Source organism: Mus caroli, unplaced genomic scaffold (genome assembly GCF_978045245.1).
Source record: "Mus caroli unplaced genomic scaffold, Mus_caroli_1 scaffold_11, whole genome shotgun sequence".
In the NCBI taxonomy this organism is placed as follows: domain Eukaryota; kingdom Metazoa; phylum Chordata; class Mammalia; order Rodentia; family Muridae; genus Mus; species Mus caroli.
The window spans coordinates 109740415-109990263 of NW_028227266.1; the positions used below are offsets into that span (position 1 = coordinate 109740415).

At 43.7% G+C, this 249849-nt stretch overlaps 4 protein-coding genes and 2 pseudogenes across 26 annotated transcripts in view; 3 read left to right on the top strand and 3 right to left on the bottom strand.

Moving 5' to 3' along the window:
- Window positions 1–615, bottom strand: part of Ccrl2 (C-C motif chemokine receptor like 2) — a 3580-nt gene extending 2965 nt beyond the window's left edge. The window contains exon 1 of the mRNA XM_021172949.2: window positions 1–615. This exon is cut by the window's left edge and continues 415 nt beyond it. The gene's annotated coding sequence lies outside the window, so the exon portion shown is untranslated.
- Window positions 616–12976: 12361 nt separating this feature from the next.
- Window positions 12977–53302, bottom strand: LOC110302447 (large ribosomal subunit protein eL31 pseudogene; annotated as a pseudogene).
- A 3185-nt stretch (window positions 53303–56487) lies between these two features.
- Lrrfip2 (LRR binding FLII interacting protein 2) lies at window positions 56488–162767 on the top strand. 16 transcript variants are annotated; one of them, XM_029481647.2, is made up of 30 exons: window positions 56488–56768; window positions 58034–58107; window positions 77138–77285; window positions 97514–97600; window positions 99038–99091; window positions 104094–104150; window positions 104245–104289; window positions 107394–107462; window positions 110245–110286; window positions 113196–113261; window positions 114234–114308; window positions 116008–116058; window positions 116138–116182; window positions 116820–116867; window positions 117188–117244; window positions 119957–120025; window positions 122150–122239; window positions 127896–127940; window positions 129260–129376; window positions 132233–132304; window positions 138466–138636; window positions 144802–144894; window positions 146845–146937; window positions 152287–152388; window positions 152614–152746; window positions 154197–154246; window positions 157830–157950; window positions 160690–160769; window positions 161809–161913; window positions 162496–162767. In XM_029481647.2, the coding sequence occupies exons 3-30, from the start codon at window positions 77196–77198 to the stop codon at window positions 162604–162606; spliced, it is 2238 nt and encodes a 745-aa protein (XP_029337507.1). In that variant the 5' UTR covers window positions 56488–56768; window positions 58034–58107; window positions 77138–77195; the 3' UTR covers window positions 162607–162767. The 16 variants fall into 16 exon arrangements, with proteins under 16 accessions (XP_029337507.1, XP_085684211.1, XP_029337508.1 ...); XM_085828085.1 differs by lacking the exon at window positions 132233–132304; XM_029481648.2 differs by lacking the exon at window positions 122150–122239.
- A 4040-nt stretch (window positions 162768–166807) lies between these two features.
- Mlh1 (mutL homolog 1) lies at window positions 166808–212757 on the bottom strand. 8 transcript variants are annotated; one of them, XM_021172571.2, is made up of 19 exons: window positions 212559–212757; window positions 209628–209718; window positions 205458–205556; window positions 200842–200915; window positions 198229–198301; window positions 197139–197230; window positions 195811–195853; window positions 195353–195441; window positions 193278–193390; window positions 189201–189294; window positions 187227–187380; window positions 180252–180634; window positions 178753–178901; window positions 174725–174833; window positions 172199–172262; window positions 169515–169679; window positions 168841–168933; window positions 168431–168544; window positions 166808–167201 (listed from the first exon to the last, which is right to left on the bottom strand). In XM_021172571.2, the coding sequence occupies exons 1-19, from the start codon at window positions 212672–212674 to the stop codon at window positions 167034–167036; spliced, it is 2283 nt and encodes a 760-aa protein (XP_021028230.1). In that variant the 5' UTR covers window positions 212675–212757; the 3' UTR covers window positions 166808–167033. The 8 variants fall into 8 exon arrangements, 7 of the variants coding, with proteins under 7 accessions (XP_021028230.1, XP_021028232.1, XP_029337513.1 ...); XM_021172573.3 differs by having other exon boundaries at window positions 212633–212702; XM_029481653.2 differs by lacking the exon at window positions 212559–212757 and adding an exon at window positions 212232–212548.
- On the top strand, window positions 202144–202716 carry LOC110301879 (rho-related GTP-binding protein RhoG-like; annotated as a pseudogene).
- A 221-nt stretch (window positions 212758–212978) lies between the features above and the next one.
- Window positions 212979–220278, top strand: Epm2aip1 (EPM2A interacting protein 1). Its single transcript, XM_021172859.3, has one exon. The coding sequence runs from the start codon at window positions 213111–213113 to the stop codon at window positions 214929–214931; it is 1821 nt and encodes a 606-aa protein (XP_021028518.1). The 5' UTR covers window positions 212979–213110; the 3' UTR covers window positions 214932–220278.
- Window positions 220279–249849: the final 29571 nt, after the last annotated feature.

Here is a 249849-nt window from a genome sequence, read left to right on the forward strand (position 1 = left end):
AAGTGTGAACTGCCCTCAGGCCCACGACTCTGTGTAGCTACGGCTGACCTAATCTGGGGACTAGGTGATGTCTGTAATTTAGGCACATCCTTTGCATTATCAGCATGTGAAACGGAAAGTGTTACTATAAAAACAGAAATAGATAACGAAGAGACCAATAAGAAAACAGAAAGAAAAGAGCCCAGATAAACATGAGTGAACATTAAGCCCCGAGCATCCTGGAAGCTAGGACAGAAAATGAAACTCACGCTGGAGCAGGGAGAACCCAGAATGGAAGAACTTCCTAATAAAGTCTCTCCTCCCCCAGTAGGGGGCATCTATGAATGAGTGGGAATCTCCAGGTCCCAGGATGCCCTGTCTACCCGTGGACATGGCTACAGTCCAGGGTCCCCTGAGCTGTCAGCTTCCTGAGATCTCTCCCTTCTGCAACTAGATGTCCCGGAGCCACACCATGACACCTGGCCTGTGAGTAAGTGAAGTGGTTCATAGTTCAGTCCTAGACAGGAGGCAGATTCACAAGCATTCACAGTGCTCATTAGATGCGTAAGGGGTGGAGGTGGTAGTCGGTACCCTATATGCTTTCTGTGCTTTGTGTTACACCATGATGGTAAACTAAAATCTCTCAAGGAAAAGGACAGGTCTGTAAATTCAAGATCACTCTGACTTCTCTCGTAGTGTGGCCCTAACTTCCAGTATTGCTTGATTTTGGTCTGATTCCCAGCATTTGCCTGTCCACATTCAGGCCATAGGATTTTTTCCAAATTAGCATACAAAAGAAAGTGTTTCATTATGGAATATTCATGCATATGTTCTTATTATATTATATTCTTTGTTCTTATCCATCCCCAACCCTTTCCCTGTCCCTTCTTGTTGGTCATCTTTCTACCCCATGACTGTTTCTCCTTCTGCTTTCATGTCACATGTATTCCATCATAACTTCTTTCTCTTGTTCTTTGCCTAAGATCCCCATCATGGCCTCCTTTTTCATCTTATCAGTCTCTCTCTCTCTCTCTGAGACACACACATATACACTCACACACATGCACACACATATATACATGTGCACACATATGCATGCACACACATGTGCACATACATATGCATTCACATGTACATACACACGTGTGCATACACACGCACAGATACACATTTAGTTCTAGATTCCACCTAAAAGAGAAAATAGGCAATATGTGTCCTTCTGGGTTTGGCTTATTTCACCTTACATCATGATTTTCAGTTTCAGTTTCCTGCACATGTAATAGTTTTGATTTTCCCTTACTGCTGAAAGTACCTCTGAGGTCTGACATCATAGAGTTACTTGAGCATTTATGCAGGAGTGGTGCAACTGGGTTTCATGGGAGTTCTGTTTTTAGTTTTGTTGTTGTTGTTTGTCCATTTTTTGAGGAACTTCCACTCTGATGTTCATTTCTATTTTTTAACTTTTTGCCACTATTGGGGATTGAGCCTAGAACCACATGCGCACTGGTCAAGTGATCTGTCCCTGAGTGGCTGTTGTCACACTGATTTCCGTCATGGCTAGACCAGCGTACATTACCACTAGGAGTAAAAGGTTCCTCTTTCCTCACATCCTCACCCGTCTTCGTTGTTTTCTTTAAGGCTATGGGAAAGAAGAAAGTACACCTCTGACCCAGAGGTCTGCTGGAAGCTTTGTCATCTGTCAGCACATGGAGCACTGTCTTATCAGCTTTCCATCAGAGTGACTCGGTGTTTGAGGCAGTTAACTTTTAAAAGGAGAACAAGCTTCTCCCGAAAGCTTCAGTCCGTGCTCACTCAGCCCTTTGCCTCTGGGATTGTGATGAGGCAGTGCACTTGTGCTGGGAGCTCATGGCTCAGAAAGCTATTCCCTTAATGTTAGCTGTGAAGTGAAGGGGGAGGGCTGGGATCCTAATATTCCCTTCAAGTACAATCTCCAGTCACCCCAATTCCTTCTGCCACCCCACTTCTACCTTTTAACGGTCCTACTACCTCTCAAAGTACCCAGACTGAGGACTTTTTTGCACACGAGTCTTGAGGTGGCCTCTACTGAAACCACAGCATTTATCCTTGTAAAAGCAAAGTGCCTTCTATAGCTGGTTTGAGGCTCACAAGCCTTAGCGTTGAAGGTCTGGGTTTCTCCTAATCATTGTAACTCAACCTGCCATTGGTCTGAGATGCTATCCCATGTACTTTCCTACATGTGATCACCCATTCACTTAACAAACATTTCTATGGTACCTAGCATGTGCCCATCCCTGCACTAGATGCAGGACAGAAAACCAGTGAGTGAAAGAGGCAAAAATCCTGACCTTCGGAGAGCTCCTAGTCAACAGATTAAAAACAAAATAGATAGTAGTGGCTATTCCTGGTTGTCAACTTGAGTATATCTGGAGTGAAATACAGTCCAGAATTAAAAGGCTCCTAATCTGGAGGCTGGGAGATACAAGTGTCTAACCATGGAGATCTTGAAGCATAGTGGTTATGAATCCCAGATTAAGACAGGGAACTCTCCGAGTTCAAGGTCATCTGGGACAAAGCAAGTCCCAGATCCAGGCATGGTGGCACACACCTGTAATCTGAGCCACACCTTCTGCTGGAGAACTACATAAGGACATTGGAAGAAAGAAGATTTGCTCTCTTTTCTTAGCCTGCTTGCCTCGTGGGGCTGAGCAATTACTAGATCCTTGGACTTCCATCCACAGCTGCTGCTGTCCATTGTTGGGGAGTTGGACATCAACAAGTTCCCTTACTATATAGAGACTACCCATAAGTTCTCTGACTCTAGAGAGCCCTGACTAATACATAGATCAAGTGTATTGATAGTTGGTAGTCAAGGGGTCTTCAGGGCAAAGTAAACGGAGGAAGACTAGAATGGTTAGGAGATTCATAGTGAGAGACAGCCTAGGTGAGGATGAGCAGGGAAGCTGCAAAGGACTCATAAACAACACTCATTGTGTTATGTTTCCTGTTACAATGTTCTTACTGCAGAGGAAGCAATGTTTTCACCAAAGATGCAGAGATGCTCCTCCCAGTCTATTGACTCTCTCTTCAAATATGTATTATATGTTTATATACATTACATATTTATATATAGCATATATTATATATTTATATGTTCATATATATTTATGTTATTATCAATGTATTATATTTATTAAGCATCAATCATTTATTTTCTTTTATTAATTATTTAACTAATTATTAATTGCTATGAGATTTATGTATCAATACTTTAATTATATGTTATTAATAATATAAACTATAATTAATTACATAAATCTATAATTAATAACTAACCACTAAAGTTAACTATTTAATTGATTTAATTAATAAAGTATGGATTGCTTTATTAATAATTATTATTAATTATTAATACAACTGACAATATAATATTAATTATATGTATATGATTACATACTATATTAATTTTAGATATAGTTACATGTAATTAATATAATAATATATGTTATACTTATTTTAAAATATATTTATATACATAAAGGTCTCCCACTGTGAAACCCTGTCTGACCTGGAACTTGCTTGCTAGATGAACCAGGCTGGCCCTGAATTCACAGAGACTGCCTGCCTCTGCTGCTGATGGGATTGAAGATATGTGCCACCATTCCTGGCTTAACTCAGTTTAAAAAGCAAAGGATACAGTGTGACAGCCACCTTCGGAGAAGGACCCTGGACATCTTCCAAGTCTCCTTTTTTGGATGTTCCATGTCAGCCTGGAGGCGATGGCTGCTTCCTGCACTGCCTTTCCTGTGTTCTGTATCACTCTCCTTACTCTAGTCATAGCCCATCCCCTGGGATGGTAATCTTTTATATACAATGTCTCTTGCTCCAGTTGCTGCTGTGGTTTCTGACTGACACTTTGTATTCAGTTTGATGACAGGATGGAGGATACTAGGGAGATGATGCCAGAGGGTCTCAGTTTTCAGGGACTTTTTTATTTTAGATTTATTTATTATTATTCATTAGTACACTGTAGCTGTCTTCAGATGCACCAGAAGAGGGTGTCAGATCTCATTATGGGTGGTTGTGAGCCACCATGTGGTTGCTGGGATTTGAACTCAGGACCTTCAGAAGAGCAGTCGGTGCTTTTAACCGCTGAACCATCTCGCCAGCCCGGGACTTATCTTGAAATTGAGAAATAGGCATTAGTTTCTTAAGAATACTGTAATTTGCTGGGCATGGTGGCACACGCCTTTGATCCCAGCACTCAGGAGGCAGAGGCAGGCAGATTTCTGAGTTTGAGGCCAGCCTGGTCTACAGAGTGAGTTCCAGGACAGCCAGGGCTATACAGAGAAACCCTGTCTCAAAAAACAAAACAAAACAAAAAAGAATACTGTAATTTAATATATTCCTTTCAAATATCTATTTTCTCATATTTATCAATCTATCATCTATATTATCTTATCTATATTATCTATTACCTATGCATCTTTTAGATATTAATCATTCATCTCTCTATCTATCACCTATCTATGTAACTATATTTATCTTTCTACTTAGCTATTCATTACTATGCAGCAGACTGGAAGAGCAAACAGTCATGATTTGTCATTTTCAGGGTCATTTCTTTGTGCCCCAGAGATGGGACAAGATAAGGGAAGGTATTGAAAGTCGAGGTGGGTCGTGGCATTTTCTTGTCTATTACCACATGTGACTGACTTTCTGTGAAAAAGAACACTGAAATCAAGAGTCAGTCTCTGGATCGGATTCCTAGGAACCAGAGCTTTGAGAGGCAGAAGTGTGCACAGAAAACTTGCTGTGCAAGGCCTCCCAGCAGACCTCTATGTAAGGGATAGAATTAGGCAGCACCGGGAAGAAGCAACGGCTGCAACACGGTGACCCTCAGCTGATCCTACATCAGGTGTGGAGCTGGGATGGCTCTTAAGAGCTACCCTGGACCTTGGTGGCCAGACCAGGTTCCTGAAATTCCACATTGTCCTCAGTTGTCCCCTGGGAGATGGCACTGTCCGGAGGACAGACTGAGGGAACCAGGCACAATGATCCTGTAGAAGGGCATCTGGGAAGACACCACAGCATCCTCTGTGACCTTGAGGGTCTCCAGGCTTTCTAAAAATTGTGTTTACCCAAGATGACAAGAAATGGAAATGAAGATTTCCAAACCCAGAATGTCGTAAGTCCAGGGAACCCACGCTGGGGCACAAGCACATTAAAAGAGGAAGTCATGTGTCTTGTGAGGCCCCACTGCTCATGTTGCCCCTGATCATTGGGTTCGCTGCTGTCATCATGTGCAAAGAAAGGTCAGAGAGAAACTGAGAACCCCTCTCCTCCATCTCCCCCTTCTTAGTCCCTAGGAATTTAGTCACTCTCCAGTTTTCACAGGGTTGGGCTGGGTGGGTCAGACACAGGCCCAATATTAACCATATCTCACATGAATAAGAAGTTATCAAAAGCAATATAGGGATCAGGGGAGATGGCTTAGTCATTTCCCAGATCTCATGTCAAAAAGATAAAGGCATCGTAGCCCAAACAGATAGATCCCTGGTTCTCCCTGCCCAGCCAACCAGGCTGAAACAAGAAATTCTGTGTCAGTGAAGGGATCCTGTCTCAAAAAGTGAGGAAAGTGTCTTGAGGAACTACACACAGGATTGACCTCTGACTTCCACTTATACTGACAAACCTGTAAAAATGCATACAGGGACATGGACAGGCACGCACAAAAGCATTTGCAGTTAAAATATTTCTTTAGGAGCTGGGACTATAGTTTAGTGACAAAGTACTTGCCTAGAATGCATGAGGGTAAAGATTCTATTCCCAGCAACACACACACACACACACACACACACACAGAGAGAGAGAGAGAGAGAGAGAGAGAGAGAGAGAGAGAGAGAGAGAGAATTCGTTTACTAGAATGTGACCCATTTAGTTATGTAGGGCAAGGGTTCAGTGGAGCCTTCTCTGCAGCTTGAGTGGCTGTCTTGGGTCCTGCCCAGGCCCCTGTGAGCCAAGCTGGGCACTGTGAAGATCTTGCTTTCTTCTTGTCAGCCTCTTCCAGGGTCAGGCCCAGAAGCTCCCCAGAGGCTATACTGCCTCTCTGGTCCCAGGACCAACAGCCTCAAAGGACTCGATTTGAGCCAGCTCCAAACTGCCCAGAATTCACAACCTGTGTTCTCCATCTTGTCTCAAATGACTCAGGCACAGCCTCTAGAAAGAATGTTGGGAAAGGACTCTTATCCCAGGGAGCCAAGACCTCCAAGCCACAAGGCTGGTCCCGGGCCTTCCCCAGAGCGCTGGACTTGGGGACTAAAGTGGTGCTTTAGGGGAGGAAGGAAAATCTTCAGGCCATGATCAAGCAAGGACAAACCAGGCAGGGGCCGAGAGGTCAGCCTTTCTGACTGCATCCTGTTTTGTCTACTTTTATCTTATTTCACATCTCAGCAGCACTTGACACTGCTGGTGCTTCTGACTCCTCCTGGAATCTCTCCTCTATGGTGTGTGTGTGTGTGTGTGTGTGTGTGTGTGTGTGTGTGTGTGTGTGTGTGGTTGAGTATTCATATGGAGGCCAGAGGACAACCTTAGGTGACGATCTTTACAAGCCGTCACCTTTTTCTTTTTGAGACACGGTTTCTCATTGGCCTAGAGCTTGCCACGTGGGCTAGGCTGGCTGACCATTAAGCCCCAGGGGTCTGCCTATCTCTCCCAGTACTGAGATTTTAAGTGCCAAAAACACAATTGGGTTCTACTCAGGTCCTCGTGTGTGCAAGACGAACGCTTTAACCACTGGGCTCCATCTTCAGCCTCTTTCCTTGTTCTTTTGCTAACTTCCTGCATGGCCCCGGGTTCTGTCTGCGTCATTTTTTCTACTGCTATTGGTGCCTACTGCCAGGTGTAGACCAATATTCTGACGAACTGATTACCAGCTTCCCCTGGTATTGCCTGCATGTCTCTCAGGACTCCTAACTCAGTCAGTGTTGAAAGTTGAAGCCCTTGTCCTGTACCTTAAAATCAGTGTTCATTTCATGAGGTTGGGAGCCCAGCCTTGGCCTTCCACCTTTCCTTAAGTCCACACCCTGGTAGTTATTTGTGCTCTGGAAGCAGCACTGCCCACACCTCCATCTCGACCTCTGTCTCCAACTTGCCTATGCCAACACAGACTTCAGACACAGTGCCAAACTGTGTTAGGACCTCTTCCTACCCTACAGGTGTCCAAGGCCCTGTCACCTGTCCTCTGCATCCCAGCCTCCAGTCCCAGCTTCTACTTTCTTTCCACGCAAGAAGCCACTAGGGGCCAGCGACAAGACCCAGTGGGTAAGGTATCTGCCATTAAGGCTGATGGCTGGAGTTTGACCTCAGGATTCAGTGAGTGGGAAGAAAGAACTGACTCATGAAGGTTGTCCTCTGACCCCACACGTGAGCCATGGCAAGGTCCCAAACACCCCCAAATCAGTACTTTAAAGTGCAACAAACAAAAAGAGGCCACTCGCCGTTCCCTGAAGTTGCCATCTCTACACACTGCTGTTTTCCTGTGGGAATGGAAGTTTCTAGAAAGATGCTATGCCTTCAAAGAAACATTCTGTAAGACCTACTTAACTGGTTGGAACTTCAATAATTATGGAGAGTTTAGAGTGTTGCAGGCCCAGAGCCTCATGAAAATTTACCTTGGACTAACTAGCTCCCTAAATAGACATTCCTTGTCGACTTCAGGGAAGATCCTGACATTCTGTGAGTAACAGAACAAAAAGCCTTTGGAATGTATCAATTTAACGAAACCACTACTTCCACCAACCACAAGGCTAAGGATCGTCACATAGTACCTGAGGCCTATAGCTGAGTTTTCATGGCTTTTCTTGTAATCCACCAATGTGCTTAAAGGTGCTTGATCTATAATTTTCTTTGTTCTGTTACTATAAAAACTTCATGAGGACTGGAGAGATGGCTCAGTGGTTAAGAGCACTGGCTGCTCTTCCAGAGGACCCAGGTTCAAAGTCTCAGCTTCCACATGGTAGCTCACAACTAAATGTAACTCCGGTTCCAGAGGATCTAACATTCTCACACAGACATATATGATGCACTTAATGTACACTAGTGTACACTTTAAAAAGCCAAAAACTGAACCAAAACAACAACAAAACCCAAAACCATCATAAAACACTCTCACGTTGGAATGTGGAATGTGGGATGTATTTGTTACTGTTCTGCTACTGTGATAAAACATCATGTCCAAGGCAACTTAGAGAAGGGTTTCTCTTGGCTCCTGGTTCCAGGCAGATGCGTCTGTTACTGGCAGGGAGCCATAGCAGGTGTGGCATCAGGAGCAGGAAGGTAGAGATCACGTCTTCAACCACAAACATGAAAAAGAAGGAGCGAGTGGAAGTGAATCAAGGCTGTCTTCTCTCAAAGCCAGCTCCCAGTGGCTTTCTCTCAGCATGGCTGCATCTCCCAATCTCCTTGAACAGCATCACTACTGGGACCAAGTGTTCAGGTGCCTGGACCTAGGGGACATTACCACTAGATGGGGTAACCTGTGCTAACCTGGCTTGCTTCTCCCCTCAGGGTGCCTAAGCCCATTGCACAGCAGGCTGGACTGGAGGGAGAGAAACTTAGCCCGTCTGGGTGGATTAGTCAGGGTCTCGGTCTTCATGAATACAGGAGAAATAGCCTCCCCCAGGGACAGTTTTCAGTGAAACAGTTCTCTTTATTGGGGGTGGGGGGGGAGGATGACAAGGGCTGTATCAACCTTGGGGAATGGGTAAGGGTTTTCGGGGTGAATGTACATCATTGGCTGGTGCCGGGGTGCTGGGGATGCTTCGTTTGTAAGAAGAGTTATTCCAGGTGCTTGCTGGGCATGTCCTTATAAGGAGAGAGGATGTTTAACCTGTTATCTGGCCACCAGGCTATGTGACTACGTCAAGGGGGCCAGAGGTGGGCGTCATAAGGCTACGTATACGCTGAGACATACAGGTCCAGAGCAGGGAGGAAGCAGTCGCAGGATGAGGTTTCAGAGGTTGAGACATGTCTCAACCTCCTCACTCTTTCTCTGGACTGGCTCCTCCCAGTCACATGACCTTCTGGCCCCACAAACCTGAGCCTGTGTTCCCAGGCCATGGTCACTCATATTTGACACTAGAATAAACTACCTTTTATCCACGTTGAGCTGAGAGTTGAGTTTTTACGTCAACACTCCGTACCATTCCCAATGAAACTCCCTGTAATTTCTGTAGTGAGAGAGGCCACACCCCTCAGCCAATAATCTGAAATAGACTAATACTAAGGTGATCTAAGGACACGTCGGCTCTTAGAGGACAGATAACGCTTGGCTTCCAGGTCCACTCGTGTCACTGACGAGGGCTGAGAGAGGCATTCTGACCCCCCTGGTGGGGCTCATGGTGGCATGAAGGAGGCAGTAGACACACATTGCTGGGGTGACACACATGTATAGTTGAGAACAGTGTCTGGAGAGTTCAAGTACCCTGGGACCATACAAAGAACCTGAAATATCCCTCGAGTCTGGAGTCAGCTGCAAAAACTGGACCCAGTTCACCTTCATGAAACTAAGGAGTTGAAGCCACTATAGTAAGGTTCCCCATCATGGCCATGTAGACATCCTGTGTTGAATAAATTCTTACTATAAAATGTGATAGTTAGCTGGGCAGTGGTGGTGCACGCCTTTAATCCCAGCACTTGGGAGGCAGAGGCAGGCGGATTTCTGAGTTCGGGGCCAGCCTGGTCTACACAGAGAAAAATCCAAAAAAAAAAAAAAAAATCCTCTCTCAAAAAATCCAAAAAAAAAAAAAAAGTGATAGTTAATTTTAATCTTCGACTTGTTGATTAGATTAAGAGAGAGAGAGGCACCTGGTAGCTTAATCAATCACACACTGGAAAGCATTTCAGGAGGGTTAACAAAAAGGGGGGCACCCTGGCTGTGGGCAGTACCATCCCCTGGCTACTGTCCTTGATAGAATAAAAGGGTAAAAAGCAGAAAAGCAACCAAGTCAGGGATGCTTTCTCTCTCTGCTCTCTGGCTGTAACCGTGGTATAAGCCACCCTGATTGACATCCTCATCCTGGCTTCTGAAACCAAAAACTGAGATGTTTCCTCCTGTAACTTGTTTTGCTGAGGTATTTTGTTAGAGTGACTGGACGTTCTAGAGATTTCTGTGTACACTACAGAGTGTTGAATTGTATCCCTGGCCTTCACCTACAAGTTGCCACCACCCCCTTCCGCTGTGACAACCAAAATATCCCCAGATAAGACTGGATGTCCCACTGGGCCATTATCATCTCCTCATGGAGACCTGCTATGTTGAAAACTGTGGGTTCAGTTGAGCACGCTTGTGAGGATAAAGAGGGTCCTCTGTTTCTGAAGCAAAGAACAAGGAGTGGGTAGTATGAGTCAGAGTTTTGTTGTTTGTGTTGAGAATACCGTGAGATTTCAGAAGAGTCATCCTTGGGTTCAAGTTCTCTGTGAGACAGATCTGTTCCGTAAAGGCTGAAGTGTCGTTATGTTTTGGCAGAGCTAGTCTGAGCTATTAAAAAAAAAAAAAGCTGATTTGGTAAGCTCAGCACTGTGTGTGTGTGTGTGTGTGTGTGTGTGTGTGCTTGCATAACACACAGGAACTTGTGACTTGTTACTGTCAAACACAGACATAGTCGCTTTTCAATAAGTCTTTCCTGAATGGATCATTTTGAAAGCAAATCCCTAACAATACTGCATAGAAGAAAGGCTAAGCCTAGATGTCATTGGCACAAGAGTGAGCTTGATTTATTTAAAAGAACTTTAGTTTCTGCTAAACTGTGGGGGTGGCCGCCTCTGCATAAATGGGGAGAGGGGGAGCTGCGAAGCTCCAAAAGCAACTCTTGCAGGACTTAGTTGAAGATGGCCTGAGAGACCAAAGATTGCTGATGCAGACAATGCCAACCAATTGGGAACTGCTGCTTGGAAGAGATGAGACCAATAGGATGTGGGTGGAGGGTATGAAGGGCTAACCCCCACCCCCATGAATTATTAAACAAGCTTCCCACAGCATTCATATGAGCTTGCTGCAGCGTTCTCACCTGCTCCCGGAGTCTGTGCCATTGATTCCCTGCCACCTCATCTCCAACCCCCAAGGACAAGTAGGGTCTGGCATCGGCCTGTCCAGGGCACAGGCATCATCTGGAGCCCAGCATAGGACTTGAACCCTGAGCCAAAATCTAAGAGTCTAATCTAAGACATAGAAGAAATTGCTGAACAAAGGCCATCACCCCCTCTCTCCTTTGGGCAACACAGCAAATACATTAACGAAAAGGAGTAAGGAACTTTTGCGTTAATCTTTGTCAGGAGTCTCAGGGAGAAATTGCTTTTCTGCTCCCACTGACTCAGAACAGCACACAAAGCACAAATCGTGTATCATTCTGTATCCACGTGCTGTTCCCAACACACTGGGGCCTGCGTTTCTTTAACACCTTCCTGGTTTTAGTGCATGTTCTTAGACCTGGTACAGAGATGAGAGGGGGGAGAGGAAGGAGGAGGAGGAGGAGGGGGAGGAGGAGGAGGAGGAGGAGGAGGAGGAGGAGGAGGAGAAGGAGAAGGAGAAGGAGAAGAAGAAGAAGAAGAAGAAGAAGAGAGAGAGAGAGAGAGAGAGAAAGAAAGAAAGAAAGAAAGAAAGAAAGAAAGAAAGAAAGAAAGAGAGAGAGAGAGAGAGAGAGAGAGAGAAAGGCCAAAAGGAAGCCAGGGAGAACATCTTCGACATTGATTCAATTCCACAGTAGCTGTCTCACAGCTCAGCCATCAAATGGTCACAAGGCCAGATGTCCTGAATTTGCAACCTAAGGTCTGAGAGGCTTATTGTTCTTAGATTCTGTTGTTCATTTAGCTTAATTGGGTAACCAGCCCAGAGCCTCCAGTTCTCAATGTCCCTTGTAAAGGGTCATTTAAGAAAAAGGATCAATATCCCCAGCACGCTTGCCTGGACTGTTTAAACCAGTGTGGACCATAGCTTCGTGATGTCTTACCTTCCAGCGTTTCCCCTTGTGCAATGCTCCTACACAGATGAAGGATGGTCATGTCTGAAAAGGATGCCATTAGGATCTCTGAATGTGAAAGTCCAGGTCTACTCTGCAAAGCCATGATGCAGTAATAAGCTTTCCATTCCAAGCTAAAAAGATAAATAAAATACAGCAATTTAAAAAGTGTAGCTTCTGAATACACTGAGGAGGGGACCCCCGATGAAGGAATCACGTGGCCGGAAGAGGGGTACCACACAAGGCTGTGCTTCAGAACACTACAAGAGGGCATACTCTTCAAAGACACACAGACAGAGACTGAGGCTGGTGAAAGCAAAGAAATCCATCTGATACGAGCCAGAGCTGGTTCATAAAACCGATTGGCTCTAAGAAAACATCTGTTTACCTTTATTTTTATGTGTACAGATGTTTTTTGCCTGCCTGTACATAGTGTACCAGATGCACGCAGTACCCGTGGAGGCCAGAAGAGGGCATCTTGCCCCTGGAATTGGAGTCACAGAGTTGTGAGCCTCTGTGTGCATGCTAGGAACAGAAGAACCCCACCCGGATTCTCTGAAGGGTCACGAGTGCTCTTAATCAACGCTCCATCTCTCCAGCCCTAGGGTTCATTCTCCCCCCCCCCCACGCCCACAACTCTAGCCCTCCCGCACATGGTATTGGGTTTGCTCAGCTCAGCCAGCAGGTTACACTTGTCAGAAACACAGGAAGTCCTCCACTTCCCTCCAGACTGGGGAACGAGGAACAGGCTGGCTGTGGAGGCCTCAGTAATGCACCAGCTTCTGCAAAGAGATGACAAGAGACATCTTTTCTAACTTCAGTGATCAGGGAGTTCCTGGGTAGCCTGAAATCAGCCATCGTGGGAATATTTATACATCAGAGACTGAAAACTGTGACGAGCTGGGATTCTTCATCCTCCGCACAAACTGATGTGACTGTGTTTTAATTTTTTTTAATTTTTAATTTTTTGCAGTTCTGCAACTTTATTTGACATGAGCAGGTTAGTTCTCATCCACATTGACTGTCTGTAGACTTTTGAACGCGGTAACAGGCACATAAGTTACCAATGTGCAGAGCTTGTTTGGTGAATCTTAATCCTCATTACGTTTTCTGGACAAACGTACTCGGATGTGATATGGAACATTCCTATTTCCTTGGCCCAGACGGCTTTATTGAGCCTGGTGTCAATGCGCACATCTGGAGTCCCCATTTCCTTCATGGCAAACTTCCGAATTTCTTCGAGTGCCGGAGGAGCATGCTTCCTGAAGCCCACTCCATGGATGCGCTTGTGAATGTTGATGGTGTATTCTCGGGTCACTGCCTCGTTGATGGCAGAACGGCCCTTCTTCGTCTCGCCACCCTTCTCTTTGGGAGCCAATCTGCGGGGCCCACGTTGGAAAGGAAGGGCGTGAGGGATTGTCCTGACGTGGCTGTGAAACCACAACCAGCACACCGCTGGGCATCGTAACCATTTAGTAGCACCAACTGGGAAACTGAGGTCTGGGTTTCCCTACGGTGGGGATTATCATTTATCGTCTCCAAGCCTCCTGCTGAACTGTGAGGCTCCTTATGAGCTACAAAGAGGTAGGGTAAGGAGGCTCCTTTAAGAGCTGACTAGGTCTTCACTCTCCAGAACGGATTCACTGAAGCCAGGCACCATGGCATGCATCTGTAACACTAGCACTTGTGAGTCTGCGGGTGAAATTTTTGGAGTTTGAGGCCAGCCCGGGCTACACAGCAAATTCAAGGCTGTCCTAGGCTTAAAAAAATAAGTTATTCTGCCATTAGTGGATTTGTGAGCTAATGAATTATGTCAAGAGGGTGTGTGCACCTTAGAAAGCACTTGAGCTTGGTCACCTGCATGCTCTGCATTATTTTTTTTTTCAAGCACGTCCCCACACCATTTCATTTCCATTTTTTTTTTTGTTGTTCCGCTCTTCATCTCAAATCTGACTCCGATAAGCCACATAAAACGTATTGCCCTCAACTTCTTGCCAACTACACTTCCTTTGCAATGAGTAATAAACTCACTCAACAGACACACACTCGGGGCATTCCACCAGGGTGATTATGTTGTCCCAAGAGCCTAGGAACAGGAAAAGCAGAGGTGGAGAAAATAAATCCACATTTATGGTAGAAGGCAGACAGTGGAATCAACCTGCCACCTGGTGGCTGACTGGTCTCTCAGAGAACTGTTCTCAGAGGAATGGACACATTACCCACTTGGCATTGGGCGCTCCTGACTTCCTGCGTTGGTCTTGGGGAGTCCGAGTTGGTAAGCTTCTACACAGCTGGTAAGCTTCTACACAGCCTCTGTGATGCAGCCATTATGGGCCTCTCTGCTCACAAGTCCATCAGGCAGACGCTGGGCGGCTGGGAAATGAGGCTGACTGGTAGCTGTGAGTGACATTTTGTACACTGAGTGTTGAGACCACCTCTGCAGGAGGTGCTCTTTGCCTGCATAAGTGAGCATTCACAGGGAGACAATAGTCTTCTCTTCCTGCTCCTTGAGGTCCAGCCCCGCTGCTGTCATGAAACCCTGCTGCTAAGGTCGAAGTCTGACCTTACTGGAAAGCCTTGAGCTTGATGCACAATGGCAGACTCCCCCGTGTCACTGGGGCTTCCTCTTCGTTACCTGAGGAACATCTCAGCCTGAGATTCCTGGAGCGCCTCCCTGTGCTGATTGATGAGGCATCTCAATACCTTATGATCTTTGACCACCCTGGTTATTCTCACCCCCTTCCCCCAAACTACATAACCTTTGGTTTCATCCTGAATAAAGTATATACAAGCCCTCGCCGGATGGAGGTGCGTATACAAGCTAAGATTGTCTCAGAGAGCTATTTCATTGAGGATCGTTGGAGAAGGCCTTCACCTAAAAGAACTGTGACACTAAGATCCTAGGAGAAGTAGCCCCCTCCACCCCACTCCCAGCTGGACTGGATTCCTACAGACCTGTTCCCAACTCTGCTTCATCCTTCCAGCCTGATGGGCAGCCATGTCTAGACGCTCTGAGAGGGAAGAAGCAGAGGCTGTAGAACCACACCCTGCCCCCCTTCATTGTTATTCATTTTCAGATCCTGATCCCTGATCATCCAGAAAAACGAGTCTCCGGAGATCTAAGTTTCCTGCCAGCTCTTGATGTAGATCAACCTGCAGTGAAATCCACTCACCCGGTTTCTGCCCCAGGACAAGCTGGCTTTCATCGCTGTCCCACAGAGTCACCCTGAGTGGAACTGGCTGTGGTAGTAGAGATGGTCACTTCCATTGTGTGGAGCAGACTCACCAGTTAAGCCATATCAAGTGTTTTCTTCCTCAACCAACTGGCCCAGGGGGATTTGGAGATGGATAGGACAAAATACATTGTAAACATGTATAAAATTCACAAAGCGTAGATTTTAAATAATTTTTATTTTTATTTTATTTTATTTTATTTTAATTTATTTTATTTTATTTTATTTTATTTTTTGAGACAGGGTTTCTCTGTATAGCTCTGGCTGTCCTGGAACTCACTCTGTAGACCAGGCTGGCCTTGAACTCAGAAATCCGCCTGCCTCTGCCTCCCAAGTGCTGGGATTAAAGGCGTGTGCCACCACACCCAGCTTAAATAATTTTTAATATCACATATTGAAATCTAATCTTAACGTGATGGTGTAGGAAATTGGAGCCTTTGGAGGCAATCATGGTGCCTTGGAAATGGTATTAGCGCCCTCACAAAAGCTGCTGTGTGCCTTTCATCATACAAGGCCGAGCCAGGAAAAAACTGTCTATGAACTAAGAAGAGGACCCTCGTCACAGAGACATTCTGCTGGGACTTTGGTCTTGGACTTTAATCTTCAGAACTGTGAGAAATAAGCTTATGTTTCCCACAGGCCGCTGAATTTATGGGGTCTTGTTGTAGAAGACCAGGAGCCTAAGATGTGGACTCTGTGGCAAGCCATACCTAAGTTCTAAATGAACAGAATCACTTAGTATATGTCTCATAGGAAGAATACAAAGAATCAATAGGAAAAGACCTAATATATCATCCCTGGAAATATATATATATATATATATATATATATGTATATATATATGTCACTGATAAAATGCCACTACTGAAAGGAATTTAAGAAAAGCTTCCATTTAGTTTGTGTCTACAGAGGGAGAGAGTCCTCTTGTTGGCATAGCAGCAACAGGAACAGGAAGCTAGATGATCACATTTTCAACCTCACACAGGATACAAAGAGAGCAAGAATAGGAAGTAGGACAGAGCTATAAAATCTCAAGGCTTTTCCCAGCAAGGCAGCATCTCCTGAAGTTTCCATAACCTCGCCCAAACAGTGTTCAAATAATATATTGATGTAATTATATAACTATGTGATATATATTTATATTAGAATGTAATAACATAAGTATATAATATATTTATTATAAATTGCCAGGTTTGGCATAGCCATGGAAGGGACAGTGTGACACAGTTTCCACCCCTGAGCAGAGTCAGTAGGACATGGGTCTCCACAAGTGCGGACAGTTGCTGTAGGCATAAGGCTTCTTTGCATAATAATGTACATATTTTCCATGTTCCTGGGAACATTCTCCCTGCCAGGGCTAATGACTCCAGGATAATTAGAAACAGTACAAGTCCTGAAAGCAAGGATGTGTCTAATGTTCCTCAGCAAAATGGTAATGTTGTGACCTTCAGGACAGTCCTTAAGGCTGTGGGAAAGCACTCTGAAAACATGAGTTCAAGAATACATAAGTAGGGTTTCTCAACTATGCAAAACATATGCAACTTATGCAAAACATAAGGATGCAATATGAATTATATGAGGAGCTTCATGGACCTGCAAGAACCGAGGTAGCTGCACTAATGAGTCAGTAAAGGGAAAGGAAAAGGGAAAGAACAAGGCTCATGGTGCAAGTAATACAGGAGCACCAGGCAGTGAGGGAGTGGTGAGCTCAGGGTAGGATCCCACCCAGAGAAGTTTATTGTTTGTGTTTACAAAGGCAGGCCAACTTCTGAGTTCAAGTCACCCTGGCACAGGGCAAATGTAGGTCCAGGCATGGTGGGAACTACATCTTAGAATTAGTTCCACCCAGATATGCTTATTACTTGTATTTACAAAGGCAGTCAGACTTCTGCAATCAAGGTCTGTCTACAGAACAAGTTCCAGGATAGCCAAGCTTAGGCAGTGAAAGAGTTGGAAAGCAGAAAGCTAACTTTCTCACCTATAAATAGTCTCTAGGTCTAGATTTGACAACCAAGAGTGCTGTGTCCAGCAAACAAACCACCTAGGACTTGCTATGTTACAAATGTACTTGCTGTCTTTTTCTAAGAATCAAGGGGCTAAGATCATAAAATGCTGATTCGTGTGATAATAAGAAGAGAATGGGAGTAAATAGTTGAATTGATATGCAAATAAAAGACTGGGCTTTGGTCTGCAAGAGGTGAGCTATCTAGAGAGCTAACACAGAACTTTTAGAATCTTGTCTCTCTGAATTTGGTCAGAAAACCCATGAGCTGCCAAGAGATCTTGCACCCCATCACTGACATTGACATTATATATATATATACACACACACATATATATTCACATATTTACATATATAATATTATATACAAATATATTTATATAGAACATGATGAATAATAATATATTCTTATACATAAGGAAACTATTGCATGGAAACCTGTTGAGAAGACAGGAGGGGTGGCTCAGCAGTTCAGAGGAGGAGCTCTTTTTGCTGAGGATTTAAGTTTGTTTCCCAACACCTATACACATGTCAGGCAGCTAGCTCTCTGCTGCCTGTAACTTCAGCTCCAGGGAGACCTGAATTCTCTGGTCTACAGGGACACCTGCACTCTGTAACACACACACACACACACACACACACACACACACACACACACGCACGTGAGCAAGTAAATAAAAATAAATCTTTAAAATTTATTATGGGAACAACTTTTGTAATTCATAGAGAGAGTTCAGAAAATTTCTATAAACGATAAACAGGCTGGGAATTAATGAACTAAGTACACCTCTCACAAGCTGGACAACAGCAGTCAAGTGATTGCAAAGAGATTTGGAAAGCAGAGGGTCAGAGAAGTGTGATGGTTAAAGGAATAGATATCAAATATTTTCAAATACAAGTAGATGATAATACAAACAGAAGGGAGTCTTTTCTTCTATGACAGATTAAAGTTGAAAACGATTTGGTGAACCTGTGAAGAATTCAATCAAAGAAGAAGACACAAATCACTCATGTCATGAATCAAAATGTTTCTGACATTTTTGCAGACAGAATATCTAAAAATGGATCGTGAGTCTGTTTCAAGAGTTGTGCAAATAATTTGATAGGAAATGAGAAAGGTCTTAGAAAAGTCTAATGAAACGTTAGATTTGAGAGGAAACAGAGGTTCTGGGGCCTTAAGGGGTCTTCCATAGACGAGGACCTGGGTTTCATCCCTGGAGTAGCATGAGAAAGAAGTGGGGGGAGGGGAAGGAAGGGGAGAGGAGGGGGTGAGGAAAATTATTGATTTATCAAAAGACATAAACTTGGTAGGAAAAAAAAATCTTCTCACAGAGATAATTGGTTCCTGGAGGTTTGCTGGTGAGAAATCCCAGGCCTGCACAGATTCTCCAGAGAACACATGACACTTCAGTGTATGGACTCTCACACAATGACCTTTATGAAACTCAACAAGGGAATCATGAAAGAAAAAATGATTACAGTTCCAGTTCACTCAGAACCACAGAAGCAAGCAGTCTGGATGTTAACACAGTAGAGTCAGCTCTCATGCTGCATCATGGATAACGGATAGGGATAGTTTGTACACTCCTAGAACTGAAGACTGGCTTTTATCACCACCCTGATTCCTAGTCTTTTCCTTCATGGTGAGAACAATTAAGATGTGTCCTATAAGCTGAGCGTAGTGGGCACACCTTTAATCACAGTACTCAGGAGGCAGAGGCAGGTGGGTCTCTGTGAGTTTGAGGCCATCTGGTCTACAGAGCAAGTTCCAAGACAGTCAGAGCTACATAATGAGACCCTCTCTAGAAAAGAGAAGAGAAGAGAAGAGAAGAGAAGAGAAGAGAAGAGAAGAGAAGAGAAGAGAAGAGAAGAGAAGAGAAGAGAAGAAGGGGCCTGGAGAAACGGCTCAGTGGTTAAGAGCTCCGACTACTCTTCCAGAGGTCCTGATTTCAATTCCCAGTAACCACATGGCAGCTTACAGCCATCTGTGATGGGATCTGATGCCTTCTTCTGGGGTGTCTGAAGACAGGTACAATGTACTCATATGAATAAAATAACTAAATCTTGAGAGAGAGAGAATAAAAGGGAAAAACAAATATCTCTTCTCTTAGCAAATTTCAAGTACATGATATAGTGTGATCAGCTTTAGTTAACAAGATCCAGGTGAGTTCACACCATCTTGGTGAAGTGGTTAGGATCCTGTGGCAGTTTGGATGGGAACGCCCCCATAGGCTAGGGCATTTTGACATTGGTTCCCTGTTGGTGGCTGTTTGGGGAAGGTTATTGGGAGGTATGGCCTTGCTAGAGTAAGTACTGGGGTGAGAATCGGAGAGCTCATAGACCAGCCCCACTTTTAGTTTGCCTTGTGTTTGTTTTTGAAGATGCGATCCAGTGATCCATCAGCTTCCTACTCCTACTCATGGGAACACTGAAGTTGTGTTTTAAGTTTAAATTACTATGCTTAGGAGATCTATAAACAAAGATGCCTCTAACCTGTAAGCCCCACTTACTGAAGGACAGATAACTTCCTGGAAGACTGGGGGCTGTTGATCATGTTAGACAACAAGCCATGTGTTTTCACTTCTGAAACAAAGGTTGGCTGCTGAAGCTGCAGAGGATGTGCTTGATCACGCTCGCCCCTACTGGATGAAGATGGGAAGTACATGACCTTATGGATTTTTGTCTTTATAAGCACCAGACTAACATAATATGTGGCCACTCTCTGGAAATTTGCCAGTGTCCATTGTCCTGTCCAGTATTTAATAAAACTTGCTTCAAATTTGCCTCAAAAATTGTGGTAGTGGTCTTATTCTTGCCTGGTGGGATTAACACTACAGTATCTGCTGGTTGCTGCCATACTTCTCTGCCATGATGATAGACTCTTGTCCTTCTGGGACTGTAAGCTAAAATAAACTCTTTCTTCTATTAGTTTCTATGGGTCATGGTCTTTACTGCAGCAATGGAAAAGTAGGAGATTTAGTTCATCTAGCTAGTTCTTGTAAACAGAGAGTAACAGTGTGTGCCTCTGTGATTCCATTTTTGAAATAAATCATACAATTGTAAACTATGCATTTTAATCCTAAAACATTTCCTATCAGTCTTGCTGCCCCCATAGTGTAGGTGTATTCTGAATGTCATAGGATAACCAGTTGATAGGGCATCTTAAGTCCTGCCTCCCGTCTCAAAACTCACTCTGTGAGCTGAGACGTTCACATCTGAGAGCCACTGAGATGTTGTCAGGTTGATATCTAGGGTCCTACAAGACAGGACAGCTTAAGTGCTGTTGCATAGGCATTTTCAGATTGAACTTCTGAGCATCGTTCCAAACTTCAAGTAGACTCATTCAATTTTGCTCAACCCACTCTCTCGTGTTTTATTCATTCCCCTATAATACAGTTTCTTTACTCATCTTTCTGTGACTCAAGATGGCCACAGTCATGAAGCTCAGGCTGTCAGGGTTGGGAGCAAATGCCCTTACACTGGTACTCGTGTGTGTGTGTGTGTGTGTGTGTGTGTGTGTGTGTGTGTGTATGTGTACACGAGAGGGGAGTGGGCACAAGTATTCCAGCTGGCATTGAACTCACTATGTAGCCAAGAATGACCTGGAACTTTGACTCTCCTACCTCTACCTCCCAGGTGCTAGAAACACAGGTGTGTACCCATCATGGCTGCTTGTGGTGCTGAGGGTAGGCCCCAAGGCTTTCTGCCTGCTAGGTAACCATTCTATCAAGTGAGCTGCATCCCATCTTGCTTTCTTCACATTCCCAGCATCTGGCTCCTGAGTCTTCATTGGTAAAATCAAATGGTTGGGATTTTTTTTTTAAAAAAAACAACAGTTCCTCAATGCCCTGGAATTCTGAGACTTGGTGCATCTGGGGTCCTTGAGGGAGACTTTTCTGATTCATAACGGCTCATGGAGGCTCTCCATATTGTGTTCCTCTCACATATTTTAGGTCATTATTGACTTTAGGGTTAGTTAGAATTTGAAATATGAAATATTTTCATTTCTACCCTCGATGATTAGTGATCAGGTTTAAAACTATGTTCAAATTTCAAGAAGCTCCTGTTAAAAATTCTAAGGGATTCCTCTGTAAGGTCTTTTGCCTTGAAGTTGTAGGAGAAGGGCCTTTTCCTTCTGGGATGTTGGTGGAGTAGGAAGGTCAGCTGGGTGCCTTCTCTGCCTCTCTGAGCTAGCAGGCTTTCACCACTGCATCTGGCTCCGGAGTCTTCATTGGTAAAATCAAATGATTGTAATTTAAAAAAAAAAAAACAAAAAAAAACAGTTTCACATGGTGCCAAGAGCAGAAGTACAAGATATCTTCAAAGCAGGGTCCTCTCCTCTTCTGGAACCTCAGCTTATGTCGCTGTGAGGGAAGAGAGCTGAATCAGGAGCAGAGAGGAGCTGTGGGCATCTAGTCTGCTGGGATGAGGAGTATGAAGTTGTGTGGGACAGAGAAAGAGGCATCTTCACGCCTGGTGTGCAGGGCTGTCGGTGCAGACGATGCCCTGGAATTCTGAGACTTGGTGCATCTGGGGTCAGCTCGTTCCTGGGGTGTAGCCCTCATTTGGATTAGGTGTGATTCTGTATGAAGTTTTGTGTGAGAAAACTCTGATAATTAAGGTCGAAGACCACCGTGCCTGGATAGCCTTTGGGCTGGGCACAACATGGAGGATTCCCTTCAATAGCTGGGCTTTTCCTTCTCCGACTAGAGAATTCCAAGCCCTCACACACGCCTCTACTTGATTACAAGATCAATTTCCTTTCTCCTGATAAAACCTGTTCGGCTAGCTCCTGAGATTCCTGAAAAGCATCCCCGTGCTAATGAGGCATTTTGATGCCCTAAGCCCTCAGCCCATCCTGGACATTCCTACCCTCCGTCCTCCAGAACGTTATAAGCCTTGAATCACCCCAAGTAAAGTTGATCTGCCTCCTGATGCTAAGCTGGTCCCCATGAGGTCATTCACCGTATGCACTCACGGGGCTTCCTAACCCCTGCTTGTCATCTCTGCTCCCACGGTCCATTGTCTGTTTCGGCCAACAATCCATGAGAGGGGGAGACATACACAGATGTTGAATCATCAGCCTGGAAACAGTTGACCCATATTTGTCCTCCCCATCCAAGAAACACCGGGATGGAGGAACAATACCAGGAGAAGACAAAACACCTCCCTAAAGTGTTGCGTATGTGAGTGTACAGCACAATATGGGAGGAACTTTCTAGATTCTGAAGACCAATGTCAAGCTCTGACCCTCCCTGCCCTCTGGGGTCATCGGCTGATATTGTTCCATGAGGGCAAAAGGATCGGGGGTGACAGCCATGGAGTTCAGAAGCCCCGTGAGTATGAACGAAAATGATGACTCTCCAGGATCAGCTTGGGGGAGACAGATCAACTTTACTTGGGATGAATCAGGGATTTTATGTAGTTTGGGGGAAGGAGGTAAGAATATCCAGGGTGGGAAAAGGTCATTGGCTGAAAGCCAAGACACTGAGATGCCTCATTAGCATGGGAGATACGCTCTATGGAGGTGTGGTAAGGTTAGGGGAAGGGGGTGTCTCAGTGGGCCCGTGCCAAGGCATCCCTTCCCTCCAAGGGATCAGCCACACAGTGGTATAGTATAAAATAGAATTTATTCAGGGCATGGAGAGGGGAGTTAAGAGGGTAGTAGAGGTAGAAAGAGGCAGAGAGAGAAAGTAGAGAAGTAGAGGAGTAGAGGCCAGCCATGAGCACGTGGAGAGAGAGGAGGAAGGGAAGAGGGAGCAAGAGACAGCAAGAGGGCAAGAGCAAGAGAGGGAGGAGGGGGCAAGCAGCCCCTTTTAATAGTGGGTCAGGCCTTCCTGACAGTTGCCAGGTAACTGTGGGGTGGAGTTTAGACCGAATGCTAACAGGCATGATTCCCTTCCTCTTTTTATGAAGGGAAGAAAGGAGCTGAGGGGGCTGAATGTTTAAACCCACACCAGAGGAAACCCCCCCCCCCCAAGCAGGGTTGAGGGAACATCTCCGGAGCTGAGGGAACTCAGAGCTTAGAGTAGGCCTTGTTCTCACTTCCTCGTGTACTTGAGCCATGATGCAAAGTGGCTCTACTTCTACGTGAGCATCCACAGAAACCAGCCTTGACCTCAGGGTGGAGCACTGAGAACTGCTATGTGCTGGGTTTATGGCAGCTTGACACAAGCTAGGGCCATCAGGGAGGAAGGGAGCCTCCGTTGAGGAAATGCCTCCATAAGATTCAGCTGTAAGGCATCTTCTCAATTAGTGATCAATAGGAGAGGGCCCAGCTCATGGTGGGTGGGACTATCCCTGGGCTTGAGTTCTATAAGAAAGCAGGCTGAGCAAGCCATGGGAAGTGTCTTATTCAGGGTTTCTATTCCTGCACAAAATATTATGACCAAAAAGCAAGTTGGAGAAGAAAGGGTTTATTTAGCTTACACTTCCACATTGCTGTTCATCACCAAATGAGGTCAGAACTGGATCTCAAACAGGTCAGGAAGCAGGAGCTGATGCAGAGGCCATGGACGGATGTTACTTACTGGCTTGCTTCCCTTGACTTTCTCAGCTTGCTTTCCTATAGAACCCAGGACTACCAGCCCAGGGATGGCACCACTCACAAGGGGCCCTCCTCCCTTGATCACTAATTGAGAAAATGCCTTACGGCTGGATCTCGTGGAGGCAATTCCTGAAGGGGAACTCCTTCCTCTGTGATAACTCCAGCTTGTGTCAAGTTGACACAGAACCAGCCAGTACAGGAAGCAAGCCAGCAAACAGCACCCTTCCACAGTCTCTTTATCAGTTCTTGCCTCTGGGTTCCTGCCCTGTTTGAGTTCCTGTCCTGACTTCTTCCAATGATGGACTATGATCTGGAAGTGTAAGCCAAATAAATATTCTCCTCCCCAAGTGGCTTTTTGGTCCTGGTGTTTTGCTTCAACAATAGAAACCCTAACTAAGTCACCCAAGGAGGTCATGTGGCTAGACTTGGAGAAGCACATAATTACGGACTTCTGAGGGCTGGCTACTGACATCATAGGCCAAGAGCACTGGGGATATGTCTGTGAACTGTGGGTACCAGGAGATAGTCAGTATTGCTGCTGGCTGCAGCACAGGACAGTGATTGTCTGTCTGCAAGACAGAAAGACTAAGCAGGGTGACATCGAGGCAGCCCTAGCGCGTGACTGTGGAAAGATGGGAAAAGCAAGCTCTAAGAATCCGATGGGCCCAGGTGAACCTGAGCACCAGGCAACAAAGCATCAGCCAGCTGTCCTCATTCCCTCCCTGGGGCTAAGGCAGTAAAGGGAAGAATGAGGCCAGGATGTGGCCATGATGCTTCTACGAACCCTAGGCCTGGTTTCCCAAGACCTCTCTTATCTCCTGCCCTGCCGCAGAGAAGGAATGGAACCTCTCTGCAAAATTGCTTAATGTGCCTGCCTCTCCTCAGCCCTTACTGCCTTGCCTGGACTCTAGACACTTTTGCGTGTCTGGACAGCGAGCCTCAGCTGAGAGGTGGAAATTATTTTATTTTTAGAGTCAGATTACACAGAATCATTGACAGAGGTCAGGAAGTGGTGCCAGCTCAGAAATGCCCCCATTTTCCCTTTATCTCCCATGCCTCATTAGCTCCCAGTGGTTCACACTGATATCTCAGGACTTCCCCTGCCCTTGTTAGGGGATGATGAAGTTAGGTCCTTTCCTCAAGCCCCCCTAAGTCCCTCAGTGAGGATGGGCTTGTGTTTTGTCACCAAGTGTTCACAAAAGAATGGAAATAAACACCAAGATCATTTGCTGACATTTCTTCAGAAGGAGGTTGTTGGAGTCCCTGTTCTGCTGCTGTGAAGACCCAAGACCCACTGCCATGACTCAGGCAGAAGCATTTAATTGGAGGTTTGCTTATAGCTTCTGAGGGTGAGTCTGACCATCATGACACACCTGTCAGCACACAGGCATGCATGGCAATGGAGCAGCAGAGCTTATATAGCTTGTTAGCAAGATGGAGGCAGAGAGAGAGAGAGCGAGCGAGCGAGAGAGAGAGAGAGAGAGAGAGAGAGAGAGCATGAGGCTGGACCTGGTGTGGCTTTTGAAACCTCAAAGTCTACCCCAGTGACATACCTCTTCCAAGAAGGCCACACCTCCTAGTCCCTCTTTTCATACTGAGAGACAGTTGAAGGGAGCTAGCAAACAGCCATAGTGCATGGCAGAGTAACCAAAAAGAAGAGTGGACCTTAGTCTAAAGATGGCAGTTTTGTTCTTAGATTTCTTTCTTTCTTTCTTTCTTTCTTTCTTTCTTTCTTTCTTTCTTTCTTTCTTTCTTCCTTCCTTCCTTCCTTCCTTCCTTCCTTCTTCCTTTCTTCCTTCTTTCTTCCTTCTTTCTTCTTCTTCTTCTTTCTCCTCCTCCTCCTTGCCCTCCTCTTTCCCCGCCTTTATCCTCCTCCCCCTCTCCTCCTCCTCTCCTTCTTCTTCCTCCTCCTCCTCTCCTCTTCCTCCTTCTCCTTCTCTCCTCTTCCTCCTCCATCTTTTCCCTTCTTCTTCTCCTCCTCCCCCTCCCCTTCTTCCTCCTCTTCCCCCTTCCCCTCCTTCTCCTTCCTTCTTCCTCTTCCCCCCTTCCCCTTCTTTTCCCTCCTCCACATCCTCCTCCTTCAAAATTCAAGTGAAGTCTTACGTGTGTGACATATACACATTTTCATCTTGTCAACAGAGTCTCTGTTGACCGATCATCATTTTTACTGGAAATACTTCACTTCCCTTGTTTTATTTTTCCATGTCCTTGGTAGCAAAAGTTAAATCTGGTTGCACCACTTGACTTGTGTTTGAGTCTAAGCTTATGACACGGTAATAACAGCATGAACTCTTCAGATGCTCGGCTTTAAAACAGCAGCCCATGGGTCCAGGAAGATGGATCAGACAGGAAAGTGTTCACTGTTCAACCATGAGGACCTGAGTTTGGGGTCCCAGAATCCATGTGAGAAGCTGGGCATAGCAGTAGTTCCAGCACTGGGGGGCCTGCTAGCTGGCTCTGTCTAACCAAATAAGTAAGATCCAGGTTCAGGGAAAGGCACTTTCTCAAAAACTAAAGTTGGAGGGGCAGGGGCTGGAGAGATGGCTCCGTTGTTAACAGGGCCTGCTGCTCTTCCTAAGGACCAGAGTTCAGCTCACAGCACTCACATCCAATGAAGTGGCAGTTGCCTGTATCTCCAGCTCCAGGGGACTTAGTGCTGTTTTCTGGCTTCCATGGGTTACACACACACACACACACACACACACACACGCACACACATGCACACACACACACACGCACACACACACTTAAAGTAAAATGAACCTTGTAAAAGAATGAAATTGAGGCCAGCCAGATGGTTCAGCAGGTAAGGCTGCACACTGCCCAGCCTGATGACCTAAGTTTGATGCCTGGTACCCACACAATAAATGGAGAGAACAAATTCCCAGATGTTGTCTTCTGACCTCTGCATGTTCACCTATACAAATAGTTAAATATTAAAAAAAAAAAAAAAAAAAAAAAAAGAGAGAGAGAGGTAAAAGAGGAAGATAGTGCATGCATATATACAAATACATATATACCAGCTCACACACTAGTATATAATAAGAGAGACGGGGGGGGGGGGGGCGCGGGCGGTAAGACAAACACTATCCCACCAAACTCAGACATTGCATTGAGTCTGGGCAACTTGAATCGAGAAATGGAAACTATTTTAATCCATATATCTGAAGAGTTCAGGACATAACAAAAGCTTTTCCAGAAGTGTGTGTTTATATGTTTTATTATCAGAAACAAAATGAGAGATTTTATAAAATTTGCAACAAAATTATTACAAGGTACAATAAAACACAAATAAAACTGTAAAGTCTATTACTGAGGGAGGTTGGTACCCATGGAGGGGGAAGCTCTTTTCTGAGGAGAGGAGAGGAGAGGAGAGGAGAGGAGAGGAGAGGAGAGGAGAGGAGAGGAGAGGAGAGGAGAGGAGAGGAGAGGAGAGGAGAGGAGAGGAGAGGGAGAGTGGGGGAGGGGTAGGAGCGTGGGACTGGGAGGATGGGGGGCTTCAATCAGGATGTAAAGTGAATTTAAAAAAATTTTGGGAGCTGGAGAGATGGCTCAGCAGCTAAGAGGACTGACTGATCTTCCAGAGGTCCTGAGTTCAATTCCCACCATCTGATGGTAATGGGATCAGATGTCCTTTTCTGCTGTGTCTGAAGATAATGACAGTGTACTCACATACCATAAATAAATCTTTAAAAATTTTTTCTTTAAAATGAAACGTGTATTGCTTTAGGACTGCGGGGTGGCTAAGCAGGTAAGGGTTCAGCTGACTTTGCAATCCTGAAAACCTGAGTTCTAAGGCAGAGATCAGCCCAGCTTCCTGGAAGAGGCTCACATCACCTGAGCTACTGGGAGAAGACATTCTCCAACCTGCTGAGCTGCCTGCAGGCTGTGCAGTGAGCTGCAGGTTCCCCGCTTCTGTGAGCTGACACCCATGCTGGGTGGACTTTGGTGATGCAGCTGACTTTCAGTCAGTTTTGCTCCTGTGAGTGACCCTTCACCCACATTCCTTTCCTGTAAGTGATCTCAAGAAAGCTCACTCACCAGGTTAGACTTCAATGATGCCCGTAACTGTTCTTCAGTTCCCTATCTGGGGTGAGTAGACACTTGTTCATGCCTCCGAAGGAATAGTGTCACAACAGGTAAATTCTCAGGAAATCACTTAGAGGAACTTATTAGCATGCAGATTTCAGAACGGCTGATTCAAAGCTGGGCCCCTAAGAGATAGCGGTTGGAAGAGGGGGGCGGTCTTTAAAATTATAATCATTCCTCGTTTACTTTGCCTGAGAATGCTCGAGAAATGCTGAGCAGCTGCAAACTTGATTTGCCTCCAGTCCTTTCATCCCCAGCAGAAGGTGTGCAGTGGCCATGTCTCTTTGCACCAACAAACTCAGAGAAGTTACCGAGAGTGCCCATCAGTTGTACTTCACGAATGTTATAAAAATGGTTTTCAGCTCCATTTGCTGAACCCACAGTTGTTAGATCCTGTTCATAAAAAAGAAATGAGCATGATAAGGGCTTGCTTCCTGCTGAGTAAGGCACGGAAAAAGAATCTGTGACGATGTGAATTCAAACTTTATAGAAAATTGCAACTCACCATTTTTTTTAATGCAGCAAAAGACCGCAGGTAAGATTCTGGCATCTGGAAAGGAGCCTTCTGGACTTGAAGTAGAGTCGATATACTCACTCTTCCCATCAATTCACATCAGCCACGAGGACTAGAAAGGCAGGCGCAGGCAGGCGCAGACATTACATCATCAGCTTGTTGCTGGAGAAACCAAACATCGATGGGTTGTTTTTTTTTTTTTTATTGACCTGACTCATCTGATTCCACATGACAGCTGCCAGCTTAACTTCTTCAATGAGCTTGAAAAACATCTCAAGTCAGTAAATAAGCAAATTATAGTTCAATCTTAGTGGGTCCAGAATTAACTATTTTGTGTATGTACCCATATGTTTGTGGGGGTACCCATCTGGGGGCACATGTATGCAAATGTGTATGAACACTTCAGGCGTTGTTCCTCAGGAAGCTGTACCGTCCTCATTGAAATGGGGTTTCTTGTTAACTTGGAGCTCAACAAGTAGGCTAGTAGCTGTCCACCTAGTCCTAGGAATCATCCTATCTCTACTCAGGTTCTGGGCATATAAAAATACACCATCACTCCTATCTATATCTATATCTATATCTATATCTATATCTATATCTATATCTGTCTGTATGTATGTATTCGTTTTCCTTGCTTGTATGTGTATGGCCTACATTCCTGCAGTGCCTGAGAAGGCATTGGATCCCCTGGAACTGGAGTTACATGTGATTACAAGCTGCTGTGTGGGTACGGAGAAGTGTACCCAGGTCCACTGCAAGAGCATCGAGTGCTAGCTGTCTTCTCAACCTCACTTCTGGCTTTTTTATGTGGGTGTGGGGGAATCAAATTCAAGTTTATATGGCAAGCACTGTACTGACTGAGCTATCTCCCCAGACCCCCAAATACATGTTTCTGTTTTAATCTTCATTCTGATGTTTCTGTTTCAGTTTTCTCTTTTGTTAAGGGAAACCAAGGCAGGAACAAATAAATTACCTCACAGGTTGGAAGAAGACCAACACAGAAACTACCTTGCAGGATGAGAGTTCTGTTTATAATTGAAACAGTTTGCTTGGTGCTAAAATCTAGCTAAGAGATAAGTCCGAGTGTCCTGTGTGAAGTCCCTGATAATTAAGGTCTCTATTTGCAATCAAGAGTAAGTTCCTGGTCAGATGCAGCCTGCTTGTCACCCCCACTCACTGATGTGTATCTATGCCTTTGTAACTGCTTGTAACCCCATTCACTTGATACATATCCTTGCCTTTGTTCCTCCCTTTTTCATTGTATCCATTTAACAATGAATAATTGGCAACCCTCTCACCCCCTGTGAACACCTTCTCTCCCCTATAAAAAGAACTTCAAGAAGCTAGGGGCGGCTGCTTCCCCCCCCCCCCCCATTTAGGGAGACAGCCAGCTGGCCAGCCTAGAATGCACTCAAATACAGCTTGCTTTAATTTCGACAATTGTGAAGTTGAGAATCCCAGGATTAACACTTATTCTTATTCTGCACTCTGGGTCACCTCTTTAATATGTTGCTGGAGTCTAAGTCCTTGCTTCAGAAGCTGTATTTGAAGAAAACAGTTGAGATGAAAAGAAAGGTCTTTCCTCCTCCTTCTCCTCCTCCTCCTCCTCCTCCTCCTTTTCTTAGTTTTATTCTGAGACAGATCAGGTAGCTCAGGTTGGCCTCAAACTTATGAAATAGCCAAGGATAACCTTGAATTTCTGGTCCTCATGCCTTGACTTTGAAAGTGCTAGGATTACAAGTGTGCTCTACTTTGCTGTGAGGTCTCAAGAAAAAGCTGAAATGGTCGTGCCACGACCTGGGGAGATGGTTTTCATTGTAGATAAGAGAGAACAGATATCTGAAAGAGTCCAGATAAAAGAGAGAAAGAAAAACACTGGACACGGCCAGTGTTGAGATTCAGACCTAGGACAAATAGCTGAGGTCATATTTAACATACCAAAGCAGACCTGGCTTCCAAGTTCTCCCAGCATGCCTCAGTCCCTACCTGTTGCAGGGTATAGCTGGTATACTCTCCAGCTGAGCTTCCCCTCCCCCAGAATCTCTTTCCTATATAATTCAGACATTTTGTTCTCTCTCTGACATCTCTCTCTCTCTCTCTCTCTCTCTCTCTCTCTCTCTCTCTCTCTCTCTCTCTCTCCCCACCTTGGCGACTTCCCTGGCTTCGTTCCTTGGAACCAGTGAACTTACCCAAGAGTATTTTCCAAAAAAAAAAAAACCCTTGCCTTTATATCCTGAAATCTGGCTTAAACTGAATTAGCTCAGGACGGAGAATAAGTTAATCTTCTGGTGCTGTAACTCCCGGGGGGGGGGAGTGAGTTAAGTTCAAAGACATTTGACCTGAGGCTTCCCCACCCCCCACTCCCCACTGTGTGGCCCCAGGCTATAGGCAGGATGCTGCACGGTTGAGCCTTCTGGTTCTGGCAAAGCCTGGGAGAGTGGGTGCCACCAGATCTAAAACCAAAAACTTTATCCAAATTGGTGTGAATCCCAACATCCAGGGCTGGAGAAGTGGGAATGGCAGAGAACAGCAAGAAAGAAAGAGATGAGAGAGCAGGGTGGAGAGGTGGGGGAGGGGTTGCAGGGGGAGGGGGAGAATGGAGAACAAATGGGTGTGTGTGTGTGGGGGGGGGGGGAGCCTGTGAACTGCATGGGCCTGAGAGCGATTGTAGTGAAGGAGGAGATGAGAAGGCCCGGATGTTAGCCTGCGCTTTGAGGTGTATATCTAGCACGTATGAAGAGGAGTTGAAGGAGCCTGGAGGCCAGGATGGGCTTTGACATGCAATAACAGGTATATGACAACGGAGAGCCATCTGTCCCTTCTGCCAGAGGCAAGGGAAATGACTCTTTTGAGAGACAGGAACTGGCTCACAAGTTCCTGGAGAAATGCTGGCTTTTATCCAATTGCTCAAAATCCTATAGTCCTGCTTGAGCTGAGCCACGACTGTCATTTCTGGACATATGCTCATCCTGAGTGTTGTGTTTTATAGAAAAAGAAAAAGAAGCCAGGGATTTGTTTGGTAGAGGTGTGGTATGGTAGAGGCCTCGGTGGGGGGCCCATGCTGACAGCCACACAATGAGTATAGTAGAGAATAGAGTTTATTTAGGGCATGGGAGGGGGCAGTAGGAACAGAGAAAGGCAGAGAGAGAGAGAGAGAGAGAGAGAGAGAGAGAGAGAGAGAGAATAGAGTAGAGGTCAGCCATGAACACATGGAGAGAGAGAGGGGAATGGGGAGAGAAAGGACAGAGGGGGAAGAGGGGAAGAGAGCAAGAAAAGAGTGAGCCCCCCCCCCCTGCTGCCAGGTAACTGTGAGGCGGAGCCTGGAAGAAATGCTAACACTGAGATGTAACAGAACCCAGCACTTTGTGTGAGCTTGAGAAGCAGACAACCATCTTAGCTGCATCCCAGCGTGCTGCGTTAACAATTCCAAGGAGACTGTGTGCAGAGTACACACAGCACAACCAACGTCACCAACGTCGTTGGAAAGTGACTTGAGGTCAAGCACCCAGTTTGAGGTCAGGAATGGATCAGAAATGTTCCCTGTGTATCAGAGGAAGCGAATTCCATATCCACTGCTCTTCAGCTCTGGGTCCTCCGCTTGGTTTCTTACTGCCTTAGTTACTCTGTGAGAGGATGCCATGCAGGTGGTCCCCACCTACTGAGTCTGGCAGGTAAGAGAAGACTGTCATTCTTTTTTTTTTTTTTTTTAAAGATTTATTTATTTATTTATTTATTATATGTAAGTACACTGTAGCTGTCTTCAGATACACCAGAAGAGGGCGCCAGATCTCATTTCGGGTGGTTGTGAGCTGCCATGTGGTTGCTGGGATTTGAACTCTGGACCTTCGGAAGAGCAGTTGGGTGCTCTTACCCACTGAGCCATCTCACCAGCCCCAAGACTGTCATTCTTAAAGCTCTATGGTTCTTACTAGGGACAGAAGAAAAAAAAAGTCTCCTTCAAGGTCTAGAGTTGATGCATGCAATTGGTTTCTACAGTTCTCGAGTCTGTGGGTCTTCCAAGAGGCTGAGGGTGTTAGCTGTGGAATGGCTAGGTGATCCCACGTGTGCTGAAAATTGCTGCTTACCAAAGAGTTGGTGTCAGGTTCAATGGAAACTCCAGTTTCCCAAACTTTAAAAGGCAATCAAGATAATCAGAAATTAGCTCAACCTGGACTAGGATGATTTCAGGTGGTCAGATAAAAGCCAGCATTCCTCCGGAACTTATGAAACTCATTCCCATCTCTTAAAGGAATACTTTTACTTAGCTCTTGGCCAAAGGGACCTCTGGCTATCCGTGGTATCTATTAACATATCAAAGCCCATGTGCCCTCTGGGCTCCCTCAATATCACAAGCACCTGTTAGACATTTCAAAACCAATGCTAGCATCCTAGCCCTTCTCTCCTCCCCTAACTCCCTCCAGCTCATGGACTGCCCCCTCCTTCTCTTTATAAATCTGTTACCTGTTATTGATTGATTGATTGATTGATAACATTGGTGTTTTGCCAGCATGTAGGAGGGAGTCAGATCCCCTGGAATAGGAGTTGCAGACACTTGTGAGCTGCTATGTGGGTGCTGGGAATTGAACCCTGGTCCTCTGAAGGAGCAGTCAGTGCTATTCTTGATAGAGTCTCTCTGTTGTTTTTTTGTTTGTTTGTTTGTTTTGTTTTTCGAGACAGGGTTTCTCTGTGTAGCCCTGGCTGTCCTGGAACTCACTTTGTAGACCAGGCTGGCCTCAAACTCAGAAATCCGCCTGCCTCTGCCTCCCAAGTGCTGGGATTAAAGGCGTGCGCCACCACTGCCCTGCTCTCCGCTCTTTTCCTGCATCTCTCATGATGTTTTTTCTATTGTCTCTCCCTTGCTATTCTTCTTGCAGATGGTCCTGGTGATAACCAGTCTGCTGGCGATGTTCAGACTACTTCTTTCTCTCTCTGCTCTGGGCTCTTCCAGACGCCCTGGTTGTTCTCCTCTCGTATCTACAACAAACTCCTTCCCCTTAATCCTACTATGGAGTGGTCATTGTCACTTTACACAGTCGGTGGATCACACAACTCTCTGTGGACACATGAAGTGATTTTTAGATTGCTCTCTGTATTTCTGTTGGAAATAGGTAACAGAATCAAGAGACTAGTCAGCATAAAGTGTTTTTTAATATGCGATTCTGCAGAAATGGCTGCCAGCTTAGAGAAACACTGAAAATGGCCCAAGACAGTGGTTTTAAAGTATCCACTCCAACTCCACTGTGAGAAATGTTTGTCCTCCTCCCCCCCCCCCTTAGTCTGGGACTTATCTCCTTCTCAAATTCCCCATCCTATTGATTTAGGACAAAGCCTTATCTAATAAATCATTTAGTATTTGAGACCGTATCATTCTCTGATCATGGGCTTAGTCCTATAATAGCAGACTCCTTTAACTTTCCAATTCTCATACTTCTGAGACTAGCAGGGACAGCCACCAGCCTGGGGGGAGGGTACCTAGTCACAAGCCTCCTCCTTGTTTGTGACTCTTATTAATGCCCCATCCAGAAAATGTACTGTAGCAATTCATTCCTTACACTTTCTAATTATGACCTGGCTTTCATTGTTACCCTTTGGGGAAGAATTCGCCAATCCTGGACAAGGCCAGGGGGAGAAGCAGGAGGAAAAGCAGTGTTTGGTTTTTCTGGTGATGGAGGCTGGGGTAGAGAAGGCTTTGCTGGAACACCTCAGTCAGGGTTGGGGAGTATGATGTCACCCACCCACGCCTTTGAGCACAGCAGCTAACTGAAAGAAAGGAAAAGCACCCTGCTGCCTGCCTCCCTGAGGTATGACTGGAAATGATGCTGTAGCCAAGTCCCTGGGAGCATCTGGGAGCCTGCCTGAGGACAATATCAGATAGCCCCTGCTTCCTGGCTGGCCAATGCCATCTCAGGGCTATGGTGCTCCCATCCCTGAGGTTTTGTATCAGGGTTTCTGCATCACGGTTCTAAGCTTTCTATTCACCTCAGACTATTTCTTTGGAACTGTGGCTGACCTTAGGCCTGCTCCTGACCACTTCTGTCCCTCTGTTCTGAAGGGACAAGAGCAGAGCTCCTTGCTGTGTAATAAGAGATGGAAGTCAAATGAACTACACAACAAACCATCCCGTGACTACAGACAGGAACACTGAAAGTCACCACAGAGAGACTGTCGTTCAGTCCCCAGAGGACAGTGCAAGCAGGGGTGAGCCCCAATCAGCAGTACGAGAATGGAAGCCATCTTTCTCCTCTTGGTGCCGCTGATGAAACACTTGTCTTGGGAGCAGTTGTCTATTACATTTATTTATCCTCGTAGGGAGGGCCTGTCACGTGTGTCTCAGTTTGCTTGTGGAGCTTAGAGGACAACCCTCAGATGTCAATTCTCTCCTTCCATCCTATGGGGCCTGGACTTGAACCCTCATCGTCATGTCTGGCAGTAAGTCAGAGCCATCTTGCCCGCCCCCTGGGAGCAATTTTTATGAGGGAAACATCTTGAGATTTAGATTAGCCTAAATCGAGTCTGAAGTTAGGCTCTTACTCCTAAGAAGGGTGGGTGGGATTAAATGGCCCCATCGGAATTCAGGTCCGGGCTGTTTGTGTTCGGGGCTGATACTGCGATGGGATACAAACCCTTTCTGGGCACCCATCCTGACATGCTGTGGGTGTTGACATAACATTCTTGAGATGGGCTGTATCTTCTTACTTAGCAAGGCGACCCGACCCCTTCCTCTCACCAAAGACTGGCTCACTAGAAAACAAAAGACAGAAGCCTTACATCCAAATGGGCCAACGCAGTGGTGCCATTCATGCCCGGAGGAATCTGCCTGTGGCTGGGCTCTGTCCCAGACAACCTCCTCAATTAGTTCTGCGCCTGCGCTGTCCTGCTCGCTTGAAGCCCTGTCTCAGCCGCTGGATGCTGGAATCAGAGCATTAAAAGAAAGATCAGGAGCTTCGTTATTTAGGGAAGAAAAGGGATTTGAACAAAGCACAAGAAGCGATTGCCTTGAAACAATGTTTTAAACAGAATTTAAAAGCCAGGAAAAAAGGAGGCTAAACTAAGCAGAACTTGGATTAGTATCAGAAGGAAGTTTTTAATAATCGGAGTTTTACACCATAGATAATATGATCTTACAAGTAACTGGTTACTTGGTGCCACGCCTAATTCTTGCAGTAAGGATGCAAGCCTATACTGTCTAGTTATTCACTTAACCAAAGGCAACACCGTACTTGTTGTTTCTCTAGCTGGCCACAAGGTGGCGACAGCACAGAAGTCCCAGGCAGGTAACCAATGAGAAACCTGGTTCCAAAGCTTACTCCGATCTTTAATTGTCATAATAGGTGCTGTGTTTACTAACACAAATCTTTATAGGTTTACAATCACCAAACCTACTGAAAAGTAAAAATAAATAAATAGATAAATAAATCACCAAAAAGCATATTTTTTTCTAGTAAAAAGGGAGGGATCGGAGGAGGAGTTTCAGTTGGTAAAGCTCTTTCAAGGTAAGCATAGGATGTGTTTGGAAGCCCAGAGTCCGTCCACACGCAGCTCAGCTGAGTGCAGAGGTGTGTGCCTGTGATTCCAGCCCTGGAGATGTGGAGACAGAAGGGACTGTGACATCTGAGAAACAAATGTCATGGCTGTCAGCTCTGCCGCATTCCTGACCACAGAAGCTGAGAGGTTACACTTTTTGTTTTGAGCTATTAAGATTTGGGGTACTTTGTTACACAGCGACAGTCCATGAAGCGCCCCAAATTACCAGCCTCCCTGGTCATATTTACACTCCATTTACTACACTCATCTCAAAGCCGCTTGCCCTGGCCCTTTCTACACAGAATCTTCTGCCCAGATAGCCCGTGCTTGAATATCTCCTCTTCAAGTTGTTTCTTTTCTTCCACCATATGGTCCCGGGGATGGGACTCAGGTTTTCAGCTTGGTGACAAACACCTCTCCCCTCTGAGCCTTCTCACCAACCCTGACACTTCTGAATCTCATTTCCCATTCCCTGGTAACTTTCTTATAACTTAATTACATTACTAATTACGTTACTGGCAAGATGCCTGTACTCCTAGCACTTAGGAGGCTGAGCTAGGAAGACCATGGTTTCAAGGTCAGCCTTAGCTTCTTAAGAGCCTGTCTTTAAAAACGTTTATCATCACACAGAATCGATTCATTTATGGACATTATCTCTCCTTATTTAACCAGAATGTCATTTCTGTGCAGATAAGGATCTTTATGTTTCTTTTTTTTTTTTTTTTTTTTTTAAAGATTTATTTATTTATTATATGTAAGTACACTGTAGCTGTCTTCAGACACTCCAGAAGAGGGCGCCAGATCTCATTACGGATGGTTGTGAGCCACCATGTGGTTGCTGGGATTTGAACTCTGGACCTTCGGAAGAGCAGTCGGGTGCTCTTACCCACTGAGCCATCTCACCAGCCCCTTTATGTTTCTTTTACTCAAGAAGGCAAACATCTCTGTGTTGGTTAGGGTTTTTTTTGTTTTTGTTTTTGTTTTTTGTCTACTTGACATAAACTAGAGTTATCTTAAGAATCCTCAGTGGAGGGCTGGCGAGATGGCTTAGCAGGTAAGAGCACAGACTGCTCATCCAAACGTCCTGCGTTCAAATCCCAGCAACCACACGGTGGCTCACAACCACCTATAATGAGATCTGGCTCCCTCTTCTGGTCTGAAGTCAGCTACAGTGTACTTATGTATAATAATACATGAATCTTTGGGTCGGAGCAGTCAGGGACTGAGCCAGAGCAAACAGAGGTCCTAAAAATATTCAACTCCCAACAACCACATGAAGGCTCTCAACCGTCTGTACAGCTACAGTGTACTCATATACATAAAATAAATAATAAATAAATAAATAAATCTTTTTTAAAAAAATAATCCTCAGTTGAGAAAATCCATCCATCTCACTGGTCTGTAGGCAAGCGTATGAGGCAATTTCTTGATTCATGATTGATTTTGGGAGGAACCAGCCCACTCTAGGTGGTGGCATCCCTGGGAAGGTGGCCCTAAATTGTATTTAAAAAGCAAGATAAGGCAGCCAGGAGGAGCAAGCCAGCCGGAGAGCATTTCTCCGTGGTTTCTGCTTCAATATCTGTCTTGAATTCCTGCCTTGATTTCCCTCAGTGAGGGACTGTGTGACCTCAGATATGTCAGCCAAATAAACCCTCTCTTCTCCCAGTTGCTTTTGGTCATGGTGTTTATGTCAGCAATAGAAAGGAAGCTAAGACTATCTCTTAGGCTGATTCTACATACATTCTAAGATTTTCCCCTCAAATTCTCCTGTGCCTGGAGCGAGCGTTTCCCTAGTCCCTGAACACCGAAGTTTCCTTCAGATGCCACACGGCCTGGAGGTGACCAGGTAGCCAGGGTACTGCTGAACATGAAGGAAAACACCCCGGATTTGAGACAGGGGAAGTAAAAGCGGGGTGACTGGCCACTCCCTGGTTCTGTAATCCTGGGCAAGTCACCCCTCCTTATTGTGGTTCCATTTCCTGTAGTGAAATTAATGTTTACCTCGCCTACCCTGCAGGAATGCGGTGGAAAGCAAGACCTTCCTTAAAACCTCATACCTCAGTGTCCTAGGACAAGACTGAGTTGCTGTGTGGTGACACCCCAAGTCTGTGTCTACATTTATCAACTGGGAGTGAAATATCTGCCACAGGGATGATATGTTCTAGAGACCATAAGAGCTCCTAGAAGAAGGAAAAAAAATATGTGAGAATGTTCCAGAAGGGTGAACTGTATCCACAGAGGTGAAGGAGTGGGGCATGAAGGCTAAAGGCTGGGGAACCCAGACTTTGAGAGACTCAGTCACTTCCGGAAGCCCTAGCAGACCCTCTGTAGCCTGGGATTTTTAACTCCTGGACCAGCAGGTTTTCATCACCCTGACATCTTCTCTGTACTTCTTTTTTAACTGACTCCTTCTCCACACTCCCCATCCTCCGTCCCCTCTCCCCGCCCCTGCCAGAAGCAATTAGGCATGAAGAGCTACACTTCAGTGTCCCAATCATAATTTTTAAGGACTCTCTTCAATAGCTTCTGGTCTTGACTGTTTGTTTTGGGAAGAGGGGGAGGTTGTTATAGAAACCTTCTATGCCTCTCAACTGTGAATCTGCAGTCATCTATACCTCTACAAAAAAAGTTTCGCTGCCCATAACAGCTAGCCAGCAGCAGCATGGACCTCAGTATGGTTGCCAGTGGCAGCATGGACCATACTTACCTCTTTTTTTAGATGTGTGCCTGTGTGTGTGTGCATGTGTGCCTGTGTGTGTGCGCCTGTGTTTGTGTGTGCTTGTATGTGTGCTTGGGTGTGTGTGTGTGTTCATGTGTGTGCATGTGAATACAGAGGCCAGAGACAACTTTGGGCATGGTTCATCAGGTGCCACTCCCTGTCCCTCTTTTTTTGAGACAAGGTCTCTCAATGGCTTGGAATTCACCAAGTAAGCTAGGCTGGCAGGCTGGCCGGCAAGTCCTGTCTCTGACTGCCCAGCGCTGAGATTACAAGGGCACACTGTCATGCCTGGCTTTTTAGAAATGTGGGTTTGGGGGATGTAAGTCAGTCCCACAAGCTTGTGTGTCGAGCACTTTATTACACAAGCCTGTCATCAGTCACACGCTGACTTCCTCAGAGTGATGAGTGGAGTCACATGATCAGCTCCAGTTCCTCAGCTCCTTGGGAAGCTCATGGGCTACCCCAAGCATGGCACCTGCCTCCAGTTCCCAAGGATCCCATTGGGACCGGAGGCCACCTCAGGTTCCTGTGCCAGCTCTGCCACTCCCGGAGTGCCCTGCCTCTTCCTAGCTCTTCGATTCAGACCACCATCTCCCTCTTAACAATGGCAGGAGTTTAGGCCTCTAATCTTCACTTGTAGAGTTTACTGGCTTTGTTTGAGCTTTATTAGAGTGTAATTGTAGGCTAGGCCCTGCGGGCACTTCTGAACCTTAGTGTCTTGGTTGTGCCCGCATGTGCATACAGGGCTGGTCTGTGGCTTTGAATCTGCAGTTTAGTGGGTAAAAGCCCTAACCCTAACCTAATAATTGGTAAATAATTGTTTGGGCTGAAATGCTACAGTCTTATTGATGGAAATAACAACGGTAACTATCCTTCATTGTTTGTTGGGTGCCGCTCACTATGTTAAGTGGAGCCAGGGACAACTACATAAGGGCAAGGAAGTTGATCACATTCAGGTGGTGATGTAGCCAAGTTAAACATAAGAGAACTAACCTCTATCCTCTCTATCCTCTGAAATCACTGCGTTCTCAAATCCTCCTCCGCCTCGGCTCTTTCCGGTTCTCAGTTCCTCACTGTAGGCGCATCCTGCCCCCCAACATGGGCGGTGGTAGAACTTCCCTTGGGCGAAACAACAAGAAGACGGTGGTAGAATCACCACTGGGAGCAAGAGTTCATCCGGCTTGAACGATGTCACCCTTCCTCTAAGATCCACTATCCAGTGATTTGACTTTTTTATTTTTTAACTTCCAAAATAGGGTTTCTCTGTGTAGCCTTGGCTATTCTGTTCTGATAACCAGACTGGCCTCGAACCACCTGCCTCTGCCTCTGCCTCCTGAGTGCTGAGCTTAAAGGTGTGCGCCACCACCACCTGGCCTGTGATCTGACTTTTGAACACAACCTGCCCTTCTGCTCCTTTTTGACTTGCCCACAACCTGCCCTTCTGCTCTCCTGACATGTATGCAAATGGATCGCACACGTGCACGTGTGCGTGCACACAGATACAGCCAAATGGTGAAGAAAAACACATTCTAGGGAGAGGAGAGCACACAGAGATGCTACAGGCTTGGAAGCAGAAAGATTGAAGAGGATGACATCCAGAAGAAGGAATGTTGCTCTCCCAGCCTCCAAGGTGGGGCGTGAGGGTGGGGTGTGGGGGTGTCGAGCTTGGGGGTGGGGGTTGGGAATCAGGAAGGCTGAAGGGAAATATGGCCTTGGGTATCAAATTAACAACCCAGCTCTGCAAGGATTAGAAGCTGGGATGTTCCCAGCAACACTTGCAGGGATGGAGGCCAACCATGTGAGGATTCAACTGATGCTAGCCCAGTACAGCAGTGAATCTCATTTCCAAAGTCTTGGTAGGTCAGGCCTATATTACACATCACATTAGTTAAGGTTACATGGCTTTCAGGCACAATATACAGACTTGGGCCAACTCAAATAAAAGGAAAGAGGAAAAAAGAAAGGACGATTACTAGAAAGCTCCCAGGGTCTTTTATAAAACCAGTGGGATAGGTGAACAACCACAGGTCAGGAAGGAAACCACGAGTTGTTGGTCACATTGTCATCAGTGTGATGCTGCTTTCCACGTGCCGGGGCTCTTTGGCTCTGCGACAGGGCGTTCTTAAGGAGCCTATGACTTAGCTCAGCTTCCCAGAAGCAGAGAGAGTCTGGTGCAGGTGATTAAGAGTGTTCTCAAGGGCAAGTCGAGAGGGAGCAAGGGAAATGGACTAGAGCAGGAGACAGCCAAGCAAGCCTAGCCCCATCATGTTCATCTGTGAGATCTGCAGGGAGTGGCTGGACAAGAGTTACTGCCCAGCACAGAGGAACAAAACAGAGAAAGCTGTACCTCACATCCACCTCACAGCCACTGGCTGGGGGCTGCCGCAGTCGGGAGGCATTTTTTCAAGCATTTGGAGACATGGTAATTTGGTAGAAGGGGCAGTCATGGCTTTTATCAGCCACTATTCACAGTAGCAGCTGAAATCCTGGGCTCCATCCCTAAGCCTACCCCTTCTGGGGTTTCATTCGGAGTTCACCAATGTGTAGGTAATTTGGAGAAACTGAAAAAATTTTATTTTATTTATCCCTCCAGATCTAATGTTTATTGATGCTTTTTTTTTTTTTAATGCTACCAGTAAGCTGGGGAGATAGTTCAGTCAGTAACATGCTTGTCATGTAAGAATGAAGACCTAAGAGTGATTCCCCAGATCCCATGTTGAAGAAAAAGAAAAGGAAGAGGAGGAAGAGGAGAAAGAGGAGGGGGAGGAAGAGAAGGGGGAGGAGGAGGAGGAGGAGGAGGAGAAGAAGACCAGTATGGTGTCATGAGATCCAGTGCTGGCTCAGGGGACACAGGTGGATGCCCGAGGCTCGCTGGCCAGCCAACTTATACTACCTGGTGAGTTCTGGGCCAGAAAGAGAAGTTACCGTACAAAAACTGGATGAAACCTGAGGAACAGCACCAAAGGTTGTCCTCGGGCTTTTCACATGCACGCATACATGTGCATATGTACCTATAGACACCTATACACAAATATCTACAATACTGCATGCTGTCCTATTATTCAGGAAGTTGAGGCAGGAGGAGCATGAATTCAAGGCCAGCCTGGAATACATAATGAAGCCATGTCTCAACAAAACCAACCCCAGGGTGCTGGAGAGATGGCTCAGCAGTTAACACCACTTACTGCTTTTGCAGGACCCAGGTTCTGCTCCACAGCAATAGCAGGGTGGCTCACAATCACCTGCCACTCCAGTCCTAGGGGGTCTGACAGCCTCTTCTGGTCTCCAGGATCATGGTGTCTTTTGCTCCTGTATCCATGTGATGCACACAAGTGCACATTGATACAAATAGATAAACACACAGCTTTTACTTAAAAATCCCTCAATAAATAAGTTAATTAAAAAGTTACCATTTGGGCTGGTGAGATGGCTCAGTGGGTAAGAGCACCCGACTGCTCTTCCGAAGGTCCAGAGTTCAAATCCCAGCAACCACATGGTGGCTCACAACCATCCGTAACGAGATCTGGCACCCTCTTCTGGAGTGTCTGAAGACAGCTACAGTGTACTTACATATAATAAATAAAATCTTAAAAAAAAAAAAGTTACCATTTTAGGCATTCCATTTTCCTTTTGTTACACTGCCGGGATGAAAAATGGAGACTGACATTTGCATTACTATTTATCACGTGTTATGGAACATCTTTTCCTTTATTCTATTCTTTGTAGTGCTTGGAACCAAACCCAGGGTCTTCATGAATGCCAGGCAAGGCCTTTACCGCTGAGCCACACTCCCACTCCTTTTCTTTTGATTAAAAAGTTAAAACGTCAAAAGGATTCTTAACGTTACAGGCCATACAAAATAGACAGTGGCCGATTGCCCCGTGGGCCAAGTGTGCTGACTCCTGACTCCTGCTCTCATCTACTGTTGTACTCTCCTGAACAGAAGAAACACTGGCTTTTAATTTTGAGCTAAGACAATGGGGAATGCTTACGGAGAATATATGAACACTATCTCCTAGACTGATGAGCTGGCATTCAAAGATATGACCACAAAACATTGACCTAACAAACGTTTCTTGCTTTTCTGTTTCTAAAGATGTGTTGGTCTTTTATGTGTGTGCCTTTGAGGGTTTTATGTGCACTGCTTGCCTGCAGATGCTGGTGAAGGTCAGGAGGGGTCAGATCCCTTGGAACTGGAGTTCTAAGAGGCTGTTGGCTGCCTGATGTGGGTGCTAGAAACACTGGTCCTCCTGGAGAACAGTAATCACTTTTAACAGCTGAGCTAGCTCTTTAGCTGCATGGACACGATCATCTCCTCCTCCTCCTCCTCCCCCTCCTCCTCCTCCTCCTCTTCTTTCCTGGAATTCACTTTGTACACCTGGCTGGCCTCAGACTCAGAGATTCACCTGCTGCTGCCTCCTAAGTGTTGAGATTAAAAGTGTGGAACACACTGCCTGGCTGTTTTTTTGTTTTTGTTTTTTGTTTTTCTGGACATGGTTTTCTTACTCCTTAGATTCCTATGTCACATAGGAGAATGCAGAATGACCTTATATTCTAAAGTTCTCGGTAGTTGTGTCTTGGCTATCTAAATTTATAATATGCTAATTGAACATTTATTGTTAACGAGCAATTAAAAGAAGGGGCTTTTCAATGTTACTTAGCCACAGTAATGAGGATCTCTTGCATTTGTATAGCATTTGATAGTTCACAAAATTATAGTTCCACGCATCATCTCTTAGGATCCTCACACAAGGCCTGGAGATAGGCACACAAGGCCTTACTATTCTAATTGAAAGAAGAGAACCTCCCAAGATTACACAAGGGACAAGGGAGCAGTGTGAGGAGTAGCCAGGCCACACCTGTCAATCACAGAGTTAGGAGCAGTGGGAGGAGTGCTCAGGTCACACCTGTCAATCACAGAGTTAGGAGCAGTGTGAGGAGTAGTCAGGCCACACCTGTCAATCACAGAGTTAAGTTCATTGGATACAGTCAAGCAATTCAAGTACTGGGCAGTGAGTGAATCCAATCCTCCAAAGTAGATTGCACCGTCTCTCACAGGATGTCTCTGATTGCCACCTCAAGCTCTATGGGCCCAGCTCTGGGAACCCAGACTTTCCTCTTCCCTCCCCTTTCCTCCATATCTATGGAATCAGAGTGATCTCAACCATAGCTGAGTGCCTTGTGTGACAATAGCTGCTGTAGGAGCTGGGGACCTGCCACTGCTGAGTTCAGAATGTTTCAGCGCTATGCCCTTGAGAAGCAACGCCCTTATCAACGTTCGTTGCTGCCCACGGGCTTTGTACATGGTGTCCTCCTATCTAGTAAAGCATGATCTAATAACTGTGGCCTGGCTCAGCCCAGGCTCCAGCCACCATTGCTTCGATGGCTTTCTTAGTGACATGCAGGCCATGACTTGGATTAAACTCGGTGGCAGACACTGTGCATCTCTCTTCTCCGCGGTTCTGCAGAAAAAAAGGGAGGTACCCTTCCTTAGTATTGGGCACTTAGACACATGAGCCCAATATCACTAAGCTCGGGGACTTGGTGAGTCCAAGTTGCTGAAATAAAATACGAAAGACTGGGTGGTTTTTCAACAAAAGAAGTTTATTTCTCACATTCTGGAGGCAGTTGACAGTGATGCACTAGCAGATGTAGGGTCGGGATTGGGCCCACGTCTCACTTGGATTTCACAGAGTAGAAGGCTGACAGCTCTCTCTTAGGTCTTTGCCACCCGCCATGACCTAGTCACATCTCAAAGTCTCCATGACTAAATGCTACCTCTTTGGCGACAGGATTTCAAATTCTGAGTTTTAAGCAGACACAGATAATCAGACCACAACATAATTAGGATTATTTTTCTTTAAAAATGAATTCACCTCTGCAACTGCAGGAGGCAGGGGGAGAGGGAGGCAGGGGGAGGGGGAGAATCTGTGGGAAGTTCCAGAGGCCAGAGATAGGGGAGGCTCCCAGGAGTCAGTGCGGTGACCTTAGCTGAGATGCCTAAGAGTGGGGACATGGAACCTGAAGAAGCCACCTCCTATATAGTCAGGCAGGACCCTAGGTGGAGGGATAAGGACACTAACCCACCCACAAAACAAACTTTCAACTCAAAATTTGTCCCATCTAAAAGAAATGGAGGGATGGAGAAGAGACTGAAAGACAGGTCTACCAGCAACCGACCCAATTCCAAACCCATTTCATGGGTAAACACTGATCCCTGACACTACTGCTGATACCCTGCTGTGCTTCCAGACAGGAGCCTAGCATAATTGTCCTCTGGGAGGCTCTATCCAACAGCTGACTGAAACAGATGCAGATACCCACAGTCAAACATTAGACAGACGTTAGGGACTCTTACAGAAGAGCTATGGGAAGGATCGAAGGCCCTGAAAGGGATGGGAACCCCACAGGAAGACCAACAGGGTCAACTAACCTGGACTCCTGGGAGCTCTCAGAGTCTGAGCCACCAACCAAAGGGCATACAGGAGCTGGAGAGAGGCCCCAGGCACATATGTAACAGACAGGCAGCTCAGTCTTCATGGGTGCTGTGTCTGGCCTCAGTAGGAGAAGATGCACTGAACCTGGCAGAGACTTGATGTGCCAGGGGTGGGGGAAGGGAGAGCGGGGGGGTGGGGCAACCTCTCAGAGGATAAGGGGAGGGGGTGAGGGTAAGGAGGTTGGGGGAAGGAAGTGGGGAGAGAGGAATTCTGTGAGGGAGGGAACAGGGGGGGGAGTAGTGTTTGGGATGTAAAGAAACAAACAAATCCACCTGACTACAGATAGAGTACAGGAATACTTAGAAAAAGCAAAAATTAAGATAATTGGTAGCCTCACTTCTTAAAGATTTTATTTTTAATTATGTATATGAGTGTATGCACATCTTTGTGCATATGAGCACAGCACCGGTGGGGACCAAGGAGGGCGTTGGATCCCCTGGAGCTGGAGTTACAGGGTAGTTGTGAGCCCCTCCCCCCACAGGTGTTAGAGGCCAAACTGGAGTCCTCTCCTAGAGCAGTTCATGGTCTTAATTAACAGCTGATGGCCCAGGCTCCAGAAACTCCGTTGATTGTTGATTAAGATTAGCATTCAAGTGTCTTTTACTCGGCGACGATCTCTGTGTGTTACAGTAAACAGGACTGAGATATGGAGAGCACACTGTTCAGTAGACATTCAAACACATAGTGAGATATCCCGTCATCCCTCCTGTAACTGAAAACGGAATAGCCACACCCCATGGGTTTCATTATTAAGTGCCCAAACCCAGTTTCTACAATTCTGAATGAGACCACAGAGTGGAGGCTCACTTCAGCATGCTTGCTAACAAACCCCACAGCGGGCCCAGCACCACATGACATGACTCTAGAAACCGTTCGTTTGCTTCGGCCTGACAACATGCTCATCTTTCTCATGGATGGCAAGCGCTTCTTGGAAGGCAGGAGCAGATGGGGAAGCCATCTTCATCTCTCTTCACACCAAGTGGTGCATGCTCCACGGCAAATTCGTTGATTTTGAACTTTTCTCTAGTTTGAACACTTCTCACACAGGTATCTATTGGCCACTGAGCAGGTCTCCTGACTCTTTTCTCTCCCCTTTCCATGCCCCTTCCCTCCCATTTGTGTGCCCTTTGCTCCCTAGATAACTGCACTTCTGTCTTCATTTTATATATGCATGATTTCATAGAACTACATAAAGCCCAGGAACCACAAATAAGAGAAAAGATAAGATACCTGTTGTTCTGGGGCTGGCTTAACTGCGTAACTACAACCTCCATCCACCTGCAACTATTTCCCTTCAAGCAACTTTGCTCTTCTTTATGGCCACAAAGAATCCCACTATGGATATGAACCCCATTTTCTGCATCCATTCCTCTGTTGCTGGGCATACTGGTTAGTGGTGTCTGCAGAAGATTTTAAATGAAATGTTACCCGTGTTATACGAAGCGGGCCACACACCGCACGGAGGAAATGACTTCTTAGAATAGAGAGGAGACAGTGAAGCTAGAGAGGAAGGCTATCCCATAAATGCATTTCCAGGACTCCGCACAGGGTAAAGGTCCTTCCAGCTGATTCACTTTCTGCTTCGGTGGTGGTTTCCCAGGCCTCTCAGTCAGCAGCCACCCTGTCCCCAGGGCACCGAAGGAAGGCAAATGAATACTTTCCTGCAAACTGACAATAGGGCAGAGTCAGAAAGACAAGAAGCAACCTGCAAGGCCAGGTGGGAGGGTTTTGGAAAGTGAAGTGCTGAAATACTGACCCTTCCAGATAGGTAACTTTTATAGTCATGCCTTAATATTTACTTTTTTGTGTGATTCAAAGTAGTGACAACTGATTCTGTAACGGCCTGATGATTAAGTGTGGGACACGAAACTGGGACACATTCAAGTGCCTATTCAAACCACAATATTCTTCTTGAAGACTGACTAGCTTTGAGTTTAACTTCATCTTCCTCAGCCTCTCTGGGGTTGATTATAAATGTGCCACCACACCCCAGGCTTAAAGAAGCCCAGGTTTTGGAGTAACTGGTATAGCAGACATTGTTTCTAACCATTCATAACCATTTTCTGTTTCCTTTTTTGACTTTTCCAGACAGGGTTTCTTTGTGTCTCCTCAAACTAACTTTGTATACCAGGCTGGTCTCAAACTCACAGTGATTCTGCCTGCCTCAGCCTCCCTGAGATTAAAGGCATGCACTACCATTTTCTTACCTGGGAGGCAGCGCCTCACCTTTTTCTTACTTGGTGACAGTCCCTTGTCTTGCCTTCCGTGAAACCATGTCTAGCTTGTATTCCATGCACTTTTGGGTGAGCCAGAGGTGAAACATACGGCCCAGATTTGTCTACTCACAGACAGAACTTTCCCAGCTATAGTAAGTCCCTAAAGAGTGGTTCTCGACCAGTGGGGTGGGGTGGCCTACCAGACATTTACACTATGTTTCATATCAGTAGCAAACGTTGTGAAGTAACAGTGAGGTGATTTTATTGTTGGGGGTCACCACAACATGAGGAACCATTAAGGGGTCACAGCATTCGGGAGGTTGAGAACCACTGTCCTGAGGAACAGGAAAGCAATACACACCAGTTTGGTGACTCTAGGGCTCTTGGGAAAACCTTCCTCTTGTTGGTTGGTCCCAGAGTGAAGTTATTGAGAGCGTTCTCGGTGCCTCCGGATGTCTGAGCATAAAGCAAATGTGATGAAGCATCGGCATTTTTTTCTTGTTCTCGCAGACAGCTCTTTTACCTGACCTGAAATGACCACAAGTTGCAATAGATTGAAAGTTTTCTCTCTGCCCTTTTTTTGCCGGGGCACTTCGATGTGTCTAAGTTAAATATTAAGTGATCATCATAGACTCAAGGCCACACTGGGCTACACGGTGAGACCAGGCTAGACAGCAATAGTTGACTCTCTCTCTCTCTCTCTCTCTCTCTCTATATATATATATATATATATATATACATATATATATATACATATATATATGTATATATATATATATATATATGAAGAAGAAGAAGAAGAAGAAACAAAAAGCCTGTTACATATTTTACTTTATGAACATTGTAAGTGTATCATAGGGATATAGAGTTATGGTGTGTAGAAAATAGACCTTTTCTCAAAAAAACATATAATGTTGGGAAGACAAAACCAGTATTTAAAAGGGGCAGGAGTTGGGGGCTGGAGCGATGGCTCAGCAGTTAGGAGCACTGGCTATATATATATATATATATATATATATATATATATATACATACACACACATAAAAGAATAGTTGAGTATAGTCTTGTATCCCTTTAGTTCCAGCATTCAAGAGGCAGAAGTAGGTGGATCTCTGTGAGTTTGAAGCCACTTTGGTTTACATAGAAAATTCCAAGCTAACCAGGGATACATAGTGAGACCTGTCTCAAACAAAACAAAACAAAACAACAAAATTAAAATATAAACCCTTTCGAAAACGAGTGAACTGGAGATAGTAATTATATTAACGTATATAAAAGATATGAATGAATATAAAGTAATTCATACTATCTACAAACACAACCACCCTACACCAAAGGATAAGAGGCCTTAACCATGAATATTTCCACTTAGTCCTCATGGTACTGCCTGTAGTCCTAATATGTAGGTAGATGCATAAATTTGTATTTCCTACCTAGGGATTTCATGACTTAATGACTTGCATTTGTAGACTTGACATTTCTGCTCAAATGTCTGCCAGGTAACTGGAGTGCATAAAATCTGAGAAGATTGATTCTCTATATCTTTCAGATCTTCTCTGACTTCCAAACTTCCGGTTGATAGCAACTGCCATCCTTTCAGTTGTTCAAGGTCAAGCCCTAAGTGTTCTCTATTGCCCTCTGTCTCACACTGGGAATCAATGTTCCAAGCAAATCTTGCTGTCTCTCTATTTAAAATCTCTTTACAGTGAAACTACCTCTTCCGAACTCTGCTGAGATCTGAATTACTGGGATAGCCTAACTGGTCTTCCTACTCTTGTTCTTGCTGCCCAAAGACTATTTATAGCATATCAGCTAAAACAGTCCTCCGGGTGGATGTGACCAGAGACAAGACTCTTCAACAGTAGCGTTTGTATGAGAAAAAGTCACACGGTCCAGACTTAGGGGACGAGCAGAATAACTCAGGGCCCATTTCCATGATGGGCTGTTATGGTTCATTAAACGCTTTAGAGACTATTTACTGGCATGGGGAAAACAGCATCTTAAGTGAACCCTACACATTAAGCCAGTAAGCACCGGATCCTCCTCCAGGGACATCACCTGTAAGTGAGATGATGTAATTCAAATTGATGTATTCCTCCCTCTCTCCAGAATGTTCTCTGCTCCAAGTCACCCTTCCATGTTTCCCGACTGAGTTCCTTCTCAGCTGCTCTTATCAATTCTTGCTACCCTACCTCTCTTTTGTGGCCAGGTTTTCCTGAAGGCAGACACTACTCTGCCTGTTGGAGCTTGGGGTGTGTAGAATCACACTTATACTGACTTACTGACTTGGAGAAGAATTCTTCCACCCTAACTACTTTCTTCTTTGCTTCTCCAGCCAACTCTCTCAGGACATCCAGTTGCCTGTCTCCCAAAGCCTCCCTTCTGCTTTGTACAAGATGAACACAGTCACTTGGAAAAAAAAAGTCCGTTCATTATTGTGTGTGTATATGATGTGCGTGTGGGCGTCAGCATGCCGAACATGAGAGCAGAGGTCAGAGCATGTGGGTTCTAGGCAACAAACTCAGGTGATGAGGCGTGTAAGGTGCCCTCTGAGCCATCTTGCAAACTCCTGATCCCTTCCCACTTTTTTTGAAACAGGATCTTGAGGCTGGCCTCATGCTCATAACCCTCTTTCCTTAGTCTCCTAAGTTAAAGTGCTGCAATTATAAGTGTGTACTTTACACCTGGCCTCTTAGGTACTGTTAAGCCCTGACACTCTGTATTAGGTAAGGAACCACATATTTTTTTGCCATAGTGACGGCGCCACACCTATTAATACCTGCTGGGCTGTAAAGTTGCTTTGTAAGGTTGATTATAGGACAGCAAGTCTCACTGAAAACGCACCCGCCTCCCTTCCCCAAACTCCCCATCTTTCCTCCTTCCCAGAATAGCCACTTCCTATTCAGGAACATAGTAAGAACATCACAGTCACTTTGAAGTGTATTTAGGGGCTGGAACCAGGGTCAGTTTTCTGCCACCCACAGGGTAGTTAGCTCACAACCATCTGTAACTCCAGTTTCAAGAAATCTGACCTCTGAGGGTACCAAGAATACCTGAGGTGTACATACATACAGGTAGGTAAAAGATGCAAAAAAAAAATAACATCTAAATGTGTATTAAACAGAAATGGTGGTATTTTAGCCTCTTTAGGGCAGAGATCCTATTTTATGGCCATGTTTCTATTGCCTCTGTGCTTGGTATATGATGGGTTACAGTGTGATAGATAAGTCATGACATGAAGTTTTATTGCTTATTTATAAGTAGACGTGCAGAAAGGGCCATTTCTTTTGCAGTTAGGCACCCACATGAAATTGATAACGAAACGGCTCCTTATCAGCCTTTCCTCACTTTTGAGACTAAGGAAAGTACTTTACACTTCCTCGTTTATTCTTAGGACTGACAGTGAGCTGCCCCTTCTGGAAGAATCTGTACAGAGCCAGAATTACTCAAGAGTGAGATTCTTCATCAAAAGGTGATGGCATTTTCATTTTGATAGTTAGGGCTTGTCCTAGTTTTGTGTTTATTGTTGTAATAAATTGCTGTAATAAAGACTACAACACAAAGCATCTTGGGGAGGAAGAAGTTTATTTCATCTTACACTTCTAGGAAACAGTCCATCACTGAGTTATGTCCAGGCAGGCTCTCAAGGCAGGAACCTGGAGGCAGGACCTGAAGCAGAAGCCATGAGGGTGTTGCTTGTTTCTTATGACTTGCTCAGCCTGCTTTCTTATACAGCCCGAGACCACCTGCCCAGGAGTGGCCATCCACAGTGAGCCGACTCTCCTATCCAAATCATTCACCAAGAAAACGTTCCACAGATTTGCCTATTGAAATTCTGATGGAGGCATTTTCTTAATATTCCCAATTCTCAGATGTGTCTGAATTTATGTGGTGATTTGAATAAGAATGGCCCCCAAGTTTACATATATTTGAATGATTGGACTGCTGCTGCTGGTAGAAGTGTTTGGGAAGAATCAGGAGATGTGGGCCTGTTGGGGCAGATGTGTTAACTGTGGGTTGGCTTTGAGATTTCCAAAGCCCATGTTATTTCCAGCTAGCTATCTGCCTCCTGCTTATGGATCTGATGTGAGTTCTCAGCTGTTTCAGGTCATGGACTCACCCTCAGAAACTGTAATCCCATTAGATGCTTTCTTCTAGAAGTTGATTTGGTCCTGGGCGTTTGTCACAGCAGTGGGAAAGTAAGTAAGGCAGCTTGCACCAAGTTGACAAAAACTAACCAAGCAGAGTTTAATTTTAACTTCAGCTAAATGAAGCCTCTCTGTTTAATTCAACACTAACCTCTAAAAATATTTGTAGTCAGATGTATTAAAATACACACACAGGCTTCTAGACGAGTTTACTGGGGAGAAGGACTTGAAACAGTATAAGCAGAAGTAAAAAATTATCTCACAAATGAATAATTTCCAACTTTGTTGTCTGGCAAAATTGATTTATTTTCAGACTCACTCCTTTTTAGTCCAGGCTGGCCTAACTTTCAGCAATCTTGCCTCAGCTCTTCAAGTGATAGACTCCGGAGTAAGTTGGTGTGGTGGTCTGAAGGGGAATGCGACATGTAGACTTATGTATTTGAGTATATGGTCGCCGTTTGGTGGTGATGTTTAGGTATGCTTAGAAGGTATGGTCTGGTGAGGCTATGCCAGTGCCTGGCAAACACAGGAGTAGATGCTCACAGTCATCTATTGGATGGAACATGGGGTCCCCAATGAAGGAGCTAGAGAAAGTACCCAAGGAGCTGAAGGGGTCTGCAGCCCTATAGGATGAACAACATTATGAACTAACCAGTACCCCCAGAGCTCATGTCTCTAGCTGCATATGTAGCAGAGGATGGCCTAGTCGGCCATCAATGGGAGGAGAGGCCCTTGGTCTTGTGAAGATTCTATGGCCCAGTATGGGGGAATGCCAGGGCCAGGAAGCGGGAGTGGGTGGGTTGGGGAGCAGGGGGGGAAGGGTATAGGGGATTTTCGGAGAGGAAACTAGGAAAGGGGATAACATTTGAAATGTAAATAAACATCTAATAAAAGAAATGGGAGCAGAGAAGGTGTTGCGAGTCCGTGAAACCCTCCATTGATTATAAATTCCGTTGTAATCAGCACTGCAGATTAAAGAGCAAGTATGGTCTTAAAAAAAAAAAAGGAGGTATGGTCTGGCTAGAGGAAGAATGCCTCTGGGCTGGGCTTTCAAAGTTTAAAGACTAATGCCATTTGTAGGTTGTTCTCTCTGCTTCATGCCTGTGGTTCAAGATGTGAGCTTGCTGCTCCAGCTGCTCTGCCTGACACTTCCCTGGGATGATGATGGGATCTTGTGGCTCCAGAACCATACGGCCAAACAAAACCTTCCTTTCCTCTGCAGCCTTGGTCGTGGTGTTTATCACAGTTATTGATAAGTAACTAATACAGCCACAACTGGCGCTGGCGGAATCCTGAAGAAAGAAATGTTGACATTAGCACCATGGCAAACTTCTTACTGACATCTGCTTATTTAAGAAAGGAAAAGAGCCAAGTCAAATGTAGCAGAAATTAATTACTGTGAAGTGGTACCTTTTTGATAGAAAACAAAAACCCCAAATATCTAGATTTAAAGATGCACTATGGGTAGGTAAGATGATACCAGTGAGGAACATTGGGCAAGTCACTCAGCCCCGCACTCCCTCACAAAAACCCCCAAAACAAGAATTAGACTTACAATGTGGCAGCCCATGTTTTTTCTTGTGTATGTTGAGTAATGTCTATTGTATTCATGTATGTGTGGGTGCTCACCACTGTACTCGCTGAGAGGGTCTTTCAGTTGCACTCGAAGTTCGTGGACAGGACTTGGCTGGTTGGCCGGCTCGCTCCAGAGATCCTGCCTCTGCTTTCTAACACTAGGATTACAAATGAACGCCGCACTTGCCTGCCACTTATGTGGATCCTGGGCACACAAATTCCGGTCTTCATGCCACAGCAAGTGCTTTAGTTTTTGAACCATCTCCCTAGTCCAAACAGCTCATTAAAAAAAATCTTTTTGTTTTTTAATATTTTTTATTACGTATTTTCCTCAATTACATTTCCAATGCTATCCCAAAAGTCCCCCATACCCTCCCCCCCCCATTCCCATTTTTTTGGCCCTGGTTTTCCCCTGTACTGGGGCATATAAAGTTTGTGTGTCCAATGGGCCTCTCTTTCCAGTGATGGCCGACTAGGCCATCTTTTGATACCTATGCAGCTAGAGTCAAGAGCTACTGGTTAGTTCATATTGTTGTTCCACCTATAGGGTTGCAGATCCCTTTAGCTCTTTGGATACTTTCTCTAGCTCCTCCATTGGGAGCCCTGTGATCCATCCAATAGCTGACTGTGAGCATCCACTTCTGTGTTTGCTAGGCCCCGGCATACTCTCACAAGAGACAGCTATATCTGGGACCTAAAAAAAAAAATCTTTTCATTATTTGAAAATTTCATACATGTATATAATGTATTGTGATCTTACCAACCCCCACCCACTACCTCCCTCTACCTTCCCCTGGAGACCTTAAAATCCATTTTTCTCTCAACTTCATGTCCTCTTTTAAAATTATTGATAGTCTTGACCAATTATTATTTTTAAGATTTTTTTATTTTTTTTTTTTGTGTTTTTTGTTTTTCAAGACAGGGTTTCTCTGTGTAGCCCTGGCTGTCCTGAAACTCACTCTGTAGACCAGCCTGGCCTCGAACTCAGAAATCCACCTGCCTCTGCCGTCTAAGTGCTGGAATTAAAGGTGTGCACCATCACACTTGGTTTTTTTTTTTTTATTATTTTTAGTTATGTATATATGTGTATATGTCCGTGTGAATTGTATACATGTGACACAGGTACCCACGAGGACAGAAGTGGAAGATTTCCCTGGAGCTGGAGTTACAGGGTTGTGAGGCACTCAACGTGGGTGGGTGCTGGGAGTCAAACTTGGGTCCTTGGAAAGAGCAGTGTGTCCCTAACCACTGACCCATCTGTCCAGCCCCTGAGTCTAGTTGTTGTTGGCCCCCATGTACATGGGTGTGAGGCCACCCACTGGGGTTCCACCACATCCACAAAGAAAGTGACTTTCATTTCTTCAGCAGCTCTCAACTGTCCATAGCTCCCGAACTATGGCTGGTGCCTCAGGAGCCCCTTTGCCAGCCATGCTGAAATTTTGACTGGCTTGCTCACACAACTCCTAGTAGTTTATTTTTAATGTCTGAACTAATGATGTTTCCAGATATGTGTTTCAAATAAAGGAACATTGTCCAGCTTTTGCCAAGATAGTTCCATCTAAAAATATGAAAAGCAAGAGAAACATGAAAAACACATTATTGTCATTAATATCAGAGACATTCATGTTAAAAATATATCCACTTTCACAGATTCTGGTAGTTGAAATAAAAAATACAATATCTGATGCAGGCAAGTAAAAACAGCAATGAATATTTGTTATTAAAAAAGGAAACATTTTATTTCTTGGCATTATCTAAGAAAACTATGAAAGATTTGCTGTGGAAAGAATAAATATGTATGGATCCAGCCATCACACTTTCCAAAAAGTATAAACATTTGCAAAATTTTCCTTCATCTATTAATATATCTGCGGAGCAGCCAGCCCACACAGACCTGGGGCATTCACATGTCAGAATATTCCATAAAGATCTGGGAACAGATATTTTTGGCAGAAAGAGAGACTTAATGTGCCGAGAATGACTGCCTACCACGTAATTCAGGGTTATAGCCTGAGTCAGGGACTCCTCGCTGTGACAAAGAGTGTCAGTCTACAACATTCTTTCGAATCGTTTATTACAGACTCTTTCAACAAGAGGAGTCATTTTTGTTTTCTGTTGCCAAGTAGGCAAAATATGAAGGAGAAGTAACAGCGAACTTCTAAAGCTGCTTCACAACACCAGCGTTAACGCCTATTTTTACAGTGAAAGAGAGCTAGGTGTGGTGGCACTTGCCTATGACCCCACCATTGGAGTGGCTGCTAGCTTTGCCCACCTGGTAAATTCCAGGTCTGCTTGAGAGTTAATAATGTCTTTAAAAAACCAAGGAGCATGGCTCCAGGGAAATACCACCCAAAGTTGCTGTCTGCGAGCCAATTGTAGACAGACAGACAGACACACACAGTTTCTCTCAGCACACTTTTCCCTGTGTGCTGAACCTCCAGGATTGATCCCACAGTGGCAGCCCCGTGAACATGAAAAGTTAATCAAACCTTTGATATCTCAGTGGGTACGGGCAGCTCCGAAAGTCCTTTTAGAAGCCATCAGACAAAATCCAAACATGTCATCCGTGGGCTTATTCGTGGGCTTCTGAAATCTGCAGTTTTTGCAGATGGGAGGTCGTGCCTAAGACCATTTTGTGCCCTTTCCCCCAGATACCTGCTCGGCTATCACTTCCTGCCAGAGGTCTTCTCTCACCATCTTCTCCAGCCAGAGGCCTCACCCTCAAAATGTTCTCATCATTGCTTGCCGCTGAGTTCACGACAATCTGTCATTACCTTGTTTATCTGATCAAGTTCATCTACTCAATTAGAAGGCAAGTTTCCCCGAGAGAGCATGATCGGTGCTTCCGGTGCCTGGAACTTTGAACGTGAGGGGCTTCCCCAGATACTTTGGGATTGAAGAACATGCCTACGATTTGGGTCTGTGTGTTTGTGTGTGTGTGTACAGGTCTCACTGTGATAATTCAAACTCCTTCGCCCTGCCACAGGTTCCAGGGTACCTGGGACAACAGGTGTACAGCATCATACCTGATTTTATGCTGGGAATGGCACCCAAGGTTACAGATATGCTAAGTAAGCACCCTATTTATTACCTGCGCTACAGCCTCAGCTGGAAATCTCTTTAAAAACAGGTATTTTCATTTCGTTCAGCCACACCCACCCTCCCCTCCACATCCTTTCCCACAGACTGCGCGCCAGGTGCCTCACTCACCCAAAACCTCCCACCAGACCGCTTTGAGGCCACCTGGCTAAGTACGGTTACGAAACGCTCGGATACCAACGCTCGGGACCAGGCCCGGCTTGAGCCAGTGCGTGTCGAGCGTATCTCCCTTCCCGTCACCCGCGAGCCCCGCGCTCCGCGGTCCAGCCAGTAGCCTCGGAGCCGCGCGCGTCCGCTACCCCGCCGCCTGCCACAAGTACTTCCGGGTGAGCGGGTCGCCGGCCGGTGGCCCCGCCCCTCTGCCCCGCCACCGCCGCAGCTGCAGCCGCCGCTCGGGCTGCGGCTCATCCCGGGTCTCGTTCGCTGTGTCGGCCGCGGGGCGAAGGGCGCGCTCAGTGTGACTACACGACCGGCCGCGGCGCGAGGAGCCCTTCTTTTTGCCTCCCTGCGGCCCGCGGGGTGGACCGTGCGGGGGGCAGAGTGTGGCCGGCGCTCTCCTCTCCCGGCTCCCGGGCGGCCGCTCCGGCCCTTCCGGGCGGCGCCGCAGCCTCATCCCGCGCCACACGCAGGTAAGGGCAGGCGGCGGGCCCGGCTGTCTCCAGGCGCTGCCCTGAGGCGGCTCCGGGCTGGGGTCGCCTGGCGGGTCCCCTGCTCCCGCTTCGCCCGCCCCCCGCTGGGGAAGAAGGGGTTACGCCCCTTGGACCGGGCATCACTTGGGACAGCTGGGTGCTCCAGCTCCCGTTGCTCCCGGCGCCACACTCCCGCAGACTCTGTCCTCAAGTCTGTCCCGGGAGGGGCCGCCCCGGGAACGGTGTCAGACTGGTGGAGGGCGTAGCTTTTTGAGTGAGATTACCCCCTCTCCTGCTTCCTTCTTGATCTGAACGAACTGGAGCGCGCGGGCTTACCAGGCTCAGGGTAGGACGGTCAGGGTTAATGCTTGACTAACAGCGGGCGTTATTTACACCCACATTGTGGAGTTTCATAGCTCCAGTCAGGCCTGGTTTCCCTTTGCTGTGGATATCCAGCAGGAAGCAGGGGACATAAGAGAACCCAGAGGAGAAAAGTTCAAGCGTTTGCTTTGTGTATTATGTTCCCCACCTCGAGACATACAAATATAACGTAGAAACGTGGCTACAGGGTATCCCAAACTTTCAGTATTTGTGGCCCCTTTTGCTTTTCCCATTTAGTGACTCAGCATTTTTGCCACAGTTTTTCTACAGTAGCTTGATTGACTGAAAACTCTGTAAGGATAACAGTGACTGCTATTCGTGTTGTGTTATCGCAGCGAGAAGAGGTGCAGTCAGGGTCTCGGACAGATACATTCTTAATCAGTGTTGGACTTTTTCTCCCCAGTAGGTGTGAAAAGCTGCAATTGCTGAAGAATGTGTGTTGCAGGAAGAGTTAGTTGGCCAAGTTTACCGTAGCTTCAATGTCTTGCAGAGTTAGCCCCGATTAACCAACATCATGCTCTGCTTAACAACTACAGAGAGCCGATGACCTCGTATTTAATACACTCATGCCGAGTAAGAACTTCGGAAAGTGTGATTCACGTCGGAAGTGAGGTCACACTCTGACTTGTAGATCGGGATCTTCCCATTGAAATAGAGGAAAGCCAGATCCTTTCTGCCCGTTTAATTAGATAATTGTACTTTTTTTTTTTTTTTTATAGCAAGTGATGTATAATGTTTGGTTCTGTTTGTTGCTGGGTGGTGATTGTCATGCACTATGGCGTGGAAATCAAACGTTAAAATTTGTACAATGTTTTGTTTTGTCATCCTTTGTTGGACTGCTGTGATTTTTAAGTCCCCCCCCCCCCTTTTTTTTTTTTTACCAGATGTGGGAAGACAAATGAAGGGATTTAGAAGCCAAATAAATGTCATTGGGAAGGACATTCCTACCGCCACTGAGGTAGGAAATAGTACTGTGTACTATATAAAATAGCTTTTTGAGTGGGAAGCTGCAGCACTTTGCCATCCTATCCTTAAAGATGCTGAATGAGACGATACTAACTTCTGTTCTGGAAGGAATTGTGTTGAAGTTTTGGTGTATTTTTAGAACTGACTAATTTCAAACTTGAAGTAACTTTTTAGTGCTGCAATGTCATTTGATCATTTTAGTCTTTCAAAATGAGATGCCAAAAAACTTTGGATCCCACAGTTCTTTATAGGGACAACCTTGCTTTCCAGTTTTGTTTTGTTTTTTTCTTTGTAGAGTCCTGATTATTTTACCTTGATTGACAGTTAGAAGTCCTATTGACTAATTGGAAGGCAATACCAAATGTATTGGTGTTAACTTAAGACAGACATCCCTTTGATTCTTTGACTAAATTTTTGGCATCTTTCTCCCTTTGGATATCGATACTTAAATTCAGAGTGTTCTCTAATGTTGCTTTTTATTTCTGTCCAGCTGATAGGATGATGATTCTGTTCCTTGTTAACAGAGATTCCCTTTTGGAAAATCCCCTGTGAAAACCTTCATTGGAGATAGTCTTGACGCATAAATACGTAAGGGAAATCTTCTTAGGTTAGGATTTAAACGTCTTCAGAATGAAGGGAAAAGAGATAGAAAGCATATTTGGCAACACAAAACCAATTTTGTTGTTGTTGTTGTTGTTGTTAACTTAGGCCAGAAAGTGATTTCTTGCAAAGATCTTTGTGAATCTTACCCTGCTCCTTGTATGAAAAGGGACAGGTTTGGTGACACGATGGTGGGTGGGATGGTTGTCCTTATGGTGTGGTGGGAGCTCTGTTGCAGATCAGCTAAAAGGCAGGAAGATTCTTCTGTCCTTACCCAAGGGGTGCTGTCTGTTGTACCGACTAAACAATTCTCTTGGCAGCTTTTCCTCTTAGGTAGTTGCTTTCCGTCTGGAGAGTCTGAGCGGTGGAAGTGATCCTTACCTGGGAAGCCATACTTCCTTAGCCCTTATGTTTGCCAATTCAGACTAGACTCTGACCCCTATTCAAAGCCCAGCTTTTAAAACTTCAGCAGCAAAGGAACTGAGCAGCGTTTACCTTATGAGTAAAATATCTTTGTCCCTTTCCCCATTCTTTCCCTTTAAAGCTAATAGAAGACAAGACTCTCCTGGGAAATGAGTGCTTGGCATTGCACTTTAACCTTTCACACTTTCTGGTCAGCGGTACGTTAGTCTAGACTTACAGCAGTTACACACTAGGCTAAACTTATACATTGTAAAGCTGGGCTTATCCTGTGAGAGTGCTAGTTCTTGGGCAGTCACTGAGGCTCAATATCTGGGTATGGTGTTCTTTTAGTCTAGGGGTTGGAAAAGAAATAGGTAAATAGACACTTGGGACACTTGGGAAGAAATGACATCTATAGACAGAGAGCTGATGCTGTGGGCTCAGTGGTGTTTGTGCCACTTTCAAAGATTGGTAAAACACGTAAAAGCAACGGTCATACGAGGAAAAGCCCTTTCCTTTCTGCACAAGCTTCTTACTTTCCCATAACCCTACTCCCCGGGCCAGGCCACCATAGTTAATGGTTTTCATGTATTTCCCTCCTCCTGCTCTCAGCTGCATGTGCAGTTGCATGTGTTTACAGGTGTCTTTTACCCGCGATGCATCTGAGATATGTTTCTGTATTATCATCCACTCCAGTCTCATTTAAAAAAGACCGGATTTATTCATTTTCCAAAGTTTTACTAGTTCCATGTTAGTAAACATTAGGTCATTACTCGTCTTTTGTATACAGTGCTATGAGAAAGACTTTTAAGCAAGTGCTTGAGCATTTATAGTGTACTCCATCTGTGGAGCACAGTTTTGGATGTATGACTGTGAAGTTGGCACTTAGGTTATGAACATGAAAAATTTGTTTTATATTAGACTTTATTTTATAGTAGAAGATAATGTTTTCTCAGGCACAGGAGGAGGAAGAATTAAAAAACTTTATGTTCTTTACCCATCACTTCCTTTTAAAAAGTATTGTTAACTAGGTGACTCCATGTCACTGCCTGTTGTCAACACCTGGGGGGGTTAAGCCAGGGGACAGAGTGTGAGGCTACTGTGGTCTATACAGCATGTGGTGAGGCCGTGTCTCAAGTCAAATTGCAAATGTGTTTTATAAGTTAATTTAAGACATTTTGCAGTGTTAGATTGTTACATTGGTAAATGTCAGAATACTGTAGCTGAAGACTGGGGCTGACAAACGTAAACCACTGACATTTGGTAAAATGGCCGTAGCTTGTAGGTTTGTTTCAGAGTTTAAATTTTCTGTTAATTAAAAACTTATATAGCTGGGTGTGGTGGCACACACCTTTAATTCAGCACTTGGGAGGCAAAGGCAGATCTCGGTGAATTCAGGGCCAGCCTAGTCCATATAGCCACTTCTAGGCCTATTACGGTTACATACAAAAACAAACAAACAAAAAACAAACAAAAACAAACGAAACCACCACCATCAACAAAAATAATAAGAAACAACTTGTATCTAGCTTTCATTTTTGCCCTGCTAAAGTTAACTGACATCAGTCAGAAGAGAACGAAGTGACCTGGAGTTTCTTCTTTACCATCCATATCCTACTTTAAGGAGAGTGAATGATAGAACCTGAGAGCCAGAAACCCTTTTGCAATCCAGAGCACTGGTGGTGGAGTCCTTTGTCAAAGCAGGAAGTAGGTATATAGATTTAGACTTTATTCTGCAAAGAGTTAGTAAGCAGAATAAGGGAGGTTTAGAATTTAATGTGAAGTTTTCTGTAGGTGACTCATGGCCAGGGGGACGTTCAGGAGCCTTTGTCCTTTTGAAATGAGACAGAGAGGCTCAAGTGTGGTGAAGCTGGAGCTCATGAGTGGCAGTTTCCCTGGATGCTGTCCAGGGTCTATTTTGAGGCCCTGTCAAAACTTGCCTGACAGATCTACCGCATAACCGTAATCTGGCCTGGCCCTGCTGCAAGTCAGGAAGGCCTGTGGTTTAGGGAAAGTGGCAACTGCAGAAGAGGGAGTTCTGAGGGAGGGAAGCCTTCAGACGACTGACGCTGAGGTGGGCTGAGAATCTGCTGAGCATTCGTGTCACGTATCCTAGCACCCAGGTGTTCTCTGCTTTAGCATCCAGGCTTTTGTTTTCTGTTTATTTATTTATTTTTGGAAAGAGTTTGATTGCAGAGAACTAAAGAGGAATTTTTTAGGATAATGTGTATGAGGAGGAACATAGGATTGTCCCAGCTTAATGTGTCATAGTCTGATTCTGGGAGCTTTTGACAAGAATCAGTTACAATGATTGTCTTACACACACACACACACACACACACTGCTATGGATTCAGGGAGGACACATCCCAAGTTGAAATTGTCTAACTCAGAGTCTTTCACACTTTCCACTGCGATCTTGGAGTAACGACTGTTTTACAGGAGAGTTTGGAATTCACACAGCTAGATTATCTTCTTTCTCTGTTTCTCCCATGAAAGAGTTGTGGAATCATATAGCTTATTTAATTTTCTTCATTTTATTTTGTATGCATGTGGGTGTGGGTATGTAAGTTAGAGAACAAGTTGAAAGACTTGGGTCTCCTACTATCTGGCTCCAGGGGATCAAATTCTGGTTGTGAAACTTAGGGCAAGCAAGTGAGCCTTCTGGCCCTGAAGTTGTACCTTTAAACTCTTGCTTTTTAGCAGACTACATAGCTGTCTCTTTGTGCTGTGTAGTGAATGGAAGCGTTGGTGTTCTCTATGTTTAGTGAGCACTTAGGCTTAAAGTTCTCTCGGTGATCTCACTTCTTTGACTAGAAAGCTGTTGGACAACTTACTGTTACACCCTCCGACCAAGGTTCATGTCCTGGCTCACTGCAGAGCTGTTCCACAGTCGAGGGTTTCTGAAGGATTCACCTTGTAGCTGTACTTTATAGGTGTGAACCTATAGATGATTGCTGGTCTTTTGTGTTACATGAGGTTGTCACTCCAGGCTGTTCACTTCTGGGGTCATTAACATTTCATGGTGATGTCTTTAGGATTCAGTGTAAGAAGTGAGCAATGGTTTCTTTCTCTTCTGTTATTTGGTTTATTCCTATTACTTCTTCCTGTTCTCGGGTTTTCCTCCCTAGAACAATAAAACAAAACAAAGACGAGAACTTTGGGTGGACTGAGTGGTCCAGAATTGGGAGAGACCTTTTAGTGCCTATCAGTGTGTTTTATTTCCTGACAAGTGAGCTGCTTCATGCCCCTGCAACACTGTGCCAGGACCACAAACTCATGTTTCCATTGTTCTTATTGGGGACCTTGTATATGTCTTAAGGCTTCTTCATATGAGCATCACATTTTAAGCTAGTTGTGATATAGTGGATGTATTTATTGCCTTTGAAAACACTGGGATTTTAGGCTGTTTTCTTTAGGCAGTTAGTTATTCTTTCTGTAGTCCCCACATTCCCACAGAAACATTTTAGCTAGGAATTAAAGTATACTCTCTACAAACAGTAAGATGTTAAGATACTTATTTTCCTGTTAAACCATGTTTAATAAAAATTGAATAAATTTAGCAAACACATGTTTTTACTTAAAAAAAAAATTAAGTAATCCAGCTAAGTGATTCAGTAGTTGTAGGATTAAAGATAAATATTTCAGTTTCAAATAAACCCCTCCTCCCCCCCAACTCCGTGTTATGGATAATGCTTTATTCCTGTGTCTTGCCAAATGCACCTAGTTTTATTTTTTTGATTATGGTAAAACTTAAATAGCATTGCCATATTGGCATTTTCCATTCTTTTCATTGTGGAAGATATATGCAATGTAAGTCTCCTCTACCCCTTTTTTTGAGTGCTGGGGACTGGGTCCAGGGACTCGCACATATTACATAAACCCTCTGCCTCTGATGTCCACCCTAACCCCTTAAACCGTGTGTAATTGTGCAATTCTGTGCCATTACAGTGCATTGAGAGTGTGGTGCAGCTGCCCAAGCATCCGTCTCCAGGAGGTTTTCATCAGCCTAACCTGAAAGCCCCCCATCAGATTGTAATGCTTGCTTCCTTTAGCCCTTGAAAGCCACTTGGCTACTTTGTCTCCATGATTTAAGTACTCTACTCTAGGTACAGCACATATTTGTGGGATTATCTGCCCTCTGTGTTTGGCTTATTTTATGTAGCTTAAAGCCATCAAAGACACTCCTGTTGTAGCATGTATGTTTGACTTCTGTTGAAGGTGTCCTACCTTTTGGTTATTGTGAATAATGCTGCCAGGGACATGGGTATATGCCTATGCGTTCAAATCCCAGTTGGTTATTTTGTGTACGTAACCAGGAAGGGAAGTGCTGGACCCTGCTGATTTCATGTCTGAATCTTTGAGACTCGCCATGCTGTTCTCCATGGTGGCTGCACTCAAGCGTTCATGCGCATGCTGCCTACCAACCCTTGGTATTTTCTCTGTTCTTTATTTTTTATTATTTATTTATTTATTTTTTTGCTCACGAAAGCCATCTTAATGAGTTTGTGAAGAATATCTCCTCGTGATTTTGATTTGTATTTTCTTAATTACTAATAATGTTGAGTACCTTTTTATGCGTTTATTAGCCACTTCTGTCTTTGTAGAACACACTAGCCTTATCTTTGCCTCTCTAGCACTGAGATTAAAGATGTGTGCCACCTACCTGACCCATTTCTTAATTTAAAATTATTTTATTTTATGTGTATGGGTGTTTTGCCTCATGAATGTCTGTGCGCCATGTCCATGCAGTACTCTTGGAGGGAGGCCACATGACATCAGATCCCCTTGCAGCTGAGTTAAAGATGATTGTTGTTAGCTTCCTGTGGGTGCTGACAGTCAAACTTAGTTCTCTGGAAGAGCAGCCCGTATTCTTCACTGCTAATTGTATCTCTAGCTTCATGTCTTTTAAATCATTGGTTATATTACTACATGTACACACACACACACACACACACGCACAGTGTGAGGTTCTGTATCTAGGTGTGTGTACATATGCCCACAGCATTCATATGGAGGTTAGAGACAGCTTTACGGAGATTCTTTCCTCCTGTGTTTACATGGGTTTGAGGGATCGAACTCAGGCCATCATCAGGCTTGGTGGCAGATACTTTCTCATCTGCTGAGCCATCTTATTGGTCCTAATTTGTTTTTGTTACTGAGTTTTAATTTTTTATATATCATAGATAGCAACCCTATTTACAAGTGTTTTTCTTCGTTAGATTGTCTTTTTTTTACTATTTATAGTGGGCTTTGATGCACAAAATTTAAATTTGGTAAAATCTAGTTTGCCTATTATTATCTTTAATTTTGTCAAATTTGACAAGACCTGGTTGTCAAATCCTGTCATGAAGATTTTCCCGTATGTTTTCTTTGAAAAGACTTATAGATCATATACTTATATATACTTACAGATCATATACTGATATATATTTATAGATCTTATACTTATATATACTTAAGATCATATACTTAGGTTTTGATGCACCATGTGTTAACTTTTGATGTTTTGTGATGAGCTTAGCCTTTCACACCTAAGCCATCTCAAACCCATGAGTTAACTTTTATATATTGTGTAATCAAAGGGTCTAACTTTATTCAGTTATGAATTTGTCAGTACCACTATTTATTGGAAAAATGATCCATTCTCTTTTGGATGGTTTTGGTACCTCTGTTGACAATCATTTGACCATACCTGTGGGAATTTATATATGGGCCATTTAACTGATCTATGGGTCTGCTTTATGCTTGTAACATACCATTTTAATTACTATAGTTTTCTAGTAAAATTTTAGATCAAGAAGGATTGAGGGGAAAGGGTTTATTTGGCCTAAAATTCGAGATCACAGTTCATTATTGTGGGGAAGTCAAGGCAGAAACTTAGAGCCCACATTCTACCTGTGGTAGAGTAAGGAAATGAATGTGTCTGTGCTGCTGAGCTGCTGGTTGATAGCTTGCTTCCCACTAGTGGAGTTCAGAGCCCACCCAGGCAGTGAACTGGGTCAGATAATCTTCTCGCAGACACCACAGGCTCCTGAGCTAGGCAGTTCTTAGTTAAGACTGTTTCCCTGGTGTGCCAGGTCGTCAGTTAAGATGAACAGCACACTGGGCTTTTGTTAGAATTATACTGAATTTGTGCATTGTTTAGACCACTTTTACAGTTTTAATAGTGCTGTCTTTCGATTTCTGGACATGGATGGTGTCTTTTGATTAACTTATGTTTTCCCTAATTTCTTTCACAGTATTTGCAATGTATATCTTTTGCTTCCTTGGTTAAGTTTATTCCTAAGTATTTTATTCTTTTTAATGCTATCATCAATGAAATTGCTTTTTGAGTTTTCCTTTTGGATTGTTGGTATATAGAAGCAAATTCTCTCTCTCCCCCCTCTCTCTCCCTCTCTCTTTCCTTCCCTCCTTCCTTCCCTCTCCCTCCCTTTCTCTCCCTCTCTCCCTCTCTCTTCCCCCTTCTCTCTCCCTCCCTCTCCCTTTCTCTCCCTCTCACCTTCTTTCCCTCTCTCTCTCTTCCTCTCTCTCTCTCTCTCTCTCCTCTTCCTTTCCCCTTCCTCCCCTCCCTTCCATCTCCAAGGTATGTCCCTACCATGTGTCTGCATTAGTTTTTATATTTTCTAACTCTGCATAGGTTTTGTTGTTGTTGAGAGATTTAGAGGTTGGAACGACTGTGTGTAATTATACAAATTTAGGAGCTTAAGACAGCATGTCTGTTATTGCCCTTGTTTCTGTGTGACAGGAGTCTGAGACTGGTTGAGCTGAGTCCTCTGTGGTGTGTTGAGTGAGGCCGAACTGAAGGTGTTGACCCAGCTGAGTCTCACCTGGAGACTTAACTGGGGGAAAAATCCACTTCCAAATCATGTAGGTTGCCACAAGAATTGGTTTTCTTGTGATTTAGCACCGAGGCTTCTTTAACTGGAGATCACTTTACTCCTGAAGACTGCTGTCCCCTAGCTCCTGGGGCAGCCTGCAGTTGTTTGTAGTTCTTGTATTTCATCAAGCCACCACAGGAATCTGTGCAGCAGTCACCTAGCACCACAGTCTTACATAATGTAACACAGTCACAGGAGTGCCATCCTATGTCCTCTGCCGTTCTCTGTAGGTCAGAAGTAAATCTCAGGTCCCACCCATAGGCTTCCTGTGCCAGGGATAGTTACACAATGGTGTGAATACTAGAAAAGAGATTCAGGGCAGGGGGCCATCTAAGAATTTGTTATAGCTGGTTACAAAATGACACATTGTATATACCTTCTTTGTTTAAAGAAATGTATGTTTTTAAATGTTACTGCCTTCAGAAGTACAGATGGTTTAATTGTTATTTTGTAATATGCTTTTAAATGTTACTGTCTTCAGAATTATGGTTGGTTTAATTGTTATTTTGTTATTGTTCCTCCCCACCCCCAACCCCTGTCTGGATCTGACTATAATTCATGCTGTCCTAAATTTACTATATAGCTCATGCTGGCCTCTAACCAATGGCGAGCCTCTTCAGCCTCCCATGTGCTGGGAATGTGGTATGAATTATCCCTAGCTTTCATTTCTTGTTTACCTCCTAGTTCACCTCCTTGTAGCATTCCAATTTTGAACTCAACAATTGATGATTTCATTATAATAAAATATTGTTTATTACTAAGCTGCATATTATATTTTTATTAAAAATTGCATAATTTTCTGTTTATATATTGCTTCCACCCATATGTTTCAGCAGTTTTTCATTTTTTCCAGATTTTTTTGTATTTATCAGCATGTAACATAAGTAGTAGCTAGTTTAAGGAATATGGAAAAATATAAAACAAAATGGTTAAAGAATAACATAAGCATCAGTATTCTCATTTCTAAGCTAAGAAATTATTTATGACAGATATCTGGGATGGTCCCTCAGGACTACTTTTCCTGGCACCTACTGTCCTCCACCTGGTCACAGTCACATTTGACACATCAGTGGTGCCCCAACTCCTGAAGTTTCCTTCACTCTTGTATGTATTCATTCCTGCCCAATGTGCTGTTTAGTTTTGAAAACCTGGAAACCTGTTTGAGTTTTAGAGCAGTTTAATTGCTTTTGTGGTGCTGGAGACTGAACACAGGGCTTTTTGCATGTCTGGCCCTACCACTGTGTAATACCCATGACTCGGGTTGACCACTTTAACAGTCTCTAAATCTTAACACAGCCAACCCTTTTTCCTCTTCTCACATTTACATCCTTGTCTACTGTAAGCTGGGAACCCGTCAGACGTGTAACCTGTTCCATAAGCACCCAGAGTTTAGCTCTAGGACTCTTATCCCTTAGGGCCGCGGAGGGCTGCGCTGGTGCTTTGCATCTGGCTGACACATGCCAGGATAAAGAGAGGGGGTGTGGTAGATTTCAGAACATTTGATAGCAGGCCTGGACCATGTTTGCTCTTGCCCACATCACATTGTCAAGAATGCAATGAAATGACCGTGCTTATCCAAGGGTGAGAACATAACATAACTCTGGGTCCAGGCAGAAAAGGGAAACAGCTTGGTGAATGGTAACCGGTCTTGGCCATGGTGTGTCTTTTTGAGCGGCATATTGTTTGGTGTTGGAAAACCGAGTGGCAGTGGAAGGAAAGTCAGGCTCTGGATAGGAAAATCACAAGTCTTCCTTGAGCCCTTGGTGGGTATGTTTTGGGGAAAACTTGCTAATGAGTTCTGAGAAACACATAGCTCATCATAATCAAGTCATTTATTGTAGCTGAACTGTTTACAAGGGATTGGTGAGTATCTGGAAGAAACGTGGTTAGGGAAGCCGACTACTTGGTATGTTTTTGCCTTTGAGCGCATCATGGTCTAGTTCTCAGAGAGAGAAGTTAAACACCCTGTTGGGAAGCAGATCAGCTCTTCCAGGCATCAGAGAAGGGGACCACAGGAAAACTCAAGGTGGGCTCAAGGTGGACTAAACAACTTAGGAAAACCTGGACTGAATTTAGGTCAAAGGGACATCCCAAAGACTGTAGTAACCACAGTGATCCTCTGTTAGGTTTTTTGCATTATATGGCTTCAGTTTTTTTCCTGGAATATCAGTCTCCCACTGAGGACCCCTAATGCTCCTCATTTGTGTTAGGTTGATTTCTTTCTTTCTTTCTTTTTTTTCTTTCTTTCTTTCTTTCTTTCTTTCTTTCTTTCTTTCTTTCTTTCTTTCTTTCTTTCTTTAGATTTATTTATTTATTTATTTATTTATTTATTTATTATATGTAAGTACACTGTAGCTGTCTTCAGATACACCAGAGGGCATCCGGGCATCTGATCTCATTACAGATGGTTGTAAGCCACCATGTGGTTGCTGGGATTTGAACTCAGGACCTCTGGAAGAGCAGTCAGTGCTCTTAACCACTAAGCCATCTCACCAGCCCTAGATTTATTTCTTATATGCTCAGGTCTTTTGTCCTTTTTGATTAGATAAACATTTTAATAGCTTACTGAAAAAAGGGGTAAAATAGGTGAGTGCAGTTTTGAGCCCTTATATATCTGGAATGTCTTTCATAGTCAAGGTTGAGAAGAGTGTGGCTTGATTGGGCTACAGGTCACTTGTAGGTTATCTGTGATTTTGCTTCAAGAATTTATCTTGCTTCCATAACTCCTTCTAGAAGTCTGAAGGTGTTCTGTTAGCTTTTATATAACAGCCTTTCCTAGTCTCAGAGGCCTGCTGCTGTCTCATTTCCCGTGTTTAAATTTACCGTGATAGCTTGCTGTGGTACTCCTGATGTGAGTCAGCACTGGTGTTGAGCTGGCCTTTCAGTCTGGAAGCTGTCCTCAGCCTCCGCATGGCCTCTCTCATCCTGTCAGAACTCTCCTCAGTTTCTCCAGTGTTAGCATTTCAGACCCTACTCCCTGTGCTTATTTAAATTTTGACTCTTTATTTTCTGTCTTTTTTTTTTCTTCTGTGAGATTCCTGAACTTCATTTGCCAATTTGTCTAAGAAATTGTTATTATTAATTAATTAATTTGGGACTGGGTTTCTCTGTAGTCCTGACTGTCCCCAAACTCATTTTGTAGACCATACTGGCCTTGAACTCACCGAGATCTACCTGCCTCTGCATCCTGAGTGGTGGGACAAAAGGCATGCACTACCACCATCTGTCCATCCATCCATCCATCCATCCATCCATTCTTCCTTCCTTCCTTCCTTCCTTCCTTCCTTCCTTCCTTCCTTCCTTCCTTCCTTTCTTTTGGGGGGGGAGGTTTCGAGACAGGGTTTCTCTGTATAGCCCTGGCTGTCCTGGAACTCACTTTGTAGACCAGGCTGGCCTTGAACTCAGAAATCCACCTGCTTCTGCCTCCTGAGTGCTGGGATTAAAGGTGTGCGCCACCACGCCTGGCTTCTTTATTTCTTTATTGAGGTAAAATATACATATCACAGCACTTACCCACTTAAAGCAATAGTCTTCGCAATGGTTCTTAATGCATTTACAGAGCTGTCTAGCCACCACCACCACTGTCTGAGCCCAGAGCCTTTCATTACCCCCAGAAGAAGCACTGCCTTCACTTCCCTCCCTCTAGGCTTGGGAAGCAGGGTCTGCTTTCTGTCTTTGTGTGTCACCTCTAATGGACATGTTACAGAAATATCTGCAATATGTAATCTTTGTTTCTGGCTTGGCTGTGGATAGAGTCTTGGAGGTCTAACTGCATATTATATAGAGACTTTAAAAGTAATGTTGATGGGGGGGCGTGGCCCTTATGCGTGCCACTTAGAGATGCTGCACAGCTCTGTAGAAGACACTGCTTATTTCTTTTTGGAGTCAATTTTACAGGTCCTTATGCTGAAACAGTCACTGCTGGCTCTCCTCAGTTAACCTTTCTCCACGTAGCTTTATGCATCTTCGCTATTTAAATTATGGCTTCCAACTGGCCACCCGTGCCGCAAAACTTAGGATTTATTGGAGTTTAAGGAAGTAAATGAGTAATTGTGGTTACTCTTTATGTCTAACTGGAACTAACTGAAGTCTTCCATTTTTTTCTTCCATTTATTTGTGTGCTTGCTTGTTGTACTCTTGTGTCTGATGTAGGTATGTAGAGGAGTTGCTTCTCTCCATCGTGTGGGCCTTGGGGTTGACCTCAGGTCATCATGTTTGGTAGCAAGTTCCTACCCACTGAGCCATCACTCTGCTCCATAGCGTTTTATTTTGAAGGCATTGACATCAGCAATTCATGTTTGAAATTATGATCATATGTGTATATATTAAACTTTGAATATGGAGTTGAAAAAAATCAAACTAATTGAAGTGAGGATCTCCACAGCCCCTCTTGTGCTCTAGGTCAAGACTCAAGGTCTCCAGCCCTGTGCCACACCGCCCTCCAGCTGTCCTTCTACCCAGCTACTCTAGTCCATTGTGGGAAGTAGACCTTTAGGCCCTAAGTTTCCTATGATAACTGGCACACAGAGCCAGTTTTTGTGAGGTTATAGTTCTCATTCATTCATTTCACATTTACTGTGCCTCCTGCAGTGCCTAGGCTGTGTGATGACACAGAAGCGTGGAGGAGGGGCCTGGGTAGGTAGCTTGGCCAAAGTGTGTTTACCTAGATATGCAAGGCACCACAACCAGTCACAACTGTGAACAAGGTACAGAATTTCCAGCCAGCAATTCTTAGAGACCAGATGCCCCTGTATTCAGTTTATTGTTATAGTTTCAAAGTTGGTTATTATAAGTTTATTGTTGCTTTTTGTATGTGTATTACATGTGTGGTGTTTGTGTGTACATGTATGTGGAGGTTAGAGAGTGAAACAGTCAGGTGTCCCCAGTTGTTCTCTATGTATCAAGTCACTGTCTGTCTGGGCGTCTGGGGCCTGCTGCTGACTTGTCTAGCTAGCCAGCTTGCCCCAGCTTGCCTTTTACATGGCTGCTGGCAGTGCAGACTCCTGTCCTCACACTTCTACAGCAAGGACTTGTTTCTGAGCTGTCTCCCAGCTCAGGTTCATGCTCTTCAGCTAGGAAGTAGTGCGGTTACGTTTTAAGGTGATGCTTTAGTCAGAAGAATTTAAAACTTAAAGCTGGAAGTATGAATGTTTTGTCTTGTGCATAGTTTTGTATGTGCATAGTTTGACACATTTGCTGGCTTGGTTTATATGCTATTTTTCATCTTTTTTACCGAATAGGCATATTACATTTGCCTTTTCTTGTTTCCCTTGAGTTTTTCGAAACTGCCGTTTATTACATGGTGTTGATCAGTGTGACATTAAGCTATTAGCCTCAGCTTGCGCCATTTTCTGTTTTGTTTTATTATAGATTAAAAAGAAATTGGGGCAATCATGTTTATTCATGTAATTTTGTTTTTTTAAATTTATTTATGTGTTTTGTTTTATGTATGAGTGCTCTGTCTGGATACACACCTACATGCTCGAAGAGGACACCAGGTCATGAACCACCATGTGGTTTCTGGGAATTGAACTCAGGACCTCTGGAAGAAAGCTGGTGTTCTTAATTGTGGGGCCATCTTACCAGCCCCTATTTTTGTTTTCTTTATTATTAATCTTTTAAATTTAGTTTATAACTATTAATTATATGTATGTGTCTGTGTGGAACGTACACGTGTGTGCCACTGTGCTTGGAGGCCATAGGTGTCAGAGCAAAAGTGCACCTCGCTCCCTTATGTGAGACGTAAAATGGTGTCATTCTTGTTGCCACAGCCCTGCCTCAGCCTCCCGAGTGTTGGGAGTATAGCTATGTGCCAGCACACCACGCTTATGCTGTGTTTGAAAATGTACAGCTTCTCACCTAGTCACCCTCAGCTCTACTACAGATGGACTTCAGAGCGTTTCCTTGGCACCTTCTCCTGGATTCTGACTTCACAACTTTTTTTTTTTGTTATTGGTGATAACATAATTTTCTGTCACATGTAACAATTTATAGAAATGTTCTTATCTTTTTGAGCTTCTAAATGCTACTTGTGACATAGGAATGCATTTGTTAAAGAAATGCAAGACCTGCACACTGAAAACACGATGTCTCATGGCAAAATAAGGAGGACAAAATAACTGCAAGAATCCTACGACTTTGGGACTGGGGCTTAATATTGCTAAGGCAGTCCCCAAACTGAGTCATAGGGTCCTTGTAATTGCCATTTTAATTCAGGGTGTATTTTTCTTTGTCATTTATTTATTCCAAAAAAATGACAAACTTCCTAAAATTTACATGGAAGTGCACAGGATTCTCTTAAAGGAACAAGATAAAAGTTGGATGACTCACTTTTCCAAATGTAACAATTATACAAAGCCATGTATGGCTTCAAAGTAATGAAGATGCTGTACAATATAAAGAAAAGTATATAGATTGATGGAATAGAACCAAGTTAACCCTCGTCTCACCATCTGCCTGTACTTTGATAGCCAGGAGATTAGAAATTCTGTTTACTTCTATAATTAGTGTGGATGGGCAGAGTGTGTGGGCATGCTAGGGGAAGGTGTGCTGGTAAGAGAGCAATGCTTGGGACTGGGCTTTTCCCCTTGCACCTTTACATGAGTTGGGAATTGAACACGTGTTGTTCAACTTGCTTGGCAAGCACTTAAACCCATGAACTCATCCTGGTTTACCACCTGATGTCTCATAAGGGCGGCATGATAAGTTCCTAGAGAAAGAGTAGTATTTTCAGCACATAGTGCCAGGACAAGTAGATGTTCACATGTAAAAGAATAAAATTGGATCCCTGCCTCATCCATATTCAAAGTTAACTTCATGAATCATAGAAGCAGGAGTTAATATTCTGGCCTTGGGATAGGCAATAGTTTCTTATGTACAAAATTAAAAGAAGTGACAAAAGAAAAATAAATAGTGCTTCCTTAAAGTAACTTTTTTCTTTTTATGTGTATGAGTGTGTTGCCTGCATGTACATCTGGGTATCACGTGTAAACAGTGTGCCCAAAGGCCAGAAGAGGCCATCTGATCTTCTGAGACTGGAGTTACAGAACTTTATGAGCCATCATGTGAGTCCTGGGTATTGAACCTGGGTCCTCTAGCAGAGTAGACAGTACTGTTGCTTGCTGAGCCATCTTTCCAGCCCATACTTCTTCCCTCCTTAGTAGAACAGCATTTAAGGTGGGTGGATGGAGGCACTGAAGAGATGGCTCATCAGTTAAGAGTGTGTGCTGCTGCTGCTGTTGCAGAGGACCTAGGTTTGGCTCAATGCTCTCACATCAGGAGGTTCCCTACCTCTTGTAAGTCCAGTTATGGAGATCAGAGAGTCTCTGGCCTCCACAGGCATGTGTACTCATGCGTATGGAGCACATGCACTTATGTATGCATACAGACATACTTATGTATACATACACAGAGATAAAAATAATCTTGAGAAAGGTGGATGGACAGATAGTAGGAAAAAATGCCTTGCAAATTCTTGGTAGGTTTTTCTTTTTTGTTTTGAGTTGGGGGTCTCACTATGTAGTTCTGGCTGGTTTGGAACTTGCAATGTAGACCAGGCTGTCCTCAAACGCACAGTTTGCCTGCTTCTGCTTCCCGAGTGCTGGGATTAAAGGCATGCCTTAAAAATAGCAGGTGTTTCTAAACTATAGAACAAGTAAAGCTATGTGACATTTTGTAAAAAGCCTTTAATTTCAAATCTCCATATTAATTGTATAAAAATAAATGATATTATGTATTTCTCTCTTGTTTTTGCTTTCAGTGATGTTCTTTGTTACCCGGTTATATGGGTCACTTTCACTTACTTGTAACTTATTATTGTTGTTGTTGATGTGTGTGTGGTAATGCACACGTGTGTGTGGTGCCAGGGGAGGATGCCTGGTGCCCTGCTCTCACTCTCCACCTTCTTCCTCTGAAGCACTATCTCTTGTTGAGCCTGCTAGGGCGCCAGCCAGCAAACCCCAGGCATCTTTCTATTGTCACCTCCCTGTAGTGCTGAAGTTACAGGCACAAAGCCATGCCCAGTTATTTTTAACAGGGGTGCTAGGGATTTGAACTCAGGTCTTCATGCTTGCACACTAAACACTCTGACCCCATGAGTTGTCTTCCCAGACCTTTTCTTGTTTTCATTTATTTCAATGTTAAGTCTCTGTCTTTAACACTATAATTTCCCCATCGTTTCATCCTCAGCAGGCATAGAGAAAGAAGGTCATGTGATCGACACTAGAAAGTAGTTTTCTATCAGGTTGCAGAGAATGCATTTCTTGGTAAAAGTACATCAGGTTTGGGTTTTCTGCAGTTGATAACCAATTATTATAAGAACTGCCATTACTGTTCATTTGTAGAACAGCATGTTAACAGGCAAGGAAGGAAATGCGACCATTGGCATGCCATCTTGTGAGGAGAGGAAGTGGACAGATTATCTGTGTGTTGGTATGGAGAGAAGTGTCTGTTCAGACCACAAGACTGTAAAAGGCATTTTTAGAGCTCTTAGGCTAACCCTGTGGCGTATTAGCATATGCTTCATACAGTACGAGCCTAGCGAAACCATTTGGTGCCCACTCTCTTTAGAGAGTGAGGTTCTGTTTGGTTTCCTCTTGGTCTTATTCTGGCTCGTATACTTTCTTTATTCTTCGGACACAGACTCACTCTGTACCCAGAGCACCTGAACTTGAAGTCTTGCATGCTAGCAGGCCCAGCTACATTTTAAAATGTTTTGTACCTTTTTTCAGTTTCTTGATGTACTTTTTATTTCTATGTGTTTTGCATATGACTTACTCATTTTATGTATTAATCTCATTTTGGTATTGGTAGGATTGATGTCTTGAACCAGTTCCTTTTACTCCCCTGTCTCCCCTGACCTCTCTTCTAATTCAGGGAATTGATCGTTCTTTCCTTTGCCAATGGTTTGTTTTTTTTTTTCCTTTAAAGTTAACATGTAACTATTTGTTTGAGAGTACCTTTACTTTTTTCCTTTTCAAGTCAAATGTTTAAAAAAGTATAATTCCTAATTCCCATGCCTTTTGTTGACTTAGTTGTTCATGTTTCTCAACCACTATTTTCCCCAAATATACTATGAAAAAGTTTTAAACTATACAGAAAAGTTGCAATAGTTGATAGCTGTAACTGAGTGCAGTGAACCCTGTGTCTGAATCCCTCGCTCAGTCTTTGTGGTTGCATACATTAGTAGCAGATGCTGTTGCATGCATTCGTAGCAAATGCTTGTACATTCAAACACTACCATTTTAGCTTGCACATCATTAACTGAGTTTCAAATTTGTATAGTGATCTTTTTTTTTTCTTTTGAGGCAAAATTTACTTAGAAAAAAAATGCAGAGATTTTAAGTGTGCTGTTGAATGATTTCTTTAGTTCTATTTTTGTGTAGACTGGCTGCCTTCTCTAAGGACACTGAAAACTGTAAAGCCCCAAACCATCCCCACACTCATGTATTCCTCTACATCCTCAGGAGGCTTCAAATATCATAAAGTGCTCTACAGATTCCATTCCCTTTTTCATTGTACAAATGCTTTTCACACAAAAAAATGATAATAGTCAAAAGTATTTTAATTTTTTACAGCTCATTACTTGAGTCTTAACTTTAACTTGACTACTGCTCTTACCTGCACGTACTGTGTGCTCTTAACCTAAGACTGTCTTTGTTTGGCTAGAGCCTAAAACTGTGGCCAACACAGCAACCATATTCTCATAGCCTCAGGTGCTCAAGAGGAAGGGCAGCCTGGTGAGGACCCATCTGCAGAGGCAGAAAGAGAAGGGGCCTGGACACGCTGCTCATTCAGCTCATCCTTGCCTTATCTAGCATGCAGCCCCGGGCTCAGCCTTAGGACCATAAAACAGCACAGTCTAAGTTGTAAATAAAGATGAGCAATGGCCTTTGTCAGTTTTATAAGTCACACAAGTAAAAGAGGTAATCAAAGATATTTAAAGATTCTGGAATGTTTAATAGTTTATTAATTGCCTGTGTTAATTGTGACTCATTTGAGCCTTAATGGAGAAAGACTGGAGACCTCTAGGACAACTACTCTGTACTTAGAAATCATTTGTCAGCTGTTTCTTTCAGACCAGAGAATGTGTTTGCTTATATTCAGATGTGATAGATAAATTTGCTATTGTGAAGAGATAGGTCATCCTCAGTCCTAAGTTTTTGGTTTTATTTTCTGAGAAAGGGTCTCACTGTGTGGCTCTGAGTGGCCTGGAGCTCATAGAGGATTCATGAGAGATGTCTCAGCAGTTAAGAACTCTTTCTGCTCTTTGAAGACCCAGGGTTCGGTTCCCACACCTACATGGCGGTTCACAACAGTCTGTAACTAGTTCTGGGAAATCAATGTCCTCTTCTGTCCTCCTTGATACTAGGCATACATGTGGTGGTTCACGGAATACATTTAGGCAATTATTCAAATGTTCTAAAAAGAAAAGAAAAGAAAAGTAAGCCAGCTCAAGGTAATAAGAAGTCATGTCAGAAAAGACAGGACTGGCATGGACTGTTGTTGGGAAAACACTTGTGATGGTTTTGCTTAATTGTCCTGAATCAAGTGAATTGAAGTCCATGAAAGTCACTTGTATTTTTAACATACTCTGTTCTAAGGGAAAAGCTAATTTGGAAGATCTTGGTGTGTCATATTGTAATGAAATGTCTCAAGTTTCTTTTGTTAAAATTAGAAGAAATATGCAGACTTACTGGGTGTTGGGTTAAATGCGCTGTTTCTCAGCAGAGCATCCAGAAGAAGGGGCTGTATGTAGCGTGGCATGCGTTCTGCATGAAGTAATGAATGCATTCACACAGTCCGAAACTTATGACACATCTTTCTTGACTGGAAATAGATTTTAGAAGAAGCCATATTAATTTATACTCTTAGGTATAATTACATTTTGATTGAAGTTTTCTGAGCTAAGATAACATTCTCATAGGTTGTTGTGAATAGTTTAGTGGTGTTAGTAAGTTGGTAATTGATTTAAATTTAAATATTCTAAAATGCACTGAAATAATTTGGTAGTGTGAAAAGGAATCCATTCACTGATTTCTTGGAGAAGAAATAGAATTGCAGTGTTAAAGTTGAATGTTTAAATAAGCCTTATGATTCCACAATGAAAACATCCTAACTTACTGTTTTTTGTTTATTTCAGTGCTGAACACGAGTAAACTCATTTTTCAGAGTTAAAAAATTATTTAAAAAAAACCAAGATGGGGACTCCTGGTTCTGGAAGGAAAAGAACGCCGGTAAAAGATCGATTTTCTGCAGAAGATGAAGCTCTGAGTAACATCGCCAGAGAGGTGTGTGCTGAGGTGTACAGATGATGCTCATAGGTGCTGGGAGGCAGATGTTGGCTTGTCAGCTAGCTGTGGGGCGTTTGCTAGGAACATGCCTGCTGTTCACATCACACATCTGTCCTAGTAAAATGTACTTAGACTTGTATCCCTTCTGATTTGATTTTCTGAGAATTCATCTGAAATTCATTTTCACTAGTTATGTGCTTTGTGTATGCTTAGAATTTTGGAGGTCTGAGAACTGCACTATAGCTCACTAAGCCTTGTAGCTCTCAGAACTGCTGGGTAAATGTTGACAGAAATTGCCCTTAAGGGATTTACAATCCTAGATTGCTTTTTTGAAACACTGTAGTAGATATTTGTCAGTCTGTCTATCATTCACCTGTCTGTCCATCCATCTATCCATCCATTGTTGTTTTTGAGAGAGGGTCTCAGGAAGCCCAGGCTGGCCTTGAGCTCCCTATATAGCCAAGGATGCCTTCTGATCCTCCTATCTCCACCTCCCATCGGTGGGATTACAAGTGTGTGTCACCCATATGTGGCTTATGCGATGCTGGAGCTGAATTCCAGGGCTTGGTGCATCAACTATGAAGCTAGATCCTGGGCAAGCTCAGCAGCAACTACTTGGGATCCTGGGCAGGGCTGGGACTTTCATATGGAATCCTTCAGATACTAACAGCTTCTAGGGAGTTTTTGTTTCAGTTTGTTGATAACTTAGGGGAAAGGAGGGGCAATAGGAGGGAAGATTCGATGCTTTTCAAATCTCAATTGAATCTCTGCAGCATCTCCTGTGTATGGATGTTTAGGAGAGCTCTCAGCTGGGATGCCTTTCTGAGGCTCTACCTGTGTTTCAGATTCTGAGTGTAGCTGCAGATTTGCACTTAGCTTTTGAGTGATAAATAATAACATTTTAATTGTGATTTTATCTATAGGAATTATCAGCATAGGCAAATCCATAGAAGCTGATGGAGTGCGACACCAGAGCTAGGAGCATTGGGGAGGGCTGCTCAGGTTACCTGGGTTTCTTCCTTGGGGTGATAATGGATTGTACTAAAACCACTGCATTATATACTCGACAAGGGTGAACTTTTAGCATATCTATCTGTCTGTCTGTCTATCGAGAGAACTTTTTCTGTCAGGAAAGACGGCAGTGATAGATAGCCCTTTGCAATTTTAATGTAAACTTTTTTGTTGTTGGTATTTAAAAGCTTCTTCCTCATGTGGCCTGGCCTGGCCTCAGAATCCCTATGTAGACTTTGAACTTCTGATTCTCCCGACTTTATACTGTCCCCACTCTCTTCGTAAACAGAGTTGTATCACCACACCCTTTTAAGAATTATTTTTTATCGTGTGTCTATGTGTACAGACATGGAGGCCAGGGGTCGATACGGAGTGTCTTCTTTAATTGCTTTTTGTCCCTTTTTATATTTGAATATATGTGTGTGTGTGTGTGTGTGTGTATACTCCTGCCACACCGTGCTGGTGGAGGTCAGGTGACAGCTTTCAGAAGTCATTTCTTTCCTTCTCCAATGGGGTTCGGGCTCACACTGCCATCACCAGGCTTGCCCATCAGAGCTTTTGCCCTCTGCACCCCATCGCTCTTGTACCATATGTTCTTGAGGCAGGCTCTCTCTGGAGCTGGAGCTGGAGCTGGAGCTGGAGCTGGCAGGTTAGCTGGACAGACGGCTGGCAAGCCCAAGCTCCTCATGTCTCTCCACTTACTCAGTGCTGGGATTATAGGCATGCACAGCTTTTTAACATGAATTCTGGGTGATTGAACTCCGGTCTTCATGCTTGCTTTGCAAGCATTTTAGTGTAGAAGTCAAATTTTGTAGAATAGTATTTGAAGCAACATTAACTAAAAACTGAGTAGGACAGTGTTGAAATAAAGAAAAGTTATCTAAAAACTTTATACAATTACTTTATAGTAGAAACCAGATATTTTTAGCTAAAAAAGATATTTTAAAAAATGAAAAAACAGTCCTTTATAGTGACCTTAAGTATTTATACAAGACACATACTTTTAGATAAAAACTAAAATCACCAGAGTGTTTGTTTCATAGTGGGAGGTGGACGTGGGGAGGGTTCAGTGGTCAATGCCCTTGTCTCACAAGCCTGACAGGTGCAGGTCCTTGAGAGTATAGAGCCAACTGTGGTAGCACACATCTGTAATCCTCTCTTTCTTGCTGTGAGATGGAAGGAGGAGGTAGGAGAATTGCCTGGGAGCTTGAGGGCCACCTAGCCTGAAGTACATAATAGGGCAGAATGAGAGACCCTGCTTCAACAAGGCTAAAAGCAGAACCTCTCTTGTGGTTTGAATATGCTTAGCCTAGGGAGTGGCACTACTAGGAGGTGTGACCTTGTTGGAGGAAGTGTGTCACTGTAGGGGTAGGCTTTGAGACCCTTCTCTTAACCACATGGGAGCCAGTATTCTGCTAGCAGCTTTCAGATGAAGATGTAGAACTCTCAGCTCATCCCTGTACCATGACTGCCTGGATACTGCCATGCTCCCTCTTTGATGATAATGGACTGAACCTCTGAACCTGTAAGCCAGCCCCAATTAAATGTTGTCCTTATAAGAGTTGCCTTGGTCATGGTGTCTGTTCACAGCAGTAAAACCCTAACTAAGACAACTTTCAAAATTGTCCACTGAACCATACACATGTGCCTTAGAAAACACACACACACACACACACACACACACACACACACACACTTTAAAAAAAATTTTGGAGCATTTACTTTTTTTAAAAAAAAAAAAAAACAAGGAGTAGTCTGAGAAGTTGAAACCTTTAGAAAGGATTGCAGATAGCCTTTTTTTCTATAGATATGTTTATTATTATTTTTTGAGGATCTCAGATATGCATTTAATATATTTTGCTCATCTCTATCCCGTTATACCCAACTACCCCCACCCAATCTCCCTCCCAACTTCATGTCATTTTTCTTTTTCTTTTCTTTTCTTCTTAAATACTCCACTAAGTCCAGTTAGGGCTGCCTGTGTGTACATGGGTGTGGGTGCATCTGCTGGAACATGGGCAGTCTACAGGGGTCACACCCTTGGATAAACTGATTCTCTCTTTCCCAGGAGCTGTCAGTTGCCAGTAGCTCTTTAGGTAGGGGTGGGGCCTTATGAGAGCCTCCCCTGTCCATGCTGAAATGTTGACTGGCTTGATCTTGTGTAAGTCTTGCGTAGGCAGCCACAGCTGCTGTGAGTTCCTGAGTGGCAAGGACCCTATCATGTCTAGAAGACGCGGTTTTAGAGCAGTCTTCCTGATCTCTGGCTCTTAACAGTCTTATTTTCTTTTAGGCAATCTAAATTCTTTTTAGTGGCTAAGTAATAGTCCATTGTGTGTATATTCTTTTTGTTCCTAAGCTCATCTGTAGACTAGACTTTATTGGCTTGCCATTTATGGTCTAAGGAGGTAACAGCCATTTAGGCATCTAGGAGAACCAGAAGTTTGTGGCTCTTGATTATAGATTAACAGCCTGAGGAAAAGGTATGGAGATGCGGATTGGGCTTAGGTAAAAAGACACATTCTAGCAGTGCTTTTTGGAGTGGATCCTTATGAGCTGAGCAGAGCTGATGGGAATACTGCTGCTCTGAGTAATTGATTTATTTTTAGTTCACAGTAAATAGAAGATTAGAAAAACTTTTGGCAAGTACAAAAGCTTTCTTAAAATGTGGATTACCAGAGCTGGAAGCAGAGAGCAGCTCAGTGGCTAGGAACACTGGCTGCTCTTCCAGAGGTCCTGAGTTCAATTCCTAGCAACCACATGGTGGCTCACAAACCATCTGTAATGGGATCAATGTCCTCTTTTGCTGTGTCTGAAGGCAGTTACAGTGTACTCATGTATATAAATTAATCTTTTAAAAAATGTGGATTATCATAGTCTGCAAGAATTATGAGTACTAACTCCAGCTTTCACCTAAGGGTATAGTTACTTTTTAAAACAAATATGAACTTCGTTTTTTTTGTTTTTATTTGCTTTTTGATACAGGGTCTCTCTATATAACCCTGGCTGTTCTGGAACTTACTCTGTAGACCAGGCTGGCCTCAAACTAACAGATCCACCTGCCTCTACCTCTGCCTCCCTACTGCTGCGATTAAAGGCATCTGGTACCACCTAGCTTGTGTTTTATTTAATTTTTTTGAAGTATAATTTTCTCTCTCTCTCTACCTTCCTTCCTTCCTTTTTAATCTATTTTTGAGACACGATCTCCTTTTGTGTTGTGCTGACTGGCTGGGAGCTCACTGTGTAGACATGGTTAACCACACCCGGTAAAGTGAACTTTTAATATTCATTCAGCACACATTAATTAAAGATCTATTATGTATGGACACTGCTACATTTAGAGGGTATAGAGTATATAGTTCTACCATAGAGCTTAGATTCAAAAGGGGAAATAGGCACTGAAGGCCACATAATGGATTCTTCCTCAGAGTTCAGATACTTAGCAATTCCTTTTTGTCTTGAAAACTGGTTATCTGTGTCTGCTATAGTCACTGGGATTCTTAGAATCAAGGAAATATGTAATGTGTGTATTTATAACTGTTAAGTGCTTTGAGAGAACAGTAAACAGTTTCATTAAAGAGTGTGCCACAAGGGACATGTTTGAGGGCCTTGGGAAGGCTTCCTTGGAGGAAGTGGCCTTTCACCTGAGGTTTGTAGGATGAGGGCTATTCCTCAAGGGAGAGGGAGTTGTCAGAGAACTTTTTGTAAGCTTGTGAATTTGAAGGGGTGTATAGAACCCAAGGACTAACAGCGGCAGCTAAGGTTTGTTCAGCTTTTACTGTTACACGCTGTCTCAGTGCTTTAAGGAACAGCCCTGGGCCCTTTAATGCATTACCACTTCATCAGTTCTGAGTCTAAGCAGCAGGTAACCTTGCCAAGTCCATAATGCTTGGGAGGGTGAGGTGAGAGCTGGAATCCCCATAGTTCCTGACCTCTTAGAGGTGTGGATGCCATCATCGAGGGCCTCTAGTTACTTCAGGTGACAGCTGAGACAGGACAAGAAAGAGGAATTAACTAACTCAAGCTAGTAGTTTGCAGCTAGGGGCTAGTTTTGTTCCCTGGGATGTTTGGCAATGTCTGTGGACATGTGTGCCTGCCACAGTGAAGGGCGGCACGGGGAAGGTGCCCGGGCAATGTGGGCAGAGGCTGAGGATGTTGCTAAACTTGCAGTGCACAGCACAAGCATGCTTAGCAGGGATGCGGCCGAGAGCCCTGATGATAGACTCTCATGTGTTATGTTTAGGAGCATTAGTCTGTACTAAGAACAGTGGGGAAATAGTGAAGGTTTTGTGTAGGAGTGGAATGATCAGAAGGATGGCTTATTATGGGCTGGAGATGGTATCAGAGAAGAGGCATCAGTGGTTTCACGGAGGTGAGTCAGGAGCCACAGGGGTGGGGTGGGTGGAATGGGGAGGGAAGTAGTTGGTGCTTTGAGTGGCTATGGATAGGTGGCGGAGACAGGACCCGGGCGAATACATCTGGATAGATGGTAAGGAGAGTCAGAATTGGGGAGGGGGAAGGCATGGTTTCGTGTTGGCATGTGCTGTGTTTCAGGTGGCTGGAAACTTCACAGGGAGGCTTGAGAACACAGACTGCGAGCTCATAGGTGAGAGGTGGCCTTAGCAGATTCTCAGTCCTTGTATCTAGTTGGCACATTGGGGTAATTGAACTCACAGTGTGATCGCCATCATCTAGGGCGAGGGGAAGGTGACTTCTCTTTGACTGAGTTGTAAGGAGTTCCAGGTCAAGTTAGAGTTTTATCTTTGACACCTTTTTTTTCTTTATGTATTTGATTTAGATTATTCTGTACAAATTGGGTTTGTCAGAGAAAATAATTCCATGAGTTAGGGTTCTTCCTCTGTAATTTAAGTGTTCTCAGTGTTGATTTACAAAATTCATAAATTATTGTGAAATAGCAGTTCCTTATTTTACTTAGGAGAAGTCAATGTTTTTCCATTTCTACACAGTTAAAAACAATCGAATGTCCTCCTTTCTGAGTACTGACTTTACTAGCACATCGTCTGAAGGAGCTGGTCTAAGTTGTACCTTTACCCAGAATTCTTTCAGGTGTCTTACAGTATGCATTGAGCCAGTCTGTTTCTCCCTTATCCTCAGCAGAGGAGAAAAGGGAGAGAGAGATGGAGCTGAAGCACTCTTTGTGGCCAGGCTACCCACTGCTGCCTGCTTGTCACTTCCTGCCTGCTTGTTTCTCCCCTCTGGAAGACCAGTGTTGCTCTCAGAACTTCTCTGTCCCTTGATTTGTTGCTGTCTGGAATCAAAGGAGCATGATTATGCTAAAGGGTTCATTTTGTCTAGGTGTGACACATCCTTCAAGCCCAGCCCCTAGCACGTCTACAGTACTCAGAGCCTCCTTTGGGTAGATTGCGTCATTGCAGACCCTACGTTTTGCTTTTCTTGGGCTATTTATTAGTTTGTAATCAGATCTCAGTAATTAATCTTCTTAACCTTTGATTTCCTTTTTTAATTGGTAAGATTGTTTTTGCTGTCAAAAGGTCTCTGCGTAAAAAAGAAGATACAGTTTTTGACAATTATGAAAAGAAGAGTTATATTTTCTAGATTTTATTGTTTCAGTTTTATCTAATACATATTAATGCCTATGTTCAGAAAAATTTAAATATTTGTTCCTAAGTACCAAAGCTTTTTTTTTTTTTTTTTTAAATTGTTAAACACAATACATTTCAAGGTCTAATTAAGAAAAAGGATACCTCACATTTTGGATTGAAGGGAAGTTGCTAGGAACATGGAGTAATAACTCTTATTTGTTAATTTGGAAACCATGGCAACACAATAAATATTATGCCTCTTAATTTGTTCTTCAGTGTTCTTTTGGCCTGAGTGCCATGGAAGAATAAACAAAATTAACAGTAAATGCTGAGCACGCGCTACCTGAGTTAGTCATTTTTCTTGATGGTTTCACTCTTTTTTTTTTTTTTTTTTTTTTAGACACAATATGACTATAGAGCCCTGTCTGACCTCAAATTTATGATCCTCCTAACTCAAGCTCCCAAGTGCTGGTATTATAGGTTCCTGCCTTCACACACCTAGTGAGTGAGTAAAGATTTACTGCAGCTCTGTAGCCCCAAACTTGTAGTGCCTTGTGCCTCAGTTCCCAGATTTTGTATTTTGAATCCCAAGTGTCTGCAGGTACAAGAGTGTGAAACAGGTAGTGGGATGTGGAGAAATGAACTGCCGGGCTAGTAGCTCATGGCCTATTACATGAATATATCACACTGTGTACATTGGGGGAGTTGGAATTGACTTTGAACTCTTTGGGGCCACAATTAGATTAGGCCTCCAGGGCAGTTTCCCTAGTCACCATGGGAAGTGTCTGGGGTCTGGAGGAGGGGAGAGCCGGGGAGAAAGTTGCTGTTTGCATCTCTGGAGATGATGAGAGCCTGGAGCAAGCTGTGGCTGAGGGAAGGGGGCGGTTCAGGGAGAATGGCAAAGTGTGGAGACTTGTGAGAGCTGAGGAGGTGGGCTCAGGGACTGTGCTGTGGAGGGAGGCTAGGAAAAGGGAAAGAGCCTTATTGGCCTTCACCACTTCATCTTCTGAGTCGAGGGACAGTGATAGAAGCTAAAAACAAGAAGAGAGACCTTAAAGTAAAGATTCTATGTTTAATTAGGGATTTATTGAGTCTGAAGTTCTTGTGGGACAGGACCCATTTCTAATAGCCCATTAGATCAGCTGGGTGGGAGAGGAGCCTGTCATGGACATAAATATTTGCTGACTTATCAACTGAAGGTAGTATCACCCAGGAGAGAAGATAGAATGCAGAGACAGAAGATTAAGCCTGGAAACTCCAGTTCTGTTAAAGCTTTAAGGATCTACAAAAGAAATGTGTGTCCACACAGGATTCAGAAGAGGGATATTAGAAAGCACAGAGAAGACCAGAAGGTGCTAGTGCTACAGGACACCAGCAGTTTTCAGGAGGAATGAGGGGTTAGTGATTTCAGCTGCCGAGAGAAGTGAGATAAGAACTTAGGAATTCCACTGGGTTTGGTAGTTAGAGGTCATTAGTGACCTCTGACTGAGTAGTTTCAGTTCAGTGATTTGGCCAGAAGCCAGACTGTAGTCATTTGAACCAAGTGTGAAGTGAGGAGGGAGCTATGTGAGAACTGGGCTGCCAAGAGAGACTGTAGATCTGTGCTGGGTACGGATTCCTTACTCAATTTTTAAAGATGGGACAGAACTTGTTCCCAATTTTGATGAGCCAATAGAAGAAGAAGCTAAGATAGGAAAGAAAGACAGGATAGCTGGGACAGGGTCCCGGCTGGTGAGTCTTAATGGCAGTTTGGAGGGATGTGTTTGAGGGTGATGGGCTTGAGGCAGCTCTGACCTCAAACAGGAAGGACGGCTCTTCAGTGGGACTTGAGATGAAGGAAAAAGGACAGCATAGAGTCTGGGAGGTCTGACTTGGGCAGGAAGATGCGAAGGGAATGCCTCCTTCAGGCCACAAGCTGTATTTTCTACTTCAAGCTCATCTTTAGACACATTTGAAAGATTCCTTCTGTGGTGGGAAAGGCATTGGAGCAAGTGGAGAAACATCTCATGTAGGAAGGAGGCGAAATGCGATATTTAGAACTTTCGCCACTGACAGCGGACACCATTCCCATTGTATCTCTTAGAAATGCTCTCTTCCTGCTTATTTCAAACAGTCTGTATTAGTATGACAGTTTTCAGTGGTACCTACTTTGTTTCTGAAGGCCTCTGTGGTTCATAGAGTATATATGTCCTAAAAACAAAACAAAAGCACCTATTTGTGGTTCAGTAGGTAGTCTTCATAACTTGATGGACCTACCCCAATTTATAGAATGTATTTATGTCTTGGTTAACTCTATTGCCTCTGAAGTGTTAGGTACTAGATTCAGACTATTGTGAAGTAAGCGTACCTTTGTTTCATACCAGAAAAGTAGTCTCAAGTGAGACGTGATATTGGGATTTTATCAAAGTAAACAGTGAACACTGCCCAGCTGATGAAGCAGCCCCTCCTTCCTTGTCTATCCAGTGAGCAGAGTTCTAAGAGGATTGAAGGCCTCAGGTGGGCCTCTGATTGGAGTGCTGCAGGAACCTACAGCAAATTTAACCTGGTCATTGTGCCTGCTAAACTGAAGCAGTTACAGAATCTGAATTTAAAATGCAGAAAGCTTGTGGATGCTTTGGGGTATTGGACACCACAAGGTCTATCAAGACTGTCTATGTTTTAAGTTTGAGAAGTTTTACTGTGCTTGTTCTTGGGGGCTTCTGTAGGGTGACCTAATAGCATATAGCGGGAAGTCTCAAAGAAGGGAGAAAGTGAAGTTAGAATTAGGAAGCTTTGTAGTGCTCTAGGTGAAAGTGGTAAGAGCTGTTGGGAAGAGGAGGGATCTGTTGGAAGGAATCGAGGATGGATTTAGGGGGTCGGGAGGTCCTGAGGCTTGAGTGGGATGGTGTGGGCTCCCTTGTGGGAGACTAGTGAGGCCAGGCTGCCCACTAGACAAGGGTAGAGTTGTTTTCACTTGCTCTGCTCTGCTGCTAGCTCATCCATTAGGTGTTAAGAGATGGAGGCTTTGATTATAGCTGAGCAGTCAGTGTGTGTGGTACTGGATCTGAATCCTCATTGGTTGAGAGCTGAACTATGATCAAAGATGAGCAGAAAGGCAGGGCAGAGTAAAAGGAGGTTATCTGCATCTGGTGTGCAGGAGTGAGTGGTCAAAGAACCAATAGAACAGCCAGGGCAGCTCCACAGAAAAGAGAATTGGAGCTCACTTGAAAACCATCCAAAGCAAAGCTCTGTGGTTTGTCTGAGGAGATTGGCTCAGACTGCATGTATAGACAGGTTGTAGTAGAGTGGGTGAGAGTATGGACTACCAGTGTGAGTCTTAGGATGTGGTCTTGGCTCCAGTGTTTGCAGGTGAGGTGGTGTTCTTGACAAGGCATTTGTCCTCTGTACCCAGAGATTGATGTTGTGGATTAGAAGCCAGCAGGCATCCAGTCTTGCCGGTAAGTCAGTGTACAATGGCACCAGGCAGAGCAGTGAGATCTCCATTTGCCCACTATCTGCAAAGTGTGGCTTTTTTTTTTTTAATTTTTTATTTTATTTTATTTTTTTGAGGTGGGCTCTTGCTATATTGTCTTTGCTAGATTCATATTCCCGGGCTCAAGATTCTCTGGCCTCAGCCTCCAGATCAGCTGGGACTATAGTTATAACCGACTGTGCCAGGTGAAAGTTTGGGTTTTGATTATGAGGAAGTTATTCTGATAATATTGTTTAATTTTAGGTAAGGTTATCCGTTAGCAGACTTACTCCAGTTTGAGTTGGATTCTGGTGTATTTTCATAAGCTGATTCCTCAGGCTGTATCCCTGGATCATCATGTTTCAAGGATTACTTAGGGTTTACTTAGTAAACTCAAGTAATTGGTCCAAGAAATGCTATATATTCTGTGCCCCAATTTGAGATTCCTGATGCTCGTTGTTACTAATATTCTGACTTAAAAAGAAGTTCAACCCAATATTTCCTAAACCTTATAGGTCATAAAATTTCTGTTCTTCTGTTTATACATTAAACTTTGTGAATTGGAATTTTGCATATTTTTATTATCTCTCTCTCTCTCTCTCTCTCTCTTGCTCGCTCGCTCTCTCGCTCTCTCTCTCTCACTGTTTGTCTCTCTCTGTTTGTATGTGTGTTTGTGTGTGGCTGGCCTCAGACTCCCTATGTAGATAAGGATGGCACATTCCTGCCGTAGCCTCCTAGGTACCAGGATTGCAGATGTTGCCTCCACACCTTGTAACTTGGGCTTTTTTTTTTTTAATGCACTTTTATTTATTAAGAAAGCTTACCTTATGATATAATTCAGTAGGCTGGCGAGCCTTCTCAGTGGCTAAGAGCATTGAGTACTCTTGCAGAGGATCTGGGTTTGATTCCCAGAACCCACGTGCGGACATACAACTGTCTGCAACTCCAGGCCCAGGCAATCTCACACCTTCTTCTGCTCCTGGTCACTGCATGTGCACGGTGCACAGGCATACATACAGGCAAAGCACCCATGCACATAAAATAAAGATAAAGATTAAAAAAAGAATATAACTCAGTGACCAACACATGTACCATTTTAGGATATTGCATTCTTTTAAAATCTGCTTACTGTGATGTACAGTTATCATCTTTTATCAAATTGCAAAGCATTTCATCAGCCCCTGGAGAACTCCCTTCTTAATTAGCAGTCACTCCCTATCTTATCCTTCCCTGGCAACCAGTAGTCTAGTTTCTGTCTGTATAGATTTGCTTATTCTTGGTATTTTATAGACATAGAATCACGTGTCACTTTTCCTTTCTGTCTTTTCTCACTCAGCAAAATGTTTTCAAGGCTTATCTATGTTGCAGCCTTTTCTAGTCCATGTTTGTTTTAATGGCTGAGTAGTATTCCAGTAGTGGATCCCCCGCATTTGTTTATCTACTCACCAGCAGCTGGAATGTTGGTTATCTCTGCATTTTGACTGTTCTGAGCAGAACTGTTGTGAATATTTGTGGGTTCACATCTGTTGGTAACTGCTGGGCTTTATGGCAACTCTGTGTTTAACTTCTGCAGAAACGGCTACACTTTCCCAAAGCAGCTGTGTACCGTTTTACACTGCCGGCAGTGGTGTGGGGTTTGATCTTGCCACATTCTTGCCAGCTCTAATTACTTTCCTTAAAATATAATTTGTTTTGTTAAAACCATTCTAGTAGCTGTGACTGTGGCTCGGTGGATGTGAGGTCTTTTCCCCTCTGCTTTCTCATTAACCTTTTTTTTTTTTTTTTTTTTTTCCTTGAGTCTTAAAATATGTGACACAGTTTTGGTCAGGTTCTTTCCATTAACAAGCACTGAGTAAAAGCAAACAACAATAACGACTCCAGGCTTCCATATACGTAGAAATGTGTATCCTCCTGAAGGTTTTTCCATACTCATCTTTTATGAGATATTCTCTTTTCGCTGACTAGGTTACCAAGTGTTAGGGATGGTACTTAGCCTGTCCCTGAGCTCCCTGGGCACAGTTGATGGCCTTCCCAGCTCTTGTGCCTTCTTGGTCTCTCTCTACTTTCTTTCTGGAGGCACTCAGGGCTATGAGTTTTCCTCTTAGGACTGCCTTCATTGTGTCCCATAAGTTTGGGTATGTTGTGGCCTCATTTTCATTAAACTCTAAAAGTCTTTAATTTCTTTCTTTATTTCATCCTTGACCAAGGAATCATTAAGTAAAGTGTTGTTCAGTTTCCATGTGAATGTTGGCTTTCTATTATTTATGTTGTTATTGAAGATCAGCCTTAGTCTGTGGTGATCAGATAGGATGCATGGGATAATTTCAATATTTTTGTATCTGTTGAGGCCTGTTTTGTGACCAATTATATGGTCAATTTTGGAGGAGGTACCATGTGATGCTGAGAAGAAGGTATATATCCTTTTGTTTTAGGATGAAATGTTCTGTAGATATCAATTAAATCCACTTGTTTCATAACTTCTGTTAGTGTCCATATGTCTCTGTTTAGTTTCTGTTTCCAGGATCTGTCCATTGGTGAGAGTGGGGTGTTGAAGTCTCCCACTATTATTGTGTGAGGTTCAATGTGTGCTTTGAGCTTTACTAAAGTTTCTTTAATGAATGTGGCTGCCCTTGTATTTGGAGCATAGATATTCAGAATTGAGAGTTCCTCTTGGTAGATTTTACCTTTGATGAGTATGAAGTGCCCCTCCTTGTCTTTTTTGATAACTTTGGGTTGGAAGTCAATTTTATGCGATATTAGAATGGCTACTCCAGCTTGTTCCTTCGGACCATTTGCTTGGAAAATTGTTTTCCAGCCTTTCACTCTGAGGTAGTGTCTGTCCTTTTCCCTGAGGTGGGTTTCCTGTAAGCAGCAAAATGTTGGGTCCTGTTTGTGTAGCCAGTCTATTAGTCTATATCTTTTTATTGGGGAATTGAGTCCATTGATGTTAAGAGAAATTAAAAGTAATTGTTGGGGGCTGGTGAGATGGCTCAGTGGGTAAGAGCACCCGACTGCTCTTCTGAAGGTCCAAAGTTCAAATCCCAGCAACCACATGGTGGCTCACAACCATCCGTAACGAGATCTGGCGCCCTCTTCTGGAGTGTCTAAAGACAGCTACAGTGTACTTAATAAAAAAAAAAAAAAAAAAGTAATTGTTGCTTCCTGTTATTTTTGTTGTTAGAGTTGACATTCTGTTCTTGCGGTTGTCTTATTTTAGGTTTGTTGAAGAATTACTTTCTTGCTTTTTCTAGGGTGTAGTTCTGTCCTTGTGTTGGTGTTTTCCCTTTATTATCCTTTGAAGGGCTGGATTCGTGGAAAGATATTGTGTGAATTTGGTTTTATATGGAATACTTTGGTTTCTCCATCTATAGTAATTGAGAGTTTTGCTGGGTATAGTAGCCTGGGCTGGCATTTGTGTTATGTTAGGGTCTGTATAAATCTGTCCAGGATCTTCTCGCTTTCATAGTCTCTGGAGAGAAGTCTGGTGTAATTCTAATAGGCCTGCCTTTATATGTTACTTGACCTTTTTCCCTTACTGCTTTTAATATTCTATCTTTATTTAGTGCATTTGTTGTTCTGATTATTGTGTCGGGAGGAATTTCTTTTCTGGTCCAGTCTATTTGGAGTTCTGTAGGCTTCTTGTATGTTCATGGGCATCTCTTTCTTTAGGTTTGGGAAGTTTTCTTCTATAATTTTATTGAAGATATTTGCTAGTCCTTTAAGTTGAAAATCTTCATCCTCATCTACTCCTATTATCCATAGGTTTGGTCTTCTCATTGTGTCCTGGATTTCCTGGATGTTTTGAGTTAGGATCTTTTTGCATTTTCTTTGATTGTTGTGCCCATGTTCTCTATGGAATCTTCTATACCTGAGATTCTCTCTTCCATCTCTTGTATTCTGTTGCTGATGCTCGCATCTATGGTTCCAGATTTCTTTCCTAGGGTTTCTATCTCCAGTGTTGTCTCACTTTGGGTTTTCTACACTTCCCTTTTTAGGTCTTGGATGGTTTTGTTCAATTCCATCACCTGTTTGGTTGTGTTTTCCTGTATTTCTTTAAGGACTTCTACCTCTTTAGCAGTGTTCTCCTGTATTTCTTTAAGTGAGTTATTAAAGTCCTTCTTGATGTCCTCTACCAGCATCATGCGATATGATTTTAAATCTGAGTCTTGCTTTTCCAGTGTGTTGGGGTATCCAGGACTGGCTGAGGTGGGAGTACTGGGTTCTGATGATGGTGAGTGGTCTTGGTTTCTGTTAGTAAGATTCTTATGTTTGCCTTTCGCCATCTGGTAATCTCTGGAGTTAGTTGTTATAGTTGTCTCTGGTTGGAGCTTTTTCCTCCCGTGATTCTGTTAGCGTCTGTCAGCAGACCTGGGAGACCAGCTCTCTCCTGAGTCTCAGTGGTCAGAGTACTCTCTGCAGGCAAGCTCTCCTCTTACAGGGAAGGTGCACAGATATCTGGCGTTCGGATCTGCCTCCTGGCTGAAGATGAAGGCCTGAAACAGGGCCTGTCCCAGAAGCTGTGTAGCTTCTGTAGTCCGCACTCTCACCTGCGCAGACTAGTCTCTCAGGGATCTGGGACCCAAAACCCAAGATGGCTCCCCACCTGCCGCCTTCTTGGAATGTCACTCACAAGGTGGTACATAGTCAGAGAAGCAGCTGCTGCTGCTGCTTCCCCTTCCCCTCCCCTCCCCTCCCCCTTTTCCCTCCTCTCCCCCTCCCCACTGCTGGGCCAGAGAAGCTTCTTAACAGGCAGTCTTGCTGGGGACCTCACCAGTGATGAGAGCTGCACCGTTTTCAGCTTCCTAGAAGAACAGCAGCGAGTCCTGTCTTCAGCACACGCTCAAGCAGTGAGCTCTGTGAGGCTGGTAGATGGCGAAGCTGCACGGATGTAGCCTGGATGGCTCAGGATAGCTGCATTCAGTGACAGATCTGGGCTCTCTTCTTCTTTTTTGCTGTTATTTGCAGCATTGCCTGGACAAACATGTTTAATGAACACCTCCCTCAAGAGGAGCTTCACTCAGAGATTCATGGTGTATTTCAACACACTTCAACTGTGACACCGGCTGGAGAAAGTCAGCTGCTACACTGCATCTGAGAACTGTAGTTCCCCTCAGTTCACAGGAATCATATCAATACCCTAGTATTGTAAACATTCTGGAAGGGCAGGCACAAAGGCTTATAGTTCTACAAGCTGGTGGCAGGATTCAGTCTGTGCTTCAAGTGTGTGGTTCTACTGGCATTGCCACCTTGTGAGTGACATTCCATCCTGTGAACAAAGGCATGTTAACACTTGACTTAGACCAGGAATTTGGCACAAATGCTCAATATGAAGGTTGTAGCTCATTTTCTTAGTGTGAATGCTGCCTTACTAAGCAAGAACTTTGTCCCTCTTCTGGCTGCAGGGACTAACAATTAGTTGTTTGATACAAGGTGTCTAAGTTAGAAGGTATGCCAGCTTTAAAAAAAAAAAAAAAAGACAGGTTTCTCTGTGTAGCCCTGGCTGCCCTGGAACTCCTTTTGTAGAACAGATTGACCTCAAACTCAGAAATCCGCCTGTCTCTGCTTTCTTTTGCTGGGAGCTTTTTTGAGGGACCACCTTTAAATTTAACAGAATTAGCAGCAACAATTAAGGCAGCAAACATAGTCCATGCCGATGCACTTGTCATTACATTTTATATAAAAGTCTAGGACATTGATGCTAGTCACTTAATCCTTGCCAGTCTCAGATGTCCACTGGAGATGTTGATGGTGATAGCTGCGCATGCTCATCCTCACTCTATCTTAAGTCCCAGACATATTCAAAGGATCCCCTTGCCCAGCTCAGCTGCCTACTTCATACGCTTAAACATTTGTTTTCTACATTTTATTTTATGTGTCTGAGTGCTTTGTTTGCATATGTCTGATACACCACGTGTGTGTCTGGTGCCCACGGAAGTCAGAAGAGGGCATTAGATGACCTGGAACTAGAGTTACAGATGGTTGTTAGCTGCCGTGTGGATGCTAGGAGCTGAATCCCAGGTCCTCTGCAAGAACAGCAAAGTGCTCCTAATCACTGAGCTCTCTCTAGGGCCACACTTCACAGAATTCTAAGTGTTTTCTTTTTTTCCTATTACATTTGCAGACCAACTGGCAGTAGGGCTGGACTAGCCTGCATCTACATGGCCATTAATACTGATACTGGTTGGATCTCCTTGTTTTCGTTTAGGAAACTTTCATGATGTCTGTTTTCTGGTACCAAATCCACTGCAAAAGTCTTTGAGTTGTGTATGCATGAATGTATGTATGTATGTATGTATGTATGTATGTATGTAATGAGATCTCTCTATGTTGCCTATTATGCTGTAGGACCTGAACTGCTGTGGTCCTCCTCCCTCAGCCTGCTAAGTAACTGAGATTACAAGTTCATGCTACAACACTTCGTGTCGGTTGTTATTGTTTGAGACAGTCTCTACTTAGGCTAAGCTAGCTTGAAACTGGATGTGTAGCCCAGACTGGCTTCAAGTTTTACAGCTCTTCTGCCTCAGCCTCCTTAGTGCTGGGATTCCAGGCGCACACTATAGTTTTAGTTTGTTACATCCTTCATCAGCCTTCATGTGCCTCATATTTCAAAGCGCAGCCACCAGCATCTCCTGAGTGCACAGGAGACTTCTCACCTGAATTCCAGGTCCACAATTGTACATGTTAATGTTAGGAATTGGAGTCATTTTAGACTAAAATCATAAATGATTTAGGCTTCCAAATATTATTATTTCATGTGTGATCATAGTCTATATGATCACTTTTCAACAGCTAAATCTTTTTTGGTGAAATATGCATGACGTTGGGTTTACCATGGTAACCATTTTGAGTGTGCATTTCTGCACACATTATGTGCATTTTTTTTTTTAAAAGATTTTCTTATTTATTATATGTAAGTACACTGTAGCTGTCTTCAGACACCCCAGAAGAGGGCGCCAGATCTCGTTATGGATGGTTGTTAGCCACCATGTGGTTGCTGGGATTTGAACTCTGGACCTTTGGAAGAGCAGTCGGGTGCTCTTACCCACTGAGCCATCTCACCAGCCCCCATTATGTGCATTTTGTACATTTATATTTTGTACCTGTCACCTCGATCTTTCTGCAGAACCTCACTATCGTTTAGCCCTGAAACTGTCCCTGTTAAACACTGGAGTCTCACGCCCCTTCCTTCTAGCACTTAGCAACCACCCTTCATTCTGTCTCTATGAATCCCATCTTAGGTACTTTACGTAAGTACAGCGAGAGAATGGTCATCCATCTGGATCTACCTTGCTTCATTTAGAGTCTTTATAAGATTCATCTGTGTGGTCATATCAAGATGTCCTTCCCTCCTAAAGACGGAGCAATATCCAGTCATAGGACTTAATGTAATTTGCTTATCCATCCATTTGGGTTGTTGTCACCTTGTGGTTTTTGGGACTATGACACTGTAAACATTGGTGTATAAATGTCTGTTTGGGTCTCTGCTGTTAAGTGTTTTGTATTTTATCTTTCAGTGGAGTTATTTGTATCAAATGGTCTTTCTGCATTTAGCTTTAATTTAGTTTGAATTCAGTTGTGTTCCATTTACTTTGTGTGTGTGAGAGATGATTGGTAAAGTAAATCTGCATGTGCTTCCCCATGGGTTGTACTCTGGGTGAACCCCTGCTGTACTTGCTGCGCTCCTGAGTGCTCACTTTAGTGTGGCAATTGCAGAGCACAGGCTTTGTCTCCTGCTTTGGACTCGGCCTTGGCTTCTCAGTCTTATAGCAGTGTATAGGAAGAAAATCAAATCAGGTAGTTTTAAATCCTGTTTCTCTGTGTTAAGTGTGGCTTAAACACTGTCCCCACAGAGCTAGATGAAGTAACAAAAGGATGACCGTGTGAGTCTCTCTGAGTGCATGGTTTTTCCTTTGGTCGTTTATCTATAATTTAGGATGGTAAGTCTCATTTTGGTGTGGATGGTACAGAATTGGCAACAGATCCTGGAGGGAAAGAATTGGTTTTCTAACAGAGACTACAAGTCGAAAGCTAAAGTATATAGAATGAAAATTCTTACTCATTGCCATGGCTATAATATAAAAAGTATTTGAAAAGTTTATTACTTTGTAGATTTAAATGCATTTGCTATTTACTAAGATGTAACTAAGCCTCGAAGTCTTTTTCTGTGACGTAAAACTCTTGTGAGAAACAATGGCCAGAATGGGGGTAAATAGGAGTTAGTTGTTAGCTGTGCCCTGCTCGCCCAAACTAACAGGGCAGAGGTTGGTCATCTCACACTGTGCATTCTTAGCACTTACTCTAATTGCTTATGGGATGGACTTTTTAGGCTCTGGCTGAGTCTGTTCTTATGGATGGGCATAAATACAACAACACAGAGGGAAGCATCTCCTGTAGCTCAGATTAGACTAAGGATGTGGCCAAGGACGGGAGGATCACCATAAAGCAGAGACCAGAGAGATCTGAATGATCTGTGTAGCACGTCAAACTGTTTATGAACTTCCTTGATATTCTGGCTTTAGCCTGAAATATACATTTTTTAAAGCAAATGTTGAGGCATTAAAGTTGTGGGGTGCCAAGAAGCATGCGATTCTAAAAGGTTTTATGTGTGTGGGTGTTTTGCCAGCATGTATCTCTTGTCTTCTACTTGTATGCCTAGTACTCAGATGCCAGAAGAGGGCATTGTGTTTCCTGGAACTGCAGGTACAGAGTCGTGAGCCGCCATGTGGGTGTTAAGAACTGAACTCAGATCCCTGGCAGCCCTGGGACTCATGCTGTAGGCCAGGCTGGCTCCAACCACAGAGACCTGCCTGCTTCTAGCTTAGGTTTCAATTCTTAAAGATTGCTTTGAACACAGTGTGTGTGTGTGTGTGATGGTAACTTGCATGGTTAATTTTCTCCTTCTGCCATGTATGTCCCAGGACCTTTACCTGCTCGGTCATATTCCCATACCTCCTCACCCCCAAAAGACAAGGTCTCTTTTCACAGCCCTGGCTGGCCTGGAACTCACTCTCTATTATAGGGGCTCCCACAGCAGAGCGAAGTATGACTCTCCTAATGTTAATTAGGCCTATGTGCAGAGCATGGTCAGGGAATCAGTTGCAAGAGCAGAGTCGCTGCCACCCACAGCCTCACTCTATGGAGAAGGATGAGTTCTGTGGAGGTGCTTAGATGCAGTCTCTGTCAGGTAACCTTCCACAGTGTGGAAGTGCCTCCTGAGGCTACACAGCCATGTGCAGTTGGGGCGGAGTCTCAGCAGAAAGAGGGAGGGGTTAAGATGTGAGAAGCCTTGTTTCTGCTTTCACCTCTTCCCTCCTGTCCTTGGTGTCCCTCCACTTCTTACTTTCACTATAGGCAACGGGAACCAGTAGAGGGTTTTAAACACCTGAGTGGTGTCAGAGACATTGTTGTCAATTTTATGGTCTTGTAGAGGATGGATTATAGGGCAGATTCTAGAGAGATGATTTGAAGATGATTGTAGTCCAAGCAGGAGACAGAGCTGGGTTTTCCTGTTGTGACTCCATTTACATTAAGTATGAGGACAGCAGATTATTAGAGATTAGCAGTTGCTTGGAGCTAGTAGGGTACAGCAGGGAGTAATTATTCATGCGTGTGGGCTTTCTCTCTGAGGTTCTTGAGTTAATAGTACTAAAACCCACCAAATTATATCTTCTTCAAAATGTTGACTTAGTCTGCATCCATGCTGCCCTGAACACACCTGGTCCACTTTAAAGATGGTGCATTACCTTTGATGCTTAAATTATAGCTTAGTTTAAGAGGGACGGGGACGGATGGTGGCAACAGGGAGGTGGAGACCCTGGAACGAGCAGAATTCGAGACTTCAGTGGTAACGAGTTTAAATATTGGCAATATTGAAAATCAAATAACAGCGGTTTCTCAAGTTCTTTGTATGATTGAGTTGCTAAGAAAGAAAGGAACAGAGCGAGCTTTGGGGAAGTAAGTGGTGAGCTGTATATCAAGCATGTAGTCAAGGCGAGCAGCTGAAGACAATGGTCCTGACACCAAGACTTGAGACCAGAGAGAGGGGAATGGATGGAAGTTGACTGAGGTCAGGCAAGCTTGTTAAAATGATATTTTCTTTTTCCAACCTCCTTGGAAGACATGCCCATTGTTGGTGTCCTCATGTCTAGTCTGTAAGTACTTTTCCTTCTTTCCGTAAAGCTGAGATTTTTGTTACTTTTCAGGCAGAAGCAAGGCTAGCAGCAAAGCGGGCCGCCAGGGCAGAAGCAAGAGACATCCGCATGCGGGAACTGGAACGACAGCAGAGAGAGGTAATGGAAGCCGCCTTAGCGGGCGCATATGTGCTACCTGTGTGCAGTGTATTGGGGCGAGGGAAGGGAATGATGAAGGCGAGATCTCACAGTCTCAGATCTCCATTTCCAGGGCAGGAGCACAGAGAGCTTTTGTGAGACACAAGGCATTACAGTGAGATAGTGACAGGGAAATCCCCATTTGGACAGACTTTTCCTCAAGGTGCAGTCTCCTCCCCCGAACTCAGCTCTGAGTCTTGCCCTCCTAGGTGAGGAACTGCTTTTTCTTTTTGGATAAAGCAGTTCAGAATGAACACAAAGAGAGGTGGAGGCATTGCAGAGCACATATGAAAAGGATGGGTTGTTGAAAGCACAGGGGCCCAGGGTGGCAAAAGTAAGGTCCCTTTATTCTTCACTCCATAATTCCAATTCTCTGCCTTCACAATAATCAACTTAGTAAGTCTGCTCTGGACATTTTCCTGGGTTTTCTTACTTATAATATAAACACAGGTCTGCCTGCATTGTTACTATGCTCACCGTCAATTCTATTTCCACAGAATGGGGGGAGACACCCCCATAATGAATCTTTGTGCTAAATGGGGAAGTTTTGGAATAGAAGATTTTACATGAGATGTGTGCAGGTCCAAGCATAAACATTGCAGTGAACCCCGATCTCCCCAGCTAGCTAGCTGAATCCTCATGCTTACCATTTTGAAGCATGTTTGATAAGGTAGGGAAATGGTCCCCAAACTATAAAATCCCACCTCAAAAGAATAAAGCAACCAATGCCTCTATCTGGAGTCGGAAAGGACTGGTTTATCAGTGCCTTGGCTTGATGTGTGGAATTATAATGGGTTTCATTATGTTCTGTAGTTTACAGATTTATATTATGCTTTTGTCTTCAAACAATTGGAAGAAAGTAAAATGGGTAAATGTCAGTTGATTAACATAGCATACTTGTTAACCTTTCTCTCTGATGTTGACTTGAGTGTGAAAACACTCACAAATGGTTCACTATTGTACCTTCACAGGGAGAAGCACCAGCGGAGTAGTAGAAAGCAATTTATTTTGATGTTATTGGTAGATTTTCTATTGATAAGTTAAAAAAGAAATTTATATATTTGTGTTCTATGTTGATGTAATTTTTTTCCTTTAGATAACAGCTTCAAATACTGGATGCAGTTGTTGGTTTGGAATGCAATGTTCCAATATATTGTTTTTATGCTCTTAAGATTACATGAAGTTATAAATAGAAGAGACAGTTATTAATAGAAATTCTATCTATGCAGAGAACCACGTGTCTTTTTTTTAACTGAACATACTAGCTTATTTTTTGTATTTTCAAACTATAGCTTTGAGTCACCTACTATTGTTGTCTAGGGCAAATGTGTGTAAGACTTTTTTGGAGAATGCAGCGAATTGAAAACCACTCAGCTCATAAAACTTTTGTGTTTATAGCCTTCTCATCATCATTCCTTTGACCGGAAATGGGGAGAGATTCATAAGTGGCTGGTAGGCCAGGATTGCCTGCCCTGCATGCTGTGATAACTGCTGAACTAATCTAACATGGAAGCAAAACATTGACTAATGGTTTGAGAAGTAGGCGGTGTGTTCTTTCTATGTGGCCTAACGGTCGCAGAGTAGCTGTTCTGTCTGTAGGGATCAGATGGGTGCTGGAGCCCAGCATTTTCATTGTGGTCAGTAGCCACACTTTGACCTCATGAAAGCCCCATATGGAGAAAGGTTGGGTCAATGAATGCATGCTTTCTTTGAATGGGTTTGCTTTTCCTCCCTCAATGCCTGCTTCCTCCTTTCATTCTCCATCTTTAAAAATTAACTCCACAGGCTCTCCATGGGAGATGACCCTCGGTTTTAGCCCGTGTCTTCTGAATTGTGTTCTTATTTCATCTCTTAGCTCTTTGCCAAGCCCTCTACTCCCATCGCAGACTTTTAGCTACACCAGCAAATACCATGAACCAGTAGGATGCTAGTTGGCAACCATGAACTTTTTTCAAGTTCAGATTTCAATGCAGGATTATTAATTTGCTATGTGACTAGGCTTGGGGGGTGTGGTATATGAAGCCCAATAATATTATGCAAATACTTGAAAGAGTACTTTTTTGTTTGTTTGTTTTTCGAGACAGGGTTTCTCTGTGTAGCCCTGGCTGTCCTTAGAACTCACTTTGTAGACCAGGCTGGCCTCGAACTCAGAAATCCGCCTGCCTCTGTCTCCCAAGTGCTGGGATTAAAGGCGAGTGCCACTATGCCTGGCTGAAAGAGTACTTTTATGGGAACTGTTGATAGGCATATTAGTCACCAGAGAAGTTTCCCAGAGAGTCTGAGACCATTGTCTCAGCTGGTGCTCACACCTCACCTTCCCATACAAGTGGCTCGTAGTGTGGTGAGGAGTCTCCAGGCCTGCAGGGGCCGTAACTGGGGGATCTTTGTGTTTAACACTTCATCAGCCATTGTGATAATCAACTTAGACAACTGAAAAGGATGCTTGGTAATTTAAAGTGAATCCTCGTGAATGTGGTTGCTATTTTGGAGTGTGATCTGGTCTTTGTAACTGAAAGTGATGTAATTAATTTTGTCTACTACATTTCTGCATGGGTCATATCAATGCATGAAGAAGAGTATTTGTTTGAATAAACAAAATCACTTAATTTTACAGATAAATACTTTAACTTGTTTTAATTAAGCATTTTAATTCTAAAATAGTATTATAGTTGCTTAGGTCAAACTAGAAGAATTAAATACAAACAAAAGCATATATTAAAAATCTGATATGTCTGTTCAGGGGCTGTGAAGATAGTCATGTCTTAACTAGTGAGAGTACCAGGCTTATGAGGTTTTAGGATGGAGGCTTAAGGTGCAGTTGGTGATTGACGTGAGCCTTGACTGAGACTTAGAACTGGACATGCACAGAAGGCGGGGCTTGGCTCAGATGGGAGCAGGGCACCTCTCTCCCACACTGCTGTCTCCTCCTCCTTCCAGTCAGTCTCTCCCAGTCCCTCTCGCCTCACTCACTCCCTTGTTAGTGAGCTCACATGGCTACGTGATATTCTTGATATAAACTCTTAAGTGGCTAATAAGCTTTTGGTGAAATCTATAGCTCTTAATCACAAATAGGAGTGTTGATAGATGATTCTTTCCATGTTAAATATTTCCCTTGATTCTAACTCGTGTGTGTGTGTGTGTGTGTGTGTGTGTGTGTGTGTGAGCGAGCTTGGCTTGCTGGGATGTAAGTGGGGAGCATTAGAACAGGAAGCTCAGGAGTGAAGAAAGCTACTGTGTGTCAGCACTGTGCTGCAGCTTTCCCCTCCCCTTGCTATAGGGGCACTTGTCAGTTTATGTATGGTTTTTTTTTTTTCAACTTGAAACAATCTAGATGTACCTGGGAAGAAGGAATCATTATAACTAAGGATTTTCATCCATCAGATTGGCCTATGGCCATGTCTATGAGGTATTTTCTTAATTACTAACTGATGTAGAAAGGTCCAGCCCACTGTGGGTGGTGCCATCCCTAGGCAGATGGGCTTGGCTGTATGAGAGAAGTAGCTGAGCAAGCCAGAGGAGGCAATACGGTAAGCAGTGTTCCTCAAGGGTCTCTGCTTCAGTCCTGCCTCTAGGTTCCTACCCTGACTGCCCTCACTGATGAACTGTAACCAGTAAGCCAAATAAAACTTTCTCCCCCTAACTTGGTTTTGGTCAGTGTTTTATCAATCATAGCAACAAGAAGCAAACCAGGACAAGAGAGGAGCAGGTAGAGGTTCAGTGGCCAACACTGGCAGAGTCAGAGTCAGAGTGTGAAGAGGAAGGGAGGCCACCACTGGTGCAGAGGTGAAGCAGGTAAGGGGAGGGCTGTGTCCTCCTGGGTTCCATGCAGTCCTTTGTAGCCAGCTGGCCGTTTCTCATGATTCTGATTTCAAGTCGTCTGCTTCAGTCAGCAACCTTTGTGTGGCTGGAAGAGTAAATGCTGTTTCTAGGGTTTCCTAATCTGCAACTGAAGGAGCAACTCCAGTGCCAGCGTAGTCATATTTGTAGGCAGAGAAGACAGGCTTGTTCTTGGGGCTGTGGTTTTCTCTTACTGAGACCACTTCTCCTTACATTAAGTGAACTTTTAAAAAGTGTGTTTTAATTTGATTAACCCAATTTGAATATAATAAGATAAAGTTCCAAAAAGTTCTGCTTTGAAGTTTTTATACTTTATTAGTTCTTATGAGAAACTCAGTCATCACAGAAAACATCACTGCAGAATCTTTTCCGAATCTGTATTTTACCATTACCAACATTGGCTTTTCATTCACGATTTAAGATTTTAGAATACTGGGGCTGCACTAAGAGCAAGGAATCTCTGTCCCTGGGCTTTATTTCCAGCCTGCGTTTACTGTTTGAGACAAAGTCTAAGTTGTCAGGCAGAAGAAGTCTGTTGGTCATGACCTTCCTAGTCTGGGTGCTTAATTTGTCATTCATGAGACTTGCCAGTCCCCAGCCAGGGAGGAAAGAACTGCCAAAAGTTTGGACTAGATATGTCCCTGTCATTTAAGTCATTGTTACGCTTGGATTGCTCAGCCCTAATAAGGCGACCCAGGATTATGACAGCGACTGTTTCTCATGACTTCTCCGAGAAGGGGGGTACTCTGCTCTGCATGAGAGCCGTAGAAGGCAGTTTGCTGTAATCTGTTCCATTGTTACTGGGGCTTACTTCAGGAAGAGCCACGGGGAGTTACTGTAGTACTGTAGATCTGACCTGGATGATGAAGAGGGCTGTTCCTCCACGGAAGAAAGGCCCTGAGTTTGTTGTTTCTGTGTCACTGAACCACAGCGGGGTGAATGTTGTATTTATGGTTCGGTTGTGTGCCGAGTCTGAGGATGGAAATGCTGGCCCCAGCCGTGTGCTCCTGTAGATTCCTCCTTAGCCTTCTGGGAGATGACTTTGTATCCTGCAGATGAGGGATGTCTTCTGCTTCCCTTTGTTTGCTTTAGATACAGGGTCTTAACTATGTAACCCTGACTGGCCTGGAACCCACTTTGTAGAGCAGGCTCATCTCAGACTCACAGAGATCTGCCTGCTTCTGCCTCCTTAATGCTGGGATTAAAGGAATGGCTAGATGTGTTGTCTAAAAGTGCTCTTCTATGGCTGGTGAAAGAGAAGTTTAGAGATTCAGCTTGAATATCAGCTTGGTGTTCCAAATGACACCAATGGGCATGTAAAGTTAATATCTCTGTTTAACACAAGGGTTTCCAATTAGTTTGGAATCTGTTACTACTTAGCACTCCGTGCTCTGCTGTGCTAACTCACATGTCTCCAAAACTTGTGATTCACTTACAAAAAGTTCAAATTGGTGGTTCATGCCTAGCGACCACAACTCTGTTGGAAATGGGTTCACAAAATCATCATGTTATCTTTAAACAGAATTTAGGACCTGTTTTATCAATTGTTTACATAGTGAGTGTCAAAGATGTTTTTTTTTTTTTTTTTAAAAAAACTGTACACAAAAACTGAGACTGAAATAAAGGAGTAAACTGTGACATATTATTTGAATTACTATTTATGTTGCAGTGGATAGCCAGAGATAGCCAGAGATAGCCCCATCTATTTTCAGTGGCATAATGAGCTAGTTGATTACTGTAGGGCACTGTAGCATCGTTTAACTTTAGAAGACAGCATTGCTGTTGAAAGGTGAGCCTACCTAGACTGGTTAGATTTATTTTTTAGTCATAGTGCAAATTACTTTAACAATTTAGACATTACAATTCTGAAACAATGAGAAATTCCCCATGGTTGCAGGTAATCATATTTTGGGTACTCGCTACTTGATACCCATGTCAAGCTGTGCTGCTTTCCTGCTGATGGGCAAGCATGGAAATGTTTAAAATTACACATAATTTAGTCAGTTTCTTTGTAAGCCGTACAAGGCATGACTTAACTCTGCCAACCGTGAAGCAGTTATGTTATTTCTTCTGACTGGTCTATCACATTGACACACTGGGGTGTATTTCCCTATTTCTTTTGTTTCCCAGTTAGACTAGCGAGAGGAGTAGGGAAAACAAAACAAAGAAACAAGCAGAAAGTTTCCTCACAGTGAGCACAGACTACACACTAAGCATTTATAAAGCATTCTTCCTAAAAGTCAGTTCTGACAAAGCGAGCGTTTCGTCTGCCCTGTATAAGCCAGCACTTACAGTGAGGAAGTCAACCTCTGTGCTTTCAGTTTTCTACTCCTGTCACCTGTTCTTATCTCCTGTGTTGAGCTCTCAGGGCCACAAGTAAATAACAAGTGTTTGGACATACTCACACCTGCTGAGATAAAAACGCTGCCTGCCATGCTTGTGTCTGCTTTCCACCCAAAGCTGCCATGCTCCCAACTCAGCTCTGGAACCAAACGTCCAGACTGCTTATCCTCAGACGATGGTGCTGTGCTTTTGACTGGCTGCTTTTTCTCCTTTGCTGTGACAAACAATTACTTGTTCAGTGATTAATGATTGCTGTACTCTCTTTTTTTCCCAGGAAGATTCAGAAAGGGCCAGGTATTCTCACCAGTCTGGTCACCGCCGTCCTTACCTGGTTTGTAGTAACATACAAGCTTGCCTATGGTGCAGTCCCTCATTGGCTTCATTCACTCACAAACCTGTAATATGTTTGCTTTTATTTTTATCAGGGAGTTGAGGATACATTGTCTCTTCGGAGCCTTGGCAGTCACAGGGTTGGTATTCTAAGTTGCTTACACCGAATAGCAAAGCTTTTAACCTTGAGCTTCCTTCAGCATTAGTGATTATCTAAGCAATCTGACAATATCCATTTATACTTCTGCCTTTAACAATAAGTGGGAAATGCTGGCAAAGCTCTGTAGTGGAAAGAGATGCTTTCTCTCAAATTATTGCTAGAAGTGAATCAATTCTAAAATCTTAGCTATTTTTATCTTAACAGAGGTCCCTTCTCAATTTCTACAGAAATATCTTTGATTTTTTTAAAAATATCACAAAATGGTAAGGTTGAGTTTTATAAAATAACATCTGCTTTGTCCTAATATTTAGTTTTTTTCCTCATCTCATATCTTAAACTGACAGTCTATTAAATGAGCAATAGCTTTGGGGCTTGCCTGATTATTTACAATTATATGAATATATAATGAATATATAATTATATGAAACTATTGACTTGAAAATTTTATTGTCATATGTGTAAGAATTATGCTTTGACATTTTGATTGACACTGTGTAATGTGCCAGCCTTTAGTGTAGATTGCTGTAATTGAGTGCAGTTTGTCATCTAAAGTCCTATGTGCTGTGCTGCAGCACGGCCTGTCCCTTTACTTCTTAGAGAACTGTGCCATAAGACATGTTTTTCGTTTTATGTTATTTATGTTTTTTATCAGTAAAGCCATCTTTCATATTAAGGGGTGTATCTGTTCCAATTCTGTTCTTCTTCCTACCATATATAAAAATGGACTAGTTAAGCTATTCCAACATACCAGGTATTAACACATTCATATTTGTAAACACTTCATTATACTCTAATACATTGTTTTCTTTTGGCAGATGTAATCTATTGTGTTTTTAGGATAACTTTACACACTGGTTTTAAGTCATAACTGCTCTCTTTAGTTACAAATTTTAGAATTGTTTTAGAGTATTTTCAAGTTTTTAAATAAGATTATTAGTGACTTAAATGTGGCATTATAGGTGGTCGGAAAGCTGGCTCAGCAGTTATAAAGTGCTTGCTGCCTTTGTAGAGGACCTTGGTTCAATTCTTATCATCCACATGACTGCAGCTCACATTTATAACTCCAGATCTAGGGCATCTAATGCCATCTTCTGGCCTCTGCAGGCACCAGGGATACACACTGTACACATACATACACACAGGTAAAACACTTTACAATTTTTTTATATGTATGAAATTATTTTTTTCAGAAAATGAATGCATGTGTTGTATTTCCTTCTAGAGGAAGTTTTTCCTTCCTCTTTGAATTACTTCAAAAAGATTCTACCGAAGCCCACCAAAGTTTCAAAGTTGAGAGTCAGGGGCTATAAAGGGTTCCCCTCTTTTTGTAATTAGTCTCCTTGCTTTTATAATGCTCATAGTATGAACTTTCATACCTTCCTTATTGAGCTGAGTAAATTTGCATGTAAACCGGGGGAAGTTGGATCTTTAAGTTTGGCCTAAGTTAGGGAACTTTAAGTCAAACCTCCAAAGTAAAGAGATCTTCAGTTAAACTGGTAAGGAACTATTCGCCTCGAGTGGGTATAAAGCTACAATTTTAATTCTTTTCTTCTTCTTCTTCTTCTTCTTCTTCTTCTTCTTCTTCTTCTTCTTCTTCTTCTTTCTTCTTTCTTCTTTCTTCTTTCTTCTTTCTTCTTTCTTCTTTCTTCTTTCTTCTTTTTCTTTCTTCTTTCTTCTTTCTTCCTTCTTCCTTCTTCTTCCTCCTCCTCTTCTTCCTCCTCCTCCTTTTTCTTTCTTTCTTTTTTTTTTTTTTTAATGGTAGCTGCATGTGTTTCCATGGGTAGAGGAAGACTCTTAGTGTTTTTAAAGTTAATATATGAGGTCTAAAGATGTAACTTCAGCGGTAGAGTTCTCAACTAGCATGTGAGGACCTGGGCCCAAGCTCCACCACTGGATCACTGGCAGGAGGAACACTGTGCCTGAACTGAAAAGTTGTAAGGGAGGCTGTACTCTGTAGATATGTGTGTGTGCATGCATATGCAACATGTTTTACATGTATATAGATTTCTACAAAATTAAGTCTGAATGCTCTGATAAGATAAATTGCATTTATTTTAAACAGTGTTTTTTGTTTTTGATCCCTCTGGGGATGGAGCCCACTTCCAAGTGCTCCTCCACGGAGGCTGAGCCCCACCCCCAGCCTTTGAGATCATTCTCCCTGTTTGGTTTTAATTAGATGATATTATAATTCCAACCATTTGGAGTTTCATGTGTTGTTTTGCTTTGGGGATTGGGTCCAGGGTATCTGGTCAGCCACTTAGTTGTCAGTAGCTCTGGACTATTGGCTTCAGATGACTACCATTCCCACTAATTGGAACATGTCAGACAACATGTGACCTGTGTAAAAAATAAATACTATGGTCTAAAATGGTGACCTAAATATTCTTGCGGTTTACCATGTAATTTAAAGGTTTCATTGTTTCTCTACCTGTTTTTTTTTTTTTAAGCTTAAGAGTTATGTATTTAAAAGACTCATAATGTCTACACATTTATTTGGTTTTGAAATGTTAGCAGTACCTGGATGTGGGTCAGGTACACTTAATGGTTTTATGCTGCATTCCTGAGACTTTGAACTTTCCATTTGTCCAGTTTCAGAAATTACTCTATTGAAAGGTGCCCCTTACAGAACCTATATGGGTTGAAAATGCTATAGACATAAAGACTAAAGATAATAAGAACAAAAGAAACCTGAGACTGACTTCTGACTTGGGGGAGGGGCTAGTAAGTCAGAAGCTTAGACTGCGAAATAGAACTGTGTATGCCTGCTTGCTCCTGGGAGCAGACTGCTAATAACATGGAGTTAATAAGCCAGGTAGATGCCTTACAACTAACTCTACAAATGTTTGATTATTGTTTTGTGCACCAAATACAAGAAGAGAATAGTAGAAATCTCAAATTAGGAAACAGAGTGACCTTGAATCATAGGATAATCACTGTTCCTCATGGGTGGAGTTTGTACTGTTTAGTTACTGTTTATTTAGTTGTATGTTTCTGGCTTTGAAATAATTGTGAACTCAGTTTTTAAATTATTCTTTAAACTTGTCTTTTGTTATTTTAATACTACACTGTTTAATTTCACTGAAGAGTTCATCGAAGGATATTACTGGAACACACTGGAGCAGAGCCAGTACGCCCAAGAGGAGAGACATGATGGTGTGTAATTCTGAGATGTGTGGCCTTAGGTTTTCATGCATTTATTGTTGATTTTCAGTATTCTGGACATAGTAACAACAGGAATAGCCTGGTAAGACACAATGTGAGTTTCTGCTTTGTTTCCTTGTATAAAATTTTAAAGCAAGTTTCTCTAAGGATGAAAGCCTTTTACCCTTTTACATCTCGCTTTAGTGAGACTGTTCAGACAGAAGCATCTTAGGGGAGGAGAGGGTTTATGTGGCTCGTATCTCCAGGTCACAGTCCATCAGTGAGAGAGGTCAGGGCAGGGACTCAAGCAGCAGCTTGGAGCAAAACCGTGGAGGAGTGCTGCTTGCTGGTTTGTGTACAGACACATGCTTAGCTGGCTTCTTTATAAACTCATGCCTAGGGATGATGCTGCCTGCCCTGGGCAGGGCCTCCCTCCCACATCCCTCTCCTTCCACCTCTCCCATCCCCTATGTTCCTACAAGGCCATTGATCTAGGCAGTTTCCAATCAAGCCTTTCCTGTCAGATGACTATGGGCTATGTCAAATTAACAAACTTTAGGAGAAATAGATTATAATAGCCCACATAGAAGTGTTTTATTCAGTCTTTAATATTCCCAATTTTCCTTCTTTTGATAATTTTTAAGTGACATCACTACCAGCTGCCATTTATCAGATAAGGTGTGTGTGTGTGTGTGTGTGTGTGTGAGTGTCTGATTTCTCTACTATATATATTTTGTAATTTTTTTTTTGTTTTTGTTTTTGTTTTTCGAGACAGGGTTTCTCTATATAGCCCTGGCTGTCCTGGAGCTCACTTTGTAGATCAGGCTGGCCTCAAACTTAGAAATCCGCCTGCCTCTGCCTCCTGAGTGCTGGGATTAAAGGCGTGCGCCACCATGCCCGGTTTATATTCTGTAATTTTTAAAGCTAGCTGAATCCCACATTATATTTTGAAAAAAGAAAAAATTGGAATACTTTTGCTTGTGCTTGTTGAGATACCCTGTCATCTGCAGAGACCGTGAGAAGGAAGGCTTACCTTATTGGGTAGGATAATCTGTGTAAGAACATGCACTTTAATACTGTATGCTTTGCTCATGGACTTTTTTCTTTCCTAAAGAAATATTTTAATAGGAAAAATAAATAAATAAAACTTTTATAGAGAAGGGATTTGATTTTCAGAGAAATGTCACATACAACATTTTCAGTGAATTTATATCAGTGGTAAAATTGTACCACAGTCTTATAAATACATTTTTGAGGTTTCTGCCATATATGTTCTAAATGACTATCTAAGTAAATACAAATAGACAGGTTTTGTTATATTTGAACTAGTATTTTAATATCTTACTAAAGTTAGATTGTATATTTTTATCTTCTAGACTATTTTAAGCTTTATAAAATTGTGATCTCCACCAGAAATATATTTTATTCCTTTACCTAGTCTGTTTATACAGATTTCTAGTTCTCTGTTTGTATGTATCATTGAAACACGTTTTAGAAAATTACATATAAAACTTATGTATCTATGTGTATGTATAATATATATGGTTTGTTTTTGAGATAAAGGCTCACTGAGTGGCTTAGGCTGGCCTTGATCTGGGTTTCCTGCAGCCTCAGCCTACGTAGTGAGAGTTTGATTACAGGTGTGCGCCTAGTCTTATGAAATGATATTAACTCTCACAGGATGCATAACACCCTGTGATAGTTTTTTCTCCTGTATTTCACTTTTTTAAACTGCAAATTAAACTCACTAAATTTATTTCAAAAGGGAATAAACTTAAATTAGGAAAACATTACTGTGGGTCAAGGTTTTGAATAATACTATGTAATGCCCTAACTCTGTAAAAAATGGAAAAGATATTTTTACAAAACAGTATTTTTAAATGTTTTGTGATATATGTTTATCTTTGAGTAAGCTTGTTTAAAAACTTGTGAGAATGCTGAAGAACCATTGTAGGAGACTAGATCCACACAGCTATGTTCCATCCCCTTATAAAGGAGCCTACATGGAAATGTGTGTTTTCTGGTCTTGTTAATTTTCTATGATTTTTGATTCATATCTAATATTACTTGCTTATCTATTATGCATACCACATTTTGTTCTGGCCAAGCTTCTCATTCTGTTGAGCATTTTCTCAAAGAAATAAGATTTTTGGGTGTATGTCTCTAAGTATATGTCTCAAGGAAGTGCTGCTGCTCTGATTCAGCCAGGTAGATTAGGCAGTGCTCCTCCTTGCTTGGCTGTCTATCGATGGCAAACAGTGGTGGCAGCCACAGAGATGAGGAGGAAGGCACCTCTGACCTCACAATGGTTCTCCTTTACTCTTAAAGCCTTGGCCTGTACTGTTCTGTCATATTCTAAGATTGAGTTGTCTTACCATTACTACTTCAGAATTTTGTTATTTGAAAGGGAAATAGAGACTGAGGTGTATCTCAGTCATAAAAGTGCTTGCACAGCATGCACAGAGCTCTAAGTTCAGTCCCTAGTGAAGCCAGGGGTGGGGGGGTGGGGAGCACAGTCCTTTGGATGGTTAGGATGCCATCTGTCTCAAACTCCAGAGAAGGTAGGGCTATGGGTACATATAACTGCTGGCATAAAACAAAGTTTTAATTATACAGACAGTTCAGCAACAATGTCTACTGAAAAGGAAAGGTTATATCCAAATGTAAAAGCTTTTTTATTGAATAATCTTTTGCTTTTGAAGTAGGACTGCTTTGGTTTTAATAATGACAAGGCTGCTTTTTCTCTTATGTTCCCGACTGGTGATACAACAAACTTTCCTTCTCTGAACTGAAGTATGATACCATCAAGGACAGATCATCAAGAGTTTCGTCATTAGTATGTAGCGCATGGCTTTGTGTTAAGTGTGAGGCTTTACTTTCTAAACTCAGTTGTTGCTAATCATAGATTATGACTAACTTTCATGGTTTTGCTATGATTTTTTTTTGTTATGATCTTTTCGGGGAAGATGTATAACAACAACAAAAACCCATTGTTTTTGAAATTGTGGCATAGTCTGTTATTGGAATAATAGCTTCTCCCAGAGACTTCAGGATCAGGGCTGAGAGTCTCCCAGTGGTAAAGTGCTTTTTTTTTTTTTTTTCTTTCATCATCACAAGGCTGTAGGTTTGCTTCCCAATAGTACAAACCAAACCAAACCAAACCAAACCAAACCAAACCAAACCAAACCAAACCAAAACTGCCTCAAAATGATTGGAATTTTTAATGTAAGAGACAGGATCCCTGACAGTTACTAAGGTCTGTTGTAGTTCCGTCTGTTTTTGAGAGAAGAGCTGGCACCCCTGTGCTTACTTGCTGCACAGGAAGCCTGGTTTGCTAATTTTTTAACTTCATGTTTATTTATTTTGCCTGTGTATGTGTGTCACATGGCATATATGTGGAGGTCAGAGGACAACTTGTTGAAGCTGGTTCTCCTGACATGTGGTTCCAGGGATTGAACTCAGTTCACCTAGCATCAGGCTTGACAGCAAGCATCTTTATTCTCTGAGCCATCTCTCCAGCCCCTCTGACAGTGTTTTCATGCACCCTTAGCTGTAACAACACAGACCTGTACTTGATTTTGTGTCATAAGCTGGCAAGTTACTAAATATAACATCCAGTGGTGATGAGTGGCAGCTGAAGATGACCAAACATTTTGGCTTGACATGCTGAATTAGCTAAGGAAGTCATTAACTGGCTTGTTTTCTTTGAGCCACTATTATGCTGGCAGATTGTCCAAGTTTATGGACTACCTAGTTTGCACTTAGAATGTTCATAGTGAAGTATAAAGAACATTCACAATAAGAAAATGCATTTCTCATCTGGAAGAGATATCTTTACCCTGTATCTCATGTTACCTCGGCCTAGATCAGCAGTATGACATTTATCTCAATGTCACGAAAGCAAACATTTCTGCACAGATCAACACAAGGGACTCTGATGTCTTCACCGACTTGGCAGTATAGTATCCTGACCCAGACAGGCCATTTGAACAAAGAGGCTGAGAGTCTTGACTGTTCAGTCATGTGGACAAGTCGAGTTACTTGGTGTCTGCCTTGACAGAATCAACTTCAAGCCTCAAACCAACTAGGAAGTTGACAGCGGCTGCAGTGGTGATTCCTGCAGTGTTAGCCACAGAGGCCTTTTAGAAACTGCTGCCTTTGTAACAGACATACGGGCTTCTTTACATGTAAGATAAGTAAGCATATAGAATCGTTTTTAAGTTGTGTATGTTGGAGGTGGTAGTTATGGATTATCAAACTTTACATCTCAGGATGTACTGTTTACATGAATACCAGCTACTCCTTTTTCTAAGGAAAATTACATTGTGGTGTGACGGGTTAAAAGTTTAAGCAATTTAAAATATATAATTCTATGATGTGATACAAAGTTGATCTTATTAGCAAAATTCATACTTTGGTTTGATCACATGCAGAAATCTTATAAGTGATAGTAATATATGATATGAATTTATATTGAGTGAGATCAATGATGATTTTTCAAAGACCATACACTGCTCTTAGAAAATGTGAACACTGTAACTGGTGGAAATAAAGTATATAGAGTGCTCCTTCCAAAAAAGAAAAGAAAATGCGTTTCTCCTATTGTTGAGGCTCTGACTCTACGTGAAGTAGTTTTCCTAGGACATCCAGTTACACTTTGCTGTTTTTAAGTATTTGCAGTGGCACAGTCTTACTACATAGGTTGTGATTATGGTCTGCTGGCTGTCTGTTAGTAACAGGACTGTCCTTTGTCCCCCTGGGAAAAGTGAATATATATATATATATATATATATATATATATATATATATATATACACACACACACATACATACATACATATACACACACATACCATCTTTTCAAAGTACTTTGTGTAAGCTTCAGAACCTACATTTTCGGCATTTCTCTTCTAAGGAGCATATGCCATGAATGTACTAACTTGGTCTAAGACACTGTCTGAGGGCTGGAGAGCCGGCTCAAGGGTTAAGAGTGCTTACTGTTCTTCAGAGGACCTGAGCTCGGTTCTCAGCATCTATGTTGGCTAGCTCACAACCATCTGTAACCCATATCCTGGGATCCATGCCCTCTTTGGCATGTGCACACATATGGCATATACACACAAATAAATGCACATAAACTAAATCCAAAAGAAGAATGCTGTCTTGAGCAGTGCCTATGTGAACTTTTAGTTTATCTACAGCATTGCTTTTGCTTTTGATAAGATGACTAAAGGAGGTGGACTTTTGCCACTTATAGCTTTCTCAGGGCAAGGAAGTGGGGAGGAGACTCAAGGAAGGTGCAGTGAAGGTCCCCACAGACATCCTCTGACTCTGTCCTAATAGGTTTCCTTTAGCTGCCCAGACACTCAGGTTAGACGAAGAGGCGATCCTCTAGTTCTTATACAGATCCACTGGTTAGTTCTATTCCAGAAGTTTGAGCTAGTTGTGGTATTGTGGATAGCACCAAATTACAAGTAGGTTTCCTTCTCAGAGTTTGTTTTTAGGAACCTGGAATATACTTACTGGTAGAAACAGGCGGGCACAAGGAGAGGTCAGAGAGAGTGATGTACTTGAGGCCACACTCCCCAGCCTTCCCTTCAGTGAGTCCACTACTAACCAACAAGAAGTAGATTGCATGTGCACGACTCTGTATCACATGTACTTTTGCTATTACTTTATGATGAGTTTCACTCTTAAAATTTCACTATGTGATCTCTAAAATTAACTTTCAATATTTATTTCCAGAATCATTCTTACAGTCACACCTATGGGACGAAGAGGCGATCCTCTAGTTCTTATAAAGATCCACTGGTTAGTTCTATTTCAGAAGTTTGAGCTAGTTGTGGTATTGTGGATAGCACCAAATTACAAGTAGGTTTCCTTCTCAGAGTTTCTTTTTAGGAACCTGGAATATACTTACTGGTAGAAACAGTGAAGTGTGTAATAGACCCTTTCACCTATGCGATTACACTGCAGAAGGAATGGGCTTTCCATTTCAGTCACTTTCCAAACATTTCTGTAGAGAGCAAACGCTACAGAAATGGGGTGCTCGGAACACCTCTTTCTCCTTAGTGTGCTGTTGGCAGAAATGCAGTCTCTAGCTCCCTGCCAGTTCTGGGATCCCATGGGAGCCTTGGGAGGGGGTAGCAGGAAGGGAAGAGGGAGAAAGAATGTAGCTGAAACAGATTATAGTGACCTTGGAGTGCAGGGGCACTGGCACCTTTGTGGCCAGCTGAGCTGAGGTGCCTGGCTGAGGAATGAGTGTCAATGACGGCAGAAGACAGGGCTAAGAGAGTGCAGGTGGGGTAGAGGCAGTGTCAGCGGTAGAGAGTGGAGGTTCTAGGCAGGGATGCCATACATGAGCTTACCTTCTACCTAGAGGGAGATTTGGGAAGGGATTTCTCTAACCCAATAATTTATAAAAGAGGTAATTAGACAGTAGCCCTAGGTTTTTCAGATCATTCTTAAATATAGAGTGAGAGTAACTCCATTATTTGCATTTCATTTTTATTTGAGGGTTTATCGTCTGCTCTTTAAAGTAATAAGAATTAGCAGAGTCTTTGTTTGAAGTAGCTGCCCTTTAATGCCCATCTTTTCTAAGAAACTGTAAACCATTGCTGCTTGTTCTTTGTTTGCTGTGAGCCGTTGCTCTAAAGGCCTTGCTCTGGAGAAGAAGGAGCCTGCACGGTATCAGATTTTGCCTGTGTGTTCAAGGTTTGTCTTGGTTGTGGTTGTATCAAAAACATGTAACCTAAGAAAACTGTTCAATTTTGCTTTTTGCAGAGTGGCCTCTACTTTGACCAGAGAAACTATAGCAGTCTTAGACATAGCAAACCTGCCTCTACCTACTATTCCCGGGTTTGTCTAAAGATTTTTGTTCTTGTGTATCTTAATACATCTCTAACCCCCCTTTTTGCATTTTTACTATTTGTAACTAATCTATGGATGGTTTGGATATATCAGTTTTGGTAATTGATTCATATAATCCTTCTTGAGTATGTCTACGGAGAGAACTATTAAATTGCCATGCTTGTAATGAAAATTTCAAACACAAAAAGATTTTGTGTAGTGAACATCACATTCTTACTACTTAGGTCATATATTTATTTCCTTAGTCACAGCAATCTTTGCCTGTTATCTATCATTCTGTTTTTTGTTTGTTTGGTTTGGTTTTTTAAGGCAGAGTATCACTATATATGTAGCCCAGGCTCAAACTCAAGAGTCCTCAGCCTCAGCCTCCCAGTAGTTGGCGCTACGGTCGGATCACTATGGCCAGCTTCTAGCTAGGCTTTGATCCATTGCAAAGTAAGCCTTAGACATCAGTACACGCACTACTAGCTACACTTTTTAAAAGTTTACATCTGAAAATATAAGCTACGTATAGGACGAGACGGATGTTATTATTTGTTAGAATATTAATATAATATTAGAATCTTGGTTTTCTTTTTTGTCTGTTTTATGTTTTTGCTTTTTATTTTTTTAAATTTGATTTTGAGACATGGTGTGTCTCTGTAGTTAAGGCTGGACATCCTACCTCAGCTACCCACATCACCATAGTCAGTTAGAAACTTTTCTTTTTTGACATTTAACTTTTTTTTTTTTTTTTTAATGTTTTTTCAAGACAGAGTTTCTTGATGTAGCACTGGCTGTCCTGGAACTCACTCTGTAAAGCAAGGTGGCCTTGAATCAGAGATCTGCCTCTCGAGTGTTGGGATTAAAGGCTGTGCTAAAACCGCCTGGCATTTTGTGGTACCTAGTGCATTACAACTATTGAGGAATGGGAGCAAATCTATGTGATAGAATAACTTATTCGCACATGCAAGGCTCTGGATTCAATTTCGAGCACTGAAAATGCTATCAACTTAAAACCTTGCTGCACACACAGTTTTTTCCCCGTTATTCTTGTTTGTCTAGGTTTAGGGGAAAAGAAACGGAAATTGTGTCTTAAGGGACAACAGGGAAAGAGATGTAATTTCTTTATAAAGAGTGCTTTTAGTGAGTGAACTCAGCTGGTGAGTGCAGCTTCTCTGGTTAACTAGTATTCTGTGTCCATGTATGTTTGGAAAGACAGGCTTTCAGATCTGTTTGAAAAATGTAGTGATAGCAGTAACTGAGGACTCGTTTACCTGAGTTTTTTATTACGTGGCCATGCCCACTGGGAGTCTCTCAATAAAGCATTGACAGTGCCTCAGGAGCCTCAGGTGACAGTTCTGAGGCCACCATTTGATACACTCCCAGTCTTCAGTACACTCCTGGGTCCTTGGCTCCCACCCTGCCAATAATTTTATAATACCAAAAGGTTGTAGACATATTGATGGACAACACTTAGAAGTGATTTTCTTTCTTACCTTTAACAGTTAGCATTCAAAAACTTTTTAGTGACTTTTTTCTTATTTCCTTTGTTTTTACACTACTTTAATTGCTTGGGCCCGACTAATGAGTTATGGAATCAAAAATCATAAGCTTAAAGTCTTCTGCTTGCATGATGGGGAGTGACTTCTCCTGCTGTTTTGTTTTGTTTTGTTTTCGCTTATTCCTGTTATTCTGCTTCTTACAGTCTTCTTCCCTGTGCAGTGAGCCGATGGGGACACCCAAGAGTCAGAGCAGGGTCAGTACTCTCTGAGGACGCAGTGCTGTCACAGATCCACTTGCCTTCTTTAGGTTTAATTAGCGCACTGTTTTCATAGGCCTCCCCTACTGTAACTTCTGGTCTGCTGAGGAGTGCCAGTCTGGTTTGTATTTCCTCCTTCCAGTGTGTGCTCTGCAATAGGGCCACTGTCAGGTGCTGAGTTGTGTGGCCTTCCTGCCATGTGCCCTGCAGTGTACGCTGCTTGTGCTTGGATATAAAACTCAGGGCATGAAAAATAATCCTGTTTTTCGCCAATGTAGAAGTGGATAACTTTTGGTAGCTTATAGTTAGAATCTGTTTCCTGTAAGGAGATGGACTCACCTGGGTCCTGCTACACTCCCATACTTTTCTTTGGTTAAGGCTATAACCCTCAGCTATGGCAGTCAATAATCTATTAAGCAAGCTGAATTAAAAGCATAACCAATAGCTTTGTGTGACATGCCAGTTGCTGGTGCTTTTATCGTTTGTTTTGTGGCCACTTCCAGACTGGAACCCCAGGAGTGCTTATACCAGTTTGCTTCCTCATGTTATAACGTGAGGGTAAAAGAAAATACTGCAGTGTTTTTTCTAACCAAGTATATTGATGAAGTTATAATGAAACTGGTACAGTGAATTGTGTATGTAAGTGAATATAAGACTATCCCTTGCATATTTTTGAATTATGAAGTTCCAAAATAATAAAGATATTTTCAAACCAACTTCAGTGCTAAACAGATAAGTAATATTCCTTTGTCCTTTAGGCATCTCTGTATGATGGCGGATTATATAACCCTTATGGTTCTCGAACTGTAAGTCTAAATGAGGAAGGAGGGAGGGGACGGGTACAGGAGGGGACAGGCCCTAGACTACAAGTCGTGACCCATTCATTCAGCCAGTTGTGAGAAGGGGACGACTCGAAGTTATGAGGTAGCATATGAGGGGAGTCTATAGAGAAACTCTTTGGGGTGTTTCCTCCCCATTTAAGGATGGGTGTGAGGTGGGGTGTCAGACCAAAGAAAAGCAGCTATTTTCACCGTGGGCATCAAGAGTTGAGTAGGGTCACTGTACTCCCAGCAGAGAAACTGAGCTAGCCGTTGTTGTAAAGCCTTTCTTCTTGGAAACTTTACAGCCGTCCGAATACAGTTCCTACTCATCCAGGGCAAGTTCCTCCAGAAGCAGTCCTGTGGTGAGCTAATGTCTGCATGCTTTAGCAATGTTGTAGTCGCTCTGCACTCACACTTTGGGATGGAGTGATGCGTTTCACCATCTTGTGCATGGATTATGTGCTCCTGAGGCCACACAAACCAAGTACTAACATGTGCTACCTGACTGTTCCTGTGTCAACCCACGTACTTGCTTGACTGAGTCTGCCACTGAGGCCATTGAATCGCCTTAAAGTTTTTGTATTGCCATTCATGAAAATTACTCTGTCTTTCAAGTACTGATACTCCTGTTGGGTGTGCTGCTCTTTGTGGAACGTTAAAGTTTATTTTGTAGTTTATGGGTAAGTAATGTTAGTAAATCCAGAGTAACATGGGACTTGTCCGTTCACATGCACACTTTCAGAGGTGTTTTGGACATGTATGTATGCTTTTCTTTTTTTTTTTTTTTTTTGGTTTTTCGAGACAGGGTTTCTCTGTATAGCCCTGGCTGTCCTGGAACTCACTCTGTAGACCAGGCTGGCCTCGAACTCAGAAATCCACCTGCCTCTGCCTCCCGAGTGCTGGGATTAAAGGCGTGCGCCACCACGCCCGGCTATGTATGCTTTTCATTTTGACCACAAATGGCTTCCTTTCCAGTATGTGTTATTCCTCTGTTTCTTAAGGTATCCTGTGTTAGTGCATTCAGATTTATAGCATCCTTTGTTTGACATTATTATTCTTAACAATAAGTTATGCCCCTTTTCAATTATTATCACTTTGAGATAGTTATATATTGTCAAATCTTTTTAATGTCAGTGTATTATCCCACAAAGGCATAGATATTATTTTAAAAATCATTTTAGTATTGATGGTCATTTAGGTGGTCAGACATTATCTGTGTATACACATGAACTGTGCATTCACATACAGAGGTCAGAGGTCAGTGTCAGGTGTCTTTGTCAGTTACTCCCGTAGAGTAACTGTTACTACCTTCCTTGTTTAAAGAGTCTCACTGAACCTGGAGATCACTGTTTTGGCTAGACTGGCTGGGTAGTGAGCCCAAGAGCCACTGTCCCCAGTGCACATACTTCTACCCTGGCTTTGACATGGATGCTAGGAGTCCAGATTAAGGCCACCATGCTTGCAGAGCAGACATTTTGCCCTTTGATGAACACACATTCTCTCTTTGCCTCTGTCTCTTTCTCTTCCTTGTACACGCACACATGTGCACAGAGTGTTTGTATACTCACACGTGTATCAGGAAATAATAGGCATTTAAGAGCATATGCATTGTTTAAAAATATTTACTTTGGATTTATGTGTATAAATGTTTTGCCTACATATATGTTTGTGCACCATGTGCATGCCTGTGCACTTGGAAGCTAGAAGAGGATATTATATCCTCTGGAGCTGTACTCAAAGGAGACTGAGCTACCATGTGGCTGTGGGAATCAAACCCTGGTCCTTGCAAGAACAGCAAGTGATCTTAACTGCTGAGCCAACTCTCCAGCCCTGTACTCCCTGAGGTGTGGTCTTTCTGTGTGGCTCTGGATGGTCTGGAGCTCACTGTGTAGACTACACAGCCTCAAACTCAGAGGTCCACTGGCCTCTGCCTCCCCAGTGCTGGGGTTAAAAGTGTGGGTCACCATGCTCAGAGCATATGTGTTTTAATATTGCTATCTATGCCCATATATTGACAACCAAAAAGACTATACTAATTTACATTCCCAAAGCAAATGATTTCTTTAGGTATACTGTATTGTTATCCTTACAGATTATCCCAATTGGAGAAATTATTAATTATTAATAATCATTAAGATTACTTTATAGCAGGTAAAATATGAGTTTTCTGGGCTTTCTTTTATGTTTATGTTTGTAGTTATGGCCATGAGTCACAGCTCTCAGAGATACCATTCCTGTACATAATAAAAACTAACGTGTGTGTGTGTGTGTGTGTGTGTGTTTGCTTAGGGATAAAGGCTCTTTCACAGAAGATGGACGTTTCCTTTTAACCCACTGTATACTCAAATTCTACTTGGCAGTTTTCAGACCTGTTGACATTTTTAATATGCCAAACACAGTAGCCTTCCTGCAAAAGATTTTAATGGCACACTTTCAAAAACAAATTCGTGTAGATCCTTGTTCTTGTGAGCTGGCTAGATTCTATTTCATTTGCAATTTGGGTTCAGAATTTCTACCATAGTGATGCCAGAATGGCATCTTAATGACATCAGAATGGAGATAGGCTACTTACTTGTACCAAAGATGAGTTCTGCCAATGCAGTGGGAAGAACACAGCCCTGTGAAGGGGATAACAGTACCAGCACTGCTAGCTGCACAGGAAATGAGTCACCGCCTCGGAGCTTTGCTGGTAGGAACCTCTGTGACATATGTTACTTTATATTAAAACATCATTTTTTTTCTTTCCTAAATTGAAATCTTAAGTGTATTTATTGACTTTTCAAGGATCACACAGATCTTCAAGTCTTCCCTAACTAGTTCTGTCTAGTTTACTCACACTCTCACCATCGTTAAACTTAAATAAGAGCTGGCGTTTTACACAATTCGCAGTGCTTTGGGGAAGCATCTTGGTTCTTAAGGATAGTTCACTATGCCCTGTAGCAGCTTATCTCCTTAATGCTGCACCACGGCTCCTGCCAATTGCAGTGCTAATGGACAGTGGCCTCCTGAACTGTCCCATGTGTTTACAGTCTGTGAGACCCAGAGAGAAACTGAATCTGTTTTACTTTTTGTAGCCCATCGATGATGATACCGCAAGCATTGTGTCTTCTGATCGTGCCAGTCGTGGGCGAAGGGAGAGTGTGGTGAGCATGGTCTGCGTGCAAACAAACATAGCTTTTACATGACAACAGTGTATGCTTCTGTGAAATTTGCCGCAAAGTAAATTTGACAGAGAGCATTTTCCTTTCAGCTTCAGTGAGCAGCTTGCTTTGTAAAGTGGTCTTGAGACTGAGTCATAGATTCACATGTTTTATGTACAAGTCCTTTATTGAAAAACTTTCATTTTATTTTTTGTTTCCTTATGCATACCTATTTATCTGTTTATTTTCCAAAACGAGTCTCTCAAATGAGAGTCACACTCGTACCATCATATGGTACTTGTAACGGAATCCAGGGTGTGGCCACCTGCTGCCGCCTGTATGTTAAGTTGAGCCAGTGCCTGTCCAAATCTTCAGACTGTGAACTTTGTTATCTGTTGATGGCAAGATTTTAAAACATCAGTTCAGACGTTTACCCAACTAATCACTGTAGACGCTGTAATAGCTTCATGCTATTATTTAAAGAAGTTGGAAATTTTCCTGAGTGACATTTTGTTCTCTATAAGGAAATGCTGTGGAAATTATAGAGTAGAAGTTGGTTTGTCATGTTGGAGTTAGAACAAAGAAACCTATGAAGCTGTAATTCCTTCCAGAAAAGTAGTCCATTTAGTGCGAGCTGAATTAATGTGGATGGTTATAAACCCACAGTTCTCATAGAAAAGGCAGCACCACATGTTTATGTGAGATAAATCATCTAATTAAAGCCCGTGTGACCCATCCCTCAGCAGAGCATGTAATGCTTCCTCTCACGGCTGAAGTAGAAGTCACAGCACCTGAAAGCACCTTGGATGAAGCGTAATGGAAAGGGTAGGAGCTGTCCAGTGATGCTGCCGGGCTTGCCTCCACCTCGGCTGCCTCTTAGTTGTTTCTGTAGAGTAGAGATCTTATGACTGTCTACTTTGTTGTTAGGCTTAATATATGTATTCAGTGAATAACTATGGAATGTAACTTTCAAACTTCTAAAGTAGTAGGTGTTAATAAATATTAGTATATATAAACCAAGTTGTAATACTATTTTAAAGAATAAAAATACCATTGCTTGATCCTGTGGGCCTTTAGCAGACTTCGTACTTTTAAGAGTATTTTGTCTCTATGGATGGGTTTCTGAATTCACTTTTTGGTGAGGAGTTTTAAAGCAAGGCAAACAATTTAAGAATAACTGATGAAGCCAGAGGGTAGTAGTGCACACCTTTAATCCTAGCACTTGGGAGGGAGAGGTAGGCACATCTCTGAGTTTGAGGCCAGCCTTATCTACAGAGTGAGTTCCAGACATCCAAGGCTACCCTAAGAAACCTTGTCTCAAAACAGACAGACAGGCAGACAGACAGAATAACTGGTGAGTGGGGACAGGCACTTGATTGGTGTTAATGGAGTGAGTGCCTGTTATACCTGAGGCACTGTGTTAAGTGCTTGGAGTAACGTGCCAAACCAAGGAGAACAGATCTCTGAGCTTGTCTCCTATTAAAGACATAGAGATAAACTAGTGAAGGAGGAACACAGATGGAAGACAGCTCACAGTGTGAGGAGAAGGCAGGTGCATATGATGGAGCTCCTTAGGGTGGATATGGGAGAGTGACCATGGAAGAGTCTTCAGAGACAGTGACAGCTCATTCAAGAGGCTCAGCTGTTAGAAGAGCAAGAGAAGGGACTTTCCAGGCTAGTCTTCATTATTTTGTTCAACAATTCCTGATGTAATGACATGTGAAAAAGGAATTGTGGAAATTAAGCATTGCCAGGGTTGATAGCTATAATGAGTTATAATATTGTAAACTATGGTAGAGGTCTGATAATAGCCTGGAACACTGCCCTCCCCAGTTGAAGGTTCCCAGGGCCTTCATCGTGCAAGGTTTGCTTGTCATGAACTCAGGCAGAGAATGGTCTCTGTATCACAGAATTGCACTGGATGCTCAGAAGGCTTGTTTTAGGAGTTGTGACTTCACTTAGGTATCTCTTCTTTTTTGCTTTTTGAAATAAGTTAATTGTAAAAGTTTTCTCATTTCACTATACTTCATCAAACATCATATTAAAACAAGCGCACACTTTCCTGGTTTTAGCTAGTGTTCTTCTCCCTTTCTGACTTTAAAGTGTTTCATTTTCTCTAACTGAAAGGTTTCTGCTGCCGATTACTTTAGTCGCTCCAATCGTAGGGGAAGCGTTGTCTCTGAGGTGGATGATGCCGGCATCTCAGACTTGACCAGCGTGAGTGTACTGCATGGGTTGTGTTGTTGCAGGCATGTGACTAACAGCTTCTATAGTAGTTTGTTTTTTTGTTTTTTTTTTGTTTTGTTTTGTTTTTTCTTTTTTTTTTTTTTTTTTTTAGTGATTGTTATATATATATTTTTTGATTTTTAATATTTTTATTACATATTTTCCTCAATTACATTTCCAATGCTATCCCAAAAGTCCCCCATAGCGCCCCCCACTTCCCTACCCACCCATTCCCATTCTTTTGGCCCTGGCATTCCCCTATATTGGGGCATATAAAGTTTGCAAGTCCAATGGGCCTCTCTTTCCATTGATGGCCGACTAGGTCATCTTTCGATACATATGCAGCTAGAGACAAGAGCTCCGGGGTTCTGGTTAGTACATCATGTTGTTCCAACAATAGGGTTGCAGGTCGCTTTAGCTCCTTGGGTACTTTCTCTAGCTTCTCCATTGGGAGCCCTGTGATACATCCAATAGCTGACTGTGAACATCCACTCCTGTGTTTGCTAGGCCCCGGCATCGTCTCACAAGAGACAGCTATATTTGGGTCCTTTCAGCAAAATCTTGCTAGTGTATGCAATGGTGTCAGCGTTTAGAAGCTGATTATGGGATGGATCCCTGGATACGGCAGTCTCTAAATGGTCCATCCTTTCATCACAGCTACGAACTTTGTCTCTGTAACTCCTTCCCTGGGTGTTTTGTTCCCAATTCTAAGAAGGTGCACAGTGTCCACACTTTGGTCTTCATTCTTCTTGAGTTTCATGCGTTTATCAAATTGTATCTTATATCTTGGGTATCCTAAGTTTTGGGCTAATATCCACTTATCAATGAATACATATTGTGTGAGTTCTTTTGTGATTGTGTTACTTCACTCAAGATGATGCCCTCCAGGTCCATCCATTTGGCTAGGAATTTCATAAATTCATTCTTTTTAATAGCTGAGTAGTACTCCATTGTGTAAATGTACCATAATTTCTGTATCCATTCCTCTGTTGAGGGACATCTGGGTTCTTTCCAGCTTCTGGCTATTATAAATAGGGCTGCTATGAACATAGTGGAGCATGTGTCCTTTTTACCGGTTGGGACATCTTCTGGATATATGCCCAGGAGAGGTATTGCTGGATCCTCCGGTAGTACTATGTCCAATTTTCTGAGGAACCGCCAGACTGATTTCCAGAGTGGTTGTACAAGCTTGCAATCCCACCAACAATGGAGGAGTGTTCCTCTTTCTCCACATCCTCACCAGCATCTGCTGTCACCTGAATTTTTGATCTTAGCCATTCTGACTGGTGTGAGGTGGAATCTCAGGGTTGTTTTGATTTGCATTCGAGACAGGGTTTCTCTGTATCGCCCTGGCTGTCCTGGAACCCACTCTGTAGACCAGGCTAGCCTCGAACTCAGAAATCCTCCTGCCTCTACCTCCCGAGTGCTGGGATTAAAGGTGTGCCACCACACCCGGCTCTATAGTAGTTATTTTTAAAGTTAGGAATCGAATTAACTCCTTAGACATTTACTTGTGCACATAACATGAAATATAAGTATTTTGGGATATGTTTGTTAAAGTGTGTTTAAAAATACTTTTCCTCTTACCCTGTGGCATCCCCCCACAGCTCCTAAGCATTTTCGGTGAGTCCCAGTATCAATGCTTATTGTGTTTGGGATATTTTTCACTATTCTTTTTTCTGAATTATTCCAGAGCCAATCCATTTACACCATGTCATTTCCTAATAATCAGTTTGGCATGCACACCTAACCATTCATCCCTAAGGAAATACGTGCTTTCCTAACACCCCCTCATGCCTAGCCCATGTTCAGACGCTTCTGGTTCACTTCTTGCCCCCTTTTTGGTTTTGATAAAGCAATAAAGTGATAGTTAGACTTTAAAAGCTGAATAATAAAATGTTTCTTAGTAAAATGCCACTGATTTTATGTTTTAAAATGGACTCTATGGCACCCTTCCTAGTGGTTCCCAGCTGTGGGGACTGCATAGAGGCAGAGTGTCCATGGCAACACTGGGTACATAGCGGTTAGGTACATTGTGACCTGTCTTCTGAGCTCATCTCTCCAGGGCCTCAGCCCCAGCCCTGTGGAGGGGATGAGAGGTGGCAGTTGTTCTGGAAATGCAAAGATTGGGTTTTATTAGCACTTCACTTATGGTATGAAGTAGCTATTCCTGAACTATTTTAATCCTAAAAATAATTTCAATTATTTTAATTGCAGTCCTAATTATTCCACATTCCTACTTCTTAAATCTGGCTGTACAGCAGTCTCATCTTGCTGTGGATTGAACCAAGGATTTTGTCCACATATGAAATTAAAAGGTGGTTTCTCAGTTATTCTCTGAGATGTTGTCCATTTTATTAACCTGCTTGGTAACCTCATTTTCATATTAAGATTTTAATTTATTTTGTGTATGTGTGTTGGTGTGACATTGGCATGGAGCACGTGTGTGGGTCAGAGGACAGCTCACAGGAGTTGTTCTCCTTTCACATAGTCCTGTGGAGTGAACCCAGGTCATGATGGTGAGTGGTGAGTGCCTACCTGGTGAGCGAGCTGTGCCATTGGTCCACTAGCTCCTGCTTTTCCCCTACAAATATGATTGAATTTACTCTATGTACCTGCTCTCTCCATAGCTTCATTTCTGCCAATCTCACTATTTATGATACCTGAATTAGTGGTTCTATCCCCTGTATATTCAGTTCTTGGCAATTTGCTTTAGTGATTATGTAGAAATGAAGAGCTTTACAATTTGTCTCTTCCTGACTCTTTTAATTAAATAACTAATATAAGCAAAAGCTTGTCTAGTATGGGGCTTTCCAAGTATTCTTGTTCTTTTACAGACTGAGGCCATTGCATTTTGCATTTTCAGTGCCTATAAAACACAGTTACTTTTGCCTTCTGATGATGTCCTCTAAACAAGCAGCTCTCTCTAAGAGCTTCTGCTTCCGTTCACCTCACTGAAGCAGATGAAAGGGGATTCATATCGGTCCATTCTTCACTGGCCCCAGCTTTGCCTTTGAAAGATGTTTTCCAGCTGCTGTGTGTGGGCACACTGTATGGAAAAGGTGCCAGCCAGTTCTACAAAACTACAGGGTTCATATGTTGTAACCTCTTGTCTTGTTCTGTGGGTCAGGCTAGAATAAAGGAAAATAAAAAGAGTAAAATGTGCTGACTTATTCATTGCATCTGCTTTTGAAGGAGATCCTTTGCCAGGATTATTTCAGGAAATTATTAAAGTCATTGTTTACTTTCCTTCTATGGTTATGGAATCAGATCCACTTTCTGTGTTTTTTATGTTTTACATTTAAACAACTTTTAGATAACCTTATTTTTAGGTTGAGTATTCTTAGTAGAAAAACTAAAAAAAAAAAAAAATCCATTTTGTTCTAAAATATAAAGGCTGTTGAATATTAACGTGTTCTATAAGCTGGGTTGCCGTCAGTTCAGTTACACTAAAAATAATATATAAAATTAACTTTAACTGTTATATATAAAGTATGAAATACAGGTGTATTCTATGTTTAGATTTGGGTACCATCTCTCCAAGAGATAAAATTATTTCCACAATTGAAAAATAAATCCTAAATTTGAAACACTTTTTTCCCAAAGTATTTCAAATGAAGGACATTTATTAGAAGTTAATGGGTGATTGTGATTCAGTGAGTACATTTAACAAACCACACTGTAAGCATTTTACTTATTTTTATACCTTGAGCATGATTAAATTTTACTGCATTTGAAACCCATGTCAGAGTTTGGCAGGTCCTTTCAGCCTTCACTGTAAACACTGCTTGTCATTGCAGTCCCCTTTCATAGACAGCGTGAGCCTCGGAAGGGAGCCTGACAGAGTCTCTGGCTGAGCCACTGCAGCCAAGCATGGCTGCTGTGTGCTGGCTTAACGATTCCTCAGGTTTGGCTGATAATCAGTTTGGGTTGTGACACTGAGTTTGTCAGAATACAGTGAGCACTATAGTCAGTGTTGTGGTGCTCCAGTGATGCAGCCTCTGTATGTACGCTATTCCACAGTGATGCAGCCTCTGAGATGTAGGCTATTCCACAGTGATGCTCTGGTAAAAGTGGGTGAGTTTGGGGGTCATGTTTATAAGAAAGGTAATATGAAGAAGGATTTCAGATGGACTAGACTATTTTAATTTTGAATATTTCTTTTCTCATTAATGAAATAATAGCAGAAATGAGTTAGAAAAATAAGGCAGTTTATAAAGATACCCTTCTTGACTTTGAATGATATTAGCCATTGTTCAGTGCTTTTCACCAGAGCAGATTGAGAGGGAATGTCTTCATATAGAGCAGACACTGGCAATATTGAGAGTCCAGCTGTCATCACTTGCTTATTGTGTGACATTTGATGTTATTTTTAAATAAATCTAAATAAATTAAAATGATTTCCTTTTGAAAATATTACAGCAAGAAAGGACCCAAAAATACATCAAGCCCCAGCATTTGCATCACTAACAGAGTACTAACTGAGTAAAAGGTCTTTGTCAAACATGACAACTGGGTAATAGAAAACACTCTAAAACCTTTCAAATGCGAGGACATTGGAGTCAAGTCATTGAGCAAAAGCGAACAGAATGGTGTTTTAGTCATCAGCTGGAGAAAGTTTCCAAGTCCCTACCTAGATGGGCTGAGAAGGTTGACCTCACAGTTCAGGGCTAGGGATATTTTATTTTTGTTTAAAGTTGATGTTACCTTTTCAGTGTGGTTAATAGTATATGCAAACAAATGTGTATGCTGTAGTTCATGAATCATGTTCAGATCCTCTGAATTTTTTCCCTTAGCTAAGTTAGACTTTTGGAGTAGGTCTATAAGGACTTCCCTTCTTGCAGCAGGTCTGGGAGGCCAGAGACAGGTTAGTCTGACAGGCATGTCACATGTTGAGGTGACTTGCCACAGTGAAGCTATTAAAACAAGAAAGTCTTGTGAGGACAGGTGGGTGTAGTGTTTCTGAGTCCTTACACACTAGTTGCTGGTCCATGTTCTTGAAGTACAGACAGTCTATGTAGACACAAGGCTTGCATGACAGCGATCAGACAACAAATAAGCAGATGAGTGTAATAGTGTGGGAATCAGACATTCTATGAAGGAAAGAGAAGTGGGGGGAAGGAGCTCAAGAATGTGGCTGTGACGTTGTTAAGATTTTGAGAGGCTTGGGGTGATTGCCCTTTGTAGAGCAGGGCTTGGTGTGGAGAAAGGCCAATTTTTCTACCCTTGTATTCTTTGAGTTTGCTGTGTAAAAAGAAAAAGGTTTTATAATCCTTTTTGTCATTAAATAGTTTTATGCATTATTCTGTATCTTAATAATGCTTACATTTTGTATTGACGTTTGCAGTGTTCACAATGAGGTTTGTATGTAGTTTTCTCTAATGTATTTTAAATACCATGAAAAAAAATCTGTCTAAACAATCTAAAATTTCGAATCTATGCTGCTTGATTTTTGCTGATCTTCTTTAGGATGTGGACTAAAAGTTCTTGATGCTTTGTCATAGCTTTTATTCTAGTTTTAATGTGTTTACTTTGGTTCCACACATCACTGAACTTAGAATGCGCCATTGAGTTTGCTCCTCTCCCCCCAAAACAAGTCAACAATGCTGAGCGTCTTCTTGATTTTTATCTCTATTTTTTTTTCTAGTTGGATGAAAAATCTGACAAACAGTATGCTGAAAATTACACAAGAGTGAGTATAAAGTTCTTGATGGATGGAGCTCTCGGGGTCAGCCCCATGCTTCCTGTGACTCTTTCACTCTGTTCAGCACAATTGGCTGACAGAGTGGTTCTTCCCTTCGTCTATTTCCTGTCCTTGACCCCTCGAAATTCCTGCAGCCTTAGATCATGTGAAAGTCCTACATGGAGAGAAGAGTGCGTTTATTTCACTGGCCGTCATCCTAAAGCTCTTGGCTGTGGCTTTGGTTTGCAGTCTCTGAAACTGACATTGAGAAGCCATTAGACACGAAAACCAAGCATCTAGGAATAGACCAACAAACTCATCCTTTTGATTTTTCTTCTTATAGCTAAATCACTTCTATAAGGAAACTAGGATAGCTTCCTTGTGGAGGAGTGCCTCTGCAGTAAAGGTTCTTTTTCATAAACATCTTTTGTTGGTTGTTCTTTTGTTTTTTTGAGACAGGATTTCTCTGTTAGGAACTTGCTCTGTCGACCAGGCTGGCCTCAAATTCACGGAGATCAGCCTGCCTCTGCCTCTCAAGTGCTGGGATTAAAGTCATATGCCACCACCATCCAGCTTTAAAACATATTTTTAGGAAGTCAGGAAAATGTTGTGTTAAATTTTATAATGCAAAGCAGAATTATAAGTCTATGTGATTTTAATTTTTTTCAGCCACACTCTAGAAAAAACAATCAATTTAAATAATATTCAACTCAATAGTCAAGCAATATATTTCAATATAGCATCAACATAAATGTTTTGTTTTGTGATATTTGAGTTAGGGTCTTTGTATGTAGCCTGGCCTTAGTTATTGCAGCAGCCAATGACACTGCACCAACATGACTGGTGCATTTTGTCCACAGTTTTTTCTGCAGAAAGCCTTCAAAGTCTGGTACACATTTTCTACTTATATCTCACTGGAATCAGCCACATTTCAAGTGCTTTCACAGGGCTCTCCACAAGTTTTCTAGATAGGACAGTTTTCTTCTGTTTATTAGTCAACAGTGTGGCTTTGGGAAGAGCAGTCTAAATGCATGTTCTTGCTTTTAGCCAAAAATAGTTCATCTTTCTTAGCAAAGGTGAGATGCTTAAGCAGTGTTAGGAACCAAGGTAGGGAAGCACTAATAAGACATTAGTTCTGAAACGGCTGTTAGCCTGACAGCTCACCCGTGTTTGAGACCAGCATGGGTTGCAATTGGTCCCTATTGACTGCATTATTAGAATGTTCATCCAAGGCTCTTTATTGCCCCACTGCTCTGCCCCTTGCTTCATCTTCACAGCAAACATCTGAAGACACAGCTCACAAGTGCCATTTCTTTTTCCTTTTTCAGCCTTCATCTCGAAATTCTGCCTCGGCTACAACGCCTCTAAGTGGGAACTCATCCAGACGGGGTAGTGGGGACACCAGCAGCTTAATAGACCCAGACACCTCATTAAGTGAACTGCGGGTAAGCACAGTCTGCCTGCCTATGCAAAGCAGCTTTGGTGTTTTGGTAGTCCGTGGAGCTTTTAACATTTCATGTGACTTACGAGGAACAAAGTAGGGTTTCTGTAAAGACATGGGCATCAGAGCTCAGAAACCTTACCTGGATGTTTCAGAGCTGAGAGGAGTGGATTAGATTATTCTTTCTTCAGTTCTCTCTTCTGAAGGTTTGATGCCATTGCAATGGGTTCTGCTAGTGCCAAACAGTTATGTGATCCATATGAAAGTTTTCTTTTAAGAATGACCTTGCCATGTTTTGAGTGGAAAATATTTGAATTTACAAAGAACAGGTTATGTAGAAGGAATTTTTAGCCTTTTGAGCCATTATCATATTAGATACTTGAATACAGGTTCTCAGTATTTCATAGTAATAAAAGTATAATATTTGGATAACAGAAATACTTGAGCTAGTGGGAAGTTTACTTAATCCATCAGTTGAGTCTCCATATTTATTAACCCTTTTATTTCAAAGATGAGAATGTACCAAACGATTATTTTTGAATGTCTTATTTGCTGAATCTGTTATCTGAAGAGTGGATCAAGACTTGTGAGAACAGTTACATTCATTTGCTCACTCACTCACTCTCTCACTCACTCACTTGCTCGCTCGCTCACTCAGTCACAGTTTTTGAACACTTGGCAGTGGACCTGTAGACAGCCAGTTGTAACCTGGTCTTCAGGAGATCACTGTTCTTTGAAAGGACAGACTGATGTGCGTCAGTTGAAGCAGCTAATAGTAAGCAGTGGCACGAAGAGCAGGGTAATTAGTTTAGAAAGGCATTGCAAAGACCAGGAAAAGAGAGCAAAGGCTTTTCAGAGAAGCAAGCGCCAAGCTAAGACTGAAGGAAGAATAAAAGTGAATAAAGCATAGAAGGTGGAGGAGAGTCTCTCTTGAATGAGTTCAGAGAACTTTAAGGTTATTGGTACAGGATACTTGCCAGAGGATAAGGAAGGAGGATTTGCTGGTGAAAGAAAGCAGGAGAGTGGGGGGAGGGGGGGGAAGGCAGTATGTAGGTGGGGGTACAAATCCCAACTCCTGTATTGCATAGGAGAGCAGTATGATTTGAATTGAATTCTTTTTAAGATATCTATCTATCTATCTATCTATTTAATAAATATGAGTGTGACACACCAGAAGAGGGCATAGATGATTGTGAGCCACCATGTGGTTGCTGGGGATTGAACTCAGGACCTCTGGAGGAACAGTCAGTGCTCTCAACCACTTAGCCATCTCTCCAGTCCCTGGTTTGCATTCTTAAAAGTAACTCTTAACTCTAGCCACAGTCCTGAGGGAGAGTATCACCCAGGGCTTGAATGGTGAGGGTGAAGTGGACAGTTGATGACTTTCAGGGGAGAAAATGTAAGATTGGCCCTGAAGTTACTTTGTAATACTAAGATTAGGGTGGGCAGTAAGTCAGGAGATGGGAGTATCGGATAGCTGCCTTTTTTCCTTTAGTTTTCTTTTTTGTAAAGGTGAGGTTGCTTGTATTTCTCTGAGTTGGCTTGAGCAGGTGGAAAGGGAAGCTGAGCAAAAGCTGACAGCAGCTGACAGCAGTGTGTGTGTGTGTGTGTGTGTGTGTGTGTGTGTGTGTGTGTGTATGGGGGAGTCGGCTACCTGGAGGCTGTACCTGTGGCCGTGCTTTCCTACTGCCGAGTAGCAGAAGAGGTTGGATGTGTACTGGGGCAGGTGCCTGGTTTGTGAAATTGCAAGACAGCAGAAAACGAGGAGTTCTAGAACAGTAGCAGGGAGGAGAGTTGACCAGGCCAGTGGAGTTCTTTGAGCTGTTACTACTGGCCAGGCGTGTGTGCTGAGGACACAGAGTTTGCATAAGGAAAAAGCTTGCCTTTAGGGGCTTCATTCTCATGGGACAGAAGGACACTGAGACAAGCTATTCCAGCCTTGGACTTAGGCAGCTCCTGTATAGTTTTTGGCATTTGTGTAGTTTTTTTCCCTTGAAATAATAGCCTCTGAGAAAGAGGTGGTTTTAGGTCCTAGTACCTGACTTCTGATGGGCTGGCCCCCTAGCAAAGTGGTTGTTTAATGAATCAGTGAGTACAAGACTAGCACACCTATCCGAAGGGAATGAGATAGGCAGGGAAAGCACAGAACAAGATGTTCTCCAACCATCCATTCTGTGCCACTGTTGTACTCAGAGCCCACCTTAACGTTACATGATGTGGTTGGACACAAGACATAGTATTTTCCCTTTTAAAATTGGCCTATTTAAGAACTTTTATGGAAACCTTTGGAGCAGATGCTCTTGTCACCACTTGGATGTGTCCTCAGGACAGAATCTCTCATTGAAAAGTGTCCTCAGTGTGCATAACGTGCCTCTCTTTCTCCCAATTAATGTGCTTAGTACCTGTGTTATTTAAAAGTGACCAAGTATGTTGAGTATGAACTGGATTATACTGGATTATGGCTTTTGAAACTTATGCATGAAGAGTAAAATTTGCTTCCAATAAATTTACTATGTAGTTTATTAGTTGCAAATGAAGTATTGTACTAAAATATTTATGATTTATAAAATTTAAAAATGTTAGAATTAATACACATCTTAAAATATATATTTATATTCTGGCTTCTGTTTTCTATGCCATCTTAAAAAACATTCAGTGCCAAGACAGTACTGAGACTAGACAGTTTCTCCAGCTCTGCTGTCATCAGAAGAACCTGCCTCTTGTGGTGGTTTGAAAGTGTTGAATGTTTGTATTTTTATATTTAATTTCTCTAGTTTTAGATGAACTAAGTTGTGTCTTCATGTGACTCTTCTGAGTTTTGAGCTATATTTGTGCGATGGTTCCTTCCTGTGTCCTGCAGGACATCTATGACCTGAAGGACCAGATTCATGATGTAGAAGGGCGGTACATGCAGGGCCTTAAGGAACTGAAGGTACAGGGCTCCTGCTGCAGCCCATGCATGCTCTGTTGCAGAAGTGTTGGTGATGGTGGTCCCACTGCTCATAGCTTTACTAACAGTGTTTGTCCTTCAAGCATGTGCTTAACCTGCCAAGCACAGTCAAGGGAAGCTTGCGATCCGGCTGATGTTTCAAGGTTATTGTGGGTTTGGGGAAGGTATTCTGAGCAGAAGATAATGTAGCTTGTACTTTTTTGTTGTTTTGAGACAGGGACTCTATGTAGCCCAGTCTGGTCTTAAGCTTATGGTCATCCTGTTTTGGCCTGGAGCTGACACACTCAATTTTTACTACTTGTCAAATATTTAGGTCTTAGTCATACAACATGAGACAAACACTTACAAATATTCTAAAGATATTTTTATTAAGGACTGGACCTTGAAATTCTTCCCAGCACAATGAAAACATTGCCTGATTCTGTCACCAAGTCCATTCTGGTTAAAGTGGAAGGAGGAAGCACTGTTCTGCCCCTTTGAGAAGAAGGGGCCTGGAGCCTGCATACTGATTCTTTTCTTGCCTGTATGTAAGTTAAGAAGGATGACATGTGTTCAGTGTCTTAATGAATTTGGATCTGGCAAGATGTCTCAGTGGGTAAAGTAGCTTGCCGCCAGGCCTGACGTCCTGTGTTCGATCCCTGAAACACACATGGTAGAAGTGACCTGACACCTGCAGGCTGCCCTCTGCCCTCCACCTGTGTGCCATGCCATATAGGCAGTAATAAATGTAACTTAAAAATGTTAAGGGATCTAATCTTAAAAAAAATAATAATTTGGAGGGCAAGTTGTATAACTTTTATCTATTCCCAACAAAGATGTCTAGACTTGCCTCTGTAAATGTGTCAGGGAGACATTTGGTTGGAAATAGCATCTGATTATGCCCACGCCCTCCATGTTTCAGTATTAAGTTCAAGCTGGATATGATGAAGAAACTAAAGTGGTTTTGTTTGTTTGTTTGCTTGTTTTTTAAGTCAGACACCAGCAAGTATCTGTAAGAGTGAATGCAGGGCATTCCAAAAGGTAACTGAGCACGTGCCACACAGCGAAAGGTGACTCAGCACATCCCTCCCCACACTCCCACCTCAACCCCCTAGTTGTTTCCAGAAGTATTAAATACGAACTGCCAAGTTCCCATGCTCCATCAGCTACTCTACCCATCAACTCTCTGGTGGGGGCCAGAGCTCCCAAGTTCCCTTTGCTGCCACGCTGGCTCCATACAACCACAGTCCACCCTGCGGTCAGCCACCACACCACCCAGCCACCTGGTAGAAACAAAACGCTAGAAGCTTATAATTAACAAGTCAGATTTATTAATAAATTCTCAATTCACAAGATACCAATACAATAATTTCAGAACCAATTGATAATGATAAAACCTGCCCACCTAGATTAGACAAATTATCCCAATTAGTCTATCCTTTACGATATCATATCTACCTGTGGCTATTTAAAGCCACACTGTAGATTTCAGAAATTTCCTCTTGCAAGTTGAGAGGCACAGGACCTTCTTCCTGTCCACCTCCATCTTGGCTTCTTCTCTCTCCTGACATGCTCTTTGTCTCTGCAACTCTTAGCTCCGCCTCCCTTTTCCCTGTCCAGTCACGGGCCTCCTGCTGCACTATTTAATATTATTAATATTTTATATTATTTTAATGTAATTGGACAGGGAAAATCCTGCCACAGTAGTTGTTAGGTTTGTGAGGCTGCATGTCTTAGTTGGTCATCAGTATATGCAGGAACCCCAGAGAAGTTGGCTGGAATGCCCGTGAAGGACTGAACTTGCCAGGAAGACTGAGGGCAAGCAGGCAAGCACAAAGCGTCCACTTTCAGTGACCTTTATGGAGGCTGCCACTAGAAGGTGTGGGCCAGACTTAAGATGGGTCTTCCAACCTTAAACGATCCAATCAAGAAAAACAAACCCCTTACAGGTGTACTCAGACGCTTGGGTTTTAGTTAATTCCAGATGTAGTCATGTTGATAATCAAAACAGCTCTCACATGTGTGTGTGTGTGTGTGTGTGTGTACACATATATCCTCATGCTTATAATCCCAGCTCTTGGGATGTGGAGGTAGGAGGATCAGTAATTTAAGGCCAGCATTGTCTCAAATACAAACAAACTGAGGTCAAGGGGGAGGGAGAGAAAAGAGAGAAGAGAGGGGAAAGAAACACTTTTGGACCAGGTTCAGAGGCACACACTGGAAACCCCAGGTACTGAAACAGGAAGATGACTTGGGCCTGTGAGCCCAAAACCAATCTGAGCAACACAGAAAGAACACCTGTCTCAAATAACAAACAAACAAACAAACAAACAAACAAACAAACAAAAACTTTGGGTAAGCAAGACAGAAAAAACACTGATGCTTATAAAAGTTTAGATTTCAGAAATTTCCTCTTGGAAGTTGAGAGGCACAGCTGGGTACTTCCCTTAGGCAACCAGAAGCTTTGCACCATAGCTGTTACTAGCTTCAGTAAGCAACCAGTGTGCCCAACAAAATCTTCATTTAGCCAGACCAAACCCAGCTCTGAGAGATGAAGACATAGTTGAGGCTTCACGTCCCCAAGGGCCCAGCCCAAACTGGGCAGCTTTCATTCTTCCAGTCTCTGAGAGTTCATATTGCTTTTACTAGGACTTGAGATTTTGGTGACATGCAGTTAAGATGACTCCGTTCCTTAGCATGTGCTGGGAACTACCTCAGTCTCTACATAGGTTTGTTGTGTTTACTCAAGTAGGAGCTGAGATGTTGAGGACAAGAGTAAAGTGTCTGTCATTGCATAAATTGTCTGACATAAGTGCTTGCTTGAGTCTTGTGTTTTCATTTTAGGAGTCAGTCATCTCTTCAATTCCAGAAAGAACTACTGAGCAGACTAGGAGAAGGAGTCTTGTCAGCTACAAACTGATCAGTGTATTAAGTGTCCATTTTATACTGTGAACTAAGACTAAAATCATGAAGATGCTGAATTCAAGTACTAGGAGAGGATTTGGCATCAGTTATGAATGCTTATTTGAGGAATATCTAGGCATAGTCAAAGCTTAAACATTTACACTGTAGCTCCAAAATGTGGTGTATATCAAAATCACCTGGAGTTGCTTAAAATATAAAGTGCTAGTCTCGACCTCCAGTTTGGGAATCAGTGGATCTGGGAGAGGGTTGAAAATTTGTGTTTTCATAAAACTGACTCAAAATGACTATCACTATGCTAGTAAGATTAGAATATTTTTCCACCTTGGCACTTTAAAGTCTTTCTTAAAAATATATTTTATGCTTGTATACGTGGGTGGTTTCCCACAGAGGCCAGAAGACATCACTTTCTTAGAGCTGGAGATACAGATAGTTGTGAGCCGTCTGTAGTAGGTGCCACAAATCAAACTTGGATCCTTTGGAAGAAGTGCAAGTGCTCTTAACCACTGAGCCATCCCTTCAGCCCCACTTTAAAGTCTGTTGTATGCTTTTTACAGGGAATCATGTTGCACAGAATTTAAATGGACTTATTATTGCATTGTGTATCTTGTCCATGTGTCTTAGTTCTGAGCTTCCTTGGATTCTGTTAAACATGGAATTACATCCTAAAATGATGAGGATTTTTTTTTCTCAGCCTCTTGGATGAAATTTGGTATTATATGAATAGATATCATTGAATTTGGACCTTCCTATAGTAGAAATTTTAAAATAGGCTTTTAGTTAAATGTTTTCAATGCTATTTTGAATCATACCTGTATTTAGTTCTGGTTTGTGAAGCATTGCTGGTTAGAGCATTGGGCATCTGAGGAACTGCCAACTGTTTCCAGAGTAGGCACTTAACTTATGTCAGCAGTGTAAGGGACCCAGTTTCACCATACCCTCCCTAATCCTTCCTTCTTTGAGGAGAGAAGGGCTGGCTAGGGATTGAGGTGGGGGTCTCTTCTACTGAGCATTTGCCCTCGGTCCTATGCCTTGGTTATGGGTTCTCCCTATCTTAGCAGATGGGACGCTGGGCCACATTTTGTGGTTTGGTGTGCAGTCCCTAGTGAGGAGCACTGCTGAGCTTGTATTCTTTGGAGATCCATATTAAACCCTCTTTGGGATCTGCCTACTCATGAAGTCATCATTTTGAGTTTTGAGCCTGTTGTTGACTCTCTAGGTCTGGGCTGAAGCCAGTTATCAGAACTGTGAATTGCCATTCACTGAGTAAAGTTTTAATTTTTAATAAGGGTCTCCTTTTTCATTACCCACCCGCAGCCATAAAGACTTACTTCTGTATTTCCTTAGTTTTGATGTTGTTTGCTTCGCATTTAGAGGGTTGGCTCATCTTGAGCTAATCTTTGTGAGTGTTGTTGGCATCCGTCTTCGTTCTTTAAACAGTGAGTTGTTCCAGTACCATTCATTCTTTCCCCTTTGGATTGTGCGGACACCTTTGTTGAAAAACTGGTTATAAATGTTAGGGCTCTTGCTGACTTATTTGTTTACTACTTCATTAGGTTCTTACACTTCTACCTCCCTCCCAACCTTTATTCCACCCTAATCCCTTCCAACCCCTCTACACTTTGTAGACGGAGAGAGAGAAGCTTGAGGAGAAGGAGGACATAGACCTCTTTAGACTACTTCCTGTCCATTAAGGGTTTTGAGTTCCTAGGGGCAAGTCCAGTCTTCACTGTCAGAATATCCAGCAGTCCTGCAATAGTGAACATAGCCGCAGGATGAACCAGCATCCCGGGGTGGCGGGGCAGCAGCTGCCACAGACCCTCTGGGGTTCTGAATTTGTATCCTCTCCAGAATCCCCAGAATTAAACTATGTTGCTGACAAAAACCATGCCTCTCCCAGAGCAGGAGACAGTTATAGCCAGCGGCTGTGGACAAACTGAAGCAGCTCCATAGCCCACACCTGGGGTTAAAACACAAATGTAGTAGTCACAGAACTGAGTTTTAAGGAAACCAGAATTCTCACACTTCTTGAGTTCTGTAGCTATCTTTGGCTGCATTGTGGGTTGTTCTTTCTTCTGCCCTTTTCAGCCCCTAACACTAGATAAAGGAGAGAAAAGAGTAGAGTTGAAAGGGGAAGACATTATCATTAGACTATTTTCTGCTGATTAAGGGTCTCAGGATATTTATTTATTTTACCTTATTTTTTGTTCACAACTACTTTAAAAACCTCAAACACAGCAACCAACCAACAACCCACACTGCCTTTTGGGGCCCTAGCATTTATATACCTTCTGAAAAGTCCCCAGAATTCCAAATGTCACACGATTGTAGAAATCACTTGCAGCTGACAAAAATCATGCCCCTGCTAGAGCAGGAGGCAAATCATAGTCAGGTGCAGTGGACAGTCTGAAGTAGTCACATATCCCATACCTGGGATTAAAAAGAAAACATATTCTTATTATATTCCTGTGCTTTTAAAAGAAACCAAAATTCCAGAATTCTCACTACCGAGTCCTAAGCCTGTTTTACTGATTTTGGTTTGTTAGACATTTGTATTATTATTATTTTTTAAAAATCTCCAAAAATAGTTGCTTTTCTAAATGAGTTTTTCTTTTTATCTTTTAATAAGTCAAAGGCAATTGCAGTTATCAAGTTACTTACTGTTTTAAAATATCTATGCAATATCTTAGGTAAAAGCTTTGTGAAATTTCAGACACTGTGCAATAGCTCTTAAGTGATTTTTGTATTTATTTAACAATGACCCCAAGATGGATAATTGCTAGGAGGAGTGTCCATCCCATTTACATTAACATTATGCACACTGAGGAAATATTGAAAACAGAAACCCAGAAAATTCAGATTAGTATGTTGTGAAGACAGAGATGGTGCTCTCTCAAACTTCTGCATTTTGAACACCAGGCGTTTGCTTGTTAAAAACTACAAGAGAAACTTTTGAAAATATTATTTGTTGTACATTTTCTGTTTCTTAAAAACAAATGTTTTCTGCACACTTTTTCTTTGCTGCTTGATGTTGTGTTCTTGGTATGCAAAGAGACCACTTCTCAGAGAGGCATTAGTGTCGTCTCATCTCTGTTACATGTGCACGCTACTGAACGAGGAGTGCCTAGCCTGCTTGCATTGTGTGGAATGCTTCCGTGTGTGTGCCAGGCCACACTGCTGTGTGTCTCTCATGGGCAGCCACCATGCCATAGATGTCAAGCTGATGCTTTTTTGTTATTTAGGAGTCTTTGTCTGAAGTAGAAGAGAAATACAAGAAAGCCATGGTGTCCAATGCACAACTAGACAATGAGAAGAACAACCTGATCTACCAGGTGGACACCCTCAAGGATGTCATTGAAGAGCAGGAGGAGCAGATGGCAGAGTTTTACAGAGAAAACGAAGAGAAGTCAAAGGTATCTGCTCATCTCGTGCATCACTGGCTTGGGGGGAGGGGAGGAAAATCACAGCCCGCTGTTTAAAGGAGATGGGGCTAGGGGGAAGCTGCAGTCAGAACTGAGTGGTCTGAGAAGTCAGCCAGTGCCCTATCGATTTTTTTCTTTTTTTTTTCTTCAGAGCTGAGGACCAAAACTCAGGGCCTTGGCACTTGCTAGGCAAGTGCTCTACCACTGAGCTAAATCCCCAATCCCACCTATCAGTTTTTTAAAAATAATTTTTGAAGGAAAAACTTCTATACTTTTTTAGGTTTTTAAAAACTAAATAACGAACTTTTTTTTTTTTTTTTTTTTGTTTTGTTTTGTTTTTTCGAGACAGGGTTTCTCTGTGTAGCCCTGGCTGTCCTGGAACTCACTCTGTAGACCAGGTTGGCCTCAAACTCAGAAATCCGCCTGCCTCTGCCTCCCAAGTGCTGGGATTAAAGGTGTGCACCACCACTGCTTGGCTAAATATTTATTCTTTTAACTGCAAAAATGACATTGAGTTGCCCTTTGTCTCCGTTGTGAACAGAATGACACAACTTGGAAGCTTCAGTGAGAGATAGGCCTTTTTTTTTTTTTTTTCTGTGAGCTTCTTATTACTTCAAGAGACTCCACTTTCCAAATAAGCAGTTACTTAGAAGCAGCAGTTTAAAGATGTGAGTCAGACACTGACAGGTGTTTTCTTGAGAAGTCACAGCTGCAGAATAAAGGCTACTGGTCAAAGTGACATATCTGCCCTCAGACAGCGGCAGCAGAAACTCTGGGTTGTATTAAAAGTTTATTGGACCTGGACATTTTAATGTTGGTTTCTAAGTAGAGAATAATTGGATATTATTGCTAGAAATTAGTTACTCCTACATTGCCAATAGAGAAATAAAAAGAAAACCGTAGGAAATTGGTGTTGATGAGTTGTTGGAAGCACATCTGAATTGCACATAATAAAGGGAGGTGGCTAGTTGTATAGCATTTGATAAACTCCCATGGTCATGGCATTATAATACTTTAGTAGAAACCAGCTCATCTGACATTTAAAAGCATGTTATTAAGGGATGGCTTGATGGCTAAGCACACTTGCTGTTCTTCAAGGGGACCCAGGTTTAGTTACCAGCACCCACATCAGGTAGCTCACAACTGCTTGTAACTCCAGTTCCACAGGATCTGACCCATGCTTCTGGCCTCTGCAGGTTCCGGCATACACATGATCCATATGCATGTATGTAGATATTCACATAGACACATCAAATAAAAACAAGTCTTTAAAGTGTATATTGACTTTAAACATAGAAGAAGACTGTAGAGAATCTAATGAGTCTATCAGCTCCCCCTTGTTACCATTAACCCATAGTTAGCCCAGCCCTGTCCTTTTCTACTGTGTATTTAAAACAAATTCTAGGTATCTAATCTTAATAATTAATCTGGATAGACTGCATGTTCTCCTTTTAAAAAATATATTACAAAAACATTTCAGGGACTAGAGATGGTTGAGAAGATAAAGCACTTGTCATAAAAACTTAAGGACAAGATTTTGGATCCTCAGCGCCCATGTAAATACCATGGCATGGCAGAGACTGGATGCCTGGAGTAAGCTAGGGAGTCAACACAAATCACTGAGCTCTGGGTTCAACCAGAGACTCTGCCTTAATATGAAAGGTGAGGCTTAAGCCTCAGCCACTACATTTGAATATCTGACACCCACAGACATACATGCTCATACAAAAGACCAGTTCATGCTTGAAAAATTAATATCAATTCCTATATATTAAAATTTTAGTAGTTTCAAAGTGCCATAGGCTTTTTCATTTTTATGCTTAGAAAGAAATCAGAAGAGCTGAAGGGATCCGCAACCCTATGGGTGGAACAACATTATGAACTAACTAGTACCCCGGAGCTCTTGACTCTAGCTGCATATGTATCAAAAGATGGCCTAGTCGGCCATCACTGGAAAGAGAGGCCCATTGGACATGCAAACTTTATATGCCCCAGTACAGGGGAACACCAGGGCCAAAAAGGGGGAGTGGGTGGGTAGGGAAGTAGGGGGGAGGGTATGGGGGACTTTTGGGATAGCATTGGAAATGTAATTGAGGAAAAGATGTAATTAAAAAAAAAAAAAAGAAATCAGAAGCTAGCCATGGTTGTGCACATAATCCTAGCACTTGAGAAGCTGAGGCAAAAGGATAATGGATTTATAGTCAAGATTACTCTGAGACCCTTTCTCAAAACAAAACAGAAACAAGCTGGTAGGGTGGCACACATCTTTAATCCCAGTATGGAGGAATTAGAGTCAAGAGGATGTTCTTTGAGTCTGAGGCCAGCATAATGTGGTAGTAAATTCTGGGCCAGCCAGGACTGTCCAGTGAGACTGCCCTGCAATCTTGTATCATCCCCCCCCCCCCAAGTCAGCCCTCTCCCAGCCACACCCTCCCAGAATCCAGGTGAGCCCCACACCTTGGAATTAGTTGCTTGTTGAGACTCTTAGCTATTGGTTCCCTTTCCACCTCTCCCCAGTACAGTTTAGATTTGAGGAAACTTGATTGCCTGTCCTATAAGCTTGCCTTTCTTAAATACTTTTTTTTTCATTCCCACAGTGTCTTTTTGGGGTGGTGGTGGGGGCGGTGCAGGGTGGTCCCTGTCGTCTTTAGTTCCTGTGAACAGGATGTCAGGTGTAGAGATGTCATTAAATGTAACTGGAGCCCTTTTTTGCAAGCCTGCTTCAGAAGCGGCATGGTCCTTTTTACAGAGCCCAGGTAACTGGCTGTTTAGAGCTTAGATCCAGTTCCAGGGAATCTGGTACCCCCTCCTGGCTTTCACGGTTACCAGGCAAGAAATTGATGCACAGTCATACATGCAGGCAAACACCCATACATACAAAAACATGAAAAAAAATGATTCAATTCATATATAACTTCCTAAAAGCTATGATTCAGTGGCGTTTAGTATATTCACATAAAGGTGCATCTGTCACACTCACAAAGATATTGACATTCTCTCAAGTGGAATCTGAATATTCCTTAGTCATCATCTTCCTGTGTCTGATCCTCAGGCCCAAGTAACTACTGATCTTCTTTGTGTTTCTATATTTCCTCATTCTAGACTTTAATATCAACAGAATCATAAAAGGAATTATTTGATGATTGTCGTCTTAGTGTAGTAATCCCGAGTCAGCCATGTTGTGGCATTCATATAAGTGCTTCATTTCTTTCTGTGACATGGTAACCTTCCATCTTTAGGGTAGCTTACATGCGTTGGGGGATCCAGCAGCATTAATTGATATTTGGGTTTTTTTCCCTCTGGCCTTTCGTGAGAAGTGCTGACATGAACATCTCTGTAGTTTTGTTTGGACATTGCTTCCTTTGTCTGATTACTTGGAGTGGGGTTGCTGGGTAGTCTGGCAACTGCATAGACCGTGTGTGTGAGAGCAGCGGACTGTGAGTAGTGCCGGCATTTCAGCTGAGGTGCTGGCTGTTCTGAACCAGATCCTCTCCGCTGTTTCCCAGTGTTCGGCCTTTCCCAGCTGGCCATCTAGAGGATGAAGCTCTGATTTGCATTTCTCTGATAAAGCTACTGGTTTTGAGTATCTTTTCATGGACTTCTGGTTTCTTTTTGGAAATTGTTCATTTTCCAGTTGTTATTACTGTTGGAAGACTACCTTTCAGATAAAGGTTATGTAACAGATAAATGACTCTTCTCGTAGCTTTAGATTTCTTTTTATCCTCCTTATGCTTTGTGGCCTTTCTATCTTTTATCATGTCCATACTTAGGATCTTCATTTTTTATTACCTAGATGAAACAATTTGCATAGTTTTGAAAGTCAAAATAAGCCGGGTGTGATGGCTTACGCCTTTAATCCCAGCACTCGGGAGGCAGAGGCAGGCGGATTTCTGAGTTCGAGGCCAGCCTGGTCTACAAAGTGAGTTCCAGGACAGCCAGGGCTACACAGAGAAACCCTGTCTCGAAAAACAAAAACAAAAACAAAAAGAAAGAAAGTCAAGATAAAGACTCCTTTGCTTTTGTAGTTTCAAAATAAGGAGTTATACATTCACAGTGACCAATCATCCTTTATGAAGTCTTTATAAATTTTGTTCCTTTTGATGCTCAGATTTCCCCACTACTGGCTCTTGTGAGCTCCTTTTCTGCTGATTCCCAGGTACTTTGGCGAGTTCCATGCTTTCTGACAGATGAGCATGCTCTGGCCTTATCTTTAGCATTCTTTGTCAAAGGAGAGCCTCCATGTTGTCCCGCAGGCCTGGGGCTGCTCTTGATGCTCAGTCAGCCACTTTCATGGCCCTTCACTCAGGGTGTGTGTGTGGGCTTTGTTTGTTTGTCTGAAAGAATGCACTCTGCTGTGATGGTTCACGTTCATATGCGTGACTGTAGGGATTGTATCCAGTCCCTGATGGTCTCCATCTCCTCTGCCCTAATTTTTACTGTTGTATTCCACGTCACTCAGAAAAGCAAGGTCACAGTAACACTGTGAAGCAGCCACAGTGCTTGACTTGGCCTTTAGTTTGGGACAGTAGGCTATGCTTAGCCAAATGCTGTTTTTAAAAGTTACTTGAAATAGATTTAAAACAATTTTTTTTTTATTATGACAAAAACATACCACAATAAAGTTACCATTTTAGCCATTTTAAAGGGTGTCGTTCAGAAGCATTTTTCTATACTGTTGTATGTGAAATCTGTATGTTTTAATTTTGCAAAAGTAGATTCTAAACAAATTAAGTTACTAGAGACATTTGGGCCTTTCTCTAGTCCAGGCTACCATTCTGCCTTCATCAGTACATGTCCTGACTCACAACACGCAGCCTGGAGCTCCTTCGTTCACAAGGCTGGATGAACACTGTCCCCATCTGTGCCACATTTTACCCCATCAAGTCTTTATTTGCCTGGATGTGGGCTGTTCCTTTTACCTGGAGCTACACTTTAAGTTGAACTCTGACCTACATAAAGATAGGTAGATCTGAAGTCAAACAAAGGACATGAATTTAAATTTTATCTCTTTCATCCTTGTTTTCCTCTTTTTTTCAGGGGAATTCTTTTTATTTTATTTCTATTTTTTTTAATTTCTTTCATTTTGTTCTGTGTATGTCTGTGCACCATATGTATGCCAGGCTCCTGTGTGGGTCAGGAGAAGGGATTAGATTTTCTGGAACCACACCTAGGGATGGCTAGGAGCCACCACATGGGTGCTGGGAACAGAACTCAGGTTCTCGGCAAGAGCAACAAGCGCTCTTACCTGCTGAGCCATCTCTCCAGCCCTGGAGAGATCTTCTTATGTTTAGTGATCTCTCTTTGCTTTTATAAGCCAAGAAGATATGCTAGCCAATTTTAATTAAAAAGAGAGCTGCAACATTTGAGATGGATGGAAACACGTCCGTTTGTGCTCCTCCCTTAGAGAACAGCAGCCCTCAGTGAGTGCTGCTCTGCTTGCAGCACACAAAGCTTGGCTGATTTCCCTGCTGCAGTTACTCCGTTGTGCCCATTCCTGGTGTTTGCAGTGTTTCTGTCCAGAAGTCATCCTGCAAACCGTGTGTGCTGACACACAGAGCGACTGTGTTTCTCTTCCTTTGAGCATGTGTGGTATGGGAGTTGTTCCCTTCTTGTTTCCTGGGCTTTAGCCTGGTTTTCCTTTTATTCGGTGGGGTTTTGTTGTTACTGTTGTTATTTTAGGAGTTCTCCAGATGGAAAAGCATAATAAATCTTTGACTCTGAACATAAATGACAATTTCTTGGGGAGATTGTTATTCTTATCTTTACTCTGTGGTAGCTTTTGCTATTCTAACAATTTTAACTATTCTCTTGCTCCACTTGCCCCTCTTGTTTTGGATTTTGGAGTCCTCGACCTCACAGGCACTCATTTAAAACATCCCCACCCTGCTTTCTGTTTTGGCGCCGTTCTCCCTTTCTCACGCAAGATGGAGAGTTCACGTTTGACACTTTTCATGCAGGTTGGCCATCTAGGTAGGTGTGATTCTGGAAGTCACATGGGACCTGTGTGTTAAATTACACACGCTCAGCTTGTGTCTGTCCCATGACCTCGGTAACGGCAGCACTCACACCTGATCTCCTGACCTCTGTGTTAAATTACTCATGTCCAGCTTTGTGTCTATCCCATGACCTCTACCAACCACCTTTTCTTAATAACAGGAGTTAGAAAGGCAGAAACACATGTGCAGCGTGCTGCAGCATAAGATGGATGAACTCAAAGAAGGCCTTCGGCAGAGGGACGAGCTCATCGAGGTAGGTGCTCCAACTGGAAATGCTCGGCTTTGAAAGAGGAGCTATCTAGGATGGTGCTGTGTTTGTTGGGAGACTGTTCAAGTCTTATAAAGCAGTATTCTCAGCTTTCCTAAAGTGACTCTTTCATTCCTTATGTGGCCTGCTGACCTCCAACCATGAAATTATTTCTGATGCTACTTCATAACTATAATTTTGCTACTGTTATGACTTGTAATATTATTATCTGTGTTTTCTGGTAGTCTTAGGTGACCTGTGAGCAGGTTGTTTGTCCACTAAAGGGACCATGACATACATGTTGAGAACTGCTGTTATGAAGTTTACTTGTGTCAACATTGGCTCTCTCAAAATTTTTTGAAAATAACATATAAAGTCAAGCATAAAAAGTGAATGTTTAACAACTCTCTAAAATTCTCTTCTTTAATACTAGGAGTTTTGGCCAATGTCTTTTATTCGTAAGCACTTTTTCCTGAAGATATCATAGGAAGTTGGAAAGGGAGGCATTATAGATCATGTATTCTCTGGGTCCTAGTGCATGCTATGCTATAGGACTCGATTCTTGAGTGAGAATTCTAACCTTCACTCAGGTTGATACACTTGAGGTAGCTGAAGAAAAGGAGGAAGTTGTCAAGATCTTTACTTAGACTCCAGGGCTTCAGCTCTCCGCTGTGGAGGAACTCTGCCACACTGAGGCAGCATCCCTGTGCAAAGGAGGGTGGGCCGCAGCACGTGGTTAAGGCATTCATCCACTGCCATCCCCGCTGTGCTGAAGTGTTTTGGTTTTTAGTAAGAATTCCGTGTGAAGATAGTAAGGCTTGATTTCTGTCATTTCTCACCAGTTTCTTGGATAATAAGCCCAGGGTGCTGGACGCAGACTTGGAAGCCTTAGTCTTTGTATGTTCTCAGCTTCTATTTTTTGGAAGTCAGTATCTATTGAAACCCGAGTTTCACATGTAATGCCTTTAGGTCTCGAGAACTAAGATCTGCATAATCAAGTGGAGAGTGTGCGAGTAGGGACAGTGTTGCTGGTCATTGATTGGTGATACATAGGGAAACCATGGAAAGAGGTCTGGGATACACAGTGGCTCTGGTTGCCTTTCTGTTGCTGTGATGGCCAAAAGCAACTTAGGGGAGGAGGATTTTCAGGTCACAGTCCATCACTGAGGGAAGTCAGGGCAGGAACTCAAGGCAGACACCTGAAGGCTGGACTGTTGAGGCACTTTCACATCAGTTAGCAGTCAAGACCGTCTCTCACAGACGTGCCTACAGACTGACCTGATAAAGACGATTATATGCAGCTGAGACTTCTCCCCCAGGGGATTCTAGGCCACATCAGTGCTAACCAGGACATCATTACTCACCAGAAGACTTGACTGAGCACAGCTAAGTGTTAAAATCATATCTTTCTAAAAACTAATTTTTTTATGTTTTATGATATTCTTGATATTTTAGTTTTTGCCAACAGAAATCAAAATGATCAAGCTGAGTTATGTCTGTCTCTTTTAGTTCTTCTTCACCACGTAATATTCAAAGATACAGTTTCCTCTCTGGTAAAGGATTTGTTCATAAGCAAACACAAGTTTCCTTCTGTAATATAAGTGGCTCCCTGTTTGAGTAGAAGGGCAGTCATCACAGGATGAATATGCGGGAGTGTGTGCGTAGGAGTGACGGCTGGATGGCTGCCATCGAGCTGTGCTCCTCCTTTCTTGTGGTGCTGGGGATCAAACTCAGGGCCTGTACACACACAGCGCATGCTTGGCTGCATCCTGCTGGCTTCCCTTGCTGACTGCTGCAGTCCAGCCAGGAGACAGTGGCTGTCACCTTTCCCTTTTCTGTGGATTCTAGACTTCCCCTCCTCCCTGTTAGAATTCCCCCACCTCCTTCTGTTTTCCTTCTTCTAACTCCCTTGCCTTTTTCTTTCTGCTTTTATTATTTTCTATCCCTCTTCTTCAGGAGAATCAGCGCCTCCAGCAGAAAGTAGACACCATGACAAAAGAGGTGTTTGACCTCCAAGAGACCCTGCTCTGGAAAGATAAAGCACTTGGGGTATGAGAGGAGGTGGGGCTTTGGAGAAGCTCATTCCTGAGGGATAGACCAAGAGAATTTAACTCAGACGTGGCCAAAAAGCCATCCTTCTATTATTACCTGTTTAGACAGTATGGATAAGCAGAAGACAGAGAATAACTTCTCTAGGAAACACTGGTAGTATCCCTAGAGAGAACTTCTCTTTCCAGACTCCATGCTTGTGAACCTCACGAATGGAAACCTTTAAAAGAAGTGGTCTTCATTCCCCATATAATCAGGATTCGTACCCCACAGCAACCACAGGCATCTGATTCAAAATTCGTGAGTTGTTAGATATGCTTACATTATAAAATATGAATTGAAAAAGAAGATGGGGTGGAGGGAGAATGTTAGCTTATAAATTGTTGGTGAATAAAATAGGAAGGGATTACAATTCAGTTTAATTATGGAAATGGATAGGAATGTAAGATCATAGAGCTGCCAAACTGTGATACCAGCTCTAATTATAGCCCTGCAGGCCCAATAGGGCCTGGTAAGGAAAACTTCCTCATTGCTGTTTTGTATAGTGCTATGGGTGCACGCCACGCATGCTGCAGAACAGCAGAAATTAGTCACATGCCTAGTTCCGTAGGGCAGACATTTAAAGAACAGAAGATACTTTTATATAATTTTTTGGAGCTTAAGTTACCAAGTCTCCAAAATTCCATCAAAACCTAAAAAATCTTCCCAAGGAACATTGCAATTGTGAATTACTTTATTTATAAATGTTTTTCCTTGGGAAAGTAAAATGATGTGTGGGGTGGGTGCACAGAGTAGGGAGAGTGAGGGGATGTGGGTGCACAGAGTAGGGGGAGTGAGGGGATGTGGGTGCACAGAGTAGGGGGAGTGAGGGGATGTGGGTGCACAGAGTAGGGAGAGTGAGGGGATGTGGGTGCACAGAGTAGGGAGAGTGAGGGGATGTGGGTGCACAGAGTAGGGAGAGTGAGGGGATGTGGGTGGGTGCACAGAAGGCAGTTGGTAGAGAAAAAGTTCAAAATGCACACACTGTTCAGGATGGCCATCTCATGGGTCAGGAGGCCCAGGGCTTCTCGTTTGTATGATTTTCTTAGTATTTTAAACTGATTATCTTGGAACAGAAGCTGACTGGCTAGAGTAAAACTACATGCCCCATAAAAGAGCTCACTAAAACAGACCTTGTGTTCCTACTAAAAAGACATGCCAACACTGGCTGCAGCAGCACATGCCTTTGACCCCAGCACTTGGAGGAAGAAGCAGGCAATGGATCTCATGAGTTCAAGGCTAGCCTGGTCTATATAGCAAGTTCTACAGCAGCCAGGGCTGCACAATATGACCTCTCTCAAAAAGAAAAGAAGAAAAGAAAGAAATGCACATGAGGATGGTTAAGATAGACATCACTTTGCTTTTAATTGTTTGAGGATTTATTGAAATTGTCTATAAGATATAATGTAGTTAACTTTTAATAAGTAAACTTGAGCTCAGGGTTACGTAAAGTGTTCGTGATGCCTTGGTGTTCGTCTCCAGAACCCACCTGAAGGTGGAAGGAGGGAAGACTCCAAAGTGCTCCTCTGACCTCTGTTGTGTGTGTGCCAACTCACACCACACACACATACACACACACACACAATGATAAATTCTGTGTTGAAAAAGTAAATCTTTTTATATTGAGGAAAGTTAGATTCATGTTCAAGTGTAAGAAATGATACCGAGATATCCCTGTGTTCCCTTTGCTCACAAATGTCACATCTTGCAGAGCTGTAGTACAGTGTCACAGCCAGGACATGCCTGGTACAGTGAAGAACATAGAGCCACCTCCATTTGTCCTTTTTATAGACACCCATCTACCACTGCTCTTCAGTCCTGAGAGCCACTCTGTAATTTTGCCATTTTAAGAATGTTGTATAAATAGAAACCTATGGTGTGTAACATTTTTTGGGCATAGATTTTTTTCCCATTCAGCATAACTCAGAAAGTTCATCCAGTTGTAAGAGAAATTTATCCCTACCATAGCTTTTCTTTACATTGTGCCTATTACAAATAATGGTTTGCCATCCTAACCACTGGACACATCAGTGCACACTGTTCCTGTCCTCTCCAGCTTACAGTCTGGACCCAGAATGCCTCACCCCTGCCAGCCACTGCCCCACCCTGTCCGAGTTCACTACGCAGGCTCCTCATTGAGGTGCAGTCATAGAGCACTTGCCTGTTCATGGCTACTTGATTTCAGTAGCATAAGAGCCTAAAGCCTCATCAGCACTGCACTGCAGTATGTGTGAGATTTAATGACTCTCAATCTCTCTCTCTCTCTCTCTTCCCTCCCTCCCTTTGTGTGTGTGTGTGTGTGTGTGTGTGATCTTACTCTGTAGTTCAGGCTGACTTTCCCATTTCCTTCTCAGTGCTGGGGTTCCAGGCATCCTTCACCCACACTCAGCAAATGGTCTTACTTTTTGAAACTGAATGGGCTTTCCCTCATCTTGTGTATCAGACTTATCTGCTGCTGAGCCCTGGGCAGCAGCGTCCATCTCTACCTGCTGTGGACATGTAGTGCAGACATCTCTTTGTGCTCTGCTTTCAGTGATTCTGGGTCTATCCCAAAGCCACTTAGTAATGCTGTTTAGTGTTTTTGAGGACCAGCCATTCTGTAGTCCACATTCCCCAGAGCAGTGAGCAAGGGTGGACTGTCTCCATTTCCTCACCAGCACTTGGTGCTTTTCTGTCTGGAGCTGTTACATCATCTGCTCTTACTCTTTGCTCTTTCCAGTCCCAGGAATAGAACCCAGGCACTCACTCCTGACAGGAGAATGCCCTACTACTGAGCTATTTTTTTTTTTTTTTTTGAGACAGAGTCTGTGTGGACCAGGCTGAATGCACACATCCAGCTTCCTTTTTATTTGCTTCAGCTCCCAGAGCACCGCTCATCTCTCTCTCTCTCTCTCTCTCTCTCTCTCTTTTGTCTCTCTCTCTCTCTCTCTCTCTCTCTCTCTCTCTCTCTCTCTCTCTCTCCCCTCCCTCCCTCCCTCCCTCCCTCCCTCCCTCCCTCCCTCCCTTTCCAAGCTTCATTTCCAAGCGTACAATCTAATGACTTAGTCAGGAAGCAGCCTTCTCTCCTCCTTTCTCTGGTGACAGCAGTCCTCTCAGCACTGGCCTGCACGTCTCCCAGGTTCTCACCTAGACTCGAGTAGTACACGTAAAAGGCCCCCAATCACAGAGGATTCTCAGTTTCAATAACTGCAGCTATTTAACTGGTTGCATAGTATACAGCCTGCTCTACATCTCTGTTGGGCTCTTCGTTGCTAAAATTAGATGTTAGATCTTTGACAAAGAATTATTTAGATCTCTGCAAAGATGAACTCTGTACTTTTATCTGTTGGCAGAGGCAATTGCTGCCTGCAGCCCAGGGCGGTGGTTATGCGGTCAGGCAATACAGAGAATCTCAGATCTAGGATAAATAAATACATTTGACCCAATTATAAGGTATTTCAGTAGCTTTCAAGTTTTGTGGTGAAGTGAACAAATATACAGGATATATTTTATTTTCCTAACTGTAATTATGGGAAGAGGAAATTTTAAAATCTAAAAGTAAAACAAAACCCAGTACCATCATTTTGGAAGGAGGTACAAAAGCCACGCACTGGTGTTTGTTGCAATTCTTGAGATTGGTCTATTCCTGAGGTTTTGTATGCAGTGGGGTTATTGAGAAGCATATTGTTAACGTGACCACCTCCTCGGCTACATGTCATGATTACAGCACAACTGCATGTCGTGCTTTTGTAACACACATCTAACCTGTGGTGAGTGACCGCTGTGCCTACAACACCCAGCTAACCCACAGGAAGTGTCCTGAGCTTGTTCTAAGGTGTCATTTGTTGTTAAGGGCATTGACAACAGCAGCAAATGTTTAAGGCTTCAGAATCTAGAGTGTCACGTCACTTTACAGATAACTGCAGATAGAGCAGATGTGTGACTTTCCACCATTTTGGGGAAGAAGTTAGAGACTGACGGTACAATTTGAAAAGTAAGGAAGGGCTTGTCTAAGGGGCACTTCCCCAGCATCATGTGGGATGAGCATGAAAGAAGAGAATGCAGCCTCTCTAGGCTGTGCTGTAAAGCCACATGACAGGGCTTTAGAGCCAGAGGGAACTGCATTCGTCTTCTCCCTTGGTGGCTACTTTGGACAGGGAGATGAGTGGTGCAGGGCACAGGGCGAGCATCTCCATGAGGTCATCTATCCACTGCTACAGTCAGTGCTATGCAGTACTGGTGCTCACAGGCTAGCACCATGAGGGCTTTGTATAAATCACCCAGTCAGGCCAGGCATGTTGATGGACACATGCCTGTTTTCCCACTGTGGGTAGACACTGGAGGCCCAGGACTACATAGCAAGTTCAAGTCCAGCCTAGGCAACATGAGACCTTCTGTTAAGCAACAAGAACAACCAGGAAACACTTTTTAGCCACCAAGTAGCCAAGCAGTTGACCACTTTTGACCTGGTGATGAGATAAAACATTAAATGCATGAAAATATGCAGTAGAAGAACTGGTGCTCCCGTCAGGCTGCTGTGCTCCTTGCTTTCTCATCCTGGGTGTTAGAGCGTGGGTCCAGAGCCACCCACCTTTCCCAAACTCTGTAACTTGCCAAGTAAGCAGGCCTTCAAGGCTAGCATGTCTCTGAGGTGGGTGCTGCTGTTAGGCCTTCGTTTGTCAGATAGCTGTGTTGGATGACTATTTCAGGGCCCCAAGGCTAGAATTGAAACCCCTGACCTCTTACTCAGCTGGGCTAGTGTTCACTTTGTGTTTGTTTTGTTATTTTTTTTCTCATTTTCTCATTGTATCAGAAAAACAAACGACTTATACTCGTGTATAACTAAGTTAACATAAGCAGGTTGTGGAGATTCAGGTGATGTCTGAGTACTTTGCTCTAACACTGGGGAACAAGCAGACAGCCAGTATTTAAAATAATTTATCCAGACTCGCTTTTCTTTCCAAACTAATTTCATCTTAAAACACTAAGCATATTCTTAAGGAAACTACTCTCGTTTAACATGAAATGAAATGAAATGAAATGTGTGTTTTTTTGTTGTTTGCCAAATGAAAACATACTGAGGAAGTAAGGCAGGAAATTTTTGTGTGTAAAGATGGTCTTCATGTGATGAGCATGTCTTGCCAAGTTCCTGCATGAGCCCGCTTCTGTTTAAACTCTCCCCAGCTGTGCACGCGGGCTGTCCCCACTGCCTGGCCACCATCCCCAGGCTTCTAACCTCCTGCTGTAGGCCTTCCTGCTTATCGGATCAGTCACCTTTCTCTTGCTCTTTTTCTATGCTGTTCTTGCCCTTGCTACCCTGCCTAAAACCAGGCCCTAGAGAAACAGAAAGAACACATTGCCTGCCTCAGGAATGAGCGAGATGTGCTCAGAGAGGAGCTGGCTGACCTGCGGCAGACAGTGACGACAGCAGAGGTATGTCAGCCTGGGCCTTCTGCCCCTCCTCCTGCCTTACTTCTTTTCTGACCATAAACAACAGCCTAGATATGACGATTGAGCCGTTTCCTCCCCAGAGGTATATCACATAACTAATTTCTCATTAGCTTTTACCCATGGCAAACATTGTCGCAGAGATGCCACAATAGAACTTAGTTTCTGTGTGGATTATCATTTGTAATACTACGTTTTCCTTCTCCACAGAAACATGGCTTAGTTATAATCCCAGACAGCACTCCCAATGGTGATGTCCATCATGAGCCTGTGGTTGGAGCCATTATTGCTGTGCCTCAGGAAGCTGCTCAGGTCTTGGAGTCAGCAGGAGAAGGGCCACTAGGTGAGGCACTACTTGCTAGTTAGGCTTGCATTGATGCCGGGCTCCCAGCTGGGGTCAGGGGAGGTGCTGAGGAGGAATCTGGCACATTGCTCTCAGACATTCTTAATCTTGAGAAAACAGCAGTGGAGTCTTCATGAGGGGAGCACTGCAGGTTTACACACCTCTCCTTTTACTTAAAATGGGCTTTGTGCAGAGTCCAGTGTGCCCATCCTGCGGGCAGCTCAGGGCTGGCAGGACTTCCCAGCATATGCTTAGCCTCTTCCTGGCCCACATGGATTTAGATTCTAAGCTTATCCTAGGACTTTGCCACCACTTTTCATAACGAGAGATTGATGATGGAACAGACCGTACTGAATGAAGTGTGACTTCCAGAGCAGGGCTTGAGAGTAACCCTGGAGAGTGGGATGACAGCGTCTCTCCAGGAAGCCACAAAGGGGTCCAGCTCAAATGCTGCCCTATAAGATATCTTACACTAGGGGAAGAAAAACAGCACAAATAGATACGGTGTCATCAGTTTACATGTACTGTGTTCTCCTTTCCCTTGGGTGAGCAGAGGAGAGATCCTGCAGGCATGTTCACCTCTGACATTTAACATGAAGGTGTCATTTATAAGCCCACACTTAAAAGCCACTCAAGTTAAAGAAAAAACAAACCAAACCAAAAATCTCTTAAGTCAGTTTACTGTTGTTGTTGTTCCCATTTATGCCGTTCATAGCCTGATACTGTAGAGAACTGAAGACCACAATGGGCTGGCCCTTGTGGGTCCCTCCACCTTTGGGAACTGGAACTCACACAGCCAGCCTTATTTATTATGGGTTTACTGGCCAGCTGTGAACCGCTGCTTTAACTGAACTAGTGGTGTTTCCTCCGCATGTGGGGTCTGTTCCTGCCCAAGAAGCAGCTGCCCTGGGCATCTCCCCAGGCTGGAGCCCATGCTCTGTATGCTTGATTTCCTTGTGTTCATCAGTAAGTTAGCCATGGGTTTAAACATCAGTTTAAGCCACTCTGAGTTTTCTGATCCATAAAGCTTTGTTTCACCTTGAGGGCTAGAGTGCCTCACCCACCTGCTCCCACTTAGCCATTAGCCCACTGGTACCTTACTCCACACTCCTGGGTCCCACTCTTGAGTCACAGTCCTACCAAGAGTGGGAGACTCTAAAGACAACTGGGAAAAGCTTGTACATTTTTGTAGCAGCAGCAACAACAACAGCAACACCTGGTTTCCTCTGTGCCCCAGTTTGTCTCTAGGCAGAGAAACTCAGTGCTCTGGGAACAGATATTTTATTTGATAATTGTAACTGTCACTGGCTGGGAGTATGAATAAAAGTATTCTTTCTATTGCAGTGAAAGCCTTTGTGTCTTTTCATGTTCAGATTGTAAATAGTGTAATTTATTAGATGTTGGCACCTTTACAAGTTCAGTTTGCAGCCTTCCTTCCCACTTGTTCTAGATGTGAGGCTACGAAAGCTTGCTGGAGAAAAGGACGAGCTCTTGTCACAGGTAAGACAGCTACTCATCCTGTCACAGGTAAGACAGCTACTCACCCTATCACAGGTAAGATGGCTACTCATCTGAATCTATTAGTTTATCTCAGATAGGCGACACAGTGCTAATAAATTAGAATGCTCATTCGAAGTTAGAAATAGCTGGATGTAGTAGTGGTACATGTCTTTAATCTCAGCACTCAGAAGGCAGAGGCTGGTGGATCTCTGTGTGTTCAAGGGTAGCCTGGTCTACATAGTGAGTTCCAGGACATAGAGAAAACAAACACACAAAAAACTGAAAGAAAAAGTTAGAAATATATTTCTAATTTGGTACTCAAGTGACATTGAAAGGAAGAAAGCTAATTTATGTTTTGTGTCTCAAAAAAGAATGTATAGGATACATACAAAGCTTGCTGCCCCACCCTTCCACCCTCAGCCTGACCATCTCCACCCTCTTTTAGCTGTCTCTCAGTATGAGTCACTGACTGGATGATGCTGTTCCTTAAAGGACCATCTGTTGACATTGCTCTGTGGAAGACAAACCTCTGCCACACATGTGCAGCTTCCTGTTCCTGTAGCCTCTTAAAGGCCAGTCTGTTTCCATTTGCAGGACTTTAAATGTTGGCTCCACAGGAAGCCACCCTATATTCAATCTAGCTTTTCTTTTTTGTGTGCCATAAGCCTCTTTTCTTGTGTTTATCACAAAGTTAGCTTGTGTTTTGGACAGTAGTTTAAGCCCACTCAGGGTTTTTTTCTGACACATACCAGGGTTTCATCTTGAGCCTCTGACTTAACCCATCCTGGACTATAGAGACTTCTTCACTCCTGAAGTGCTAGCCCTTCAGGCCTGGAGAGACTGTCTGTGCTGTGGATGGGTGCTTTTTTTCTCAGTCTTCCCACCTTCCTCTTTCCTTCACTCTTTTGTTAGTATGTATTCCAGTAGTTTCCTGAGAAAGACCATGTGCACTGTTAAAAAAATTCCCATAACCCCAAAGGCATATGAAAGTGTCATTTTCCTTAAGTGTTTTCAAAGGCCCATTTCTTCATTGTCCTGTCTTTGAGGATAGTTGTTCAAAATTGTGAAGGCCTAGGCCTATGAGATGGCTCAGCAAGTAAGTGCATGGTGTGCAAGCAGATGACCTGAGTTCAGTCCCTAAAATTCACATAAGATAGGTGAGAATTGACTTCACAAAGATGTTTTCTGCCCTTTGTGTGTGTGTATACACATTTTGAGATTTGATCTCTCATAGGTCATGTTTCTGCCTTCCCCTTCTTTCCTTTTCTCTTTCTCTCTAGTATCTTGAAATTTCACAGTTAATGTGTTCAGAAGTTTTCAAGCATCATAATATCCCTTGTAGATAGATTCTAGAAACTCCTAGTTCTGAGTTGAAAAACTTGAGTGATTTTCCTTTTCTTCTGTCTCCTCTTCAGTCAGTCAGTCAGGGAATGGCGAGTGATACTCTATGGTTTGATAAATTACTCATGGCATGTGGGAAATTTAGATGAACAGATTGCTGTGGGTTTATCTGAAATATCCATGCCCTGGAAGGCCTTAGTAGGAAGAGGTCAAGCAATAGAATTTAGAAGCTGTATTATGTCTGAAAGGTTTTTGTGAACACATTTATTATGTGTTTCTCTAGCTGTATTCAGCTGTATGATACAGCCATGTAGTCAAGAAAGAGTTAGACTTCATCAGGGCAAAGGATGTAGTGATATATAAGACCATGATGGTCATGTTGAACCTAGAAGTTAAGCTGGATGACCAGTGTTGAGAGGACCTCTAAGTAGAGATTAGGTATAGTTGAAAGAAGATAGATCAATGACTGGAAGTGAATATGGCTGAGGATGTTAGGGCTAGGGTTTTTGAGAGAATGAACTGGGAGATGAGCATTCATAGGATGTGGAACTAAATAATCTAGGGAGTATGGCTATCTAATGAAGTCAGTTATATGGGCAAAGGAAAAAGAGGTGGCTGGCAGGATCCTTGAAGGGCAGGTGTTCAGAAACTGAGGTGCCTTATGGAAGCATGCCACTACCCTGGGTGTGCACTGAAGTGCCAGACACTTAAGATAGGGGTATTCTGGGAGTGCAAGTCAGGAGCTAACATGACAGGCACAGCACATCAGTATAAATATGAGGTAATTAGATACTAGTTTGAACAGATGAGAAGATTAAGAACAGAGACTTCAGGGAGTGAGTCTAGGCTAGTTCAGCAACAGTAAGGAAAGCCTGATAGCACTATTGCATTTCTAGGCTGAGGTAGGAGGCTGTGAAGACATAAGTAGCAGCACTTAGTGGGGCTACAGGAATGGCAGGACTCTGGGAGAGTACCCAGGTGCAAGGTGTACTCTGGGACAAGGCTGTGGCAGGAGCATCGGCTGGTAGGAGGCCGATGCTTCCAGAGGCATCGGAGAAGTTTGTGGGGTGAGGTTAGGCATGGCCAGGGCCTTTGGGGACAAGTGCTGAAAGGAGGGATGCCCCTTTGTAGGTGTGATAGAAATGATGAGATAATAACCAAGTTCTCTCAAAGCAATCCCATGGTGCAGAGGGCAGAGGTGCCTAGGAGGTATGCATTCCTCGAGTCAGCACTTGCCCTTCCCATTGGGCAGTGGCAGAACTAGTGTTTAGCCTCCTCTTGATCCCTGGCAGCAGAGTTGAGGTCACTGGGGAAACCAGCCACTTGTGTTTCCAGTTATTTTTGTATATTTAAAGGTATCTAAAAAACTAAAAAGTCCTAACTGCCCATGAAAAATTTCACTTTAATGAGAGTAGGACAAAACTACTCAAAAGATGTACTTCTGTGCAAACACACACAAGTAATAAAGAATAGAAGTCTTTATTAGGACACCTAGTTTCTGAGGCTCATTTTCTGTTTATATTAGTTTATATCAAATGCCCAGGACCATTTGTCTCATAGGCAAAATAGTGCTCAAGTGGTTTGTATGCTTTGCTAATTAAAGTAAGACGGATCTGCTTTGTTTATGATATGGCCCCTGGACTTCATCTAAGAGAATTGGGGTTAGGAGATGGTCTTATAGCACTTGGTGTGCAAGCATATGGCCTGGATTTGAATTCCAAGTTGTAGCCACCATAGCATGTTCAGTAATCCCAGGGAGTTGGACACAGAAGGTTTGCTGGAGTGTGGTGGCTAGCCAGCCTAGCTAAATTGATTAGCTCCAGGTTTAGTGAGAGATCCTAATCTCAAAATAACATGCACAACAATTGAGAAAGACATCTGATGTAGACCTCTGGCCTCCGTGTATGCAAACATACATGCATCCACACATGCAAACTCAAGACACTTATCTTCCATCCTGGCCTGGTAATTAATACAGGTCTAAAATCCTAACTACTTGGGAGGCTGAGGAAAGAGAATCCCAAGTTCAGGGTCTTCCTGGCTGCAGAGTGAATGCAAAGCCAGCCAAGCAACTTAGTGAGAGCCTATTTCAAAGTAAAACAGAGGGCTATGGCTACAACTCCATGTTAGTATTTGCTTAGCATGCCTGAGGCCCTGGGCTTCACCCTATTATTACCAAAGGAAGAGATAAAGAAACCGAGACAGACACAGATCTCTCTGATGACTTTTACTTCCATTCCAGATTAGAAAACTGAAGCTCCAGTTAGAGGAAGAACGGCAGAAGTGTTCCAGGAATGACGGCATGTCCGGGGACCTGGCAGGACTGCAGAACGGCTCAGACTTGCAGTTCATCGAGATGCAGAGTAGGTACCAGGGGACAGGCCAGACTGTGCTGGGATGCAGCATGTATCCCTGGAATAGAGTTGGATATGGGCTGCTGGACTGCAGGGGAGTTGTTCTAGTCATCTAGGAGCTAAATATGTCCCAGGGATGGCTTGGGCCAGTCACTGCTTGCATATGATCTCTGCCCTTCTGTGTGGGACTTTCTTCCATTTAAGCTTTTGCTTTAGAATTCATCTTGGAAAGTTAAAGATTTAAGATCAGCTTATATTAATGTTGAGCTGTTTCTCAAATTTCCTAGTTTTTAACAAAAATTCATCATTACATGAGATTAAAAACAAGGCTACAAAATAATTTAGTTTGTTTACCCAAGTTATGCTTCCTTTCCCTTTCTATGTTTAACTCCGTATCATTGGTTTGAGACAGGTCTTTTTACATAGTCCTAACTGGCCTGAAATCACTATGTAGATCAGGTTGGACTAGAATTCAGAAATCTGCCTGCCTTTACCTCTCAAGTGCTGGGATTAAAGATGTTTGCCACCATGCTTGGCCCATATTTTTATATGCATTGAAGTTTTACCTGCTGTGTGTCTGTGCAAGGGTGCCAGATTCTTTTGAATTGGAGTAACAGACAATTGTAAGTTGCCACCTGGGTGTTGGGACTTGAACTAGGGTCCTCTGGAAGAACATCTCTCCAGCCCACTCTTGTGTCTCCTATATTCACACTAAATCCCATAGTAGAGTTGTCCTAGCATCCATTTTTATTATAGTTACCCCATTGGTAGTGATACGTAACTTACAATAGGGGCTTTTAGTTTTCTAATTTGTAGTGGCTTTTCTGATAATGGACTTTAAAACTGTGGCTAAGAGACTAGGCCGGGGCCTAGCAAACACATAAGTGGATGCTCACAGTCAGCTATTGGATGGATCACAGGGCCCCCAATGGAGGAGCTAGAGAAAGTATCCAAGGAGCTAAAGAGATCTGCAACCCTGTAGGTGCAACAACATTATGAACTAACTAGTACCCCGGAGCTCTTGACTCTAGCTGCATATGTATCAAAAGATGGCCTAGTTGGCCATCACTGGAAAGAGAGGCCCATTGGACACGCCAACTTTATATGCCCCAGTACAGGAGAATGCCAGGACCAAAAAAATGGGAATGGGTGGGTAGGGAAGTGGGGGGCAGGGTATGGGGGACTTTTGGGATAGCATTGGAAATGTAATTGAGGAAAATATATTAAAAAAAAAAAAAACTGTGGCTAAGAATTGGACTTAGGCCGAATGAAGGAATCTAATAGTTTGAAACTTATTAGTAATAACTTCTGTGGCTAGTATCACTTCCTCTTTCAGACCTCAGGTCCCTCATTCTCCTTAATGAGTAGTTTGCATAGTGGGACAGGAACGTGACAGACTGTAGGAAGGCTAGTTATGAAGCTGGATGCTGAGCCTGACCAGCGCAGTGGATGCTGGCGGTCCCAGGCGGCACAAGTAGGTTTGGGAAGATTGCTAAAGCAGCAAGTTCAAAAGAAACCAAGTTGAAATGGAACATGCTAGCGTTTATAATTGCTTCCTCGAACCAAGTAGCTGTTGGTGGGCTTTGCAGGTGAAAGTTAAATGACCTGAGACCCTGCCTGGAAGCCAGGACTGGCTGCTGAAGAGGAAATGAGTAGCTGCTGGCTCTGAACTGCAGCTTGGCCTGTAGAATGAGTAGTTTCAAAACCATACACACATGAAATGAATAGACTTGTACACAGGAAGGAATCAATGTTGAAAGTGATAAAGAAGCTGTACATTTTGATGAGTTATTGGAGATATGAATGTAAAAACAGAACTATAACTTCCATGGCAGAGCTCATGACGGAATGTTCCCTGTACTCCCAGAGGTAGCCTTGGCGATAGCTACTTTATCTGTTTTTTTAGATAGTCTCATTGTACAGCCAGGCTGGCCTCAAACTCATGGCCCTCTTGTTTTGGCCTTCCAGTGCTGGGATTTGAGATTATAGGTAGGTGCTATCTCTTGTGGTTCCTGTTGCTTTAAGGTCATAGCAACTGTCCAGCAGCAAAACTGCTTGCACTGAACACCGCATGGCAGGCCTACTATTGTTCATGTGGAAATAGAAGGCCGTTCTTGGGATGTTTGAATTATTTCTTTTGGTGGGTTAGATATGATTTATGTTCCATAGACTTTGCAACTATATAATCATGGAGATGAGTGCATCTTATTGAGGCTGGTGAAGACTTGAGTCAGAGTGTGTAGGAGAGCAGAAACACTGCCCGGGAACTGCAAGGTATAGGGCTGCGTTTAAAGAGGCAAGGAGCCCAGAGGCTGCAGGGGGCACTGTTACCCTGTGAGCTTTCTTTCTCAAAGGTCTGTTTACAAGAGCAGTGGTTCTCAGTCTTCCTAATGCTGCAATCTTAATACAGTTCCTCATGTTGTGGTAACTCCTCAACCATAAAATTATTTCATTGCTATTTCCTAACTGTAACTTTGTTCCTGTTATGAGTTGCAATGTAAATATCTGGTATGCGGGATATCTGATGTGACCTCCCCAGGAGGGTCAGATGCATAGGTTGAAAACTGCTGGTCTAGAGGAAAAGTAGGACTTTGCTCTGACTCTTGGTCTTCAGAAGACTGCAGAGCACAAGTCTAGGAGCTTCTTGCAGTACATAGCATCCAGACACTGAACTGCATGTCCTCTGTATGCTTCTTCACAGCTTCATCTCTGGAGACAAGTATAATTCATTATTATCTTCTGTTTTAGGAGATGCCAATAGACAAATAAGTGAATACAAATTCAAGCTTTCAAAAGCAGAACAAGACATAGCTACCTTGGAACAAAGTGTAAGTAGTTTTGTGATGCACCACATGGTTTAAATGCCACTAAATGCGACCAAATGCCTCTCAGCCGCTTACATCCAAGTGGCTAGACCTTTGAGTTTCTGTGGGTGGCCTAGGTAGCTAGATCTTTTCAAAAGCTCTGTGTTATAGTTGAAAAACCCAGAGAACACCTGGTAGGGTAATCCAGCTTTGCATTTGCTCTAAAGACAAAGGACTGAGCCAGCAAGATGGTATAGCACAGACATTTGGCTGCTAAATCTAAAGGCCTGGGTTTGATCCCCAAGACACACATGGCAGGAGACAACTGGTTCCCACATGACTCTTCTTATCCTGTCCTAGTTAGGCTTTGTATTGCTGTGTAGACCAAATGCAACTTGTGAGTGAAGGGTGGGTTCATGCAGCTCGGCATCAAAACCAGTGAAGGGTGGGTTCATGCAGCTCGGCATCAAAAGCAGTGAAGGCAGAAACTCGAGCAGGGCAGGAACCTGGAGGCAGGAACTAATGCAGATGCCATGGAGGCGTGCTGCTTACCGGCTTCCTCCTTAAGGCTTTCACAGTCTGCTTTCTTAGACCTTAGGACCACCAGCCCAGGGATGGCAACACCCAATCAGCTGGGCCCTCCTTCATCAATCATTAGTTAAGAAAATATACTACAGACTTGCCCACAGTCCAGTCTTATGGAAGCATCTTCTTAATTGAAGTTCCCTCCTCTTAAAGTTGACACAAAACAAGCATAGACCTCTTGTGTGCTCACAGTAAATATATGTATTGATTAAAAAAAAAAAAAACACAGTACTTTGCAGCTGTCATTGTTTTTTGTAGATATTTCTATAGAGCATTTAAAAATAGTCCCTGTTAAGAAAAAGAAAAAATTTTCATATACATTTCATAAGCTGAAAGATTTAACATGGGAAATCGGCCCTAGAGTGAATGACTGCAACTGTCCTCCTTGGGATTCGTGGCTGCCCAGTGACACTGCACTTCCATCTTGGCTGCTGGGCAGTGGTGGCAAACTCTAAAGGCCTGTGTGCTGCATTTACAGATCAGCCGGCTTGAGGGCCAGGTGCTGAGGTACAAAACTGCTGCTGAGAATGCAGAGAAAATTGAAGATGAGCTGAAAGCAGAAAGGAGGAAGCTACAGCGAGAGGTACTGTACTAACATGTTTCTTGAAGAACACATTCCTAAAGACAAACTCTGTGGAGACATTTCACACTATTTAAGAAATCTGACTTTTGTCAAGTACAGTGGTGCATCCCTTTAATTTCAGCAGTCAGGATGCAGAAGAGCGGGCCTATCTCTGTTAGTTTAAGGGCAGTTTGGTCTACATAATAAGTTCCAGGCCAGCCATGGCTACATAATGAGATCCTTGTTTCAAGTAACCAAATCCTGGAAGACCTGGTAAACACAGCTCGGGGCCACTTGCCCTTCCTGCGGGCCTTGCGCCTGCACAGTGGCTGCCACTGACTTTGTAAAGCAGCAAATAAAAATGTATTTTTAGGTTTTGCTTCAGATGACATCAGGTTTTGCAGCTTTTACACATTGTGTGTTATGGTTTAAATAATTTTCAGCACCATTGCTTAGGCCTCTAGCTAGCTAGAGGAAGGTGGGAGCTGTTTGGGGACTCCATACATGGCCATTGCTATTAGTAGACCTCCCGTTTCCCAGAAGTGGAAAGGGTTGCTGGGCTTTCTTCTGACCACATAAAGTGACTGTGCCCTTTGTCTCCAGCTACGGACAGCACAGGACAAGATAGAGGAGATGGAGATGACCAACAGCCACCTGGCTAAGCGGCTAGAGAAGATGAAGGCCAACAGGACAGCCCTTCTAGCCCAGCAGTAGGAGGCGGCCCTTCTACCTGGGTGCTGCTGAGGACATTGCCTGGAGATACTGACTCTTTTGTACATTGACACAAGCCCCTTCAAGTACTGTTTTGAGTCTTGTCATTAAACAGCCACCTTTGTATTTTATAATTTATGAGAATGAAGCAGGTTTAATCGCTATTGATTTGGATTTTGTTTGTAGTTCACTTCTACAGTGAGAACTAGCCTGTGTTGTCTTTATTTTCAACATTCTAGAATCACGTTTTCTCACCATCTTCTTCCTGCCGCCTCGCTGACAGAGGCATTGGGTGGCCTTGCTGTGGGTTCTGAAGGATGGCCATTCTGAGCACTGAGACACTTGCTGGAGACCCCAAAAACCCAAGTGCCTTCTCCACAGTGTGGTACAGGCTTCAGAGACCAAGTGGCCAAGGTTCCTTCTCCTCTTACCAGAGTGTTTACATTTCAGTGAGGATGTGTTCAGCAGTGGGGAGTCTGTGTTTGACTCAAATTTATGTTTTGGGGGGGGGGGTAAGATATTTAAATTATATAAAAGTTTTAGAAAACAATATGGGGAGTGTATAGTAAACTTTGCTCCGTGGGGCAGAGCAAGTCCAAGCCTGTACTCCAAAGAGTAGACTCCTCAGTCCTCGCAGCCACTGTGCTGTTCCGTGTACTTCCATCTGCTGCTTCTCTGTGAAATGAAACCTCAGACAAGCTCAAGGGAGGAGGGAGGGACAGTGCAGGCAGGGAGGGAATCCGCCTGAATCTACCTATTAAAACACACCTTTCTGCCATCCACGGTTGGCTGAGGGCAGTCGTCCGTAAAGAAGCCTTTAGGACAAGTCACGGCAACCATGTACAGTCTTGCTCTTCTTTTCTCAAGATGAGATAATGTGGGGTACAGAACTTTGTTCTAGTGTTTTGAGAGAAAGGATGGATGTAGCCCGGCTGGTCTCCACCTCACAATCATCCTCATTGGGCCTCTCGGAGTGCTGGGAGTACAGGCAGGTACTTTCATGCCTGGTTCCAGAATATAGTCCTTAAGAACTTTCATCTTTAAAGAGCCCCGTTCAAGATACCCCTGCCCCTACTGTAACCACTTTATAGGGTTTGTGATTCTCATTTGTCAGAATCAAGGTGGTTTCATGGGAACGATTACTGTAGCTCAAAGTGTTTACAGAAACTATATTGAGGAAAAATCTAATGAATCAAAGCCTCTTAATAAATCTAGCCTTGGAACTAGATAATAAAATTAACTCAAAAGTGAATGATAATTGTCCCTTCTTCAGAGTCACTAGCCCTTCACTTTAAGGATATGGAAACTACATCCTGAGCTGAGACGATCCTGTGTATCTTCTAATAGGAGCAACAATTGTATGGGCAGGAATGCAGATCTGTCTTATCGTTTCTCAGCTACAATCTGGTCATCCAGCTCTTCACACCTAGAAGGCACCTCTTCCTTTCCACTGACGTCACTCAGCTTGAATCCCTCCTGGGCTCCTGAACCTTCCCTCTGAGGAGCCCCTGCTTGGCCCTAGCCCTTGTTTTAGTCTATTCAACTGAAATGGCTCTATTTCTTCATTAAGATAAATTGTTTTCTTTTAACCTTCTTCATTGCATCCTATGGTCTGTATTCTACTTTAAAATTCTGGGCATTTGTCCTTGGTCTGACTGTTGTATTTCTGTTGAGGAAGGCTGATGTTAAGGTAGCTTGTTTGGGCACTGAATAATGTATATTTTTATTACTGCTTTTAGAGAAAAAGCCCTGGCTAACTCCCAGTGGGCTAGATTTGACCACCCACCCCAGCAAGTCACCACAGTTTGATAGTGAAGGAAAATAATCATTTCATATGGCCATGTTGGGAGGAAGAGACAAAAAGGTCCCAGAAATCCAAATTAATTTTCCAAGTTTTAATGGTTCAAAAGAAGGAACAAAGGGGACAGCTGAGGTAGATATTGCTGACAAAGCAATTCATCTTGGACAGGCCAGTGATTTGACAGGTAATTAAAGTTCAGGTCCTATGAAAGGCTCTGGAGAAGTGGTTGCCGACATCTCTTGATAGTTTCCATGGCACACTTAGTTCCCTCTCCAAGTGTAGCCTCCTCACCATTGTTGGAAGTTTCTCATTCTGAGGGATAATCTGTCAGGAGTGTTATCTAGGAGTAGCTTTGGTCCTTTGTCATAAAGATATTTCTCACCACTCCTGTTACTCCTCAATTCCAAAGTTTCTCTGAAACAGAATGACTCAGGAGGGTAAAAAAGAAAAGATAGCCAGAGAAGGGCAAAGTAGTTGCTGAGGCCGCTGACTCTTTTTTTTTGCTTCCCCAGGATCTTCCAAACAAGAACACCTAGAAACATGTTTACAGCCACGAAGTGGGCTAACTTACCTCTTACCAGTTCAAAGATCGGGCAAGGGTGGTTTAAGTTTTGTCCCTAGTAATTAATTAGCTTTGATTACTGGTAGTGACGGAGTCTCACTGAAGTCAATACCAACACTCTTCCATACCGAGTTTGTAACTTTTCTCACTGTTGACCAAACACCTTACATGTAACGTAGGGATGGATAGATTTCTTTTGACTCACAATTTAAGAGTAAAGTCCATTATAAATGACAGAAGGTGTGGCAGAGCTCATGGGCAATACTTGGCAGATGGTGTTCGAGTAGAAAACCCTTTACTTAGCATGCTGGTCACACTTTTCAAATGAATTTGCATATCTACATGCAGAAGCTTTGGTGAGAGGAATCTTGACCTTCAAGTCACCTTTGCCATTGCCCAGTACATTAAGGTCCCTCTCTGAGTCTTTGTCTACACTTTCCTTTTCTGCAGCTTTAAATGTGTTCATCCTCCTTGTTTATGTTGTTTCTTTTCTCACCAGACTGAATATTTTTCATCTTTTCAATTCTGAATTGTCACTATTAACCTCAATAAGCACAGTGACATCCATGTCACCACCTAAAGGTTAAGCAGTTTTGAAACTGCCTCTGCCAAACAACTTACCATCAGCCTTACTCAAGGTCATGAAAAGACAGAGGCTGGCCTTTGCCAGCCCCCATTCCTGTCCTTGTTCTCAACCCGCATGAGCCATGCCCTAATGGGCTGCATTTCTCCTAACCTCCCACCAGAATCATCAAGTTCTGTTTACAATATTCCAAAGCTCCCCTAGCCTCAACTCCAAACTTCTACATCCCTCTTGTAGACCTGTTTCAAAGCCTTTATGCTACATGGCAAGTTTATCAGAGCAACAACTCTGGCTGTCTGCACCAGTGACAAGGGTGTCACTTTTAGGCAGGGTTCTCTACAGAAACAGAATTCATGGGATGTATAAAAGGGATTAACGGAGTAGGGGCTAGGCAGTCCAAGGATGTCTGCTTGCAAGCTGGAAAAGTAGAAAACTTGGTAGCTGTTCAGTCCACAAGGCTAGATGCCTTAGTTGGTCCAATCTGGCATCAATAGTCTGGAAGATCCCTGCATGGAGCCTTGGTACCAGGTCTACCTTGGAGGGCAAAGATGCCTGATGGCAGCATCAGGGTGGTACAGGCAGGTGTGTGCTTTTTTCCTGCAATCTTCTCATACCCAGATTATTAGAAGTAGTTCCTGCTGCCAATTGTAGGATAAGTCTTCCCCAATCATTTATCTGCTCTGGAAACAGTCACAGACACACCCAAGCATCTTTCCTAGGTACTCTAAATCCAATCAACTGACAAGACCCACATACGTGCTCTAGACTTTTTTCTTTTTTTGAGGCAGACTCTATGTAGTCTCAATTTGCTTGGAATTCACTCTGTAGCCCTAGCTGGCCTCGAGCACATAGATCTACCTGTCTCTGCCTCCCAAGTGCTGGAGTCAAGACATACACAGTGCCCAACCTTGGGATTTTTTTGCAAAACTGGAGTTAAGAAAGTTTTAAGATGGATTTAATTAAGCCTGAACCTTGAGGGATGAGATGCAAGAAACCTAAGACATGGACACGGGCTTCTCAAAAATTGCTGTTCCAGGGATTCTTTTAAAGGAATCTGAATGGATGAAGCTTGGTATCAGACAGCAGCTTTCCAGACCACCACCATCAGAACATGATTTGGGGAAACTTGAAGAGCTTTTTTTAAGAGTGTGTATAGAAATGCCTCCTCAGTGCCCAGAGGCTTTCAAACTTCTTTCTGACATCATCAACTCTACCCAGTATTTACTAGGTGAAAATCATTTTAAAAAGTTTTCCAATGTGCGGTTATATAAAAAAATCACACCAATACACATGAGTTTATTTGCAGCCAATCCACAGGTGAAGTACATTAAGTTGTAGCACCAATACTGGGATACAGAACAAGAATAGTGAGCACTGGAAACCCTGGAGCTTGGAAAACAAGTTCCTATTCTGTGGCTTCCAGATTAGTACCATACACTTCGCCTTGGATGGTCATGCAGTCTCTACGGTGGCTATGATTGTATTTAACACCGCTCAAAGACTTTGTATAGATCTGGCAGGTTGGCAAGCTGCAGGACATTGCCATCTTCTGTGAAATGCTTTGGAGGTAGGAGGTGTGAGCGGAAGGCTTTATAGATAATGTGCTCCACAGTCCACTTCCAGGGCTTTGACGTGGAGCCAGGCATGTCACTCTGGAAAATATATGACATACCACTTATCTCCCCACATAATGACAAGACAGGCACCTAGCCCGGAAAGGTCTCAGTGGTGAGTGTGGGTGTGCTGTGCAAAGCTTACAAAGCAGCCTCTGCAGGACAGTCTTGAGATCCCACAGGGCTGAGCAGAAGAAACAAGGTTTGTAAGGAAGCAAAGGAAGCAATTATTTGAGAGAGCATGGCCTATGGAAGAGACCTTTATCTCCTCTTCCTAACATTTCTGAGTCTGGCTCCCACCATATCTGGGGTGTCTGACCCCATAGAGGGTAAACTTGCATCACCATTGCTCAGTGTAAGCCTTGGATGCCTCACAAACAAAATGTTGTTTCCCAACCCTCTGGTTCCGATCAAATAAGCTTGACCCTTTCTGTGCTTCACCTTCCCCACTTGGGGCCTCAGCCTGGAACAAGGGCTAATTTCTGTTCACCACTGTATGCACTGAAAACCCTGAGCACACCAACTGTCCTGGTCAGTCAACAGACTTCACCATCACTAAGGTGTATGTATGCATTTAGCAGCTCCTGCCTCTTAGAAAGTCCTGAGTTTCTCCCTCCTCCTGAAATGTGAGTGAGCAATCCCATCTGACTGAAAACAGTGACAACAGGAGAAGCTAGGCTCTGTATCAGGCTGGCTTATGAGAGGGATGGTAGATACATGAGAGGGATGGTAGATACATGAGAGGGATGGTAGACACTGTCTTCCTAGTAAAAAGGCAGAAGTCAGATGCAAAGCAGGGAGAAACTGAGGTAGACTGAGGGCTGGCCTAGCATCTGAAGACTTGGGGTTAAGTGCTAACACTGATACCTACAGAGCTGCTGGCTTAGAACACTCTGGCCTAACATCTCCTTTTCATTCTGATATCATACGCACCACTGTGTATCTGACAGGCTCTCAGATCATTCTGGAAGTCTATGTTCTAGTCCAGCAGAAAGAAAGAATATTCATGAATAAAAGCTGACCATTGTAAAAAGTTGAGTGTGCTGGTATATGCTATAATCTCAGCACTTAGGAGGCTGAAGCAGGAGTTCAAAGCCAACATTAACCATATGCAAATTCCCGGGCTTACAAAGAAAAGTTGAGGGCTGTTGTTTGAACTTTGTCAATATAAAGTGAGCCGATAGGATTTTAGACATGATTTAAGTCCCATACCCTAAAGTCATGAGACCTGCCCCAGTCCTGGACGCCAGTGTACATTACCACAGTACCTGCTGGCCTGAGAGGGTCGACTCCTCCAGTATATACTGCTTCCGAATGGAGTAAAACATAGCACATTCTTTACTGAGACTTTCAAAACACTCCTTTTCTTCATCCCAATTCACCTGCTCCACAGAAGTCAATACAAGGCAAGCATTCAATTCAGTGCTTTGACATTTCATCTCTGAACAGGTCACAGACTTAACAGTTACAAAGAAACGTGGCTTTTCTGGCACTAGGACCTGGCTGGTAAGTATTGTTGGGATGACTAGGGGGATGGGTTAATGGGGCCCTTGGCTGTGGGTTTTTTCTTTTTAATCTTTTCCATTCTAAATGAAGGAATTCTCCCTCCAATACACACACACACACACACACACACACACACACACACACAGCTTATTTAGCATCTGCTGCTGTGTACCTCAGTGGCCAGTCGAAGAATGAAGATAGGCAGTCCCTCCAAAGGTGGCACATAGCTGTCAATCAGAAGAGGTAATCCAATCAGGTTCCCTTCCTGCTTGTGGGGAGAAAGCCAAGAAAGGTGGGTAAGAAAGAATGGCACTATGGCTGATAGGTTTCATGTCTCTGGTGCTTCTCCAAGCCTTGGCGTGCAAGTTGTAGGATGGAGCCCAGGAGCTGACAGCCTTTAAAAAGAGCCTGTGGTTGAGAAGAACTCTTTCTTCTGGATCTGCTTGCCAATGTCAGGACAGGAAGCCCCAAAGAACGGGGTAAAGGAAGAAATGGAGCGAGTGTTAAGAGTTTCATTTACTCTGTGGCCTGCAAGGACTGGGGTTCAGCTTTCCCTCGTGGAAGAGTCCTTTGAGAGGGAACAGCAGGAAGAGTATGGCAGGAAGAGTATCTCCAGTGCAAATGAGAAATGGAGGAAATACCATGTATGATAGATACATGCTGCTTCTGAGGGGAGGCCAGCCTTTTTGTCCCAACCTAGGGACTTGACTCTTATCTGAAAAATAACTCCAAATGACCCCACCCACCCCATCAATTTAAAGATAACTCAAAGGCATTCAGATGGCCCCACCCACCTTATTAATTTAAATAAAGATAACTCAAAGGCATTCAGATGGCTACACTCGCCTCATCGATTTCCACAGAGAAATAGTCTGCAAGCATCTCCGCCTTCTTCTTCAGAAATTCAACAATGTACTCTGCAAGCCCTTCCTTCGGGCCGTCATCCTCTGTCCAGCCACTTTCAGGGCTGTCTAAGGCCAGCATGGCGAGGTCGAAGAGTGGTGCTGCTTCCTGGGAAGAAGCAAGAATGCAGGGATCAGGGGGAAGCTTGAGCCTGTCTGACCAAACTCCGTTTACATACAGAGCATCACTAGAGACGGAATGGCCACTCATCAATGCTGGTTTCAATAGCCCTATTAACAACAGGACAAGTAGACAGAAAGTCATTATGGTGACAATCGAGTTAAGTACCACAATGAGTGTGATATATGTGACATTTATAAACAGTCATTGCAAGAATATAATTTTTTTTCAGATGACAACATAAGCTGACCAAACTCATGCTTTAGGCCTTGAAAAAAGCCTCAGTAAGTGTAAGCACACTCAGGAATGTCTTTCAACTAAGCTAGAATTAAAGTAGAAATCAGTTATAGGTTTCTGGAAAATCTCCAAGAGACTTGCTCCCAAATGATGGAGATCTAAATACAAACAGCCTTGCCTACTCAGAAAGCTCCAGGTCCTAGAGAGACATTCTGTCTCAAAAGCAAAACAATGTCAAAAAACAAGATGAGGTGATGGTCCCTGGGGAACAATGCCTGACCCTGTCCTCTGGCCTCCACACCTGACCCTGTCCTCTGGCCTCCACACCTGACCCTGTCCTCTGGCCTCCACACCTGACCCTGTCCTCTGGCCTCCACACCTGACCCTGTCCTCTGGCCTCCACACCTGACCCTGTCCTCTGGCCTCCACACCTGACCCTGTCCTCTGGCCTCCACACCTGACCCTGTCCTCTGGCCTCCACACCTGACCCTGTCCTCTGGCCTCCACACCTGACCCTGTCCTCTGGCCTCCACACCTGACCCTGTCCTCTGGCCTCCACACCTGACACTGTCCTCTGGCCTCCACACCTGACCCTGTCCTCTGGCCTCCACACAGGAACAATACCGAACACTATCCTCTGGCCTCCACATATGAACAACGCCTGACACTGTCCACACAGGAACAAAGGAGACAACCTGAAAAGCTTTCACAGCAAGATCTTGAATCTCAATAAAAATTTCCTATCATGAAACCTTCACGCTCAGACTGTTCTAAACAATGAGTAAATAATATCAACCCTACAAAACTTTTTCAGAAAAATGGTAAAGGAGAGCTTACAACTCCTCTGAGCGCCGCTTCATCTTCTACTAAAAGGACACATACAATACAAAACGACAGACTAGCAACACTCATGAACACAGACACAAAACTTATAAATACAACGTTAGGAAATGAAGTCTGGTAACATGTAACTAAGCAGGGTTCACACCAGGAGTGCAAGATTGGCTTAACTAACCATAGAAACTAGTCAATATATTTTACCATATTAATAGTCAAAAAATTAAAAATCCTATCTTAGAGGAAGAAAAACCATTTGAAAAAATTTCAGTGTCTATGACTAAGTTAAAAAGAAAAAAAAAAGATAATTTCCCCAAGTTCGTAAGGGCATCCACAAAAATTCGCTCCCAGCTACTGGCATACACAACAACAACAAGTATGATCCATTCCCTCAAGATCAGAACAAGAGAAGGGTTTCCATTCTTGCCACTTTAGTTAGCCCTGGACTGCAAGCCTTCAAGACAAAGGGCGGCATCCAAACTAGGTGTGAAGAGGGACAACTGCCTTCATCTCAGTATTATAACCACTTACGTAGAAAAACAGACTCTACAAAGGCTCTATCCAAAGTAGCAGTTTTGCTTAACTTTTTGGCTAGTGCATTTATAATCTGCAATAAACATCAGGAATTGAAACTGTTAAGTTGCCATGCATGGCACTTATAAAAAAGCGAAACATTAATAAAACAACTTTTCTCAAAAGTGATCTACAGATGAAATATAATCCTATCAAACTCCCAAAAGGCTGAATTAAAACCAGGCAACAAAACCATTTGGAACAGATGGGCTAAAACTGTTAGTGTATGCCTACTACCGTGCCACACCATCCCTGTTCTGGCACAGTTTTATAGAATATTTCTATCTTTAATTTCAAGTAAATATATAGTAACTTCTATAATAAGCATTTATTTAAGCTGGCTATAAAAGTAACTATTCACCTGGAAAGATTCAACCACAAAAACTTCATTGCAAATAATATGGTACAGATATTCCTAACAAACCTTGGGAAGTTAACATTTTGCTAAATAGGATATCACTTCATAGCTCATATTCTGAGAAATGACCAGGTGCAGTTTCAAAAGTAAGGAGGGGGCTGGAGAGATGGCTCAGCAGTTAAGAGCACTGACTGCTCATCCAGAGGTCCTGAGTTCAAATCCCAGCAACCACATGGTGGATCACAGCCATCTGTAATGGGATCTGATACCCTCTTCTGATGTGTCTGAAGACAGCTACAGTGTACTTACATATAATAATAAATAAGTCTTTGGGCAAGCAGAGCCAGAGCGAGCAGGGCTGGAGTGAGCAGAGGTCCTGAATTCAATTCCCAGCAACCACACGATGGCTCACAGCCATCTTTACAGATACAGAGTACTCATATACATAAAATAAATAAATAAATAAATCTTAAAAAAAAAAGTGAGGAGGAAAGAAACTTACCGATAACCTCAGAACACCAAAGTTGGCAAAATCATAAATGAGTATCTGGTAGAACAGCTCTTCACTGAAAGTGAGAACAATGAATGTGTGATTGAAGCCGAGTAGCACGGGCAGGATGGGACAAAGATGCTGCTGCCTGGCTAAGGAGGTCCTCTCTATGCAAAGGACTGGGATTCCCAGTGTTGACTCCTGCCAGGACTCTGCAGCCATCCCTCCTGGACAAGTCCAATTACTAAGTCCGGCTAGTCTCACTAGGGCTGTAAAAGGTTTCAGACAGTGGTAATGAATTTTATGACACTGTTTGTTTACTGTTCCCCAGTTAACGAAGAGCACTAGAGATCACCTTTGACAATCCACCATTCAACACCATAGGGTGGAGTGTTTGCCTAGCATATGAAGGCCTAGGTTCTACCCTTGGCACCACAGAAAGTGTGTAGGTGAAAGCGGTTATGGAGTACAGAAAGGGCAGTGTTGTCCTGAATCATCAGAAACGAACCCTAAGGCAGAATTATCCTGCACTGCTGGGGGGTGGGAGGTAGGAAGGAGAAAAGGTCTTGCTATGTAGCCTGACCTGGAACTTACAATCATTCTCTACCTACACTTGACAAGTGCTGGATTGCAGGTATTTGCCCCATGTCATGGTTTAAATATGCTTGGCCAAGGGCGTGGCACTATTTGGAGGTGTGGCCCTGTTGGAGTAGGTGTGTCACTGTGGGCGTGGGCTTTAAGACCCTCACCCTAGCTGTCTGGAAGTCAGTCTTCAGATGAAGATGGAGAACTCTCAGCTCTGCCTGCACCATGCCTGCCTGGATGCTGCCATGCGCCTGCCTTGATGATAATGAACTGAACCTCTGAACCTGTAAACCAGGCCCAATTAAATATTGTCCTTATAATGTTGCCTTGGTCATGGTGTCTGTTCACAGCAGTAAAACCCTAACTAAGACACCCCACATCTGGAAGTATATTGATATTTGAATTAGTATGTTGTACTGGCTGACAATAATCCAAGAACAGCTATTAAGTAGGTATACTGAATTACTAATTAAAACCACATGTTCTTCCTCATATGCAAATCCTAACCTATAGTATAAATATGTAAACAAAGTACGTGTGGGTACAGTTTAACATGTAGAGAGAAGAACAGGAAGGCTAGATATTAGGGGATGAGAAAGGACTAAACTCAGGTAAATGACACTAGCCATGAAAGCTCACTGTTTTCTAGTTCCAATACTATTGTCGTATGAGATTTGCTATACTAAATCATTTTGGATTTCAAATTAGGGATGTCATGTCAGTAAGAAGTTGCAGTTTGGGTTCTAGCCTTGACTGCTATTGTGAGATCACCGAAGCTGCACACAGGTAAGCTGTAGAGACATGCAAGCCACACACTCACGAGTGCTAGAAAAGCCAAAGCAGGGAGAAGAGAGTTCCCAACAACCCAGCTCATGCACACTGTTGTGACTGGGGTGCAACTGACAGAGCAAGGCTGTAAGGGCAGAACTAGCTGTGGCTGAGCTCTCTGCTCCTGGTCCGCTGAGGTCAGGAACCCAGCTGACTCATGCTCCGGCCACGGCAGCCAGGAGGCGCTCTTATCACATCGCCTTTCCTACAACCACAGACCGCTTCTCCTCAAAAATGGAGCCTAGATAAACCTATCTTCCTGTAAGTTGCTTCTCGCCATATATTTGGTCGTAGGAATGAGAAAAGGAGCTAATAAGCTGAACGAGCAATGGGACTCAGCACTATGACCCAAAGGCCTCAACTCGAGAAATTACGGTGATTCCGGAGCAGGTACCATGCCAGTAGTGGGCTTTAGGATGGGGGCTGCTTCTAGACTAGAGATATAAATGATTCATGTACCATGTCCATGTGTACAGTGTCTGTTCTATTTAGAAGGCCAAGAAGTACCTTAAGGTCACAGAAAGACTTAGAAGTCCCAGAGTAGATAAACAATACACAGTGGACACGAGGAGGGTATACTTACTACAAGCTCTAGATGCAATAGATCTAAAGTCCCTGGAAACAATTAAGATGTCCCCAGGTTTAAACAGGGTAAATGGCACTACTGGGCTTGCCCTTCCTATGTAGTGCAATACCTGACTTTGGTGGCTGCATTCCCATGCCAGGGAGAGGCATGGGCTTCCTTCTACTGCCTCTCAGCAACTCTGCTGCACATATGAGACACCAGATCTCTAACAGCACGAAGCCCTCAACACCTGGTCCTTAGTTAATGTTTACTGAGTGCTGAGACAAGAGTTGGGCTTCTCAAGTTAGTTATCCCTACAAAATCCCAATCAAATTGAGTCTTACTAACCTATGTATAGGTTAGATACATTAAATAGAGAATAGAAAAGAAATTTCCCATCATGTAAATGGGAAACGGTCAACCCTGGATTTGAACTCATAACTGGACTCTCAAGGCTATATCCTTTCCGGCCACTTCACTTGCTCCTCCACCCTCCTGCACTGGTGCCTACCCCCAGAGATGGCTCTTGTGGTGGCTGTGCTGCTCTCACAGAGATGTACCTGAGCTTGGTAGTGTTGAGGAGGTACAGCTTGGTCTGGTGCTGCGCCAAGGCCCACTGAGGATTCACACAGCCCACAAAGGAATGGTTACGGAGCATCTCCCGGAGAGCTAGAAACAAACAAAACCATGTAAGTAATGGAACCGTAGTAAAGCCCTCTTCACACCTCCAGTCCCACACAAGTAAAGTTGCATCAACTGGGCTCCGGTTGAAAGAAGCCAAATGTGGGGTAAAACAATCCACCTCTTAAGATGCAAAAGGCAAACGATTTATATAATCTGAAGAGAACCCAGACCTACAGAGTCAACTCATCTAGGACATGGGGCTCACAGAGCTTGGGCCACTAACCAGGAAGCATGCAGAAGCTGGACTCAGACCCCTCTATACCTTTTTAGCAAATGTACAACTTGTTCTTCCTGTGGGTCCCCTAACAAGTCAGGCAGGGGCTGTCTCTGTCTCTGCTCCCTGCCAATGAATCCCTTTCCCTATCTTGAACGCCTTATTGGGCCTCAGTGGGAGATGATGTGCCTCATCCTGCTGGGACTGGAAGTTCTCGGGTGGGGTTGTATCCAAGGGGACGGTGCAATGGGGGAAGGGATTTGTAAGGGTGGGAGACTGGGAAGAGAGGAGGGAGGGGAGCTGTGATGGGGATGTAAACTGAATAAAATAAATATATATATACTAAAAGGCTAAGGGTCAAAATGAAAGGCAGAGAGGGCAGCCAGAGATGTGGCGAGAGCCAGCTTTGCGGAGAGTGAAAGGCTTCTGCAGAGCTGGGCACTTGGGCATTTACAGGCTATGGCAGTGTAAAAGGACAAGAGAAGAACTGAAATGGGGAACATGAAAGATCAATGCCCACTGTTGGAACTGAAATTCCAAGGACTGCACCCCTCGCATAAACCCATGTCTATTCAATCACTTGATGTCTTTATGCTAACAGTAAAGAAAGGAAAGAAGACCGTGACATCCTGGGTGTATAGCCGTGACACCCTGGATGTATAGCCGTGACACCCTGGATGTATAGCCGTGACATCCTGGGTGTATAGCCGTGACACCCTGGATGTATAGCCGTGACGCCCTGGGTGTATAGCCATCAGCTGATCTTTGACTGGTTTAAAGGCAGGTTACCTGAGAACCCTATTGGAGATTTTGGGTTAAATTAATAGCAGGCTCCAAGTAATTCCCCAAAATAAAGTACTAGTAAGTAGCAGCTATGTGAGTGTGCGTGGTGTTAGTGTATGTGTGTATTATTATAAAAGAGAAACAGGGATCCAAGTTTCAGAGTCCAGAAACAAGCACAGAAGACCTGCAGATTGTAGACAGAGCATGGACAGAGCGCTGAGGATCTCAGCAACTTTTGAGCAGGACATGATTGCAAATGTAAGCAGAACTCAGAAGAACTGGGTAGGACTTCTTAACACGCAGAACTGACTGCTGCTGAAACAAAGGCAGGTAACACGCTAGACAACATCAGTGGCCCAAAGAAATGCTCACAATTCAGCCTAGAAAGGCAAAGAGAAGACTCGAGGACAAAAGAACACTTAAATGAACTCAGAAAAGAGGGCTGACCATGAGTATGAAATATATGATTCACAGCTGAATTTTTAACAGTAGAAATCATAAGAGTACTACCCTCAATGCCCAAGAAAAACCATTATCAACCTGGAGTTCCAAATAGAAGTGAATTTGGAGGCTGGAGAGATGGCTCAGCACTTAAAAAGAACTGACTGCTCTTCCAAAGGTCCTGAGTTCAAATCCCAGCAACCACATAGTGGTTCACAACCATCTGTAATGAGATCTGACGCCCTCTTCTGGTGTGTCTGAAGACAGCTACTGTGTACTTACCTATAACAATAAATAAATCTTAAAAAAAAAAAGAAGTGATTTTGAGGAAACAGAACTCAACCTGTCACTGCTGTCGCTGCTCTGTTTGTGAGTTTTCACGGCTGTGTAAGTTCTGTAACGATGTCTCATACAGAGGCTTGCTGTCTTCTTCTATAGAATAAGCACCAGCAATCCCTCCCTTTCTACTGGAAACTCCATGTCTTTACAGGATGTTCTATGTAGGTGGAAATGATTATTTTTAATGCTGGAGAACATCAAATAATCTTGACTAATGACCCACTGGAGGAGAAAGAGCAGTGGAATCACTTGAAATGAGGCCAGAGTTTCCAAGAGGAACACTCATGGCCTTCTCTCTCCATCTCCAGCTACTGTGGGGTGGGGTGGGGGCACTCAGCCAGCAGGAAAGCAGACTCCATGTCTGCTAGTCCAGCACAGGCCCTTGTTCACAGGACTTGAAGGGCTGCATTTCACCCCACCTGCAACACTCCTCTAGCCTCAGTTTCTCCTTTGTGATTTCCTCCATTCTACAAAGACCAAAATACACAAAATCCTTTTTTTATATCAAAGCTAAGCCTTAAAATTGAGACTGTGGGTCTTGACATACTCTCTGTACCAACAAAGAAAGCTCAGCTAAGGAGGAGTCCTGCTAAATAGATCAGACAGCACCCTGCCTTCTTCTAGTATTTAAAATTGCTTTAAGAGCTCCCAGCTTGGAAAGCAATACAAGAAAAGAACAACCACAGCACATTTCATGGAAATAAAACTCAGAAGCCAACTGGCACCGTGTACAGTGGGCAGAAGCCCAGTCACAGGAAGATGCTGTGGATTACATGTAGCAATGCCAGAGTGACAGAGGGGCGGGTGGAGGAGGCTCAGACAGACAGACAGACCTGGAGAAATTTATGAAACAAAGTTCAGGCCTTCCCGTGTGACATGATGGTGACTGAGAGAGGAAATGAAGAGGCAGATGTAGAGCAGCTGTTGGAGAAGGTTCAGGGTTAGAGGGCACAGTGCCACTTTGCTTCTGAGCTCTACAGCCTTTTCAAAAATTAATCCAGGAGGTAGGTGTGCTGGCAGAGCCCTGCAATCCCAGCTCTAGAAGGTGGGAGCAGAGCTGAGAACCCAGGCTAATGTTGGCTACCCTGAGCTAACAGTGAGACCCTGTCTCAAACAAGATGATTACGATCCAGATGGTCATAATATATAATCTATAAGAATATTGAAATTGACTTATTCTCATTCTTCCCCTCTCCCATGTGTGTGTGTGGTCATGCATATGCCATAGGACACATGCAAATTAGAGGACAACTTTCAGGAGTTTGTTTTCTCTTTCTTCTGTGTGGGTCCCAAGGATCAAACTCAGGTTATCAAGCCTGTGGTGAGTGCTTTTACCCACGCTGCAGCCTCTGGGCGTACTCCTGACAGATGAAACCAGAAAGATCATGGCTAGATGACAGACTCAAGCAGAGCTGCCACCTGGAGCCTGCACACTACCCTACACTTGGAACATTAGTGTCCCCTAAGGTGTGGCCAGTCTCCTTACACACCTGCTTACACCCCTGACCCCATCCTCTGAACAGCATTCAGCTAATTTCCTAGTAACAGGACTAGGATGAAGTCTGGCACCCAACTATTCTCAAAAGCTATTTCTAAGGATGACAGGGACTTCTCAGCCTTCAGGATATAGAAATATCCCATGCTTTTCACAGGGTCTTACTAGTTACTTCTAGTCAGTCTGGCGATCTTGTAGGATAAATACTACTACTTTCTGAGGCAAAGAACAGCTCAGTTACAGTGTGAGGTCACACAGCAACAGTGGAGTCCAGGATCTGAACTGAGCCAGTGGCAGGACCTGTCCACCCCCAGCTAACCACACCCCCATCTGAAAGGATAAGGACTTTGCTGCTCATTCACAATGCTGCTTTTAGCAGTAACAGAAACAAAGCAGAAATTTCTGCAATGACCATTATAGTCGACCCTTCCATTAATAGAAATACCAGTTAATTCTTCTTAAAATCAATAGATTATTTCCCCCTTCTCTTCCTGTAGAGAACAGTCCTCTGGGTAAGGGAAAATAGCTTGCCCGTGCAGCATGAGGCCGTGCCCACCTGACAACCTGAGTGCTTTCTGCATTTGCAAAGCCCTCACTCACTGCCACGCAGATCTCAGCGTACTCTTACGTACTCTCATGGCACCGCTCACTAATCTCTTCCTGGAGACTCAAGACACTGGTGAGATTAATGATCCTCCTCCGGGGGTAGCAAGCAGCCGTCATTTCCTTCCCGGAAGCATTTTCCACCATTTCCACATCAGAGTCCTCCCGATGTCTCTTTCTGCAATGAAGAGAAGAACTGACAGGTTGTTATTCTTGCATTTTATTTAGAACCCAGCTAAATGTAAGGGTTGTACTCTGGAGAAAGGAGCAGCTTCTCCCTGCTGTGGCTGCATCTACACAGCTGTGCCATGGTAGACCAGCCGCTGTCCTGTGTCACATTACTTGTCTGACAACACTCAGATCTCAAGGCCTTTGAGCAAGTAAACTGACCTTGTCCCGCCTCAGTCATGCTTCCTGTCATGATGATCATGGACTAATCCTCTGAATTATGTGGAAGCCCTTAAATGCTTTCTTTTGTACGTTGCCTTGGTCATGCTGTCCCTTCGTACCAATAGAAAAGTAACTAAGACAAAAGACTTTGGGAAAGGTGACACTTGAGTTGAGACATGAATGACAAGAGTCCAGCATCTCCTAGGTTGAGAAACACCAAGGGCAGTAAAAGGATGGAAGCTCAGCCAACCAGACCAGCCACGAGTCACTCGGCTATCGTATTGTAGTAAGATGCAGGCTATCATCAATGTGCAGTGGGAAGCCTTGGGAAGGCTTCAGGATTAGCAATACATCCCTATTATTGCTTTAAAGTGTTTGACTGCTCTGTGATAAATAGCACTTAATTCCCCTAATGATGAACAAGTGAAATATTCCCTGGCAGGGTAAGAGCATTAAATAAGATAATACATGTAAAGTACCCATGCTTGAAAAATACCTGCATCATTTTATTCTATGGGAAAACTTGTTTGGATGCTGTCTTGCTTACATAGTAAAGGAATGATCAACTGGAGTTGAGTAGTATGTCGAAGTACAATGTTCACTTCAGTACCAGAGTTCCTGCTAGCACCTAGAACATGCATGCCAGGCAAGTGATTTTAAATTGAGCACTAGGGTTAATACCAGCTCATGATAGGAATGAAGCCTCGCCACCTCCCGAGTCTCCCAGAGACTCAGACTGCGAACTTGCTCAAGGTTAAATGACAGCCTCTTGACTCCAGCTCCTCACGGCTCTTTCCCCACAAGCTCGCGTACTTGAGGGAAGCCTGTAAACCAGGCTGCTTCTGGAGGACCAGAGGCAGCTGTGGCAGGATGGAAGCGCCATTTTAGGCTCCTCTCTTCAGTCATCTCTGATGGCAAGGCTTTATTAAAAACAGAAGCTACATCTCTGTGCCTGATGATGTATTAACTAAAATATAAAACTGTAGACATTTAAGGACTCTCACAGGAAATCGCGTGAGATACTGTCAAATGCAGACAGTAAACAAGGCCACCGCACTGCCCCAGTAGAGTAGAAGGGGCAACTGATTTGTGGAGAACCTACTGGAAGAGTTTTAGTGAGGAACACAGGAGGCCATACCTGGAGCTGCCTGGACTGGAAGTGGGTGCCGCTTTCTGGGCTGCGTCTGAAGTCTCCATTAGTGATTCCCTCTCCAAGTTCTCGCTCTCAGCAGCTGCTTCAGCGGGGGCTGGGAGAGCAAGCATCTCCTCGTCCTTCCGCGTGGCCCGTTCAGGAGAGCCTTCTGTCCTGGCCCCTCGGACAGGGACAGGGTCCTGGGGCTGGCTGGGCCCAAGGCTGCTTACAGGCTGCAGAAAGGCGTCAAGCTTCTGATCCCGGGAGTCCGTACGGACCATCTGGTAAGCGTAGACCTTGTCGCCACTTCCACTAGTGGACGAGGAAGCCACCCCTGTCGTGGGTCTAACTGCCTCCCCAGAGGGCCCAGCAAGTCCTGGAAGCAAGGTCTGTTTCAAGATAGAAAAGAGTAAAAAAGGCCAGGTTTTAGCACATAAATGTCCAGATCCCAAAACAGGACAGCAGTGGACAAAGATGTCAGAGCCAGATAGAGTTACATCACAGTAGAACATTCATAAGTATAACATTCAAGAATTAAGCAAAGTTCTTAAAATCTTATAATTAGGTTAATTTTTCTACTATAAAAAGATTCTATTTTATTTTTTATGGTAAAACACACACAGCAGGAAACACATCATTTTCAGCAGTTTAAAAGCTAGAATTGCATGGCAGTGAGTACACTCACAGAGCTGTGACTCTATCTCCAGAACTTTTTACCCTCACAACTCACACTTAACTTCCCATTCCCTCTCACCTCAGGCCCTGGAAACTATCATTGTGCTGCCTTTGAAAATTTGCTGGCGGACTGAGCCACGATTCTCATGAGCACTCTACCACTGACCTATAGCCTCAGAATTCCACGTCTAAATATACTTCCTTTCTTCATTCTGTCCACCGGAGTCTGAGAGTGAGCGACTACCCAGAAACTGTGAAAACCCAGGTCCCAGATACTGGATACTGCTTACCAAATACCAATTCCTGACATGAACTAGAGCACCTTCGAGAAACAGCCAATCCAGCAGGGGCTGGAAAAGAAGCACAAGGCTTCCCTCAACATCTTGCATTGCCAGACACAAGAAATCATGAAGTCTAATGGTACTGGGTCCAAAAAGATGAAGGAACACCGAAAAGGGACTTCAACTGGACAAAAAAATGGGAAAAAGACAAACGTCTACAAGTGATTAACATGGTTGCTTTGTTAATTGCTGTGACTCAGAAAGTAGGGAGGGAACAACAGTTCTAACAAATGAGAGTAAGTTTTATGCAGAAGATTCCTGTCAATTAATATAGGACAATTCTTAAGCAAATGGATGGAACAAGAATATCATCCTGAGAGAGGTAACCTAATCATAAATGCACCCCCTGATGAGTGGATCTCAGCCCAAAAGCTCGGGATATCCAAATACAAGTCACAGACCACATGAAGCTCAAGAAGAAGGAAGACCAAAGTGTGGATGCTTCAGTCCTCCTTAGAGGAGGAAGAAAATACTCACAGGAGGAAATATGGAGACAAATTGTGGAGCAGAGACTGAAGGAAAGGCCATCCAGAGACCGCTCCACCTGGGGATCCATCCCAGATACAGTCACCAAACCCAAACACTATTGCAGATATCAAGAAGTGCTTGTTGACAGGAGCCTGATATAGCTGTCTCCTGAGAGGCTCTACCAGAGTCAAATACAGAGGCGGATGCTCACAGACAACCATTGGACTGAGCACAGGGTCCCCAACGGAGGAGAGAAAGAACTGAAGGAGCTGAAGGGATTTGTAACCCCATAGGAAGAACAATGATACCAACCAACCAGACCCCCTAGAGCTCTCAGGGACTAAATCACCAACCAAAGAGTACACATGGAGGGACCCATGGCTCCAGCTGCATATGTAGGCCTTGTTGGGCATCAATGTGAGGACAGGCCCTTGGGCCTGTGAAGGCTCGATGCCCCAGTGTAGAATGCCAGGGTGGGGAAGTAAGAGTGGGTGGATGGGTGGGGAAACACCTCATAGAAGCAGGGGTAGGAGGGATGGGATAAAGGGGTTTCTGGAGGGGAAACTGGGAAAGGGGATAACATTTGAAATGTAAATAAAGAAAATATCAAATAAAAGAAAAGAAAATAAAGAGAAATATATATATATATACATACATATGCATAAATAAATAAATAAATAAATAAATAAATAAATAAATACAGGACAAGATGATAAAGTTTAGTCTTACAATCTAAAGCAATAACTGATTATAGTATTGGGGACACTTGTAAGTTATATCCTGGAGGGCAACCTTAACATAAAAGAACCAGGCAGTCACCAAAGGAGCTAACCCTTAACACAGAAAGTCATTGTGAGCCTCCTGTTGGATGCACTAGGAAGTATAGGGCCCTGCCTTCCCAGAACCATGCCCAGGCCTGTTCCACAGATGCTTGGCCATGTGTAGGAGGCAGCATGTATGATTCCTGCCCCTGGAACAAGCCAGCAGGGTGTGGGCCTCCTCCACCAGTGCTGATGGTTGCTGACTAAAGACTCCATGATAATCAGTGACAACATGAGTCCAGGAGGCGAAAGTGTGGCTAATATCTCAGCAAAACCATAAATTCTATGACCTCCAGGACAGCCCTTAAGGTTGTGGAAAAGAACTCTAAAAAACATGAATTCGAAAATATATAATTTCTCAATTATGCAAAAATATAAGGATGCAATATGAATTGTATAAGGGGCTTCACAGTTCTGAAGGAACACAGGCAGCTACCTACACTGTGAACCACCTTGCCATTTACAAAGACAGGCAGATCCCTGAGTTCAAAGTCAGCCTGGGACAGATCGAACTTAAGTTCAGGCAGCGTCAGAATGGTAATTCCAGGGTGGGATCCCACCCAGCTAGCAAACCTTCTGTGTTTAACAGAGGAACGCAGATCTCTGGATTATTTTGCAATGCTAAAAAAAGGGGGGAAAAAGTGCAAGATGTCTCCCAAGAATCCAAGGGCTGGATCAGGGATGCGGATTCATAGGATAGTCAAATGGGAACCTGGAGTAACTGACTGGATTGATACAGAAGATAAAAGACTGGGCAAGGGATGAGCTATCCAGAGAAATTTTATAATAGCAAGAGAGAACTCCTTAGAGAACTGCCTCAAGCAGAAAATCAAGAGAGAGAAAACTAACTGGAGATCTGCAGAGAAAGCAGAACAGAGGCTGCCAGCTTGGCCCTCTGATTTGACTTGGAGTCCTTTGTTTTTCCCGCTTCCAGACACCCCTTCTCTCAGAACATCTCTCCAATGAGAAGCCGGCCAAGACCACTGTGGTCAAGGATGTCATGCTTGCTTCCTAACAGGCAGGCAATATGTTCACCACTCTCCTGACGCTTCGGTGTCCCTAACTTAAACACAGGGAGAGAATGAGAGCTTGACTGCAGGTTCTCGCAAGGAGCACTACTTGCATACCCTTGACCTAGACCTGTCCTCCCCTAGGTCCTCCTCTGTTCAGGAAGGAGCCTGTAGCTTTCCGAAAGATGCACATGGGGCGGTAAGAAACAGGATACCTGCTTAGCCAGCCAGATCAGCTGGTGATCAATGGGGTGACAGATGTCACAACCAGATTGCTCTCACATCCCACAGGGATAGAATAACAGGAATAAAGCCCAAGAGGAGATGATGTTGACACAGCCAACCTGGCTTTCAGCCTGGTGTGCTCCTGCTGTGGATAGGGACTTACCACTCACATTGAAGTTTCACTGTGTGCTCTCTCTCACCACCACCCCCAGCTGCTTCTCACAAGAAAGCCTTGACTTCATACCATAACCCACAGCAGAAGCAAGACCAGCATTTGCCTCCTCCCTACCAAAAGGAGTAGGATGGACACAAAAGGATGAGCCCAACAAAGAACGTCTTCAGATAAAATTACTGGGGTAAAATGGATGGGAGCGACAAGGGGACAGTCATCTGGCAAACTGACTGTGGGTTGTGATCCAGGGAAGTTTGATCTGAATGCAGCCGCCAGCACTGAACTGTGTACATGGTGAAAGTGCTTCAGATGCTACACTCTAAGTTACAGCTTTTTACCATAGTTTATAATCTCGAACATCAACTCTTGGACTAGAGTATGAGAATTTATAAAACTAAGGTACAATAACTTGGAATTTTTTTTGAGGGGTCAAACTAGAATGAACAAAACTTATTATAAGAAAAGAAATCGAGGCAAAACTAATGCTTTTGTGTTTGAATATAGTTATGTCCTTAGATTTCTAACTCAAAGCAATATAGAGGATCAGAGAGAATTAAATAACACTACAAAGAAACAGCCAATTGATCTAAATGCACATTATGCTTCAGGAAACATGGAGACGCCAACGAGAACAGCAATTTTAAAAAAGAAGCTGAGGCTGGCAAGATGGCTCGGTGGGTGAAAATGCTGGCCACCAAGCCTTGACAACTCGAGTTAATCCCTGGAAGTCATCACACTAGGAGACACCTGACTCACCAACGTTACCTTCTGATATCCGCATGCTTGCCACAGTGCATGTGTGTCCCCACCCTCCATTTGCACACACACAAATAGTTGAAAGGAGGTGGCTTTACTTAATTCAAAGGGACTTAAGAGACTTCAGGAAGGGAGGCCTGGTGGTATACACCTGGAATCACAGGCAGAGGCAGAGAGGCAGAGACAGAGAGGCAGAGGGGCAGAGGGGCAGAGAGGCAGAGAGGCAGAGGCAGAGAGCCAGAGAGGCAGAGGCACAGAGGGGCAGAGGGGCAGAGAGGCAGAGGCATAGGGGCAGAGAGGCAGAGGCAGAGAGGCAGAGGGGCAGAGAGGCAGAGAGAGAAGCAGAGAGGCAGAGGCAGAGAAGCAGAGAGGCAGAGGCAGAGAAGCAGAGAGGCAGAGGGGCAGAGAGGCAGAGGGGCAGAGAGGCAGAGCGGCAGAGAGGCAGAGGCATAGAGGTAGAGGGGCAGAGGGGCAGAGAGGTAGAGGGGCAGAGAGGCAGAGGGGCAGAGAGGCAGAGGGGCAGAGGGGCAGAGAGGCAGAGGGGCAGAGGCAGAGAGGCAGAGAGGCAGAGAGGCAGAGAGGCAGAGAGGCAGAGGGGCAGAGAGGCAGAGGGGCAGAGAGGCAGAGGCAGAGCGGCAGAGAGGCAGAGGCAGAGAGGCAGAGAGAGAAGCAGAGAGGCAGAGGCAGAGAGAGAAGCAGAGAGGCAGAGGCAGAGAAGCAGAGAGGCAGAGGGGCAGAGAGGCAGAGGCAGAGAGGCAGAGAGGCAGAGGGGCAGAGAGGCAGAGGTGCAGAGGGGCAGAGAGGCAGAGGGGCAGAGGCAGAGAGGCAGAGGGGCAGAGAGGCAGAGGTGCAGAGGGGCAGAGAGGCAGAGGGGCAGAGCCAGAGAGGCAGAGGCAGAGAGGCAGAGAGGCAGAGGGGCAGAGGGGCAGAGGGGCAGAGAGGCAGAGGGGCAGAGGTGCAGAGGGGCAGAGAGGCAGAGGGGCAGAGGCAGAGAGGCAGAGGCAGAGAGGCAGAGAGGCAGAGGGGCAGAGGGGCAGAGAGGTGTGTTCAAATCTGCATCCAGAGAAGTTCAGGTCATAATATTTGCTTGTTACATTTTTTAAATCTCTTAAGTTGGTTCTCTGTCTGTGTTTATTTTATTTTGGGGGAAATGGGATTTCATAGCCTAGGCTGCCCTTGAATTTCCATATAGCTGAGGAACCTTAAACTTCTGATGCCTCTGTCTCTCTGCCTCTCTGTCCCTCTGCCTCTCTGCCTCTCTGCCCCTCTGCCTCTCTGCCCCTCTGCCTCTGCCTCTCTGCTTCTCTCTCTGCCTCTGCCTCTCTGCCTCTGCCTCTCTGCTTCTCTCTCTGCCTCTGCCTCTCTGCCGCTCTGCCTCTGCCTCTCTGCCCCTGTGCCTCTCTGCCCCTGCCTCTCTGCCGCTCTGCCTCTGCCTCTCTGCCCCTCTGCCCCTCTGCCCCTCTGCCTCTCTGCCCCTCTGCCTCTCTGCCCCTCTGCCTAGATTTCTTTTCTTATAATAAGCACAGATAAAATTAAATAGTACATATACCTGCTGCCCAGCTTTAATAACATCAGCATTTTGCCCTACTGGTTTTATATATTCTTGTCTTACTTAGGGAAGAAAAAAGTGTATCCTTTTTTTTTTAATTAGGTATTTTCTTCTTCATTTACACTTCAAATGCTATACCGAAAGTTCCCTATACTCACCCCCCCTCCCCGCCTTGCTCCCCAACCTTCCTGCTTCCTGGCCCTGGCATTCCCCTGTATTGGGGCATATAATCTTTGCAAGACCAAGGGCCTCTCCTCTCACTGAGAAAAAAGTGTATCTTAAAGACATCTTAGACATTGATTTCTTCCTTAGTACTTCATTATACATCTAAAAAGTTTCTTATATAATACTATATAATATATAATATAAATATGACAGACAATAAAATTAATAGCAATAACAACATTTACTATCTAATCTTATTCAAATATCTTAATTATCCTGAGAGTCTCTCAGTGCTTAGAAAATGCATACAAATTAAAACAAAGCATCAGCTCTATTAAAAACTTAACGCCTTCTGTGGAAGAAATAGGAGCACCTGCTGTGCAAGCCTGGGGACCTGGTTCAAATGCCCAGCACTCAAGTGAGGCCTGGCCTGGCCATAGTGTCTATTCATAGAGGGAGAAACAGGCAGATCTTGAGAGCACTTGCCAGTCAGCCTCCCTCAGAGAGCATCATTTCAGTGAAAAGCCATCTCAAGGCAGTAAGGAGACAGACCAAATTCAATACCCTGCTCTGGCCACTGCATACAAGTGTATGCAGTGCACATGTGCATGGAACACACAGACATAGACACAGAGACACACTCAAATATATAAATCCCAGAGAAAGTGTTACTGAAAGAAACTATCAAAGAAATATGAAGACAATTCAAGGTTATAACAAAAATTCTAAGTTTTCCTGATGTGGAACACATTTCAAAGCAGCGCAGGCTCAGAAAGACGGTGGAGGCAAACGCCCTCACCTGGGTGAAATACATCCTGGAGGAATTGGAGCCCAGCAGCTTGCTCTCAATGTGCTGCTGCACACGCTGCAGAATGCTCTCCTCGTGCAGAAAGTGAACTTCGTGCTTGGTGGGGTGTACATTGACGTCCACGTTCTGAGGGCTGATTTCCAAACTAGCATGAAGAGAGAAAGGCCACAAGAGATGGAAAAAAATCTACATGCAGTGACATGTGACGACTAGACAACATGGAAAAGGCCGAATCACCATGGCCTCACACCTCAAGACTAAGTCAGAGAGATTGCATGCTATCTCTGGTACTCAGGAGCTGTGTGGCTTTTGGGGACTTGCATCACTGTCCTTGGCCTTAGTGTCATTTTTATACTGGAAACAGCAGCTCTCCTAACTCCAGAGTTACAGTGGGAATTAAGTTTATGTAAGGCATCTTGCGTGTGCATGTGTGTGTGTGTGTGTGTGTGTATTAGTTACTGCATGTCAGCTGGCAGCACAAGTGCTGGATTATGTGACCTCAGGCAAGTAGCCAACATCTCTGAATGTTTTCTTAGCTCTAAAGACAGGGTAACTATCAGACTGTCCCTTCCCTCACTTTTCAGACGATGCAGGACTCTCTAGTCAACTCAGAGCTCTTACCCTGCTTTGCATTATGAAACTCTGTCAGTAGAGGGCACTACAGGGACAACAGGAGGGGTCTTCCTGTACACAAAGCTCAGCAGCAGTCTCTTCTTACAGGCAGTGCACCCCACAGCAACTCCCTAGTGGAGGACTGCCTCATGCACTCTCCCAGGTGCAGCAAGCCACAGGCACATTCTCTCATCAGGAAGTTATCTCAGCAACAGGGTGGTGGAGACCGGAATGGCAAGAGGCTCTATTAATATCTCAGCCCTGGGGAGGGGCTGCTCTCTGCATCTGTTGTTCCTATCATTGATCTCTCACCATTTAAACCTCTGGTACTTGACTTCAGTATTAATTTCTTCATTAAACTTTCCTTGTTCTCTATCTCCCATTTAGATCCTGCCTGGTACAGACCAAGCTGATGACATTACAGATTTATGACCCAGCAAGGAGACACACGATGGAGTCAACAACTGTACATTAAATATAAAAACTACTCTCATCCATGGCCATAACATGTCTGCTGTCATCTAAAATCCATTTTTAACATGATTTTTAACTTTTTCTCTCATTTCAGTGAGAACAGAACAAAGAAAACTTTCTTTTTTTTGAGATAGGGTCTTGTTACACTGGCCTAGAAACTTAAAATTGTCCAAAACTCGGAGCTCATAGGAGTGTTCCAGAGGCTCAGCTGAGAACCAACTTTCCAACACAGCTTCTGCCAGAAGGCTAAGGTTTCAAACTTGAAAGATTTCAGTATGTACTGGAGCCTTGTGCAGCTGTGTTGCAGAGAACGGTCATGCTTCATGCTGATTTTTAGAGAGGCTTTTTCAGACAAGCAAAAGATATAAAGACTGTGTGGGGTTTGGTCTAGATCAGGCAAGCCCTCAAGTATGTGTGATGACGAAGCATGGCTGCCATAGTACTTAAGGAAGCCACTGGCATCTGCCAAGCTAAGGAAAGAACCTACAAGAAGGCAGGCAGGCAGGCAAAGGCAGTTACTCCAGGCCCGCCAACCAGAACTCATGTAATGAGGAAAGAAGCCCCGACTCTAGAAATGTGTCTTCTGACTTCCACGCGTGTTCCTCGTGTCCTGTGTCCCGTGCTCTCTTGCTCCTTCTCTCTTTCTCTTACTCCCCTATCTCTAAATCAAATCAACAAAGAAAAAGAATCTTTTAAAATGTCTAAAGAGTCCTCACTGGGCAGGACGCTGTTTCTTGACCCAAGTGGAAGGAAGCACAGAGTCTCTGAATAAGCCATCTTCCTGTGGAGGGACAGGGCATCCTTTCAGAGCAGTGACCAGGACCCACCCTGGCTGACAACCTCTTTCACAGAGCCCTGACGGGTCTGATGCTACATTACCTGAGGTACAGGAATGGGTGTGTGTTTTTGGGCAAATATGCTGCATATACAGTTTCTATGGCTTTTCTCAAGGCAGCTGATTCTACCAGACGGTCTGAAAAATCAAAAGGAGAGTTAACCAGATCACACTTGTCCTCAGATGAGGTCACAGCTGCATCCTCACACATGGCCATAAAGTCACCCCTGGAGTGGCAACCTTATCAGATGTCCAGGAACAAAAGCCCCCTTTATCTGTCACCACTTCCCAGCATCTCACTAAAGGTTGGGGTGTCCAGTTCTGCCTGCTCACTTGCCTTCCTCCCATCAGACCATGTGCATTATGTTAGCTTTGCTGTTATTGACCTTCAGCAGCTCTCAGACATTTCAATCCATAAAGACACAATCCACCAATCGCACATGCCAAATGCTGAGAGAAACCATAGCGATGGATAAACTAACTCCAGCCCAAGTGTCCAGCCCTACAGAGATGTGCGTGATCCACAGCGAGGTGAGAGAACACTAACTTTGTCCACAGAGGGTTCAATACTAAATGACAAAGGCTAAGAACAAACTCCCCAGCATCTCAGGCAGTACAAACAGCTCAATGCATGGTTAAGGTGATTTAAGACCTAGGCTTAGAGGGTATGGAGAAAGGCTAGAAGTTAAGCCTAAAGACAAAGGAAGATCTATTATCACAAGAGTCTTTCTCCTGAGACAGACTTTAAAGAATAGCTTAATGAACTGGCAGCCAAGAATATGCCACATCTTTGTATTTCTAGCAAGAGTGATAATTTTATCAGTGATGAGACTATTATTTTTTGAATGATCCCCACATCCACAGCCCCTTTTAATGTGCTCTATAATTCCTGTCCTGACCACACAGGCCTGGTGGTGTACCTAACAAGACAGATGAGGCAAATCTGCTGAGGTCTCTGAATGTGAGGCAAGCTCACAGTGACGGTCGTCACTGGCCTTTTTTGCCATTATGAACAAGTGAGCCAGCATTAACACATACTATGGTTTATGAACCCAGCAGAAATATGAGCAGGCCAGCCAAATGATACTTAGTTGACTTTTGCTTGTCCACTCTATAGTCAACATGTATGATATAAAGCAGTTATTCTTTTTTAAAAAGTGTGCACGCCTTTAATCCCAGCACTCAGGAGGCAGAGGCAGAGGGATGCAGATTTCTGAGTTTGAGGCCAGCCTGGTTTACAGAGTGAGTTCCAGGACAGCCAGGGCTACACAGAGAAACCCTGTCTCGAAAAAAACAAAAAACAAACAAACAACAAACAAAAGTCTTAAGTATACTTATTTTGGGGGGGGAGGTACAGGAACATGTGAAGGACAACTTGCAGGAGTCAGTCAGTTCTAAGATGTGGTCCTGGGACCAGGCTTGCTGACAAGTGCCTTTACCTGTTGAGACTTTACACTGTCTCCCAAAGCTGTTATTCTTATGCTTAGAACAAAACTAATGAAAACTTTGTTCCTAATCCTGACATGTGACAAGCCTTATTATTTATTAGGCTTACGACTTCTTTTTTGTTTTGTTTTGTTTTTGGTTTTTGAGACAGGGTTTCTCTGTGTAGCCCTGGGTGTCCTGGAACTCACTCTGTAGACCAGGCGGGCCTCGAACTCAGAAATCCACCTGCCTCTGCCTCCCGAGTGCTGGGATTAAAGACGTGCGCCACCACGCCTGGCGGCTTACGACTTCTTAATAGAGTAGGAAATATGCCTGCTAATATAAATGGTATTAGCAGAATGTGTCTAAGAGCCATTGGCCTCTTCTAACTGTTCCTAGATTGCTCTGAACAATGGCTGTAGAGGACACATGATGAGTCAGGAGGAGGTGGTGGACACCTTAATCCCAGCACTCAGGAGGCAAAGGCAGGTGGATCTCTAGGAGTTTGATGCCAACCTGGTTCCAGGGCTATTATACAGAGAAACCCTGCCTCAAAAACCCAAAACCAAACCAAACCAAGCCAAAAATATCAGACTATACATAACTTGAGGGCTAGGGAGCACTTGGTGCTGCTCTTACATAGGACCCAAGTTTGGTTTCCAGAACTCACACCAGGCAGCTCACAATCACCTGCAACTCCAGCTCTAAGGAATCCAACACTCTTCTGGTCTCTGCAGGTACTGCACTCACACATAAATAAAAATAAATAAAAGAGATTTTGTTTAAAGATGTGTAATTTAAGAGATGTATAGCCACTTACTGCTAAAAAAGGAAGAAAATATACAATTTCCAATAGCAAACAAAGAAGATAGCAACTAGAGTTATGATGACAGCTTTACAATAAAGGTAAAGGGCCTGCAACCCCACAGAGACTGTACATTCATTCCCCTGCCTCACCATTCACAACAGCAAGGACACACCACAGAGGCTGTACATTCATTCCCCTGCCTCACCATTCACAACAGCAAGGACACACCACAGAGACTGTACATTCATTCCCCTGCCTCAACATTCACAACAGCAAGGGCACACCACAGAGACTGTACATTCATTCCCCTGCCTCAACATTCACAACAGCAAGGGCACACCACAGAGGCTGTACATTCATTACAATACCACAGAGACTATACATTCATTCCACTGCCTCACCATTCACATCAGCAAGGACACAGAAGCAGCCTGCATGCGAAGACCAGATAAATGGATAACGGAAATGTGGTCCATAAACACAACAGAATTTTATTAAGTTATAAAGGAAAATCATCCAGTTTGCAGGAAAATAAATGGAACTTGAAGTGATATTAAGAGAGGTAACCTGACCTAGGAAGACAGATGTGGCATAGGACAGAATACTGGGACATGGAAATGGAAGGGGAATTCCTAGGCAGGGCCTGGGTCAGTCTCATAACACATGGTGGTTCACAACCATCCTTAACTCTAGTTCCAGGGGAATCATCCACTTCTTGCCTCCAAGAGCCTCAGGCACACACATGGTGAATAAACATACAGAGAGGCAAAACATTCACACACATAAAATAAACTTACCTTACAAGCCTGTACCTGTCATAAGGTTACTATCCCCGTTCATTCTCTCAGTACTCATCTTAAATCTCTATTCAACAGACTCTTAGTAAACTCCAATTTTGTTCCAAGAAAACAAGGACTTTGAAGATAAGAATATTGAAAGTCAAATGCGTGGGAAGATGTTTCTCCTGTCTGAAAGTACCCTGAGCTCTGATTACTGGGGCAGGGCAGTACTGTGACTCTAGCACCATCAAACCCTTGCAATATACTATTAAGCTACACAAATCTGAAAGTCAAATAGTACTCACTTAATAAAAATCATATAAATAATACATCACCAGAGAGATAAGAACTGAGAGAGAATTTCAAGCTAATTTAATTTCTTCCTTGATTTCTAGAATTATCCTTACTATCATAAATTTCATTCTTTGAAAGAAAAATTCTCAAGGTTCTTAGGATTCAGCTTTTTAGTGACAATGCCTGTAGTGGTTTGAATGTGCTTGGCCCCAGGAGTGACACTATTAGGAGGTGTGGCCATGTTGGAGTAGGTGTGGCCTTATTAGAAGTGTGTCACTGTGGGGGTGGTCAATGATACCCCTCCCCCTAACCATGTAGGAGTCAGACTTCTCTTAATGGGCCTTCAGATGAAGATGTGGCACTTTCAGCTCCTCCTGCATCCTGCCTGGCTAGATGCTGCCATGCTCCTGTCTTGATGATAAAGGACTGAACCTCTAAACCTGTAAGTCAGCCTCAATTAAATGTTATCCTTAGAAGAGTAGCCTTGATCATGGTGTCCATTCACAGCAGTAAAACCCTAAGGCAATGCTTATACTAAAGTGGTGATTTTCTGCTGTACAATGTAGAACAGCAGCGCAACCTAGAGGTAGAATAGGGTCTGTGATACCAGCACAGAGGAGGGTAATCTGGCCTACCCTGGTCAAGGTAAAGGAGAGTGTGACAGCTGGCAACACAGACAAGATAAAAATGACACATGCTTCCTAATCAGGCCAAACTGTGACATGAAGTCTCCCCATGAGTGATTGCCCTGGGTGTTAGGAACTCCCGGGTTCCATACAGCTCTCTGTGTAGACATTTGGTTCTTTCTCACTTACGGTTGATGAAGAGTAGGAAAATGCACTTCTTCACTGAGTAGTTTGCATTCGATATATAGCCATTCATTTTGAAAGCTAGGGTTTTATCCTCACACCCAACTTCTATCAGTTCTCTGTTTAAAAAAGAGAAAAAAAATCACAATAGTAAAAAACAGGGTTCCTTCTCATAAACCATCTTTACCCCCCCCCCCCAAAAAAAAAAACAAACAAACCTGAGACTAGGTTCAGCTGAGGTCCTAAGTATTCTCAACATCTGTCTATCCATCTATCCAACTACCTACTCTTCTCTGTCCAGCCACCTACTCAGTGTTTTCAAGTACTTGTGCTGAGTGCCGGGTACTATTCTAAGCTCCCAGTCCTTACTTTGCTTAAACATTTTGTTATCATAACTAAGTCCCAAAGCTTTAAGCCTCAAAACTCATCTCTGCTGACCTGAAATCTTACTATACTGATTATCGCCATAACGGATTCCTAAGAGTGTTTACTATTGAGAACAGGTAAGCAAGAGCCGGTCTCTCTGCAAAGCCACACTTACTTCTTCCTAAGGTTTCCGAATAGCCCACTGGCAGCCCGTTAACTCCCAGGAGTCTTCACATTCTTTACTCTCGCCAGAGATTTGCCTTCAGGCCTTGTTATTTTTCTTTTGAGGCATCAGCATAACTTGCTAATGGATGGTTTCCTTCTGACTAGAGTCACTCCAGCCATTCACTACTGCATCCCTACTGTGGTATAGCACTCACTAGATTTCACTACTGCATCCCTACTGTGGTACAGCACTCACTAGATTTCACTACTGCATCCCTACTGTGGTACAGCACTCACTAGATTTTACTGCATAGCCAGAGGCTGCTTTTCCTGCAGTCGGCCCCGAGCCTCTGGGTGGAGAGTGCAGTCTGCAGGGTTGCACAGCCTGCAGGGTTGCACATACTCAATGACATACACAAACTCTTTCTTCTCCAATGTCCCAGGAGGCCAGACTGGAAGCCTGCCTCTGGAATGCTCTCTAGGGACGGGGTCTATCGTCTTATGCACCATGGGGCTCCATGGCAACTAGTACTCAGTGTTAAAATCTTGTCAAACGCTCTTGAAAGCTGCCCTGTGGAAAACAGAGATCTTCCGTTGCTCTAGGAATACAGTTTTGTTTTTTTTTTTTGGTTTTTTGAGGCAGGGTTTCTCTGTGTAGCCTCGGCTGTCCTGGAACTCACTTTGTAGACCAGGCTGGCCTCGAACTCAGAAATCCACCTGCCTCTGCCTCCCGAGTGCTGGGATTAAAGGTGTGCGCCACCACGTCCGGCTTACAGTTTTTATAATTACCTCATTTACATTTAATTAGAAAGAAAAGTGTGATAATAAACAAACTACTACAAATAAAGTTCCCTTAGTTTGACTCAAAGAATGAACAATCTGTCCTTGGAAGAGAATTCCAGTATTAGGACAATTGCCAATGCTTTTGAAACTTTGGGGAAAGGGAAGGCAGACCCCACTGGCTCCACAGGAAGAATCTCAATCTTGTCACCTAGGGTCTGTCCTAGCAAGGCACTGGGGTGGAAATGGTGGGCTTTACCAACAAGGAGAGCTCCAGAGGGACTCATCAGAGAAGCAAACTCTCCTCGTGGGCCTTCTCTGAAAATGAAGGACTGCTAGTGCCTGCAAAGGCAGACTTTAAGAACAGAAAATTCCATCCAGCTTTACATCTCTAGCTCCTGACACAAACTGAAATAGAATGGCAATTGATCAATGCCAGAGTGACGAGTAAGTTAAATCCTCCCAATAACAATGAAGAAGAGGGAATAGAAACATCCAAGGGTGACAGAACTCCAAACGAGGAAGAGAACAAGCCGATTTATAGGCACAGCATCCAGGTGACAAAGCGCCCCAGGGAACACTGACAACGTGAAGCAGCGACACTATATGAAGCAGCGACGGTATCAACTACCATGAAGCACAGGAACAAGCCCGATAGCTGACGACACCAACTCTGCAGCATTTACTGTCAACAAGTTTCAAATAAAAACTGGGGTGACAATCAAGGGAAGGAACACAAAGGATTTTGTCCTGTGTGATTACTGACATACCGACTAACCGCATTTCCAAAGATGGAGCGAATGTTGTCCACCGTTGTGGCATTGGGCAGTGTTCTGATGTCAGATACTGTCTCACCTTGCTGAAAAACAACAGACAACAATGTGACTTGACACCTGAAAGCCCTAAGAAGAACGTTTTTTTTTTTTTTAAATAACCTACTTTCCTTTCTTAATACTAAATTGCCCTTCAAAAATCATAAGTTAGGGACTGCAGACATGACCCTGCCATTAAGAACACTGGCTGCTACTCTTACATAGGTTCCAAGTTTGTTTACCAGAACCCACATGGCGCTCACAACCCTTGTAAATCCAGTTCCAGGTCATCTGATGGCCTCTTCTGACCTCTGTGGCATAGGCATGTACATGGCACACAGACATACATGCAGGCAAAAGTTTGCACACATAAAACAAAAATGGATATATCTCTTAAAAAAAAAAACATGACTTACTTTTTTAACTGAGAAACTAATGCCTGAATTGTGTATTGAATACCTGGAAAAGAAAAAGTAAAAGCTAAGCGGAGGGTATCCAAATGCACAATAAATTCAGCGAACTACTTTTAATTAAATAAGTTGGTAGATTTATAAGAAAAAAGTGATTTAAGCAAAGGTATGTACAAACCAAGATACTTTGGTATAATCTGTATTACCGACAAGGAAACAAAGCAGCAGAGACTCGTGGAGATTACACCTCCCAATGTGACTAAGTCACAGGAAACAACAAGCAAGGGTTACAGGCTGCTGATGGATCTCGGCTAATATGAGCCTGCAGGTTACTTTCATGGTGACAGACCTAGGCTGCCACCAGGCCATCCTTAACACCTCTGCACTTGACTCCCTCAGCACACCTTCCCCATCACTGCTCTTTTCATGGTGCTGGTCTTCTCCAGCTTCTCAGCATCTCCACAGCCTTTGCAAGCTGACTTTGTCGCTCCTCTATTCACTAGCTCCATGAACTAAAGAACGGTTTAGTGAACTGTATTTATTAATACCAATTTTCTACCTTAGCACACTTAGAACCAAAACAGCCACTGAGAATATCTTTGATGCTAATTTATACAATTTTACTAGGGGGGGTGGGGAGAATATAGGGGACTGAATACATAAACCTGTTCCTATATGGATAGATATATTTTAGAAATACCCACACAAATAACTATTCTGACTAAGGTGTGTAGTTCAAGTCCCACTGCAGCCATGGGTAGCAATGGATGATATTCCTCTGTACCTGATTCTGCCTTTGCCTGCTTGAATCCCCTTCTCCTGCTTAAATGGAGCGGACGACTTCCAAGTCACTTGGGAAACTTCTTCTATCCCATCCCTTCCAGGCATACTAAGTAAAGACTGCCAGCCAGCAAGTCTCCCCAGAGCTGTGGGCACAAAACCATGGATCCTGGGAATGCCAATCACAGTACTGTCCAGGAGAGGACTCCAAAGCCCAGGCAGAAGAAAACAACAGAAGGACCACCAGTCACCCTGGCTTACCGCACCTACCTTACTGCACCCACCCGGAGAGCAACAGTGATTTTTTTCTTTATGCTCAAGGTATCTAAGATTAGCTTGCTTCATCTGCTAGCAAAGAACCCAGCAAAAGAGACCAACTGTGCCCCTTGCAAGATGAGTCAAGACTCAGGCCTGAAGAGCGACCTGGGACCAGAACAGCACATAGGCCAGGCTGGCTGTCTGCACCTAGCTTTCAATACTCTCTATTTACAAGCACCAGGGCACATTCCTTGAAAGACAGCGCTAAGGACCCACTCCCAAATTTGAGATGGTACCTGCCAACAACTTCCAAAATTTTTCCGTACTCTTCACTTGGATTTTTTAAAGCTTTCCTCCTTGTGATTATGTTGTAAAAAAGGTCTTCCACCTGAAGAAAGAGCCAGTGTCTTGTAAATTCATGGCTAGAAGTTGAAAGCATCGCACTGTCCACCAAAACGTTCGGGACCCCGGGACCTTTCCCACAGACTGTCTGTGCTAAGTGCGGACTTGGGGAGGGAGGAGATAAAGCAGGACCAGCCCCACGGTCACGGACGTCTCACACCGAGGGCTGGCTGCACGGCGGGCTGCTTGCTAACACTATGAGGACATTTTAAACTACTGTCTTGCTCAAGAGAGTAGACAAGTTTGTAAGACATGAATGTAACTCTGCAAACAATTACTCTATTATACAGAGTCACTTTTCAAGCTCAGGACAATCCTAACCCTCTGGAGAGAATTTCGAGTTCTCAATAATCACACTTTGCATGCAGCTAAGGCTCCCTCTGGCCAACACTGTGAAGCACAGGTTCGTTCTGCCTCCTGCCTGCCTATCACACCAGGACTTGGAGAGGTCCGTGGAAAGCCTTCAAGATGTGCTACAGCTGGGGTCAGGGGTAAGGACCAGACATGAAGCACCGTGAGGTGCCTGATGGAATCTCCGGCTGGAAAGACACTGGGATGCTATGGTGAGGCTGCATGATGGGCTCCCTCTGGACTAACAACACTGACATGACCCACCCATGATCCTCTGGGGCAGATGGCTAGGCATACTTTGTTCCACTGGAGACATTAGAAAACTAAAATTCTGAGCTGTTAAGTGACTTGCCCATGGACACAAAAGCGCTCAAGTACCAGACTGGGCCTCCGACATGTCTTCTGGAGTCAACCGTAACTTTTTTCCCACTGATTTCTACCATCCCAGCCCCCTATAGACAAGAAGGTGGGCAGGCTGCCATGCCATAAAACCCAATGATCATTTATCTTGGGACTTCTATTACAAGTCAAAACTTCTTTGATTTTTACACCAGAAACTCAGAGCGCATCTCAGTTTTACTTCAGCATCCTTAGCTGTTTATCAGCAGTTTTATCCCCATGTCCCATGCTCACCGTGATCAGGGTACCCTGATTGCCTGCACAGGGTTTAGGAGGGGCTTGCAGCTTTCCATCTGAGTAACTTGCTCTAGTCAGAAAACAGAAGATTATTAGTATTTAACAAGATGCTTATCCAAAGCATAAAAATAAAACTCACAGTACAGGCCTAGTGGCCTATGTCTGCAACCCCAACATTGTAAATGCTTTACAAGTTCCTAAGCTGCAGAAAACATAAATACATTAATATGTCACATTTTAAAAAGGACAGACTTGCCGGGCAGTGGTGGCGCATGCCTTTAATCCCAGCACTTGGGAGGCAGAGGCAGGCGGATTCCTGAGTTTGAGGCCAGCCTGGTCTACAGAGTGAGTTCTAGGAGAGCCAGGGCTACACAGAGAAACCCTATCTCAGAAAACCAAAAAAAAAAAAGAAAAAAGGGACACACTTCATTATTTAAAAAAAAGCTTGCAAATAACAAGCTAAAAACATCATACAGCAAAAATTAACCAGGCCCAAAGTCAATACAACTCAGTGAACTAGGCATTGAGAAATTCATCTGTGGGGCTTCACATTAAATTTTACATCTTCAGTATGGAATATATTTTATGCACTTATCCATGAGAGAACCAGTAAAACAATGAACTTTCTAGTCTCTTTCATAATTGTGTCTGTTACCAGGATTCAGTCCATATTTCCACACTTCAAAAATGAAAATTATATCATACATTATAACACAGCCATATTATATACTGTTAATTAGATTTTATTTTAAAGCCCTACTACAACAAATCTTGCCTGAGCTATTAAATTCTGAGTTACTAACCAACAGCTTTGCCATTGCTTAAGGTAGCTATAAATTCCACCACCGTTTGCCTGCTAAGGTCCTGGTAATAAAGAAAAGCCTTAGCCAGCAGCAGTAGGGTACACTTGTAACCCCAGCTCTCTAGAGGCAAAAGGAGGAGCTCATTGCAAGTTCCAGGCAGCCAGAGCTTTCTGTCTCAAAAACAAAACAAAGCACAATATCCCATGAAAAATAGCTCCTGATCAGCCCAGGGACAGTCTTTTATTCAATGTAGATTAATGTGTTAAGGGATCTAGCAAGACGCTTTAGCCTGGGTAGGTCACTGCGGAGGTGGTAGCATCAGAGAAAAGAACAAAACTCATCCAAGTTTTAAAGAGAAATAGTTTCAGGTGAATAGAGAAAAAAATCCTCGTAAGTCAGAGACCAAGGAGCTTTGGAGCACATGGCACTTTGGTAATATGTGGAGAGAAGGACTGAAAAGTGTGTCAGGACATTTGGAAGTGTCTGAGTTAGTGTTACTATTAGTGTAACAAAACACCATGACCAAAGCAATTTGGGGAGAAGAGGGCTTATTTGGCTTATACTTCCACATCAAGTTGGGACAGGATCTCAAGTAGGATGGAAACCTGGTGGCAGGAGCTGATGCTGAGGCCATGGAGGGCGCTGCTCCCATGCTTGCTCAGCTTGCTTTCTTATAGAACCCAGGCCACCAGCCCAGGAATGGCACCACCCACAATGGGCTGGGCGCCTCACCCATTAATCACTGATTAAGAAAATGTCTTACAGCCAGATCTTAGGGAAGCATTTTTTAAATTAAGGTTCCCTCCTCTTAAATGACTTTAGCATGTCATAAAACTATCCAGCACAGGAAGGCATCAGGTGCCAAGATGAAACAAACCTTTGAATTTTATCCTGCCACAGAAGGGAGTCAGGCTCTAGAAGCCCCAGGTGTGACATAACAAAAAACAAAAACAAAAACAACCAAAAAACCAACAAAGCACAGATGTCTTGAAACAGGACTCCCAGCTCAGGCTACCTACAAAACACTTAACTCACAATTGTCTCTCTGGTTTTTACTCAATCAGCCCACCCAGAAATCACACACAGAATCACGACCCTAACCCAGCATTGCACACTCTGAAGCACTCTCGCTTCTGTTACAGCACACGTTAGTCTTCAGGAGACTGAGGGCACACAATTGTCCTGATTTAATTTACAGACAACCTGCAGGCTTTTCTTTCTTCTTTCTGCATTCATTAGGGCTGACTAAAGTTTTCAGCCAGTGCAAGCCAGTGCTTACAGAAACAAAAGCATGACTGTGATTTCTTGAATCCCATTTTTGTTCTGTCTCAGGACCATTTCCAAGCCTCTGGAAACTGCCAGTACAACACCAGGCAGCAGCTATTTCCTGGAAAGCAAGCCAGCTCACACAGGCCCAAGGAGAAGGGAGCCAGAAGCTTGGGAGCCGGCACACCAGCCAGAGACCTGTAATCAGCCCAAAGTTCTATTCCCAGAACCTACATGTTGTGCTCACAGTTTGCAGTCATATGTAACTCCAGTCCCAGTAGAGCCCATTCCTTCTTCAGGCCTCTCAGGGTACCAGCCATACACATGGTACACAGACATGAATGCAGTCAAAATATCCATACACATAAAATATGTTAATTTAAATCTTGAAAAGAAGCCATGAAGTAAGAGAGTCCACCTCATGATCATCCCTGTGGGTGAGTATTTTATCCATAGGAATGGAAGGAAAATCAGTATCCGAGCGGGGTCAAGGGGAGTAACACGTATGTTTAGGGTGGACACAGAAGTCATTATCACATACCTGTATGCACATTTTCCATCAGCTGTTTTGGTTGTAATAGTGACATGGGCCACATGGCTTATGCTTGCCAACGCCTAGGGAGGAAGGGAACCAGATGAAAGAAAACTTCACTGTTGCTTCATCAAGGCAAAGGTTATCGAACGTGCCTCTTCCAACCTATATTAACGTGGCAACAATGAGCAATCTGATGCTGTTTAAGAAAGCGATAAAATCTAATCCATAAGGTAACCATTAGAATAAGGGAAAGCATTGTTAAAAGGAGTCACACCAAACTTCCTCTGTTGACAGTAACTGGAGCTCATGCTGCTACCAGAGGGACTGTGCCGGGCAGTTTTCATTACCGTAACACACGAGATGATCAACTTATAGTCAACAGGCTTCTATTAGCTCGTGGTTTTAGATGACCCACTTAATGATCAATAGTTACTGATGCTTTTGGTCCTGTGTTGAAGAAACTCATTGTGGTGTAGAGTTCATGGAGACCAAAGCCACTCACACTTCACATTCAGAGGCCAAAGAGAACAAGAAGGGGTTCACTGTTCCCTTAAAGGGCACATCTTATAACCGGGATACCATCTACTAGGTCCTACACTTATCTTAAATAATTTTCCAATAACAACCAACCATGGAGGAAGCTTTCAGTGCATGGCCTCTAGAGAGTACTACAGACTTAAAAGGGAATATATTCTCCATGACATATCTGCCAAGGAATTAAAAAATATGCCTTCAGAAAGAAACAACGGGATCTCTCAAAACAGCTTCATAGAAACAATTATATTTTTTTAAAATATGAATTTAAAATTGCTCCAGGGTCTGTGCAACATTATCTGAACATCAGAGGCAGCTTCAGCTCGCTGAATGAAGCATGGCTCTGCCTGGGTGGCTGAGGCAAGAGGATCACTGGAACCTTGGAGTCTGAGATCAGCAGAGCAGCTCAGTCCCATCTCAAAAACACAGGAACTAGAAAGGAGCATGCTTCAGACTCAGAGATTACTTGGTCAGAGCCACACTTTCCTGGTTCATATAATCTATCCTTGTCTTTCTCTTTGTAGCCAGGCTGGACTCGCTATGTAGATCTGGCTGGTTTCAAACTTTAGATCCTTCTGTCTCAGCCTCTCAAGTACTGGGATCATAGGCATATACCATCGCATCTAGCTTGGCTTTTATAATTTTCAACATTTAAGAAAGTGGGTATGGGCTGCCCCCAGCTCCCCCGCTGCGGGGAGGGCACAGGTCACTACTTCCAGTGGGGTCCAGAAGAGAGAGGAGGCACTGCCTCCACGATAGTAACTTTACAACACAATGCAGAGCATCAAGTGTGTGGTGGTGGGCGATGGGGCCGTAGGCAAGAAGTGTCTTCTCATCTGATATACAACTAACGCCTTCCCCAAGGAATACATCCCCACTGTGTTTGACAATTACAGCGCCCAGAGTGTGGTTGATGGGTGCACCATGAACTTAAATTTGTGGGACACTGCGGGCCAGGAGGAATATGACCGCCTCCGCACCCTTTTCTACCCTCAGTCCAATGTCTTCGTCATCTGTTTCTCCATTGCCAGTCCACCCTCCTATGAGAACGTGAGGCACAAATGGCACCCAGAGGTTTGTCACCACTGCCCTGACGTGCCTATCCTCCTGGTGGGCACCAAGAAGGACCTGAGAGCCCAGCCTGATACCCTACGGCGCCTCAAGGAGCAGGGTCAAGAGCCCATCACTCCACAGCAGGGCCAGGCACTGGCCAAGCAGATCCATGCTGTGCGCTACCTCGAGTGCTCAGTACTGCAACAAGACGGCGTCAAGGAGGTGTCCTTGACTGTCCGGGTGCTGCTTAACCCAACACCGATAAAGCATGGGTGGTCCTGCATCCTCCTGTGACCCTGGAACTCAGCTTGGAGGCTATCCCTTGTCCCCCCACCAATTGTGCCTTGGCGCCTTGTCTGCCCCTGCCCCCAGCTGTGCCTTAAGGATTAATTCTGGCACCCCTTGCCTGGAAACTCCCTGAATGCCTTTTATTCCTTAAGGAGGTACACAGGGAAAGGGGCTTTGGGCCCCACCCCACTCTGCTTGGGAATACCAAGTATTCCATGAGTTCAACTAAGCCAGGTTCACCTAAGAGGCCAACCCGGTGCTCGCCTCCATTCCCGCTACTGACCAGTTCATCCAGCTTCCCACAAAGTTGTTGCTGCCTGTTGTGATGCCTCCTAAGACAGGGGCTCTAACCTCTCTCTGCCTTAGCTCTTGGACTAGGCTCTCCAAGATGTTCTCTCCCTCCCCCAAAGGAGAAGCCACAGAATCCTGAGAAGAAAAATGTGCCCTAACCTGCCCCATGTGCCCAGGACTTATGCACCTGCTGACTGACTCAGGCCCTGTGCTCCTGGGGGGCCTTTCCTACCCCCACCAGCATCAATAAAACCTCCTGTCTCCAGTAAATAAACAAACAAACAAACAAACAAACAAACAAAGTGGGTATGGTAGTGCAGTATTTTGGAGGTAAAGGCAGGAGGATCAGGAGCTTAAGACCAGTCTCAGCTATATAAGGAGTTCAGGACTAACCAGGGCTGTGGAAGACCTGCTTTAAACCATAAAATATATTTAAAATATGTAAATGATTTTTGAGACCTGTATAAGGTAAGAGCTGCTCACAGGAGACAATGCTATGTATTTGTAGGAAGAAGTGGGCCAATATACACAACATAGCAGGGAGCCCTGCTGCTTCAGAAGGAGCCTTGTCAAGTAGACAGGAACAGACTCTGGGACACAGTACCCACAGTCACTCCTCCACTCTGTCACTGTCCAGTGTGCCCAGACCAGGTTTCTTACACATCTTCATGTGAATCAGAGATGGTAGCTCTATGCTGTGGGGATTGGAAGGAACATCACTGGCACAAAGATGCTCCTCTGTGTAACCCGCCTTCTGATCCCAGTGAACAGGACCTCCTGAAGACAGACTAGGGATGCAGCTAGGATAAAACTGCCTTCCTTCAACCTGACCAGAGGCAGCTTCAAAGTAAGCCTTTCAGAGACTGTCTACTGGGAACAATTTTGAGGTTACTGTAAGCCGGAAGGCACTTGAGACTCTACTGGTTTGGCCTATACTACCTAATTATAGAGAATGGCTCACAGCTTGTGGGGGATATGGAAGTCAATCTTATGAAGGAAAAAGTGCCACAGGCTCCTGTTACTCCTCAGAGAGTCCTGATCTGCCACACACGGCATTACATGTAAGATGGCTCCTGGTACACCCAGGCCAGGGCGGCAGCCACTTCCCGTCTTCACAGAAGTCCTCACAGGTGACCATGCTCCCCAAACTCCTTCTGAGTTACCTCATTAGGTAGGGCTTTCACTGGAGCACTATGACAGTGTGGTGAGATATGACTGACCAAGGATTTAGGGGCTTGGGATTGGCTCAAACATTGTATATAAGCTTATGGGCAGGGCGATAAACTCAGATCTGCATGCTGGTCTCCAGGATCAGATTTCCTGAGATTCATCAAGTGACTCTGTCACCTCTCACCTCCCACCCTTGGCCCTATTCCCACATCAGCTGCCTTTTAATTAAATAAAATCTCTGCCTGTCACTGTTGTATTGCTGCAGAAACACCATGACCATAGTAACTCTTATAAAAGCAAGCATTTAACTAGGGGCTTGCTTACAGTTTCAGAGGGTTATTAGTCCATTATCATCATAGCTGGGAACGTGACAGCAGACAGGCAAGCAGGCTGCTAGAGAAATACAGAGTTCCATCCATCCTCATCCATGGGCAGAGAAGAGTCTGGGCACAGGCTTTCACACCCTTCGAGCCTCTTCTAGTTCACAGGTCCATGTTCCTTCTCTGCTCTTTATTCCTGTGGTTTACCAGCTGACAGCCTATTATATCTATTGTACGTATTCTATTTTCTAATTCCAGTGCAGCTTACAGTTACCATTCCTGCATGTCCCCTATATTTTTAATATACTGATAAGCAGATAAAAGTGTTGATCAGATTCACATTTGGTTTTCTGATAAAACTTCATAGGCGTCTTAGGTTGAGGTTTTACTGCTGTGAGCAGACATCATGACCAAGGCAAGTCTTATAAAGGCAACATTTAATTGGGGTTGGCTTATAGGTTCAGAGGTTTAGTCCATTACCATCATAGCAAGAAGCAGGGCAATGTCCAGGCAGGCAGGGTGCAGGAGATGAGAGTTCTACATCTTGTGCAAACAGGAGAAAACTGTCTTCCAGGCAGCTAGTAGCATCTGAAAGCCCACCCCCACAGTGACACACTTCCTCCAACACACCTACTCCAGCAAGACCACACCTCCTAAGACTGCCACTCCCCGGGCCAACCATATTCAAACCACCACAGTAGTCCATTATCATCATAGATGGGAACATGACAGCAGGCAGGCAAGCATGTTAGGGACTTTAATAAAAAGACACATGATGTCAGTGCCACTGTAGATAAAATAGTATATTAAGTATTTTTCAGAATTTCTCAGTCGCGGAAAGCTAAATTTGTTCAAATTTGCAGGTGGTGAACAAGTACAAAGTTTTGAACTGCATTTGCCTCTGTTGAGAAATGGGAACATTATCACAGGAGGGCATTGTTATACATTTCTGTAAGTCTAACTTACCTCACCACGAAAGCCGTAGGTAGAAATACTGGCTAAATCCTCAAAAGTCTGCAGTTTACTCGTAGTGAACCTTTCACACACAATATCCAGATCTTCCTTCTGCAGGATTAAGGGGGAGGGAGGGGTAAATAAATAATTACGTCTTTGCTTTCTTAAATCTGGATTTTCATCTTATTGCTTTAATCTGAGAAGAAATTCTCAGGAGGTCTAAATTAGTACCAACTTCCTTATTGGCAAACAAAATACCCCCGACCTAGATTTTCACTTTACTGGGTGGCTCCTCCTCAGTGTCCTGTGCAGCGAGCGCCCACTTCCGGCCCTACCTCCAGCAGCAGGACTCCATGCTTAGACCTCTTCTCTACCTGGCCTCACTCACTCCTGCCTTCCTTGGCCCTTCCCTCCTTTTTCAAGACAATCTCATTGTATAGTCTAGGATGCTTCAATCTTAATTCTCCTACCTTTACCTCTCAAGTGCTGGAATTGCATGCATGTGACATCATACCCTAATTTCATTGTCTTTCTTTTTAAGTTAAAAAAAAACCCAAAACTTTATTTTCAGTCTACAGGAAGGAAACCTTTACTATCTTACAAGTAGTAAAAAATACTTGTAACAAAATTTTCATTTGAGCTGCCTGTAGTGGCACACATTTGAAATTCTAGCACTTTGTAGATAGAAATAGGAGGAACTTAGCTCCGAAGTGCAATCAAAGTTAGTCTAGCCCACAAGAGACCCTGCCTCAAAAGCCATAAACCAGGGCTGGAGAGATGCCCCAGTGTGGTAAGAGCACTTTCTGCTTCCAGAGGACCACATCAGATGACTTCAGCTCCAGGAAACCCAATGCCTCTATAGGCACTACCACTCACAGGCACAAATACCTAAACATATACACACACACCGATACTCACCCACAGACACCCTACACACACACACTCACACCTACACTCACCCATAGACACCCTACACACATACACACCTACACTCACCCACAGACACCCTATACACACACACACACCTACACTCACCCATAGACACCCTACACACATACACACCTACACTCACCCCCAGACACCCTACACACACACACACACACACACACACACACTCACCTAGAAATCCTACACACACACACACACCTACACTCACCCATAGACACCCTACACACACACACACACACACACACACACACACTCTCATACTCACAGACACCCTACACAAACACACACACTTAACCAGAGACAGAGAATCTTAAAAAAAAAAACAAAAACCTTTTACATTTTAACCACTTATAAGTGTATAGTTCAGTACATTTACATTATTTAAATTTATGTAACAAGTTAAAAAATGCACAACCATCCATGTCCAGAGCTTCGTTAATTTTGTTAAACGGAATCTCAGTACCTGTTTAACAATAACTTTCCATTCTCCCCTTTTCCTGCAGTTCGTGGCAATCACCATTCCAGACTCTTGAGTCTGACTCCTCGAGAAATCTCATATAATAGGAATTGTTCAATCCTTTTATTTTTTGTGACTGATTAATTTCATTTATATAAATTCTTCCAAGTTTACCCATGTTGAACCATGTCAGAATTTCATGCCCACCTAAGGCTGGATATTTTCTATGTCGTGTTGGGGTGTATTACATCTGTTTATCCATTCATCTGCTGATACTTTCTATGTTGTGTTGGGTGTATTACATCTGTTTATCCATTCATCTGCTGATACTTTCTATGTTGTGTTGGGGTATTACATCTGTTTATCCATTCATCTGCTGATACTTTCTATGTTGTGTTGGGTGTATTACATCTGTGTATCCATTCATCTGCTGATACTTTCTATGTTGTGTTGGGGTGTATTACATCTGTGTATCCATTCATCTGCTGATATTTTCTATGTTGTGTTGGGTGTATTACATCTGTGTATCCATTCATCTGCTGATACTTTCTATGTTGTGTTGGGTGTATTACATCTGTTTATCCATTCATCTGCTGATACTTTCTATGTTGTGTTGGGTGTATTACATCTGTTTATCCATTCATCTGCTGATACTTTCTATGTTGTGTTGGGTGTATTACATCTGTTTATCCATTCATCTGCTGATATTTTCTATGTTGTGTTGGGTGTATTACATCTGTGTATCCATTCATCTGCTGATACTTTCTATGTTGTGTTGGGGTATTACATCTGTGTATCCATTCATCTGCTGATACTTTCTATGTTGTGTTGGGTGTATTACATCTGTGTATCCATTCATCTGCTGATACTTTCTATGTTGTGTTGGGGTATTACATCTGTGTATCCATTCATCTGCTGATACTTTCTATGTTGTGTTGGGTGTATTACATCTGTGTATCCATTCATCTGCTGATACTTTCTATGTTGTGTTGGGTGTATTACATCTGTGTATCCATTCATCTGCTGATACTTTCTATGTTGTGTTGGGTGTATTACATCTGTGTATCCATTCATCTGCTGATGTACACGAGTTGCCTTCCCTTGGGCCTCTGCCCCTGCTGCCACTTATCTCCATGTGCACAGTAGAAACAGCGACTACAATTCTGAGGAAACACCGCATCGCTTTCCGTAACTGCCACACTACTTTACATCCCCACCAACAGTGCACGGAGACGATTTCTCTACCTTCTAACAATCCATATGATTTTATGCTTCTCTGATAGCGGTCATGTTAATAATTGTGAAATGGTATCTCATCACAGCTTGGATCTGCATTTCTGTAATAGCTACATGTGAGCATCTTTTCATGAACCTTATAGCTTCTCATATATCAAAATGCAAAGTTCGAAATTTTGATCTGCAAACCTATAAATTATTCATAGTCTCTCTCCCTTCTCTCCCTCTCAATCTCTCCCCCCCCTTTTTCCCCCTTTCTCTCTCTCCCTTTCTCTCCCCCACCTCTCTCTCTGTCTCATGCATACACACACCCCCTACACACCCCTTTAAAGGGCACTTTATGTTGAACATGCCCCATATGAATTGCTTGTCCTCCCTTCAAACCTCTCTTTCACCATCCTGCCCATTATGCTAGATGGCAACTCTCAGTCAATCAGGCCTCTTATACCCTACACCAGCAGATTCTGAGAAGTCTGTCCTCAGAGGGAACTCAGGAATCTCAGTGCTCCTTACATCTCAAATACATCCAACTGGTCCAAGGCACTGTCATCTCCTCCTGGGCCCCACGAGAGTCTTCTTTCTAATCGTCTCTATGCTGTCCTTCTTCAGCAACTCGTTTGCAAAGGTCTTTTTAAGATCTTTAATTTTATTTTTATGTGTATGTGTGTGTCTGACTATATGAGTACCATACACATGATGTGCCCTCGGAGGCCATTTGAGCCCTTGAAACCGGAGTTCTAGCTGTCATCAGACACTTGCTATGGGCACTGAGAACATAACGTGGCTCCTCCCCAAGTGCAGTAAGTGCTCTTAACCACTGAGCTGTCTCTCCAGGCCCACTCAAAGGTTTTAAATGAAACTCACCACCATATCATGTACTGTTTTGCTTACAATCATTGAGTTATATCCCACCACAGTGGCCAAAAATACCACCGGTTTTACTACACCCAGAATGTTTCCTTGTAGGCCTCATGTCTTACTACCCTGGTCTTGTTCGACATGCTGTAGATACACTGGTTTCCCTGCTGGCCCATCAAGTTCAAGCATGCTCCTACTTCATCATTTTGTCCTTATTATTCTTTTTGCCTAAGACAGTCACCCTTTTAACACTTTTATAACCTGCTCCTTGATGCCCTTTCATTTTCTCCATAAATTTTGCACCCATATTAAAGCCCTCCTGAATGACCAATAAATGGAAGTCATATCCTCTGCCACCCTCTAGCCTTGTCTTCCTCCAGCTTGTTTTCTGTACAGTACCTCATGGCACCTGGCATACCATTCACTTTTTCCTGACTCCCATGACTATGACAGAAAACACTTATCAGAAAACAAAGGATTTTTGTCCATCTTGTTCGCTACCATATCCCTTGAACAATGTTCAATATACATAGAAATTTACTACTAATCATTGGGAAGTGTTCAAGCCTTTGCTCTAAAATACCTTCTGAAAAAGACTAGTCTCCAGGCTAGGAAGAGGTCCTGCACTTTCCTAGAGGTTTGACATGAAGCACATAAAACTAGCTCCCCTAGGCCTCGCTTACCCTGATTCCAGTGCCATTGTCTTGGATCTGAATTAGCTTCAGGCCTCCTTCTTTAACAACCACTTGAATATTTGTAGATTTTGCATCTAAACTGGCAAATCAGAGAAAAAAAATTGGTCAGTTGCAACTACTCTGATGCACATACTGTGATATCAACCACTCTGATGCACATACTGTGATATCAACCACTCTGATGCACATACTGTGATATCAACCACTCTGATGCACATACTGTGATACCAACCACTCTGATGCACATACTGTGATATCAACCACTCTGATGCACATACTGTGATATCAACCACTCTGATGCACATACTGTGATATCAACCACTCTGATGCACATACTGTGATATCAACCACTCTGATGCACATACTGTGATACCAACCACTCTGATGCACATACTGTGATATCAACCACTCTGATGCACATACTGTGATATCAACCACTCTGATGCACATACTGTGATATCAACCACTCTGATGCACATACTGTGATATCAACCACTCTGATGCACATACTGTGATATCAACCACTCTGATGCACATACTGTGATATCAACCACTCTGATGCACATACTGTGATATCAACCACTCTGATGCACATACTGTGATATCAACCACTCTGATGCACATATTGTAATATCAACCACTCTGATGCACATACTGTGATATCAACCACTCTGATGCACATATTGTAATATCAACCACTCTGATGCACATACTGTGATATCAACCACTCTGATGCACATATTGTAATATCAACTACTTCGATGCACATACTGTAATATCAAATTTCAAACAAACACAGTGTTTGACTTGCATGCTTTCTCTGTCTTACAAGCTCAATGTGGGCACTGTATGAACGTACACCCTGCGTAAGTGGCAAGGACAGAGCATATTTCTGTCCCTGTAGGGCAGTCCTTTCAGCACAAGTGTCTCTTACTCTCATTTCAACTACATTTACTGTTATAACAACTCTAATCAGTCTCTGGTTTCTAAGTGATTCTAATAAACATCATTTAAAAAATGCAGTTTTCCTCAACTCTTAGAAAGAAAACACATTCATGATGAAACAAAGAAAAACTGCCATGCAGAAATTCCTTTAAGAGACTTAAGGAGCTGGAGCCTGGAGAGATGGCTTAGCCATTAAGAGTCCTGGCTGCTCTTCCAGAGGACCAGAGTTCATTCCTAGCATCCACGTGGTAGCTGTAGCTCCAGCTACAGAGGACCTGACTCCCTCTCTGGTGATATCAATCTCTGGGGAGAGCAATCGATGTACATGGTGCACAGACATACATGCAGGTAAAACATCCCCACAAATAAGATAAAAATTTAAAATAAAAGAAGATGCTAATAGGGACTACAAAATGTCTGAGTGGGCAAAAGCACCTGGCACCAACCAAGGACCTGAGTTCAATCCCTGGGACCCACATGATGGAAGGAGAGAATCAAAGTTGTCCTCTGACCTTCACAAGTGTGTTGTACACACAATCCCTATCACACAAGTAAGTAAACAAAATAAACTAAATTAAAAAGAGGAAAATATCTTTAAAAGAATGAAACTCTTGTATTTTCAGAGCAGCCTATGCTCACAGAATATCTACCACAGGAAACAAATTTGACCTGGGGCTGCATGAAAAATGGAAGCTTTCAACTTCTCTCATGAAAATCCCTTTTTTAAAAACAAGAAACCAGTAAGTTACTTAAGTAATAAACTTTTCTTAGCACCTCTGTATCAAAAACCTCAACTTAAATATTTAAGTAGGATCTGTGCACAATCTCTGCTTGCATGCGTTGCTATGCTACTTTAAGCTTAGTTTTTTTTTATTGTAGGTGATTCAGGCATAGTACAATTAAGTGACCAAGTTCTCCAGGTCATCCTAACACAGTAAAAGCAAAAGCTATCCTAGGGCAGCCTATTGACACCAAATCAAATGTCTGAGGGCTCCCTGCTCCTTCCTTTGGTTACCTCTTATGTTTCCTTTCTCCCTGTGCAGTGGCTCTCAACCTTCTTAAAACTGGGACCCATTGTTACATTGTGGTGACTCTTAACTATAAAATTATTTTGTTGCTACTTCATAACTGTAATTTTGCTATTGCTCTGAATTGTAATGTAAATGTCAGTATTTCCGGTCGTTGGACCCCAAAGAGGGCCTGAGGTCATTTATCTCAGTGTCATCGTTCTGAATGGTTTGTCTTTTCAGTGCACTTCTACCAGACTGCTGTTCTTCACTGAACATTTGTCTTCTTTGGCTTTCACAACCATCAACTGATATTAACACAAAGTCCTTATGTATACAGAGTGTCCTTTTTGAACTTATTTGATGGTGTGTCTACTTTGGGGTATACTATTCACAGTGCCTATTAAAGGTTAAACAGTACACGTTTAACTTCTCCCTTCCACAATCTGACCGGTCTAAGTCTCAGATGCAACAATGCCTCGCCCTAAAACATTAACTAGGGTCACTCACTAATTTGACAAGAGGAGAGTCAGAAAAAAAGCCCCATGTCCCGATACGTCTGAATAAAACTCAGAAGAAACTGTGCCTTGGATGTGTAGGGATTATTCCGGGAATGAATGATAAACCTAAAATGGCATACTCTGAAGACTGTTTCTCTTCCACCCTTACACATTCACACATCGTCAGCCGCGCATCTTCGGTGTATGTATCGTGGTGGCGAGCCGCATCCTCCGGGAAGACACCATTAAACCAATACCACGCGTGCTTCCCCTACTTGCGACCCAAACAGGTCTCGCGCAAGTCGTGAGGAACCTTCGGCCATGTGCATAAGGGGAAACCGGCCTGGCACGCGCAGGGTCCCTGTACCCGGGATCCCCACGGTCCCCGTGCTCGGTGGCCGACTGCAGCAGGTGGGTCGGCCCGCCCGGGCTTGCAGTCGGGGAACTCGGCTCCGCTCCCTCCCTACCAGTTTTCGATCATCTCTTTGATAGCATTGGCCGGCCGCTGAATGACTTCCCCCGCCGCTATGCGGTTCACTACCGTCTCGTCCAGACGCCGAATAACTCCGGCAACAAACGCCATATTGGCGCCCGAGTTCCCCGTCGGCCAATGACTCGGGCTCCTCACGCTCAAGTTCTTCCTTCAGCTTCGGCCGACTGCCGTCCTAAGCCGTCTTCCTAGCGGCAAGTGCTGATTGGGCAGCATGAATGCCAGTCAAGCGCTTTTACACGTCAGTTCCTGGGATCTCTGTCCCGCCCTAAACAGCGGCAGTACACCAGGCTAGAAGGCAACGCGCTTGCGCGTCAAAGTTCACGGTCCGCTCTTCCTATTGGCTCATTTCTGAGAGCTAAGGGAATACGAAATCTCCAGCCAATAGGAACGGAGGTGCCCTGGCGGAGGCTGGTGCACCCCTGCTCGGGTGATCTGGCGCAGAACCCAGGGGGTGCTTGGCGTTCGTCCGCCTCCTCCCCGTTTGCTGCGGCCTCAGAGCTCGGCGTTCTCCTGTGGCCTCCGCAGAATGTGGATGACGCCCAAGAGGATTAGGATGGAAGTCGACGAGGCTCTGGTGTTCCGGCCCGAGTGGACCCAGCGATACCTGGTGGTGGAGCCTGCGGAGGGTGACGGGGCCCTGTGCCTGGTGTGTCGCCGCCTGGTCGCCTCTACTCGGGAACGCGACGTGAGGCGCCACTACGAGGCCGAGCACGAATTCTACGAGCGGTTTGTAGGGGACGAGGAACGCGCGGCCCTGGTGGAGCGTCTGCGGCAGGGTGACATGTCTTTGGCCGCCGTGCTCACTCCGGAGGAGAGAGCGACGCGGGCAGGCCTCGGCCTCTGCCGCTTCTTGGCCTTGAAGGGTCGCGGCTGGGGTGAGGGTGACTTCGTACACCAGTGCATGGAGGTGTTGCTGAGAGAGGTGCTGCCGGATCACGTCGGCGTCCTGGAAGGCATTGACTTGTCTCCAGAGATCACACGGCAGAGGATTCTGAGCATTGACAGCAACCTCCGCAGCCAGCTGTTTAACCGAGCCAGGGACTTTAAGGCCTATTCCCTTGCTTTGGATGACCAGGCCTTTGTGGCCTATGAGAACTACCTGCTGGTCTTCATCCGTGGCGTCGGCCGCGACCTGGAGGTGCAAGAAGATCTTCTGACGATTATCAACCTGACTCATCACTTCAGTGTTGGGGCTCTCATGTCAGCAATTCTGGAAGCCCTGCAGACAGCAGGGCTCAGCTTACAGCGAATGGTTGGACTGACCACCACCCACACTTTAAGGATGATCGGCGAGAACTCCGGACTGGTCTCCTACATGAGAGAGAAGGCCGTGAGTCCCAACTGTTGGAACGTTATCCACTATTCGGGATTTCTTCACTTGGAACTGTTGAGTTCTTATGATGTTGATATTAATCAGATCATAAATACCATATCTGAATGGGTAGTTATGATTAAGACCAGAGGTGTTAGGCGACCGGAGTTTCAGCCTCTACTAACTGAGTCTGAGTCAGAGCATGGTGAAAGAGTTAACGGACGGTGTTTGAACAACTGGCTGAGAAGAGGCAAAACGTTAAAACTAATATTTTCACTAAGAAAAGAAATCGAGGCGTTCTTGGTCTCAGTGGGGGCAACAACAGTTCATTTCTCAGACAAACAGTGGCTTTGTGATTTTGGTTTCTTGGTAGATATTATGGATTATCTTCGAGAGATCAGTGAAGAACTGCAGATCAGTAAAGTCTTTGCTGCTGCTGCCTTTGAACGCATCTGCACCTTTGAGGGTAAGCTGAGTTCACTTCAGAGACATATGGAGGAAGTAAATCTAACAGACTTTCCTGCCTTCAGTATAATCGTTGATGAACTTAAACAGCAGTTTAAGGAAGATCAAAAAATATTTGATCCTGACAGGTATCAAACGGTGATCTCCCGCCTACAGAAAGATTTTGAGAGACATTTTAAGGACCTTAGGTTCATTAAAAAGGACTTAGAACTTTTCTCAAATCCATTTAGCTTTAAACCGGAATATGCGCCTATTTCCGTAAGAGTGGAGCTAACAAAACTTCAGGCCAACACCGACCTGTGGAATGAGTACAGAGTCAAAGACTTGGGACAGTTTTATGCTGGACTGTCTGGTGAAGCTTACCCAATTATCAAAGGGGTTGCCTATAAGGTGGCATCCTTATTTGATAGTAACCAGATCTGTGATAAGGCTTTCGCATATTTAACTCGAAACCAGCACACTTTGAGCCAGCCACTGACGGACGAGCATCTCCAAGCACTGTTCCGAGTTGCCACAACTGAAATGGATCCTCGTTGGGATGATCTTGTGAGAGAAAGAAATGATTCCTAAGCCCAAGTTGTGGTCCAAGAAGAAGTTGATTTGAAAAGGGAAAATTAGTTTGATTTTCTTTCACATTTCCTCATTTGGATGGTTGGAAAGCATTGAACTTACTACAGATGTCCAAATTGATAAGCATTGAAATCTTTCTGACAAGTTGCCTTTCCCCATCTCATTTGGCCACGTGGGACTGACTGAAGCATAAGAATACCACCTTTAAAAAACTCAGTTTAATGGAAAAGTCATTGTTCTTTCCTTTTATTATAACTGATTTTCAACAAATTTAGTATTGATATTGTCAGTTGAACTAGAAGTCTGGTTTTAAAATGGTCTAAAGATATATGCCAAAAGTTTCAGCTCTTATTTTGACCCAGTGGAAAGTGTGACACATGGTTTGAAATGACCAACTCCTTAAAAAGTGTATTTGAGTCAGTTTACAGAAACTCACATATCAAATTAAGTTTCTGAAAAGGAATAGCATAAACAGAGTGGAGGTATTTTATCTAGATAACAGAATTTAAGATTATTTTTTAAAGCATATTTCTGAGTCTGAAGTAAATACAATCCCCCCATCCCCACCTACCCAGTTGATGGTGACATGAGTGGATGGTGGAGGAAGTAATCAATTTGGTGTTGGAGCAGCAAGAATTATTTTAAATTCCTGGTTTAGGAGTTTCTTACTATCAGGAGTTAAGAATAACCAATTATTGGTGGTTTGCTCCTTATTTTTTCACAGCTGGAGCAATTTTTTCAGCTCATCAATCAAAGGACCATGGTAAGTATGGAATCTTGATCACTGCCAGTCAGTAATTTTTTTTTCCCTGCTCTAGACAGAACTTTGGCCCTATCCAAACAGTAAAGGGGAAAGACTTTTACACTTCAAGATCAGGAGTTCTGATGGTTTTAGCTTGTTTGTCTTATCTGCATGGGTCTTCATGTTTATAAGGAAACCATGCTTAAGGGAGACACTTTATTTTGAAGTGATGAATCAGATTCTATTAGCTGTAGGAAATGGATTTACTCTAGAATTTAGAACTGTCTCACACATTTGAGTAGTTAAGACAGTGCACAAGTAAAAATATTTAAATCTCAAGAAGCAACCTTATCCACAGACTGTAACAATTCCTACTTCTGGAGACGCTGGTTTTGTGCTATGATGTTATCAGACTTTCTAACTGTGGAGAAGACAATCTCAAGGTAAAGCTCAACCTGAAGCCTGATCTAAAAGCAGCACTGATTTGTAACTCCTCCTCGTGCTCTGTTCTGTCTTAAATACGGCAGCACAGTGTCGTGTTGCACGTTCGAGGAACCTTATTACAACCAAGCGTTTGGAAGGAACTGATGCTTAAGCCACACGAGTCTAAGAGCCAAAATTAGATCAGTGGTTCTACACCAAAGGTAGAAGCCCTTCCTTCCAGAGAGTGCTGGAAAGGGTTAGGGCACCTTTGTAGTACTGGAGGGTTGTGCTGGCATATAAGCCAAGAAGAGCTCTCCTTCCTATGGTGGTCAGACAGCCTGATGCCATGAAGAGTCACCCATTACTCCCAAAGTGCCAGCACCTCCCCCTCCCCCACCAAGCATACATCATCTTATTTCAAAGGACAGGAAACAACCTCCAGTGGAAGCTGATGGTGTATACTTGATAGGGAAGCCTAGTTCCAGCAGTTCAGAGGAGAAAAGCTAGTGTCAGATTGACATTTTCCTTATCAAAGAATAAGCTTAAGTACCTGGAAAATGAGTCTACTGGTAGCTTCCCAGTAGCTTTGTGGATTACCTTTCACAATAAATACATCAAATACTTTTATTATTTGAGAGAATGATTGGAAGTCCTGAAAGCTGCTTCTACTTTCTATTTTTAGTTCCCTAAATATTAATATCTTGTGCATTCTATCAAGTTCTCGTGTTTTGCTTAAGGTGATAATAAAACTAGTTTGCATCATGTAACCACTGTGTGAATATGGGGGAGATATAAATAAGCTAAGGAATTTTTTTAATTAACCCTCAGCAATAGTTTGCTGTAACTAGTCTTATTTTTTGTTTTTTTCTTCGTTTAAGGCAGTGGTTCTTAACCTTCCTAATGCTGCGACCCTTTAATATAGTTCCTCATGTTGTGGTAACCCCAGCCATAAAATTATTTCTTTGCTATTTCATAACTGTAATTTTGCTACTGTTATGAATTGTAAATATCCAATATGCAGGATATCTGATATTTGACCCCCCAGAGGGGGCAAGACTCATGGGTTGAGAACTGCTGGTTTAAGGTGTTTTGCTGTTTTTTGTATTTCTGGAAGTAACTGTAGCTGCATGGCAGTTTTTTCTTTCCTTTTTCCTTTTTAAATATATAGTTGTTACTGGTCCTGTGGTATCAGTGCATATAGTTAAAATAAGTGCCATTTAGCGCAACAACAATTCTGTGTCCTTAACTGTCCCTTCCCATTTCTCTCATTCCCACTAGTTCAAATATTTGCTTGCCCAGGCTCCCATATTGCCCATCAGATCACTCAAGTTCAGTGTTTTTGTCAGTATTTTTGCCTTCTTGAAATCATCGTAGCATTGCAGAGACACCAACTCCAGTCATTGTAGTCACCTCTTCCTTAAGTATGTCTGTCTGGTTGTTTTGTTTGCTGTTCTGTTTTGTTTTCTTTTAAGACTCCCTCGCCTCATATCCCTACATTACTTCCTTAGTTGATCTCTTTCTATGACTTTAGTTATCACCTGTATGCAGATACTTCCAAATTTTTGTCTCCTGAGATTTCCCTGAAATCATAGTTGCTAATATTGCTAACTCTCTGCTCTCTCACATCTCGGCTCTTCCTCTCACTTTCCCTTCAGCAGATGGCTTTACAGTCAGATCACTCATATCACTCCCCTGCCTTCATTGCTATCAGGGTAGATAAAAGACAAACTTCTGTTCATCTTGCAGAACTTGGCTTACATATCATCTAAGAAGCTTCAGGGTATCCTGGTTGGCCAGGTACCCAACTACATGTGCTGAACACCCTGTCCTTTCTACTTAGCATCTCTTACTGTGCGTTGGTCATTGCTAGACTCAACCAGAGAGACGTTTAATCCATTGTTTCATCTCTAGTGAGTAGTGCAATGCCTGGCATTTGAACAAATGCTTGGGCAAATAAATACTTGTGTGGTTTTTTTTTGTTTTTTATGAAAACTTCACAGTCTTCTTTTGACCGTCACAGACATTTTGCCTGTTCTCTGAATAGTTCTTAGCCATGTATTGCAAATTAAGAAATGAAATTCATCTTATTTGTGACTAGGAATCTCATTGTTGTGTTTCTTGAATTTAGTGCAGTGCTTAGCATGTGGTTCAAATATTATGTGAATGTTGTTAAGAAAACAGATTGTAATTTACCCTAGTAAACTAGTGTAATGTCAAGATTCAAACCTAGGTGTACTCAAAAATCAACTCTCAAGTGTTAAGTCCATAATACAGAGCCTTTATTTTATTTTAATTTCCAAAGGAACCTACATATAGAGGGAAAACATTGGATAACTGCTTAGATTGAACTGAATTCAGTAAACTAAAAATTACCTTCAGTATTGGAGAAAGACAAGACTGCAAAAAGTTAATGTCCATTTTTCCTTTTGTAGGCATCAACCCTAGGAGAAAATGGCATGCTATTTAGTACTTACTTTCCTTTACAGATGATTTCTGGCTCTCCTGGAATTTAAAAGTAAGTAAACTTGTTTCTGAGAAAGATGTCTTAGTCAGCCCTTTTGACTACAAGATCTTCAGCTCATTTAAAAAACAAACAAACAAACAAACAAACAAACAAAAAAACCCATGTGGAATTCCCACATCATCTCCCAGAGAGAAAACCCCCAGATGACATCCAGTTAACATGGACTTTTAGATATGCTGTATTTTCTTGCTTTCTTGTTTCATGCTTCTGAATTTCATTTCTAGGTAAATGAGACATTTCAGTCTTAAGTTGGAAAGCCAGCTGCTTATTAGTCTCTTTCATTAAGCCGTTTTGCTCAACTTAAGAGAGAAACTGGCATCCGTCTCTTAGTTGGACTTACAGTTTTAGGAAGTCACACTAATGAATTTACTCTGAGGTCTTGGTAGTCGGTACAACAGTCATCCAGAGATTTGATCCTGTTGCACAACTAGGTTTTTGTCAACCTTCAGGTTAAGGGTTTCTCATTTTTATCTCGTATTTAAAAAGTTGTTTCATCCTACAGTGTAAGAACGTTATAAATACTCTATAATTTCTGCCTTGAAACTGACCAAATACTGAATTCATGTACATTTTGTCTAAAGCAGCCAATGGCCACCACAAAGTATTTTTTTCTTCTTTAATAAAGGGTAGATGTCCCATCTCCCAGTTCATCTCAAGGGGCATTTTCACCTCTCTAGAGTATAACTTGTCCCTGTGTCATTATTTTGTTCTATCTTCCAGTAGCATCTTCCTGAATGCCTCCCAAATAATCACTAAGCAGATGGTTTAGTATTTTAATTCTGCATCAGGATTGGTGAAGTTGATGTAAGCAGACAAGAGTTTAGTTGTCTGTGACAGGTTGTCTGAGCTGTCAGACTCCAATCCCTACAGGCCAAGTCTGTCCTGGCCCATCCTTCTCTGAGGAAATTATTACAGGAGTTAGAGCCGTGTCTGTCTAGGAACTGTCATGGCTGCTCCCCTCTACAGTTGCAGACTTGAGTAGTTGTGACAATGTGTGCAACACAAGCTAAAATACTTTTTGGAAAAGTTCACTGTTTTCTGCTTTAAATTGTCCCTACCTACCCTGGGGACTAAGCAGATATACTCAGTAGGAGTCGACAGCCCACTCAGGGCAAAGAGAAAAGAAAGTTTGGCTCTGTAAGCCCATAGCCACACCAGATCTCCTCCATACAGGTGGGAGGAAGGTGAACTATTTGGAAGATAACACTACTGGTCCTCATTCTGTTCCCCTAGTTGCATCACTCTAAATATGTCTTTGCTTTTTCATTGAGATAAAAGTTTACAAATATTAAGTGTCCACTTCAGTGGATTTTTATATTCACCTGTGAATGCACCTCTCAGATCAAGGTAGGAAATATTTCTGTTACTCCAGTAGGTGCCCTTTGCCTCTCACAAAGAGAGAACTGCTGGTCTGACTTGTATTGCCTGTCAGTTAGTTTTGCCTGTTTTAAATGTATATCAAGTGGAATTAAATACACTGTTGTATTCTCTGTTCTCTCTGTGTCTGCTATAGTATTTTGTGTTGTGGAGTGTAACACCTCATTTTTCACTTCTGTGTCACAGTCCATTCATTGTACAAGTTGATCCATTCAATGTTGATGAATATTTGGATTGTTTCCAGTTTATGATCATTATGAATAAAATTGCTGTTAAAAGCCTTGTGTTTGTCTTTCAGTGACCATGTGTTACCCTTCCTTTTGGTGTATTCCTTGGCAGATAACCTTGCTTCTGTTGTTTACTTTATATGGGTTAATTTTTCACAAAGCAACCAGACTGATCTCTACTTCACAATCTCTCAGATAACACCACTTTCCTACTCAAAAACTTCCAGTGGTTTGCTGTCAGATTAAAAGCTGAAGTCTGTCTGTTCCTACATCTTTACTCACACATGCCTTCTTGGTGTCTCTTCTAACATCTTTTGTTTTTAGCTCCTTACTCCACTCCATACTGAATGCTGTGCTTCTAAGTTTGGGGGTTAAATGCTTTGTAATTTGAGTGGTTATTTGTTTGGAGGCTTTGAGCTTGGCTTGGTTTCTGTCTTCAGGCCGGGGAATGAGTGCAGGGCATGCGAGACGTGCCCTGCCTCTGCACGGAAGCTCCATGGTTTTAACATACGCTGTAACACTGGGTTAGGATGTGTTAACTATCCCACTGAGCACTAATGCTTAACTTTTAAAGGTATGTAGAAATGAAAACAAAGCCCACCTTGATTTCAGAAACGCTTAAGTCCTTATGTTACAGTTCTACAGATTATGATTAGAGTTTGTCAGTGGGATGATTTTACTACCAGTAGTTCTTGTCCATGGGGACTAGGTGGGTGGGTGCTGGAAACTAGGGCAGAGGAGGTAAAAAGGCAGTGGGATAAAGAAGTGTTTGTGTTAAGGCCAAAATAGCCCCAGCATCAGGACCTCTTTAAATGTGGTATGAACTACACTATAACTATGTAACTAGTGATTATACATGTTTAGTTACTGGCGAAGGCCCTGCAGGTAAGAGAGCATACTGCTCCTTCAAAGGACCCAGCACTCACATCAGGTGGCTCACATTTACCTGTAACTAGCTCCAAGGGGTCTGGAAACTCTTTCGTCTTCCAATGTCATCCTCATATATAGACATACATATTTTTTTTTAAATTTTAAACTAAACTTCTTTTTAAGATAACTTTATTGTGTAGCTGAAGTGTTTGGAATTTGACATGTTTAAAGAATTAAATTTAGTATTGACAAGCATCAGGGCACGAGACATGAAAAAATAAGAAATACTTTTTTTTTTTTCTTTTTTTTTTTGAGACAGGGTTTCTCTGTCTCTGGCTGTCCTGGAACTCACTCTGTAGTCCAAGCTGGCCTCAAACTCAGAAATCCACTGCCTCTGCCTCCCAAGTGCTGGGAATAAAGGCATAAGCCACCACCGCCCGGCCAGAAATATTCTTTATATTTTATTTTTTATTTATTACGTATTTTATTCATTTACATTTCCAATGCTATCCCAAAAGTCCCCCATACCCTCCCCCCCACTCCCCTACCCACCCACTCCCACTTCTTGGCCCTGGCATTCCCCTGTACTGAGGCATATAAAGTTTGCAAGACCAATGGGCCTCTCTTTCCAATGATGGCCGACTAGGCCATCTTATGATATGTATGCAGCTAGAAAACACGAGCTCTGGGGGGTACTAGTTAGTTCATATTGTTGTTCCACCTATAGGGTTGCAGACCCCTTTAGCTCCTTGGGTACTTTCTCTAGCTCCTCCATTGGGGGACCTGTGATCCATCCAATAGCTGACTGTGAGCATCCACTTCTGTGTTTGCTAGGCCCCGGCATAGCCTCACAAGAGACAGCTATATCTGGGTCCTTTCAGCAGAATCTTGCTAGTGTATGCAGTGGTGTCAGCGTTTAGAGGCTGATTATGGGATGGCTAAGATCAAAAATTCAGGTGACAGCAGATGCTGGCGAGGATGTGAAGAAAGAGGAACACTCCTCCATTGTTGGTGGGATTACAAGCTTGTACAACCACTCTGGAAATCAGTCTGGCAGTTCCTCAGAAAATTGGACATAGTACTACCAGAGGATCCCGCAATACCTCTCCTGGGCATATATCCAGAAGATGTCCCAACTGGTAAGAAGGACACATGCTCCACTATGTTCATAGCAGCCTTATTTATAATTGCCAGAAGCTGGAAAGAACCCAGATGTCCCTCAATAGAGGAATGGATACAGAAAATGTGGTACATTTACACAATGGAGTACTACTCAGCTATTAAAAAGAATGAATTTATGAAATTCCTGGGCAAATGGATGGACCTAGAGGGCATCATCCTGAGTGAGGTAACCCAATCACAAAAGAACTCACATGATATGTACTCACTGATAAGTGGATATTAGCCCAGAAACTTAGAATACCCAAGATACAAGATACAATTTGCAAAACACATGAAACTCAAGAAGAATGAAGACCAAAGTATGGACACTTTGCCCCTTCTTAGAATTGGGAACAAAACACCCATGGAATGAGTTACAGAAATATTAATAATACTTTTAGTGTCAAGTAATAAGGAAAGTGTAAGGGAAGAATAAGGCAATGCCATCGTTCAGATTTACATGAAATGACCATTGACTGGCAACAAGCTTCTCCTGGTTTATTGTGCCCTGTGTGCCCTGTCTCTTGTGAGGCTATGCCGGGGCCTAGCAAACACAGAAGTGGATGCTCACAGTCAGCTATTGGATGGATCACAGGGCCCCCAATGGAGGAGCTAGAGAAAGTACCCAAGGAGCTAAAGGGGTCTGCAACCCTATAGGTGGAACAACAATATGAACTAACCAGTACCCCCCAGAGCTCGTGTTTTCTAGCTGCATACATATCATAAGATGGCCTAGTCGGCCATCATTGGAAAGAGGCTGTCTTGTGCCCTCATGTAGTGCAGAGTAAAAGCTGTTTTTCCTCTTGTCCCCAAACTCTCAGAATAAGGACTGTGAGACTCAAAATATATTTACAAACACGCTAGCCATGAGCTTTGGCTTATTCTCTGACTAGCTCATAAAAATAATGTCCCAATTATTCTGATCTAAGGTCTGCCATGTGGCAGGTTACCTCTGCTCAGGTTCCATGTGTCCTTCTTTGGTTCCCAGGGCCCATGTCCTCCTATGTTTGGCTCTATCCCAGAATCCTTTCTGCCTACCAAGTTCTATTCTACCCTTTCTTATAGGCCATAGGATTTTTTATTGACAAGAGAAGCATCCATACAATACACACGATAGTCTCTCTACAGTGAGGAGCCTTTTCTTGTCTGTACTAACTGTACTGGCTATTTTTGTGTCAACTTGACACAGCTGGAGTTATCACAGAGAAAGGGGCTTCAGTTGAGGAAATGCCTCTATGAGATCCAGCTGTAAGGCATTTTCTCAATTAGTGATCAAGGGGGAAAGGCCCCTTGTGGGTGGGACCATCCCTGGGCTGGTAGTCTTGGGTTCTATAAGAGAGTAGGCTGAGCAAGCCAGGGGAGGCAAGCCAGTAAAGAACATCCCTCCATGGCCTCTGCATCGGCTCCTGCTTTCTGACCTGCTTGAGTTCCAGTCCTGACTTCCTTGGTGATGAACGTATGGAAGTGTAAGCCGAATAAACCCTTTCCTCCCCAACTTGCTTCTTGGTCATGATGTTTGTGCAGGAATAGAAACCCTGACTAAGACACTAACCAAACCCATTTTCTTGCACTACTGTCAATGTTGAGGGTTAGGATTCCAATGTAAGAATTTACTGAGGTTGGAGCTGATAAAGTACTTGTCATGAAAGCATAAGGACCTATCTAAATTTAGAACCCCAGTTGCCACATAAAAAGTCAGGTGGTGTGCACATGCATAGCATGAATAGCATATACATAGAATTTAGCGGGGGGCGGGCATTTTGTATACTGCTAGAACCACCATTGACTCTTCAGGCTAGCCAACCTTCATTAGCCTCCTTGGCTTCCGTAACCACCCTTCTCTAATGCCAATGGCTGATCTCAGGTACTAACTCCATTCATTGGGCAGTGACTCGTGCTCATTCAGTCTTCCCTCTGACCAGGCACATGCTTGGAATATGGTGAATAGTGGTTATGAAGGGGTCTGTACTGTTTCCTCATAAAAACAAACAAAAACCAAACCAAGCCTATAGAACAGGAACTGATTAAATGAAGACATGAGGAAGTTAAACTCAGTCATTTAATGATGACCTACTAGAGGTGAGCACTGATGTTTCATCAGTAGAAGCAAAATAAATTTCTTGCCCATAGGTCTGATCCCATTTACACATCTACTTTATTCCCTCTGTATACTGACTTTAGCTGCTGCTTTTTGGTAGACCACAATTGTGACTAGGGAGACATTTCCCTTAAGGAGTCTGTCGTATAAACCTGTAACCTCAGGTCTGTGGTGAGGAGAGTAGAAGAGGGAGACTTTCTGGGAGGCACATCATATTGAGGCACATCATACTAGCCACTCTCAAAAATGGTCTACCTTAGTGAACCCTATGAAGCCAAACCTGGCAACTTGAGTCTCGTCCCCAGGATCCATGTGGTAGAGGCAGAGAACTATTAAAATATATATATATATATATAATGTATTTTAAAAGCACAAGAGAAACCATGATGACCCCCAAAGATAAAATGACTGCCACTGAAAGAGCAGTTAAAAAAAAAGAAAAAGAAAAAAAAATCAGACTAAGCAGTGCACATCTTTAATCCCAGTGCTCAGGTGGCAGAGGCAGAGGCAAGCCTGGTCTACAGAGGGAGCTCCAGGACAGCCAAAACTACAGAAACCCTGTCTGAAAACACACAAAACAAAACAAAACAAAACAAAAACAAGGGAAAAGGAAAAAAGAAAGAATAGAAGGGAAGAAAGGAAGGAAGGAAGGAAGGAAGGAAGGAAGGAGAGAGAGAGAGAGAGAGAGAGAGAGAGAGAGAGAGAGAGAGAGAGAGAGAGAGAATGGTTTGTGAGCTGCGAAGATGGCTCAGTATAAAGACCTGAGACTTAGAATGCCATACAAGCCTGAGGAGCAGAGTTTCCATCCTGTGATGCATAGTTTCATGTCAACTTGACACAAGGTAGAATCATCTGAGAGGAGGGAACCTCAAGAAAATGCCTTCATAAGATGAGGCTGTGGGGGAGGCCAGCCCAGTGTGGTGGTGTCATCCTGGGTTCTATAAGAAAGGAGGCTGAACACAAGCCATGAGGAGCAAGGCAGTAAGCAGCATCCCTCCATGGCCTGCTTGAGTTCCTGGCCTGACTTCCTTCAGTGATAACTATGATGTGGAAGTGTAAGCCAAATAACCCTTTCCTCCCCCAGTCTCTTTGGTTATGGTGTTTTATCATAGCAATAATAACCATAACTAAAATTCCTAGTATCTACATAAATGTCAGGTGGATGTGGTCACCTATCCATAATCCCAGTGCACAGGAGGTGAGGACAGAATCCTCTGAGAAAGTTCACTAGCTAGACAGACTGAATCAGGAGAGTACTTGAAGAATACACGTCTCATCAACCTCTGGCTTACACATGAACTGAAAGACCCACAACGTGAGGACTCCCCCACATTCTGACTCAGGAGAGGCGACACCCCAAATCACCCACAAGAAACGGTCTTGCTGCAAACTGCAAGAGGATTTTTATTCAAGAGTGCTCTCTGGCCCACGGTCATACACCACGCAGGGGTAGAGGACCATGGCGCCCTGAGTAGCTGGATAAGGGGGTATTTAAAGGAAGAAAACACAAGTCAAGGAAGTGGGGAGGGCATTGTTGGAAAATACCAAAGATACCAGTTAAGAGTCACAAGGAAGTGCTAAGTCACAAGAGTCACAAGGAATACCTGGTAATTGTTCAGGTTATCTCTTAAGACAGTTTCTAAGAGCCCCTAACAATAGCACATTCTTTGAATGAACACTCTTTGAACCCAGGAAGCAGGTGGGTAGAGGAATGTCGCTATCTGTTTTATGATTAGCATACCTTGGAGCATTGAGTCACAAAGGTCACATTCCCAAGCCTGGGCCTAAAGGCCTAGAATTTTGTTTTTACGTTATACTTTTTCAGAACCATGCACATGCATGGGCCTACATGGACCACATGGGGACAAAATCACATACAGCTTCAGTCTCCTCTAGGAATAAAAAAAAGAACCTGTTAACTGAAATATGAAAACTACAGTCTGGGTGGTGTCGGGGCAAACCTTTAATTTCAGGAGGCAGAGGCAAGTGGATCTCTGTGAATTTGAGGCCAGCTTGGTCTACAGAGTGAGTTCCGGGACAGCCAGGGAAACAGAAAAAGCCTGTCTCCAAACAACAACAACAACAACAACACTGAGACCTTTCTTTGCTGCTCCTTCAACATGGGTGCATAACCCTTGTCCATCTCTGGAAGACTGGCCATCAGACCAGGCTTAGTCACATAGCCCACAGAATGTCTTCCAAACACCATCCTTAACTGGCAGTTTGAATAGGTCTTTGTCCCTGCTCTTAGCTGCTATAGAGGAGACACACCCTTCCCTATTTGCTACCAAGAGTTACTAATGGTTAAAGTTTGAGGGCAAGCACCTGGGGAGTTATCTCTTGGGGACCTTTGGAAATTCCATAATGGAGGGACTGGGGGGATGATTCAGGGGTTAAGAGGATGGGAGTTTGGTTAATTCAGAGATTAGGAGGATGGGAGTTCAAATCCCCACACCCATGCTTACCCATGAGGTGGCTTACAACCTCAGGGGATCCAATGTCCTCATCTGGCCCCTGAAGGTACACAAATACATATGTGGCAGACACCTACACACCTACACACACACACACACACACACACACTTTGTATTAAATTTGTGTTGGGGGAAGGTTTTCTATCCCACCTTAGATCATTTAGTTCCCAGATAAAAGGTACAAAGCCTTACTATTTATAATAAGCCTTACAGCACTAGAGCTGGCCAGATAACAACCCTCCATGCTATTTTGTCTACTTCTCTGTTAATAACCCCGAGATATCATTTGCTATGTTCTGCCCCAGGCTGCTCCTACTCCATCAGGCCGGCCCTCATGGCTATGTGCTCACGATCCACCTACCCCACAGCGACTACCCCATGGTGACTTCTTCCTCCTCTTCCTTTCTTCTCTCCTCAGGGTCCCTGCTTGAAACCCTGGGCCTGAGAAGTTCATTCCTCCCCTTTCTTCACCCAGCCCAGGTTGTAAGCATCTTTATTAACCAATCAGGGATAACTTGGGGGTGGGGTGGGGCAGGGTCCAGGTTTACACAACAAAGGCTGGTATATGTGAGGATCTCCTTGTCTTAGAACAACCAGATCTTGGGGTACAGAATTTAGCATTTGAATACATAGCAGCACCAGACCAACACACACACACACACACACACACACACACACACACACACACACACAGAGAGAGAGAGAGAGAGAGAGAGAGAGAGAGAGAGAGAGAGAGAGAGAGAATCTTTAAAACAAATCAAGTTTACACTAAATAGGACACATGCTGTTTTAAAAATGAGGGCTGAGGAGATTGGCTTGGTGCGTAAGGTGGGTAAGATTGCAGACCTGAGACCTGAGTTGGGAACCCCACTGTATGTGTGAAGCTGGACGTATGGGGGATGGTATTTATCAACACCGAGGTATGACATTTACTAAGCTGCTGCTGCTGCACTTCTCATGAGCATATTTATCACAGATGAGGAGGAGCGGGTCACTGCTAAGTATTATGACCTCTTAGCCAGTGTCAGGGGGACTTGGCTTCCTATGGCTTGACAGCACTGCACGGGAGCAGGGGATAGCTCAGAAAGGTGCCCGTTGAGCAAGAAGCCTTGCTGTTGCTTTTGGTAGCAGATCTGGTTTCCCAGGCAACCAGGGTCCATGTAATGAATGGCTGCAGGCAGCAGACATGAACCTATCCATAGCAACAGGACATAAGAAAGGAAGTCCTCAGCAAATAATATTTCATTTTGGCCTGTGCACACAAGACTCTGGGTGATTAAAAGATTCAGAATGCTGAAAGATAACAAGAGCCTGCGTGTCCTTGTTCTGTCCTTCATGCACCCTAATGACAGCCACTCACTGCACAGTTTCTTCATTATTTTTTAAATTTTGGCTTCACATGTATATCTGTATATTGTGAATTATATTTTCATTTTTAAAATGGGTTGTGTTTTGCCTTTACATGTATTAGAGTTATTTACTGGGTGGGGGTGTGCACGTGTCGGGGCCAGAGGACGACCTGTGAACTTTCTGTCCTTTCATCATGTGGATGTCAGGGATCAAACTCAGGTGGTCAGGCTCCGAAGCAAGCACCTTTAGCCCCTGAGCCACCCCGCCGGCCTGCTAAGCCTTTGCCTGTTCTAATCATTAAGCATCCATTCCTTCCTTTTTTGCCACAGACTCATTTTCGTAGTTGTGCCGTTGGTTTTCCTCTCTATTGGCTACTTCTACAGCATTAAATTTTATTCTGAAATGACCTAATTTTTATTCTATTCTAGCCATTTTACCAGTGTGACTCCCCCCACCCCCATCTGCCTTTTAGTTTCTGTGAATTCTGATTTAATTTTTTTTTTTTTTGCCTTTTGTTTGTTTGTTTTGTTTTTGGTGTTTTTTTTTAATTAGGTATTTTCCTCATTTACATTTCCAATGCTATCCCAAAGGTCCCCCATACCCTCCCCCCCACTCCCCTACCCACCCACTCCCACTTTTTGGCCCTGGCGTTCCCCTGTACTGGGGCATATAAAGTTTGCAAGACCAAGGGGCCTCTCTTTCCAGTGATGGCCGACATATGCAGCTAGAGTCAAGAGCTCCCGGGTACTGGTTAGTTCATATTGTTAAAAGGGCAATAAGCACCTTTACCTGCAGAGCCATCTTGCTGGCCCTTAGTTTTTGTTTACATCCCCCACCCTGTTTCCTGAGAGGTCATTTTGTTAGTGTTCCTTTGTCATTCAGGTACATGTTTTCCTCAGATTTGCAGGGTCTCTTCTGTCTTATAGCGAGGAACTAGCAAGTTTAACTGAGCTGGCTTTGTCCACGAAAGGCTAATTGGCTGGCCTTAATTAGCAAAGACATGGGGAAGGAACTGAAAGTCACAAAGGGAAGCTTTTACTCTAGGCTCCTGAAATCTTTCTAGCTGTTATATTGTTACTAGGACAGGACGACTTCCTTTACCATCTCTGAATCTCTCAGTCAGGAGCCAGCATATCCTCCTTTAAGCTAACTTGATTTGGCTTCTCTATTACCAAAAATCTAAAGGAATTGGTTAAGTCACCTCCCCCATACCTCTTTCCGTATTATTATATGATGTCCAGCAATTCCATATGACAAATGCAATGTAGAAGGTCCTGGGATGAGTGTGTGTGTGTGTGTGTGCGCGCGCGCGTGTGTGTGTGTGCGTGCGTGTGTGTGTGTGTGTGTGTGTGTGTGTGTGTGTATTATGTTATTAAATGAGGCTTTCCAGACCTAGCAACTTATAAGGAAGTAAAGTGTGCTGGCTAGTTTTATATCAAGCTACACTTATCTGAAAGGACAGAACCTCAGTTGAGAAAATGCCTCTATAAGATCTTGCTGTATTTTCTTAATTAGTGACTAATCGGGGAGGGACTAAACAAGTCACGAGGAACACGCCAGCAAGCAGCACCCCCCTCAACTCTGCATCAGCTCCTGCCTCCAGCTTCCTGCTCTGCTTGAGTTCCGGCTCTGACTTTCCTCAGTGAAAGTGTACCTGGAAGTGTACGCTGAAATAAACCCTTTCCTCCCCAAATTGCTTTGTTCATGGTGTTTCATCACAGCAATAGTCACCCTAGGTAGGACAGTAAGGAAGAAACAGATAAGGATTAAGCAGAGGAGAGGATCCTGGTTGGTGGAGTAATAGCTGGCCATTTGCTTGATCACCACTCCTGTAAAAAGAACTCTCTGGAAAATACACAAATGACATCACGGGTCTACAGGCCTGTTGGGAGGTCGAGCCCTTTGCGCCCTCTGGTGGTAAAGCTTTCCGCCGGGGCGCTGCAGTATGCGCTCCTGCCACACGGGGGCAGCAGACTACGCACTGGGTCCTCTGGGCCGCAGTCGCTCCCAAGGCACCTGAAAACACAAAACTTTCTCAGGTGAGTCAGCTCTGAATGAGACATGGCACAGCGCCAGCAGCGTGTTCTTATTCTCATCACCCCACACTCTAGTCGCTTCTCCACCAGAGCACGCGCACCCCTTTCCCGCTGCCCTGTTCGCATCCTGTCCTTTCCCTTACAATCCCACCTTCAGGTGGGTCCAGCTAATCGGAGCCACCTCAGGCTTTCTGTCCTTGGACATTTGACATCATGATTCCTAATTTCCCCATGAGAATCAGTTTCTCAGTTTACTGTAAATTCCTTTCATGTAATATGCCCGCTGAATATTTTTTCGCCCTACACTTGATTCGGTGTGTGTGTGTGTGTGTGTATTTGATATGTCATGCATACTACTCTAGAATTACCGCTAGTAGTTTTGTGACATTCATAACCATTACTGATGCACTGTTTTTTATTCATTCTGCAGCATTGTGCCATCTAAGTGTTAGGGAGCTGGGAACATAAATACCTGAAGCTTTGGGGAGCTAAGCTGCACCTCACAGTCCAAAAGCAAACCGTGAAAAGCTGCCTATGCAACAGTGTGAGAGAAGCAGAGAAGCAGAGGCTGCCTGGGCCATAGCAGGTTACCATGGAGACAGGGACACTGGGAATTTGCAAGACCGAAGAGGGTAGGAATTGGAAGTTTGCAAAAATCACAGCTCAGGGGCCTAAGCGATGACACAGCGGTTTAGAGCACTAGAAGCAGAGGACTTAGGTTCAATTCCCAGCATCCACATGGCAGCTCACCATCTGTAACTCCAGGGCTAGGAGATCCAAAGACCTCTTCTGACATCCATGGACATAGGGTACGAAAGTGGTGCATATCCATCCATCCGCCCAGGCAAAGTACTCATGGTACATAAAAATATATACATCCCAAAAGATAACAGTCTACAAACTCCCATACACTCCTCTGACTGCAGAGAGGAGTCAGTGAGATCAGAATGGATGGCTTCAGTTTAGCCAGTAGGTCTGGTGTAGGTGTTTGTTTAGTGTTATTACTGCTACTCACCTTGTTGCCCTATCTGGCTGGTCTGTGGCGAGGTCTCACTTAGTGGACACTGCATGGAAACTTTGAATTAGTTAAATAGGAATGTCTTAGTCAGGGTTTCTATTCCTGCACAAAACCTGCTATCATGACCAAGAAGCAAGTTGGGGAGGAAAGGGTTTATTCAGCTTACACTTCCACACTGCTGTTCATCACCAAAGGAAGTCAGGACTGGAACTCAAGCAGGTCAGGAAGCAGGAGCTGATGCAGAGGCCAGGGAGGGGTGCTACTTACTGGCTTGCTTGCCTTGGCTTGCTCAGCTTGCTTTCTTATAGAACCCAGAACTACCAGCCCAGGGATAGCACTACCCATAAGGGGCTCCCCTCTTTGATCACTGATTGAGAAAATGCCTTACAGCTGGATCTCATGGAGGCATTTCCTGAAGGGAGGCTCCTTCCTCTGTGATAACTCCAGCTTGTGTCAAGTTGACACACAAAACCAGCCAGCACAGGGAACTTCCAGGTAATACCATTAAGTTTTCTAGAACTGTATCAAAAAACATCAAAAGCTTTATTTATTTATTTATTTATTTATTTATTTATTTATTTATTTCTGTGACGCTTACAATAAATAACTCTGCCTGTTGTAGGCTTCACCTCTGGGAGTTTACACCTCAGCTGTGCTCATGAGAGCTGTCTGACTACTGTGGGCAGTCGGATTTCTGACTTATGTGTTGTGCACACTTGAGGGCTCCAGTTACAGGAGTTGGCTTGATCTGTGAGAAACCCCAGGCTAAGGGGGTGCTTAGTCACTATAGTACCTGCTACAGAGAGAGGGGGGCCTATTTGGGCTGCCTTACTGTGTAAAACACAATGCTCAAAGCAAGTAGGGGAAGAAAGGACGTATTCAGTTCAATCACCAATTAAATAAATACTCTACCTATTTGCCTAGAGTCAGATCTTACGGGGGGGGCATTTTTAAAATTGAGGTTCCCTCCTTTAAGATGACGTTAGCTTGTGTCAAGTTGATGGAAAACTATCCAGCATGGGACCTAAGTTCATATTCCCAGCACCCATGATAAAAGCTGGCCAAAGTGGTCCATGTCTGGAAGCCCAGCGCTGAGGCTGGGAAAGGAGGCGGTGACAGGCAAAGCTCGGAAGCTCACTGTCCAGCTAGATCACCAAACTGGCGATCTCAAGGGCTGGTGAGAGACCCTGTCTCAACAGAAAAGGTGGAGATCTGATTAAAGAAGACACCTGAAACCAGACAATGATGGTGCGTGTCTTTAATACTCGTACTCAGGAGGCAGAGGCAGGCAGATCTCCTTGAGTTCGAGGCCAGCCTTGCCTACAGAGTGAGTTCCAGGACAGCAAGACACCCAATGCAGAACCACTGACTTGTACACACACATGCACATGTGTACCATACCTGCATACACACACACACACACACACACACACACACACACACGCCCCTTCCTGGTTGGAAGGAAGAAGCAGCCTCGGGAGCTGGAACAGCTGCTGAGGGCCAGTGAGCTAGGACACCACTGGAGGATGCATTAGTTGATGAGGCTGCTGAGGATGCTCAAGCACGGCCCTTTTGGCCGTAGTCCTGGCTCACGAGAGTGAGAGTGCAGGCTACCTGCAAGGCGAGCGTGGAATGGTGCCCCAGAAACCATAGCTGTCCCCTTTGTCTTCCTGTCCTTACTCCTGCCCCATAGACTAAAGGATGCAGGTGTGTGGACACTCCAGCTGCGTGTGATTCAAGTTCTGTTCACAGCTCCCAAGGCCCTGACAAACAGATGTCCACTTTGCTACCCTTTGGCTGATGGCATCGCATTGATGCCTCATCTGTTTTAGAAGGACAAACCTGAGATCCCAAGTCGGCCAAGTTCTTACAGAGATCGTAGAGTTCCCTTGTTAAAACAAGCAGGAGGTTCTTTGTACAGAGAGAATGGTCTACAGCAACAGTTCTCAGCCTTCCTAACACTGCAACCCTTTAATACAGTCCCTCATGCTGTGGTGACCTCCAACCATAAAATTATTTTTGTTGCTACTTCATAATTGTAATTTTGCTGCTGCTATGAGTCACAATGCAAATAGATGACGTGCGGGTATCTAATATGCGACCCATAAAGCGGTTGTGACCCTCAGGTTGAAAACTGCTGGTCTAGGAAGAGAGTGAAGACTTGGACTCTGAGTGTCACAGTTCCCAGGGGTCATGGACCCTTCACCTTCCAGAAGAGGCATGCTCAGAAGAGAGTCAGAGCCCTGGAATCTCCACAATCCAAAGCCAGGACATAGGACTACAGACTCGCCACTGCAATCAAGGATAATTTGCTAGGTCAGTTGCACCAAAAGAATTTTAAAAATCCATGGCTTAAAAGGGCAGAAATGTATTTCCTCACAGCTCTGGAGGCCAGAAGTCCAAAAGCAAGATGACAGTGAGTTTGGTGTCTCCCAGGGGCTCTGTGATGAGCCTCCTTCCTGATTCCTGCTAAGGGTGTTGTCAGTCTTTGACACCTCTTTCTTTGCATAGCATTCTCCTCATATGTCTGTGACTTCATGTGGCCATCTTTCTATAAGGACACAGGCCAGATTAAATTAGAAACATACCCTTGTACAGCGGGATTAATTCTGTAGTAATAATACCATCATAAATGCATAACAATGTATCAATAGGTTATATATGTGTGAGTGTATATATACACATGTATACATATATATACATACAAATATTTATATGCATATATGTATACACACACAAATATATTTGTATATATATTTCCTTAAGATTACAGAGGGGCTGGTGAGATGGCTAAGCAGATGAGGGGCTTGTTGCCAAGGCTGGCCACTTCACAAGTTCTCTCCCTGGAACCTACATGGTGAAAGGACAGTGCTGACTCCCAGAGCTGTCCTCTGTCCTCCATACAGGAACTGCTGCACACATGTACCCATGCACTTCCACATGCACAAAATAAACACATCTAAACACACACTAGGTTTCGAAGAAACATAACAAACCAAAAAATTATAATGGAGTTGAAAATTCTAACTAGTGACATGGTTGTCATTGTGATGTAATGGCGTGGCTTAGCAGGTAAAAGTGCTTGCCACTCTGATGGCCAGAGTTCACTCTCTAGAACCCCCTTGGTGGAGTTCCTTTTTCCTCCACAGGTGCACATGTGAACACACACCCACACACTCACATACATACATACACACTAAATTAATCAATAAGTCACCTGCTGGGTGTGGTGGTGCACGTGTTTTTTTTTTGATTTTTAATATTTTTATTACATATTTTCCTCAATTACATTTCCAATGCTATCCCAAAAGTCCCCCATACCGCCCCCACTTCCCTACCCACCCATTCCCATTCTTTTGGCCCTGGCATTCCCCTATATTGGGGCATATAAAGTTTGCAAGTCCAATGGGCCTCTCTTTCCATTGATGGCCGACTAGGCCATCTTTCGATACATATGCAGCTAGAGACAAGAGCTCCAGGGTTCTGGTTAGTACATCATGTTGTTCCAACAATAGGGTTGCAGATCCCTTTAGCTCCTTGGGTACTTTCTCTAGCTTCTCCATTGGGAGCCCTGTGATACATCCAATAGCTGACTGTGAACATCCACTCCTGTGTTTGCTAGGCCCCGGCATCATCTCACAAGAGACAGCTATATTTGGGTCCTCTCAGCAAAATCTTGCTAGTGTATGCAATGGTGTCAGCGTTTAGAAGCTGATTATGGGATGGATCCCTGGATACGGCAGTCTCTAAATGGTCCATCCTTTCATCACAGCTACGAACTTTGTCTCTGTAACTCCTTCCCTGGGTGTTTTGTTCCCAATTCTAAGAAGGTGCACAGTGTCCACACTTTGGTCTTCATTCTTCTTGAGTTTCATGCGTTTAGCAAATTGTATCTTATATCTTGGGTATCCTAAGTTTTGGGCTAATATCCACTTATCAGTGAATACATATTGTGTGAGTTCTTTTGTGATTGTGTTACTTCACTCAAGATGATGCTCTCCAGGTCCATCCATTTGGCTAGGAATTTCATAAATTCATTCTTTTTAATAGCTGAGTAGTACTCCATTGTGTAAATGTACCATAATTTCTGTATCCATTCCTCTGTTGAGGGACATCTGGGTTCTTTCCAGCTTCTGGCTATTATAAATAGGGCTGCTATGAACATAGTGGAGCATGTGTCCTTTTTACCGGTTGGGACATCTTCTGGATATATGCCCAGGAGAGGTATTGCTGGATCCTCCGGTAGTACTATGTCCAATTTTCTGAGGAACCGCCAGACTGATTTCCAGAGTGGTTGTACAAGCTTGCAATCCCACCAACAATGGAGGAGTGTTCCTCTTTCTCCACATCCTCGCCAGCATCTGCTGTCACCTGAATTTTTGATCTTAGCCATTCTGATTGGTGTGAGGTGGAATCTCAGGGTTGTTTTGATTTGCATTTCCCTGATGATTAAGGATGTTGAACATTTTTTCAGGTGTTTCTCTGCCATTCGGTATTCCTCAGGTGAGAATTCTTTGTTCAGTTCTGAGCCCCATTTTTTAATGGGGTTATTTGACCTTCTGGAGTCCACCTTCTTGAGTTCTTTATATATATTGGATATTAGTCCCTTATCTGATTTAGGATAGGTGAAGATCCTTTCCCAATCTGTTGGTGGTTTTTTTGTCTTATTGATGGTGTCTTTAGCCTTGCAGAAGCTTTGTAGTTTCATGAGGTCCCACTTGTCAATTCTCGATCTTACAGCACAAGCCATTACTGTTCTATTCAGGAATTTTTCCCCTGTGCCCATATCTTCAAGGCTTTTCCCCACTTTCTCCTCTATAAGTTTCAGTGTCTCTGGATAGACAGATTTCTATGAGTTCAAGGCCAGCCTGGTCTACATAGCATGTTCTGAGACAACCAGAACTACGTAGCAAGACCTTGTCTAAACAAACAAATCAACCAACCAACCAACCACCAGTATAGGGTAACCATGCTACAATCCACAGACCCAAAGAAACTAAGTAATAAGGAAGGCCCAAGGGAGGATACATGGATCCCACTCAGAAGGGGAAATAAAATAGACACTGGAGGTAGATAGAGGGTACTGGATGAGAGGAGGGGCGGTGAGGAGGGAAATGGGGATGGGGATCAGGTGTGGGGAGGGGGGAGGGGCCTGGAAGCGAAACTGGCAATCTATGGGGGGCATCTATGGGACTAACTGGTGACCAGGGATGGAGGAGGCTCCAGAGAGTCTATGGGAATGACGTAGCTAAAACTGCTACCAGCCAGGAATATGGAGACCGAAGTGGCCACTTCCTGTAGCCAGGAGGGACTTCCAGTAAAGGGAGGGGAGACATCAACCCACCCACAAAACCTTCAACCCAAAATTTGCACTGGGATGAAGATAAAGCAGGGATATTGAGGGAAAGGCCAACCAATGACCTGCGCAACTTGAGACCCATCCCAGGTGAGAGTCAAACTTTGACACTATGAAGGATACTTTGCTGTGCTTGCAGACAGGAGCCCAGCATCACTGTCTCCTGAGAGTGAAACAGATTCAGAGACTCCAGACAACCATGAGGTGGGGAGGGGAGGAGTCTTGTGGAATTGAGTCAGCTGGAGGGTTCCAGGACACCACAAAAGGACCTACAGAGTCATCTAACCTGGCCCATGGGGATCACAGAGACTGAGCCACCAACCAAAGAGCATTCAGGGACTGGACCCAGCCTCCCAACACATTTGAGGAAGATATGCAGCTTGAACTTCATGTGGGTTCCCTAACAACTGGACTTGGACTCTGTTGCCTGCTGTTGGATCCCTTTTCTCTAACGGGACTGGCTGGTTGGGCCACAGTGGGAAAGGATGCACTTAATCCTGATGGGACTGGATATACCCAAGGGCAGGCTCCTCTTCTCTGAGAAGAAGGGGAGGGGTAATGGAGGGAGGGATTTGTGAGGGTGGGGCTGGGAGGAGAGGAGGGTGGAGGGGCTGGGATTGGGATGTAAAGTGAATAAATACACTAATAAAAAAACAAACAAAACAAAATATCCCCCAACATAGAAACAAACAAACAAACAAACAAACAAACAAAATCAAACAACCTCCCCCAAACCAACCAACCAGCCAAAAAATCAACTGCAAAAGAACATAAAGTGAGATGGTTGTTCAATGCTGGCATAAACAAGTCTCCTCTCTCTGTGGTGATTATGTGACTGCTCATTTATTTATGATAGTCTACTTTTCGACATTAATTGAGAGTATAATTATACTTTTTTTTTAGAAAGGTTATAGCTAGGTGTGGGTGGTACACACCTTCAATCCCAGCACTCAGAGAGCAGAGACAGGAGGGTCTCTGTGAGTTCTAGGCCAGCCAGGGCTGCATAGTGAGACCTTGTCTCAAGAAGAAGAAGAAGAAGAAGAAGAAGAAGAAGAAGAAGAAGAAGAAGAAGAAGAAGAAGAAGAAGAAGAAGAAGAAGAAGAAGAAGAAGAAAAAGTCTTTACTGTGAAATAATACACCATATTATGTTGGCAGTCGCCTCATACATCTTCTGTATCAAGAATCTCTTGTTATAATATCATATAGACACACCGTGGATGTATATACACATACATTATCATAGAGACCATGGGTACCTATTTTTATATATTATATTTTAGTTTTGTAGTAGGCTTTACCATCTAGGCTTGTGGAAGTGTTCACTAGGATGTTTAAACACAGAGGAAATTGCCATATAGCGCATTTTTCAGAATCTATCCCCAGCGCTAGGCGACTCGTGGCTGTGTTTCCAAACATGGTCATATTCTGAAGTGCTGACGTAAGCACTTCAGCAATTCTTCACCGAGGGACGCAATCAACCTGATAGGGGATAGGGAGGGCAGCAAAGGACACTATTACATCTTCATTACAAAGATGCCTTTGTAGCCCGCCTCCTAGAAGGTGTCAGAAAGAACACCCTGAATGGTTTGTTTGTGCAGAGTTAACACCCCCAGTCCCTCGGTCCAGATGTCCCTGGAGGAGGACAAAGTTGATACCAGCAGAAATGAACTTGATTCAGAGTTTCTAGGCATCCCCGAAGCCAAAAGCCACAGAACAAAGGGTAATTATGAAGATGCAATCCAGACAGCGCACACCTCAAAGGCAAAGAAAGGGGCAAGACTCAAGTCCAGAATGGCTGACTGCCTTTGTGTCTTCCCAGCCTATGCAATCTGCTCACTGGAGATGGGACAGACATAAGACAGAAGCTCTAGGGTATCAGTCTGCAGTCTGTTGCTGTTGTCTGAGTCAAGGACATGTTCAAGAGTCATTTCCTGGGCTGGAGAGGTGGGCTCAGTGGTTAAGAGTGCTCACGGAGGTCATGGAGGGCAACAGTTTAATTCCTAGCACAAACCTTGGATGTGGCACACACCCATGGGAAAAACCAGCTTCAGGGGACACACTACCTTTGGCCTTCAGAACACTGTTACATGTATACTCATGTGTGCGCTGCCTCCCCCAGTGCCCCCCAACATTTAAAAATATAATAAACCTTTTAATTATTAGTTCATTTGTTTGTTTTTCAAGCAGCTTCTCTGTGTAGCCCTGGCTGTCCTGGAACTCACCCTGTAGACCAGATTGGCCTTGAACTCAGAGATCCTCCTGCTTCTGCCTCCCAAGTGCTGAAAGTAAAGGCGTGTGCCAATCACTGCCCAAGCTATAGATCTTTGCATTAAAAAATGAAAAAAGACCGGAGAGATGGGTGAGCAGTTAAGGTCTCCTGTTCTTGCAGGGAATCCAGGTGTGGTTCTTAGCACACACAGGATAGTTTACAAACATCTGTAACTACAGTTACAGGGGGTCAGGTCTTCTGGCCTACACAGGCAGCAGGCATGCATGTGGTGCACTTACATACATGTAGGCAAAACACTCATACACATAGCATAAAAAATAAGTAAATCTTTAAAAACTATGTTTAAAAATGAAGGGAAAAAAAAGAACAGTTGAGTCTTGTCTCTGTTTATTTTTCTGTGACAGGTAACGTGACTAAATTCCAGCTTCATAGATTTTGTTTGTTTGAATCAAGGTCTTGCTCCATAGCACTGGTTAACTTAGAACTTGCTCTATAGAGCAGGCTGCCCTTGAACTCACATAGATCCACCTTCCTCCGCCTCCAGAGTGCTGTATTAAAGGCAAGCATCACCAGCTAATTTCATGTTCTTTAGACTGCCTCCAGTACGGTAATGACTTGGCTTGGAGGCTCGAAAGGATGTCTAACATTCCACTGGGGGTTCCATGGAGAAGACCCATGCAGTCACTGGGGGTTCCATGGTGGAGACCCTCGCAGCCACTGGGGGTTCCATGGAGGAGACCCACGCAGCCACTGGGGGGGGTTCCATGTGGAGACCACCAGGTGATGTCACCTGGAGGCTTTTGATCCCTGACTTCAGCTCCTTCCATAGGCTTCACAAAGCATACTGCCTTGGATCTCTGCGTTTTATGGTTCAGTTCCTGGACTAAGGCTTGTCTGGCCTTTGATTTAACAGCACTTCCTATTGCTTTCTGCTTCCCAGGTTATGGCCCGATGGCCTCTGACTTAAAGAAGCCTCTGCAACTTTGCATCTGGTTTATTTCGAGTGCCATCTTTAGAATCGGACACAGCCCCTCTTCCTGGTGACAGCCTCGTGTGTGTGAAGCATGATCTGTCAAAATGGCCTGATGATGCTTGTGAGCCTATGAAAAAGCAGCAGCTGTTGGTGTATGCACTCTGTCCGTGCCTCCCTGTCCTTCTCTGTCTGTCTGCTCTCTTCCTCTTAGTTTCTCTGTCCTCCTCTCTCTGCCTCTGTTTCTGTCTCTGTCTCTCTCTGTGTCTCTGTCTCTCTTTCTAGTTCTTAGTGGAGCAAATGGTTTTCATGTCCTGACTGCAAAGACAAGGCTAACATAAAGATTTCTGGCACTCTTGAGTACTTTCCCTCCCCGCTGCTTCCTTGAGTGTACAAGCTACTCTGCTCTGTCCAAGGTCATTGAAAGCTTTGTTGTCTTGCCAGCTCTTGCTGGACCATAGAATGTGTAACTGTCTGACTTTTGTGAAGAAAAGAAAAAAAATATGAAAAAAAATCTTCAAAAGCCAACCCCATATTGCTGGGCATGGTGCATGCCTTTAATCTCAGCAATCTAGAGGCTCATCTCTGTGAGTTCAAGGCCAGCCTGATCTACAGGGTGAGTTCCAGGACAGCCAGACCTACACAGAGAAACCCTGTCTGGAAAAAACAACCAACTAAACAAACAAAAATCAACCCTATATATGTGTGCATACCAACATAAGCCACACACACACACACACACACACACACACTCACTCACTCTCTCTCTCACACACACACACACCACACACACTCATATGTATATATGTATGTAAAATGTATGATCTTCTGTGTAGTAATGCTAACTGTACTGGGTCTTTTATTTGCATTTATGCCTTTAATATTACAGAACTTTTTTTTTTAAAGATTTATTTATTGATTATATGTAAGTACACTGTAGCTGTCTTCAGACACTCCAGAAGAGGGCGCCAGATCTCGTTACGGATGGTTGTGAGCCACCATGTGGTTGCTGGGATTTGAACTCTGGACCTTCGGAAGAGCAGTCGGGTACTCTTACCCACTGAGCCATCTCACCAGCCCTACAGAACATTTTAAAAATACAGTTCTGAGAAGATACTTTACCAAGTGGGCACCGTAGTTAACCTTCTTCAGGCCTGTGTTCACGTACTCCAAAGTGTTTTACATTTATTTTCTTTAAGCAAAAACAACTAGCCACACCCTAACGCTGTCCACACCGAGACATGGCTCCTAGTAAACACAAGGCATCAGAGACTGACCACTAAGGGACTGAGCACCATGTCCATCTGAGGATGACCGCTCCTTCTCCATTGCTTCCCCTTGAGTGTTTGCTCCCATTTGCTTTGTTTTGTGTTCTCCTGGTGAAGTTGGATGGGTGCTGTTTGCTGACACTCTGCAGAGGAGCAGCTTTCCACAGACACCTGAGCCATGTTATGCTTGCTTGCTTGCTTGCTCTCTCTCTCTCTCTTTCTTTCTTTCTGGATACGCTTGAATACAACTTACAGGACACACACAGGAGACAGACAGAGAGAGAGAGAGAGAGAGAGAGAGAGAGAGAGAGAGAGAGAGAGAGAGAGAGAGCCAAATGAGACCAGCTAGGACAGATCTCATCCTGGCCCTGGCAATGAGGGACAATTAGGATCAAACAACAGATGGTTAATCATCGATATCTCCAAAGTGCGTTGTTCAGAGACCAGTGGGCATAGTGTCAGGTTCGGAGTCAAGACCCAGTGGATTTGATCGTGCCTGCCTGTGACCCTGACACTTGGGAAGCTAAAGTGAGAGGGTCTCACACTTGAGGCCAGCCTGGTGTTTATCTCATAGCCAACGACATGACATGAGTGGAGTCATTTGTGCCAGCCCGTCCGGAGGCAGAATGGTTTACCTGACACTAATACTGCCTAACCTTGGCTCCTACTTTTATTCTGTTTAAGACATTTGTTTCAGACACAGACATAACATAATTTGGGTATTTTTTCTGCATGCCCTGGCGTACAGACCGTGTGCAAGATGATTCTTTCAATGGTGAAAGTCACAGTGACAACCCCCCAGGTGCTCAGTGACAGGATCCCATGCTTCACAGGGCACACATCTTTTGAGAACTAATCTTGACACATTTGTACTCCACATCTCAGAGCATTATGGATAGCTTTGCGCTCACTAGCTCAGCCCAGGTCAGCACATTCCCACTGCTAATGAGTCCTTTGTTCTGAGCTAACCTCCCTCCAAGGTTAGATGTCCCAGGAGGAGTACAAGGGAGATACCAGCAGGAACTAATTTGATTCAATGTTTCAGGACAGAGCTGGAGCCCAGACATCCCCAGGATAAGGAAAGAGTGGAAGGGATGATGAGAAAAACACAGATATCCACATCTCAAAAACAGGGCTGCCCTCTTGACCACAGGGGCAAACTGAAGACCAGAGTTGACACTGCCTTTGTGGCCCCCTCCCTGGATAATTAATTCATTTCCTGGCTTGAGAAGCAATGTGACACCAGGGTAGGAAGCCACTCTCGGATCGCCAGCTCTCTGGATAAAGTACAGTTTTAAGATCCAATTCCTGGACAAGAGAGATGGCTCACTGGGTAAAGCACTTGTTGCTCAAACAAGAGGAGTTGAGTCCAGATTCTTAGCACCCCCACAAAAAGCTGGCATGTTGGAGGGGCCATAGTCCCAGTACCAGGAGGCAGAAACAGGAGGGTTCCTGGACCTTTCTGGAGAGCTGGTCTTTCTGAGTAGGTGAGTTCCAGACTTACAGAGAGACCTTGTCTGAAAATGGCAAATAAGAGTGCAATACCAATACCACGTTCTGGCTTCCATGTGTGTATGTGTGCCTCATCTCTCTCTCTCTCTCTCTCTCTCTCTCTCTCTCTCTCTCTCTCTCTCTCTCTCTCTCTCTCTCTCTCTCTCACACACACACACACACACACACACACAGGATTTAATTCTGTCCCTGCTTTTATTAGCTTCTGTAAGTGACTGGCAGTATGAACTGAATCTGGTTTCAAACCTACAGCACAGTCTCTGTCAGGCCACAAAACAAGAAGGACTCAGGGTCACAGAAATACCCTTCCACTCAGGCCTTCTGCAGACTGGAAACCAAAGGTTCCCCCAGCGTAGCCTGGTCGTCTCTGACTCTTGCTAACAGCCAAGAGTCCACTAGCCACCTCCTTCTCTACCCCCGTAGCTTCAGCCTAGCTAACTCTGACTGTGACAGCTCTGTAGCTGCCCTCCCTCTTTATTTTCATTGTCTGTTCCCTGTATCAACTCCCCTGGCTCTTTATTCTCATGCCCAGTTTAGATGCCAGGCAGGTAGTTTAGTTTAGCACATCACCACAGTGCCTGCTGGGACAGCTTTCATACTAGTGTGAAACAAGGAGAATTGGCTAGTCTGTATGTTGGCTGTCCTGAGCTAAGTGTGTGCCCATCCCAGCATATGTAGTTATGTCCAGGGTTGGGTTATCATGACACAAATCAAGCCTAGTTATCTTGGAAGACACACCTCCACGTCATTTATTGGCAGGAAGCTAAGGAAGGATAATCTACTGTTTCTTCTAAGACAAGCTTTCCTAACTATGGGTACCACTGACATTTGGAGCTGGATAGTTGCTGACTGTGGATAACTGACCTGAGCCTTGTAGGGTGTTTAACAGCAGCTCTGGCCTCTGCCCAGCAGGTACTGGTAACAACCATCCACTCTCCTGCAAAACTGAAGCAATAAACAGTGTCTCCAGACTTTGCTGAATGTCCACTGTCATAAAGATATCTGAGGCCCCGAGTTTCTCCCATTCTAGTGCGGGCAGTAAGTAGCAGAAGGAGTATGAAGGGTACTGATATGTCTGTCTGTGAGGGATGGCTCAAAGGCTTGTTAAGCTTTGGACGTGACATGTAGACTCTATCACTGAGAAATGGTAGATGGTATCATTGAGAGATGATTGGATGAGTGGCATTTGGCCTCGTCAGTGAATCAGTCTACTGATGGGTACATTGTTTGATGGTATTATTGGGAAGTGGGGCTGGTGGAATCAAGTAGGCCAATGGAGCATGCTCTAGATGATATACCCTGTCTCTGGCATCTTCCTGACTCACTCTCTGCTCCTTGCCTTCAATGAGGGGAACAACTTGTTCTCCCTGCTCTTTTGCTCTGATGCTCTGCCTCACTGTTGCCTGGAAACAGCGGAGGCAGCTGAATGCAGACTGAGGCATCGACAGCTGCGAGAGAGGGTATACCTTTGCCTTGTAAATTGTTCCTCCCGGGTGACAAAAAAAAAAAAATCAGACTAAAGCTGACAGAGAGGGGAAGCTGCTGCTGTAGGGCACTCATGCTTCAGTTTCCTATAGATAACTTTAATTATTCAAAACGAGGAATTTGGGGCAGTAATAGTCTCTCTGTGTCACGTGTGGCCGTTACCTGCAGTGGCTGGTTCATTTGTTTATCTTATGTGAACATGTTTGAGAATGTGGAATTCTCTGTGCCGTTATAGATACGTTTCTGAAATAGCCATTCCTGATATGTTGAGAATCAGCTGCCAAAGGACAGTGGCCTGAAAAGACTGAAGCCCAAGGTAGATGGGTGTTTTAATGAGAGCAGTGTAGCAAGGCCGGAAGGTTTCAGCATGCTGAAGGGGAGGGAGGTCTAACTTAGGTAGTGGTAGACTGTGGCCAGCAAGAATATACTTGGCTCTGTTAACATGGGGTCTGGAGAGATGGCTTTGGGGAGGACATGGGTTCAATTCCCAGCACCCACATGGTGGCTATCTACTACCATTAAATTCTAGTTCCACAGCATCCAGTGACCTCTTCTGGCCTCCACAGCTATCAGACATGCAGGTTGTGCACAGACATATATTCAGGCAAAACATCTGTATACATGTAATAAAAGCCATCACTTGGTCTCGTGGCCATTGTGGTTGGTATAGCTCAATTATTACTTGTTTTCATTGTTTCTGACAATGTTTTTGACCTGCATATATTCTTAAGGTCATCTGTCTATCTTCAGTCCGCCAAGGTTATTACATAAGTCATTAAATGCTTTTAAGTGAGAGGGGCTTTCTATATTTAACCATTCATAAATGAAAAATCGAAGGATGTATGGTCAAGATGTGGTCACAAGACATTATATAGTAAGAGGCGAGTCCCAGGCTCAGGATGGAGGCCTGTGGTCCTGGCTGAGTCATTTTAGTGCCTTTCCAAATTCATATTGTGTGTGTGTGTGTGTGTGTGTGTGTGTGTGTGTGTGCGTGTGTGTCCGTGTGTGTGTGTGTTTCTGAGTGTGGGTTACATGTGCGTATGTATGTGTTTGGGTGTTCAAGTGCATGTATATGCCAGTGGAGATCAGAGGTTGACACTGGACATCTTCCTGTCCACCTTATTTTTTGGGACAGGGTTTCTCACCGAGCCTGGTACTCGCCAATTTGGGTAGACTGGGTGGTCAGTGAGTTCCAGTGACTTGGCTATCTCTGCCTCCTTAGCACTGGAATTTATAAGTATGCCTTGTCATGTCCAACTGGGGATTTAAAATCAAGACAGCATGCTTGAATGGCCAGTACCTTACCGACTGGGCCATCTCCAAAGACCCAAAATGCGTGGTCTTTCAACCTGTTCAGTCTGTCTACAGTGAGTGGGCCGTAAGAACAAGGCTGAGCACAGGCAGAGAGAAAGAGCTCTGGAGAAACAGTGTCTCTTCTGTGGTCCAGAGGATTTTCCTGTTTCAGGATTCAGGTGCTCTCTGCCCTGCCTCTGCACAGTGTGAGCAATGCCCTCTACCCAACAGGACCCTCTGCTCTGAGCAGAAGGAGACAACCACCTGCTGGTAGAGAATCTGACTCTCAGGGTTCTGTTGTTGTCCTCCCAAACATTGTCTCCAGTCTTCCACAGAACTCTTACAGTTTGATAGCTACAGCCACCACCATTCTGTCATCTCTCCAATAATGTTTCGAGCGTCTCAGCCGTGTGAGTAACATGGGCAGCTGCCCCGATGAGTCAATCCTTGTTTTTGTCTCTGCAATCTAAGGCCCAAAGAGAGATGCTTGATGTCACAGTGCAGAAGCTTAAGCTGGGCTCAGGCGTAGGTGTGTGCAGTGGGCAGGAGGGATGTGACAGAGCACACTTCAGCAAAGACAGATCTTTCAACCACTGAAAAAGAAATGGGGCACAATAACCGAATGAACATAGATATTGGCACCTTTCCCTCATCATGCCCCATTAGAACTATATAAAGGCATCTTTTAATTATGTGTGTATTTACGTGTATGTATATGTATGTGCAGTATGTGTGCATGCATTTTCATGTGTGTGCCCGTGGGTGTGGAGGCCAGAAATCAGTCTTGGGCATGGCCTTCTCAAAAGCCTCTCATCTTATTTTATGCATCTTAGATTCTTACTGGGACCTGGGGCTCATGATGAGGCTAGGCCAGTGAACTTTAGGAATCCACTTGTCTGGAATTATAAACGTATCTCATCATGCCGGGCTTTGTACGTGGGTGTTGGGACTTGAATTGAGGTCCTCAGGTGCAGTACTTTATCCACTGAGATACCTCCCTAGCTCCCCTGCTCCTTCCCACTTCTCTTTTTTGAGACAGGTTCTCAGAGAGCCAGGCAGATGTCAAACCCACTTAAATTCCTTAGCTTCCTGCCTCTGCCTCCTAAGTGCTGGGATTGTAGGTGGACACCTCCATTGCTAGTTAGAATTTTTTCACGTGTGTGGGGTATGCATGTATGTGTTATGTGTGTGCATGAGCATGAGTGTGTGTGCATGAGTGTTTGCACGTGTGTGCATGTACACAGGGAGGATTGCTCTGGACCTTGTATATTGAGGCAGTCTCTCACCGAATCTGGAGCTCATCAGCGAAGCTAGTCTAAAAAGCAAGACTGCTCTAAGGAGGCTGTCTATCTTCACTGGCACCGGGGTTCCAGCCAGGCCACCACTTTTGCTCTGCACTGGTGGATGCTGGGGATCTGCACTCTGGCCCACTCTCGCACACTGAGTGTTTTACCTCCCTGACCCCTCCTATTTTTTCAGCCCCTAGTAAAGGAATTCCTCAGGATATCCAGAGAGGGAGACTGAGATGGCAATAGCAGCAAGGTCCGTGTTTCAGAAAGCTGTTACAGGAAAGAGAGAATGGCAGTTGGCAAGCAGACAGCAGGGAGGTTTCGGGGCTAGGGCTAGCTCATTCTACACAACAGACTCATACAGGGCTGAAGAATCGTGGGCACCAGACATTCCTGATTGCCCATTATCTTTAAACCCATCATTCTTAAAACAACAACAATAGCAAAACAACAAAACCTCTTTTCTTTGTGTGTGTGTGGTGAGCATGCATGTGGAGGGCAGAGGTCGATCTTGGGTGTTGGCGTGATGTTCTTCAGGTCTCATTCCCATTCCCTTTAACATTGGGGTCTCCCACTGGTCTGCAAATTACAGCCCGACTAAGGTTGACAGGTCGGTGAGCCTCAGGTATCTGTCTGTCTCTGTCCCCAGCTTTGGGATTATCTGTGTACACCCCCATGCTGGGTTTTTAAAATGTGGGTTCTGGGCACTGAATCCAGACCTTATGTGTACACAGCAAGCACTCTATGGATGGAATGGTTTCTGTAGGCATGAAATATTTTCATTATGGAAATAATTAAGAAAAGTAACTGGAAGAAAAGTGATGTTTCCTGACCCTCAGCAGATGTCTGAAAATGCAGGTATTCTGAAAACCGCCCATGCGCAGATTTAATGGGTTTTCCATCTTCACTCCTGCACCTGTTTAGCGCACACAGTGGCTGTAACACTGGTGGTTTGAGATGTGACTTCAGCAATAGCATGAATTTTCTTTTTCTTCTTCACAACTGCAAGCCCAGAAAATGGTTCTGTCAATTTTAACAACTCTGACATTTCTTTCTCTCTCTCATCTTAGGTGAAGGATTTATTTAGCTCTTCATTTAAAGGGAACATTTTATGGCTTTGCTTTGAAGGCCCTCCCCGTGTGCTTTGGGCTATGATTAAGGGTAATGAGGGCTACTTGAGCACAGGCTCTGAGGGCCTTGAGAGTCGGTCTGATAACCAGGAAGGACGGGTAGAGAGTACAGTGTGGACAAAGAGATGATTCATGCGCGGGCTGGATGGAACAGGATGGTCCAAGATTTCATCATGCTGAACGGTGCCCAATTTTAAACTTACAAAGTTTAGCTCGGAAATTTTCCATTTAACATTTTTATGGTTGGTTGTGGGTGACTGATTTCAGTGGCAGGCCCAATTGTAGCTAAGTCAAAGGTGCCTATTAGCCAATGACACCCACGGCATAGTCGTGACCCAGTTCCGACCCTTACCTGCATCAGCTGACATTGTCTCATCGATTCTGATTTAGTCTTGTCATTTTAAACGTTTGCTCATCAGGGGAGCACATGTGGTGGTCAGAGGACAGCTTGGTTGTCTCTTTCCACCACGGGGGATAAGGACAGAATTCGTGTGGTCTGATTTGCCAGCAGCTGCCTCATTTGCCGAGCCACCTCAAAGGCCCTCTCAAGTATTTTAAATAAAATACTCGACACAGCGTAACTACCATTTCATTGCTTTTAAAGAAAAAGGCATATTTATGACAGAAAAACTTCTTTAAAATATCAGGAGAGGGGCAAGAGAGGTGGCTCAGCAGTTAAGAGCTCGCGTATCAGGACAGGAGGCTCTTACTCAGCTGTAACTTCAGTTCTAAGAGGATCTGACGCCTCCGGCCTCCATGGGTACCTGAACACATACACAGACACAATTAAAAATAATAAAAACAAATCTTTTAATTTAATAAAAAAGTCACCATAATGGATTATCATATATAACCCAACTAACAACAATTCCTTAATATTTAAAAAGAAAATCACAGCTTTCAGTTACTTTGACTGTCTTAAGATTCACTTCAGTTTGTTAGAATCAAGACTCCAGTTTAATGTGAGGCAGTTTGTTACCAATGCCGTTTAACTGTCTTATACTCTATTTGAGTTCCCTCTCCTTTCTCTCCACATCTGTTTCCCTCCCTCTTTGTGGGAATCCGTTCTCTACCAGGGATTGAACTCAGATCACCAGGCTTGGCTGCAAGCACCTTTATCTATTGAGCCATCTCACTTGTCTCTTGGTTGAGTTTTTTTTTTTTTTTTTTAACTTGAGAGAGAGTGAGAAATATCATTTTATGTTTCATGGACTTTCTTAGCAATCTGATAGATTCTTGCTGAGGAGAATTTTGCCCAATGTGTAATGTAAAATGTTGGGGTTACAGAGAAAATTAGCTATAATCCTCAAACCATTATTTTTCAATATAACAATCGTCTCCTTTTAGATTTCATTTTACTTTGGGAATGAGGTTTGTTTGACCAGGCTGGTCTTAAACTTGTCAACTCATGTGAGCCTCATGCCTCTGCCTCTTAGCAGCTTGTGTCCATGAGTAGTTTAAGCAATAGGTAACTGTCGTGCTATGTTACCCACTTGACTATAGTTAAGTTATAGTTATCTCTGTTGGGTTTCACCATTTGGAAATACTTGTAGAAACTAAAGTGGACTTTTTTCAGTTATGGTAAAGGCTTGCATGGTTCCAAAGTCAAATGATATTAAATAAGGTGTTAGTAAGGGAGCCTTGCTTGCCCCTGTCCTCAATACTCCACTACTCTTTAAAAGTAGCCATGCATGACAGACAGACAGACAAATATCCAGTTCTTTATCTTGGTCTAAAAGTAGCATCCAGGGGATGCTGAGATGGCTTAGTGAGGGCTGGGGTTTGGCTCCAAGCACCCCTGCTGGTTAGCTTACAATCCACCCAGCTGTAACTCCAGCTACAGGGGTCTGATGCTCCTCTCTTCTGGTTTCTGCAAGCATCTACACTCAAGTGCACATACCCACCTCCTATTAAAAAAAAGCACAATAACAAATGATACCATTCAAAAGTGGCATGCTATACAGTCCCACCTCAAGTTTTGCCACTTAATGTTCCCTGGCTGCAAGCCTATAGGGTTGAACAGAGAAGCCCTTCACTCCCGAGTCTAGCTTCATAGCTCCACAACTACAAATGTATCAGTTTATC

Coding starts and splice junctions, on each gene's coding strand:
- Lrrfip2 (XM_029481647.2), top strand. CDS start 77,196: ATGGGGACTCCTGGTTCTGGAAGGAAAAGAACGCCGGTAAAAGATCGA. Junction 113,262..114,233: donor GTTCTTATAAAGATCCACTG/GTTAGTTCTATT, acceptor TGCTTTTTGCAG/AGTGGCCTCTACTTTGACCA. Junction 122,240..127,895: donor GCATCTCAGACTTGACCAGC/GTGAGTGTACTG, acceptor TTTTTTTTCTAG/TTGGATGAAAAATCTGACAA.
- Mlh1 (XM_021172571.2), bottom strand. CDS start 212,674: ATGGCGTTTGTTGCCGGAGTTATTCGGCGTCTGGACGAGACGGTAGTG. Junction 197,231..198,228: donor ATCAGGGTACCCTGATCACG/GTGAGCATGGGA, acceptor CTCTTTCTTCAG/GTGGAAGACCTTTTTTACAA. Junction 195,854..197,138: donor ATTTTGGAAGTTGTTGGCAG/GTACCATCTCAA, acceptor TTTCTTTTCCAG/GTATTCAATACACAATTCAG.
- Epm2aip1 (XM_021172859.3), top strand. CDS start 213,111: ATGTGGATGACGCCCAAGAGGATTAGGATGGAAGTCGACGAGGCTCTG.